The 234967-nt window shown below is 57.0% G+C and overlaps 16 protein-coding genes and 3 long non-coding RNA genes across 188 annotated transcripts; 10 read left to right on the plus strand and 9 right to left on the minus strand.

The window, feature by feature from the left end:
- Positions 1 to 6661: 6661 nt before the first annotated feature.
- On the minus strand, positions 6662 to 19657 carry ZNF34 (zinc finger protein 34). 4 transcript variants are annotated; one of them, XM_085021538.1, is made up of 6 exons: positions 19579 to 19657; positions 18336 to 18411; positions 12298 to 12384; positions 11865 to 11991; positions 11440 to 11550; positions 6662 to 8792 (listed from the first exon to the last, which is right to left on the minus strand). In XM_085021538.1, the coding sequence occupies exons 3-6, from the start codon at positions 12328 to 12330 to the stop codon at positions 7426 to 7428; spliced, it is 1638 nt and encodes a 545-aa protein (XP_084877664.1). In that variant the 5' UTR covers positions 12331 to 12384; positions 18336 to 18411; positions 19579 to 19657; the 3' UTR covers positions 6662 to 7425. The 4 variants fall into 4 exon arrangements, with proteins under 4 accessions (XP_084877664.1, XP_013843437.1, XP_003125503.3 ...); XM_013987983.3 differs by having other exon boundaries at positions 19328 to 19657; XM_003125455.7 differs by lacking the exon at positions 18336 to 18411.
- A 1191-nt stretch (positions 19658 to 20848) lies between these two features.
- On the minus strand, positions 20849 to 30352 carry RPL8 (ribosomal protein L8). 2 transcript variants are annotated; one of them, XM_085021593.1, is made up of 7 exons: positions 30192 to 30352; positions 23479 to 23721; positions 22941 to 23087; positions 22713 to 22854; positions 22308 to 22526; positions 21268 to 21383; positions 20849 to 21047 (listed from the first exon to the last, which is right to left on the minus strand). In XM_085021593.1, exons 3-7 carry the CDS (start codon positions 23076 to 23078, stop codon positions 20889 to 20891), a joined length of 774 nt encoding a protein of 257 aa, XP_084877719.1. In that variant the 5' UTR covers positions 23079 to 23087; positions 23479 to 23721; positions 30192 to 30352; the 3' UTR covers positions 20849 to 20888. The 2 variants fall into 2 exon arrangements, with proteins under 2 accessions (XP_084877719.1, XP_005655354.1); XM_005655297.4 differs by lacking the exons at positions 23479 to 23721; positions 30192 to 30352 and adding an exon at positions 23287 to 23365.
- An 8039-nt stretch (positions 30353 to 38391) lies between these two features.
- Positions 38392 to 44191, minus strand: LOC110260418 (uncharacterized). Of its 4 annotated transcripts, none has more exons than XR_014843292.1 (3): positions 44110 to 44191; positions 43095 to 43702; positions 38392 to 39078 (listed from the first exon to the last, which is right to left on the minus strand). It is a non-coding gene; the product is annotated as an uncharacterized LOC110260418 (long non-coding RNA). The 4 variants fall into 4 exon arrangements; XR_014843293.1 differs by having other exon boundaries at positions 43095 to 43705; XR_002343669.2 differs by having other exon boundaries at positions 43863 to 44191.
- Positions 44192 to 44376: 185 nt separating this feature from the next.
- Positions 44377 to 54671, plus strand: ZNF7 (zinc finger protein 7). Of its 35 annotated transcripts, none has more exons than XR_014843237.1 (7): positions 44377 to 44827; positions 45638 to 45758; positions 45859 to 45903; positions 46307 to 46729; positions 51003 to 51119; positions 52379 to 54280; positions 54597 to 54671. XR_014843237.1 is itself a non-coding variant. In XM_085021458.1 (6 exons), exons 2-6 carry the CDS (start codon positions 45705 to 45707, stop codon positions 54145 to 54147), a joined length of 2112 nt encoding a protein of 703 aa, XP_084877584.1. In that variant the 5' UTR covers positions 44377 to 44827; positions 45638 to 45704; the 3' UTR covers positions 54148 to 54671. The 35 variants fall into 35 exon arrangements, 16 of the variants coding, with proteins under 16 accessions (XP_084877584.1, XP_084877589.1, XP_013843420.1 ...); XR_014843226.1 differs by having other exon boundaries at positions 46603 to 46729; XR_014843229.1 differs by having other exon boundaries at positions 46603 to 46729; positions 51006 to 51119.
- Positions 54672 to 63632: 8961 nt separating this feature from the next.
- COMMD5 (COMM domain containing 5) lies at positions 63633 to 65906 on the minus strand. Its single transcript, XM_003125430.6, has 2 exons — positions 65851 to 65906; positions 63633 to 64544 (listed from the first exon to the last, which is right to left on the minus strand). The coding sequence occupies exon 2, from the start codon at positions 64485 to 64487 to the stop codon at positions 63813 to 63815; it is 675 nt and encodes a 224-aa protein (XP_003125478.1). The 5' UTR covers positions 64488 to 64544; positions 65851 to 65906; the 3' UTR covers positions 63633 to 63812.
- A 1591-nt stretch (positions 65907 to 67497) lies between these two features.
- LOC102158405 (uncharacterized) lies at positions 67498 to 71612 on the minus strand. The gene is made up of 5 exons (XR_014843305.1): positions 71444 to 71612; positions 71151 to 71353; positions 70504 to 70623; positions 68541 to 68639; positions 67498 to 68350 (listed from the first exon to the last, which is right to left on the minus strand). It is a non-coding gene; the product is annotated as an uncharacterized LOC102158405 (long non-coding RNA).
- A 53-nt stretch (positions 71613 to 71665) lies between these two features.
- Positions 71666 to 78204, plus strand: ZNF251 (zinc finger protein 251). 2 transcript variants are annotated; one of them, XM_085021479.1, is made up of 5 exons: positions 71666 to 72602; positions 72715 to 72747; positions 72962 to 73134; positions 73431 to 73538; positions 76335 to 78204. In XM_085021479.1, exons 2-5 carry the CDS (start codon positions 72716 to 72718, stop codon positions 78011 to 78013), a joined length of 1992 nt encoding a protein of 663 aa, XP_084877605.1. In that variant the 5' UTR covers positions 71666 to 72602; position 72715; the 3' UTR covers positions 78014 to 78204. The 2 variants fall into 2 exon arrangements, with proteins under 2 accessions (XP_084877605.1, XP_084877604.1); XM_085021478.1 differs by having other exon boundaries at positions 72464 to 72747; positions 73002 to 73134.
- A 3727-nt stretch (positions 78205 to 81931) lies between these two features.
- On the plus strand, positions 81932 to 160347 carry ARHGAP39 (Rho GTPase activating protein 39). Of its 11 annotated transcripts, none has more exons than XR_014843203.1 (13): positions 81932 to 83577; positions 127238 to 127399; positions 130828 to 131262; positions 132597 to 132680; positions 141745 to 143101; positions 144527 to 145088; positions 148119 to 148314; positions 154087 to 154179; positions 156958 to 157031; positions 157371 to 157570; positions 158154 to 158245; positions 158530 to 158699; positions 158797 to 160347. XR_014843203.1 is itself a non-coding variant. In XM_085021391.1 (13 exons), exons 2-13 carry the CDS (start codon positions 126844 to 126846, stop codon positions 158989 to 158991), a joined length of 3429 nt encoding a protein of 1142 aa, XP_084877517.1. In that variant the 5' UTR covers positions 91459 to 91625; positions 125309 to 126843; the 3' UTR covers positions 158992 to 160347. The 11 variants fall into 11 exon arrangements, 7 of the variants coding, with proteins under 7 accessions (XP_084877519.1, XP_084877517.1, XP_084877524.1 ...); XR_014843202.1 differs by lacking the exon at positions 81932 to 83577 and adding an exon at positions 91459 to 91625; XM_085021391.1 differs by lacking the exons at positions 81932 to 83577; positions 148119 to 148314 and adding exons at positions 91459 to 91625; positions 125309 to 126848.
- On the plus strand, positions 135803 to 139113 carry LOC146403625 (uncharacterized). The gene is made up of 2 exons (XR_014843309.1): positions 135803 to 138039; positions 138918 to 139113. It is a non-coding gene; the product is annotated as an uncharacterized LOC146403625 (long non-coding RNA).
- A 927-nt stretch (positions 160348 to 161274) lies between the features above and the next one.
- On the plus strand, positions 161275 to 163917 carry C4H8orf82 (chromosome 4 C8orf82 homolog). 2 transcript variants are annotated; one of them, XM_021090544.2, is made up of 3 exons: positions 161275 to 161441; positions 162038 to 162086; positions 162362 to 163917. In XM_021090544.2, the coding sequence occupies exons 1-3, from the start codon at positions 161280 to 161282 to the stop codon at positions 162805 to 162807; spliced, it is 657 nt and encodes a 218-aa protein (XP_020946203.1). In that variant the 5' UTR covers positions 161275 to 161279; the 3' UTR covers positions 162808 to 163917. The 2 variants fall into 2 exon arrangements, with proteins under 2 accessions (XP_020946203.1, XP_084877722.1); XM_085021596.1 differs by having other exon boundaries at positions 162399 to 163917.
- Positions 162961 to 167955, plus strand: LRRC24 (leucine rich repeat containing 24). Of its 2 annotated transcripts, XM_003125437.4 has the most exons (5): positions 162961 to 163253; positions 165296 to 165538; positions 165690 to 165968; positions 166151 to 166319; positions 166929 to 167955. In XM_003125437.4, exons 2-5 carry the CDS (start codon positions 165380 to 165382, stop codon positions 167849 to 167851), a joined length of 1530 nt encoding a protein of 509 aa, XP_003125485.1. In that variant the 5' UTR covers positions 162961 to 163253; positions 165296 to 165379; the 3' UTR covers positions 167852 to 167955. The 2 variants fall into 2 exon arrangements, with proteins under 2 accessions (XP_003125485.1, XP_084877666.1); XM_085021540.1 differs by lacking the exon at positions 162961 to 163253 and having other exon boundaries at positions 165380 to 165538; positions 166875 to 167955.
- LRRC14 (leucine rich repeat containing 14) lies at positions 165131 to 172434 on the minus strand. Of its 20 annotated transcripts, none has more exons than XR_001307943.3 (7): positions 172167 to 172434; positions 171844 to 171975; positions 170312 to 170665; positions 169547 to 170131; positions 168893 to 169474; positions 168151 to 168238; positions 165131 to 165633 (listed from the first exon to the last, which is right to left on the minus strand). XR_001307943.3 is itself a non-coding variant. In XM_085021549.1 (6 exons), the coding sequence occupies exons 3-5, from the start codon at positions 170638 to 170640 to the stop codon at positions 168907 to 168909; spliced, it is 1482 nt and encodes a 493-aa protein (XP_084877675.1). In that variant the 5' UTR covers positions 170641 to 170665; positions 171945 to 171975; positions 172167 to 172434; the 3' UTR covers positions 165131 to 165633; positions 168893 to 168906. The 20 variants fall into 20 exon arrangements, 15 of the variants coding, with proteins under 15 accessions (XP_084877675.1, XP_084877672.1, XP_005662858.1 ...); XR_014843260.1 differs by having other exon boundaries at positions 167680 to 168238; XR_014843263.1 differs by having other exon boundaries at positions 169547 to 170148.
- RECQL4 (RecQ like helicase 4) lies at positions 171958 to 179001 on the plus strand. 39 transcript variants are annotated; one of them, XM_085021377.1, is made up of 23 exons: positions 171958 to 172421; positions 172780 to 172813; positions 172943 to 173043; positions 173271 to 173411; positions 173767 to 174365; positions 174456 to 174555; positions 174631 to 174757; positions 174862 to 174969; positions 175077 to 175208; positions 175294 to 175386; positions 175466 to 175602; positions 175980 to 176063; positions 176147 to 176326; positions 176400 to 176579; positions 176650 to 176764; positions 176875 to 177137; positions 177216 to 177486; positions 177561 to 177690; positions 177769 to 177926; positions 178002 to 178182; positions 178263 to 178413; positions 178520 to 178651; positions 178734 to 179001. In XM_085021377.1, exons 6-22 carry the CDS (start codon positions 174496 to 174498, stop codon positions 178628 to 178630), a joined length of 2481 nt encoding a protein of 826 aa, XP_084877503.1. In that variant the 5' UTR covers positions 171958 to 172421; positions 172780 to 172813; positions 172943 to 173043; positions 173271 to 173411; positions 173767 to 174365; positions 174456 to 174495; the 3' UTR covers positions 178631 to 178651; positions 178734 to 179001. The 39 variants fall into 39 exon arrangements, 33 of the variants coding, with proteins under 33 accessions (XP_084877503.1, XP_084877499.1, XP_084877501.1 ...); XM_085021373.1 differs by having other exon boundaries at positions 178543 to 178651; XM_085021375.1 differs by having other exon boundaries at positions 178549 to 178651.
- Positions 179002 to 179079: 78 nt separating this feature from the next.
- Positions 179080 to 181592, minus strand: MFSD3 (major facilitator superfamily domain containing 3). 8 transcript variants are annotated; one of them, XM_085021568.1, is made up of 6 exons: positions 181381 to 181592; positions 180233 to 180347; positions 179761 to 179908; positions 179549 to 179673; positions 179374 to 179483; positions 179080 to 179294 (listed from the first exon to the last, which is right to left on the minus strand). In XM_085021568.1, exons 2-6 carry the CDS (start codon positions 180261 to 180263, stop codon positions 179121 to 179123), a joined length of 588 nt encoding a protein of 195 aa, XP_084877694.1. In that variant the 5' UTR covers positions 180264 to 180347; positions 181381 to 181592; the 3' UTR covers positions 179080 to 179120. The 8 variants fall into 8 exon arrangements, with proteins under 8 accessions (XP_084877694.1, XP_084877693.1, XP_020946179.1 ...); XM_085021567.1 differs by having other exon boundaries at positions 179368 to 179483; XM_021090520.2 differs by lacking the exon at positions 181381 to 181592 and having other exon boundaries at positions 179374 to 179454; positions 180233 to 181143.
- A 1527-nt stretch (positions 181593 to 183119) lies between these two features.
- GPT (glutamic--pyruvic transaminase) lies at positions 183120 to 205438 on the minus strand. Of its 21 annotated transcripts, none has more exons than XM_085020690.1 (26): positions 205338 to 205438; positions 196258 to 196424; positions 195387 to 195580; positions 192686 to 193035; positions 192056 to 192341; positions 191025 to 191095; positions 190804 to 190949; positions 189864 to 189967; positions 189663 to 189787; positions 189448 to 189573; positions 189294 to 189369; positions 189089 to 189218; positions 188759 to 188924; positions 188164 to 188534; positions 186392 to 186496; positions 185741 to 185906; positions 185506 to 185595; positions 185324 to 185432; positions 185008 to 185141; positions 184649 to 184892; positions 184440 to 184519; positions 184225 to 184361; positions 183929 to 184103; positions 183672 to 183827; positions 183466 to 183578; positions 183120 to 183392 (listed from the first exon to the last, which is right to left on the minus strand). In XM_085020690.1, exons 5-26 carry the CDS (start codon positions 192312 to 192314, stop codon positions 183302 to 183304), a joined length of 3174 nt encoding a protein of 1057 aa, XP_084876816.1. In that variant the 5' UTR covers positions 192315 to 192341; positions 192686 to 193035; positions 195387 to 195580; positions 196258 to 196424; positions 205338 to 205438; the 3' UTR covers positions 183120 to 183301. The 21 variants fall into 21 exon arrangements, 20 of the variants coding, with proteins under 20 accessions (XP_084876816.1, XP_084876814.1, XP_084876812.1 ...); XM_085020688.1 differs by adding an exon at positions 197354 to 197564 and having other exon boundaries at positions 192056 to 193035; XR_014842832.1 differs by having other exon boundaries at positions 185008 to 185131; positions 192056 to 193035.
- A 75-nt stretch (positions 205439 to 205513) lies between these two features.
- Positions 205514 to 210422, plus strand: FOXH1 (forkhead box H1). 6 transcript variants are annotated; one of them, XM_085021580.1, is made up of 5 exons: positions 205514 to 206270; positions 206942 to 207033; positions 208212 to 208611; positions 208887 to 208991; positions 209096 to 210422. In XM_085021580.1, the coding sequence occupies exons 3-5, from the start codon at positions 208438 to 208440 to the stop codon at positions 209942 to 209944; spliced, it is 1128 nt and encodes a 375-aa protein (XP_084877706.1). In that variant the 5' UTR covers positions 205514 to 206270; positions 206942 to 207033; positions 208212 to 208437; the 3' UTR covers positions 209945 to 210422. The 6 variants fall into 6 exon arrangements, with proteins under 6 accessions (XP_084877706.1, XP_084877709.1, XP_001925315.1 ...); XM_085021583.1 differs by having other exon boundaries at positions 208452 to 208611; XM_085021582.1 differs by having other exon boundaries at positions 205530 to 206549; positions 208452 to 208611.
- On the minus strand, positions 210022 to 217600 carry KIFC2 (kinesin family member C2). Of its 23 annotated transcripts, XM_085021441.1 has the most exons (19): positions 217558 to 217600; positions 217096 to 217195; positions 216851 to 216932; positions 216518 to 216669; positions 216254 to 216392; positions 215960 to 216084; positions 215814 to 215879; positions 215596 to 215724; positions 215154 to 215231; positions 214927 to 215041; positions 214741 to 214850; positions 214009 to 214117; positions 213741 to 213898; positions 212038 to 212142; positions 211834 to 211955; positions 211624 to 211747; positions 211404 to 211533; positions 211061 to 211320; positions 210022 to 210971 (listed from the first exon to the last, which is right to left on the minus strand). In XM_085021441.1, exons 10-19 carry the CDS (start codon positions 214943 to 214945, stop codon positions 210717 to 210719), a joined length of 1392 nt encoding a protein of 463 aa, XP_084877567.1. In that variant the 5' UTR covers positions 214946 to 215041; positions 215154 to 215231; positions 215596 to 215724; positions 215814 to 215879; positions 215960 to 216084; positions 216254 to 216392; positions 216518 to 216669; positions 216851 to 216932; positions 217096 to 217195; positions 217558 to 217600; the 3' UTR covers positions 210022 to 210716. The 23 variants fall into 23 exon arrangements, 21 of the variants coding, with proteins under 21 accessions (XP_084877567.1, XP_084877568.1, XP_084877558.1 ...); XR_014843208.1 differs by having other exon boundaries at positions 212073 to 212142; positions 217096 to 217592; XM_085021442.1 differs by lacking the exon at positions 215814 to 215879.
- Positions 217601 to 217949: 349 nt separating this feature from the next.
- TMEM276 (transmembrane protein 276) lies at positions 217950 to 219517 on the plus strand. Its single transcript, XM_021090545.2, has 2 exons — positions 217950 to 218542; positions 218739 to 219517. Exons 1-2 carry the CDS (start codon positions 218450 to 218452, stop codon positions 219222 to 219224), a joined length of 579 nt encoding a protein of 192 aa, XP_020946204.1. The 5' UTR covers positions 217950 to 218449; the 3' UTR covers positions 219225 to 219517.
- A 961-nt stretch (positions 219518 to 220478) lies between these two features.
- Positions 220479 to 231942, plus strand: ZFTRAF1 (zinc finger TRAF-type and ring finger containing 1). Of its 5 annotated transcripts, XM_085021570.1 has the most exons (5): positions 220479 to 221091; positions 228608 to 228846; positions 229393 to 229604; positions 230965 to 231047; positions 231159 to 231942. In XM_085021570.1, exons 1-4 carry the CDS (start codon positions 220705 to 220707, stop codon positions 231030 to 231032), a joined length of 906 nt encoding a protein of 301 aa, XP_084877696.1. In that variant the 5' UTR covers positions 220479 to 220704; the 3' UTR covers positions 231033 to 231047; positions 231159 to 231942. The 5 variants fall into 5 exon arrangements, with proteins under 5 accessions (XP_084877696.1, XP_020946182.1, XP_084877695.1 ...); XM_021090523.2 differs by lacking the exon at positions 230965 to 231047; XM_085021569.1 differs by lacking the exons at positions 230965 to 231047; positions 231159 to 231942 and adding an exon at positions 230037 to 230792.
- The last annotated feature ends 3025 nt before the right edge of the window (positions 231943 to 234967 follow it).

Here is a 234967-nt window from a genome sequence, read left to right on the forward strand (position 1 = left end):
GGAGTTGGAACCTCGCTTGTTCAGATACCCCAGCATCTCTGTGCACCGTCTCAGAGCTGCCCCCACCCCCCTGCTCACTCTGAGCCTCTGTCTGTACCAGCCTCCACCTGACATGATGCTCCAACACTTGGGGGCGTGGCCATGCCCAAGGCTGGTGCTGCCAAGACCACCAGAGCCCCCAGGCCAGGTTGCTCAGGTGGGGGCAGGACTCGCCCAGACCAATTCTGGTGCCTATTCTCCTGCAGAGCTGGCACTGGCAGGGTGCCCAGAAGCTCTGCTAAGCTGTAGGAACTTTCCAGCCCCTGCCCATTCACAAGGCCCTCCTGGCCTCTGGCTGCCCCTGTGAGGGCGGCTATCTACATGGCCTTCTAACGCCCCCATACGCTATTCAAGGACCTGCTCTTGCCCACCTAATAAGTACAGTGGCCCCATTCTGCTCCTCTGGACACAGCCAACTGGACAGGCACTGACATCCAAACCAGGGGGGCCTCATTTACTGGAATCCTACAGGTCCATGGGTGCGTGAGTGGACACCTGACCACAGATTGGCTGGGGCCTCTCCTTAAAATACAAATCAAAGTACTAAGTTCCCAGCCTTTTTCCGGCAGGTCTCTCAGAAGCAGCAGATATGAACCCAGGCATTGTGGTGGACAGTTTTTCATCCCAGCAGACTGTGGCCCTGAGAAGGTAAGTCTGGAGGGAAACCAGCATCCAGTTTGGGGCGAGAAATCCAGAAATTGTTCCGGTTCCCAACTCCAGCTGTCTCCCCACCTGGGTTCCCCGAGATGTGCTGGGACCCCGCAGACGAAGCTCCTTGTCCTTGCTCAGGTCATCTGAGGTAGGTGTCTGTCACTGGTGCACGCGACCAACCCCTCCAACTTCCATCCTGCAGTTTCCTTCTGGCTCCACCTTCAGATACACAGAAGACGCTGCACGTATGCGGCTTTAAGGTGGAAAAAACTCAGTTTGGTCCTGCTGCCTGGAGAGCCAGGCCCTCAGTAATCAGGATCAAGGGGAGCGGCCTGAGTCACTCGCCCCTTACTGCTGCATGAACATAAAGGCGTAATGGGATCCCCCCACTACCTTTCAGTGCTTGAAACTCAAATAAACCTTAGAGTTGGTGGGGAAAGAGGAAATATCAACTAACACAATAAAGCAGTAGGGCTGGCACAGGTGTGACAGCACTGGGAGAGAGAAATGTCACCTCATGAGCAGCCGCTCCAGGGACCTGAAAGTACCCTACTCACTCCTTCCCACAGGGATACACAATAAGCAGACCAGCTAGAGCAGCAGGAACAGGCGTCTTCAGAACAAGCCTGAGACAGAACGAGGTCTGAGCAGAGCTTGACCTCCTGGATGTCAAAACTGTCCTAGGCACAGTCGGTCTGCTTGTTTCCAGGACCTTCTGGGTGACAACGCCTGTGCCACCAGTGGGCCATGGTGGGGATCTTGGAAGGTTGTACATGTGCTGGCCCTGGCATAAAACTCTCTAGAAGTAGCTTCTTTTCATCGGTTGGAAAAACCAGAACGACCTTCTCAACGGCATCGAAGCTCCCAGGTCTAGAAGCCAGGAGGCGCCATGCAGGTGAGTGTGCGACTGCAGCTCAGAGGCTTTGTGCCATGAGGAGACAGCCCTGCTCCAGGCAGTACTGGCGCCTCCAAGCCAGGTGAGGCCAGGTAAATACAATTCAATACAGTTGGTGCAGGAATTACTCAAAGACATCTTAGCTACACAATCTAAAACAGAGAATTAGAAATAAAAGCTGAGGTTCTCAATTAAGTAAATTGTCCACTGTATATAAAGATGAAAATACAGACAAAACCCCAACTATTTCCTCCTGATTTGGCACTCGACAGGCCTCGGTGAGAACCCTGCCATGACTTCCTAGTCCTCCTGTCTCTGAAAGGATGCCAGAGAGATGCTTGCGGCAATAACAGTGAGTTTTCTTTTTCTTCCTGAAAGTTCTTTCTTCTCAAGCAGAAGTTGCGACTGGATTAAAAGCTCTGAGGCCCTACTCAGCCTGAAGCTGGGAGAGCCTGGGAAGGGGCTTCCAACACAGCCTAGGGGTTCAGGTGCCACCTTGGGAAAAGACAGACATTCCCTCTTTTTGGGATACTGTGACTGGGCAACGAGTGAAGTCACAAGCCAGAGACTCCCAACTCAACCATTTTCCAATGTTACTTTGTTGATAACACATCCAGAAGATAAACCTACCAAACCATATTAAGTAAATCATACAATTTCAATGGGCCAGAATTACTCAACCCACAGGAAAAAAGAAAAACCAGCCCAGAATTAGTCAGCTGGGCCAGCCTTGGGGCTGCAAGCTCTCTGCAAGCAGTGCCTAAACTCAGGGGGGCCAGGGTGCAGTGGGGGCCCAGCAGGCATCTGAGCCCCAACAGGGCAACCTCTGTGCCTGTCTCATCAAGAGAGCATTAAGAGGAATGCCGACTTCACTGCTCCCATTGTGGTGCAGCAGTAATGAACCCGAAGTATCCATGACGACATGAGTCCAATCCCTGGCCTCGCTCAGAGGATTAAGGATCTGGCATTGCCATGAGCTGTGGTATAGGTGACAGACGCCGCTCAGATTCTGTGTTGCTGTGGCTGTCGTGCAGGCCGGCAGCTACAGTTACAATGCGACAGACAACCTAGCCTGGGAAACTCCATATGCCATGGGAGTGGCCCTAAAAAAACCAAAAAAAAAAAAAAAAAAAAAGAATGAATAGGCAATGCTGGGTAGCACAAGGAACTATGTGCAATCACTTATGATGGAACTCAATGAAAGATAATATGAAAAAAGAATGTATATATATATATATATGTGTATATATATATATGCATGACTGGGTCACTTTGTTGTACAGCAGAAATTGACAGAACAGTGTAAATCAACTATAATAAAAACATTTTTAGGGCATTCCCATTGTGGCACAGCAGAAACAAAATCTGACTGGCATGAGGATGCAGGTTGGATTTGTGGCCTTGCTCAGTGGGTGAGGAATCCAGCATTGCTGTGAGCTATGGTGTAGGTTGCAGACCTGGCTCAGATCCCTTGTTGCTGTGACTATGGCCATGGCCAAGGGCTGTAGTTCTGATTCCACCCCTAGCCTGGGAACTTCCATATGCCAAGGGTACAGCCCTAAAAAGCAAAAAAAGCAAAAAAAAAAAAAAAAAAGCAAAAAAAAAGAAAGAGTACTATTCAAAGTATTCAAAGTACATAAAGAACTCCTACACCCCAACAATAAAAAACAAAGAACTCAATTCACAAATGGTCAAAGGGAAGTTCCCTTGTGGCAGTGCAGGTTAAGGATCCGACATTGTCATTGCAGCAGCTCGGGTTGCTGCTACGGAATAGGTTTGACCCCTGGTCCAGGAATCTCCACATGCTCCAGGTGCAGCCAAAAAAAAAAAAAAAAAAAAAGTAAAAAATGGCCAAAGCGGGGTGAAGGGGGATTAGCAGATGCAAACTATTAAATACTGAGTGGATAAAGAAGGTCCTACTGTATAGGACAGAGACCTATATTCAATATCCTGTAATAAACGTAATGGAAAAGAACATAAAAAATGTGTGTATGTACAACTGAATCGCTTTGCTGTAGAGCAGAAATTAACACAACATTGTAAATCAACTATACTTCAATGAAATAATTTTAAATGGCCAGAGGATTTGAGTAGACATTTCTCCAGTGAAGGCAGAGAAATGGTCAACAGGCACGTGAAAAGATGCCATATCATTAGTCACTAGGGAAATCCAAACCCACCTCACCTCCGCAGGATGACTATTATCAAAACGAAGGGAAATAACAAGTGCTGGCAAGGACATGGAGAAAGTGGGAGCTTCATGAGCTGATTGCTACTGGGGATGTAAAACGCCACTGCCCCTGTGGAAAAGGCTGACCATTCTTCCCAAATGGAAACACAGAATACAGTATGGTCCAGTAACCGTACTCCTAGGATTACACCCCAAAGTAGTCAAAGTAGGGAAAGTATAAGCACAGAATTTACACTAATGTTCACAGTAGCTTTATGTACAAGAGTCAACAGGCAGAAACACCCCAGTACCCATCAGCAGACGACAGGTAAACAAAATACAAGAAATGGAACATTCTTCAGTCGTAATAAAGGAATGATGTCCTGACACCTGCTACAACACGGGTGAAGCTTAAGGACATGATGCTCAGTGAAATAAGCCAGGGCACAAAGGACAAATGCTCTATGATTCCACTTCTATGAGGTACCTAGAATAGTCAAATACTTAAGAGACTGAAAAAAGGAAAGGGCGAGTGGAGAGCCATTGTTTACTAGGTACAGAGTTTCTGTTTGGGAAAGTAAAATAGATTCAAAAATGATGTGATGGATCCATCGGTGTGATACACCACATTAACAAACTGAAGAATAAAAACCATGTGATCCTTTCAAGAGATGCAGAAAAAGCCTTTGACAAAATCCAACACCAATTTCTGATAAAAACCCTTCAGAAAGTGGGCATAGAGGGAACCTACCTCAACATCATAAAGGCCATATATGACAAACCCACAGCGAACATCATTCTCAATGGTGAAAAGCTGAAAGAATTCCTGCTGAGATCCCAAACAAGACAAGGATGTCCGCTCTCACCACTACTCTTCTTCAACATAGTTTTGGAAGTTCTAGCCACAGCAATCAGAGAAGTAAAAGAAATAAAAGGAATCCAAATTGGAAAGGAAGAAGTAAAACTATCGCTATTTGCAGATGACATGATACTATACCTAGAGAATACTAAAGACTCTACCAGAAAACTGTTAGAGCTCATCCATGAATGTGGCAAAGTCGCAAGATACAAAATTAATACACAGAAATCGACAGCATTTCTATACACTAACAATGAAAGAGCAGAAAGAGAAATTAGGGAAGCAATCCTGTTTACCATCACATCCAAAAGAATAAAATATCTAGGAGTAAACCTACCTAAAGAGACAAAAGACCTGTACTCTGAAAACTATAAGACATGGATGAAAGAAATCAAAGATGACACAAATAGATGGAAAGATATACCATGCTCGTGGATTGGAAGAGTTAATATTTTCAAAATGACTATACTACCTAAGGCAATATAAAGATTCAATGCAATCCCTATCAAATTACCAAGGACATTTTTCACAGAACTCGAACAAAATATTTTAAAGTTTGTTTGGAAGCACAAAAGACCCAGAATAGCAAAAGACATCCTGAAAAAGAAAAATGGAGCTGGAGGAATCAGGCTCCCGGACTTCAGACTAAGCCACAGTCATCAAAACCATATGGTACTGGCACAAAGACAAATATAGATCAGTGGAACAGGATAGAAAGCCCAGAATTCAACCCACGCACCTACAGCCAACTAATCTATGACAAAGGAGGCAAGAATATACAATGGAGAAAGGATGCCTTGTGCAATAAGTGCTGCTGGGAAAACAGGACAGCCACATGGAAAAGGATGAAATTAGAACACTCCCTAACACCATACACAAAAATAAACTCAAAATGGATTAAAGACCTAGATATAAGACCAGACACGATAAAACTCTTAGAGGAAAACATAGGCCAAACACTCTCTGACATAAATGACAGTAACATCTTCTCAGGTCCACTTCTTAGAGTATTGACAATAAAAACAAAAACCAAATGGGAGCTAATCAAACTGAAAAGTTTCTGCACAGCAAAGGAAACCCTAAACAACACGAAAAGACAATCCACAGAATGGGAGAAAATCTTTGCAAGTGAATCAACTGACAAGGGATTCATCCCCCAAAATTTATAAACACCTTCTGCAGCTCCATACCAAAAAAAACAAACAACCCCATCAAAAGATGGGCAGAAGATCTAAACAGACAGTTCTCAAAGAAGACGTACAGAGGGCCAAAAAACACATAAAAAGATGTTCAACATCACTCATTATTCGAGAAATGCAAATCAAAATCACTAGGAGGTCATACCTTACACCAGCCAGAATGGCCATCATCAAAAAGTCTACAAACAATAAGTGCTGGAGAGGGTGTGGAGAAAAAGGAACCCTATCACACTGTTGGTGGGATTGTAAATTGGTGCAACCACTGTTGAAAACAGTATGGAGAATCCTCAGAAAACTAAAAATAGAACTACCATTTGATCCAGCAATCCCACTCCTGGGCATCTATCCAGAGAAAACCACGACTCGCAAAGACACACGTACTCTGATGTTCATTGCAGCACTATTTGCAATAGCCAAGACATGGAAACAACCTAAATGTCCATCGACAGAGGAGTGGATCAAGATGTGGCATATATACCAATGGAATATTACTCAGCCATTAAAGTGAACGAAATACCAGCATTTTTAGCAACATGGATGGACCTAGAAATTATCATGCTAAGTGAAGTCAGCCATACAATGAGACACCAACATCAAACGCTTTCACTGACATGTGGAATCTGAAAAAAAGGACAGACTGAACTTCTTTGCAGAACAGATGCTGACTCACAGACATTGAAAAACTTATGGTCTCCGGAGGAGACAGTTTGGGGGATGGGGGGGATGTGCTTGGGTTATGGGATGGAAATTCTGTGAAATTGGATTGTTATGATCATTATACAACTACAGATGTGATAAATTCTTTTGAGTAATAAAAAATAAAAAATTAAAAAAATTTTTAAATGATGTGATGGTTACACAATATTTTGAATATATTTAATGCCACTGAATCATACACTTAAAAACAGTTAAAATGGTAAATTATGTTTATATTTTACCACAATAAGGCAATTACCAGTTCTATTAAATAACAGAAAAGCATGAACATGCTAGTTTTTAAAAGTTTACAATGTGTAAAACTACGTAAACATGTAGAATCCTCTCCAGTGTGAATTTTCTGAGACTGAGTACACAGAGGATGCAGTGATGAGCACAACAGTTTTTGTGGGGTTTTTTTTGTTTGTTTGTTTTTTGTCTCTTTTTTTTTTTTTTGTCTTTTTAGGGCCTCACCCAAGGCATATGGAAGTTCCCTGGCAGGGGTCAAATTGGAGCTGTAACTGCTGGCCTACACCACAGCCACAGCAATGCAGGATCCTTAACCCAGTGAGTGAGGCAAGGTATTGAACCTGTATCCTCATGGATACTAGTCAGGTTTGTTACTGCTAAGCCACGACAGCAACTCCAGCAAGACAGCTGTGAAAGCTCTTCCGTGGGTGTGGAAGGAACCCACAGCCAAAGTAGTGGTGAGTTCCTTGTCTAAAGGGTGGCTGCAGGAGCCTCTCCTCTCTGTTTACTGTTCTCACTCAATTTCTCTAAAAAGAACATGCACTGCTTTTGGTTTAAGAAAAGAGTTTTTTTAATCAGTCAGAAGTGCCCTTTCACCTGTGGCAACACCATGTGGACAATAAATAAAGGGGTGGGCAAGGCTCGTGGAGGAAGTGCACAGCAGACGTCATGGGGAAAAGTCATCCCCCCGGAGGTGAATCCTCTGATGCTGGGACATGTTGGAACTGTGCCGGAAGGCCTTCCCACACTCGCCACACTTGTAGGGCTTCTCCCCGGTATGGATCCTCCGGTGCTGGATGAGGTAGGTGCCCTGGCTAAAGGCTTTCTTGCAATCAGCACATTTGTACGGCTTCTCTCCATGGTGTGACCTCTGATGGTGGATGAGTCTGGAACTGTTGTGGAAGGCCTTGCCACACTCACTGCACTTGTAGGGCTTCTCCCCCGTGTGGATCCTCTGATGCTGGATGAGGTGTGTGCTCTGGCTGAAGACTTTGCCACAGTCATTACATTCATAAGGCTTTTCTCCAGTGTGGCTTCTCTGATGTTCAACAAGTTTTGTCTTTTGGATAAAGGCTTTCTCACATTCATTACATTTATAGGGTTTCTCTCCAGTGTGAATTCTTTGATGTTGGATAAGGTTGGAACTTTGTGTAAAGCCTTTGCCACATTCTTTGCACTCATAGGGCTTCTCCCCAGTGTGAGTCCGACGGTGTCGGATGAGGATCGAGCCATCACTGAAGGCCTTCCCACAGTCGCTGCACTTGTAGGGCTTTTCTCCAGTGTGGATCCTCTGGTGATAAATGAGGGAAGAGTAGGCACTGAAGTGCTTCCCACACTCGCCACACTTGTAGGGCTTCTCCCCAGTGTGGATCCTCTGATGCTTCATGAGGTTGGGTCTCTGATTGAACATCTTCCCACACTCATCACAGCGGTAGGGGATCTCCCCAGAGTGCATCCTGCGGTGACTAATGAACTCGCAGCTCTGGCGGAAGGCTTTCCCACACTCGTCACACTTGTAGGGCTTCTCTTCACTGTGAAGCCGCTGGTGCTTGATGAGGTTAGCACTGTACCTGAAGGCTTTCCCACAGTAAGCACAATAGTGCAATTTTTTCCCAACAGGAATTTTCTGACCTTCTTTAACAACTAAATTTGCACTGAAAATTTCCCCAGAATCATGAACTATATTTGTTTTTCTGGACCTGTGTACACGTTTATGATTATTAAGATATGATCTCTGTTCAAAACTCTGCTCACATATATCGCATTTGTGAGGTCTTTGATCAGGGGTAGGGCTCGACCCCAACCTGAGGTTTCCCCCAGCCTCCAGGGTGCTTGCCTCACTGGCCAGTAGGACTGGCCTGCGGCCTTTCTGCTCCTCAGGCCTGTCCAGGCTCTCCTTTGGCTCCCTGACATGCTCACAGGTCTCTCCTGGCTCGGGTCCCTGGAGAACAGTCCCTCTGGGTTGGTCCAGTTCTGTCCCATCAAACATCTCCCCTGAAGTCAACTCCTGGTGCTCAGTGCTGGTGCCATGAGCTGAAACAATAAACAGAACACCTCAGGGTCACGTGACTCTGGAAGTCATAAGGGTTCTGCCAGTCCCTGCAGAGTACCAGCTCCAACACCAACTCTCGTCACAACACCTTGCAAACATGAGGCCTGGAACTCAGAGGCTTAAATGCCTCGCCCAGGGCTGCAGTCGGGTGGCAGTGTAAGCATCTGCCCAATTCTAACATCCACATTGTTCCTGCCTGCCTGCTGCTCACAAAGCCTGCCTGGTGGGACTGCAGGACACTTGTCCTTGTTACAAAAGAATGGGAAACAGAAGCTTCAGAGCTTCATGGAAATGAGAGCAAGGAAGGGCCTTAAAAGTCATGGAGGACATGTGACAAAGAAATGAAAACCAAGAGAGTTATAGCCAAGGCTAACCAATAAGAGCTAATCCATCTCAAAAGTCATGGTGGGAAAACCACTGCCTTCCCAGGAGGGCAAAGAGCAGAGCTCAGCCAGCTGAGGAGGGGGCAGTGAATAGAGGCCAGGTCCTTCAGCCTCCCTAGCAGCACACAAACTCCTGAGGCCTTAGAGGAATCCAGGGAGCCACCAGCACCTTAAGAGGCCAAACAGGATGCTTCTCAATGCCCTCATGTCTCCTGACTGACTCCACTTGCAGGGACACACCCACCAGAAATGCATTCTCTGTGAGCCAAGACACACACACACACACACACACACGTCCCAGGATGCAGAGAGCCAAACATCTTGCAGTACAGTAGAAAATAATCTGTGGTATGTTTAGACAGAGGAGTGTCCAGTGACCAGAGAGAACAAACTGCACACAGCATGTTAACCTCATAATACACAGCTGCCCTGTGAGTCAGACAGCAGAGCCCATGGGGAGCAGCTGGAAACAATGTGGGGGGGGACCCTGTGGGCTCCCAGGGAACTAGGAATGTTTTCTGTCTTAATCCAGAGCATGGATTTTTTTAAATAAAAATTCACTGAGCTGGGAGTTCCCATCGTGGCTCAGCAGAAATGAATCTGACTAGCGTCCATGAGGAAGCAGGTTCAATCCCTGGCCTTGCTTAGTGGGTTAAGTATCCAGCATTGCCGTGAGCTGTGGTGTACATCGCAGACTCAGCTCAGATCCTGCACTGCTGCGGCTGTGGTGTAGGCCAGCAGCTACAGCTTCCATTCGACCCCTAGCCTGAGAACCTTCATATGCCTCAGGTATGGCCCTAAAAAGACAAAAAAAAAAAAAAAAAAAAAAAAAAAAAAAAAAAATCACTAAGCTGCAAAAAGGGTTTGCCCCAATTTCTATAAGTATTTAGATACAAATAAATAAATTTACAAAAGTGAAATTCAGGTCCTTTGAGCCAACAGTTCTTTCCTAGGAATCATTAAGACACATGAAAAGATGCTCATAACGCTGTCCACGGCAATGAAATTGGAGAACACCCTTCCCCACAGCACTTCCAGTGAAGCAGCAGGTGGCAGAGCAGTGCACAGGGACCTCTGCGTTCCTGTTAGGAAGCAAGTCTGTGTGTGGGTGCAGACCCGGCATCACTGGAAAAGGGACAGCAGGAACACACCAGACCACACCTGGATCTGGGGGTGAGGTCTGAGGTGAAGTGTACCCCCTCTTTTCCTATAATGCTCTATGACCATCAAGCAGGTAACGGAGAAGAGGGGGAACAAAGCCATGTTTTCTGTCTCTGTGGCTCCTGCTGACACCCTTCAGAGGACCTGAGCTCCATGGGCCCGGCTCTCCCTCACAGAACACCCGAGCTACCTCCCCTCTTCTCCTCACACCCTCCTAGAAGAGTCAGCTCAAGAATGACCCCACTGGAATTCCCTCTGTGGCACAACAGGATTGGTGGCGTCTCTGCCCCGCCAGGATGCAGGTTCAACCCCCAGCCTGGTTAAGGGATCTGGCATTTCCGCAGCTGTGATGTAGCTTCCAGCTGTGGCTCAGATCTGATCCCTGGCCCAGGAACTCCATATACCGCTGGGCAGCAAAAAAAAGAACAAAATAAACAAAAAAGGATCACTCCATTGACATGTAGAAAATAAATAAGCAGCAAAGATATACTGCATAGCCCAGAGAAGTATAACCATTATTTTCTAATAACTTTAAATGAAGCACGATCTGTACAAACATTCAATCCCTACGCTGTACACCTGCAGCTAAGAGAATTCTGTAATCAACTATACTTTGACTGAAAGAAAAAGAGGGAGTTCCTGTTGTGACTCAGCAGGTTAAGGACCCAACTAGTATCCATGAGGATGCAGGTTTGACCCCTGGCCTCACTCAGGGGGTTAAGGATCCGGCGTTACTGTGAGCTGTGGTGTATAGGTCGCAGATGCAGGCTCGGCTCCCACGTTGCTGTGGCTATGGGGTAGGCTGGCAACTGCAGCTCCTGTTTGACCCCTAGCCTGAGAACTTCCGTATGCTGCGGGAGCGGCCCTGAAAAGCAAAGGGAGGGAGGATGGAAGGAAGGAGAAGAATCACCCAACTGCAGCACCCAGGCTGACAGAGGGGACCTGGTTTCAGCAAGGGCCACTCCCAGGCCTGTCACATTGGCCATAAGACATCTCCCTCCAAACTCTATTCTGGTGATACCACACACCCCGGACCCCTACACATGCCTGTTCAGCAAGAATCAGGAGGCAGCCCCCGACGCACCTGAGCCATCAATGGTCGATTGCTCTCTCCCCTGCATGTCCAGGACCCACGGCTCATCCCCTCGCTCCAACTGTGCGATCACTCCAGGCTTGGGACCTGCATGTCCAGCTCCTGGGAAAGAGACAGGGGCTGGGCTTGGTGCCAAGGACACAGTGTGGTCTCAGCCCAGGACTGGTGGGGGAGGGGAAGCACAGGTCCAGGCAGGTGATGGGAAGTATGGACACTTCCTGGGGGAGGTGGGGGTGGTCACAAAGACGAAGACTGGAGCACAGGGGGCTCTGTCCACCAGGAACCGCATCTGCATTGGGCCCCGGGCAGGGTCACTGACGCCTGTCCCTAGGCCTGGGGATGAGGCCCGCAGCCCAGCCCCTGCTGAGCCCTCAGCCGCCAGGGCTATTCCCTGAGCTGCATCCCTGGGGCCTTACCCAGCGAGACCAGGTTCCTGTAGGTTTCCAGCATCACATCCCTGTAGAGGCCTTTCTGAGCAGGGCCCAGACGGCCCCACTCCTCCCGGGAGAGAAGCACAGCCACGTCCTCGAAGGTCACCTCAGCCTGGAACGACAGGGGCTGCTGCAGGTCCAGATGTGGCTCAGGATGGGCCCCAGGGGCAGAGGCAGCAGAAGCCCGCTGGAGGAGGTGGCACAGGGCTGATCACAGGCCTGATCCCCCGCATGGCCTGGTCAATGGCTTAGCCCTTTGGCCACTGAGCCAGCTCACCCAGGGAGGCTGGGGGAGTCACAAGGCCACTCTTCCTCCACTCAGCACCGCATACCAAGGCACCTGAGAGTGTCTGCTGAGGCCAAACAGACTGGGGAGTCCTGGGTGGAGACCTCACACCTCCCAAAGGCAGATGCTCACCTGAGGGGCAGACAGATGCAACGCTGCCATCATTGCCTGGTGTCCTGGGCTTCCCCGGGATGGAGGCAGGAGCCAGTCACTCAGATGCTGCGGGAGGAGAGAGGAACATGTGGGAGGGCAGCCTGGCCCCTCCTGCAGGCAGCCTCCCTGCTCCTTGCAGACATGTGCCGCACCTTCTCGCAGGCACACTGAGTGAGCTCATCCAGGAGAAGCACAGACACTCACTTTTTATTTCTTTATTTTATTTTTTGCTTTTTAGGACTGCACCCATGGTATATGGAAGTTCCCAGGCTAGGGGTCACATTGGAGCTGTAGCTGCTGGCCTACTCCACAGCCACAGCAATGCTAGATCCGAGCTACATCCATGACCTATGCCACAGATCACGGCATCACCCGATCCGTAACCCACTGAGTGAGGCCAGGGATCGAAATTGCATCCTCATGAATATTCGTCGGGTTCTTAAGCCGCTGAGCCACAGTGGGAACTCCCCTCACTCACTTTATATGGAAGAATAAAGACAACTTGTTCGAGGCTGAGGAGGAAAAGAATTACCACATACCATGCAAAAAAAGAAAGTCTCGACAAATTCCAAAGGTTGATACCACTTGCCAAACATTCTCTGACCCTACTGTTGTTATGCTAGGAATACCTGATTTTAAAAAGGAACCCCCTCCGAGAAAAAAGTAAAAATGAAGACTAAGGTGGAAGCAGAAGCAAAGGCTACCCAAGGAAAAATGTGTATCCTTAAGGCACTTGTTTTAACAAAGAGATTAAAATAATAACCTAAGTCTTCTACGAGATACCAGACAAAGAGTAAGAAGCAGTTCATGGAAAGATGAAGGAAATTTAAGAAGTATGATTTAGGAGTTCTCTTGTGTCCCAGCAGGTTAAAGATCTGGTGTTGGAGTTCCCGTCGTGGCGCAGTGGTTAACGAATCCGACTAGGAACCATGAGGTTGCGGGTTCGGTCCCTGCCCTTGCTCAGTGGGTTAAGGATCCGGCGTTGCTGTGAGCTGTGGTGTAGGTTGCAGACGCGGCTCGGATCCCGCGTTGCTGTGGCTCTGGCGTAGACTGGTGGCTACGGCTCCGATTAGACCCCTAGCCTGGGAATCTCCATATGCCGCGGAAACGGCCCAAGAAATAGCAAAAAAAAAAAAAAAAAAAAAAAAAGATCTGGTGTTGTCACTGTAGTGGGTCAGCTTCATCCCTGGCCTGGAACTTCCATATGCCACAGGTATGGCCAAAAGCAAAAAGAAAAAATGTATGATTTAAAGAAACAGAAAATAGGAGTTCCTGCTGTGGTGCAGTGGGTTAAAAAACCAACTGAAGTGGCTCACGTCATGGCGGAGGTGCTGGTTTGATTCCTGGCCTAGTGCAGTGGGTTAAAGGACCCGATGTTGCCTGCAGCTATAACGCAGGTTGCAGCTGTGGCTGGGATTCAGTCCCTGGCCCAGGAACTCCCATATGCCGCAGGTGCAGACATTAAAAAAAAAAGGAGAGGAGTTCCCATCGTGGCTCAATGGTTAATGAATCCGACTAGGAACCATGAGGTTGCGGGTTCGATCCCTGGCCTTGCTCAGTGGGTTAAGGATCTGGCGTTGCCGTGAGCTGTGGTGTAGGTCGAAGACACAGCTCGGATCCCAAGTTGCTGTGGCTCCGGTGTAGGCCGGCGGCTACAGCTCCAATTCAACCCCTAGCCTGGGAAACTCCATATGCTGCAGGAGCGGCCCTAGAAAAGGCAAAAAGAGAAAAAAAAGAGAGAGAGAAAGAGAGAGAAAATCATCTCAATGTTGGTTTTTTGTTTTTGTTTTTGTTTTTGTCTTTCTGCCTTTTCTAGGACTGCTCCTGTGGCATATGGAGATTCCCAGGCTAGGGGTCGAATCGGAGCTGTAGCCGCCAGCCTATGCTAGAGCCACAGCAATGCGGGATCCAAGCTGTGTCTGCAACCTACACCACAGCTCGCAGCAACACCAGATCCTTAACCCACTGAGCAAGGCCAGGGATCGAACCTGCAACCTCATGGTTCCTAGTTGGATTCATTAACCACTGAGCCACGACGGGAACTCCTCAATGTTGGTTCTTTGAAAATGCTAAAATACACAAACATCTGACAAGCTCAATGCAGGGAAGGGGAAGAGATGGAAAAGGAAATCCTATTTAGAACAAAGAAGGGACAGAAGTCTCTACCACACACGGCAGGGCTTCTGAGAGTGCAGGCCAGTACCTGGTGGGTTAGCAACACCAAGCAACACAAGGAAGCATCCATGTCGGTCAGTGAGAGGAAAGGGATGCCTACTCCCTGCCCAGCTGCTACTGATGGTGTACCTACGACCTCAGCCAACACAATAAGCCACAGAAAAGAGATAGAGCCACAAAAACTAGAAGAGATGGACAAAATCCTAATTATCTGAGAATGACGAGACCACCTACATAGAAAATTTGAGAGTATCGGAGTTTTCATTGCAGTGAAGCAGAAACAAATCCGGGAGTTCCCATCGTGGCGCAGTGGTTAACAAACCTGACTACCATCCATGAGGACGCAGGTTCGATCCCTGGCCGTGCACAGTGGGTTGAGGAAGACCAATTAACACCACCCCAGCAACCAAAAAATGACATTCACAACAGCTACCGACACCATACAGCATCTAAAAAGGGTCTAACAAAACACGTGTAATTTATGGATAAAATGATCAAACTTTATTGAAAGACACTAAAACCTATGGAGAGAAGTCCCTGTTGTGGCTCAGCATAAACGAATCCGACTAGTATCCATGAGGATGCGGTTTCGATCCCTGGCCTCACACATTGGGTCAGGGAGCCCACGTTGCCATGAACTGTGCTGTAGGTCACAGACCCTGGCTCAGATTCCATGTTGGCTGCGGCTCTGGTGCAGGCCAGCAGCTGTAGCTCCGATTCAGCCCCTGGCCTGGGAACGGCCTGGGACTATGCCACAGGTGCGGCCCTAAAAATTAAAACAAAAAACAAAAAACAAAAAAACCTAGGGAGAAACAAAGTTGATAAACAGAAGGATTCAGTATCACAAAAATGTCAATTCTCCTCAGATAAATCCATTAATTCTATACAATCAAAACTGCGGAGCTCCCAGGTGGCCTAGCAGTTAAGGATCCTGCATTGTCACTGCTGTTGCTCAGGTTCGATCCCTGGCCCAGGAACTTCCACATGCTGCAGGTGCAACCAAAAAAACAGAAACAACAACAACAAAAAAACAGCCACATCATGAAATCTGACCAAAATGACCCTAAATATCACAAGAGTAATGATCCAAGATTAACCAGTGCAATGCCAAAAAGAACTAAGTTAGAAAGATCCCATGTGGTACAGCAGGTTAAAGATCTGGCATTGCCACAGCTGTGGCACAGGTCATAACCATGGCATGGGTTCAACCTCTGGCCTGGGAACTTCCACATGCTGCAGATGCAGCCAAAAAAATGAAAGACTAAAGCAGAGGCATAGCCTGCCAGATATCAAGGGTTAGGGTTGGGGTTAGTAGTAGTAGACAGTAGTAGTAGTAGTAGACATGACTCCAGGACACCCACCTTGGCTACCAAAATTCAAAAATGCTCAAGTCCCTTATATACAATGGCATAGTTCTTGCATATAATGCACACACAGCCTCCCTAATCTCCCATATACTTTAATTTGGGGGTGGGGTGGCACCCACGGCATATGGAAGTTCCCATGCTAGGGAATGAATCAGAGCTGCAGTTGCTGGCCTACACCACAGCCACAGCAACGCCAGATCCAAGCTGTGTCTGCAACCTACACCACAGCTCATGACAACACAGGATCCTTAACCCACTGAACTGGGGCAGGAATCAAACCCACATCCTCATCGATACTGGTTGGGTTCCTTACCGCCGAGCCACAACTGAACTCCTCCCATATTCTTCAAATCACCTCTGGATTACTTATCACATCTAATACAAAGTAAATACAATGTAAAAACTACATAAATAGGAGTTCCCGTAGTGGCACAGTGGTTAACGAATCTGACTAGGAATCATGAGGTTGCAGGTTTGATCCCTGGCCTTGCTCAGTGGGTTAAGGATTCAGGGTGGCCGTGAGCTGTGGTGTAGGCTGCAGACTCAGCTCGGATCCGGTGTTGCTGTGGCTCTGGCGTAGGCCGGCACCTACAGCTCCGATTAGACCCCTAGCCTGGAAACCTCCATATGCTGCAGGAAGCCACCCTAAAAAAGGCAAAAAAAAAAAAAGCTACACAAATAGTTGTAGATACAATGAAAATACTATGTTGCCAAGTGTATCAAATTAAAGTTTTGCTTTTTGGAACCTCTTGGATTTTTCCTCCACTTTATTTTTGGCTATCCTGCAGCATACTGAGTTCCTGGGCCAGGGATCAGAGCCAAGCTGCAGGTGCAACCTATGCTGCAGGAAAGAAGATATGGAACAGATCCATGCATGTATTAATAACATACTTGCGACCTGAACAGCAACACACCATATTCCATAAGTGGAGCTGGCACAACTGATTTTCCACAGGGAAATACAATTTGACCCTGCTTTCTATGGCACAAAAATATGGCCTAGATGTTTCTTAAAAATGCTTATAGCTGCTATAACAAAATAATATGCAGAGTTCCCTGCGGGCTCAGCAAGTTGAGGATCTGGCATTGTCGCTGCTGTGGTACAGGTCTGATCCTTGGCCCAGGAACTCCCACATAGCCAAAAATAAAAAGAGGGGGACAAATATACAGATTTCTCCAAAAAAGACATACAAACAAGAGCTACATGCTCAGGCACTCAACATCACTCATCATCAGGGAAATGCAAATCAAAACCAGAGTGAGATACCAGCCATTGTTAGACATGGCTATTATCAAAAAGCTAAAGAGAATAAACCTTGGTGGGGATGTGGAGAAAAAGGAACCTCTGCGCAGTTTGTGGAAATGTAAATTGCTGCAGCAACTACGGAAAACACTAGGGAGATTCATCAAAATATAAAAAATGGAACTACCATATGATCCAGCAATCTTACTTCTGAGTATATATCCAAAGAAGGAAAATGTGAAGCTCAGCGAGAGTTCTGCAACCCATGTTCACCGCTCCCTCATTCAAAACAGCCAAGATCTGTCAACAACCCAAGTCTCTGCACATGGATGAAGGGTTAAAGAAAATGGGCGGTACACACACAAAGCAGTTATTATTCACTCATTCTAAAAAGAATGAAATCCTGCCACTTTACCAACACAGATGAACCAGGAGGGCCTCATGCTAGGTGAAATAAGCCAGACACAGACAAACACTGCATGGTTCTTTTTATATGTGGAATCTAAAATAGTCCAAATCAGGAGTTCCCACTGAGGTGCAGTGGATTAAGAATCTGACTGCAGTGGCTCAGGTTGCTGCAGAGGCACAGGTTAAAGAATCCAGCATTGGAGTTCCTGTCATGGCTCAGTGGTTAATGAATCCGACTAGGAACCATGAGGCTGCAGGTTTGATCCCTGGCCTTGCTCAGTGGGTTAAGGATCCGGTGATGCCCTGAGCTGTGGTGTAGGATGCAGATGCGGCTTGGATCCCGCGTTGCTGTGGCTCTAGCATAGGCCAGGCGGCTACAGCTCCAATTAGACCCCTAGCCTGGGAACCTCCATATGCCGAGGGAGCGGCCCAAGAAATGGCAAAAAGACAAAAAAAAAAAAAAAAAAAAAAGAATCCAGCATTGCCACAGCTGGGATGTAGGTCACAGCTACAGCTGGTATTCAGTCCCTGACCTGGGAACTTCCATGTGCCTCGGTGCGGCTGCCAAAAAAAACAAATAAAAATATAATAGTCTAAATAAATCATAGAAGCAGAGTAGAGTGGTGGTTGCCAGGGTTTGGGGGTTGGGGAAAATGGAGAGATGTTGGTCAGAATACAAACTTTCAATTATGCAAGATGAATAAATTCTAGAGATCTAAGGTACAGCCTGGGGGCTACGCTTTATGTTGCACTGTATACTTTGAAATTTGCTAAGAGGAAAGACCTTTAGTGAACTCACAACAAAGAAACAAAGAAAATGGTACCTATGTGAGATGATGGAAGGTTAATTAGGTTGAATATGGTAATAATTTCACAATGTTCACGTACATTAAAATCAAGCTGTAAAAAAATAAATAAAATTTGAAAATCAAGTTGTACACCTTAAATACAATTTTATCTCAATAAAACTTAAAAAAGGTGTAAGGATAATGTTCAAAATAGACACTGCCTGAGAAAGCTAGGTAAGATTCTAAGAGTAATTTTATTTTATTTATTTATTTATTTATTTTTGTCTTTTGGTCTCTTGTTGTTGTTGTTGTTGTTGCTATTTCTTGGGCCGCTCCCGCGGCATACGGAGGTTCCCAGGCTAGCGGTTGAATCGGAGCTGTAGCCACCGGCCTACGCCAGAGCCACAGCAACGTGGGATCCGAGCCGCGTCTGCAACCTACACCACAGCTCACGGCAACGCCGGATCGTTAACCCACTGAGCAAGGGCAGGGACCGAACCCGCAACCTCATGGTTCCTAGTCGGATTCGTTAACCACTGCGCCATGACGGGAACTCCTCTAAGAGTAATTTTAACAGTTCCCTTAAAATAAAAAAAATTAAAAAAAGAAGGAATTTACAATCCCAGCGAAACAATCTCTGGTGTTTGCTAATCCATTCTCTGTATTTTATTTCTAAAGTTTTATTGAAAAGATTTTTTTAAAGCTACATATTAAAAGCACCAAACCATGGGGCCAATGAAAAGGTGTCAGATCTTGAATAAAAATCTCTAAGAAGGGAAACAATTTTGGTCACTGGGAGAAATGCCTCAGAGCCACAAGCAGAAGAGGAGCAGATGGAAGGAACTACATCCAGGGGGAAGGGCGGCTAAAGGCGGGGTAGGGGCGGGCCGCGGCGGGGCCGTGCGGGAAGCGTGCAGACTGACGGCGAGCGACACAGGCAGCAGCAGGAATAGATCGGGGTGGAGCGGGTGTGACAGCAGAGTGGGACCCGAGTGCGAGGGAAGGGCCCGGCCCACCGGGCCTGTTACCTTCGGCAGGACGGTCTCAGGAACCTCGGGACGCAGAAGGAGCCCGGGGGGGGCCCCCCCGGGAGAGGAGTCAGGCGGGGAGGCCCCGGGACCGGCCTGGACCAGTGATGGAGACCTTCGGCGGGAAACGGGCCCGGCGAGGAAAGACCCCGGCCTGGCGCCGAGTAGCGCGCAGGTCTCGGGGATCCGCGCTCCGCGCCGGGGAAGCCCCGCGGCCGCCGCCGCCCCCGCAGCATCCTCCCCACACTCACCTCAGCGCCGCCCAACCGCGGCCGCCCTAGTGGATCCCGCGGGCTGGTCCAGACCCGCCGGCGAAGCCCCGCCGGAAGTGACGTGGCCTGCTCCGCCCCCTGCCGCTCTGGAAATCGGACGCCACGTCTCGGTGGCCGGCTGCTCAAGGCGTTGCACCCCAAAGATCAGTTCTTTCCTTTACAGTAGGCGGAACATACACCCTCAGAGCCCTGAGATCACCCAGAAAGCGAAGAGGATGCTTACTGGTCAACGTAGTCCATTTTAGAGTTTAACCCACTGTCCCAGCCCCAACCCCTGTAAACAGGGCCCAGGGTCCACTCTATTACCAGAAAAGGATTTGCAGCGTGCCTGAGTGCTCCTGGGACAAACCCTTCCCTTCGGCCAGCCACCTGGAAACGCCTCAAGGCCACTTCACCCAGAAGGGGAACAGTAAAGCAAGCAGATTATAGTCTAAAGAACCATGGCAGGTGCTCTTTTCTGCAGGAAGAAACACTGCCCTCCTCTTACCATGACCAAGGTCCTAGCCTTCCTGGGTCACTAAGTGTGATGAGTTGCCCAGGGGGGGTGAGGTCTCCAGAAAGCAAGACCAGAAATGAGGTTGGGCCATGCGTATAGGAAGCCACCTGGCATCTAGGTAGGCCCTATCACCAAGGGGGGACCCTGCCACACAGCCCTCAGAGCAGCAAGGGTGACCAGTTCTCATGCATGGTGGCTGCCAGACTCCAGGCAGTGCCCTTCCACCCAGTCTGCTTCCAAACCACCCACACTCCAGTGGTCAGTCAGGCACGGTGGCTTAAGGGAAACACTGGGCTGGGGGGGCTCCGTCTGGTTCCCAGGAAGCAAGTGTCCTGGTCCTGAGGATCTCATAGACCTTCACTCCCAGCTTGAGGCCCCTGGGTCTATCAGCTTTGACCAGCCTGTCAGTCTGCGACAAGGTGCTGGTAACAACTGCCAAAAAGGAAGCCCATCTGTTCTGAGCAACTAGCCTGGTCCTTCATGGCAAGCAGGCACCCTGCTCTCCAGCCTGTGGCTTCCAAATAGTACTGCTGTCCACCCAATAGCACCCACACTCATCCAGATTCTCCAAGTGCTCAAAACAAAGGGTTACAGTCCTTGTGAGGAGGCTTCTCTACTCAGCATGCCAAGTGGGGATGGGCTTCCACTGTTCACTGGTGCATCTGCTCCATCTTCCTCCTCCCTCTACCAGGAACACCACGGCTGTCCTCCTAGCAGCATAACCCTCCCTCGGAAACCACAGGAGAGTGCGGCTTGGTTGTGAAAAGGACAAGCTTTATTGAGCCCCCAGCCCCTAGTTCTCTTTCTCCTGCACAGTCTTGGTTCCTCGGAGACGCCCTGTCCGGCGAGCAGCAATGAGACCCACTTTCCGGCCAGCAGGGGCATCTCTGCGGATGGTAGAGGGTTTGCCAATGTGCTGGTGGTTGCCACCTCCAAAGGGATGCTCCACAGGCTGCAGGAAGAGAGAAGTGGTGTTAAAGTGGGAGAGGCCTCAACCTACCTCAGAAGGGCTTGAGGAAAGACAGGATCAACTGGCCTGTGCTCACCGAACACCCAGTGTCTCACACCACAATCCCCCAGCAGAAGGAAAAGGACACTGCAGGAAGGAACCTGCCCAGTCCAACAGCCCCTGTACATGAATACCCCCCCACAACCACTTCTGGGCAACTTACGTTCATGGCCACACCCCGCACGCGTGGCCAGCAATTCCTCTTGGCCTTATACTTGTGATAGGCACGGCCGGCCTTCAGAATGGGCTTGTCAATGCGGCCACCTCCAGCCACCACACCTGTTGAAGACCACGCACCTCAGATTACCACACCCTGCCCAGCACTGGGGGGGACCTTCCATCAGGTGGAGACTTCCCCTGTTGGGTCCTTGCCAGTTCCCCATCCCCCAAGGGGATCACATGCTCCAGGCAGCCTCAAAACCAAGCAGTAAGTTCCCTTGTCTGTCAGCTGTTAAGTTTCTTCAGGCTCCATAGGATAAACCAGGGCCTCCTTCATATCCTCTGGAATGCCTATCTCGACGCAGGTTCGACAGGAATGGCCTCCCCACCCCAAACAGGGCACCTAACCTGGCCTGCCACATCTCAGCCATCACTTTGCTGGTTCTGTGAGCACACCATCAAAGAGGACCGGGCCGAGTTTCCGTTGTGGCACAGTGGTTAAGGATTCCAACTAGGAACCATGAGGTTGCAGGTTCGATCCCTGCCCTTGCTCAGTGGGTTAAGGATCCGGCGTTGCTGTGGCCCTGGCCTAGGCTGGTGGCTACAGCTCCGATTAGACCCCTAGCCTGGGAACCTCCATATGCCGCGGAAGCAGCCCTAGAAAAACAAACAAACAAACAAAAAAAAGGACCCGGCCTGTCACATACATTCGAGGGTATTAGCAAAAAGCACAATAAGCAAACTTGAGCTGAAACCCTATCACAGTACGTGGCTTTAAGAAAACCACATCCCTCAGGAAAGAGTTAACCAGGTAGAGACAGCAGCAGGAGCCCTGCCTTACAGGCCCTTACGATGCCACTCTCATTCTACGGCCTCCAGCCCTTAAACAGGAACCGCTGTACCCACTTCACAAACGGCCCACACAGACCACGGGGGTGCCTACGGAGCTCTTGCTTCAGGCGAGTAAGCAGCTCTCCTGGCTTCCAGGGCCCTGCTAGCGGCTAACTCTTCACAGGAGCCTCACAACTGCTGCCTTCCACTCACCGACCACAGCCCTGTTGGCCGAGGAGATGACCTTCTTAGAGCCTGAGGGCAGCTTCACGCGGGTCTTCTTTGTCTCGGGGTTGTGGGAGATGACGGTAGCATAGTTCCCCGAGGCTCTGGCCAGCTTGCCCCGGTCACCAGGCTTCTCCTCCAGACAACACACGATGGTGCCCTCGGGCATGGTGCCCACCGGGAGCACATTGCCGATGTTGAGCTGGGCTGCACGTGGAGGAGAGACAGCGCCGTCAGCGGGGTAAGCCGGTGTGTCCCAACTCCTACCCCCAGAAATTCAGGCCTGCGCGGCACCCACGGGGAGCTTCCGCCAAGCGAACCTCAACAGTCGAGGCTTCCGCCTCAGCGTCCCTCCGCCCCACCCCGACCTTGCATCCCAGGCGCGAGACTTACCCTTCTTGCCACAGTACACGAACTGGCCAGTGTGGATCCCCTCGGCGGCGATGAACAGCTCCGTCCGCTTCTTAAAACGGTACGGATCCCGGAAGACCACCTTGGCCAGAGGCGCACCGCGGCCCGGGTCGTGGATGATGTCCTGCAGGTTATGTAGGCATGAGCAGGGTCGGGGGGGGTTCCCCAATTCGCGCCGCGCCCCCACCCGCCTCAGCCCGCACGTCGCACCTTCACGATGCCCTTGATGTAGCCGTGTCGCTCGGCGAAGTCCACCGCGCGCAGACGGGCGGCGCCTTTTCGGTGCTTCACGTGCGCGCGGAACACGGAGCCGGCGCCCTTCCTCTGCCCACGGATCACGCGGCCCATGGTGGCGGTCTAGAGGTGGCTCACGGTCAGCGCCCAGGCGGCCCAGGCACCCCCGCCACCCCGGCTCCAGGGCCCTCGCTCCCTGGCCTCCTCCCTCCATGCCTCGGCACCCCCTCCTCCGGCCCCAACCCCGGCCGCTGGAGTTCCCCGCGGGTCCCAGGGCGGCGGATGGCCGCGGATGGCCCCGAACCGCACCAAAACGTCCTACCTGGGGCCGAGCGCAGCCGAAAGAGGAAAACAGGCCCCTGAGAGCCGCCTTATCTTCCGGGGCGGGGCCGAGAACCCTCAATCTTCCGGTCAGGGGTGGGACCCGCAAGCTCTAGCGCAATGCACGCCGGGACTTGTAGTCGGCCAGCGGGCGCCAGTGCACCCCCCACCCCCACCCCGCACAGGGACTCACTGCAGGCGCATAGAGCTCGAGCTCTGGCAGAGGTGCAGCCTTCGGGTTTCAGGATCACCAAGTGGGCGAGGCCCGGTGGGAGGGAGAGGGGCGCTCAGCTTTCACAGAGGCCTCCGGGCGGGTATTCTCCAGTGAGCAACGAGGAGGCCCCGAGAGGTTGGGTGACTAGTCCAGCTTGGTGCGGCCCACGACCGAGCGCCTCACTCGGGGCTCGGGGTCTCCTCCTGCTTTGACAAGGGCTACCTTTAAAGGAAACGGGTGGACTGATTCGGGGAACGTGCTGGTTTACAGAGTAAAAACACAGGGCCTGGACGACAGAGGAGAGATGTCCGACTCCTACCGGCGCGGGCGCTCTGGGGACATGGGGACTTTGCGCATTGCTGGGTCCTTGGAGATGTCAGAGCGGCCGTACCTAGATGCGGATGTTGGGGCGAGAGAGCCGGGGATCCTGGTCTTTGCTGGGAGGGATTAGGGTGGGCGTGGAGCGCCGGTGGGGTCGAGGTGGGAGCGGCAGAGAGAGTGGGAGAGGGCACAGGTGCGGGAGTCTCGGCTGGGATGGGTGAGACCCCTAGGGAGGGAGCCCTCCTCCTGGCTACGCGACGCCCTTTTTAGGTAGATGGAGAAGGGGATGCCAGCCCAGGAAAAGGAGAGGAAAAAGCGTTTGGGGGTGGGGTGGGGAATCCCCAATAGCTGGGAAGGAGAGGTGGGCGGGGTCACGCTTCTGAAAGGATGGCTGGGGACACGGAGACTCGACACGTGACCTGTCCAGAGCCTGGGGAGAGGTGGGTGGGATTGGAGCCTTGAGAGGGAGCTGCTGGGGCGGTGAGATGGGGGTCTGACTTGAAGATAAGGAGCAAGTCTTCCCCATTGGGTAGGGCACATCCTTCCTGGAGAGGGTTTCTGGAGAAGTGGGAGGCGTCCTTCCAGAGAGGGTCCCTGGAGTTAAGCAGAAAAGGAGGTGGAACCCCCAGTCTGAGTGAAAACTCAGCAGGGAGAAAGGGAGAACTTGGTGACCAAGGCTCCAGGTGTGCAGGTGAGACCTGCGCCAGTGAGGCAGGGAGGGGTCTGGGAGCAGACAGGCTTGCAGCCAGGACTTCAGGTGGTGTGTTTGCTGGCAGGCTCTGCGCAGATGGAGGCAAAATAGACATCAGGAGAAAATGACAGGAGAGAGAAGGAAGGGGGGCCTGGTAGCCACATGCTGAAGCCACAGGGGATCAGAGGGGACTGGTGCATGAGGCCCTGAGAGAGGCAACAGACTGGGGTTGGCAGGGATAGGGTATCAGGAGGCAGCACAGCCCATGCAGGGCCAGAAGCTGACAGACAACTGGGCCTCCTTGGGGCAGGGTGAGGTGTTCTGGGGTCAGCTTGGAATAGGCCTGAAGGACCAGAAAAGCAGGGTGAGAGTGGGATAGTGCTTGGACCTGTCGGCTGTGGAGTCCCTGGGATGGAGGCGGGGGGTTTGCAGGGCCCTCTACGCTCCCTCTGGCCCTGAGCTGGGTGCTAGAGCTGTGGATGCAGCCAGAAAGAGGATGACCAGACCAACTGTAGGCATGTGTTTAGGGTCCTGCCACAGTCTGACATGAGACAGGGGCAGCAGTGCCATCCAGGTGCCCCCAGGGGTATCCGGCAGCTATGAGCCCCATTGTGGGCCCTGAGCCCAGGGAGGTGCTGCTCCAGGGAGCTTGCTCATGTGGGCCCCTCCCAAAGACCTACCTAGAGGGAGCAGGTGTGGACTCACAGGAAGGCAGGCAGGGGTCGGGGGTGGGGGTGTGCGGATACTGTCTGATGTTTATGATGCCTCCTGGTGCATCCTCTTTGTAGAGATGGGAGTACTGGCTGCTGTACCCCTCATGATCCAGAGACCTGGGACTTGGTTCTCACTGGCCTGAATGTTGGCTGCCGTGTGAGGCCACTGAGCCTGGCACACAGCCAGGGCTCTGCAGATCTGGGTCAGCTGTTGGTGGTGAAGGCAGCCTTACTGGGCCTTCAAGAGGGGCCCACCTGCCTCTGCCCCTAGATGAGGGCCTCCCCACAGATGCCTTTGCTCATGCTGGTCAGCTGGGGCACCTTCTCATGCTGTCCAAGGTCATCTCTTCCCTGCGTTTCAAACTTGACTCCTAAATTTTTTTTTTTTTTTCCCAAACCCACAGCATGTGGAAGTTCCAGGACCAGGGATCAAACCTGCACCACAGCAGCAAGCCGAGCGAACCACTGCAGTGACAAGGCTGGGTCCTTTAACTGCTGCACCGCAAGGGAATTCCTCTAGAAGTTATTTATATATTTCCTTTTAAAGTTGCTCTTAAATGTTTCTTGTTACACACACACACACAAGTAACTGGTACAAACTCGATTAACCATGACCCTCTTCTGTCTTGTTGGTTTGGTTCCCCACCCCCAGCATAAGCAGCCCTGAGGCAAATAACAGCATTCTGCTCCCACATCTTTCGTAGGGTTATTGAGAGGGTTAAACGCGTGAATACACACTAAGGGTATAAAGTGAGCCTACAAAATCACCAGGGCTATGCAAATCAACTATAATACCAAAAAAAATTTTTTTTAATTGCGAGGGCTGTAGAAGTCAGAAAGTGGCCAAGCTCAGGCACAGACAGACAGGTGGTCTGAGAATGACCAGAGGGGGCCCTGGGAGGCTTCAAGGTCCTGGGCACCATCAGTTTGTTGACAAAGGTCATGCCGAATGCTGAAGGCATTTGTAATTCCTTTGATTTCTACTAAAAATGAAGGGTTTTTGCTTTTTTTTTTTTTTTTAAGTGTATGGGAACTCGTAAAAATTTCTGGGAGGTGTTCAGACCTCCAAAAACTGTGAAAGGGGTGATCCAAGCCTCCAGTATCTCCAAGGAGAGAAGGGATGCGGGGTAAAACTGGAGTAAAGAGAAATTCACGTATATGTGTATATCCAAACAAAAATGAGGAGGTCCGGTTGTGGCGCAGTGGAAATAGTCCAACTAGGAAGCATGAGGTTGCGGGTTTGATCCCTGGCCTCACTCAGTGCGTTAAGGATCGGCGTTGCCATGAGCTGTGGTGCAGGTGGCAACAACACTTGGATCCTCATTGTTGTGGCTGTGGTGAAGGCCGGCAGCTGTACCTCCAATTCGACCCCTAACCTGGGAATTTCCATGTGCTGCGGGTGCGGCCCTGAAAAAACAAAATACCAAAAAAAGAAAAAAAAAGAATCAGGTCTTTCAAGATGCTTATAGTAGGTGAATACACATGCTGAAGGTTGTATATATACACGTAAACATCTACTAGATGCACATATATCTATATTATTGTATGTTTCCCTGTAACTATCCTGCAATGTGTTTTCACTTCTTTCAACTCCAAGTTATCTTCTAGTGTTCTATGTGACTTTTTTTTAATTTTCTCTTTATCATAAGAGTTTAGTAGATTGCTATTTAGCTTCTAAACTTATAAGATTTGTTTTAACTAACTACATCTAAATTTTTTTTTTTTCCTTTTCAGGGCTGCACCTGAGGCACATGGAACTTCCCAGGCTAGGGATCAAATCAGAGCTGCAGCTGTCCACCTACACCACAGCCCAATAAACCCAGATCTGAGCTGCACCTGCGACCTATGCTGAAACTTGCAGCAATCCCAGAACTTTCAACGCACTAAGTGCGTTTGAACCTGCATCCTTGTGGATACTAGTCAGATTCTTAACCCACTGAGCCACATTTGGAACTCCCTAGCTACATCTAAATTTAATGTTTTATTTTCAGATAACTTCGTAGATTCCCTGCAATACAGGTGTTCCTTTTGTGTGGCCTAGTAGATTTTAACAATTAATGTGCCCTCTATTTTCAAAAAGGTGTAGCCCCTGCTTTTGCACTTTTTTAAAATGAGAAAATTGTACTTAAAAACATTTTACTTAAAAAAACATTTTGGGGGAGTTCCTGTCGTGGCGCAGTGGTTAACGAATCCGACTAGGAACCATGAGGTTGCGGGTTCGATCCCTGCCCTTGCTCAGTGGGTTAATGATCTGGCGTTGCCGTGAGCTGTGGTGTAGGTTGCAGACGCGGCTCGGATCCCGTGTTGCTGTGGCTCTGGTGTAGGCCAGTGGCTATAGCTCCGATTCAACCCCTAGCCTGGGAACCTCCATATGCCGCGGGAGCGGCCCAAAGAAATGACAAAAAAAAACCACAAAACATTTTGGAGTTCCCATAGTGGCTCAGTGGTTAACGAACCCAACTAGTAACCATGAGGTTTCAGGTTTCGATCCCTGGCCTCACTCAGTGGGTTAAGGATCCATCCTTGCCATGAGCTGTGGTGTAGGTCACAGACAAAGCTCAGATTTCAAGTTGCTGTGGCATAGGCCTGCAGCTGCAGCTTTGATTCAACCACTAGCCTAGGAACTTCCATATGCCACGAGTGCAGCCCTAAAAAGCAAAAATAAAAAAATAAACATTATATTTAACATTTCACATTGCATTGCATTTTTTGTGGTGGGGGGGCACACTCGTGGAGAGCCAAAGTTCCTGGGCCAGAGATAAAACCTGAACCACAGCAGTGACAATGCCTAGTCCTTAACCACTAGGCTACCAGGGAACTCCAAAACTACTTAGTTTTAAGACATGGGAGGTGTCCCCTGGTGGCCCAGCAGGTTAAGGTTCCAGCTTATCACTCCTGCAGCTTGGGTCACTGCTATGGTACTGATTCCATCCCTGGCACAGGAACTTCCACCACAGGCACAGCCAAAAAAAACCAGTTTTCTTGGACAATTTTTAAAATACATGTGTAAGCACTTACCTATGTAGATGTCAGCTTGTGCTCTGTCACAGTGTAAAGCTTTGTTGTTGTTGTTTGAATGACCACACCCAGCATATGGAAGTTCCCAGACCAGGGATCGAATCCAAGCTGCAGCTGCAACTGGATGCTTTGACCCACTGCCCAGGCCAGGGATCCGAACCTGCACCTCCCAAATGACCCAAGATGCTACAGTCAGATTCTTTTTATTTTTTATTTATTTTTTTATTTTTTATTTTTTGGTCTTTTTGCTATTTCTTTGGGCCGCTCCCACGGCATATGGAGGTTCCCAGGCTAGGGGTCGAATCGCAGCTGTAGCCACAGGCCTACGCCAGAGTCACAGCAACGCGGATCCGAGCCTCGTCTGCAACCTACACCACAGCTCACGGCAACGCCAGATCCTTAAATTACTGAGCAAGGGCAGGGACCGAACCCGCAACCTCATGGTTCCTAGTCAGATTCGTTAACCACTGTGCCACGACAGGAACTCCTTTTATTTTTTATTTTTGTTTTTTTGTGCTACAGTCAGATTCTTAATCCACTGTGCCAAAGCCCATACTCCTAATGTAAAGCATTTTTTTGTGTGTGTGTGTTTGTCTTTTTAGGGCCGCACCCATGGCATATGGAGGTTCCCAGGCTAGGGGTTGAATTGGAGCTATAGCTGCCAGCCTGCACCACAGCCACAGCAATGCCAGATCCGAGCCGCGTCTGCGACCTACACCACAGCACATGGCAACACTGGATCCGTAAACCCACTGATCAAGGCCAGGGATCGAACCCGAAACCTCATGGTTCCTAGTTGGATTTGTTTCCACTGCACCACAAGAGGAGCATTTTTTACTGTGAATCTCAGTCAGAAAAATTTTGAAACACATGACCCATTGGAGTTACCTCTGTGGTTCAGCAGGTTATGAACCTGACTAGTATCCATGAAGACTTGGGTTCCAACCCTGGCCTGGCTCAGTGGGTTAAGGATCTAGCATGAGCTGTGTGTAGACCTCAGGTGTGTTCCAAATCCCCTGCTGCCATGGCTATGGCTCAGGTCAGTTCCACCTGTAGCCTGGGAACGTCTCCACGTGCGGCAGGTGTGGCCCTAGAAAGAAAACAAAGACATGACCCAGGAGGAGCTTTTTTAAAAAGTGAGTGAAGTGGGTGGATATGTGAATCTCTACTCACTACCTTTGCAACTTGCTGCAACTGATAATGATGTCAAAATACAAAGTTACAAAGAGGAGTTCAAGCTAAGGTGCAGCGGGTTATCCCGCTTTGCAGCAGCTGTGTTGAGGGTTCAATCCCAGGCGGAGGACTTCCTTACGTCCAGGATTCGCCCAAAAAGAGAAAAGAAAAGGGAGGAGGCGCTGCCTCAGAACCCGGTGCCTGGGAAGACGCTCTGGCTCTCCCGTGAACGCGTCTGCTCCGCGGGGCTGCAAGCAGAGTTAAGAGGCCCCGCGTCCAAACATGGGACGGCTGGAGACCGCTCGCCCCGCGGGACCTGCGGGTTCGACCCAGACGCCCCGCCCCGCCCCGCCCCGCCCCCAGCGACGGCTCCGCCCCGCCCCGGAAGTCGAAAGGCACGGCCCCTCAAGCCTCCCAAGCGGCGCCGGCGCCCTTTTCTGGGGGCGGCCCCGGGGTCCCGGGACTCCGGTCTCGGGGCGCTCGCGGGCCGCGGTCCTCGGACCCTAGCCTGGCAGAGGCTATTTCCGGCGCCGCCCTTCGCCTCCCCTCTGTTTTGGGCCTTCGGGAGCGTCTGGATAACCAAAGGGTACAGGCTCCCTCCCTCCGGCTCCCTTCCCCGAGCGCCACATCCCCGGAGCCCGAGTGGTTGCCCGAGCTGAGACTGCAGTTGACGGGAGCCTGCGAGGACCAGCTCTGTCCGGGGATGCGTCCCCCTCGGCCTCAGGCCTGTCGGCCCCTGAGCGCCCGCCCCACACCCTTTCACTCTCACACTGTACCTGTTCGACGACCCCCAACCCCCTCCGCAGAGGAGCCCTTGATGGTTTTTTTGTTGTTGTCATTTTGCCATTTCTTGGGCCACTCCTGTGGTATATGGAGGTTCCCAGGCTAGGGGTCGAATCGCAGCTGTAGCCACCGGAGCCACAGCAACGAGGGATCTGAGCCGCGTCTGCGACCTACACCACAGCTCACGGCAACGCCGGGTCCTTAACCCACTGAGCGAGAGTTAGCCTTTGAACCTAATGGCCGAGAGGCCTTGCTGATCCCGAGGAGAAACGTCTGAGTGAAGGGAACCGCCCCAGAATGGCCTTGCCCCACTTAAGCCATGCTGGCTGCAGTGTAGTCAGCCGGGGGACAAGGTGTCGCAAGCCCTGAAAAACGGAGAGAAGAGTGACCCCTGCTGGTCCTCGGGCCCCAGTTAAATGTGATTCCCCAGGAAGCCCTTCCTGACCTCCATCGATGTTGGTGCCGTTTCTCCCTGCTCTGGGAGTTCCTGTTGTGGTGCAGCGGAAATGAACGCGACTAGTATCCAGGAGGATGCAGGTTCGATCCCTGGCCTCGCTCAGTGGGTAAAGGATCTGGTGTTGCCATGAGTTGTGGTGTAGGTAGCAGATGTGGTTCGGATCCCGCGTTGTTGTGGCTGTGGCGTAGGCCTGCAGCTGTAGCTCCAGTTCACCCCCTAGCCTGGGAACTTCTATGTGCCTCAGGTGCAGGCCTAAAAAGCAGAAAAGAACCTGGTCTGTTTTATTATCGTGATCCCCTGTTTTTTTTTCAACCTAGCACTGTTTTTATCTGATCCAAGATTTCTTTTTCTTTCTTCTTTCTTTCTTTTCTTTTTTTTTTTTTTTTTTTTTGTCTTTTTGCCTTTTCTAGGGCCTCTCCCACGGCTTGGAGGTTCCCAGGTTAGGGTCTAATCGGAGCTGTAGCTGCCCGGCCTATTCCACAGCCACAGCAACTCAGGACCTACACCACAGCTCACGGCAACGCCAGATCCTTAATGCGCTGAGCAAGGCCAGGGACTGACCCCGCAACCTCATGGTTCCTAGTTGGATTCGTTAACCACTGCGCCACGACGGGAACTCCCTTTGATCAAAGATTTCTATCCTGGTTCCAAACGTAGAACTAAAAGCAGTTCCCTATCACCACCAGATGGTGAGCCCTCCCGGACATGAACAAAGCCCGTGTAACGTCCCCCTCGTCGCGTGGAGGGTGCTGTGTGTCCTTGAGATATTCCAGTTGCTTTGTCAGGGTGAGGAAGACAGAGACCTGTCAGCTGGGGCAGCAGCAATTGTCCAGATAGGTCCTGGGCAGACGGCGCTTGGGAGCAGGCTGGCAGTGCGTGGTTCTGTTGTCCTGTGCATTTGCAATGTGCACTATCGAGGCAGAGGCCCACCAAGACTCTCGAATCATCTGCAGTCCATTACACTCATGTTTAAAGGGCTCTCCTACCAAATGTCACCTCACGAAATCATAATCACAGGTTTTCTGTTTACTGATGCCTAAACAGGACCCACTATACAAAGTAGCAGCCACCTTGGAGGCTCAAGACCCACTTCAGAGACCCCTACTCAAACACAGAAACTCAAGGAACGATTGAGGAAGGGCTGTAGACCAGGGCCCTGTGCCTGCTCTGCAAACACCTAGCCAGAGCAGAATGTATTGCGTGTGTGTGTGTGTGTGTGTCTGTATGTATGTATTATGTATTTTGGTTGTGCCCGTGGCATGTGGGAATTCCTGGGCCAGGGATGGAACCTACATCACAGCAGTGACCTGAGCCACAGTACTGACAGTGCTGAGTCTACCTACTAGGCCACCAGAGAATTTGTCTTGATTTATTTATTTATTTACTTGTTGGTCTTTTTTTGAGGGCTGCACCCGCAGCATATGGAGGTTCCCAGGATAGGGGTCCAATGGGAGCTGTAGCCTCTGGCCTACACCACAGCCATAGCAACTCGGGACCCGAGCTGTGTCTGCGACCCACACCACAGCTCATAGCAACATCAGATCCTTAATCCACTGAGCAAGACCAGGGATCGAACCCACAACCTCATGGTTCCTAGTCAGGTTCATTAACCACTGAGCCACGACAGGAACTCCTCGTTTATTTTTAAATAACTTCCCCAACCACAGAGGCAAAACACATTTGTTAACAAATAGTGAGTCTTGGAGTTCCCGTCGTGGCTCAGTGGTTAACAAATCCAACTAGGAACCATGGGGTTTCAGGTTCGATCCCTGGCCTCACTCAGTGGGTTAAGGATTCAGCGTTGCCGTGAGCTATGGTGTAGGTCGCAGACACAGCTCGGATCCCGAGTTGCTGTGGCTGTGGCATAGGCCAGGAAGCTACAGCTCCAATTCAACCCCTAGCCTGGGAACCTCCATATGCCGCGGGAGTGGCCCAAGAAATGGCAAAAAAGACAAAAGAAAAAGAAAAAAGACAAACAAATAGTGAGTCTTGAAGAAATCAGAAAAATAGAGGAATTCATGTGGTATGTGTTCAGTTCCTGGCTCAGTGGGTTAAGGATCCCGCGTTGCCAGGAACTGCAGTGTAGGCTGCAGACACTCTCAGATCTGGCGTGGCTGTGGCTATGGCGCAGGCTGGCAGCTGCAACTCCAATTCAACATTTAGCCTGGGAATTTCCATATGCCACAGCCCTGAAAAAAGAAAGAAAGGAAGGAAGGAAGGAAGGGAGGGAGGGAGGGAGAGAGAGAGAGAGAGAGAGAGAGAGAAAGAGAGAGAGAGAAAGAAAGAAAGAAAGAAAGAAAGAAAGAAAGAAAGAAAGAAAGAAAGAAAGAAAGAAAGAAAGAAAGAAAGAAAGAAAGAAAGAAATCAAGGAATGAGGGAAGGGAATTCTGGGGTGAAGGTGGCATCTTTTAAAAATACATTTTATTTTCATTTTTTTGGCCACACTCGTGGCATATGGTAGTTCCTGGGCCAGGGATCAAACATGAGCTCCAGCTGTGGTCCACACCATAACTGCAGCAATGCCAGCTCACCAACCAGCTGCTCCACAGCAGGAACTCCAGGGGGTTGTCCAGGAGGTCCTCCTGGGAAGTCCAGGGGCGTGGGGGTGAGATGCAGGGAGCCACTTCTCCCTGGGACCTGAGGCCGGCAGCTGGGGTGGCTGCGACGTGCTTGCCTCACATCTTACCCTTTCCTGACTCTTCTCGACTTGGGCAGTCCTTCTGAGGGACGAGGATGCCCCCGAGGCTTGGGCTCCTGCTTCTGCCCCGAAGGGCGGTGCCACCCCTGATGCCTGGACCCCAGGTGAGCGCTTCCTTTCAGCCTGCTGGCTGCCTTCAGCCCCAGCCTCAGCTTTTCAGTTCTGAGCCCCTTTGCAGGGAGTCCTAGGCCCACTCGTGTCACCCCCATTCCTTCAGGCGTGTCATAGGGATGGAGTCTGCAAGCCCAGGTTTGGCCCCTCCCTTTGCAGCCTCCCCCCCAGGAAGGACTCTGCTGACTCCTTTCTGAGGTTTGCTGAAGCAGAAGGAGGCTGCCCTGGGCCTTCTGTAGCCCTCGAGCTTCCAGGGTCCCCGTCCTTCCCGAGCACCGGCTCCATCCTGGCGAGAACAGTGAGCCCCTCCTCGGTGCACACTGCCTTGGGCCTGTCTGCTGGGAATTGAGAACCGGAGCAGACCAGGGCAGAGGCTCAGCCATCAGCATATCTGGGGTGCCCCCTCCCCAGATCGCTGAGAGCCTGCAGAGGCATGAGGCCAAGGTTGAGAACCCCCCTCCCGCTGGTGGCTTCATGGTGTCTGCCTTGGGGAGTAGTAGGGTGTCCCCTCTGTGTCAGGCCCTGGGTGTGCAGCAGTGACCACACAGACAGAAGCCTTAACTCCCAGAGCTGAATAGGTTCTCTGAATGTTTCTAATGTGGCCTCCACGTTTCCTGCCCGGACAGCCCCAGTCAGAGGGTTTATGGTTGCAGGAGGCTGCTGTTTGGGTACGTGGCTGTGTACTTCGCGGGGATAGAGTGGAGTTGCCTGGCCCCTGACCAACAGGTGCTGCACAGAGACGGGATGTTAGAGAAACACAGGCACGTGTCCTTGCAGGTGAGGCTCTTGGTTGGTCCTAGGACTGAGCTCAGAGACAACCCTGCCCTTTCCACTGGCTGTGCCGGGAAGTTGGTTCTTTTCCGACAGCAAAGCCATATATGTGTGGAAGGGAAGCTCTCCACCTCCCTGGGGCCACCTGGAAGCTCTCCTGCTCCGGGGACCCTCTCTAAGTGCCATGGGGGCCCCGAGGCTTCTAGCCAGGGGTCTTCCTCCCTCCTCCTCCCTGACTCATAATGCTCTTCTCTCTGCACAGGCTTCAGCACCAAACTGGTGCTCATCTCCCTCTTGGAGCAATGGCCCTGATTGTGCAGGCAGCTGAGAAGCAGGGGACCAAGGCCAGCCTGGGCCCATGTGAGGGCCAGCGGGGGCGGGGGGGTTGGGGGCTGGTCCTCACACAGCTCCTTGCAGGTTCCTGGGTGCTCCCGCAGTGAGAAAGCGGTGCATTTAGCTCCTCAAAGCAGGGTCACGTTTCCTAAGAAATGCCCTGCTTTGAGTCCACGATCACTCAGGACAAACTAGTACAAATTGCCCAAGGGCATGAGCGTGCATCCTGGTGCTCAAGGTGTCAGACCAGGTCTTGGGGGCTGTCGATGTGTGGGGAGGCCTCAGCAGGGGAGACCCTTGAGCAGCTTGGATTCTCCCAGGTCCCTGTAGGTTGTGTGCCAGGGGCTCAGCTTGGCGCTGTGGAGCCTGCAGAAAGGGAGTGGTGGCCTCCAGTCTGTGGGGCTGCCCAGACAGGACCCTGACATGCTGGCTGCGGAGTGAACTGTGGATGAGCTGGGGGAGGTGGGAGCGAAGAATGCAGGGCCCGCCCTGCTCCCAGTTTGCGCCTCAGTCCTTGGGGCTGAGCCAGCCTCCCACTGTCCTTAAGCCCTTATTAACTTTTTGGCTCCCTTTTCTCATCCAAAACCTGATTTTTTTCTTCTTTTTTTTCTGCTCCACAGCATATGGAGTTCCCAGGTCAGGGGTCAGCCAAGCCATAGTTGCAATCTATGCTGCAGCTCTGGCAGCACCAGATCCTGAATCCACTGTGCAGGGCCAGGGATTGAAGCTGCATCCCAGGGCTCCGGAGATGCCGCTGATCCCACTGTGTCACAGCGGGAACTCCCAAACCCTGAGTTTAAAGCTTATTGCCAGCAGTTCTCAAACGCACTTGACACGGATTCTGTCTTCAAATCAGTAAGTGCCAGAGTTCCCGTCGTGGTGCAGTTAACGAATCCGACTAGGAACCATGAGGTTGCGGGTTCGGTCCCTGCCCTTGCTCAGTGGGTTAACGATCCAGCGTTGCCGTGAGCTGTGGTGTAGGTTGCAGATGCGGCTCGGGTCCCAGCGTTGCTGTGGCTCTGGCGTAGGCCTGTGGCTACAGCTGCGATTCGACCCCTAGCCTGGGAACCTCCATATGCCGTGGGAGTGGCCCAAGAAAAGGTTAAAAAAAAAAAAAAATCAGTAAGTGCCATTTCTTTCTCTTTTTTTTTCTTTTTCTTTTTCTTTCTTTCTCTTTTTTTTTTTTTTTTTTTTGGTCTTTTTGTCTTTTTAGGGCCTCACCCTCAGCATGTGGAGGTTCCCAGGCTAGGGGTCCAATCGGAGCTGTAGCCACCAGTCTACACCACAGCTCACCGCAACACCGGATCCTCAACCCACTGAGCAAGGCCAGGGATTGAACTTGCAACCTCATGGTTCCTAGTCGGATTCATTTCTGCTGCGTCATGACAGGAACTCCCAGTAAGTGCCATTTCTAAGTGCAAAAGCTAGGTCATCTTCCCGTTTTCTGTTCACTCTCCAGATTCCAGGACAGCCGTCGGGATCAAGGAGTCTTCTCTGAGGAGACATTCTCTAAGCAGGCAGGACTGTGGGCAAGGTTTGGGGGTGCCTCCCTGGGCAGGACCCCCTTTTACCTGACCTGGATGGCAGACCTGAGGATGGGTCAGGCAACCGGCCGGGAAGCTGAGCACATCCCTCACCCCAGGCCCTGGAAGAAGAGCTGTGGGGCCCAGGCCCAGGCTGTGGCAGGGCAGGCGGGGAGCACACAGATGCCAGGCCTGCAGCAAGGCTTTCAAGTACCACCCGCTGCTGCACAGGCCCCGGGCCATTCACATGGGGCCAAGCCCTTCCAGTGCGCTGAGCGGGCACGGCCTTCAAGCAGAGCTGCATCGTCCTGGGGCACCGGCTCATCCTCACTGAAAAGCACTTCCAGGGTGGCGAGCGGCGCGTGGGGCCAGGCCTTCTGCTTCAGGTCCACTCTGGCTGAACACCGGCTTCTGCACAGCAGGGAAGGGCCTCATGAGTCGGGTTCTTAACCACTGTGCCATGACGGGAACTCTGGGCCAAGGTTCTGTAAATGAGCCAGGGACAGAGGGGTGACGGTGGCACGGGTCAGGGCTCAAGGGTAGTCTCCTGGCCCCCTGGCTCTCTGGCAGGGGTTCTGGAACCCCAGCTGGGCTCGTTGTGGCCGGCCTTCAACTGGCCTGTCCACAGATGGCGCTCTCTAAGGAGCAAGGCCCTGAGAGCCCGCTGGCCGGGAGGCCATCTTAGTGCCCCTTCTGCACCATCAGCCTCCCACCCTGGGATCCCTGAGGAGGCTGAGAGGCTTCTGAGGCATCTCACAAGCAAGTGCCAGGAAGGAAGCCCTCGGCCCTGAGCTGGGCAGAGGGCGCCACTCATGAATGTGTATTTTACAATTAACATGGCTTTTTTCTAAATATAAAGTTATTGTAGAAGATTTGAGGAGTTCCTGTTGTGGCTCAGCAGGTTAAGAACCTGACTAGTATCCATGAGGGCGCAGGTTCGATCCCTGGCCACGTTCAGTGGGTTAAGGATCCAGTGTTGTCGTGAGCTGCAGTGTAGGTTGCAGCTGCAGCTCCGACTCAACCCATAGCCCAGGAACTAACTTCCATATGCCACAGGTTCGGCCCTAAAAAGAAAAAAAGAAAAAAGAAAAAGAAAATTTGGAAGAGGCAGAAAGGCAGAAGCATATAAAAAAGAAACATAAAAAAGTGCTCTTTCTCTCTCCAGAAATTCCGACTCTGATGTTTGGTATGTTTTCTTAGACTCTTTCTAATGTGGAATATCACCCGGTGTGAAAAAGGAATGAAGTAATGATGCATACTATAACATAGATCGACCTTGAAAAGATTATGCTAAGTGTAAGAAGCCCATCACAAAGACATAAAAATTACATATTAGCAGTTACCGTTGTGGCGAAGCAGAAACAAATGCGACTAGGAACCGTGAGGTTGCGGGTTCGATCCCTGGCCCCGCTCAGTGGGCTAAGGATCCAGCGCTGCTGTGAGCTGTGGTGTAGGTCACAGACACGGCTCAGATCCTGTGTTGCTGGGGCTGTGGTGCAGGTCGGCAGCTGAAGCTCTGATTTGACCCCTAGCCTGGGACCCTCCATGTGCTGCCAGCGTGGCCCTAAAAAGTAAATTAATTAATTATTTAAGTGAAATTAAATTAAACGCTTTAAGGAGTTCCTGCTGTGGCACAACAGGGAGCACTGGGATGCAGGTTCAATTCCCTGCCCGGGCACAGTGGGTTAAGGATCCAGCTTTGCCACAGCTGCAGCTTAGGTCACAACAGCTGCTCAGATCTGATCACTGGTCCGGAGCTGCATGTGCCATACGGAGGCCAAAAAGGAAAAAAAAGTTTAAAAAGGAGCATCACTTCCAATACCGCTGCCCACTGCCCTCCCCCCAAAAAAACACCACCAGGAAGGCAAGGGTCTTTCCCTGCAGAGTCCTGCACTTAGTGCACGGGGCTCCCACTCCCCTGTTCGCTCATTTCCCGGGAGGGCAAGACTGGTGGGCGAGAAGAGAACATGGGTTCCGTTCTTCAAAACTGAGTACTTTCTGTCTTGTCCGATTCAAACACCACATGCGAGGAGACATTTAAGAAGGAAAACCTTCTTTCCTGATTCAAAACGAAGCGTCACCACACCCTGAGAGTCATGAGGACGCCTCGTTCTGGTTCCCCTTAGGGAAGACTGGGGCGCTCAGAGCCCCTCCCAGGGCAGCTCCCCCAGCGTCCCTGGGGCCGCCTGCCCAGGCGGCATCTCCATCTACCAGCACCGACCAACGGAAACAGAACAGCAGCCACTGCAGTCATGCTACATTTTCTATTAGCCACGTTAAAAGACAAAGGCAAAAAGGACTAAATTTAATAATATATTTTATTTACCTTAACACATCTAAAACATAATTTCCAGAGGCAATCAATATAAAATTATTAGAAAGATATTTGGCATTTTTTTCAACGTCTTTGAAATCAGGTGTTTCTTGTGCACATTCGCACATCGCAGTTGGGACAGGCTGAGGCCACTGTGCTGGACGGTGCAGAGCCAGAGCAGACGGGCTCCTTGGCCTCTCCCTCGAGGGCTGTTCTCTTTCCACTCCCTGCTCCCTGCCAGTGGGAGCGGTCAGCAATCCCCTTGTTCCCCAAGAGTTAAAACAAGGGGTAAATCAGCAGGTTTCTGCCCCAAACGTCTCCGAGTGGAGGCTTTGACCTGACTGAGATTATTGGCAACCCCAGGGCCAGTTAACTCAAATGTCTACACGACAGGCGGGATGTCATCAGCTCCCACCCGGAGCAGCAGCTGCCTCCACCCATCTCTGACTTTGCTCTGCACTGTATGAGGGTCGAGGCCCCTCGGGCTGTGCCCAAGGCCCTCCTGAGCCCACCGGGGCCTGAGGGTGGCGGGCAGGACACAGACCTGAAACCAAACCCCATCTTGCAGATGCTACCAAGCAGTTCACAGTGCCTTCTCAAGTCCGTGGTCTTCTGTAGGCTCCCTGGGAGTCCGTTCAGGGCATCCTCTGTGAGCTAAAGGGTCTGGGTGGCCCTAAGGGTGGGGAGAAGATCACGTGGCATTAGACCTTGACTCAACATTAGAACAAGGAGCCCCTCAGCCTGCCAGACGCTGGCACCTACCCACCCTCTTCTCCAGCCCAGTGTCACACCTGGGCCTGTGCTCATCCATTTTATTAGTTAACATATATTAATTTCACTTACTGCCTGAAACAAAACCTTCCAACATCAGTCTATAATCCTTGATAAAATTAGAAATTATGAGGAGTTCCCTGGTGGCCTGGTGGTTAAAGGATCCCGCATTGTCACTGCTATGGCTCTGGTGACTTCTATGGCACAGGTTAGATCCCTGGCCTGGGACCTTCTACGTGCTGTAGGCATGGCCAAAAAAATTACAAATGACAAGCATTCGGCAGCAATCTCGTTCTCCTGATAGAACGATCTGACAAATGTGATTTTTCTGATTTACAAAATGGAGGGTAATTGTTCAGTAAACATGGCTGTACACTGATTACGTGACCTTTCAGGGAAGGGTTACACACGCTTTTCTTGGGTATCTGTGATGCTCCCCCAGAACTGACACATTTTCCCCGGCACACTCGCCTTCAGCCTGCCCCCAAGAGCTGTTATGAGAGGCAGAAGGACCTGTGGGTAAGAGGGGTGGGCCACGCTCAGACCCTACAGCACCTTAACCGGCTCGGGGACCAGGCCTAGGGGAAGGCCTTCCAGGTAGGAGCCCTTGGGGCAGCGGAGGTGAACTCCACGTCCCGGCCGCGCATCCAGACTGGACCTATGGGGCCACTGGAGGACTCTGTAGCCGTGGGAGGATAGAGCCCTGCCCCCAGAGCACCTACAGGGGCTCAGCCGAGACGGGCTCCGGCTGCAAGAGGCCTCACAAGAACAACTGAGAGGGTCATGGGTCTGAAGGACGCGAGGAGGAGGGGAGAAGGGGGGCGACGACGGGGGGCGGAGGTCGCCAAGGGGTGAGGGGCTGAGACCCACCTTTGCCTGCTGTAAGACACACCTGTGTGCCTCACCTGCCATCCCTGGACTTTCTGAGCAGCTGCCCAGAGAGACCGGACCCAGACACAGCCCCAGGGTCCTGCAGCACAGCTGTCCTGCCACTGGCACTCGCCTGACAGCCAGGCCTGCTTCACCCATGAAGAGAGCAGGACAGAGTGCAAAAGGGGAGAGGCCCGATGCTCCCCCAGCGCTGGAAGGCTTCGGCTTGCACTGCCTCCCCCGGAGGCCCTAGCAGCACAAGGGACAACCCAGCCCCTAAGAAGCCTCCTTCTCCCGCTGGTGGAAAACAGGCTGCAGAGGAGGCCCACTCCCAGGCCTGCTGCGAGGGGCGGGGGACAGGGCCTCCCACCCTCCCTGGCATCAGGAGCTTCGCGGTGAGTGCGCCTGCCCACTTCAGCCATATTTTTCCACATTTGGATTTCATCCTGGCCAAGCTGGAATCCCTGTTCTGAATGAAGGAAACTGTTGTTGTTTTTTTAGGGCCGCACCCGCAGCATGTGGAGGGTCCCAGGCTAGGGGTCCGTTCGGAGCTGCAGCTGCCGGCCTACACCTCAGCCACAGCAACGCTGGATCCGAGCTGCATCTGTGACCTACACCACAGCTCATGGTGTTGGGGAGACGGCTCGGATCGTCCGTGTCGGAAAATGAGACACATGAGCATGGGGAGGTCTCGACAAGGCGCTTTCCTTCTGCAGAAGGGCGAGGGGGCTCAGAAAGCGCGCCAAGAAGACCCTCCCTGTTTCTCCCTAATGCAGGCGACGGACCTGTCCCCTTCCCATGGGTCGGGTCAGGGCGCACTTTCTTCTCGGTGGGCTCATCTGAAACAAATTGTTACCAGGAGAAGAGGGAAAGAGGAGGGGGTCGCAGGAGGGCGGTTCAGCTGAAACGGGAGCAAAATGGGGTCACAAGATTTCCTTCAAAGGAAAACACATTACTTTCCACGACGGCAACGCAGGACCCTTAACCCACTGAGCGAGGCCAGGGATTGAACCTGCAACCTCGTGGTTCCTAGTCGGATTCGTTTCTGCTGCGCCATGAGGGGAACTCCAGGAAATTGTTTCATTTCCGGAAATCCTGTTTTTCACCTTTTATCTCCTTTCAAGATAAATAAGTTTGCTGAGCCAGAGCGTCACTGGCCTTTCAGACATGTTTTTATTGTGCGCGGCCCTCCTTGAGCACAGGAGAGATGCAGGGACTCAGGTCTGAGCAGAAGGAAGTTGAGTGCTGGACAGGAGTCAGCTGGGAGCAGGTGGTGACAAGACCTCTCTGCGCAGGCCATAGGCCTGTCACCAGGAGCCCTGCCACCTGCCTCCTCAGGCCCCCTTGGCACCTACTTTTAGCCCTTCCTTGCTTTTAGGCTCAGGATCCTGAGCCCCTGACCTGTTCAGGTAAAACCCTGGGGAGCTCAGGGCTGCTTCTGTTCGGGGCTCCGTTTCCTCCCGCCACCTTTAGAGCCCTGGCTAGATCCAAAGACACCCACAGAGACAGCAAACAATCCTCAGAGCCAGGCTTTGATCCAAAACAACCAATCCCGAGCCTACACTCCTGACTTCTCCCTTATCAGACTCGCACACCACACCAGCGTCCCCCGCCCTGAATCACCCCAGGGGCAGGTATTGGACAGCTAGAGACCACCGCTACAGCGCAGCCTGCTGAGATTTTTCAAACGATAGGACACCAAGCTTTCTCAGCGGACCTGCCCGCCTCGCCCATTCCTTCCCATGTAAACCCCAATAAAGGCTCTGGGCTTCGCTTTCCTCCCTGCTTTTGCCTCCTGGCCAACCTGGTGCTTCACTGTGCCGCCCTGCAGGGTGTGTCCTGCCTTCTGTTCCTAGAGACCTGTGGGTACACATGTCTTCCTTCATTTCCGAGTCTGCGTGAACTACCATCCCCTGAAGAACACAAACCACAGGTACGTTTTCACACAGATTGCTGACGCCCAAGCACAGCGGTGGCCTTCAGAGGGGCTCTCTGTTCCAGTTCATTCAAAATGTTACTGCCCTAGGAGTTCCCGCCGTGGCACAGTGGTTAACGAATCCGACTAGGAACCATGAGGTTGCGGGTTCAGTCCCTGCCCTTGCTCAGTGGGTTAACGATCCGGCATTGCCGTGAGCTGTGGTGTAGGTTGCAGACGCGGCTCGGATCCTGCGTTGCTGTGGCTCTGGCGTACAGCTCTGGCTGTAGCTCCGATTCGACCCCTAGCCTGGGAACCTCCATATGCCGCGGGAGCGGCCCAAAGAAATAGCAAAAAGACAAAAAAAAAAAAACAAAAAAAAAAACCAAAGTGTTACTGCCCTAGGGCACTGTCTAGGAAGCCGAAAGTGGCCTAGGAAATTTATCTCTTTGAAAACTCATATTTATTTTATTTTATTTTATCTTGGCTGTGCCTGTGGCATGCAGAGGTTCCAGCACCAGGGATCAAACCACACCAAAGACCTGAGCCGCTGCAGTGACAACACCAGGGGGCTCTTCAAAAATGATTTTTAAATTGGCTTGGGATATCTTGGAATCCCAATTTCAGGCTGGAAATAGCCCCAAAACAACCTGAGTTGGTCCAGAGAAGGGGCGCTGTGACCTACTGGGGACCCATGAAGGCCCCTGTCTTTCAGTAGCCTGTTTGCACAGCAGGTCCAAGGCTCAGCGAGGATTATGGGACCGGGAGGTGGAGACCCCAGCATGGCCTACAGTGGATAGAATCCATTTCCTCCATCCCCACCCCCAGGCCCCCAGGACCTGCATGCCCTCACACTGCCCACGTGTCCACTGGGTGGACACTCTGGGCCTGGCTCTGTCCTCAGAGTCTGCAGGCTCCCGCTCTTGCTCCCTGTGTCATCCTGGGAGTGCCCCCCTTCCCTTGAGAGGACCAGGCTGGGGTCCAGGTTTGCAGGAAGACCTCTGGGTGAAAGGCTCCCGCAGGTCAGAACCACTAGGGTGCACAGTGTACCCGCAAGCCCTTGGCTGGGGCTTAGGACCTGGAGGGCAGCTGGGAAGCAGGCATGTCCCTCTCCTTTCCCATTGTCCACTCACGCGTCTGTTGTCTTTGCACAGATGCTCTCTGCGTGCGACCAGGGAGGATGCGGGGGACAGGAGAGTTGCACTGAGCTGCTGAGGAGCAGGGTAGGAAGAGGCAGCACAGGACCACGGGGAGAGGAGGTGGACCCGAGAGCCTGCTGGTCGAATGGGAGCTACGGCTGCCGGCCTACACCATAGCCACAGAGACACCGGATCCTTAATCCACTGAGCCAGGCCAGGGATGGAAACCGCAACCTCATGGTTCCTGGTCGGATTGTTTCCGAAGCCCCACGATGGGAACTCCTGTTGGCTTTTCCTTTCAACCTCACCCAGACGGCCTTTCGGGAGCTGACGCGGCCACTTTCTTCCTCTAGCTGGCTCTGGATCTCACCGGACTCTGAGAGGGACCTCGGGATTTGGATCATCAACCAGTAGGGTGTCAGGGTCTTCGCTGTGCACACTTTCTGTCCTGCCTCCAGGGGTGTGCAGTGTGAACGAGGGTCAGGCCGGGCACAGAGCCAGGCCGCAGCTGCAGACCAGCACTCCAAGGCCCGGAACCGGAGGGGAAGCTGAGGCTCCCAAAGACGCAGGCAGCGCCCTCCTCAAGGCTGCAGGGAGCTGGGCTGCTGAGGGGGAGGCTCCGGTCAGTCCCAAGGAAGCTGAGGTGACCGCTGCCCCCACATACAGCACAGAGAGTGGGTTTGGAAGAACTCCCAGAACAGACGGCTCCGGGGTCCACAAGAAGCTGGGGATGGGTGGGGCGCAGGGAGGAAAAAGTCTGACCTGATCTCAGGGTGCGCCACCTTTGGCCTGGGATCCTACACCATCCAGTATCTCCGCAGGTCCTGAGCTGTCCTGCCCCGAACCCCGCGATGAAGCCGTTCCCCCTGTCCCCCTCCACCCGGGGCACAGCCTGGGTAGGGGCGTCTCTGCAGTCCTGGGCCCAGCGGGTGCTTCAGCAAACCCAGACATAGATCCAATAAGGGGACCAGGGCCCTGGGACTGGTGACCCGAGTTGCGCTGGACTGACCCGGACGACCCTCTCGCTCGCGGGCCGCGTCGCCCGGGTCTGCTCCTCCACCTCCGTTCCTGGGCCTCGGCTCCGCCCCACCGCCCGTCTCGCTGTGACCCCGCCCCTTACCGGGCTACGGCCCCGCCCTCTCGGAGCTGCGTCCTTTCCCGCGACCTGGCCCCGCCCCTGCTCTGGCTCCCGGGAGGCGGGGCTGGGAACCACCGAGTCGCCCGAGCCTCCGAGCTGCCCAGAACGGCCGGAAGTTGTGCGAGAGAGCGGGCGCCCGAGGCCCGTTTCCGGCGTCGTCGCGCTCGTAGAGCCTCGGGCGGCCCTGGGGAGGGTGAGTCGGTGCGACGGACGTGGGTGAGGGTCCGGGCGGCCCACGTGCTCCACGCCCGCGGGCGGGGTGGCTGCCGGAGGGCCCCGCGCCGTCCCGCCTCCGACACTGCGGGCCTTTCGCTCCGCGGGCCTGTCCGCAAAGAAGCACGGGTCGCGCGGGCGTCTTGCAGAGTCCGTGGGCGACTGGCAGGGCGGTGGTCGAGCCTTGGCCGAGGCCGGTGGAGGCGGAAGGTGGAGTCCCGCGGATCCGGCCTCGTGGCAGCCTCGTCACCTTCCCGCCAGGTCTCTGCGTGCTCCAAGGGGCTCTCAGCTTCTTCCTGCACAACCACTCCCCTCTAGGAGCTTTTTATTCCGCCCCTCGAAGACCTAGTGGCAAAACGGCTGTGCCGTGGGTGGGGTAGGCTGTTTACCTTCTCAGAATTCTGGCTGCTGCTCGAGGCCTGCATTTCTCTGCAAGGGACCCAGAAACTAGCACTGGCAGCCACATGTCTCCTGGCCAGGCCGAGATGGGCACCCACCTGGCAGTGGTCACTGCTGACTGGGTCACCCTCGCTGTGCTCACGGCCTGGGGTTTCTGCCCTCAAGTAGTTTTGTTTGTTTGTTTTGGGGTTTTTTTGGACGTGGTGACCAGCAGCTTGAGGTGGGGATCTCAGTTCCCAGACCAGGGGTTGAGCCTGGGCCATAGTGCTAACCACTAGGCCACTAGGGCACTCCCCCTCAAGCCACTTTTTGAGCCAAACGCTCACCTAGGAACCCCGCTTTTCATTCTGACCTCCCTGGGGAGGGGCCAAGTTGTTGGGTGGGGACAGCCTCTTTATCCTCCTGGTTCTTGTCCTTCCTGCTTCCTCTTGATGCCTGTGATCCAGCCCCCCCCCCCCCCCCCCCGCCCCGGCTCATTAGCCCTCTTCCTTCCTGCCTCATGCCCTTTGCATGTGCCGTTCCTGCTGCCCTAAGTGGCCTTTTCATCTCCATTATCTTGGCTGCATTAGTGCCAAGGGAGGTGACCCATCAGACGAAGTTGGAGTTTCCAAGTTTAAATGCTTTCAGGGCTCCTTGTACTTCGGTGCTGTTATCACAGGTGTAACTTGGTGTTTGGTGGAGTGGTCATTTAAGTCTTTCCTCCACTAGACTGTTTCATGAAGGCAGAGTCCTTCTTCACTGCTTAGTTGAGCACCTGGTACATGTGCCCCCCCCTTTCGTGTTTCAGAGTGATTTGCACTCTGCGCAAACTCTGAAAGGTGAATGAAGCTTCGAGGGGCAGATAATCAAGTGCCATGGCTGCTTTGGCCCTGCCTCACATCCCTGCCAGAGAACACCTGGGGTTGGAGGTAAAGGATGGGAGAAGGCAGTACCCCCAAGATTAGCCTGGAAATTAGGGCTTGGGGCCTCCAGCACCCTGACCTCTGACCCTTTCATAACTGCCCACAGGTCTCTCGTCCCGGACACGTGGAAGCCCGCCCACCGAGCCTCATGGTAGGAGCCTGACTTCCCTGTTCCCTCGCTTATCCAGTGAGGGCCCTTACGTCCTCTGGGCACCCCTGCCCTCTGGGCCTGGGCCTAGGCCTTCCCTTGGCCCCTTGCATGGCCCTTTCCAAGCTCAGGCTTGCCCATCACCAACGCAGTGGGCAAGCCGCTGCCCACACTGGGCCCCACCTGAGGCTCTTGGGGGAGGGCTGTAGGTTACCTGGGTCTGTGTCCCTCTTTTCCTTTATACTGTCTCTCCCTTGATTTTATTATTTACTTATTTGGCTACAGCATGTGGAACTTTCTGGGGCAGGGGTCGCCACGGCAGTGATCTGAGCCACAGCAGTGACATGCCAGATCCTTAACCTATTGACCCACCAGGAGCTACCGTCCCCCCTTTTTTCTTTTCCAGCCACACCCGTGGCATATGGAAGTTCCTGGGCCAGGGATGGAATCTGAGTTGCAGCTGGGACATACACCACAGCTACGGCAACACCAGATACTCAACTCACTGTGCCCGCTGGGGATGGAGCCTGCACTGCCACAGAGATGCCAGATCTCCCACCCACTGACTCACCAGGCAACCCTGCTTGCGTTGATTTGAGAGCCAAAGGGGCCTGGTGATTGTCTCACCCAAACTTGTGCTGCGTGTGCCAGGATGGAGCTGGCACCCAGAAGTCCTTGGGGAACTGGTGTGTGTCCTTTCAGGAGGCTGTGACATTTGGCGATGTGGCCGTGCACTTCTCGCGGGAGGAGTGGCAGTGCCTGGACCCTGGCCAGAGGGCCCTCTACAAGGAGGTGATGCTTGAGAACCACAGCAGTGTGGCCGGACTAGGTGAGCCTTCATCTGGATACCCCTACCCGTATGTCATCAGTTAGCACCCACCTAGCCAGTCCTCGGTTGGAGGCTGTGGGCCCTTGAGTCTTTGTGGTTCAGAGGCTGACCCCAGGAGAAGCCAGGGTGAGCCGGGCAGCCTCTGAGCTTTGTGCATGTCACATGATTCAACTCTCAGTGCAGGAGGACTTCTGGGAACTAACCAAGCCACCTTTTTTGTGAGCTAACAGATTAATTTGTTGTAAGAAGTAGATGGCAAACTTGGAATGGCTTAAACAACAAAAGGGCAGTTACTGGCTCAAGGGATCCGAGGAAATGGTTGTACAGCTGAAGTCAGGGCGGCAGTGATAGCCCAGGGATGGCTACGTGGAGGCTGTTATGGCTTCCCCCACCCCTCCTGCCCTGCCCACTGTCTTCCTCTCCTGTCCCCGACACCATAAGTGGGCACTCTGGTGAGCCTCCTGTCTGTCTCTTTGTGCTCTGCACCTTGGATTGCACCGCTGTGAGAAGGTGTGTGATCCCTGCTGTGCTGGCCCCACATGGTCTCTAGTCCCATCACACATGATGGGAGAGGTGAGAGAGCATTGGGCTAGGGGACTAGAGTGGCCTGGGCATGGCAGAGTGGTCAGCCAGGTGCCTCAGCCATTTGGACCGGGCCTGTCCCCCTCTGTCCTGACAGGAGCACATGGTGAGGCTCTTGTGGTTGGAGCCTGCGCTTCTCCAATGCCAGATGAGCCTGAGCATCTTTCCAGTCCTGTTAGAGTTGGGAAAAGCCAGATGTCATCAGTGAAGTGTCTGCTCAGAGCCTTGGCCTGTTACTGGGGTTACTGGACCTTTCTGATTTGAGTGCGTTTATTATTTCTTGTGTTAGCTTTCACTGAACCCACGATGCTGTATGTTATAAAACATCATTTTAGGTACCATTCGGAGGTTGGGTGCTGCTGATTCTACTGCCATATGATTTTTTTTTTTCTTATTCCTTAAGGTTTTTTGTTTTTTTTTTAAACAGCTGCACCTGCAGCATATGGAAGTTCTAGGCTAGGGGTTGAGTTGGAGCTGCAGCTGAGGCCTACACCACAGCCATAGCAATGCTGGATCCAAGCCACATCTATGACCTACACTGCAGTTTAAGCAACGCTGAATCCTTAACTCACTGAGCGAGGCCGAGGATCAAACTGGCATCCTCGTGGATACAATGTCAGGTTCTTAACCTGCTGAGGCCACAGCGGGAACTGCTGAGTTTTTTCTTTTATACTTTTTTTTTTTTTTTTGGCCTTGCCCAAGGCGTGTGGAAGTTCCTGGGCCGGGGTTTGAACCTGTGCATCAGCAAGGACATTGCTAGATCTCAAATCACTGGGACATCAGGGAACTCCTATCTTACACTTTTTAAGAGTGCTCCAGACCTATTTAGAGAAGGGGTACCACGTGTCACTGAACTAGAAAGGGAAAGACACGGACCAAGCAGGCTTGGGCATCATGTCCCCTCCTGACCTCTGCGCCTGTGCTTTCTGGGTTGAGGAGAGCCTGAGCAATGCTGCCTTTCTTTTTTTTAGGCTACATCCATAGCACATGGAAGTTTCTGGGTCAGGGATGGAACTTGCACCACAGCAGTGACTCAAGCTGCTGCGGTGACAACACCAGATACTTAACCCACTGCACCAACAGGGAACTCCATGCATTTCTCAAGTGTTGCTGGGTTTTCACTTTGCTGCTGGTATGTAGCAGCCATTTCTTTTGGGTGGATCTTGCTGACAGACCACATGGCTCCCACGCTGTGCCATCCTCCTGTCTTGGCCCCTGTGCACATAGCTGCTGATTTACCAGTGACTGAATTGCAGTCATTGCTTTGGAAACAGTCTGCTTTACATCTCTGAAGACTGGTTTTAACTTGGTCACTCCATGTGAGTAGCTGTGGCCCAGCCTGCCTATGCACAGGCTTCATGGCAGGTTACAGCACCATGTGGCTGAGGACAGCAGGGCCCCAGTTGTGACCCATGTTCAGCACAAGCTCTTTAGGTCCATCTTAGGGTGATGGGGTGTGGTGAGACTGCACAGAGCTGTGCTTCAGAAATATCCTTCCCAGTCTTTGCTTGCTAACTTTATGAGGTCAGGTTTAAAGTAATTAAAGTCATTTGGTTTTTGCCTTATGGGTTGTACTCTGAAGTTTTATTTTATGTATTTAATTGTTTGAGGTTGTTTTTTTTTTTTTTTTTAAGAGCCACACCCAAGGCATATGGAAGTTCCCAGGCTAGGGGTCCAATCAGAGTTGCAGCTGCCAGCCACAGCCACGCCAGATCAGAGTCTCATCTGTGGCCTAGACTGCAGCTCATGGCAGTGTCAGATCCTTAACCTGCTGATTGATGCTAGGGATTGAACCCATGTCCTCATGGATGCCAGTTGGGTTTGTTACTGCTGAGCCCCTATGGGAACTCCTCTAGTTTGACTTTTTTTGCATACAAGTGTCATGAAGTGTGCTGGGAAGCTTTAGCTATTGTTTTTAATTTCTGGAAGATTTATATGGAAGGAATTCATTGAACCTTTGAGCTTTGGGTTGAACTCACTTAAAACCACCTGGGCCTTGGGCCCCTTGGGGAAGGAAGTTCTTTCACTAGCGTTTCATTTCCTTAATGCTTAAGAGTCTGTCAAGCTTATGAATTTTCCCCTGTGCCAATTTTGTCATTTCTAGTTTTTGTGCAAATTGGTCTATTCATTCAGATTTTCAGGTTTTTTAAGCATGTATTAGTTCATAATGCTCTTCATTTTTAATCTCCATCATGTTTGTATTTGTGTCCTCATTTATTTTTTGGCAGCATTTTGGCACTTTGTTGCTCTTGATAGGCTTTGCTATAAGCCTTTTCAAAGGAACCAGTTGGGAGTTCCAAGGGGGTTACTGAATCTTGGCCATCTTTGTTTTTCTTGCTTTTTGTTTATTTCAGTTTGCTGTGTTGTTTTGTTCCCAGCACCTTGAATTTAGTATTTACTTTTTTTGTGTTTGTCAGTCTCGTTTCTGGCATAAGTAAGTGTATTTAGGGGCGCGGAATGTGATTTCTAAAGTACTGCTGCAGAGGCGTCCCGCAAGTTTTGACTCAGAGTAAATGTAGTTGCTACTTAGTGATTTGTTATTTAGTTTTCAGGTAGCTAATCTTTTTGAGCTGCCTATTGTGGTTGCCTTCAGGTCCAGTTGCCTTCAGCTTGGGCACAGGCTGTGGTTTTATTCTGTGGCCTGTGCCATGACCCCCTGTGTGGCTCGCCTAAGGATGGTTCTTTGTGGGCATCGCACATGTGCTGGGCAAGAATCCATGTTTCCTGGGGGTTTTTTCGTTTTGTTTTGTTTTGTTGGTCTTTTTGTCTTTTAGGGCCATACCCGCAGCATGTGTAAGTTTCCAGGCTAGGGGTCCAATTGGAGCCATAGCCACTGGGCTGCGCCAGAGCCATGGCAACGCGGGATCCGAGCTGAGTCTACGACCTACACCATAGCTCCTGGCAACACCGAATCCTTAACCCACTAAGCAAGGCCAGGGATTTAACCTGTGTTCTCATGGATGCTAGCCAGCTTCACTAACCGCTGAGCCATGATGGGAACTCCCTGTGTTTCCTGTTGAATGGGGGGTCCTGCTCTCCCCTGAGGCCTTGGACCTGGACTCTCTCTGCTTGCCCTTCACCCCCATGGCTGGAAACCTGAGGGCTTGGCCAGCCCTTGGGTGGGCTGGGAGCGTGACACAGGGCACCCCATGGCATGGGGGCTGGTGACCCAGAAGGCCTCTGCCCCTCCCCATCTGCTGAGGCCCCCAGGCTTTTGTGTGAGGACTCGAGACTGGGGCTACTGCACCTTGGACTGCACACCTTCTCATTTAAAATCCATCTTGTCTGTTTGTTGTCTGTTGGTTTGTTGTTGTTTGTCCATCACCCCTGCCTCTTTGAGGTCCTGGACTAGAGGAACCGAGGGACTGCCTGTCTCTGCTAGGGAAGCTCTTCCTGGGGTAAACCTGGCCTGTCCTCTGCAGACTTTTTGGTGACAAGGCTCCCTGGGGACCCTGGTCCTGCTGTGGACCGAGACAGAGAGAGGCTGGGAGTCTAGACATTCCTCTCTCTCTGGCTTCAGGAGCTGGACAGACAGAGGGCCACCATGCCCCTGGCCCAGACACTCACCCCCTGATGCTCCCTTTAGAGGCTCTGCCTGTGCCCCTGTTGCCCTCCCCCTTTGCTCCTGGAAACCATGGGGCTGAGCCCCCAGCCGCACTCCCAGTCACGTGTCTCCTCTGCCACCCCACAGCAGGATTCCTGGTCTTCAAGCCTGAGCTCATCTCCCGGCTGGAACAAGGGCAGGAGCCATGGGTCCTCGACCTGCAAGGAACAGAGGGGAGAGAGGCACCCAGGCCCTCCAGGACAGGTGAGGCTCAGGCCTGTAGCACAGAGGCCTCCAGGGAACCCATGCCAGGCAAGGGCTGTAGAGGCAGGAGGCCTGCTGGGCTGCCTGGGCCGCTGTGGCGTGGCCTCAGGAGAGACTGAACTCTGGAAAAGCAAGGACACAGAGCCTGTTATTATGACAAAAGCAGTTTGCTTTTGAGTCACATTTTGTTCGGTTTGTGATTTTACTACTACTATGATTAAGCACAAGAACAAGCGTGTGCCCCCAGGGGCAGCTCTAAGCCTCGCTCTCACAGCCATCCCTAAACAGTTACTGCCTCCGCCAGCAGCTCCCTCCAGCATTTCTTGGGGTCCTGGGTGACCCCTACCTCTCAGATCAGGCTCCAAGACTGTGTCAGTGTCCTGGGGCTGCTGTAACAAACTAGAAGCTTAAAACAACAGAGATGTACTGTTTGTCAGTTCTGAAGGCCAGACAGCCAAAGTCTAGGTGCAAGCAGGATGTGTCCCCTCTGAAACTTGTAGTGAGGGTCCATCATGCTGCTCCCATTACTTGGTGGCCCCAGGTATTACTTGGTTGGTGGCCACATCACCAAGCTTCCATGTGGAGGGCAGGTAGTGTAGGCAGACCCTCGAGAAACGTACAACAAGTGGGAGTCAATGTGGCCAGTGGGTGTGGCCTCCTGGAAGCCGAGGGGCAGACTAGCAAGAGGCCGGGTCAGCTGGAAGATGCAGAGTCAGGCCTGGGGTCCTGCTCAGATCACCACCCACTGGAGAGCCCGATGCCCAGCCCTCTTGGGCTCAGCCTCTGGGTGCCCCCCGGCAGCCCTTGTACCTTGTTTTTCTAGTTACCTAACCTCCCTCTGTTCACAGTTTTCAGCCTGTCTTTCCTTCTTAGTCTCCTTCCTCTGGAATCAGGAGCCTCTGATCTCTCAGCCAAACCCTGCCTCTTGCTGGACCGCCAACCCCGTCAGGCACACTTCTTTGTGGATTTTTCTCTTGTACTAATTCCCCATAAAGTAACATACTCACCATGTGGGAAGGTGGCTTTTTGCACTCTGCAAGTACAAAGTAGCCGAATGAATGTGTGAAATAGAAAAATATGTATGAAAGCAAATTTGAGATCTGTCAAAGGTATTGACTTCTTGTGTCATCTTTTATGTGCTCAATGCAGCCTGTCCTGGGAGGGAGCTCAGTCCAGGGGTGGTATGCACCCTTCACCCCCAGTCTGTCCTTTTTCTTAGCACAGGGAATAAGGAGCAGTTTATTTCCTGTTTGTTTCAGATTCTATGATTGGGAGTAACAGTCAGCAGGCCTGTGAGGATGTGGACATTCTGAAGCCAGATTCCCGGGTGACTATGGTCAAACTACTCCCCCAGGACTTTCCTCAGAGTCCTTGCTTTGGAGCCACCTCTGATTTGGAGGTCTGGTCTGAGAGTCAGCCAGGCTTCCTCTTCCAGGGAAACTGTTCAAACACAGGGATTTTGGCTCCCAAGGGCAAGGCCAAGGTACGCGGTGAGCAAGGGAGCAGTGGCCGCCTGGGTTGTCAGCTTGATAAAAGTCAGGGGTGGTCCCGAAGGTGTGATGTGTGTGGCAAGAGGTTCAGATCTAATTCAGATGTTGCTCTGCATGTGGAAACGAATGCACAGAAGAAACCTAACAGATGTCAAGAGTGCCAGAAAAAATTACCTGATTGCTTACAGGGGAGACATCAAAGTACCTTCCATGCAGAGAAGCCATATGAGTGTGAAGAATGTGGGAAAGTCTTCAGGTTGTGCTCACAGCTTCATCAGCATCAGAGAATCCACACAGGAGAGAAGCCATTTAAATGCATCGAGTGTGGAAAAGCCTTCCGCCTGAGTTCAAAACTTATTCAGCATCAAAGAATTCACACAGGAGAGAAGCCCTACAGGTGCGAAGAATGTGGGAAAGCCTTTGGCCAGAGCTCCAGCCTCATCCACCATCAGAGGGTCCACACAGGGGAGAGGCCCTACCCCTGCCGCGAATGTGGGAAGGCCTTTAGCCAGCAGTCTCAGCTGGTCAGGCACCAGAGGACTCACACAGGAGAGAGGCCCTACCCCTGCCTCGAGTGTGGGAAGGCCTTCAGCCAGAGCTCAACCCTAGCTCAGCACCAGCGGATGCATGCTGGGGAGAAGCTTGAGCTGCCAAAAAATCCAGATAGTCCCATCCCAGTTGCACATCAGAGGACCCATGCTATGGAGAAACCCTTCAAGTGTGATGAGTGTGGGAAGGCCTTCAGATGGGTCTCCCGCCTGAGTCAGCATCAGCTGACTCACACTGGAGAGAAACCATACAAATGCAACAAGTGTTCAAAGGCCTTTGGCTGTAGCTCACGGCTTATTCGCCACCAAAGAACTCACACTGGAGAAAAACCGTTTAAGTGTGATGAGTGTGGGAAAGGCTTTGTGCAGGGCTCACACCTAATTCAGCACCAGAGGATTCATACTGGAGAGAAACCCTATGAGTGCAGCGACTGTGGAAAGGCCTTTAGTCAGAGCTCAAGCCTCATTTACCATCAGAGGATCCATAAGGGGGAGAAGCCCTATGAGTGCCTCGAATGTGGAAAAGCCTTCAGTATGAGCACACAGCTCACAATACATCAGAGGGTGCACACAGGGGAGAGGCCCTATAAGTGTAGTGAATGTGGGAAGGCCTTCAGTCAAAACTCCACCCTCTTCCAACACCAGATAATTCATGCTGGGGTGAAACCCTATGGGTGCAGCGAGTGTGGAAAAGCCTTTAGCCGGAGCTCGTACCTGATTGAGCATCAGAGGATACACACTCGAGCCCAGTGGAACCATGAGTATGGGAATGCCCTGGAAGGTTCCACCCATGTGAGCCGGAGGAAAGTCAGTACTGTAAAGAAACTGCATAAGTGTAACGAGTGTGAAAAGATATTCAGATGGCGCTCGCATCTAATTATACACCAGAGAACTCACACTGGAGAGAAACCTTACAAATGTAACGAATGTGGCAAAGCTTTTAATCGGAGCTCAAGGCTTACTCAGCATCAGAAAATCCATACGGGGTAGCACTTAATCTTATGTGTATAAATGTGAGTAAACCTACAGCCTTAACTTATTTTCCATGGGGCCGTTTGTACTGACACTTTAGAATGTTGGGAAAGATTCAGAATTGCTCTGCTAAGAAAGGGAATGTCCAGGAGTTCCCGTCGTGGCGCAGTGGTTAACGAATCCGACTAGGAACCATGAGGTTGCGGGTTCGATCCCTGCCCTTGCTCAGTGGGTTAACGATCTGGCGTTGCTGCGAGCTGTGGTGTAGGTTGCAGACGCGGCTCGGATCCCGCGTTGCTGTGGCTCTGGCGTAGGCCGGTGGCTACAGCTCCGATTGGACCCCTAGCCTGGGAACCTCCATATGCCGCGGGAGCGGCCCAAGAAATAGCAACAATGACAACAACAACAAAGACAAAAAAGACAAAAGACAAAAAAAAAAAAAAAAAAGAAAGAAAGGGAATGTCCAGATCCATACAAAGTTCTGTGTCCTTGCTGGCATGTTTGACCTTATCCCTTTCAATAAAGCCCGTGCCCTCACATCAGGATGCCCATGTGTAGCGTTTTGAGTTCAGAGGGAAGACCCTGGGTCTTACAGACAAGGAAGAGGCATGAGAAAAGCCCTGGGGGCCCCACCAGATACATGGATTGAAAGAAGTTACCCAAAATGTCTTGCTTAAGCACCAGTGACCCAGACTGGCTTCAGCAGTAGGGCTGTCCTAGGGCAGGCCCCCAGGAGGGGTGCCTGACTTCCCTCTTCCTCTCGCCTCCTCATCCTGTATCAGAACAGCCCAGGGATGGAGCCACCCATGAACCAAGGGCCCTGCTACAGCCCCTGGGTCTGGGGATGGTACCCTCCATCAATCCAGAGCCCAGCTGCCTGCCTGAGAGCTGCGTTAAGGGTAGCCACCCTTGGGTCACACCACCCCCTTGCCCCTGCTGAGAGCCCAGGCCTGCCCTCAGCTCTGCAGGAGCCTCACATCAGGATGGCTGGAGGACCCACTGGAGGCCGGGATTTGTGTTTGTTGCTGCTGACCCGACTTCCTCAAAACTCCAGCCACACAGACCGCCAGAACAGGGAGGCCTGCAAGTGGACATAGAAACTATGTCCTTTCACAGAAGCCTTGGGAAGTGGAGCCAGCTGCATGGCCACGCCAAGGTAGAGAGCCCACTGACCGAGCAACAGCTTTCACGTCAGTGGAGCAAGCCCACTGTGTCATGAGCTGGCAGGGCCGGAAACTGCCCCTTCCCCAGGTTCTGTCTGCTTATGGGCCCTGGGGAGAGCAGCCAGGGGCCCCAGCCACCTTGGTGCACACAGGACGCTGCTCTGGTCAATTTGATCCACAGGCGGGGACCACTGACTGTCCCATGGAGCATCCATTTAAGGCCTCCCAGCCGCAGGATGAGGCTGACCAGTAGCATTGACTCCAGCCTTGCCCCAGGTTCCTGGACTCACCACAGCCTCTTGGGACCAGAGTACTTAACGGGGACAGCCTGGTGTCCTTGCCAGTAGTCACAGGGGCAGAGGGCTGCATCCAGGGAGAGGTGACCCTGAGGGATGTGGGGCCCTTAAGGACCACCTTCAACACCTGGTGGGATCACTGTCACGTTGGTTCGGTTAAGCCCCTGGGGGGGCTTCCAAGACATCACAGCCTCGGTTGCCAGGTATGATGTGGCCCCCAAGCTGCCTCCGGGTTTGTATCAGGGAAACAAGGGCTGCTCCCTACGTGTGTGCCTCAAGGGTCTGGAGCTTCGTGTTGGTGTCAGAGACAGCAGCGTTCAAGAGAGTCAAGTTTGCTTGAGTTTCCAATTTCAGCATGTGGACTGAGACCTTGGCCCTGAAGCAGGTCAGCTCAAGCCACAACTGCCCGGCTGGGCACCAGGGGCAACGTGTGCTCAGGCTGCAGTGCTCTTTTCTGGGACCTAGACTTGGACCTGCAGGGTGTCCCCTCCCCAGGTGGAGGATGCCATGCCATTGGTAGCCATAACCCCATCTGCCCAGCTCTCCCCTGGTCTTTCCAGAACTTGCACCTGAAGGGCCACTGCAGGTGGGGCCAGAGAGTCTCACAAACTGCACAGATGAACATGACGTTGCCGCTGTGGCCCCTGTGCTCACCCGGGTAGTTACTGCCCTCCGAGCTGGACCGGCGGGCGCATCTGAGTAGGCTTGTGAGTCGCCCAGCAGCGGGACAAGAGCTAGGGTCCTGGGTGGACATGCCACACGCTTGCCTTCTCCTAGCCCTGGTACAGAGCCCACGCCTGGCCTCCGCACCTGAGGAAGGCGGTTTGTCACTGGAGCCGCCTTCCCCACACGGGAGTGGGCTGGCCACTTCCTTGTGATGACAGACGAAGGGTGGAGGGCTGTCTGGGCTCCAGATTCTGCCCTGGGCAGGACACTTCTCTCCCTTGACAGCACCCACAGGCGGCCGGGAAGAGCTGGAGGACCTGGCCCTAAATTTGCTTCAGTATGTGGGTTTTGTCTGGGCCAACACGTTCTTTAGTCGGGCTGGCCGGCCAGATGCAAGTTTTTTGCCTGTACTGGTGAGGCCTGGTGGCTGTAAAGCCTGGGACCTACACAAGCCCACTGGAACCTAAGCCAGCGTCAGTCCTGTGAGTGTGCTGGCATCCAGGAAACTTCACTATAAGCTGCCGAGGCTTTGCTTCTAAGGCTGCCGTCACGGGGGCTCGCCGCCATCCACCTTTGCGTCGTGCCGATCAGCTTCAGAATCTCAGCGCACCTCCATTTGCCTTTTAACCGGCCTATGAGCTAGTGGGTTTTTTTCGTTTTTAAATAGTTGGGGGCAGGGGGAAATTAAGTTTTAATCAGATTTCACTGTGACCAAATGAAGGTTCCTGGAACAAGCTGGCCATTTGTTTGTTGCTTCTGGCCTACCAGCAGGCCTGCCTCCCTAACTTGGGTAGAACTGCCAGCCTCCAGTCTTTTTTTTTTCCTTTTTTTTTTGTTTTTTGTTTTTTTTGGTCTTTTTGCTATTTCTTGGGCTGCTCCCGTGGCATATGGAGGTTCCCAGGCTAGGGGTCAAATCAGAGCTGTAGCCGCCGGCCTACGCCAGCACCACAGCAACGTGGGATCTGAGCCGCGTCTGCAACCTACACCACAGCTCACGGCAACGCTGGATCCTTAACCCATTGAGCAAGGCCAGGAATCGAACCTGCAACCTCATGGTTCCTAGTCGGATTCGTTCACCACTGAGCCACAACAGGAACTCCCAGCCTCCAGTCTTTAGGGATCACTTTCCTCCCAATTCTTAGTGTGGTCTGTTCACTTAGATTCAACCAAGCACGCAGTGGAAATCACCTCCGGCCCTACTTCCCAGTCTAGGCTGTGGACCGCAGAAGGAGAGGGCGAGTCCTTTCTCAGCCCCGTGAACAAGGTGTGTGGCATCCGTGTGCTGCCTGTGAGATGAGAGCTTATGGTGCGGGTTCGAGGTCCCCAGAGCACAGGAGAAGCGTCTGCCAGTCATGTGTGCAGGTCCTTCTGGCCAGGTTGAGAGGGCCGCCTGCCAGGACTGTTCTGTCCTGATCTCAACTCTAGTTTCCCACTTTGGGCTTTAGTACGCTTTTTTTTTTTCTTTTGAGGCCCGCACTTGAGGCATATGGAGGTTCCCAGGCTAGGGATCGAATCAGAGCTGCCAGCCTGCACCACAGCCACAGCAACGCCAGATCCAAGCCACGTCTGTGACCTATACCCACAGCTCATAGCAACGTGGGACCCACTGAGCAGGACCAAGGATCAAATCCACATTCTGTGGATGCTAGTTGGGTTCTTAACCTACTGAGTCACAATGGGAACTCCACCTTCAGTAAAGTTAACAAACTCATCTTAAGGATTTCCAGGACTCATTCAGAGTAGATTTTAAAATATGTTGGGGGAGTTCCAGTGGTGGTGCAGCGGAAGCGAATCCGACTAGTATCCTTGAGAATCCCCGGCCTTGCTCTGTGGGTTAAGGATCCTGCATTGCTGTGGCTGTGGTGTAGTCCGGCAGGTGCAGCTCCGATTCATCCCCTAGCCTGGGAACTTCCATATGCCTCGGGTGCAGCCCTATAGTAAAAAAAAAAAAAAAAAAAAAAAAAAAAAAAAAAAAAAATTGGGGCGTTCCCATCGTGGCTCAGTGGTTAATGAATCCAACTAGGAGCCATGAGGTTTTGGGTTTGATCCCTGGCCTCGCTCAGTGAGTTAAGGATCTGGTGTTGCCATGAGCTGTGGTGTAGGTCACAGACATGGCTGGGATCCCCGCTTTGTTGTGGCTGTGGTGTAGACCGGCGGCTACCGCTCCGATTGGACCCCTAGCCTGGGAACCTGCACATGCCATGGGTGCAGCCCTAGAAAAGACAAAAACCAAACAAAAGTTTGGATTTTTCTTTCGGAGACAATAAATTGAACCCATGATTTTGACCTGAAATTGTTTTTTGTCTCAGTTACCAGATTAAGCTTTGGTTTGACATTTAGAGCATTTTGGAAGTTTCACAAATTGTTGTGTGTGTGTGCGCGTGTGCGTGTGTGCAGAGCCCAGGTGGGTTTTCACATCCCTCTGTCCACAGTGCATGTGGCTGGCACTCAGCCTGGGTCACGTCTGTTGAGTGAGTGAACGATGCGTTTGGGATGCACCCAGGTGTTGAGGCTTTGGAGGCCTGTGGAAGAGAGAATCCTCTGGTCTCAGAAGCTTCTGCAGGGATCTAAATAGGCACAACGTGAGGGAGTTTCCGGGTGCAGACATCCATCCTCTAAGCAAGGCCTCGTCTGGGCCTGGGGGTGAGGGCGAATGGGGCCTGCCCCTGCCCTCACGTCCAGGTCCAGGGTGGAGACTGACCGCGGGTGAAGGTGGATAGTTCCTGTGCAGCCTGGGGTGCCGCACGGGCACACAAGGTCTACCCAGCCCAGTGAGAGCTGGGCCCTGGGAGGTGTCGAAGTTAAAGCACCACCCACCTGACACCTGGTTTCTTACAGCCCTGGAGCTGAGAATGGTTTTCAAATGGTTGAGACAAATTTTGGAGTTCCTGTTGGGGCTCAGCAGTAAGGAACCCATTCAGGTTCGGGTTTGGGTGCGATCCCTAGCCTCACTCGGTGTGTTAAGGATCCGGCGTTGCCGTGAGCTGAGGTGTAGGTCGCAGATGTAGCTCAGATCTCACGTTGCTGTGGCTGTGGTGTAAGCCAGCAGCTGCAGCTCCAATTAGACCCCTAGCCTGGGAACCTCCATATACCACAGGTGCACCCCTCTCCCCCGTAAAAAAATGGTTGAGACAAATTTTGCTACCCAAAATAAAAATTTCAGTGTCCTTAAAACATTTTGTTGAGGAGTTCCTCCGGTTGCTCAGTGGTAATGAACCCGGCTAGTATTCATGAGGATGCAGGTTTGATTCCTGACCTTGCTCTGTGGGTTAAGGATCCTGCGTTGCTGTGGCTGTGGTGTAGGCTGGCAGCTGCAGCTCTGATTTGACCCCTAACCTGGGAACTTCCACATGCTGCAGGTGCGGCCCTTAAAAAAAAAAAAGACAAAAAATTTTGTTGGACACAGTCATGCCCCTTCATTTCAGTATTGTCTCTGTGTGGTTTTGAGCTAATGGCAGAGCTAACACAATCATTATGACCTGAAAAGCTACTCCCTGGCCCTTTATAGACGTTCACCAACCCCTGAGCTAGAGGATGGAGTTGCTGCTGGCCTGCAAGCCTATGCCCCTGCCTCCCCTGCTCTCATGGTGGCACCACAATCCTGCCTCACCCTCGAGGCTGGCGGCCCTAGTCCCATGGCTCCTCATAGCCCCAGGAGCCAACAGTCCCGGGAGTAGCCTGCTCCCAAAAGCCACTTAGCACCGTAGGCCGTGTGTCCCTCCCTGATGCAGAAGCAGGAGGGCTCACAAATTGGACCCAGAATCTGCTGTCAGATGTCACAGGCTTATCTGGGGACACTGCCGTGAGAGAGCCACTCTCTCCAGCCCCCCAAGGATAGGGAACAATACTCGATCCCAGCGTTCTGACCAAAGACTTGAAAGGCACAGGCGGGGCCTCCTAGAGGTGGGTGGAGGAAGCTGGTGAGGAGCAGAGCGCACTGCACTTAGGCGGCTGGAGCCCCGTGGGTGCCTGGACGCTGAGCCTCGGGGGCCTGAGGAGTGGACCAGCAGGGGCAGGAGCCCACAAGGACAGGGCTTGAGCAACCTGGTGGGCAGAGGGGTGTGAGTCTCCGTGTTCACCGACCGAGCACCACTGACTTAGCACCACACACGGGCAGCCACTGGGTCCCTCCATGGCAAAGGAGCTCGGGCACCCACTGGGCTGCGTGGGCAGGGCTCAGACACCAGGTCTCCACCCATTTGCACTGGCCAAACCTCACTGCGGAAACCCTGCACAGCAGAAGCCGCTGAGTCTGTGGCTCTCAACCCTGGTGTGTTCTTCCTCTGGAAGCAGCAGCCACTCAGGGCACATGAGCTGGCACAGGGAGCCTCCTGAAGCCCCCGCAGGGACACACCCTGCCTCTCCTGCCACCAGGTCCACATGCCCAGTCAGCAGACGAAGGACAGGTGGAGAGGGAAGGCTGATGGAGAACAGAAGGGCAGCTCCCCCAGAGCACGACCTCTCTGCACCTTCGCCTGTGACGGGGGCGGCCACAGGCCTGAGCAGATAGTTAACACAGGCCTGGCCCTGTGACTGTAACACCTCTGCGCTCTCGGCTGCGATGACAGGGCCTGGCGTGTAGGGGGCGCTCAAGGACATGCTTTGGGTCAGTTCAGAAACAATACCACCGGCTTTAAAATATTCACACCGGTTTTAAAAACACCATGCCAAGCAAAAGCCAGCACAAGAGGCTACACATTGTATGATTCACCGTTTAAAATGTTCACATTCTGTCTCCTCTGTTCCTACTTCTAAACAGTTTTTGTTTTTGTTTGTCTTTTTAGTGCCGCAGTATATGGGGGGTGCATGTGGGGTTCCCAGGCTAGGGGTCAAATCGGAGCTGTAGCTGCCAGCCTACACCACAGCCACAGCAACATCAGATCTGAGCTGCATCTGCGACCTACACCACAGCTCACGGCAACTTCGGATCCTTAACCCACTGAGTGAGGCCAGGGATCAAACCCATGTCCTGGATACTCGCTAAAGAGTTTTCATATTTAACATCCTTTGGCCATTTACCACTAAGATCTCTGTGATTTTTTTGGCCACACCGAGGCATATGGAAGCTCCTAGGCCAGGAAACTGAGCCGCAGCTTCAACCTACACCACAGCTGTGGCAATGCTGGGTCCTTAACTCACGGCAGCAGCTCCTAGGGAAAGGTTCTAATTAGATTTGCAGGAGTGCTCTGTAAACAGCACGGAGCACGCTGGCACTCTTGACAGGTCTGGCATGGAGCAGGGGGCGGAGAAGGGGGCTGGGGAAAGACGGGGCTTCCAACACAGACGCGGCAGGGTGCAAAGCAGGCACTAAAGCTCGTTTGCTGTTTTTAGAGGAAGTTCCTGCATGCTGCACTGGCCTACTGTCCCAGGAGACTTGTGACCGTTTCCTGGCAGAGCAGACAGCGGCAGCAGGGGCGCCACTAAGGTGAGCCCAATGCAAACAGCTAGGCAGGAAGGAGGACCCCCAAGGCCCCACCTGGGGTGCAGCCAGGCCACCAGTGTGGAGCTAGCCCCACACTCAGCACATGCTCAGCCTGGAGGCACAGGTGCTCCCTTCTTCCCTGGCACATGCCCACCGCTACGGACTGAACTGTGTCCCCCAAACCTCACACGTCCAAGCCTTAACCCTGGTGTGACTGTGTCTAGGTGGGACCTTGGGAATTCCCTGGGGGCCTAGCAGCTAAGGACTCAGCGTTCACTGCTGTGGCTTGGGTTCGATACCAGGCCTGGGAGTTACTGCGTGTTCCAGGCACAGCCGAAAAAAAAAAAAGACGAGGACTTTAGGGTGATTCGGGTCGTGGGAAGTCACAAGGATAAGACCCTGCGCTTGCTTGTGTGCACGCAGGACAGGAGAGGCCTCCCCAGGACCCGATCTCAGACTTCCAGCCTCAAGAACCGTGAGGAAGTCAGCTTCTGTTGCTGAAGCCACTTGGTCTGTGAGAGAACGAGCTTCCCCAGGCGCCCACCGCGGAGGCACCTGGGAGAGGCCCCTGCTCGCCTCTTTCCTGCCACTGCACTCCACCCCAGCAAGAGCCTCTCCCCCAGAACCCCAGTCCCCACCCGGGGCCCCACACTCCGCTGTCAACACAACATCCAACACGATCCTTTAAAAACAATGGTCACACCACCCTCATGGCAGAATCGAGCCCGAGTTCTTACAGAACTGAGAGCCTGCCCCTCCCCACAGCTGAGTGGTCTGTGCATCACTCACTGCTCGCTCTGCCAAGGGTCCCTCCTCCTCAGATCCTCTGCTCCCTCGCCTTCTTTAAGTCTTTGCTAAGACACCATGTCTTCAGGAAGGCCCACCCCAAGACCCAATTTAAAACGACAGCCCAGGAGTCCCCATCATGGCTCAGAGGAAATGAATCTAACTAGCATCCATGAGGACGCAAATTCGACCCCTGGCCTGGCTCAGTGAGTTAAGGATCCAATGTTGCCGTGAGTTGTGGTGTAGGTTGCATACATGGCTCAGATCCTGCATTGCTGTGGGTGTGGGGTAGGCCATCAGCTACAGCTTCGATTTGACCCCCAGCCTGGAACCTCCATATGCTATGGGTTCGGCCCTAAAAAAGACACACACACACACACAAAAAGACAGCCCAGGAGTTCACGTTGTGGCTCAGTGGCTGAAGAACCCGACATAGTAGCTCTGAGGATGCAGGTTTGATCCTTCGCCTTGTTCAGTGGGTTAAAGGATCTGGCGTTGCCATGAGCTGTGGTATAGGTCACAGATGCGGATCGGATCCACATTGCTGTGGCTCTGGTGAGGCCAGTGGCTACAGCTCCAATTAGACCCCCTAGCTTGGGAACCTCCATATGCTGTGGATGCTGCCCTAGAAAAGCCCCCCCCAAAAAAGGAAAGAAATGAAAATATACATTTAAGTCAAATAAGTTTAAAAAAAAAAAAAGTCCCAGTTTTCCCCACCCCTGCCTCCCCCTCCAGAGTGGCTCTACTTCCCGCCTGACTGGCCCTCCTCTCACAAGCTACACCAGCTTTTTCTTCTTTGTAGAACCCATGTCCTCATGGATACTAGTCAGGTTCGTTACCGCTGCACCACCACAGGCACTCCTACCCCACTTCTCTCTCATGATGCGTTTTGAAATAATGGAGTGCCTCCCCTCCCCACTAGAATATTGGCTCCATAAGGGCAGGGGCTTAAGAAGGGGAATGAAATATCCATCCTGAAACACAGAGGTCACAAGAGCAAATGAGCAAGAACTCAGATCGACCTTTGTGTCCTCGCAAAAGCTTTGGCCTGGACCCCAGACACTGATCAGACCACACGTGGCCACACTGGAGCGCTGCCCTTGCTCTGCAACAAGACCGGCTGACAGCTGAGGGGAGGGGTCTGCAGGTTGACACCCACTCAGGAAGACATGGTTTTCATAGTCGCTTTACTTCCAAAAAAAAGAAATGTCCTCCATTTAGAGAATGATGTGGTTTCACCCAACGCTCTCACTGGAGGGCCTCCTGAGGGTGGGGGCCGGGCTTCGTTCTGGAGACAGCGTCTGAGCCAGCTGTCCCCGGGGTGACCAGAAGGGGACTGGCGGGGGAGGGTTAGTCCTGCAGTTTGCGCTCGCATCTCTTCTCCAGGTCGGCCATCTCTTTCAGGAGCAGGGCCACGGCGAACCTCAGCTCCTGGAACTTGGCCGTGGGGACCTCGAAGAGGTGTGCGGATCCATCCGAAAGCTTCAGCTGCATCAGGACGCTCGGCTGCAAGGAGCGGGTCAGGGCGCTGGTGGAGATGGCCACGTCCACCCTCCACCTAAAGTCGACAACGTGGGGCAGCCAGGCTCCTTGCTGCCTGGCCACAGAGTCAAGGAGAGGCCGCTGGCTCCCAAACACCACACTGGCCAAGTCCACAACCAGGTCCTGGGGGATGCAGAGCTCCTGGAGCTGGTTCTTGAAGGCATCAGGCTTCAAGCTGGCCGGGGGCAGCCGGAGGGCCTGCTGGAGCAGGGTGTGTATGCCAGCAATCAGGGCACCCAGTCGCTCCTCAGGCAGGTCTGCACCAGCCCTGAGGCGTTGCACAGCCTCGCGGCAGTCTTCTCCCTGCAGGCTGCTGACCACCAGCTTCAACAATCTTCTGAACGTGCCCCTGTCCAGGTCTCCCAGGAGCCGCAGCATGGATGCCACCTCTGGGGGCAGCTGGGTCCCCAGGAAACTCACCCGGCCACTGTGACTGTCAGCAGGGTGATGCAGGTATGGAGCTGCAGAACCCACAGCAGACATCGCTGCTTCCTGCTCTTTGATCAGCCAGCCCAGAGGAGAGCTCCCAGCTGCAAGTGCCTGGAAAGAGGTGTGGGAGAGAAGCCCAGTGACTCCCATGGCCTTTGGGCCAGCAAATGAGGACCAATATGCTCTCCACCTGCCTAATGCTGACATCAGACGTCGGCAGGAGACAAGCAAGAGAACCGAACCACAGGGGAGCACGCATAAGTTCAAATAAATAACAGATGAAAGAATGAAGGAGAAAAAAGGTCCAGAAAGGAGTTCCTGCTGTGGCTCCACGGGATGGGCGGCGTCTCTTAAGCGCCAGAATGAAGAGTCTATCCTCACCCAGTCCGACACGGTGGGTTAAAGGATCCGGGTTGTTGCAGCTGCGGTCAAACTGATGTGGCTCAGATCTGATCCCTGCCCGGGGAACTCCATACCCAGAGGGCAGCCGAAAAAAGGTGTGTGTGTGTGGGGGGGGGGGGTTTCCAGAGAATACAATGACACAAAAGCCACTGCCGCTACCACAGATGACTCCAGGACCAGTCTACTAACTATTCCACCTGCGAGCCTCACGACTCTGCAAGAGCAGGTTATTGTTCTCAACCTACCAACGAGGAAATCTAGGCTCAAACAAATGCCCGAGTCAAGGACTAGAACCCAGGCTCATCTACTCAGAAGTCCCTGCTGTTTTCACCACAGCATGAGGGGACCAGACGGCGACCCCCAGGGTAGGAGGGGCTGAGGGGCGTGTGACAACAAACTTTAGGTGCAGTCCCTGAAGGAAGAGCTCGTCTCAGTGACCAACTCCAACACGTGCCTATGCACGAGAGCACCGCCCATAATAATCGCCTGGGTGCTGGAGGAGGGCGGTCACAAGCCCATCACAGCCCTTGGTCCTCACAGCGCAGCGGAAAGGGGGCCTGGGGGGCCGGGGGCGGAGCTCGGGGGCACAGGGAACTCTCCACTGGCTTCGCCGCAGCCCACTCCCACCGGAAGGCCAGGCCCCTAATGCTGGCTGTCAACTACCGCCCAGTGCCAGAACGCGAGGGTTCTCCCTGGGGACCCGGCCAGGATCGGGAGAGCATTTTACTGCCCGCCACCTGACGCTCAGGCCCGGCTCCCCGGAGGCCAGCCCGCTACCCTCAGCCGACCCTTGCCCCGCCGCCGGCCTGGAGGAAGGAGCGCGCCTGGGCGGCCACCCAAGCGCGCCCGAGCCGCCGCGCCCCGGCCGCGGTCAGCGCGCTCGGGTCCCGCCCCGACCTGCCGGACAGGCCGATTGCCTCCAGAGCGTCCGGCGGCCAAGGGACCTGCACGAGTCCGCCGCCCCGCGCGGCAGGGCCACCCACTCCCAGTCCCGCCGCCCGCGCCTCCCACACACCTGGCGAGCGGTGCAGAGCAAAGAGCGGCAGGGAGGCCCGGCTTCCGGAAGCGACCCGGAGGCACTTCCGGGCGGCTCTAGACCGGCGGGTGGCCCCGCCCCCGGGACCCGCGGCCGGAAGGGCGGGGCCTAGGCCTCCGGGTTCCTCCTGGGGATCCCGGTGGGCAAGGCGCGCTTCCGCCCTTCTCTGCGTGTCTGGTGGCGGCGGGAGAGGGGAAGAGCACGGCCGTGGCCTGGGGGGGCGGCTGCACGGTGATTGTGAGCGTACCTCGCCTCTCTGCTGTACGCTTTGAATGACTGAATTGAATAGGGTGTGCATTCGTCTCAATAAGGTGGTGGGGTTTGGGGTTTTTTGGTTTTTTTTGCTTTTTTAGGGCGGCACCCTCGGCATATGGAGGTTCCCAGGCTAGCGGTCGAATTGAAGCTATAGCAGACCTACACCACAGCCATAGCAACGCGGAATGTAGCTGTGTCTGTGACCTACATCACAGCTCACGGGCAACGCATATCCTTAACCCATTGAGTGAGGCCAGGGATAGAACAGCCGTCCTCATGGGTACTAGTCGGATTCGTTGGGGCTGCACCACCGGGGAACGCCAGTAAAGAGGTGTTTTAAGAAATCAGTGAGGAGTTCCCACATTGAACTGAATGTTTATTCCTATGTTGAAACCCTAATCCCACTGTAATGGTGTTTGGAGATAAGGCCTTGGAGAGGCACTCAGGTCAGGAGGGGAGCCCTCATGCATGGTCTTAGTGTCCCTTCAGAAGAGACCACAGGAGTCAGTGGGTGAAGGATCTGGCATTGTCATTGCTGTGGCTCCAGTTTGATCCCTGGCCCAGGAATTTCCATATACTTCAACACGAACAAAAAAAAGAGAGAGAAAGAGACAGAGAGCTGACTAGCTCTTTCCACTGTATGAAGACACCATCAGAATTCGGCAGTCTGCAGCCCGGTAGCTATCTTTCACTAGAATCTGACCATGCTGCCTCCTGATATCACACTTCCAGTTTCCAAAATTGTGCGAAGTTAGTTTCTGTTGTTTATTACCCACCCAATCTGTAGTATTTCATTATAGTACCCCAAACAGACTAAGACAAATAACAAGTGTTGGGAAGACATGGACAAAATGAAACCCTTCTACATGGTTGGTGGGAGGGGAGAGTGGTCCAGCTACACTGGAAAAGAGTTTTGCAGTATCTTAAAAGGTTAAAAATGTTCACTATAAAAAAAAAAAAGTTCCCGTCATGGCGCTGTGGTTAACGAATCCGACTAGGAACCATGAGGTTGTGGGTTCGATCCCTGCCCTTGCTCAGTGGGTTGACGATCTGGCGTTGCCGTGAGCTGTGGTATAGGCTGGGGGCTACAGCTCCGATTCAACCCCTAGCCTGGGAACCTCCATATGCCGTGGGAGTGGCCCAAAGAAATGGCAAAAAGACAAAAAAAAAAAAAAAAAAAGTTCACAATAGCCAAGACATGGAAACAACCTAAATGTCCATTGACAGATGAATGGATTAAGAAGATGTGGTATATGTACACAATGGAATACTACTCAGCCATAAAAAAGAACAAAATAATGCCATTTGTAGCAACATGGATGGAACTAGAGACTCATACTGAGTGAGGTAAGTCAGAAAGAGAAAGGCAAATACCATATGATCTCACTTATATCTGGAATCTAATATACGACACAAACAAACCTCTCCACAGGAAAGAAAATCATGGACATGGAGAACAGACTTGGGGTTGCCAAGGGGGAGGAGGAGGGAGTGGGATGGACTGGGAGTCTGGGGTCAATAGACACAAACCGTTGCCTTTGGAATGGATGAGCAATGAGATCCTGCTCTGTAGCATTGGGAACTATGTCTAGTCACTTATGATGGAGCAGGATAATGGGAGAAAAAAGAATGTATACATGTATGTGTAATTGAGTCACCTTGCTGTACAGTAGAAAATTGACAGAACACTGTAAACCAGCTATAATGGGAAAAAAAATTTTTAACTTTTAAAAAACTTGGAAATATTTATATAGCCCAGCAATTCCATCCCTGGTTATATGCACAAGAAAAATGAAGATATGTTCATACAAAATCTTGCATAAAAATCTTAGCAACATTATTCATAATAACCAAAGATATAAAAACACAAATGTACATCAGCTGGCAAATGCATGAGCATATTGTGTTCTATCCCCTCAATGGAACAGCATTCAGCAACAAAGAAGAGTGGAGTACTGGCATGCTAGGACATAGGGGAACTTGCAAAATACTGTGATGAGTGAAAGCTGTCCAGCTGAAGCGGGAAAGAGGCCAAAGCATCAGACAGGCACGGGTATGGAAAAGGCTTGGTGGACGTCCAGACCAAAGTGGCTGGCCCCTCTCATGTTATCTGTTCCAGTGTCCTATGATGAGAACGTGGTGGCTCAGAGGATCTCAGCATCAGGGACTGATGGCCTGGACTGTAGGACCCTGACCCAGGCTGGGTCCGTCAGAACCTCTCTGCCTGTGAGCACAGTGAGGGAAGAGCTCAGCCTTGAACAGGCTCGTTTATGCCAAAGGCTGCCCAGCCCCCCTCAGCAGATAAGCCCCTGGTGTACTCCAGGCTCTGGGTTTAGTCAGACCTCCCACTGCTCCCCAGGACGCTTAGGCCATAATTTCCGTACAGGTTAGCTTTGGCTTTCCTGGAACTTAACCTAAATGAAGATAAATAGTATATGCTCTTCGGGTCCAGCTCCACATAATGTGATTCTTTCATGCTGTTGCCGGCTGTCAGCAATCTCTTCCATTTTGTCCTAGAACAGACAGATGTGGCTTGGATCTGGCATTGCTGTGGCTGTGGCATAGGCTGGCAGCTATAGCTCTGATTCAACCCCTAGCCTGGGAACCTCCATATGCCTTGGTTTCGGCCCTAAAAAGACAAAGACAAAAAATAAAAAAAATAAAAATAAATAGAGCTGCTGTGAACTTTCATGTAGAAGTCTTTTGTGTATGTTTTCATTTCTCTTTGTTAAATGGTTAGGAATGAATTTCCTGGATCAGAACAGGTGTGTGTTTAGTTTTTGTTTTTGCTTTGTTTTCTTTTTTGGCCACCCCATGGCATGTGAATTTTGTTGTTGTTATTATTACAACTCCACTTTACTGAGTTATGATTGACATGTAAAAACTTGCGCATATTTAATGCATACAACTCGATGAGTTTGCAGACAAGTGTACGGCCATGAAACCAACACCACTACCACAAATAAACATGTCCGTCACCTCCCAGCGTTTCCTCCTGCCCCTTTATTATTATTACTTATGTGTGAAGAACACATGTAAGTTTTATCCTCTTAGACAACTTCAAGTGTACAGTGCAGTATTGTTATCTGTACAATGCTGTATATTTCTGGAACTTATTTCTCTTGTATAACTGAAACTGTAACCTCTGACCGTCACCTCCCCATTTCACCCTCTTCCAACCACCAGCATCCCTCCAACTCTCCCCATTTTACTGTTTCTATGAGTTTGGCTAATTAAAAAAAATTTTTTTATATTTTGTCTGTGCACACAGCATAAAAAATTTCTGGGGCCAGGGATCAAACTTGTGCCATACCAGTAACCAGAGCCATAGTAGTGACACCAGACTTAACGCACTGTGTCACCAGGGAACTCCTTTGAGTCCTATTCATCTTCTGTTTCTTAACTGGGTGGGGTTCACTTTGGGACAATTTATGAAACTGTACATTTATAATGTCCGTACGTGTCTTTTTCCTTTTTCGGCTGCACCCTTGGCACACGGAAGTTCTCAGACCAGGGATCAAATCTGAGCTGCAGCTGGGAGCTACACCACAGTTGTGGCAACACTGAATCCTTAACCCACTGCGCCGCAGAGGGGAACTCCTTTTTGCACATTTTTATGTATGCTTATTAACCAATGACCAAAAAGGGTTTGTTTGTTTTGGACCACATCCAAGGCATATGGAAGTTCCTGGGCCAGGGATTGAATCCATACTGCAGCAGCGACCTGGGCCACTGCAGTGACAATGCTGGACACTTAACGCACTGTGCCACAAGGGAACTCCTAAAAGTTATTTTTAAAAAAAGGATAGTAGGTCCATTGTGTCAATTATCTCTGAGAGGTAGAATAAGATGAACACTAAAATATGCGTCAGAGTTCCTATTGCGGCTCAGTGGTAATGAACCTGACTAATATCCATGAGGACATGGGTTCAATTCCTTGCCTTGCTCAGTGGGTCAAGGATCTGGCATTGCTGTGAGCTGTGGTGCTGCAGCTCTGATTTGATCCCTAGCCTGGAAACTTCTGTATGCTGTTGTGTGCCATTAAAAAAAAAAAGAAGGGGAGTTCCCATCGTGGCTCAGTGGTTAACGAATCCAACTAGGAACCATGAGGTTGCAGGTTCGATTACTGGCCTTGCTCAATGGGTTAAGGATCCAGCGTTGCCGTGAGCTGTGGTGTAGGTTGCAGACGCGGCTCGGATCCCGCGTTGCTGTGGCTCTGGCGTAGGCCGGTGGCTACAGCTCCGATTCGACCCCTAGCCTGGGAACCTCCATATGCCGCGGGAGCGGCCCTAGAAATAGCAAAAAGACACACACAAAAAAAGACGAAAATTAATTATAATAACATGATAACTTAAAAAAATAATAAAACGCACGCACTGGTTTTAGCAAAAGGGAGGTCATTAGTGCAGGGAACAGCTCTGTACATTTCCACACTGGCCATGTGGCCAAGGCTGAGTTGCAGCCTGAGCTGAGTCTTGGCAGAATGCCGGAGGCTCCCTGGAAACAAAGGAAGACAATCAATCTTGTAGAATCAACTGTGATGCCGTCTTTACTGGACTTTCCATTTTGTTTCCCTTGGGGTACAGCTGCAGAGCAAAGCTGCCTGGAGGTAGTTTGGTTTGGAGTTGATGCCAAGCAACAGAGGAATCTGCTGTCTGTGCTTCCTGTCATCTTGTGGGTCTGAGGAGCCTAAGAAATAAATGATCTGTCATTTGTGCTCCTTGCTGAGGGAATCTACAGAAATGTGGTCGTGATCCTGTCACCTGCTGTGCTGTTATGCATGGACTGTTTGCCCGGCAATTGGCAACCCTATAAGCTGGAGGTGTATCAATTCAGAAAGCCTCAGAAAATAAGGCAATCAAATATGTACTTTGCAGTCTTAAAACTAGAGTGATGTGCTTCCTTTCAGCCTTTTATCCTTTTATCCAAGTGCTCACCCAGTATTTACAGAATGCTTCCTACGCTCCTGCCGCTGCTGTAAGGCTGGTGGTTTCCTAGTGGACAAAACACAGCACTAGTACTACCTGATCTCATGGGGCTGCATACTCGGCTGCATTGATTTCAAGACTGCTCATCAGACCCCGCCAGCAGCAACACACTCTCCAGCCTGGCAGCGTTTTAATCCCGTGTGACGTCTCTGCACGGTGTTTAAAGTTTTGGATATCCTCCTGCTACCTGACTGCCTCGAGCTCAGACCTGAACCGGTGGCCTGATTCCAGCAGCGCGTCTGGAAGACAAGAGGGTCCTCGGTGTCACCTAACGTCCCTACCCTTACCCCGTCCCTTCCTCCTCCGAGTGACAGGTGTGATTTAAACACCTTCACTCTGCGTCCTTATTTGCGAGCTTGTGCTCGTTACCGACAGGAACGCAGCTGAGTGAGCCCCGCCGCCGGACTGGAGCGATCCGGCGACACGTGCGGCCCTGGAGACGGAGAGGAGGGCAGAGCGGGTCCGACTCGAACCTCCGCCCAGCCCGGAGCCAAGAGCAAGGCATAGCGGGACGGGTCCGCTGAACCCCGGCCGCCCGGAAGGGCGGGGCCGGGACCACGCGGCCGCTTCCGGCCGGATCGTCCCCGTGGGCCGTCCTGGGGCACCGGCTGCGGCGCCCTCCGCGGCCACCCGGCGGGGCGGGGCGTCCTGCGCGTGCGCAGCGCGGCCCGGGCGGCCCTGCCCCGCCGCGGGCTGACCGGTGCGCGCAGGTGTGCAAGCCGGTCGCGTGCGCTCGCCTGGGGCGCGAGCCTTAGAGGGGCGCCTGCCGGCGGGGCGCGCTCTAGTGCGGTGGGCGGGCCCCGGGGACCGAGGTGCGTCCGGGCGGAGCTTCGGGAGGTTTCAGCCAGGGTCGCGTTGGCCAGGGGCCGCCGCGCGGAGCTTTCAGGGGAGGCCTGCCCCGCGGAGCGTCGGCACCCAATGGCCTGGGGGCGCCGGAGAAGCGGCGGGCTGTGCCTGTAGCCCCGGGCGGCCGGAGCTCGCGAACCCGAGGAGTCACCGGGCCCGCAGGGCTGGGAAGAGGTCGGAGGGGAGTCTGTTGGCAGAATGAGGAAGCGACCGCAGCCTGGCCTAAGGAGCAGCCAGGATTGGGAGGCCGATTTGGAAGCTGGGGACCAAGCGGTGAGAAGGACGCAGGCTTCCAGCTGCACCCTCAGTAGCTCAGCCCACCCGGCCGCCCAGTCCTCTCATCCTGTTGGTGGGGTGCGGTTCTTTGCTTCAGGTTGTCCTGGGACGCTGGGTCACTGGAGCTGCCAGCTTGCACCCTCACCTCCCGGCCCCACTGGGCCCACGAGGGCCATTTGGGCCCTTGCTCCCCCATTCTAGGGAGTTTCAGTGGGATTCTGGCCAGTCCGACTCGCGTTGGCTTGTGATTGCCTCTGACCCGCAACGTTTATGAGCGACTTTACGCGTGGCCCCAGGAGGCCACTCCAGGAACCCAATTCTGCCGTCCTTCACCAGGCCCTTGGAAGCTAATGGAGTGACTGAATGGTATTGAATGGGTCTGGGTGTGGGCCTCTGCCCCTTGACGGTGAGCTGGGGGAGGCCGGGCCAGGGCTGCCCCCTCAGGTCCCGAGTCTTCCCTAAGATCCCACTCCCCCAGGATGGCTGCCACACTTGGCTTCTGGCGCCCCAGGTGAGTTCACCTTCCTCCCTGTCCTCCCCCCTCTGGAGCGGTGAGCCCAGCACGCCGAGAAGCCAGGAGCCCTAGCACCCCAAGGACAGGGCTCTGGGATCCAACCCCCAACCCCCCCCCCCCCCCCCCGCCAGAGGGCTGCTGGGGGACTAGCTGGGTCTCAGGACGGAAGAGGGCAGCTGGCCCTCTGGCTGACCACCACAGGTCCACCCAGTGGGCACAGCCCCGCGGGCAGCACCCACCTGTCGTTGCAGGAGGTGGTGCCGCTGACCTTCCAGGACGTGGCTGTGTACTTCTCTTGGGAGGAAGGGCGGCAGTTGGGCCCAGACCAGCGGACGCTATACAGGGACGTGATGCTGGAGAACTACGGGCACGTGGCCTCGCTGGGTGAGGCTCTCCGCCAGCTCACGGTGGGGCCTCTAGGGAGCTGGGGACGCTGCTTGCCAGTTTGGAGCTCAGAGAAGAGGGTCCTGCCCCTCGTCCCCAGGTTCCAATCTGGTCTCTGCATATTCCTCATGCGAGTGCTTGCCTTTGTCTCAGTTCTAGAGACTTCACTTCGAGATGCCCATAGCCACCTGGGTCCCCTGACCAGGGAATTCTTCTTCCGTGCTCATTCTCAGCCCTCCTGCCCTGACCATGCCCTCTCCCCTGCGCACACTCACCCAGTGCCTGCCCCTCCACAGGACTCCCTGTGTCTAAGCCAGAGCTGATCTCCCAGCTGGAGCAAGGTGAAGAGTGGTGGGTGCTGGGTCTGCTACGAGCTGAGCAACAGGAGGTTTTGAGCAGGACAGGTGAGAGGGGGGTTGGGGGCTGGCTAGGGTGATCTCCCCAGCCACCTCCAGAGCTAGAAGAGGGGGCTGGTTGGGTGAGGAGCCTCATTCCCAAGTCCTGGGTGTGATCTCAGGCAGACATTGCACAACATGTGCACTCAAGCTCGTGCACACCTTTTTTTTTGGGGGGGGGTGTCGGCTTGCTCTTTGTGTATAGGCAATTTTGTTTTGTTTTGTTTTTGCTTTTTAGGGCCACATCCAGGGCATATGGAAATTCCCAGGCTAGGGGTCAAACCAGCCTATGCCACAGGCACAGCAACGCTAGATCTGAGCTGCCTCTGCAAACTACAGCACAGTTCATGGCAATGCCAGATCCTTAACCCACTGAGTGAGGCCAGGGATTGAACCCTCATGCTCATGAATATTAGTTGGGTTCATTTCCCCAGAGCCACAACAGGAACTCTGTGTGTTGGCTAATTTTGGAGTGGAGATTCTGGATTGTGTTATTTTTCTCTGAAGAGTGTTGTTTTTCTTTGTTTTAACAGCTAATTTTCATAGCTGAGCTTAAACTGAAAACTCTGGTGCCTTCAGGTCGCTTTTCTTAGCTGGGCCACTTTGAGTCTGTTCTGTGGGGGGGTGGTTCTGGGGTTGGTGATGCAGGTGTGAAGAGCTTGGGGCTGCTTTTCTGGCTCTGTCCTTCCTCGGAATCTCCCATTGTCTCTGGAGTTCACAGTGCCCAGCTCCCATCTCTGGCTCCTGGAGCCAGAAGTGCCGTGTGTTTTACTCCCTGTGCCCCTGCCTCTGCGCATTGTCAGTGTGTACTTAGCCTCAGGCTGGTAGCCAGGGCAGGGACTTAACCTGTGGGACTGTGCACGTCCACAGCGCACAGTGACTTGGCCATTCCAGCGCCTTCAGGTGGTTGCCTTTTGTGCTTTGTCCCCGTTTATAGCTCTTCTCTGCCGTGGGGGGCCATTCCAGCAGTGTGTTTGTCATCATACTTAGAAGCAGGAACCATATGTGGCCTTTATGCTTGAAAGATAGCCTGGCTGGACCTAAAACCCTTGGCTCACATTTCTTCTTTTGAATAACTTGTAGATCTGTTCCGCAGTCTTGTGGGACCAGATAGAGCTGATACCATACCACTTTCTTTCCTATTTATAGATGAATTGGTTTCCTCCCCCAAGTGTTCCTCTAATTCCTCTTTTTTTTTCCCTAGGGTTGCACAACTTCCCTAAGCTGCTTATGTGATCATTAAAAACAAACCAAAACAAAAAAAGGAAATGTGTGTTGAATTTTATTAAAATTTTTTTCTTTATTTTAATTTTTTTAGGGCCGCACCCACAGCATATGGAAGTTCCTAGGCTAGGAGGGTCAAATCGAGCTGCAGCTGCTGGCCTACACCGTGGCCATAGCAACTCAGAATCTGAGCTGCATCTATGACCTACACCACAGCTCATGGCAACACAGGATCCTTAACCCACTGAGCGAAGCCAGGGATCGAACCCGCAACCCCATGGTTCCTAGTCAGATTTGTTTGTACTGCGCCACAACAGGAACTCCTTGTTAATGTTTTTTGTTTGTTCGTTTTATTTTTTTTTCATTTTTTCTTTTCCTCGTGTTTGTTTTTATAATGATTTTTATTTTTTCTATTATAGTTGGTTTACAGTGTTCTGTCAATTTTCTACTGCACAGCAAGATGACCCAGTCACATATATGTATACATTCTTTTTTCTCACATTATCATGCTCTATCATAAGTGACTAGATATAGTTCCCAGTGCTATGCAGAATCTCATTGCTCTTGTTAATGTTTTATTTAGGGTTTTTGGGTTGATAATTGTGAAATTAACCTTAAAATTTTCTTTCTCACACTGTTGTCAAGTTTTGGTATCAAAGTTGTATTAACCTCATGAAAGGAGTTTGAGCATGTGTTATGTCTTTCTATGGGCCATTAACCTGCTATGCCACAGCAGGAACACCCAAGATTTGGGGATTTTTTCTTTGTTTGTTTGTTTGTTTTCATTTTTGGTGGTCCCATGGCATATGGAGCTCCTGGGCCAGGGATCAGATTGGAGCCACAGTCATGACCTAAGTCACAGCTGCAGCAATGCCAGATCCTTAACCCACTGTGCCAGGCTGGGGATTAAACCTGCATCCCAGTGCTCCTAAGACACTGCCAATCCTGTTGTGCCACAGTGGGAGCTCCCCAAGTATTTTTTAATTTAGGCATGTACATTGTTTTCTTAGACACAATGCTGTGGTACACTTAATAGAATATGGTATTGTGTGAATATGGCTTTCGCATGTACTAGGAAACCAAGAAATTGGTGTGACTTGCTTTATTGTGACACTTGCTTTATTGCATGGTCTGGAGCCACCTGGGAGTATTGCCAAGGTTGTCTGTATTCTTCTAAATTTATTTATTTATTGTCTGTACCTGAAGCATGTGGAAATTCCCAGGCCATGGACTGAACCTGTACCATAGCAGTGACAACACAAGATCCTTAATCCACTGAGCCACTAGGGAACTCCTGTAGCAGCTTTTAATAGATTATGGATTTTCTTTCTTTCTTTTTTTGGTCTCTTTTAAGGGCCACACCGGCAGAATGTGGAGGTTCCCAGGCTATGGGTCATATTGGAGCTGTAGCTGCTGTCCTACACCACAGCAACTCCAGATCCTTAACCCACTGAGCAAGGCCAGGGATTGAACCCATGTCCTCATGGATGCTAGTCAGATTCGTTACCAGTGAGCCACAACAGGAACTCCTTTGGATGTTATTTCTGATGTGTGTTTCTCCCGTTATGTTTTGTGTAACAGATTCTGTGATTGGGACTGAGAAGGAGTTATTCATTCTAAACCAGAAATGTTCTGAAGAAGTGAAAACACCAGAATTGATATCAACAACATTCTCAAGGGGTAATCCACAAGCATCTAAGTTACAGAAAGCTTGGGACATTGAGAATAAACTAGAAGAACACCTGGGAAATCCTTTTGGGGAGAGTTTGAAGAAACCCCATCTTCACAAGAGAGTTTTCAGCAAAGAAATTTTCATGTGTAGGCAAAGATCTCCGGGAGAAAGAATCCAGAAATGTGGTACATTTGATAGAAACTTGAGTCTGAACCAAAATGTTGTTAGACTTCAGAAAACTAGAACAGGAGAAAGAGGTTTTAAATGTGATATCTGTAGCAAAACCTTCAAATATAATTCAGACCTAAGTAAACACCAGAGGAATCACCCTCGGGAGAAACCATATGAGTGTGGTCAATGCGGACGAACCTTTACTCACAGCTCAGGACTTATTCTGCATCAGCAGGTTCACACTGGAAACAAACCATTCAAATGTAATGAATGTGGGAAAAAGTTCGGTCTTCATTCCTACCTCCTTCTTCACCAGAGAATTCACACTGGGGAAAAACCTTTTGGATGTAGTGAATGTGGGAAGGCTTTCAGTCGGAGCTCAACTCTCATTCAACATCGTGTAACTCACACAGGAGAAAAACCGTACAAATGTAACACATGTGGGAAAGCCTTCAGCCAGAACCCGCAGTTAGCACAGCATCAGAGAATTCACACTGGGGAGAGACCCCATGCATGTAGTCAGTGCGGGAAGGCCTTCCGTCGAAGTTCAAGCCTTATTCAGCATCAGAGAATTCACACTGGGGAGAAGCCCCATAAATGTAGTCAGTGTGGCAAGACCTTTAGTCAGAGCTCAAGCCTTTTTCTCCATCACAGGGTTCACACTGGTGAGAAGCCCTATGCATGTACTGAGTGTGGTAGAGCTTTTGGTTTTAACTCCCATCTTACTGAACACATACGGATTCACACTGGAGAAAAACCCTATGTTTGTGCTGAGTGTGGCAAAGCCTTTAGTCGGAGTTCAACTCTTGTTCAGCATCGGCGAGTCCACAGTGGGGAGAAGCCCTACCAATGCCCTGACTGTGGGAAAGCCTTCAGTCAGAGCTCACAGCTTGTCCTGCACCACAGAGTCCACACGGGGGAGAAGCCCTATGAATGTGGTGATTGTGGGAAAGCCTTCAGCCGGAGGTCCACCCTGACTCAGCATCAGAAAATTCATTCTAGGCAGAACCCTCACGAGTGCAGAAAATGTGCCGCAGCCTGTGTTCATGGCTCCAGCCATAGGCCACGTGGATGGATCCACACTGGAGAGAAACACTCTGTGTATGACAGATGCCATGGCACAAACCTTGTTCTGCATTGGACGGTTCACTCTGGTGAGAAATCCTTTAGGGGTGATGAACGTTGTAAACCTTCCAGTCCCAGCACACAACCCACCAAACACCAGAAAACTGGTGCTGGGGAGAAGCTCTACAAAAGTCAAGATTGTGGAAACTCCTTCAGTCAGGGCTCAACCCTTACTGAATATGAGGTAACTCCTGCTGGTGAGAGGTCTTATTGTTGTCATGTGTGGGAGCACCTTCAGCCAGACCTCATGACACACAGCATCAGCAAGTCCACGTGCGAGAGACACCTTTAAATGATGAATCTGAAAGATACTTTATTCATAGTAAAAAGATTTTCCAAGAAAGACACTTTTAATGGGATAAATGTGGGGAACAGTTCAGCATTTGTCTATTTTGTATTGGGTAGGATGGTAACATGGAAGTCAAGTAAGAAGATCAAAATATTAATAGCAAAGCAAAATAAACAGTTCAGATATCTAAGTCATTACGTTTGGAAGTAAATAATTCATTCTGGACAATAAGCTTTCTGTGCAGAGGTTACCATTGTGCTAGAAGGTGACTGTGTGCCCAGGTTACCACCAGATACTCAAAATGTATGAGTGCAGGACAAGAGAAGCGAGTTCACCCATCAGTTCTGTCTGCCCTACCTGCTATATTTCCCTGAGTCTCTGCCTTCCTATTTAAGCCCTGACTTGAGATTTTTAGTTTCAGTCCTACACATCTGCCTCTAAATGCGTTCAGAAAACCTGCCCAGCAGGGTATGTTCAAGCCTTATTCTCTGCCATGCATGGCTCATCACCCGACCAACCCACAGGTGGGAGTCCCTGTCTCGCTTGGAACCTCAGTGTTTGCATTTGTAAAATGAAAGCTTATTTTTTAATTTCAAGATGCTCTAAAGGAGTTCCCGTCGTGGCGCAGTGGTTAATGAATCTGACTAGGAACCATGAGGTTGCGGGTTCGGTCCCTGCCCTTGCTCAGTGGGTTAATGATCCGGCGTTGCTGTGAGCTGTGGTGTAGGTTGCAGACGTGGCTCGGATCCTGCGTTGCTGTGGCTCTGGCGTAGGCCGGTGGCTACAGCTCCAATTCAACCCCTAGCCTGGGAACCTCCATATGCCTTGGGAGTGGCCCAAGAAATAGCAACAACAACAACAACAACAAAAGACAAAAAGACAAAAATAAATAAATAAATAAATAAATAAAGATGCTCTACAGTTTAGCCAAGGAGGGTAGCTGAGGCAGGTGTGACCTGGGACCCTTTGCTTCAGGGCTTGCACCTGAAAAATGTCTCCTCAAGCAACACAATACAAAGTAACTGTAAGGGACTGAGAACAGCTGTGTGCATGCACAGCAGGGGCGAATTATGAACAAGATACCAAAAGACCAAAAACTGTGTCAGGAGCAAACATGGGGTACTACAGATGCACCCTGCACACAAGGCCAACAAGAGGGTGGGCAGGCCTCCTAAGCCACCCCTCTAGCCTGACCCCTGGGCGCTCCTATATAATGAACCAGCTCACTGCCACCCCCCCCCACCCCCCACCCACCCACACACACACTCAGGGAGTGAGCAAGGAAACCTGTTGCTCAGTTTTGCTCCCTTCTGCTATAGCGGAAGCTCCAGTAAAGACTTGCCTGAATTTCTTGTCTGACCTCTTACCAATTTCTATTGATTAGGGAGGCCAAAAACCCTGGTCAGTAACACCTCGGGCTAGCAAGGCAGGGGCTGCCAAGTAGCTCTACTTTTGAAAATTGTGATCACTGATACCAGGTTTATTGGGACAAGAGTGTTAATAGGAAAAGTCATGGTTAAGCACCAGGGAGAGAGGCAGCACCCAGGGACTAAAAAACAGAAATGGAAATCAGAGCTTCAAACGTGAAAATGAAGCTGTAGCAGTTCGGGGCGGTGGGGGGGGCTTCCCTATGTGGAGACAATACATGAGGCCTGACTTCCTCCAGTATGATAGTGGGAACATAAGCTCATATCCAGCACTGAAGCCCCTGAGTGCTCTGCCATCTGTGTAAAGAAAAACTAGAAAAAATCCACTTCCTTGCACAGAGGTGCTGGACAGTCTCTATGAGGTGAGGAAATGGAGCCGGGAGTGCAGGGCTGGCAAAGTGCCTCAAGTTCAGCAGGAGCAGAAGAAATTGTAATATCCCAAGCTGAAGTGGAGATCCACAGACAAGCTTTGGAGATACGGAAAACACCTAGAATCAGATATTTCAAAACTAAGAATGAAAATGCCTGCCCCTCCCTGCCAAAAAAAAGGGGGGGAGAAATGCAATGAAAGATCAAATGAAGGGAGGAAGTTATGAAAAGGACAGCTCTTCAAGCCATATATTCAACTTACTTCTAAATAGTTCAGGAAAAGGGAGTTCCCGTCATGGCGCAGTGGTTAACAAACCCGACTAGGAACCATGAGGTTGCGGGTTCGATCCCTGCCCTTGCTCAGTGGGTTAACGATCCGGCGTTGCCATGAGCTGTGGTGTAGGTTGCAGACGCGGCTCGGATCCAGCGTTGCTGTGGCTCTGGTGTAGGCCGGTGGCTGCAGCTCCGATTAGACCCCTAGCCTGGGAACCTCCATATGCCGCGGGAGCGGCCCAAAAAATAGCAAAAAGACAAAAAATAAATAAATAGTTCAGGAAAAAATGAGAAATGGTAAAAGTGGTGAAAGTTTAAAAATTGGTGAATCTGATTTAAGGTTATGTGGGAATTATCTGCATTATTGTAACTTTCCCATAAGCTTCAAATTATATCAAAATACAAAGTTTAGGAATTCCTGCTGTGGTGCAGCAGGTTAAGGATTGGGTGTTGTCTCTGCAGCAGGCTTGATCCCCAGCCGAGTGCAATGGATTTGTAAGCAGGGCTTATGTACAGAGAAATGAGACACCAAGGCTTTTTACCAGGAAGCAGTGTTTATTCCTGCTGGCACTGGCTTAGTGGATTACTATCGAGGCTGAGCCTCCAACGCATCAGGGCACCACCTTATATTCCCGGCTTGTTTTCTGGCTACATCTAAGTTTCTTTGTCTCCCTTATAAGGTACTCTATACATTTTGAGCAGAAAGTTATAGATCCTCCTGTGCTTAGGGACACAGGTTATGCTACATTGTCGCAGGGCTGCCATGCGCGCCCAGGTTGCTGGTGCAGCCAGTTCCCTTCCCTTTGATGTGGGAAGGCCCTTTCCCCCTTCCCACCACAGGTTAAGGATCCATTGAGGCCTCAGCTACGCCTCAGATTCCATCCCTGATCTGGGAACTGCCGGAACTGCCGTATGTTGTGAGTGTGGCTGAAAAATAGAAATAAATGATTTAAATAAAGCAGTTCCTATCATGGTTCAGCAGAAATAAATCCAACTAGTATCCATGAGGGCACGAGTTTGATTCCTGGCCTCCCTGGGTGGTTCAGGGATCCTGCAATGCTGTGGTGAGGTGTGGTGTAGGCTGCAGAGGCAGCTCGGATCCCCCCCTGGCTCCCACTGAACCCCTAGCCTGGGAACTTACCTATGCGGTGGAGGCGACCCTAAGAAACAAAAAATAAATAAAAATAAAAATTGACAGGGATTTGAACAGGATCGCTGCAAAGAAGTCATTCAGATAGTCTCTAAGCACGTGAAAGGATGCTCAACCTAATTAGCTTTCTGGGGAGGTCTCTTGCGGACAAAGGGTTAACCATCCTATGCTATCACTACAGTGGCGCGGTTCCATTCCCTGGCCCGGGAACTTCCACAGCCGCAGGTGCGGCCAAAAAAAATTGGTTCTCAGGGAAACGCAGGTCAAACCACAAGGAGCTACCCCTCACACGGCCTAGCGGGCTGTAAACAAAAACATGGACAGCAACCCGCAATGACCAGGTCTGAAGACTGGCGCCCTCGCGTAGAAGGTGGACGCGGGGCGGGACGTAAGCGGGGCGGCTCGCCGGGAGTCCGGCAGGAGCTAGAGAAGTCAACCTGGAGAAACAGGATTTCAAGTCCAGACTAAGCTTTATTTGGAGGGCCTTCCCGAGACCGTGCGTACAGGGGAAGCCCTTCACCAACCACTGGCGCCGGACGCGGCGCCTCCAGGAGACCTGCCCGCGCGGCCCTCGGCTCACAGCGAGCCAAGGTCCGGGCGACGTCTGCGCGCCGGCCTTTCGGCGCCTCCGGAAGTGGCCCGGGGTGGGGCCTGCGCGTGCGCACCCCCCCCCCCCCCGCCGCTCTAGGACCGGGGAAGACCATCGACTCGGTGGTGCTCGGCCGCCCAGCGCTCCGCCTTCCGCGGTGGCTGAGTGACCCGCAGTGGGGTCGACCGGCGCCCTGCAGGTGGTCTTTTAGCCCTGGACTTGGGGTCGTTAGGCCCCCAGCTCCGTGATCGGCCGCCGCTGCCGAAATGCGGAGGCGGCTTTGTGCCGGTGGCGCGGTGTGATGTGAGGTCTTATGGAGGCGGGCTCTGGATGTCCGGACTGGTTTTTTGGTGGGAGAGGCTCGACCGCCAAGAGCCGGAGGACGAGGCCTGCCGGGAGTGTCCAGCGGCTAGCGCACTGACTCCAGGCTTGGATACAGACGTGGGCGCCGGACGGGCACTGTTACGGCTGGGACACTTGGTCACCCAACTTGAAGAGGCCCTGCCCCTTGCCCCCGCCCCCCCGGGGTGGTTAAGGCCTGTGCAGATGAGGAGGAGGAGGTCTGAGAACTGTGGGGTCAGACCTTGGTGGCCAGGGCATTAGGATCCATGGGACTGGGTTCCACAGTTACCCTCCTGGACTAGCTGGGGTCGTGGAGGATGAGAGCTAAGTAATGCATGTAGAAAAAAGAACTCTCCATTCTGGCAGTGCCTGGGATGCTTCCGGGGGGTGCGGTTAAACATAAAATCTCTGGGTAGCCCGACCCCAGAAGCTGTAAGTCAGAACCTGGGTCTTGTCACTGATTCAGAGCATGACACTATTGCTGCCTTTGAGCATTAAGTGATGATAACAGTACCTGCCACTCCTTGACTGCCTGCCACATGCCATGCTGTGCTGAGTGCCTCACATGCACCAGGTAGATATTAACAGGACCATTTTACAGGTGAGAAAACTAAGGATGAGGGTTACTGAAACTGTTGGCGACTACATAATAAGGAATTCAGATCCATCCAAAACCCATGCTTCCGTAATTCCCGCCCCTTCACTCAGAACGGGTGTGGATGAGCATCTGTGAGGACCAAACAAGAGCCTGTAGGTGTGGCGCTGAACAGTTTCAAGTCGTTCTAAAGCTTCATCTGTCTGACACTTACTTCCCCAAAGGGCAAGAGCACGTGATTTTACCTTAGCAGAAACCTGATACCTCGTTAGAGAAAGTCTGAGGAAAACTCCATTCAGCTCTGACTCCACCCTTGAGAGGAAAGAAAATGGACACATGAAGATGGAGGTGCGTGCAGACACCACCCAGGCTCGGTCTGGGGGAGCCATGGCGAGACTGCTAGGGGCAGTGGCGCACCTGTTGCCCGATCCCGGCTGTGGAGATGGACATAGTGGCCATCAGTGCTTAGGGCCACTGAAGTTTGAATTCCATGACCCACTTCCCCATGTTGTGATTCCAGATCCCCCAGCTTCTCCTGAAATGCAAATGTTCAGAGAGGAGTGAGATCCTGGCACATGCTGACACCAGATAGGCCCTTGGCAAGCTCACCTATGCCCGGCTCTCTGGTATTCTGCACCACTTCCTGGAGTATAGGGACGTCTCAGCACAAGGGCAAGGCTGAGGAGCAGCCTCGGGCGGGTAAGCTTGACTCTGGACACAGGATCCACATGACGGAAATGGAGCACGAGTTTTCGATAATCAAGAAACTGATTTACGATCTCTGAGGACCAGGCAAGCCTTGGTATTACACCAGGATGACAGGTAAAATGAGCCCCACAGAGCACCTGTCACAGTCCCGATGCCTAGACAGCCGGAAGCGTTCCCTCCCTGATGTTGCCTTACTCCTCAAAAACACCTGGACTTCCTGTTGTGGCTCAGCACGTTAAGAACCCAGCTAGTATCCCTGAGGATTTGGGTTCGATCCCTGGCCTCACTCAGTAGGTAAGGATCCAGCGTTGCCAGTCACAGATGCGGCCTGGATCCCTGTTGCTGTGGCTGTGGTGTGGGCTGGCAGCTGCAGCTCGATTCAGTCCCAAGCCTGGGAACCTCCATATGCCGCAGGTGTGCCCCTAAAAACAGCAGCAGCAACAGAAATACCAAAAAACACTTCATGTTTCCACGGCCTCTGGGACGGACCACACTCTCCAGGAGACAAAGGCCAGGCCCTGCCTGCTCCAGAGTCATGTTCCCATCTCCCTGGCCCCTGGGAAGGTGCCTCTTGCCATGCTCCACCTCTGATGGTGCTGCTTCTGTCCCATGTACCATCATACTCCTGTCCTCAAGGCCGGTTCCAGTCCTCCTTCATCAAGCCTTCCTGGCTTTGGCCAGTGCCCCCCATGCCTGCCTGTGTTACCCAGGCAGGACGCAAGGAAGCAGTGACACGTGCAAGGGGCCCAGAATTTAGGACAACACTCAGAGGTCCCCCTTCCCACTCCCCTTATTTTAAAAAAAAGTTTTTTTGGCTGTACCTGGGGAATGTGGAAGTTACCAAGCCAGAGACTGAACCCAAGCCGCAGCAGTGACAATGATGGATCCTTAACCCACTGAGCCACACGGGGACATCTCTATCCTTAAGCATTCTGTATTTTTGCATGTTGGCATTCAGTTAATATTTTATGTAAGGCTTTCACATCTATATTTAAATTAAAGGGAACCTAATTTATCCCAAACGACCAATTGATCCCTCCCCCACCTCCCCTTTAACTTGTCCAATTTAACTTCTTTTTTTTTTTTTTTTTTTTTTTTTTGTCTTTTTGTCTTTTTGTCTGTTGTTGTTGTTGTTGCTGTTGTTGCTATTTCTTGGGCCGCTCCCGCGGCATATGGAGGTTCCCAGGCTAGGGGTTGAATCGGAGCTGTAGCCACCGGCCTACGCCAGAGCCACAGCAACGCGGGATCCGAGCCGCGTCTCAACCTACACCACAGCTCACAGCAACGCCGGATCGTTAACCCACTGAGCAAGGGCAGGGACCGAACCCGCAACCTCATGGTTCCTAGTCGGATTCGTTAACCACTGCGCCACGACAGGAACTCCAATTTTTTTTTTTTTTTTTGTCTTTTTGTCTGTTGTTGTTGTTGTTGCTGTTCAATTTAACTTCTTAAACTTGTCCAATTTAAGAATCAAGACGATTGTGACCTAAGAATAAGTGAGATAGCTTTTCTCCTTTTTGGAACAACTTGTCCCAAAATAGGTACTATTTAAAGATTGATAGAATTCATCTATTAAACTGTTGCGAAAGAGGTAGTTTGTGGGTTGGGGAGGTATCTGCTTACTTTTACAAAGTCTTCAGTGAGTATTTGTCTTTGCTATAGACTGAATGGTTGTATCCCATCAAAATACTTGTCTTTTTGTCGTTTTTTGTCTTTTTAGGGCACATCTGCAGCATATGGAGGTTCCTAGCCTAGGGGTCTAATCGGAACTGTTGCTGGCGGCCTACACCACAGCCACAGCAATGCCAGATCCTTAACCCACTGAGCAAGGCCAGGAACTGAACCTGCCACCTCACGTTCCTGGTTGGATTCGTTTCCGCTTCGCCAGGACGGGAACTCCCCATCAAGATACTTAAGCTGAAACCTGGTCTCCAACATGGTGGTTTGAGAATGGGACTTTTGGGGGTGATTAGGTTGTGAGGGGTTAGTGCCCTTATGAAAGCGGCTGCAGAGACCCCTGTCCCATCTGTCTCGTGAGGTGACGTCTCTGAATAGGAAGCAGGTCCTCATCAGGCACCAAATCTGTCAGCGCCATTTTTTCTTTTTTAAAGCTGCATCTGCAGCACATGGCAGTTCCCAGACTGTGGGTGGAACGGGAGCCACAGCTGCCAGCCTATGCCACAGGCACAGCAACGCCAGATCCCCGACGCACCGAGGGAGGCCAGGGATCAAACTCTCGTCCTCATAGATACTAGTCAGGTTTGTTTCCACTGTGCCACAGTGGAAACTCCTGTCAGCACCTTAACCTTGGACTTCCAGCCTCCAGAACTGAAAGGAATAAGTTTGTTGCAGTAAGTACCCACCCAACCCTCCTGTGTATGTGAGGTCACCAAGTAGCAGTAGCATGAGTGTAGCTAGAAAATAAACAAGATCCAAGGACTGAGCCTTGATGCTGTTTAACATTGAGGAATCATGAAGATGAGGAGGAACGGGAGAGAATATTAAGAGGTAGCATGGGAGTTCCCGTCGTGGCGCAGTGGTTAACGAATCCGACTAGGAACCATGAGGTTGCGGGTTCGATCCCTGCCCTTGCTCAGTGGGTTAATGATCCGGCGTTGCCGTGAGCTGTGGTGTAGGTTGCAGACGCGGCTCGGATCCCGCGTTGCTGTGGCTCTGGCGTAGGCTGGTGGCTCCAGCTCCGATTCAACCCCTAGCCTGGGAACCTCCATATGCCGTGGGAGCGGCCCAAGAAATAGCAACAACAATAACAACAAAAAAAAAAGACAAAAAAAAAAAAAAAAAAAAGAGGTAGCATGTGGAGAAGTAGATGGAAAGGCAGGTGAGTATTCTGGAAAATGAAGCGGAGGAAGCGGTCCAGATGGGAGAGAGAATCAGTGGTGGCGCGTGCTTCTCGTGGCTCCAGTAGGAGAACTGAGAGCCAGTGGATTCAGTGCAGCTGCGCTCCCATCCGTCTGTTCTCGGTCTTTTCAAATAACCAGCTATGGGTTTGCTGATATTCTGCATTTTGCTATCTTGATTTTTATAGGTTAGTGCTCTTAGCTTTATTGTTTCCTTCCTTCTTATTAATGTGTGATTGCTCTATTTTTTTTTCCAACTTCTGGAGTTGAACATTTAGCTTAAAGTTTCATTTGTTCCTATTCTCTGAAGATCTATTTAAAATTCCCTGTGGGAGTTCCCGCTGTGGCTCAGTGGTTAACGAATCCGACTAGGAACCACGAGGTTGCGGGTTCGATCCCTGGCCTTGCTCATTGGGTTAAGGATCCGGCATTGCTGTGAGCTGTGGTGTGGGTACAGACTCGGCTTGGATCCCGTGTTGCTGTGGCTCTGGTGTAGGCCGGCGGCTACAGCTCCAATTCAACCCCTAGCCTGGGAACCTCCATATGCCGCGGGAGCAGCCCTAGAAATGGCAAAAAGGCAAAAAAAATTTAAAAATTTAAAAATAAATGAATAAATAAAATTTCCTATGTTGCTTTAATTTTGTCCTAGAAATTTTGGTGTTTTTGAGTGTTCTTCAGCCCTAATTATTTAATTTTTTCTTCATTATTTCTCCTTTAATGAAGGGCTATTTATGATGCTTTATGGTGGGGATTTTCTGTATGACTTGCCAAAAACATATGCTGAATTTTCTATCTACTGCTGTTGATTTGTCTATCTCCCCATAAATCTATTCTTTATATACCGAAGTATATTTTTAATGCACATATTATTTGTATTATTTGTAGTCTTTTGTTAAACAGAATGTAATTCCCTCTGAGTTCCCATCGTGGCTCAGTGGTGAACGGATCCCACTAGGAACCATGAGGTTTCGGGTTCGATCCCTGGCCTCAGTGGGTTAAGGATCTGGCATTGCCGTGAGCTGTGGTGTGGATTGCAGATGTGGCTCGGATCTGGTGTTGCTGTGGCTCTGGCGTAGGCCGGCAGCTATAGCTCCCATTAGACCCCTAGCCTGGGCACCTCTATGTGCCGCAGGCGTGGCCCTAAAGAGACAAAAAAACCAAAAAACAGAATGTAATTTCCTTTTGGCTCTTGTTAATGTTTTGAACTTGAATTCTGTGTTTGTCTGACATTAAAATTTCTACCTCAGTTTTATTTTGGTTCATTTCCCCCATGTATCTTTTTTTGTACTTTGATTTTTTCCCTTTATATAAATGCTCTCATCTATGTTAGACAGGGGGTGGGCAAGGAGAATGGAAAGGAAACATGTTGGCACTAGTAGGCCTGCATCTTTTTTCCAAGGAAACCCTCATCCACCTTCTCACTTCCTTAGCTGCCAGTTACCTAGAGTGGTCAAAGGCAAAGGATTGCAGAATGGTCCTTGGCCACCTCCTCGGGGCCCTGAATAATGTGTCAGGCATCTTTCTAGAAAGTGAGGACTTGGAACACCCGTTGTCCTCAGCCAAAATGCTGACGTTCTGCTCTGCTGCGAGTAGATGACACAGAGTCAGGTTCTTAGAGCCCTGGGCTTGCTCTGAGAACAGCAGTGCCCCCAGCAACAAAGGCGACTAGGAGGCTGGGTGTTCCTGACAGCGCAGCCAGGTGGTAGCAGGAATGTTTTCCATGGCATCAGAGGATGAGGAGAGCATGAAATAAAAACGGAATGATGTAGGAGTTTGGGATTAACCTATAAAATAGGCAAACAACACAGACAGGGAATTCCACTCAGTATCTTGTAATAACCTATTCTGAAAAGAATATGAAAAAGAATATGTATGCATAACTGAATCGCTTTGCTGTACACTTGAAACCAACATAACATTGTAAATTATTCTTTAATCAAAACCAAAACAGGGAGTTCCCGTCGTGGCGCAGTGGTTAACGAATCCGACTAGGAACCATGAGGTTGTGGGTTCGGTCCCTGCCCTTGCTCAGTGGGTTAAGGATCCGGCGTTGCCGTGAGCTGTGGTGTAGGTTGCAGACGCGGCTCGGATCCCGCGTTGCTGTGGCTCTGGCGTAGGCCGGTTGCTCCAGCTCCGATTCAACCCCTAGCCTGGGAACCTCCATATGCCGTGGGAGCGGCCCAAGAAATAGCAACAACAACAACAACAAAAAAGACAAAAAGACAAAAAAAAAAAAAAAAAAACAAACCAAAACAAACAAAACCCCCAACATGGTGAAGTGCAGGCAAGTTTTTGTGAAGCATGGCCACCAGCGGATATGAGGATCGGGGGGTGGGGTGGGAAGAAGTGGAGTTAAAGTTTTTATGATGAGAAATTTCAGAAGAGTTCCCTTGTGGCTCAGCAGGTTAAGGATCCGGTCTTGTAACTGCAGCAGCTTGGGTTGCTACTGTGGGGTGGGTTCAGTTCCTGGCCTGGGAACTTCGACATGCTGTGGGCACGGCCAGAAAAAGAGAGAGAGAAGGAAAGAAACATCAGAGTGTCTTTGAATGCTTGTGGAAATAATAGTGACAAGCAGGCGATGCAGCGTAGGAGAGAGCTGAGCAGCTCTGAGAGTGCAAGAGGGAGCAGGCTCCAGTTCATCAGAGGAGGCACTGCCTGGGACAGCAGCAGGGAAACACGGCCTGCACACATTCAGGAGGGGAGGGGCAGGGCAGGGACGGATGTGCCTTTGGGATTGATGATAAGAAGAGCTTTAGTCTCCTCTGGGAGGTTCATCAGCTAGAGAGGCCCAAGAAATCTCACTTTGGAGAGTGGGAGACTTAACCTGTGGAGAAAAATAAGATCGCCAAAAACCGTAAAGTGCTCTTGTTTGAAGTGCAGCCAGCCAGCCCAGTTGTGTGATGTTTCTGCAGTATTCACCATGAGGAAGGGTGGGTGGGGTTCATGCAATGACCTTTCTTAGGTGTGTACAATGGAGAGCAGAGACCAGAGGGGTGTGTGTGTGTGTGTGTGTGTAGAGTGAGGCAGAGACCAGAGGTAGGGTGTGTGTATGTGTGTGTGTGCAGAGTGAGGCAGAGACCAGAGGTAGGGTGTATGTGCAGAGTGAGGCAGAGACCAGAGGTAGGGTGTGTGTGCAGAGTGAGGCAGAGACCAGAGGTAGGGTGTATGTGCAGAGTGAGGCAGAGACCAGAGGTAGGGTGTGTGTGTGTGTGTGTGTGTGTGCAGAGTGAGGCAGAGACCAGAGGTAGGGTGTGTGTGTGTGTGTGTGTGTGTGTGCAGAGTGAGGCAGAGACCAGAGGTAGGGTGTGTGTGTGTGTGTGTGTGCAGAGTGAGGCAGAGACCAGAGGTAGGGTGTGTGTGTGTGTGTGTGTGTGTGCAGAGTGAGGCAGAGACCAGAGGTAGGGTGTATGTGCAGAGTGAGGCAGAGACCAGAGGTAGGGTGTGTGTGTGTGTGTGTGTGTGTGCAGAGTGAGGCAGAGACCAGAGGTAGGGTGTGTGTGTGTGTGTGTGTGTGTGTGCAGAGTGAGGCAGAGACCAGAGGTAGGGTGTGTGTGTGTGTGTGTGTGCAGAGTGAGGCAGAGACCAGAGGTAGGGTGTGTGTGTGTGTGTGTGTGTGTGCAGAGTGAGGCAGAGACCAGAGGTAGGGTGTATGTGCAGAGTGAGGCAGAGACCAGAGGTAGGGTGTGTGTGTGTGTGTGTGTGTGTGCAGAGTGAGGCAGAGACCAGAGGTAGGGTGTGTGTGTGTGTGTGTGTGTGTGTGCAGAGTGAGGCAGAGACCAGAGGTAGGGTGTGTGTGTGTGTGTGTGTGCAGAGTGAGGCAGAGACCAGAGGTAGGGTGTGTGTGTGTGTGTGTGTGTGTGTGTGCAGAGTGAGGCAGAGACCAGAGGTAGGGTGTGTGTGTGTGTGTGTGCAGAGTGAGGCAGAGACCAGAGGTAGGGTGTGTGCGCAGAGTGAGGCAGAGACCAGAGGTAGGGTGTGTGTGTGTGTGCAGAGTGAGGCAGAGACCAGAGGTAGGGTGTGTGTGCAGAGTGAGGCAGAGACCAGAGGTAGGGTGTGTGTGTGTGTGTGTGTGTGTGTGTGCGCAGAGTGAGGCAGAGACCAGAGGTAGGGTGTGTGTGCAGAGTGAGGCAGAGACCAGAGGTAGGGTGTGTGTGTGTGTGTGTGTGTGTGTGTGCACCCGCGCGCAGAGTGAAGGAGGCCTAAAGGAAAGGGCGAGAGGGGTGAGGGTCTCCATCAGCGAGCCGCAGGAGGCAGGGTGTTAAGAGAGCAGGAGTGAGCTGCAGGACGGGAACTGCAACTCAGCTGAGGGCTTCTGAACTTGGGCTTTCAGCCTTTGCAGCTTCTTGCGTTGATGGGATCCAGGCCCTGGCCGGTGTGCTGCGGACTTCTGCGTTCTGTTGTAGGAGCTGCAGGCTGACCAGCTTCCATTTCTATAGAAATGGAGGTCGAATACGACAACTTCTGGAAATGAACTCTGTATAGGCAGTAATAATTTTAAAAGCCTGAAGAAGAGGCCAAACGCAGAGTAAAAAATGCTAAAGAGGACAAGAGCAAAGCTGAATTGAGCACGTACCAAGAGTTAAGATGAGGGAGCAAAGAGGCTACAGACCGTCCAGTTTATCTAACAGATGCATAGGGAGAACCTACGAGAATGGAGGAGAGCCAATGCCTGGTAACTTTCCAGAGTCGAGGAAAAGTGAACTCTCAGGTTCAGGAAGTCCAACATGGTTTGTGCAGGTAAAATCACACCAAATCCACACCGACACGTATGAAAGCTCAACTGCACAGCACGGAAGGGGATCGAAGTCTCTTGAGCGATCGGAAGGGCGAGGTCGGCGGCGTGCGGACCGCGAGGCCGAGGTGGGCGGCAGCGTCAGTCGGCCAGAGGCCTCCCTTCGCCGCCGCCGCCACCCCTGGACTGGTCGGGACAGCGCGAGGCCGCCACACCCTCCTTGTGGGCGGGCCCAGCCCGGCCGAGCTCCGGCTCTCGGGATGCAGCGCGCGCCCCCGGCCGGACTCCGGCTCCCGGCGTGCCGCGCGCCGGCTCACGCGCACGGGGCTCGCGGCTGCGCCCCCTGGCGGCGAGGCGCGCGGGGGCGGGGGCGGGGCCGGAGGCGGGGGGTTGCGCTGGTGACGGGAGGACGCGCGGCCGCGGCTCACTGGGCCGGCGGCGGCGGCGGCGAGCGCGCACCGAGCGGGTGCCGCGGCGGCGAAGGCGGCGGCGGGAGAGCCACGAGCAGCTTGCGCGCGGCGTGCGGGCCGGGATGAGAGGCTGCGGTGGCGCGGCCCGCACACAGCCGGCGGGTGAGAGCGCGGGCAGTGGGCGGCGCGGGCCGGGAAGATGGCGGAGGGGCCGGCGCTGCGGCCCCCGCCCGGCCTCGCGGAGGCTCCGGACCCGGCCCGCGAGGATACGGGTCCGCGGCGACCGAGGCGGCGGGTGGGGCCGCGGCCAGGCGCGAAGGCGCAGGGGCTGGGTGTGGGGGCCGGGCTCGGCGGGGGCGCATGGGTGCGAAGGCCCAGGCCGCGCGGGGCCAGGGCGTGAGGTGGGTGTGGGGGGCCGGCCCGGAGGTGGGGGCGAGCGTGCGGGCTGAAGGCGGAGGTGAGGTGAGCGTGCCGGCCTGAGAGCGGAGAAGGGGGTGAGCCTGCCCTGCCGAGGGTGGGCGTGAGTGGAGTGCCCGGCCTGAGTGGGGGGCGTCGGCCAGATTTCCGGGGCGCAGTCGGGGGGCGGTGCGGGGCCGGGCCTGGCTTTGTCGGGGCTCGGGGAGCCGGGACGCGCGTGTCCTGGTTCGGGCCGTGGCCGCCAGCCCCGTGGATCTGGCCTCCGCTGCGAGGAGGGCTGGGGCGACCCCTCCTTCTCGCCCTGGTTGTCCCCGAGATCTGGAATGCCCTCGGTTGCGGGATTGGTGTGGGTGGAGGCCGTGTTCGTATGCGGGCCGAGGTCTAGGCAGGCCGTGCGCATCTTGGGGGTCAGGACGTCTTTTATTTTAAAACGTGCAGCTGGCTGCGAGGCCGCGGCAGCTGTGGGTGTGTTACATGCGGCTCCCACCAGCAGCTGCTGTGGGCGCTGTGCAGCCTTCAGCAGCAAAAATGCGGCGCCTCGCCACCCTCTTCAGCGTCGTAAGGTTTAACCAAACCTCCTGTGACCTTTGCAGAAACCTACAGTTGCAAGGCTTCGTGTTCTGCCCCTGGTGCAGACAATAGGGGATTTGTCTTTGAAGCCATTGCGGGAGAATTGAACCCTGTACATCCTGGGTGCCTCTGTAAACAGCAGGTGGTTCCCGGTCAGCGGCTCCCCTTTCACAATGAGCAAGGTGTGTTTCTCCTCGCTGGGGGAGGGGAGGGAGATTTGCTAGGAGGTGTGACTGAGAAGCAAGGAGACCTTCCGAGAAGGCGCTTGGCGCACACGCTAGCCGGCTGCCAGCTTCGGGAGGAGCGGAGGTCCCAGGCCTTTCTGCCACACTTTGTCTAGTCAGCAGTCTTGTCAAGAGGCTGGAGAACAGAGTGGAGAAGAGGGCGGATTCTGGAGCCAGACTGCCTGCCTGCCTTTGAGTCTGTGACTCTTCTGTTTACTGGCTTTGTACGCTGCCTTTGGTTCATCTCTAAAATGGGAACACCAGTAACACCGGCTGGGGTGGTTGTTGAGACTCAGTGAATTACTTGTGCCTTGTGAGTGTTCAGAAAAGTCAGGAGTTATCACTGCCAAGATCTGGTTTCCAGGGTGCACTTGCTGGGTTGTTGGTTCTTCAGCTGTTTGTCTTAGTTTAACTTGAAGTCTTTGGCTACCTTTTCTTACACAAGTTGGGGTCATATTTGGAGAAACAGGTCTTTTTTTCCGCTGTGCCTGCAGCCAGGGCCAGGGATCAAAGCCTTGCCGCAGCAGCAACCTGACCTTAACTCACTGGACCACAAGGAAGCTCCAGAGAAACATGTTTTTATAAAGGTAAATGAGGAAGAAATCTTATGTGCTGAGATAGAGTATCCCATAGAGCTGTTGTTAAAAATATTTTTAGGCAAAGAAAGCTTCTAACGAGCAGTCAGGAGCCCTGCAGTACTTGCTGCCCTAGGAGGTAGGTAGGGTTATTATTGACAGAAATGAGATGTAAAGACAGTTCTTGGGTAATTCTCCATTTGAATAAAACTACCAAAGCCATAGTTGTTAGACTTCACAGTGTTATCTTTGTAGTAGAAGAGATAATTTATTAACAAACTTGAAGTGACAGTGAGGGCACGAGAACTTGGAATTGGCAGTGCTGTAACATTCAGTCTTGCTGAGCTGTTGGAGGGAATCACTTGATGTGCTTTAGAACAAAGTGGAAAAATTCATCTTGTTTCCCAAGGAGATGGTGCTCTTTCTCTGATGCAGGGAAAGTATCTGAGACTGACTTTCTTAGGGGGAGACTCTTAGACTTACCCTAGGTAACTTCATCTCATCCCCTTAACCCGTGTGACTCCGAGACTAGAGGGAAGCCCCCCACCCTAAGTAGAGTGTTTTAGCATTTGTGGGTTTCAGGTTGAGAACGTTTGATGTTCAGAACAAATGGTAATGAAATAGCTTCTGTGAGCACATTTTAAAATATCTGAAGATAGGTTTTGAAATGTCCGTCCCAGCCTCTCTCCTGCGTGTGGGCTGTCCTTGAACAGTGGAAGCACAGTGAACGGGGCGTCTGGTTAAGGTTCTACCTGGTTCTTTGCTGCTTTTGAAAAAATGTATAATATGTTCTCATAGTGAAATACCTAATTTTACTAGGAGAACAAGAACAACAAGATGCCTTTGCCGTGCCTGTGTCCTGACCCCTTAGGCCATCTGTGGTAGGTCGCACACACTCCTTCTCAGGGTCAGTGTTGTCAGGGTCCTGTCTAGAGCGCGGCCTGGGTGCAGTGCTGGGCCTGGGAGACCCCTGGGCAGAGCTGAGCTGGAGTGTTCACCTGCCTCCAGGTTTCTCCTCTTACCTTTCTTACTTCCCGGGTGGCGTCTGCACCCTTAGGGGCTGGCCGTCTCCACTGCCGCCTGTACCTGCCTCACTGCCTTCTGCCAGCCTTTGGGACTTGTTTTGATGTTGCCGGGCAGCCCTGCCCTGCTCCCTGCGGCTGTTTCTGACCCTCTAGCTACACTGTTGTACCCTGCTGACAAGGGCCGCCTTATGTGGCCTGCAGTCCTGGCTCCCTCCTGCCCCTGCTGTGCAGGTCCCAGTCTTCCAAACCGTGCTGCAGACAAGGGTCTGTAAGCTCCAGCCACCGACAGCCCCTGCCTGTCTTTGAAAGTAAAGTTTTGGAGTTCCCGTCGTGGCACAGTGAAAACAAGTCTGACTAGGAACCACGAGGTTGCGGGTTCGATCCCTGGCTTCACTCAGTGGGTTAAGGATCTGACATTGCTGTGAGCTGTGGTGTAGGTTGCAGATGCGGCTTGGATCTGGCATTGCTGTGGCTGTGGTGTGGGCCGGCAGCCGTAGCTCCGATGAGACCCCTAGCCTGGGAACCTCCGTATGCTGGTGTGCGGCCCTAGAAAGCAAATCAATCAATCAAATTTAAAATAAATAAATAAAGTTTTATTGAAGCGCAGCCACCCTTATCCACTTCTGTGTCATCTGTGCCTGCTTCGGCAGGATTGTTTCAGGTTTGGGGAACAAAGACAAGACGGTGGGGTATGTGCGGTTTGTGAGGTTTAGAAGGTTGTGTGAGGAAGAAGAGGAAATAAGGATTAGAGTGGGAAGGTCTTTAGATTTGATTCTTTGAATAACAGGCAGCCACTTCAGGCCTGTGAACGGGGCCGTCCTGATCAGGTGGTTCGGGAACTCTTCCCTGGCAGTGATGTGTAGGCTGCATTGGAGGAGAAGTCACCCGAGTCACGCAGTTTACTGGGGCGTTTCCTCGAGAAAAATTGTGGCAGCAGCTTGACATTTCAGTGGCTCGGCAGAGGTTTGTTTCTAACTCGCATTTCACTAGCTTGTGGCTCTTTTCTGAGTCTTCCTTCCCAGGCTCAGGGACGTGCCCTTGCCAGGGACATGCTCTGCTTATGGCGAGAGGGTGGCAGAAATTCAGTATCCCTTTGAGCTCCAGCTCAGAGCTGGCGACTTGGGTTCCATGGGCCAACACAGGTCGTGTGGCCCAGTGCCCCCGCCGGAGGGAGTGGAAGTGCCACAGCCAGGGGCAGGCTGCAGGGCGTTAGCCCTCCTGTGGGGAAGGGTGACCAAATAACGGGAGCACTGCTGTGATCACCCAAGGGAGAAATGAGCCTGTTTCGTGCTCTGTTTGGGGTGAAGGTGCCAGACCTTCTGGCTTCTTGGGCCCTGTGTCTTCACTTCCAGCCTTGGCCATTGGATGGTTTGGGACCATCTGCTGTGGCTGCCTGAGCTTGGCCCCCTGGGTCCTCCCCTAAGCACCATGTCCTGTTGTTCCATGTCCAGCTCGCCGCACCTCCTGAGTAGTTGACATCCAACCCTCCTCTGTCTGCGTTATGGCGGTGCATCCTGGCTAGGCCTCCCCCGCCTCCGTCTCTCACATGGCTGCTCGGGTGGTGTGTGCCGAACAGGGGTTCTCACCCAGGGCTGATTTGTCTGGAGACATTTTCTCTTGTTGCAACTGGGAATAGTTGCAGCTTGGCATTGAGTGCGTGGAGGCCAGGGGTGCCTCTGAACATCCATGATGCCCAGGATGCCCATGGTCCATGTGCCAGGGTGAGGAGCAGGCCCAGAGCCTGTCTGCCAGGCGCTCTGCTGCCCTGACTCCTCCCTGGCTCCCGGAGCCCCCCAGACCTCTTTCCATGGCCCTTGCTGCTCACCCCTCCTCCCCTAAAACAAGCAGAGCTGGGCCAGGGGGGCGGCGGGCTTCCTTCCACCCCTTTGATCCAGCGGGGGCCTGCCCAGGGCCTAAGCCCCCTCTTAGCCAGGGAGTCTCGCCCTGCCTCCCGCAGGGCTCTGCATAGCCTCAGCTTGTCAGATTTCCCTCTGCACTGGGAAGTCCTTGAGGGCAGCAGACACATTTGTCTTCTCAGCGTCTCCTGCGGCATTTTGTGCATGAACATGAGCAGAGGTGATCGGCTTGGGCTCCGCGGCTGAACAGCAGCAGGATCAGCTCCTTTATTGGTTTGCCCATGTTGGCTGCTTCCAGCTACACAAAGGTTTTCATTTTCATGGATTCTCTTTATGTTCGCTCCCTTAAAGGTTAAAACATTCTTCTGGAGTAGATGATACATTCAAGGGCTTGCAGGGCACAGAGAGCGCAGCATCGCCGTCTGTTTCCTCCTTCCCTCCTCTGCCCCGAAAGCCTGGTCCCCTGTCCCTCCTTCCAGAGAAGCTTTGTATCTCTGCAAGCAAACATGTGCATGTATTCTTTTTCCCCTACTCTTATTTTTTGCCTTTAGGGCCCCACCAGAGGCATACAGAAGTTCCCAGGCTAGAGGTCCAACAGGAGTTACAGCTGCCAGCCTACGCCACAGCCACAGCAATGCCAGATCCGAACTGCATCGGAGAGCTACACCGCAACTCGCAGCAACTCCAGATCCTTAACCCGCTGAGTGAGGCCAGGAATCGAACCTGCATCCTCATGGATGCTCTTCAGATTCGTTTCCGCTAAGCCATGATGGGAACTCCTTAGCCTTGCCTTTTTAGCTGAATTGTGCGGGAGGTCACTCCATATCAGTACATTTTCCAGTTCAGTCTTTCTCATAACTGTGTAGTGTTTAGCTGTGTGGAGGTGCTGTAACTTATCGAACCAGGCCCTGCTGCTGAATATTGTATCTTGTGCAGTTACAAATAAGGCGCAGGTACCACCCTGTGCAGACTTGTAGGTGTGCTTGGGGCCCATCCCTAGAAACAACATCTTTCTTTCTTTTTCTTGTCTTTTTTGTCTTTTTAGGGCCGCACCCACGGCATATGGAGGTTCCCAGGCTAGGGGTCGAATTCAAACTACAGCTGCCGGCCTGCGACACAGCCATAGCAACGCCAGATCCGAGCTGCATCTGGGACCACACCACAGCTCATGGCAACACCGGATCCTTAACCCACTGAGCGAGGCCAGGGATCAAACCCGCAACCTCATGCTTCCTAGTGGGATTCGTTAACCACTGAGCCACGACGGGAACTCCGCTTTTGTTTCTTTTTTTTTTTTAAACTTTTTTCTTTTTTTTTTTTGTCTTTTTGCCATTTCTTGGGCCGCTCCCGCGGCATATGGAGGTTCCCAGGCTAGGGGTCTAATCGGAGCTGTAGCCGCCGGCCTATGCCAGAGCCACAGCAACTCGGGATCCGAGCCGTGTCTGCAACCTACACCACAGCTCACAGCAACGCCGGATCGTTAACCCACTGAGCAAGGGCAGGGACTGAACCCGCAACCTCATGGTTCCTAGTCGGATTCGTTAACCACTGCGCCACGACGGGAACTCCCCACTTTTGTTTCTTAATGTCTTTAACTCTGTACTTTCTTTGGCCGTTTATTTCTACCAGTTATATATCTATATTTTATTTATTTTTATTTTTTTTCTTTAATTTTTTTTTTTTTTTTTTTGCTTCTTCAGAACTTCACCCACGACATATGGAGGTTCCCAGGCTAGGGGCCAAATTGGAGCTACAGCTGCTGGCCCATCCCACAGCCACAGCAACGCAGGATCTGAGCCACGTCTGTCAACAGACGGTGGACAGAGTGTAGGTCTCCATACAATGGGGTATAATTTGGCAATAAAAAGAAGTGCAGCACTGATTCATGCTACAGTGTGGATGCATCTTGAAGCGTTGTGCTGAGTGAAAGAAGCTGGATGCAGAGGTCCATGTGTCATACAGTTCTGCTGACAGGAAGGACCCGGTGGGCAAATTCATAGACGCAGAAGGTAGGTTAGTTGTTGCCAGGGGCTGGGAGGTGACAGCTGAGGGGTGTGGGTTTCTTTTTGGGTAATGAAAATATTCTAAAACTGACTCTGGTGAAGGCTGTGAATATACCAAAACATCCTAAAGTGGTATGCTTTAAATGGGGAATTGTACAGCATGTGAGTATTTGTATCTCAATAAAGCTGTTAAAAATAAGAGTGACTAGGATTTTTCTTTTTTCTTTAGATTTTAAAAGGCTTTTTGGAATATAGTTGATTTACAGTGTTGGGTTAGTTTCAGGTGTACAGCAAAGTGATTGTTACACATATGTAGAATTTTCAGATGGGACATTCTAAGGCCTCGGCATGGTAGGGAGTCCAGTGGGCAGCGTGGTGACTCTGATCACCTCTGAGATGCTGGATGTAGGGTCTGCACATGGCTTAGTGTCTGCATCTTGGCTCTCACCCCCCGTCTAGATTACTTATGTCTGTCCCGTTTATTCTCCATGGGTGTTTTGAGGCTGAAGTATGACTGAATTTCAGAGAATTCTGTAAATTACTAGTATTATATGTGTATATATATATTTTTTTCTTTTTGCCTTTTTAGGGCCACACCCACGGCATATGGAGTTTCCCAGGCTAGGGGTCGAATCGGAGCTGTAGCTGCCGGCCTATGCCAGAGCCACAGCAACGCGGGATCTGAGCCACGTCTGCAACCTACACCACAGCTCACGGCAACACCGGATCCTTAACCCACTGAGCAAGGGCAGGGATCGAACCCGCAACCTCGTGGTTCCTAGTCGGATCCATTAACCACTGAGCCATGACGGAAACTCCAATGTGTGTAAAATTTTTAAAAGTTAATGTCAGCACCAAGAGGCCAAGTCCGCAGAGCTGTTTTCTGACTTCTTGCAAACTGGTTGAGCCCGAGTATAGTTGGCTGCAAGTGTGAGCACACCTGTCGACCCAGCAGCTGGGCTCAGGCCTTGGGCCCCTCGTCTAGCCCCCACTACCCCAGCCTCTTTTCCTTCTTGGCTGAACTCCTTTGTCTGTTCTGCTTCTTCTCTAGGTTCTTCCCTGAAGTTCTCAGAGGCCCCAGCACCAACCAGAGCGGCTGCTGCGTCCCTCTGGCTTGAGCTTTGCAGGAATACCATCCCCGAGACACTGCTGGTGGTTTTCTGTACGATCCCTTTGGCCATGTGTTGGGATTTCCTGGCTGCCCCATGTTCCTCCTAGCAGTTAGAATTGTGTGACGCATGTATAGGACAGATTTCCAGCCCACAGGCTCCACGTTGTGAGCATCTGATCGCATGTGTCATTCATAAAATTGGCAGGTTTTGGACTCTAGATACTGATTTTTTAAAAAATTTAATGTTTTTTGTGTTTTCCATTATAGTTGATTTGCCGTGTTCTGTCCATTTCTGCTGTACAGCAACGTGACCCAGTCATACATACATAAATACTCTTTTTCTCACATTATCCTCCCTCATGCTCTGTCGCAAGTGACCAGATATAGTTCCCTGTGCTCTACGGCAGGATCTCATTGCTTATCCACTCCAAATGCAATATCTGCATCTGTTAACCTCAGACTCCCAGTCCCTCCCAGTCCCCCCTCCCCTTGGCAACCACAAGTCTGCTCTCCAAGTCCATGAGTTTCTTTTCTGTGGAAAGATTCATTTCTGCCTTATATTGGATTCCAGATATTAGTGATAGCATATGGTATTTGTCTTTCTCTTTTTTCACTCAGTATGAGAGTCTCTAGTTCTATCCATGTTGCTGCAAATGACATAATTTCGTTCTTTTTCATGGCTGAGTAGTGTTTCATTGTGTGTATGTACCACAGCTTCCTAATCCATTCATCTGTCTGTGGACATTTAGGTTGTTTCCATGTTTTGACTATTGTGAGTGTATCTTTCTCAGGGCAAGTTTTGTCCAGGTATATGCCCAAGGGTGGGATTGCTGGGTCATGTGGTAGTTCTGTATTTAGTTTTCTGCGGTACCTCCATACTCTTCTCCGTAGTGATTGTACCTGAATTGCTATCTAATTTCGGTGATGTTGGCCTTTTATTCAGAATTCAGCTGTACTACTGGGATTCCTATTTCTTCCGTCTCTGAGAAGCCCAAAAAGTAGCAGCCTCTGGTTGCTAATGGCTGGGAGGGAGTAACACTGTGGGCCACAGAGGACCTCACGTAGGGGCGTGAAGAGACCACCGACGGCTGTCTGGGGACAGCAGGGCCTTCCTGCCTGAGGCTGCTGGGGGTGAGCGCTGCTCAGGGTAGGGACTTTCTCTGTTGGTTTGGTAGGACTCAGTGTCTGGTTCTGTTTGCCAGGCCTGCCCGTGTCCAGCCTCTCCTGTCACCTGCTGTGTGCCAGCCGCTTGTCACTCAGGTGCCCATAAATAGAGACCCACCAGGCCCCTGATGGGGCACATAGGGACCTGATGGTGATGACCTCATGTGGACCGCAGTGGGGAGGCCCTGGGGTGGCCGCTAGCCTCGCCTTCGGGCAGAGTTGAGGGAGGCTTTCTGGAGAGAAGGGGGAGCCAGCCAGTTAGAGGAGCAGTGCCTCCAGGGGAGGAGGCCGGAGCTCCAGAGCGTTTTGGGGCTGGGTGTCCAGAGAGGAGAATGTGTTTGCAAAGCTGAGAGCTTGGTGGCCTCACGGAGGGACGCCTCCCTCCTCTCCATTCTTGGGATGCAGGTGAGCACAGGCAGGGCTTGCAGGAGGCTCTTCTTTACCGATTCCTTTCCTTTCTGGAACACATCGGAACTGACATCAAGGAGGAGTTCACTGGCCCCCTAGCAGCTAAGGATCTGGTGGTGTCACTGCTGTGGGGCGGGTTGCTACTCTGGTGCTGGTTCCATCTCTGGCCTGGAACCCCCCCTCCCCCATTAAAAAGGAACCGACAGGAAGGGATTGTCCACCCTTGATCCATTCTCATGTATTTTAAAGAAGATAAAGCACCTGCAAGAGTCTGGGCGGGCTGCCCGTTGGCACCACTGAGTGAGTCCCCGCTGGGCACAGCATAGGGTCCGTCCCGGGGGGTGAGACATGACACAGGCCTCACCTCACGTTAGCTGCACACGTCCTTGAAGAGTCCTGACGTTAGGGACCCACAGGCTGGAGGCGACGCACGCTTGGGATGAGGAGGACCCAGTGCTTGGCGCCCACGAGGGTGAGGCTTGGCGGGGGGCGGGGGGGGGCTGCGGTGTGAGAGGAGCGCCCTTGCACGTGGGTCAGCTGTTAGTACCTTGCTGGTCATTCATTTTGTGGAGCACAGGGGCGTGGTGCTGGGGGCTGGTACCTCGGGGGCGAGGCCCTGCTCCGGAAGCTGCAAGGCTGGTCCAGTTTGCAGCTGTGGTGCGGTGCCCCGGAGGGCTGGGGATGGGCAAACCCATCAACCCTGAGAGCAACAACCCTGAGAGCAAACCCAGGACACCTTTAGATGGAGCTCAGGGAGAGTCCCCCTGGGAGTGAGATCCCGTCGGAAGCCGATCAACTGACGTGGCAGCCCTGGGGCAGCAGGGCCCACGGGGACGGGGATGGGGAGTTGGGGGGGCCCAGGGCAGGCCTCTGACTGAACCCCACCAACTCGGGGCTGTCCAAGGGCAGGTCTTTCTGCAGCAGTGCCCTGGCACCAGCAGTGGAGGGGAGTTTCCCTTTCTGCACACCCTCTCCGGGCTTTGCTCTGTGTAGACTTAATAATGATGGCCAGTTTTGGGCTTGTTTTTATTTTTGTCTTTTTAGAGTCGCACCCAAGGCTATGGAAGTTCCCAGGTTAGGGATCGAATCGGAGCTGTAGCTGCTGGCCTACGTGACAGTTATAGCAACGCCAGATTGAAGCCATGTCTGCAACTCATGGCAAGGCTGGATCCTTAACCCACTGAGTGAGGCCAGGGATCAGACTCACATCTTTATGGATAATAGTCCAGCTCATTACCGCCAAGCCACAGCGGGAACTCCAGTGATGGTCATTCTGACCATGGGAACATTTTTTTTGTTATTTATTTTTTTGTTTGGCCATGCCTGAGGTATGTGGAGGTTCCTGTGCTTGATTTCAAATCTGCGTCACAGCAGTGACTCCAGCCACAGTAATGACAACACCAGATCCTTAACTCACTAGGCCATCAGGGAACTCTGACGCTCTCTTTTTAGGTGAATACATATTAATGGTTTTTGCATATTCTTAATAAATTGACCCTCTTTATTCCTGGTAATATTTCTTTTCCAGAAATCTGCTTTATTTGCTAATACATAGCATAGGCTTCTAGCTTTCTTATGATGAGTGTTCACATGGTGTATCTCTTCCACTCTTTTACTTTTTTACTTCTGTGTATCACTGCATTTGTAATGGCTTCCTTTATTTTTTATAAGTTTTTTTTTGTTTTGTTTTGCCTTTTCTAGGGCTGCTCTCGTGGCATATGGAGGTTCCCAGGCTAGGGGTCTAATCGGAGCTGTAGCCACTGGCCTATGCCAGAGCCATAGCAACGTGGGATCTGAGCCGTGTCTGTGACCTACACCACAGCTCTTGGCAACGCTGGATCCTTAACCCACTGAGTGAGGCCAGGGATCAACCCGCAACCTCGTGGTTCCTAGGTGTATTCGTTAACCACTGCACCATGATGGGAACTTGGTATAATGGCTTCCTTTAACAGAATGTTCTTGAGTCTTACTTTTTTATCCAGTTTGAGACTCTTGCCTTTTTTTTTCCTTCTTTTTTTTTTCTTTTTTCTTTTTTTTTATGGCCGCGCCTATGGCATATGAAGTTCCTGGGCTAAGGGTCGAATCAGAGTTACAGCTGAGGCTTACACCACAGCAACAGCAACACCAGAAGCAAGCCACATCTGCAGCCTACACTGCAGCTTGTGGCAACGCCGGATCCTTAACTCATGGAGCGAGGCCAGGGATCGAACCTGCATCCTCTTGGACACTGTGTCAGGTTCTTAACCCACTGAACCATGATGGGAACCCCTGGAAACTTTGTTAACATTATATTTTCAATTTTTTCTTTTGTCTCTTGTCTTTTTTAGGGCCGCACCTGCGGCATATGGAGGTTCCCAGGCTAGGGGTCTTATCCGAACTACAGCTGCCGGTCAGAGGCACAGCAGCGTGGGATCCAAGCCGCGTCTGCCACCTACACCAAAGCTCAAGGCAACGCGGGATCCTTAACCCACTGATTGAAGCTAGAGATGGAACCTGCAACCTCATGGCTCCTAGTCGGATTCATTTCTGCTGCGCCATGATGGGAACTGCTGTTTTCAACTATTTTTGCTGTCCTCTCCTTTTTATTGGAGGTGGTGTGTAGAACATATATTCTAACAAGCGTACATTTTAGGATGCTTGATGTTCTGCAGGCCTCCGAGTCCCGTTCATTTTCTCTGAGCTTCTGTTTGGATACCTCACTTCTGTTGTCTTCACGTTCATTGCTCCTGCTGCTTCTCACTGCGGTTAGGAGTGGTCAGGCACTTCCGGTGTTTCTTCTTAGCTTGGTGCACTGCCCTTGCGGGGTGCCCGTCCTGCCCCATGGCCTGGAAAGTGTGTCTAGCAGAAGCTGGGGTGCTGCCTGCTGTCCAGGGTCTGACAAGATGCGGCACATGCTTGGCATAAGTGCTAGTTTCCGCAGCAGGAGGTGTGCCCAGCCCCAGACAGGACCTGAGCTCTGGCTCCGTTCACTGGAAGGCTGTTCCTTAGATTTTTTTCTAGGTCACTTTTCTTCATGGGAAGTCTTTGCTGCAGATGACACGAGGATGTGGAGGTTAGGCGTCAGGGTTTTCAGTCTCTGATGATGGATGCTGGTGATTTCAGTCTGGGGAGGTTTCTTTGTAGCAAAAGTATGGCCCTGGGGTGGAGGAAATATGCCTTCTTCGGGGGTGCAGGCCCATTTCTTGTCATCAGCAGCTTTCTACTATGCATTAGGTCTCAGGCATGTGTGTATAATGTACTATTTTGAGTTTCTGGGATTTCCTATTAATATTCTTGTCTTAAATACTATTTTGTCTGTCAGTGATTTTCAGCACGGGCTGCACATGAAAATCACCTTGAGAACTTTAAAAATACACTGGAGGGAGTTCCTGTCATGGCTCAGCTGAAACGAATCTGACTAGCATCCATGATGATGCAAGTTTGATCCCTGGCCTCGCTCAGTGGGTTGGGAATCTGGTGTTGCCGAGAGCTGTGGTGTAGATTGCCGATGCAGCTTAGATCTGGCGTTGCTGTGGCTGTGGTGTAGGCCAGCAGCTACAGCTCTGATTCGACCTCTAGCCTGGGAACGTCCACATGCTGCAGGTGCAGCCCCAAAAGGACAAAGGATAAATAAAAATAAAAATAAAAATACACTGAATCTGGGAGTTCCCCTTGTGGCACAGCAGAAACAAATCCAGCTAGTATCCATGAGGATGTGGGTTTGATCCCTGGCCTCGCTCAGTGGGTCAGGGATCTGGCATTGCTGTGGCTGTGGTGCAGGTCACAGATGAGGCCCGGATCCCGCGTTGCTGTGGCTGTGGTGTAGGCCAGCAGCTGCAGCTCCAATTCGACGTCTGAGTTGACAGCCAGAGCACATCTTGAGAGCGTGTGGTGGAGCTGCAGCGCCTTTTGCAGCCGGGCCTCAGGGTCACAGTGTCACTTCTTCATCTTCCCATCCACTAGGTGGGAGTTGGCAAGGTTGGCCACCATCAAGGAAAGCAGCTTAGATCCTGCTGTTTTGTGGCCTCTCTGGCATGGTGCCTTGCTAACTGGACATCTTAGTGTCCAGGAGCCTGCTGGCGTCTTTTCGGCCCATCAGTCATGCTTTTCTTTTTTCTGGTAGCTTTTAGGACATTTGGCCCTTTACGGCAGTAAGTCTGTATGTGGGTGTTTTTTGTTTGTTTGTTTGTTTTTTGGGTTTTTTTTGCTTTTTAGGGCGGTACCTGCTGTATATGGAAGTTCCCAGGCTAGGGGTGGAATTGGAGTTTGAGCTACCACCCTTTGCCACAGCCACAGCAATGCAGGATCTGAGCTGCATCTGTGACCTGTATCACAGTTCACAGCAATGCCAGATCCTTAACCCACTGAGCAAGGCTAGGGATCGAACCTGCAACCTCATGGTTCCTAATCAGATTTGTTTCCTCTGTGCCATGATGGGAGCTCCGGATTTGTTTTTATTTACTCTTCTTGGTGCGCGGGTGTACTTTTGCGCTAGAAAGCAGCTCTGGCTCTTCTGCTGGGGCCTCCTGGACACATGGCGGCTGCTGGTCCTTCTCCCTGGACCTGCTCTCGCAGGAGGGGCGGGTGAGCCAGTGATAGGCTGGCGGCAGAGGTCAGCTGCATCGGTGCTGCAGGTGAGGCCAAGTGGGTGTCTGCCAGCTGAACGGTGCTGGGAGCAGGTGTGGATGGGCTGGGTAGCTGGTAGGCAGACTCTGTGTACTCTTTCCTTCTGGATGGTGTCTTGCACATTGGTCAGGAGGCAAGAGGTCTGGGTCCCTGGCTCTGAAACTTCACACCTCGGTCACTGCCACAAAAAAAAAAAAAAAAAAAAAAAATCATGTTTTGGGTTTTTGTTCTTAATAGAATGTTTACTATTGTTAATTAAGAAAGAAAATAGAGAGAGTTCCCTGGTGGCCTAGTGGTCAGGACTTGGTGCTTTTACTGCTGCAGCCTGGGTTCAGTCTCTGGTCTGAGAACTAAGGTCCCACATCAAGCTGCTGCACACTGTGAACAAAAAACCAAAACCAACCAAACAAACAACCAAGAAAGGAAAAGTAGAAGAATAGCAGTAGAGACGAGTGAGATCTCATACTGTTTATCCTTCGGCAGTGAGGCCGGTTGAAGTAAAACAGTTTTGAAGGTGCTGAAATTGACAGTGGTGAACCGGGGAGTTTAGCTAAACATTTTCCCCCCTTTTCTGCCTATGCCTGGGGCATGGGAAAGTTCTAGGGTCAGGAGGTGAACCTACGCCACAGCAGGACAACGCGAGACCCTCAACTGCTAGGCCACCAGGGAACTCCTTGACTAAATTTTTAATATTTTGTGGGATGTTAATCTGCCCCCCTAGATATTTATTAAGAAAACACTGTTCTTTCCTGCCGTAACATGTCCGCGTTTGTTGTTGCTACTGCTCAGTCCATGTGGGAATGTTGCTGTGTCAGTGTGCCATGCACGTTGCCTTCTTTTGCGCGCTCTGCCCTCCGTACGGAACTGAGCAGCTGAAGGTGGAAAGCAAACTTACGGCGGCTTGTCTTAATCTCTCTGGCATCAGGGTTTAGCAAATCCTTGGCATCAGGGAGCCTCCAACAGGGCAGAGAGCCCTTGATGTGCCTTGGGGCAGAAATGGTTGTCAGTATTTTCTATCTTACATTTGTAACATATTCTATAAAAAGTAAGTGTTCACGTGTTTCTTATGCAGCATTGGTCCCCTTTCCTAAAAATCAGACATTACACATGAAAACAGAACTTTCATTGTATTAAATGGGAAAAATTGTTAGCTGATCATCAATTGATTTCCTAAAACATGTCCGAAATCCTGGTAAAAGACCTTCATGTGCGAGAAGGGCCGTCACGCTAGGGTGTAAAACAATTCTCAGGCGGGGGAAGGGAGGCGTTCGCCGTTGCTTTTGCTGTGGCGGCTCCCCGTTGACACTTTCCGGATGTGAGCGTGCAGAGTGCGTCTCCCAACCTGGCGTTTGGGTTCCAACCTGAGATTTTCTCCCTACGTGTTGTTTTGAGGAAGCTGGTTTTGGGTTTTTTTATTTTTATTTTTTAGGAAATTGTCGATTTAGTTTTTTGACATAAATATAGTTTCCCTCATTAAGAACCACTGACTGAAATACATATTGGAGGAATTATATATGTTCTATGAACTTTTTTCCCCTTCTTTGGCTGCACCTGCATCACACGGAAATTCCTGGGCCCGGGATCAAATCTGAGCTGCAGCTGCAACCTATGCTGCAGCTGCAGCAATGCCAGATCCTTAACGCACTACGCTGGGCCAGAGATTGAAATGGCAATGCCACGGAGACCAGCCGGATCACGAACCACCCCCCCCCCCCCCGGCGCCACAGCGGAAACTCCCAATTGACGAACTTTTCAAAAAATCGAAGCATAGTTGATTTACATTTATAAACCTTTAAACTGTCAAAAACCAAAAGATATTCAACTGAAAAATGTTAACAAGAATGATTCCACGGGGTCTCCTGCTTTTGTGATGTAGTTAATGTTCATAGATGATGAGGTTAAGAAGTTATTTTTTCCGTGTCTTGAAATAGTCTGTGTGGTGGAAATGAAATTTAACAACAATATTTCTGAGGCGTTCCCGTCGTGGCACAGTGGTGAACAAATCCGACTAGAAACCGTGAGGTGGCGGGTTCGATCCCTGGCCTTGCTCAGTGGGTTAAGGATCTGGCGTTGCCGTGAGCTGTGGTGTAGGTCGCAGATGCGGCTTGGATCCTGTGTTGCTGTGCCTGTGGTGTAGGCCTACGGCTATAGCTCCGATTAGACCCCTAGCTTGGGAACCTCCATATGCTGCGGGTGCGGCCCTAGAGAAGACAAAAAGACAAATATATATATTTGTCTGGAAATGTATATGTATATTTCTGGAATCCAACTCCAGTTTTTCATGCTGAAGATAATTTTTAAGGGAAGCATGTTGGTTTTCAGGTAAGGACGGCAGATTGAACACATGTACCCAATTTCAGTCTCCCCCACGCACCTGCTCATTGCACAGTAAAGTGATTAAAAAAGTCAAACTCACAAGGCTGGGTAGAGTGAGAGGAAAGACAATAGCAGTAAAGTTTTGGAAGCTCGGAGGCAGGTGGATAATTCGTAATTGACTTAGCAGATCTGAGAAAGCCAGGTTCTGTGTTGGCAGCACAGCAAACTGAGAATTAATTCTTTTTGCACCACAGAATCCTCAAAGGGCTCAAAATTTAGAGGCCTCAGGGACTTTCAGGAAGTAAAAGAGAGGTGTTCCCATTGTGACGCAGTGGAAACAAATCTGACTAGGAACCATGAGGATGCGGGTTCGATCCCTGGCCTTGCTCAGTGGGTTAAGGATCCAGTGTTGCTCTGAGCTGTGTGTGGTGTAGGTTGCAGATGCAGCTTGGATCTGGCGTGCCTGTGGTGTAGGCTGGCAGCTGTAGCTCTGATTAGACCCCTAGCCTGGAAACTTCCATATGCTGTGGGTACAGCCCTAAAAAGCAAAAAAAAAAAAAAAAAAAAAAAAAAGAGAGAACCGCAAGGAAAATAGTAGTTGGAATTTACCAGATTAAATGCATTAGAAGAGAGACTTGTGAACAAGCTGAAAGGAGTTCAATAAGAACAGCAAAGAGTTAACAGGACAGAAAATATGGCAGAGAAGTTTTGAGGAGTTGAGGATGGAATGTGGGAGCTGGGCTACACTAGATTGCAACCCCAAAGGGGACGCAGATGGAGAAGAGGCAGCGTTTCAAGAGCTGTTGGCTGGAGTCAATAAAAGATGTGAGGATGGAAATGCCGAGTATTTCAAACAGGATAGATAGTTTCCAGGTTGAGAAACGTCCCAGCAAAGCTCCAAAGGCCAAGACAGTGTTTCAAGCCAGAAGTAAAGGATCGCCCAGGTTGACTGCGGGTCCTGATGGCTGCTCCTCGGCCGTCAGGGTGCCAGGAAGACAGTGGGAGAAACCCTGGCCTCCTGCACATTTATCATTTCAGAGCACGGTGAAACCGTATTTTCAGACAAAGAACAAATGCATGTTTACAGAGACACATCGTCGTCGTCGGAGAAAGGGGGTGCAGAATGGGATGGCTAAGCCGGGATAAAGTGCGGCGTCCAGGCTTCCGTAGAGACCTCACAGCGACATCGGCCGCAGAGCCTGAGCCTCTTGAGCGTAGACCACAGCTTTGGTGGGAAAAACAGACGAACGTTTCAGGCACAGGACAGGGTCACCGGCAGGGTCAGCAAGCACGCGGCAGAACCAGGCCGGCACCTGGAGACGGCACCTCCCAGGCCAGCTTCTTAGTAGGGTTCTGGAAGTTAGAAGTCGGCCAGGCCTCATCGTCCAAGCTTCAGACAGGCTGACGTCCAGCCCAGCGCCCCTCTCCCCCTGCTCTGCCCCTGACCTACCCCGACCCACCCGGCCCCGGGTACTGCGCAGGCGCCTGTGGGTCCCGAGGCCAGTTGCACCCTTGTTTCACTTACATCCCTTTCCCAGTGTTACTGCTGCATCTCCACTGATGTTAGCTGGTATTTTAGAGGGTTGGGGTTGGGGTGGCCGTAATGGGGAGCGGGAGGGAGCTTTGGATTCTGGGCGAGGAAGCAGGTGTCGGGGGGTGGGGTTAGAAGGGCCGGCTCAAGGACCGTGCTTGTGGGAGTTGGATGGACCCAGGGGGGGATGGTGTCAGCGCATGGGGAGATGGCAAGTTTCCGGGAGAGGCCGGGAGTTCTGGGCGTCTTCCTGGAATAACTGGCCACCATGTAAGCAGGAGACTGGAAAGCATAGTGGGGGCAGCAGTCTCGGCAGGTGTCAGCCGTTCTTGTAGCCGCTCTTCCAGGAGGGCTCGGCTGGCTTAGCAAGTGGGGCCGGCCTCCCGGTCACAGATGTGCACCTTTGTCCTTCCTGGGCGGCTTTTCCTCCTTGCAGCGGTCCCGTCCTTGCTGTGGCCCTTTCTGTGCACCCCTTCTGCGTTGGTTGCTTGAGGCTTTTGGCCAGCTTGGAGGGATTGTCAGCTGTTTTCGCACGCCGCTTCTGCCCTGTGTCCACTGTCTCATCAGGGCACGGCGACGCGCGTGTGGCCCCCCTTGTGGTTCCCAGGTGTCCCTCTCTCCAGTTTTTTTACCTTTTCTTCTCTATACTTCCGCCGGGTCCAGTCCGCTGACTTCCTCGCAGCTCCCTGCACTGTCCGCCTGCCATCACGCCTGAGGGTGGAATCTCAGTTTCAGTTATTGTGCTTTTCAGGTCTCAGATTTGCATATGAACCCTTTCTTTGGTGAAATTCTTTCTCTTGTCATCTGTCTTCATGAATCCGTAGGTCACAGGTACTTATAAATTCCATGGCTTGCCGCCTAAATCCAGTGACATCAGTGGCCCAGCTGGACCGGCTCCCAGGTGCTGCAGCCTCAGCCTCTGGGTTGATAGGCGCCCCAGGCCCCTGAGGAGGCTCCCTTCCCTGGGGGGTTCCCAGGGCCGTGGCCCTTGGGTCCTGGCTGCTGGGTCGCATTTCCTTGCCCTTGAATAGGTTTCTTTTTTCTTCTTCTTTTTTTTTTTTTTTTTGGCTTTTGTCCTTTTAGGGCTGCACCGGCGGCATATGGAGGTTCCCAGGCTAGGGGGTCTAATCAGAGCTGCTGCTGCTGACCTCCACCACAGGCACGCCAGATCCAAGCCACATCTGTGACCTACACCACAGGTCATGGCAACGCCATATCCTTAACCCACTGAGCGAGGCCAGGGATCGGACCCGCAACCTCATGGTTCCTAGTTGGATTCATTTCCGCTGCGCCATGAAGGGAACTCCTGAATAGGTTTCTTTAAAGCGTTTCTAAATTTAGTTTTCTGATTGTCATCAGCAAGAGCCTTGGCTGCTGAGTGCTCCCCATCGTTGTCTGGAGTGTGTCTGGTGGGCGTCCTCAAGCTGGGACGCAGGTAACCATTAGGGTCTTCTCACCTGTCATGTCCTGAAGCAGCGCCAGTGGCGGCAGAGAACACCGTGTCAACAGTGGTGTGGAGGACTTGGTCAGTGGGCCGCTGAGGGACCCTGTGATGGGCCACTGCCCTGCACCTCCCAGTGGATCCTCAGCTGCCTGGTCACTCGCTCTCTCCTCGTGGCCTTTGCCATGGGAGTTGCAGCCCCGTCTTGAACCCTGTGCCCCGTGGGCTTGGCCACGTGATCTCTGTGGATGTGTTGTGGTCCCCATGCCTTCACCTGCTCTGGGTCACGACAGTGTTCTGCCTGAGAGGCTCAGCTCCGGCCTTGCCCTGGGAAGATGTTGGGGAGAGCCATGCTGCTCACGGCCGCTGTGCAGACAGAGCAGAGGAAACACGGCTGAAGGTCTGGGGTGATGGTCCTTGTGCTGGACCTGCCCCCGACAGGGTTTTTTTTTTTTTGCTTTTAAGAGCCACTCGTGCGGCATATGGAGGTTCCCAGGCTAGGGGTCTAATCGGAGCTGTAGCTGCCGCCTATGCCAGAGCCACAGCAACACCGGATCCGAGCCATGTCTGCGACCTACACCACAGTTCATGGCAATGCTGGATCCTTAACCTGCTGAGTGAGGCCAGGGATCAAACCCACGACCTCATGGTTCCTAGTCAGATTCGTTTCCACTGCGCCACGACGGGAATTCCCGACAGGTCTTCACAGTCTGGAACTGCGGCCCTTTGTGTGGGGGCCAGAGAAGGGCCCAGTGCCATGGTGCACAGTGGCGCAGGGCTGTGACTTCAGAGGTCTGTCCAGCCCGCATTGCAGGGGTGACTTTTACAACTAATACAAATGCTTCAAACGTTGCATTATCCTACTAGCAAACACTCCTGACAGTTGAACCCCGGCAGCTATCACATCATCCACAGTAATCCCTTTTTTATAACTGGCCAAACTCGCCTGTTCCCTGTCTGCATGGCTCTGGCAATCTCGCCTCCTCGCAGAGCGTCCCAGGGTCACAGCCTCGTGGTGGCCTTTCTGGTTGTCCATGTGCTGCTGTTGTCTTGGTCACCGCGGGCCAGGATGCAGCAGGAGCTCAGAGCTGGGCAGAGCCGTGCATCCCAGGAGGCTGGCGGGGAGGTGGGGGGTGACACAGGATGGACAGGCCTCCTGGTGCCCCACCCTTCCTTGAGTTTGGGACTTGAGCTTGGATGGGAAGGGGTGCGGGTGCAGCACGCTGACCGCACCGGGCGGTGGGCCTCACCCCCTCGGTGCCTCCTCTCAGAGAGGGACCATCGAGACTGGTGTATGTGGGGCTGTGGGTGCTGGGGAAGGTCGACGGGGCTGGACACAAGCTGGACTCTGGAGAAGGTTCGGCTTCAAGTGGTGGCTGCTGTGCGGTCAGTCCCAGGGCGCTGCATGGTGTGGGTGAGCCTGAGGTGGGTACCTGCAGGACGGGCAGAGACGCTGACCATGCTGGCCACGGAGAGGAAACTTCCTGGTGTGCTGATTTCTCCTAAACATGCACCCAGAACTCAGACCTCTTCCTGAACCGCAGGTGCATGTGGCTGAGCAGCTGCTCGACACACGGGGCAAGCGCCTCTCCTGCCCTGGCGGCCTCCCCTTGGCCCAGTCCCCAGGCTTCCTGCACCTGCCCCGCCGCTCCGGCTCAGCCTGTGCCGCCACCTGAGTGATTACCCTGCTGCAGGGGCAAGGGGGAGTGGGAAATCTGTTGCCTGGGACCTCACGGAGACTAGCTACATGGAGCGCCTGCAGCAGACGGCACCCCCTGGACGTATGGGAACGCCCATCCGTTTCCTAAGAACAGCCCCGCCGAGAGGGAACCGGCAGCTCTGGGGATCAGGGAAACACCGCGAAGTCTGGGGGAACACAGGCCCGCCTGAGCTGTTCTGCCTGTTGGGATGGGCGCTGCGGTCGGGCGGACACCGGGGGAGGGCTGGCAGCCGCGGTTATCTGCAGCCGGGTTTGCTCGGACAGTCGGACCCGGTGGCGTTGTCTGCTTGGCCTGTTGGGGGAGGTCGAGGACCGCCCGCTGCGTCTGTGCTCTGTCTCCTTTTGGCTCGGGGCCCGATTGCCTGAGCCTGTGCCCTCCTGTTTCGTCTCCCCTGTGGTAGGGGGGTCCCACTCTGGGCATTGCTGCCTTCTCCGGGCACCAGAACTGCTGTCCAGCTCTGAGGGTTGGCTGCCATTTTCCTGTCATTTTGGTCCCAGACCTTCAGGAGTCGCCCACAGTTGCTTCACTCTGGACATGACTGATGACTGCTGGGTAAGGGGCCACCCTGAGTGCCACCCACCTAGAGGCCTGTGTGGCATGAGCTGGGTGAGAGCCTGCCTGCCCACCACCGAACACTCGGGAAGCACAGCTGTGCACTCCAGACCCACATGACCGCTTGAAGAGCACCTGCTCTTTCAGGGGCTCCCTTCTGGGGCCTGCCTTTTGCACCGCGGCTGGAGGGGCAGCCTGCTCTGCCTCGCCCCTCCCCCTTCCCTGTAACAGCAGCAGGTGTGGGCGTTACAGGGACAGGAGGGCTCTAGGATGAGGCACCACCGTCCTCTCACTTGGCTTCTCTGAGAGGCACCTGCTTCAAGGTTGGCTGGATCCAGGTGCCAGGTGGCCATTCTGCTTTTCCCTGTTATTTATTTCTGTCTCCATTTGTTTTTTCCCTGAGAAGCCTCTCCCCACTGGGGACTGCAGGCCCTGGGCCCCATGCTGGTGCATCGGGCAGGTGGGGCGAGTCTTCTCCCACGTTCTCAGGGACGTTGCCCTGCTCTGCACCTATCCCGTGTGGTAGGGTGCAGGCGGCCTCCACTCAGATATGTGGAGGCCCCAGGGAAGGGGTGTCCTGGGCACAGATGGACAACCCTGCCCCTGCGGCATGTGCTGGGCCAGCAGGAGCTTCAGAGCGTGAGCTCAGAGATTGCCTTTTAGATACGGGACCTCGTTTTCCATTTTGTAAGACGAGGAACGGGTCGAGGAAGGAGTGTGACGGTATTTGACCATGCTCGCCAGGTGTCACAGTAAACAGTAGGTGCTGAGTACGTGACGCGAGGCCGGGTGCTGTGCTGGGGTAGATGCTGAGGCTAGAGGCAGTTTGGGGGGCAGCGCATCTTCACGGCTGGTCAGGGAAAGTGGAGGTCGAGCTGCCTGGTGGGTTCCAAGCTTCTGGCCCGCACCCCCTCCAGAGACGGCTCGTGGGGTGGTTGGCCTTGGGCGCGCACATGGTCTCTCACTCTGCCGTCCACCCTGCAGACCCACGGGCCAGCTGTGTGCTGCACGTGGTGGGCAGACGCAGGTCGAGGGGGCTTCTGAGGCCAGGGGTGGTGGGAAGAAGGTCAGGGCTCTGGGTGACTCACCTCCAGGTTTCCCTAACAATGCCTGGGACCTGTGCGGTGGGCCTGAATGGGCCCCGCTGGCGGCCACAGCCTCACCTCTTTGTCCCATATGGTTGTTCCCAGCTTTCCCGAACCTTCTGGACACTGGCTTTGGGAGTGCCAGCCATGTACCCTCCTTTTTCCCAGTGTGCCTGCTGTTTCCCACTTACTCACCAGTTCCCCACTCACTGACTCACTGCCATGCCCGTGGGTAGGGGCGTGGCTGGGCACCTGGTCCTTGGACCTGGGTTGGGACCTTTGACCTCTCTGCCCTGGTCTGTGATCCCTGTTCTATGGATGCCCCCTCCCCAACACGAAGCCCGTCAGCTATGCTGACTCTGACTCTTCTTTCTCACGGACATGCCCCCCCGCCCCCAGCCTGCAGCCATGCGACAGGCCCACCGTCAGGTCTGTTTCTGGAGGCTCCTTCTTTTTTTTTTTTTTTTTAATTTTAAATATTTTTTTATTTTATTTTATTTTTTGTCTTTTTGCCATTTATTGGGCCGTTCCCGCGGCATATGGAGGTTCCCAGGCTAGGGGTCTAATCGGAGCTGTAGCCGCCGGCCTAAGCCAGAGCCACAGCAACGCGGGATCCGAGCTGCGTCTGTGACCTACACCACAGCTCACGGCAACGCTGGATTGTTAACCCACTGAGCAAGGGCAGGGATCGAACCCGAAACCTCATGGTTCCTAGTCGGATTCGTTAACCACTGCGCCACGACGGGAACTCCTGGAGGCTCCTTCTCATTACTTCCATCCAGCTGCAGGCTGACCCCTCGGCTCCGGCCTGTAGCACCTGCTGCCTCGCGGGGGGTGGGAGACAGTCACATTTTCTGGCGAAGCTGCTTTACCTGCTGCCTTGGGGGCCTCAGCCTTGGGAGCATCTTCAAGTGGGTCGCCACCTGGGCCTGGGGCTCTCCTGCTCCTTCCACACTGCACAGATGCCCCAGGTCAGCCACGGCCAGGCCTCCAGGTGCGGGGGCTCCTTGGCATCTCTCTTCCCAGATTTACTTAGCGTCTGCCCGTGGAGGTTCTGAACTTTCTTCTCATCTCTTCAGTGGATTTAAAATTTTTCAGTAGCTTAAAACTATCATGAGGGTGCTGTGTGTTCTCTTAAGACGGTCGGTCGAAGCTGTCTCGTTGATTATTGTGACAGAAGGGCAGTGTTCTCCAAAAGTCTTCTAGTAGGTTCTGGAGCCAGTCTCCTGTGTCAGAGGGGGCCTGTTCCTCTCCCAGGCTGCTGTTCCCTGTAAGGCTGCCCTCAGTTCTCCCAGCTGCCCGCTGGGCTTGGTCCTGCCAGGAAGTCACTGTCCCTTCTGTGACTGGAACTTGACAGAGAGGAGCTCAGATGGTCTGAGTTGATGAAACATTCCTCATATTCATCAGACGTTTTCTGGAACCTCCCAGGGAGGAGCTGTTTGGAACCTGCCTCCCCCCAGGCAGGGGCAGCGCCCCCCCATCCGCCTTCCTGGCAGAAGGGCCTCCATGGCGTCCGCGCTGGGCCTCGTGCGGCCCCGTGGGCCCAGCGCCACGACTGCCAGCGTCATCTGGGGTGTGCAGGGCTCAGGCCCGTGTTTCCCGATGCTTTACTGTCCTCCTCGCTGTCGCGGGGATGAAACGTTTCCGCTTGGTCTTCTGTCGCCCGTGTTCGAGGACATGTCGTCAGGCGCAGTGGGAGTCCGCAGGCGCATCTGCTCGCCTCTGGGCCTGAGAACTACGGGCGACGCTGGCCCGTCGTGGTCTGCCCTGCAGGGTCACCTGCTCCAGCCAGAGCCCTCCTGCTCCAGGGCCTGTGGAACGAAGTGCTGCTCTTGTTTCTCTGGCTGAAACCGCTGCCTTTCATTCCTGTTTCTGTGACACGACTGGGGGACCTGGGGACGCCCCGCTGCTCAGAGCCTCTGGGTTCGCGGTCCCACCCCGTGGCCGCAGACCCTGCGTGGCCGCCTGAGAAATGCTCCACCTCCCGGCGGGGCTGCCTCTTCGAGGGGCCCGTTGAGCTGCGTGGGTTTGTCAGCTCCTGGGGACTCGTCAGCTTCGCCTTCGGGAAAGATCTGCTGGCCTTTCAGCCTTGTGAGCGCTGGGGTCTCGGGGAGGTGGTGAGCTTTTGTTCTTGGGCACAGGCCTCCTGAGAGACCAGGGCAGGCGGGCCGTGGGAGGTTGTGCCTGGCCGGAGGTGGGGCCGAGGGCAGGGGCAGGGCAGCCTCCCGGAGGTGGCGCCAGCCTTCAGCATCTTCTGCCTGAACGAAGCCGCGGATGGAAGGTGCCATTCAGTGTCCCGGGGCCCCCCCGCCTGCCGAGGGCACCACTAGTGGCCGTGGGCCTGTCACTGCTGTGCCCCTGCCCTGCCCTTGCAGTGTGCACCCCCGGGGGAGCGGAGAGCAGCAGGCCATCCCTGACTCTCAGGCCTCAGGCTGCCCCCGGCGCCGGCCTCTCCATGCAGGCTGCTCGCAGGCAGGCCTGCCAGCCTGGCGGGTAGCGGGCGTCCCCTGGACCCCCACCCTTGGGTGTGAGGAGTGCTGCTGGGCACCAAGAGCAGATTGCGGCCTTTGGGGCTCATACCGCTCCAAACAGAACCCGCTGGGCAGCGGCACAGAGCGTCTTCTGTTCCAGGAGGCGTAGGAAGTTGGAATCAAGAGCCTTCTTGCCCACTTACGACTGGAACTTTCCCGCAGGGTGGACGGGACTGGGAGGAGCAAGCAGCCGCGGGTAGGGGGGACCGTGGGGGGTGGGTGCCTGGAGGGTGGCGGGGCCCCCTCTCCTGCTCTAGGCGTGGCCCCTGCCAGCCCTCTGTCCAACTGTCCCCCTGCAGCTTCAGCCGCAGCACAGGGCAGGCCTGGGCTACTCTGCTCGCCTGTGGGTTGAGGACTGGGCAGGACCTGCCTTCTGGGGACGAAAGGACAGCGGAGCAAGCGCCTGGTGAGGTCCTCAGGGAGGTGGGCCTGAGCACACCGGGCCCAGGGCAGCGGCTGTCACATCCGGTGAAGGTTTTGTGAGTTTTTCGCATGCGTGTCTGTCTGTGGCACCAGGAGCTCTTCTGGAGCAAGGCTGCAGGACCAGGGAAGGAAGAGTCTGGGGCTGAGGAGGCAAGTGGAGCCCAAGCGCTGGCATGGGGAGGTGGCCCGGGCAGCACGGGTGCGCCGTCCCCAGCGCTCCCACCTGCTCTGGCCGCCCCCACGTCTCCGTGAGCAGAGGGGCTGGAGCCCCGGTGCTGGGGGGTTGCGGGGGTGCCACTTGCAGCGACGGTCAGGGTTGCGAACCTTCAAGCGCACAGCCCGTGTGGAGCCCTTCGGGGAGTGCGGCCAGGACAGGCGGGCACCTAAGCAGAGCGGGGCTGCCCGGCCCGGCCTCCGGTTGGATTCCTCAAGGAAACAGGCCAGCCATCCACGTGGACACACTGGAAAGGCCCCTGGGTCCCTGAGCAGAAGCGAGGGGCAGGGAAAAGGCTGGCGGGGAGATGTGCTCCTGCAGAGCCAGCGCTGGGCAGGAGCAGGGCTCTGGCGGGGCTGCCTCTCACTGCCCATGTCTGCACGTCCAGGCAGCAGGGCGGAGGGAGCCCAGCCTCCTGGGCTCTGCACAGCCTCCCCGGGCTGAGGGCTGAGGGCAGAGGCCGTGAGAAGAGCCCCCCGTGCCATGCCTTCCTCTGCCTGACCCCTGCCTCAGCACCACTTCATTCAGAGGGGCTTTTTTTCGGTCTGCCAGTTCCATTCCCTTGAGCACCTGCTGATTCACAGAGCAGAGGTCTAGGCGCTGGAGAGGAGTCCGAGCAGAAAGCATTCTTCGCATTTTCTGTGGATTTTTAAAAATTGTATTAAAGTATAGTGGGTTACAGTGTTGTGCTAATTTCATTTAGTGTGTTTTTAAATAATCACAGCAAGATTTAAGGAATAAGGAAAACCCAGAGTGTCTTGAAGCGCCCTGAGCTTCCTTCCTTTGTTGAGACCCCATCTCTGTCTGTAGCCCCAGGTCACTGCCCCGCCCCCGATGGAGCCCTACCTCCTCTTGGGCTGAAGCAGTTGGGGGGGGGGTGTCTGCCACCACCTGGAGGCTGGGGGCTCCTGTGGGCCCTCGGGGCACAGTGTTGGTGCTGGCATCCTCGTAGCCGTGCACGATGGGAGTCTCTCACAGAGCTGGGGTGCCCTGTCCCTGGAGGGTTTGGGAAACAAGCCAGAACACGGTGTTGGGCTATTCCCAGTCACAGGCCAGCTTCTGCCTCCTGGTTCCCCACTTGTGAACGTTGGATAGAGGTTTCGTTCTCTCCCAAGGGTCCTGCAGGACCCCTGGCATGGTTTGCTGGTCAGGGAGCCGGGGGGAGGGGCAGAGGAAGGCATGGCACGGGGGGCTCCACCAGTGAGTGGAGCAGGGTGGTGTGGCCCGTGGGTCTGCGTCCTTATGGCCCATCATGTGCCCTTGAGGCCACGCAGGAGTCCCCAGAGTGGAAGCTTTCCGCAAACCCAAAGGGCAGCCCTGCCCTCCGAGATGTGATTTATGTTGCACCCCCGTGGCTGCAGACAACAGTCTTCTTTCTGGGCCCGCGGGGTCTTACATCCAGCCCCAGAGAGGGCTGGGGCTCTAGTTCTGACCCACGGTTGATTCCATGATTTGCCGACAGGTTGGGTCACAATTTTAATCGTAACGACGTGGCCCGTCTGTTGGAGGAGGGGTCGGTGAGAACAGCTGCTGCAGGAGGCGCGGACACGGAAATGCCACCCTGTCCTGCCTGCCGAGCGTGGAGAATGGGGCATTGTGCCTCCAGCTCAGAGCCAGACTTTCAGAACATGAAACTGAGACAGGCTCATTGTTCAGAGCTTGGAAAACTTATTAAAAACAGCATTGAGGATGCAGCGTAGGCCTCTGGAAATGATGGCAAGTGAAGACTTATTTATTCTACTTCCCTCCCTGAAACTCACTGAAATGGACCCAAAGACTGAAAAATAGGGAACAGGATTGAACCTACAGTGAGTCTAAGACAGAGGAGGGTGTTGGCCAGATGGGAAAGAGAATCGAGAGCCAGAGCCTCAAGCAGGGCTGAGTTTTCACTCAACAAAGAGGATTTTTAGGGATATCATTGATGAGATTTACTCGCAAAGTTGGGTCTGTGGATTGGGTGGGCCTTGGGAGAACCCAGATGTGAGAGGGTGTCTGGTGTGAAATGAGCTGAAGGAGGAAGGTTCCCGTGTTCCAGCTGCGTTTCACAAGATCCAGACTCTTCAGAGGGAGAAGGGGAGGAAGAGAGGAGAAGTGCCGGCCTGAGGCGGTGCCTGGAGCCACCACCTTATTGTGAGGCCTCAGCTCTCCTGGGCCGACCGTCAGCCTAAAGGAGCTTTTGCCGGAGGGCCCCTGCATGCCCACGGAGCCCCTTGCCCCTGCCCTCCTCGAAGCACTGACCGAGACTGGGGCCCCAGTGACCGCTCAGTGACCAGGAGACTCTCTTGCTGGAACCAGAAGGAAGAAACTTCTGGTTGTGTTGGGGGTCCTACCAGCTGGAGGAGAGGCTGCAGCTAGAGAGAGTGTGAGACCCGAGAGTAGAGGGGTGGTCTGCACACTGAGAGTCACGTTTGGAAAGCATCTGGTGTGAGATGAGCAGTGCAGCCCAGGACTCCTGCTAGAACCGAGTCCTGCTCTGGAGGGAGGGCCGTGGACTGGCAGTGGGATGGGAGAGGACCAGGCGGCCAACCCTGCTGAGGCGTCTGCAGCTGCGCAGAGGGTCAGCTTCCCTCCTCGAGGCCAGGTGATTGCAGAGACTGGCCTTCTGCAGGGGAACTTGTCTCTTCTCCCCACTTTGCTTAGTGATTTATATTAGTATCTTATAAAGTATTCTGTGCTTTGGTTTATAATCCAGCGTGACTTTTTTTCCTCCAAATGTTCCATTTGGTCATTGGGAGCTCTTATCTGGCACCATCGCCCCTTTGACAGACCCCTCCATTGTGAGGTTTTGTTTTGTCTTAGCTCCTCCTCACGTTCTTACTCCGAAATCCTCCAGGCTCATCTTGTCTGTTGTTTCCTGCCCAGTCATTCTGGCCATCTCTCCAAGGATTCTTGGTCCCGATTCTTAGAGAATGGCGTTGAGTGAGTGAGTTGCTCCAGCTGTTGCTTCTAGGCCCTCTCGGCTGGTGGAGAAAGGAAGTGTATTTGTGTGTGTTGACATCTGCACGCACACAAGCGTATGACCATCTCTAGATGTGGGACCTGTGTCTGTATTACACGAGGTGTGAGGCCCTCCTGAGTCTCCCCCTCAAACCCATTGCCTAATGGGCCATTCCAGGCTCCTCCCCTCGCTAATTTGTAACCTTCTACCCCAGCAGCAAGAGGCCTGGCCCCACCACCTGCCGGCCTCGTCATTGTTCCCTCCCAGTGCACACACAGGGGTGTCGGGAGCCCCTGATCACGGCAGCCGGAGCACAGTGGCACCGGTGCTCATCCCAGAGTTCCTTGGGTCAGCAGCTTGTCACCCATCCCCACCAGTGAGAGAGTTTCATTCATTTGTGATACTGTTAAGTTATTTTGTCATTTGCCGCATCCCATCCTGAGAACCTTCGACCTCCTAAATTATTTTAATTTGTGTACATTAAGCCTTATTCTTTTTGCTGTAAAGTTCTCCAGATTCTGAGACATGCTATTGTCGTGTAGCTCCATGGCGGTATCAGAACAGTTTCGCCCCCCTGGAAAATCCCCTGTGCCCCCCCATTCAGCCTCCTCCCTTCCCCGAATCCCTGGCAGCTGTGAGCTTTTCGCTGTCGATACAGTTTGGCCATTTCCAGACTGTCTTAGCACTTGGAGTATATAGTCTGTAGCAGAGCAAACCTTTAGTCCCTAATTGCACCGGCATGTGTGATTAAGGGATGTGTGCCTTCAGCGTACGTTTGGTTGGCCACTGTGTGTCCAGGATGTAGGGTTAACGAAGCAAACATCCATCCTCTCAGCCCTCAGGGAGCTTACCCTCACCCTCGGTGGGGCCACAGATGGGTATCACGCTTATAATGGTATGCGTGTAACTATACAAGACTACACAAAAGCACTTGAACTTCCACCTACACACAAGGTGGAGTCAGAGGGACCAGATTAGCCCTCCCACTTGAAACGAATAAGAACTGGGCAGTTATTAGGAAACTCTGGTTTTCTAAACTTTGGGTGAGAGGCAACAAAGTGCGGTGATCCTTTGGGGGCGGGACTCGTAGAGGACGAGCCCGCTGATCTCCACAGTACCCTGCTCCGGGGGAGTGTCCAGATGCTGTAAGGATGCAGAGCCTGGCAGGACGCCTCCCTTCCAGAGCTGGGGCTTAGACTCCAGGGTAACTGAGGGCCTCAAGTTTGCAGGGAGGAGCACCAGAGAGCTGTGGACAGAACTCAGGGACGTGCAAGGGTCTCCCTTAGTTCCATCAGAGTGCCGACGAGCGAATGGGTGTGAGGAAACCATTGGGGGCCTGGGAAGGAATCACGCAGAAGGGTTAGAGGGAAGAGCACTTGGCATTCCCACAGCACTGTGAAGAGTGCCTCGTCGGGCAGACCGAAACCCTTCAGAGTTCACAGAGCACTGGGTCGGGGGAGCAGCTAGTCCCCAGAACAAAGGCAAGCGAGATCCGAAAGGTTCACACTGGTTCCAGGTAACTGTCTGCAAACAAAGCTCGAGAATGTTTCTAGGAATCAGAGAATATACAGCTTCCTAAAGGGTAGAATTCACAATGTCTGGCATCCAATCGGAATTCTCAGACATGGAAAGAAACAGGAAGATACAACCTATAATGCAGTGGAAGGTCAATAGAAACTGATGGAACACTGACACAGATGTTAGATTACGCAGACAAAGTCATTAAAGCAATTATGATTCCATTGCTCATGTTCAAAAAGCTAGAGGAAATATTGGGGACATTAAGTAGAGACGTGGTGATGGAAAGAAAGAAAGGTCTTAAAACAGAAAAAAGACATGGGCAGTGGCAGGTTTTGGAATCGATGCGGAGGATGGACCTGCATGAAAGCTGTCAGCTCAGGAGCCAACCCCAAAGCAAGAGTCCCTGAAATGAAGGTGAAGTAGAGATACTTCGAACATACAAAACCTGAAAGACCCTCACAGCAAGAAATGCTGTAGGAAACCCTTCAGGCTGCAGGAAAATGAAACCAGATAGAAACTGATCTATGATGGAGATTCCTAGAAACAGTACCTACCAGACTAAATATATACTTTCCTTAAAAAGATAATTAATTAAAAATGATAACACTGTGGTACAGTTGGGGGTTGTAACACGTAGAATGAAATACGTGACGCAGACTGCACAAAGGCCAGTAGAAACTGCAAACTCATAGACCTGCACAATCGTAGCATGATTTCAGAGTGTGGTAAATGTGGACACTCCACACCCAAATCAGCTACTCAGATAGCGAACAATGAATTATAGCTAAGACAACCGTGCAGATGAGACAGGGTCACACAAAATACTTAATTCAAAAGAAGGCAGAGAAAGAGGAAACGGGGGAGCACAGAACAGATAGGAGTCGAAACCAGGAGACGAGATGGTAGATGCCAGCCTAGCCGTGTCAAGAGTCACAAATATAGATGGTTTCAGCGCCCACTTAAGAGGCAGAAATTGTCAGATTGCATAAAAAGGCAATTATGGAGTTCCCGACATGGCGCAGTGGTTAACAAATCTGACTAGGAACCACGAGGTTGCGGGTTGGATCCCTGGCCTCACTCAGTGGGTTAAGGATCCCGTGTTGCTATGAGCTGTGGTGTAGGTCGCAGACGCGGCTGGGATCCCACGTTGCTGTGGCTCTGGCACAGGCTGGCGGCTACAGCTCAGATTTGACCCCTAGCCTGGGAACCTCCATATGCCTCGGGTGCGGCCCTAAAAAGACAAAAATAAATAAATAAATAAATAAATAAATAAAAGCAATTATGTAGCCTTATACTGGCTTATCCAATAAACCCACTTTAAATATCTAGAGACACAAAGGCTAAATAAAAGGAAAGCATAAGATATAATTTTTTTTTTTTGGCTGCTCTAAAAATTGACGAACTGCTGACCAAACAGATTAAACAGTGAGAGACATAAATTGCCAGTATCCCTGACAAAAGAGACAGCATCCTTACAGATTCTATTGCTCTTAAAAGGATAGGAAAGGAGGTGTTTCTTTCTGGTGCAGCAGGTTAAAGATCTTCCATTGTCACTGCGGTGGCTTGGGTTTGATCCCTGGCCTGGAAACTTCCACATGCAGCAGGTGCAGCAAGAAAACAAACAAAGGAAATGGGGATAGTAAATGAAAACTATGACCAACACCATAACACCTTTATGGCAATAAATTTGACAACTTCTATGAAATGGACAAATTCCTTGAAAGAGAAAAACCATTAAAGCTCAGTCAGGAAGAAATTCAACAGAACCGAAACAAAATCATGGACATGGAGAACAGACTTGCGGTTGCCAAGGGGAAGGGGAGGGAGTGGGATGGGCTGGGATCGGCTCTTGGCTGGGGGTGGACAGGCGGTGAGATCCGCTGTGCAGCGCAGGGAACTGTGTCCCAGCACTTGTGATGGAACATGCTGGAGGATAATGTGAGAAGAGGAATGAATGTATATGTGTAACTGGGTCACTTTGCTGTACAGCAGTAATGGACAGAACATTGTGAATCAACTGTAATAAACTTTTAATGAAAAAGAAACCTGATTAACTCTGTATCTCTCTATTAAATTCATTTCATAATTTAAAACCTCTCCCACAAAAGAACCCACAAAACCGCATGCCCAGATGGCTTCACTGGTGTATTCAACCAAACATTTGAAGAAGAAATAATAGCACTTCTTCACAAATTTCCAGAAAATTGAGAGGAGAGCATACTTCTCAAATCCTTTCATTTTGCCAGTATTGCCCTGATGCCAAAACCAGACAATATCACAAGAAGAATCAAGTACAGACTAGTCTGTGTGTGTTCACCATTTCTGAGTAAAAATTCTGATGAAGTTTTTGAAAGGTAGGGAGCAGTTAGAACTAAGAAGTGAGTTTAGCAAAGTTGTAGGTACAAGACCAGTACGCAAAAACAAGTTATATGGTTCTGTACCAGTAACAAAGAATTGGAAATTATGTTTTCTCAGCACCCAAAATAAGAAATACAGGGAGATTTGAGTGAAGATATCTACACAAAAGCCCACAAAATGTTGCTGAGAGAAGCCAGGTGTGTAATGGAGAGAAGCGCCGTGTTCACAGGAGGGGGGCCCAGGATTGTCGGGACAGGGGTTTGCTCTCCTTGGTGCGTGGCTCCGGCGCAGCTGCACACAAAACCCCAGCAGGCTAGTCGTGGAGCCTGAGCAGCCAGGTCTGAGATTCGGGACCTGGAATAATTAAAGCAGCTTTACGAAATGAAGAGCGAAGTTGGAGGCCTGACACCCTGTGATTTCAGACCCAGGCACTTCTGGAGAAGATGTGCCGGCGTCGACCCTGCCAGAGGCGGGCCAGGCGCAGGGGAGGTGGTGGCTTTGCCGCTCTGGACCAGCTGGGGGGGAGGCGAAGGGGTAGGGGGGTTCATCTGAGTTGCTCTCAGGCCAGGGAAGTAAGTGCCTTCTAGTTTTTCAGAGTTTCACTCACACTGCTGCTGTACTTTTTTTAAAAAAAACGGTGGGAGTTCCCGTCGTGGCACAGTGGTTAGCGAATCCGACTAGGAACCATGAGGTTGCGGGTTCGGTCCCTGCCCTTGCTCAGTGGTTAAGGACCCGGCGTTGCCGTGAGCTGTGGTGTAGGTTGCAGACGCGGCTCGGATCCCGCGTTGCTGTGGCTCTGGCGTAGGCCGGTGGCTACAGCTCCGATTCAACCCCTAGCCTGGGAACCTCCATATGCCGCGGGAGCGGCCCAAGAAATAGCAACAACAACAACAACAACAAAAAAGACAAAAGACAAAAAAAAAAAACAAAACAAAAAAACAAAGCAAAACAAAACGTTGAAGCCATACATGAAGGCGACCTGTTTTAGACAGGGAATTAGAAATACGTGTTTCATTTTTGTTAGTGGCATTCCTGGTGGTCTGAGGCATTGCAGCTTGTAGTTTTGTGGACATTCAAGTGGCAGAAAGGAGAAGGCCTTCTCCAGCTGGAGATCTGAGTGGGGGCAGGGGGGACCTGGGGCATCCCAGTCCTGGGCCCTCAAGAAAGTGTGTGACTGGCCAGCAGAGCCTCTTCCCCTCCGCCCCCGGCTGCCTGTGCCCCCACCTCCCGCCCTTCACTCTTTGACCTCCCCGCAGGAGCCGTGAGGATCTGTGTGCGGGCCTCCGCGGCAGGCTGGTCCTGACACCTGCTGCGACGGGGACAGGGAGCCAGGAGTCCAGTGCCCCGCGTGCTGCACTTCCTTTCTCCGGACGTTTTCCAGAAGCACGTGCACGAGAGGGCCTGAGGCTCGGAGAGCTGTAAACCCACTCGGGTGTGGAGGCCACGCTGTCCCCAGACCTACCCGGCCTTGCTCCTAACTTGTCAGCAGAGGCTCGTGGTGCCCACGGCAGCGTCACATCAGGGATGGTGCTGTGTGGCTGTGGCGGGTCAGGCTTCTGTCTCTCACCCCAGGGCCTCGCCCCACTGGTGGGGATGACCCCTGCGTGCACTTGAACTAGACATTTGGCGGTTCCTCGCTGGGCACCTCTGCTGGCCTCCCTCACCAGGGGTGGCAGCCTTGGATGCAGGGTTGCGGTGCGTGAGCAGCAAGGACATGCCGCCAGTGTGGTCACGGTGGGCCTGCCAGTCCTCTCAGCCCTGGGGCCTCGTGTCCCTGCCAGCACAGGATAGGTTCTCTCTTCCATTTTAGCCACTCTGGTGGGTGTCCCCGGAGTCCAGAATGCCTCCTCTTAGCGTTCCCTGATGACTAATGAGGCTGAGCACACTTCTCTGTGTTTATTAGCCATTTAGATCATTTAGATGGCTTTCAACTCCTTTTTTTTTTTTTTTTTTTTTTTTGGTCTTTTTAGGGCTGCAACTGTGACATATGGAGATTCCTAGGCTAGGGGTCGAATCAGAGCTGCAGCTGCTGGCCACAGCCACAGCCACAGCCACAGCAGCAGAGGCTCCCAGCCGTGTCTGCCACCCACACCACAGCTCACGGCAACTCGGGATCCTTAACCCGCTGATCGAAGCCAGGGATCGAACCAGGTCCTCGTGGGTACCAGCCGGGTTTGTTACCACTGAGCCACGATGGGAAATCCTGCTTTCAAGTCTTTTTTTCTTTTTTCTGTTGGATTATCTGTTTTTCTTACTTATCTCTAGGAACTTTTTATACGTTTTGGAAAAAGTCCTTGGTCAGATCAGATATACACACACCACACACGTAATGTATTGTACATACACTAACTATATAGTGAATCTCTCCCACTCTGGATTTGTCTGTTTGGTTATAATGGCAAAAACTTATAAACAAGCGTTCTGGGAGCTCCCACTGTGGTGCAGTGGGTTAAGAGCAGCAGCTTGGGTCACTGCAGAGGCGCAGGTTTGATCCCAGCCTGGTGCAGTGGGTTAAAGCAGCTATGGCATAGGTTGCAGCCATGGCTCAGATTCAGTCCCTGGCCCGGGAACTTCCGTATGCCCCCAATACAGCCATAAAAGTAAATAAATAAAAACAAGGGTTCTTAATATTGTAGTCCAATTTGTTAGTGTTTCGGGGTTAGTGGGGTTTTATGTCTGATTGCTCTGAGACTACAAAGGTTTTTTTCTCTCTTTTTTTGTAAGAAGTCTTATTGTTTTGCTTTTAACATTTAGACCTACAGCTTATCTGGAATTGAGTTTACTGCATTGGATGAGGTAGGGGTGCAGTTTGTTTTCTCCTGTGTGTATCGTGTCAGCCCAGCACCATTTTTGAACAGCCCCCTCTGTCCTAAATCAAGTGGCCCTCTGCGTGCCTCAATCGCCTTTGTGCAGTTGAGGGTGTGCTTCTAGCTTGGGGACACGAGGTGGGCGGTGTCCCTGTTTAGCAGGAAGGACACTGCTCTTGGAGAGGCAGGCAGCTCACTCAGGGGCCAGCAGGCACCGGGGTCTGATTGCCCTCCCGGGGTTGGGCAAGGGCTGGCTCCCAGCTGGGGGGTCAGGGTAGGGAGCTTAGAAACTGCCTCAGGCCTGGGCTATGAGACTGGACTGGTGGTTCCTGGAGCCCCAAACCCAAAGGTGTAATAAAGGCTTCTGCTCTGTTGCAGGGCGGTACCTTCCCCACTGACGCTGGAGGGGTGTCCAAACCCACTGATGTCCGTCCACCTGGGTCCCCAGGACAAGGCTGCAATGTCCCAGGCGCAGGACTACGAGTGCGAGAGACACCATGGCAGCTTGCAGGAGTCTCGGGGTTCAGGGTCGAGCACAAGGTAAGGCGGGCGCTGTGCGGGTGGATGGATCAGAGGGTCTTTTCCTCTTCGAGGCTCTTTGTGCCTCACCTTCTGCCATGGATGTCCTGGAGCAGGTGGGCTCCACCTTGGGCAGGTGGGCTTGGCTGCCTGGCTGGACACCCTGCCGGCCCATGGCTGGGCCAGCTCCCTCTGCCCACTCTGGCAGGCAGGTGGCCACAGGGGATCATTTTAAGTTTTCTAATTTATAGCTTTATTTGGGAGTAATTGCACCCGTTGCAAGAACCCAGACCGTGCATGGAGCACCAGGTCTCACCCTGTCACCTGGTAGATAGCACTCATTGGGGTCTTCCAGGAAATAAGTATTCCAACAGCTCATTTTCTGCAAGTAAGTGTTGCCCAGACTTGGGGGCAAGAGGCAGACAGTTGGCAGCATGGCCAGCACACGTGGGAGGGGCCACAGGGCTCTGGTGCCACGCCGACACCTGCGTCACGCCCAGGAAACTCATCATAGTGAGTCCTACCTCTTCCCCACATGGGTCGTTCTTTCCTTCCTACTTCGTGTTTGACGCTGTGGCCCAGTGAATCTTGCTCAAGCTTGGCTCCAGTGGGGTGGGCACCCCATGGCCAGTTCGTCACCCACAGGTCCCGACACGCCTACTGGCAGCAAGGCCCCTGGGGCAGTTTCAGCACCGTTCCGTGGCCACGCGCCTGATCACAGTGCAGGGCAGCCTTGCTCTGTGCAGCCCCGCTGACCTGGTGCTGGGTGTGGACACACCGTCACCAGGATGAGGCATCTTCTCCCGTCCGCACGGGGTCTGCGCAGTCCCTGCCTTGCTCCCGGCTCTCTACAGGCTTGGCGTCCCCAGGGAGTCCTGTAGGGGATGCCCAGAACATTCTTCTGAAAAGGTGGGATCCCAAAAAGGGAACAGATGGTGTTCTTTTTGTTTTGTTTTGTTTTTTAGGGCCACATCCGCAGGCATATGGCGGTTCCCAGGCTAGGGGTCGAATTGGAGCTGTAGCCGCCGGCCTTCACCACAGCCGCAGCAATGCCAGATCCGAGCTGTGTCTGCAACCTACACCACAGCTCACAGCAACACCGGATCCTTCACCCACGGAGCGAGGCCAGGGATGGAACCCGTGTCCTCATGGATGCTAGTCGGGTTTGTTACTGCTGAGCCGCGACAGGGACTCCAGATGTTCTTTATTCAGAGAGAATTATAGCCATTAAATTCTTTTGAATTTTAAGCAAAAATGCTGCCCGGTATTGCTTCCCTGGAGCTGTGTCTGTGGGGCCCAGTGCTTCTGAGCTAATCATGGAACAGCCGTTCCTTGGGCAGTGTCTGCCCTCGTTCTGCTCGAGCCCAGCCCCCATGCCGGAGTGGAGCGCAGGTGACTGGGGAGGAGTGAGGTGGGGACCCCAGGTGCCTCTGGACCCCCAGGTCGCTGGCCTTCCCGAAGCCTCTGGCCTTTTCTGCACCGGTCAGCTGAGGGTGATGGGTTGTGTGACAGGAGCAAGACCCGCAGCTCCAGGCCTGGTCCTGCGGCCGCAGGGCACCTGCGCTCATGGTACAGGGAGCACCTCCCTGTGCCTCAGTGGAGGCTGTGCAGACATCTGTCAGGCCCACAGGCTGGCCCCGTCTTCAGCCCAGGAGCCCCAGGGCACTTCCGCTTTGCCCCTCCTCCCCTGTCTCCTGCCCTCTCCGCGGCACCTCTGCCCGCTAGGCCTGGCCTGACTTGGCTCAGCCGGCCCTGCAGTCCTCATAGCTTCCAGAAGGAGGCCCCAGAGCCTGCAGGGCTGCTGAGGGGCAGGGCCAGGAGTGTGTGTGTATGTGTGTATTGTATGCGTGTATGCATGTGCGTTTGTGTACCTGTCCACATGGGTGTGTGTGTGTGCATGTGTGTATAGTGAATGGTACGCATATGGTGCATGTGTAGGTATTGTGTTTGTGTGCATGCATGCGTGTGTGTGTATGTGTGACTGGATTGTGCGTGCATGTGTGCATGTGTGTTGTATGTATATGTGGTGTATGTGTGTGTTGTGTGGCCGGGTGAGACGTATGTATATTGAGTGGTCGTGTTGTGTGTGGGCATGGATGTGCATTCCTGTGTGCGTGCGTGTGCATGCGCTGTATGTTTAGGCGTGTGCACACGCGCTGAGTGATGGGGCTCATTGCCTTGTGGGATGTGCCTTCTCCCTCCTGAACACGTCCCCTCTCCAAGGACAGGGACAAGGTCCTCAGAGAAGGTTGTCAGCACTGCCCGCTCAGCCCTCTGCCGAGGCCCCTTCTGCTCCTCCCGGGCAACCAGGGCTCTGCAGCGTGGGGCGGGGAGCAGGGTGCCTCCCACCTCTCAGAGCCCCGCAGTTGATGCTCCTCGTCCTGGAGACTCCTGACCGTCCCAGTTCGGGTGAGGACCAGGCCAGCACAGAGTCGGGGAGCACGGACACGGCACATGCGCTGCAGGGCAGTCTGTGGCGCTCAGTCTTGTGTGGAAGCAGAATAAAAACAGGCCAGTTGTCAGCTGGAACACACCTCGATATCAAACACATCAGCGTGAAAATTGCCTTGTTCCGAATAGCTTTCGTGGACTGTTTTCCAAATAATCTTTCTTTAAAAAAGCCTTACCTAGGAGTTCCCTACTGGCATCCATGAGGATGCGGGTTCGATCCCTGGCCTCCGTCAGTGGGTTAAGCATTCAGCGTTGCCGTGAGCTGTGGTGTAGGTGTGTAGGTTGCAGACACGGCTCTGATCCCGCGTTGCTGTGGCTCTGGCGGCTCTGGCGTGGGCCAGCAGCTACAGCTCTGTCTAGCCTGGGAACCTCCATGTGCCATGGGTGCAGCCCTAAAACGACAAAGACAAAAAGCCTTACCTTAATGGAAGTCCTGCCCTGGGGTGGGGGGCCCTTGGCAGGGCTTCTGGAAGGAGCCGGCTTTGCTGGGACCGAAGCCCGTTCTGACCAGGGCAGTGTGGCGATGGTGGCAACCTCCTGCAGCAGAAGGATGCGTGGTGGTGGCCTGCAGTGACCGCAGCTAAGAGCAGCCAGAGTGCCCTGGCAGGACCTGGAGGCTGGCTGGGAGGAGTGTGGGCAGTGCCCGAGGTGCAGGCCCTCTGAGGATAGGGAGCCGAACCCCAGGGCCCCCCTACTGTGGGACCAGCAGAGAGGGGCCAGGCGCAAGCCACCAGCCTCTCGAGGGGCTGCGCCTTAGCAAGCATTTAGAAAACCAGGTGTGGGTCCAACTGAGGTTTGGCCGGTTTTATTTTGGACACGACGAGATTTCTTGCTTTCGGGGCTGGCGGCTGTGGGAGGGAACCTGGTGCTGAATGAGCCTGTCGCCAGCCGGGGCCGCAGGGCGGTGGCCTGCCGGGCAGGTGGCCCTGGGGTGGGGCCCCGGGTGGGCTCAGGGCGATGGGGCGCCAGCTGGAGCGCTGCGCTTGCCGTCCCCGCAGGCTGGAGTGGGTGGAGATCATTGAGCCGCGCACGCGCGAGCGCATGTACGCCAACCTGGTCACGGGCGAGTGCGTGTGGGACCCGCCGGCCGGTGTGCGCATCAAGCGCACCAGCGAGAACCAGTGGTGGGAGCTCTTCGACCCCAACACGTCCCGCTTCTACTACTACAACGCCACCACCCAGCGCACCGTGTGGCACCGGCCGCAGGACTGCGACATCATCCCCCTGGCCAAGCTGCAGACCCTGAAGCAGAACACCGAGTCCCCCCGAGCCTCGGCCGAGAACAGCCCGGGGAGGGGCAGCAGCGTCAGCCGCGACGGCAGCACCAGCTCCTCTCTGGAGCCCGAGCTGGAGGCTGGCGACAGGGCGCAGGAGCCCTTGGGCAGGGCCGGCCGGCAGGCTGCGCTGGGGGCTGTGAAGGAGGAGAGCAGCAGGTGAGGCTGGGCCCTGGGGGCGGAGGGAAGGGCTCCGGCCTGGCCACTGGGGGCTGCTCTGCTGTCGTGGCCCCACGCACTGGTAGGCTTGTGGGGTTTCTGGCTGCATGTGAACGTGCTTGGCCCTGTGTGCTGTGGGAAGTGCCAGGGGGGATCGGCACCCCAGAGGCAGCCCTGCGAAGGACCTGCGCTAGAGGCCAGTGTCTTCCCCGGGCAGAGTGGCCTGCCCTCAGAGCCCAGGATGTGCCTGCTGCATCCAGTGGCCACCACTTCCTGCTGGCCTGCCACACATCCGGATGTCCATCCCGGCTCTCCTGTGCCCACTTCCTGCTTTTGGTGGCAAAGCCGACTGCAGCCCAGGCCCTGCCTGCGTGTACCTGGCTTGTACCCTGGGTGCCCCGTGTCCTGGAGCCGGTACCCCGAGGACTTGTTCCCCGAGGCTGCATCCTGAGGGCCCATGCCCCACTGTCTGTGCCTGGCACACACTGTTCCAGCCACTACAAGCAAAGGTCCAAGTCCAGTGTGGCTGTGGCTGTGGCTGTGGCACAGCCGGTGACTGCAGCTCCGATTTCACCCCTAGCCTGGGAACTTCCTTATGCTGCAGGTGTGGCCCTAAAAAAGACAAAAAATAAAAATAAAATAAAATAAACACCCTCAGTTCTACATTCAGCCCTTCCGATTGGACATGTTCTTAGAATTACATGAAATTTATTAAGCAATTTAGAGAGAAGTTATGTCTTTATAATTATTGCCTCTCCCCACCCAAAGGCATGTGTTTCCCTGTCACACAGTTTGCGTCATGTGCCTCAGTAAAACTGATGGTTTTCCTCGCTCTGATCCCCGTGCCTGGGAAAGTTATTTCTGTTGCTGCTGCTGCTGCTGACACTAGAGAAGTGAACAGTTGTTGGCCTCTTAATATTTCTCATAGTTTTAGCTGATTATTTTAGTTTTTCTGGTTGACAACTAATGACGTGTTTTTTCCTTTTTAATGGCACATGGAGGTTCCCGGGCTAGGGGTCGGGTCGGAGCTGCAGCTGCCGGCCTCCGCACAGCCACAGCCACGCTGGACCCTAAAATCCAGGATGGGCAGCTGGTGTCCTTACCTGCCCCCTCTTCTCACAGGGCCCCCATGGGGCTGTCCCTGTGGAGACAGTGGCCTCCGGTCCCCTCCACCAGGGCCCTGCGCTGGGCACTGCGGGAGGAGGTGGAGGGGGCGGGTTTGTGGGCGGCATCCGCACGCTGAGAAGTGACCCAAAGGCACGTGGCCTCGGTCACAGCGGGTTTAAATGGTCGCGCCAGTGTCCAGGTCTCCTTTCCGTCTGCTTGCGTTTCAGTCCCTCGGCAGCGGGCGTGCTCCCTGAGAAGGACTACGAGGTTTACCGGGACTACAGTGCGGACGGCCACCTCCTCCACTGCAGGTAGAGCCCCTGCCTCGGGCCTGGGCCCGTCTCCTGACCGCAGGGGGGTGTTCTTGCAGCTCTCAGGTGAGCTGGAGGAGAGTCTGGCTCAGACCAGTGGCCCCAGACTTGCACAGCAGGGACTACTCCTGGAAGAACCTTGTCGTGGGGTTCCTCAGCGTGTGGGCTCCCTGGGAGCTCTGGAGCCTGCACTGGGGGGCTTCCCGCGCGGTATCGGGGAGAATGGTGGCAGCCGCAGGGAAGGGAGTGGGCTGGCTCCTCGGCCCTGGCTTGGCCTTGCAGCATGTTGGGGCTTCTGGAGCCCACCCTCAGGACCTCGGGCACAGCAGCCTTCAAGCTGGGCAGGGTCTGTCCCTTGGTCAGCTCACATTCCCAGGCTGGAGCAGGCACCACCTCCTGCAGCTGATGGGAGCCTGGCAGGGTGGGCCTGGCAGGGTGCCCCCGGAACAGACCAACAACAGTACCACCTGCCCCTGTGTGTTGGGGCGGGATCTGCAGATGTGAGGGACCTTTGGCAGTTTGCTCAGTTTGAAGATGGAGCTTGGAAGGGAGGAGCGACTTGGCGATGCGGACTTGGCGATGTGGAGGGAGCCTGAGCCGCCGGGTTCCGTGGTGTGGCCACGAGACCGCGGCGTCGTTCCTGGCCTCACGTGCTTCTGTGTTCTTGCTGGGAGAGGTGTGGGCGGCTGGCTGGGCCCGCCCTCACAGCAGCTCCAGGTCAGGGCAGGTCCCCAGATGTGGCACCTTGAGAGCACTGCGACATGCTCTTGCAGGCGGCACATTGCTGCCCATGGGATGCACGTGCCTCCTGGTCTTGGGTGACCCAACGCTGCCCTGGCCCTGCCATCCACGGTGCCACCAGGGCTGGATGTGAGAGAAACGCCCTCACCCAGATAGAGTGGGGAGGACAGGAAGGCTGTTTATGGACAGACAGGGTCTGCAAGGAGGAAGCAAGGCCTGTGCCCCCCACCAAGCTGTGGGGGAGCCGGCCGTGAGCCGGGTGTCGAGGCGCAGTCAGTGGGCCTGAGGGTCGGAGGGCTGCATGGCTCCACGTTCTCTTGGTTTCTTCTTGTTGCTGGTGAGCTGTGCCCACGCGTCCGTGGCAGAGGCTTGCCTCTCACTGGTCGGGGCGGCCACACCCAGAGCAGGGCTTCCCTGAGGAGGTGGTGGCAGAGCAGGACCTTCTCCGGCTTTGGTTTTGTGCGGCATCTCCACGCTTCCTGGGTGGAATGCCCAGCCGAGCTCAGCTCTCTGCCCCGCCCATGCTCCGCCCCCTACACCACCTCCTGCCTACCCTGTGCTGCACCGCCTGCTGCCCGCCCTCGCTCGCCCCACCCCTGCCCTGCCCAGCCCACTGCTGGGTTCTGTGCCTGCCTCCCAGCAGCGTCCTCTCAGCAGGGGCATGGGGCAGGGGGTGTCTCTCTGCCTTGTTTCCTCCACCCTAGCAGGGGTGACAGGGGTTTAGGGGGCACGAGAGAAGGACAAGCTTCCTAGGTTTGGGGAGCCATAAAGAGCAGGCAGTCTGGGGTTGGACGGGCTGGGGGTAGACTCTGGACTAGAAACAGACAACAGGGCCTGGAAGCTGGATGCGAGTGTGCGTGGAGGGCTCCTGAAAGAAGTGCAGGGCGGGGGGCCAGACGGGAATGCAGAGCCCTGGCTTGCAGAAGGCCCGGCCTGTGGGCGGAACGGGGAAGCGGCCTGAACCAGGAGTGGGCGGATGAGGCCGAGAGGGTGCGCTGAGTTTGCCTCGTCAGACCAGAAGACTCGTTAGGCAGCCATCAAGCTGGGCCGCTTGGCTGCCCAGCGTCTCTCCAGGACCAAGGGCCATCTCTGGGCCGCCGGGAGATCATTTCTGCATAAGATGAGGAGCCCAGGACTCTAGTCCGGTCTTAAGGATCAAACAAGAGGTCCTGCAGAGATGCTACCCAGTGGGTGAGCTGCAGCCCTGGCCCACCCTCAGCCCAGGGGTGCCGTCTGCCTGGCGCCTTCTACCTGGACAGTCTCACCTCTGCCCTGACGCAGTGGAAGCACTTTCAGGCCCTGGAGTAGATGTGAGCTCTTGACTCTGCCGGACACGCTCCACCAGCCTCAGCCCACCGCGCAGCTCTGTCTGCCCATGACTCACCAGCCGGCAAGGGGCCTCCTGGACCGCAGTCCCGTAGCCCTCACCAGGCGGGCGTGTTCTTTCCAGCGCAGCCCCGTGGAGGGTGGTCCTTGGTCCTGGGCCGTGTCTGCTGAGTGGTGGAAAGTCGTGCGGAATAGTGGTTCCCACTTGCCGAGTGTGCCGGTTCTGAGCCGAGGACTTTGCTACACCCGTCGTGTTTCGCCCTCGGAAGGACTGATAGGGACTCTGGGACAGAGATGGGAGGCGCTCCCCAGGCCCACGGCCAGGGGGCCGTGGGCGGAATTCAGCTCCAAAGCTGGTCCTCAGGGTCTGTCTGCCATGCCCGCAGGAGGATCCCCCCAGGAGCGGCCTCCGACAACCAGGAGCCCTGCTGCGGTCCGACTTCTCCTCGGGGTGGTTGTCCTCAGCCAGCAGGGTCTGGTCCTGCCGAGTTGGAGCCGGCTACCTCCAGCCACCTCAGGGCCTCTCCGTCTCGCCCTGACCTACCGCCGCTGACCCGGGGTCTCTAATCCTGCCTCACCCCCACTAATTAGGATTCATGGCCTCACCCAGAGAGGCCCAGTCTCAGTCAGAAGACAGTGGCAGAGGGACCGGGCTACACGGCTGGTTTCTCAAGAAGCTTGGGCTCTCTGCTTCTGTGCTGGTGGAGTGACTTCACTGAGACAACAAGAACAAGACAGACCAAGTTGTCACGCAGGCGTCGAGGGGCCGAGGCGTGGCAGTTAGTGCAGCTCTGCACGGGTGACTCTGCCTCCGGGCTAGGGGACCGGACGTCAGCACTCAGAAGCCACGGAGGGGACCTCGGTAGCGTCGCGTGTTTCGGCCTGGACTGCAGGGTTACGAAAAGGAATGGGGAGCCGTGAGGTGGCCAGTACTCGGAACACAGGCCCTGCTTCCAGTCAGCTGGGTCGCGGATGTGATCCAGGTGAGCAGCCTCAGCCTCCTGCCTGCCAGGGACAGAAGGAAACGCAGAGCTTCAGATGGTATCTGCAGTTGTGATTCAGTTGCATCACCAGACTTTCGGTCTAAAATTGCCAGAGCTGGTTAAAAACAGACAACAGAACAGACCCACGGGAGAGCTGTATTCTGGAGTTACCAGACACTGACTTTTATAAATATGATCTGTCTATATAAGATATTAAGTGGCAATTTTTACAAAATCAAATAATTTCACTAAGATCACATTCTAGGCCATAAAAACACAGCTTAACAAATTTAAAAGAAATAATACAACATCTGCTCTCAGACCGCAGTGGAATTAAACTAGAAATCAGTAACAGAAAGATAGCTGGAAAACCTCCAAATGCTTGTAGGTTAAAAAACAAACTTCTGGGGAATTCCCAACGTGGCTCAGCAGTTAACGAACCCAAATAGGATCCATGAGGATGCAGGTTCCATCCCTGGCCTTGCTCAGTGGGTTAAGGATCTGGCGTTGCCGTGAGCTGTGATGTGGGTCACAGATGCGGCTGGGATCCCGCGTTGGTGCGACTGTGGTGTAGGCCGGCGTCTACAGCTCCCGTTAGAGCCCTAGCCTGGGAACCTCCATATGCCGCAGGTGCGGCCCTAAGAAGACCAAGAAAACAAACTCAAAATTTAAAATATTTTGAAGTAAATAAAAGCAAAAACACACCATGTCGATTTGTGGCCTGCTGTAAATGCAGTCCCTAGAGGGAAATTTGCATCAGTGAATGTACGTATTAGAAAAGAAGAAAGATGTAAAATTGGTCGTCCTGAGTTTCCATTCTTGGAAACTAGGAAAAGACAGGCAAGTTAAGTCCAAAGTAAGCAAAAGAAAAGATGCATATAAGAATTAGCAGAAATCAATGCAGTTGAAAATGGAAATCAATACAAGAAAATCTGTGAAATAAAAGGCTGTTTCTTTGAAACGATGAATAAAACTAATAAGAATCTAGGTAGTCTAAGAAAAAAAGAAAAGGCACAAATTACCAATATCAAAAATGAAAGAGGAGGAGTTCCCGTCGTGGCGCAGTGGTTAACGAATCCAACTAGGAACCATGAGGTTGCAGGTTCGATCCCTGGCCTTGCTCTGTGGGTTAAGGATCCGGCATTGCCGCGAGCTGTGGTGTGGGTGCAGACTCGGCTCTGATCCCGAGTTGCTGTGGCTCTGGCGAAGGCCAGTGGCTACAGCTCCGCTTCGACCCCTAGCCTGGGAACCTCTATATGCCGTGGGAGTGGCCCAAAAAAAATCACAAAAAAAGACCAAAAAAAAAAAAAAAAAATGAAAGAGGAAATATCACTACGGATTCCTTGGACATTTAAAAGAAAATATGTAGTTCTGTGGATACAAATTTGATAATTGTAAAATTATTGATAATTTTACAAATTTGATAATTGTAAAATTATTGATTCAACTTCTTTAATAGATATAGACTTTTTTGGATTGTCTATTCCTTCTTATGGGACTTTTGGCAGATTTTGCCTTTCAAGAAATTGGCTTATTTCACCTGAGTTCCCTTGTGGCACAGTGGGTTCAGTATCCAGCATTGTCACTGCAGGGGGCAGGGTTATTGCTGTGGCGCAGGTTCGGTCCCTGGCCCAGGAACTTTCACGTGCTTCAGGTGAGGCCACACTGTCGCCATGGTCTTCATCTTTCACAACAGACAGACCAGTCCCCGGCGGGTTCAGTGGTGCGTTCCACCAAACATTTACGGACGAGTTATCTTTGCAATCTCTCTCAGAGGACAGAAGTCAAGAGAAAACGTCCGACTCATTCTGTGAGGCTGGAATTACCTGACAGCAAAACCAGAAAAGCACCTGCAAGGAACGCAGACTCTCCCATGAACAGGTTGAAAGCCCCCCCAAACATTAGCAAATCAAATCAACAACGGACGGAAATAATCATACACCATGACGAAGCAGGATTTATCCCAGGTGTGTCAGCTGGTGCAGCATTTGAGAATCACTTTAATCCGTTACATCAGCCAGCCAAAGAACAATCCATGATCGTATCAACAGCTGCAGAAGAAGCGCTTGGCAAAATCCAACACCCATTTGTGATTAAAAAACAGACCAACGAAACCACACACACACAAAACCTCTCAGTAAACGAGGACTAAAGAGGAACTTCCTCAACTTGATAAAGAATACCTACAGGGAGTTCCCGTCGTGGCGCAGTGGTTAACGAATCCGACTAGGAACCATGAGGTTGCGGGTTCGATCCCTGCCCTTGCTCAGTGGGTTAACGATCCGGCGTTGCCGTGAGCTGTGGTGTAGGTTGCAGACGTGGCTCGGATCCCGCGTTGCTGTGGCTCTGGCGTAGGCCTGTGGCTACAGCTGCGATTCAACCCCTAGCCTGGGAACCTCCATATGCCGCGGGAGCGGCCCAAGAAATAGCAACAATAACAACAACAACAAAAAAGACAAAAGACAAAAAAAAAAAAAAAAAGAATACCTACAAAAAATTTACAGTGGAGTTCCCGTCGTGGTGCAGCAGAAACAAATCCAACTAGTAATCATGAGGTTGCAAGTTCAATCCCGGGCCTTGGTCAGTGGGTTAAGGATCTGGCATCGCCGTGAGCTGTGGCGTAGGTTGCAGATGTGGCTCGGTGTAGACCGGCAGCTACAGCTTTGATTCAACCCCTAGCCGGAGAACCTTCATATACCGTGGGTGTGGACCTAAAAAGCAAAAAAAAAAAAAAAAAAAAAAAAAAAAAATTTACAGCTACTATCTACTGCAGTGAGGAGCTCAAAGCTTTCCTACTAAGACCAGGAGCAAGGTAGGGGTTTGCCTTCTGATCTTTGCTTTTCAACATCATGTTGTAACACAAGAAAAAGAAATAAAAGGTATACAGACTGGGAAGGAAAAAATAAAACTCTCTGTGTGCAGATGACATGTAGAATTCTTTAGAAATTGACAGACTTCAAGAACTAAGTGATTATACTAAGACTGCAGGATATAAGCTAAATATATAAAAGTCAATTGCTTGCCTACATAGTAGCAATGAACAAGTGAAATTTGAAATTAAAAACAAGGAGTTCCCGTCGTGGCGCAGTGGTTAACGTATCCGACTAGGAACCATGAGGTTGCGGGTTCGGTCCCTGCCCTTGCTCAGTGGGTTAACGGTCCGGCGTTGCTGTGAGCTGTGGTGTAGGTTGCAGACGCGGCTCGGATCCCGCGTTGCTGTGGCTCTAGCGTAGGCCGGTGGCTCCAGCTCCGATTCAACCCCTAGCCTGGGAACCTCCATATGCCGCGGGAGCGGCCCAAGAAATAGCAACAACAACAACAACAACAAAAGACCAAAAAAAAAAAAAAAAAAAAAAAATCATTTACATTAGTAACCCCTGAAATGACATACTTAGGTATAAACCTAATAAAATATGTGCAAAATGTATGAGAAAAACTATGAAATTCTGATAAGTGATATCAGAAAAACTAAATAAATGGAGGAAGATTCCAGTTCTTCCCAACTTCATCATTGGATTCAATGAAATCTCAGTCAAAATCCCAGCAAGTTATTTTGTGGGTATTGACAAAGTGTTTCTAAAATTTGTGTGGAGAGGCCAAAAACCCAAAACAGCCAGCAAGATATTCAAGGAGAACAAAACTGGAGGATAAAGCTACCCAACTTCGAGACGGACTGTCATCAGGACAGTGTGGTGTTGGGGGAAGAATCAACACAGTGATGGAACAGTCTGGAGAGACGACCGGTAGACCCTCTCCAGCCACCGGAACTCCCACAGGGGCAGTGGAGCGAAGACGGTCATTTCCACAGACGGTGCTGGACGGCTGGACGTCCACGTGCAAGAAAATGGGTCTGGACACGGACCTCACACCTTTCATAGGAATTAACTCAAGAAACACCACTGTTGTCGATGTAAGACACAGAGCTGACCTCTAGACGGTGACAGGAGAAGACGCAGGCGACCTGGGATTGGCAAGGACGTCTTGGGTAGAACGCCAGAGACACAGTTCATGAAGGAAGTGATTGGTAAATTGGGCCTCATTAAAATTAAACTCTTTGGAGTTCCTGTCGTGGCTCAGCAGTAACAAACCTGACTGTTATCCATGAGGATGCCAGTTTATCCCTGGCCTCGCTCCGCTGGCTAAGGATCCCGCATTGCTCTGAGCTGCAGCATAGGTCGCAGACGAGGCTCGACTCTGGTGTGGCTGTGGCTGTGGCTGTGGCTGTGGCGTAGGCCAGCAGCCACAGCTCCGATTGGAGGTCTAGCCTGGGAACTTTCATATGCCACAGTGCAGCCCTAAAAAGATTAATAATGATAATAATAATAACAATAATCATAATGTGTCAGCGTAGGTCTGTCCGTTGCACCCAATCACCACCTCTCCGAGATGCTGCTCAGTGAGGGTGCCGTGCGTGCGTAGGGCGGGGGGGACTCGGGGAATCTGGGTGCTGTCTGCTCAGTTTTGCTGTAAACCTAAAAGTGCTCTGAAAGAATTACATAGATATTCTTGAACTGAAGATATAGTGACAAAAACTGAGAACTCCATAGATGGGTGTAAGGGCAGTTTAAAAATGGCTGAGAATAGAAAATTAGTAGCTTGGAAGGTAGAGCGGAGAAAAGCGTCTGCTGTGTGGGATGGGAATACAGAGGAGTGCCTGAAGCCGTCTGGCACACAGTGAAGAAGAGTGTAATTGATTCCCAGAAAAGAAGAGAGAGGAAATAGGATCAAAATAGTATTTGAAAGATACCGATTCCAAAAACCATCAAAGACGTCTGGCCGCAGGTTGAAGTGCTATAAATCCCAGACACCAAAGCTTATGTTCTGAAAACCAAATATGAAAAGAAAGCCCTCCAAGCAGCCAAGGTCTCTGGAGGGGAGCGTGGGTGGCAGAGGCGAGCTGTGCTCGTCTCTCCTGGACTCCTGGACCAGCCTGTCGTGGCAGGAACAACTGTGGGATGCGTGTGTGGTCAAGCGCGTGTATCCCCGCGGGCAGTGTCACCCATGTCCTTACCCGTTAGGCCTAGAAGATGCCGAACGGCCTGTGTGCCCCCACCCCACACTGCACAGGGTGGAGAGGCCAGGATTTGGGCCCTACAACTCCTTGTGGCTGTGGGTTCCTTAGCCTGATGCAGGCTTTTCCAGGCACGGGGGCAGGCGGCAGAGGGCAGTTTTATCAACTCTGTCCAGGTAAAGAGCGCTGATGGTGGCCGGAGTCACAGGAGCCTCTGTGTGTGCAGACCAGGGCCCGAGAGACTGCTGCGCAAGGGGCGAGGTTGCTCCTCCTGGTGGGAGCAGCGCAAGTGTTGAGCCCAGCAGTGAAGCCTCTAGGAGTCTGTACAAGAGTAGTTCTCTGCCTGGTTCTGGCTGGACCCAGCTCAGAGGCACACTCAGGCCCTTGCAGGGAGTCACCACGGATGGCGGCCGCAGGTTTGGGGGAGGCCCCGGGGCCAGAGGGCAGCTAGTTCAGCCGCACAGACCAGGGGTCAAGGCCTCAGCAGTGAAAGCTGCACGGCTGGGAGTTCCACTGTGGCGCAGTGGGATCCTCGGCGTCTGCAGCACCAGGACGTTGGTTCGATCCCTGACCCAGCACAGTGGGTTGAAGTACCTAGCGTTTCCACAGCTGTGATGTAGGTCACAAATGCAGTTCAGATAGGACCCCTGGCCTGGGAACTCCATATGCTACGGGGCTGCCAAAAAAGAAAAAAAAAAAAAAATTAAGGTAAGGTACAGAGCTCATCACAGCAACCCCCTGGCAAGTACCAGACCCCCACAACCTGCCCTGAGCCAGGGGACAGTGAGAAATGACCAGGCCTTCTGGGCCCTGACTTCAGACACCCATGAGGTCCAGGCAGGTGGGTCATGGGGCCAGCCTGGCAGAGGGGCCAGATTTCCACCTCCCTTGGGTAACCTGTTCCCCACCCCCCGCCTCCGCCCAGGGCCTCCCCCAGGAAACCGCCCCCCCCTCCAGACCTCCTGGGTCACCCACCGCCTAGGTAACCTGTCCCTCCCCCCAGGACCTCCTCCCTCCGCTGGAACTCGGGCACCAAGGAGCGCATGCTCATCAAAGTTGCCGACAGGGAGCCCAGCTTCCTCTCCCCCCAGGGCAACGGCTACCCCCTGGACAGCCAGCCCGGTGGTCGCCCCCGCAGGCCCTCTGGGGGGCAGCACTCACCCAGCCTGCAGACCTTCACCCCCGAGGCGGACGGCCCTGTCTTCTTTTCTGACCGGAGGCCATCGCCCTTCCTGAAGAGGGCTGAGCTCGGGAGCTGCTCCCCGCTGCTGGCCCAGCCCCGCAAGCCTGCTGGTGACTCGCAGCCCCCCTCCCCGCGCTACGCCTACGAGCCCCCCCTCTACGAGGAGCCTCCTGTGGAGTACCAGGCCCCCATCTACGACGAGCCCCCCATGGACGTGCAGTATGAGGCCGGCGGGGGCTATCAGGCCAGCTCGCCCCAGAGGTCTCCTGGCCGCAAGCCACCCAAGCAGGCCTCGGCCTCGCCCTACCAGCAGCTGGTGCTCACCAGGCAGAAGTGCCCTGAGCGCTACCTGAGCCTGGAGTACAGCCCCGCGGGCAAGGAGTACGTGCGGCAGCTGGTGTATGTGGAGCAGGCCGGCTCCAGCCCCAAGCTGCGCACAGGCCCGCGGCACAAGTACACGCCCAACCCTGGTGGCGGCTCGCTCTCCCTGCAGCCCAGCCCCTGCCTGCTGCGGGACCAGCGTCTGGGCATCACTTCCGGGGACTACAGCAGCATGGAGGGCCCCGAGCTGCGGCATACCCAGCTGCCCACACCACTGCCCCAGGCCCAGGACGATGCCATGTCCTGGTCCAGCCAGCAGGACACCATGTCCTCGACGGGCTACTCCCCCAGCACACGCAAGAGGAAGAGCAGGAACCCTTCTCTGTGCCACGCCCCCAGCACCTCGTCCACCGAAGGCCCTGGGGACCGCGACCTGCTCAGTGAGCAACCCCTGACTGAGGAGCGGCCCCTGTGCGGGCCCAGCCTGGCGCCCACAAAGCGCACAGAGGGCAAGGCCGGTGAGGTGGACGGGGCCCGGGGCGTGGCTGAGCCCTTCCTGGCGCAGGCCCGGCTGGCCTGGGAGGCACAGCAGGCCCACTTGCACATGAAGCAGAGGGGCAGCTGGGACTCTCAGCAGGATGGCTCAGGCTACGAGAGCGACGGGGCTGTGCCGCTGCCCATGCCTGGGCCTGTGGTCCGCGCCTTCAGCGAGGACGAGGCGCTGGCCCAGCAGGAGAGCAAGCACTGGCAGAGGGGCGCCTTGGACAGGCTCACCTTCCCCCAGGCCCTGCTGGAGAAGAGCGTGTCTGTGCAGACCAGCCTGGCCTCCCCGGAGCCCTACCTCCACCCCTCACAGGTAGGGGCGCAGCGCGGGCAGGTCCCTGGGCAGGGGTGGGTGGGGCGGGCGTGAGGACAGAGAAGATGCCCCCGAGTCCTCCACCAGCACTGGAGCTCACCCCAGCTCCTAGCGAGGCCCAGCCAGTGCTGCCCAGTCACCGGGGGCTGGAGGCCATGTCCTCATTTCAGGCCACAGTGGCAGCCACCCACACGTTGAGCCCCGAGTTTCCGACCTCCCACTTGTGCGCAGGCCCTCAGGTGACGTGCTGTTCAGGTAGAGCCTCACATGCTCCCTGGGTGGCTCTGAACCCATCCGGAGTGTGGCTCCCACATGCAGGGAGACCGGACACCTGACACGTGGCTCCCAGAACCCCAGGCTGTAGCTGGAGCCAAAGCGGAAGCCCCGACAGGCGTGTCTGCCCTGTCGGCACCAGGTGTGGACGTCCAAGGCCCTGGGGACCCTGGGCACCTTCCGTCCAGGTCACGTGCGAGGAGCGTGCTGCTCAAGGCTCGGTGTCGATCTGTGTCCTGACTCGCACCTCCCAGGCCCTGGACTTCCACGCCCGTCTGCTGCACGAGGCTGAGGCTGAGGGTCTGCCCTGGCATCTGCTCTGAGCTGGCAGTGGCCAGAGGGCCTCCCCGGGTCGGGCTCCTCAGTCCACCTGCAGGCCATCTGGGGAAGACATGCCCACCCTGGTGCACCCCCATACTGGAGAGCCCGGAGCCGGGTTTCTTACACGGGGACAGTGGGACAGATGCGGGGAGGTGCCGGCGGAGGATGAGTGCGCAGCTCCCTGCATGTGACCTCCAGGGCCTGAGCGACGCCTGCACCTGGCGCTGCCCGCGACCGTAGGCTGGGGAGGCCGGAGCCTGTGTGGGGCAAGAGCCCTCCTCCTGACAGAGGTGGTGGGAGCCCCCGAAGAGTACTGAGTGAGGGGCTGTGCGAGGGCCGAGGCCGTTCCAGAGATGAGGGGAGGACTGTAGCCCATGGCCCCCCTCGGGGCCCACAACTCCATTCAGTATCTTTGCTGGGGAGAGGGGCACGGGGCAGGGAGGACAGGCAGCCCTGTGAGCCCAGAGAGACCTGTGTTTTGCTGTCCACCGTTGCACCTGGGTATCCCGTGGGTGCGTGGCTGCTCTTCCCGTCTGAGCCAGCTGGAGCCAGATGGCCCCAGCGGGGCTGGTAGGAGGCAGCGCCCTGCCCTACCCACGCCAGGTCCTGGCCTCCTGCCTCGGGGAGCACCCCCCAGCACACTCCCCTGGGGGCTGCAGCCACCTGAGAAGCTGATGCACCCACCTGCGGCTCCTTCCACCCCCAGAACCGAGCCGGACCTCAACCCTTGGTTTCTGGCCCAGGGTGAGCTCCCCCAGAGGGTCAAGGCAGAGGAGGGGTTTCTCTGGGTCCAGCGGGGCGTGGCCCCTCACCACCTCTCTGCCTTCCCAGTCTGAAGACCTCGGCACCTGCGCCCAGTTTGAGAGCAGCCGGCAGGCCCGCAGCGTGATGCCCAGTGCCAGCTGCGTGTTCCCCACCTTCACGCTGCGCAAGCCATCCTCAGAGACCGACATCGAGAACTGGGCCTCCAAGCACTTCAACAAGCACACGCAGGGCCTCTTCCGGCGCAGGGTGTCCATCGCCAACATGCTGGCCTGGAGCAGCGAGTCCATCAAGAAGCCCATGATTGTGACCAGCGACCGCCACGTGAAGAAGGAGGCCTGCGAGGTCTTCAAGCTGATCCAGATGTACATGGGCGACCGGCGCGCCAAGGCAGACCCGCTGCACGTGGCCCTGGAGATCGCCACCAAAGGCTGGAGCGTGCAGGGCCTGCGGGATGAGCTGTACATCCAGCTGTGCCGGCAGACCACGGAGAACTTCCGCCTGGAGAGCCTGGCCCGCGGCTGGGAGCTCATGGCCATCTGCCTGGCCTTCTTCCCACCCACACCCAAGTTCCACTCCTACCTGGAGGGTTACATCTACCGGCACATGGACCCCGTCAATGACACCAAAGGTAAGACCCCCTGCGGGGGCCGGGGCCCCTGGGCTCTGCCACCAGCTCGAGCGAGGGCTGTGGTGAGAGCTTCCTGCCAGTGCGGGGTGGCACCTGGCAGCAGCAGGGACGTGAAATTGAATGTAGCCTCTCCAGGCAGACACACGTCCCCAGGGCCACCTCCTGGGTCGCCATGCGGATGTGGGGTCCTCAGGGAGCCCCTTCTTGGCATCGAGGCCCCGAGAAGAGCCACAGGCCATCACAGCATAGAGTCCTTGGCCACAGGCTGTCAGGTGGGGGGACTCTGCCAGCAGCATCCACTCTGTTCTGAGGCCACGAGCCTGATCACCCTGGAGGCCAGTTGGCCTGTGTGCAATTACTGTTTTTGTTTTCAGCCATCGTGCAGCCTGAAGGCTGATCACCCTGCTCTGGCCAGGTTCATGCCATCCTGGTGGCTGTCTCGGTGGGGGGTTCCTGAGAGCAGGGAGGGGCCCGGGTGCATGGCCCAGCACTGCGTCTGAAGTGAGCAGCAGGCCATTGGGGCGCTGTGAGCTGAGCTGGCCCCGAGCTGCCCAAGGGTCAGAGGGCAGGACTGTCATAGGAGTCCGCTTGCTGGTGGCCACGTGGCGCAAAGCACAAGGCTGTATCTGCCTGGGGCTCCTGGAGGTCACATCGGGGCCATCTGGGCCCAGCCCCCTTGAAGGCGGACTCCAGGCCGTGGGCCTGCCAGCCAGGTGAGCTTGTCCTAGGCTGGTCAGAATGGGGTTGGGGCCAGGGCCGTAGGCAGCATCTGCCGGTGCAGCAGCCCCCCCCCCCCCCCGCCCGCCATGCATGAATGTCCTCCGGGCACAGCCATGGAGCCGACATCTTGACACACGTGTGCACGCTCACACTCGCGCACTCTCACAGCTTCTGGGTCAAACGTGCCACAGATCGCTCTGTGGGAGTGGCCATCCATGCTGGTCTGGCCTGGGCCGTGCCCCAGCCCAAGCGTGAGGGGCCAAGGTGTGCGTGCACCCAGGGTTGAGGTTTCAGGGCAGTGGCGGGTCCCAGGAAAAGTGTGAGAAGCAGAAGCTCCATGCAGCAGGTCAGCCATGTGGGCGCCATGAGCTCACTCAGGCATGCAGGTTTTGAAGCAGACAGGCCTCCTCAGGCAGCTCCCTGCCACGTGGAGACCCACAGCCTGTCTTCTTAGACCTTTCCAGGAGCAGATGGGCCCCACTGGCTTCAGAGTTCACTGAGACCTCTTCCAAAAAGGCCTGGAAATGTCACTGCCCTGAGCGACAGGCTCGGAGGTGTGTGGCCACCGCTCAGCATGCAGCCCTCAGGGCTCGGGAGCACCTGCTCAGCGGAAGGCGAGTGGGCGTGCATGGAGGCCGGATGCTCTAGGCGTCCTCATCCTTGACCAGGGCTTCCCTGGGGATTGGATACTGTCCAGCAGTATCAGGACACTGCCATCGGCACAGAGGTTCATGTATCTTCATCCAGCCCCTGTGCGGCAGGGGCCAGACTGAGAGAGCCCAGGGTCAGCCTGGGCAGCGGTGGTTTTGAGGCCCAGGTGGTCTCAGAGCACCGTGAGGTCTCTGCCCTCAGACCACACTGGTCTGCGTGATCCCTCCAGCTGGACCTGAGTCTGCCTCAGGGCTGTGTGACGATCTGGTCTCATCTCTGTGGCCCAGGGTTGCCCTCTAGCCAGAGCCCTGTCTCCAGCCCTGAGACCCAGCCCTTGGTGGGCGTCTAATGCCAAGCCCTGCTCATCGCTGAGGCCCGAGAAGGGCCTCCACTCCCTCCTGCCGGCCCTTATCAAGAACAGGGGTGCTAGCTCTTGGTCAGGCAGGCAGGCCTCAGCAGCTCAGGAAGACAGCCCGTGCGTAGACAAAGGAGACAGAGTATGTCCTGGCAGTGACAGCGAGGGGGGTTCTGAGCCCGGCTCTGTGTGCGGTACCTCACCCTGAGCCTCGCTGCCTTCCTTGGCCTCAGACGCCCTTGATTTGTCTGCCAGCACCTGTGTGACATCTGCTGTGTGGTCGCCACCCCAAGGGACCACACAGTGAACCCCAGGCCGCCAGCCTTAGCCTCGGCTTACGCATGGTCACACTTTCGTGCCAGCCACCACCAATTGACTTCACTGTTTGTTTCCGATGGACCTCCCTGAGCAGGCTCTCAGCACAGGCGTCACAGGGGTGCTTGGTGGTGGACACAGCAGACTGCAGCTTTCCCATCTGCTCCCCAGGGAGCACGTCAGGAGACTGAGGGCGTTCACTGTGTGTGCATCCATGCATTCGGCACAACCCAGTTCCTGGGCAGAGACGGCAGGCTGAGCACATGCGTTTATCTACACGCCACCTTGATCTCATAATGAAGGAACAGCGAAGGAGGTTCTTAAAGGCAGAAAAACAAAAACCTCCCAAGGGAATGTAAAATGATACAGCCACTATGGGAAAGAGAATGGCAGTTCCTCAGAAAATTAAAGATGGAATTATCATAGGAGTGCCTGTCATGGCGCAGCGGAAACAAATCCGACTAGGAACCATGAGGTTGTGGGTTCAATCCCTGGCCTCGCTCAGGGGGTTAAGGATCCGGTGTTGCTCTGAGCTGTGGTGTAGGTTGCAGATGTGGCTCAGATTCTGCGTTGCTGTGACTCTGGCGTAAACTGACAGCTGTAGCTGCAATTAGACCCCTAGCCTGGGAACCTCTATATGCCACCAGTGCGGCCCTAAAAAGCAAAAAATAAAAAGAATTATCTGGAGTTCCCTTCATGGCTCAGTGGGTTAAGGATCCAGTACTGCTGTGACCTGTGTTATAGGTCGCAGATGCGGTTTGGATCCTATGTTGCTGTGGCTGTGGTGTAGGCCAGCAGCTGTAGCTCCAATTTGACCCCTAACCTGGGAACCTCCATATGCCGCAGATGCAGCCTTAAAAAGATAAAAGACCAAAAAAAAAAAAAAAAAAAAGAATTATCATAGGATCCAGCAATTCCACGTTTGGGTATATGTCCAAAATAATTGAAAACAGAGACATGAACGGGTATTTGTACATCCATGTTTATAGCAGCATATTCACAACAGCCAGGAGGCAGAAAGCAACCCAAGTACCCATCGATGGATACGTAGATAAATCAAATGTGGTCGACGCAGACTGCGGAACATTCCGCCTAAAGAAGGATGGCAGTCCTGGCACAGAGTACGACATAGATGAACCTTGACGACTTTATGCTGAGTGAAATAAGCTAGACACAGAAAGACAGGTACTGTATGAATCTACTCATGTGAGGTCCCTAAAGGAGTCAGAGGCACAGAGACAGAATGGTGGGTGCCGTTGATGAGGGGGAGGGAGAAAGGGAGAGTTATTTTGTGATGTGTACAGTTTCTGTTTGGAAGATGAAAAAGTTTTGGAGCTGAGTGGTGGTGGTGGTTTCACATTAATATGAATGTAATTAATACCATGAACTGTACAATTAAAAATGGTTAAAATGGCAAATTTTATGTTATGTATATTTTATTACAATAAAAATTTTAAAATCCATCTGAACAAAAAGTATGGAAGAGGAAGAACAACTCTGTTTTGGAAACTGAAAAGCACATGAACAGTGGCTGGAAACTGACTTGGCAGACCCGGAAAGGTGGATTTCCACATAGGTGGTGGAGAAGCTAAGACACTTAAGTAGGTAGCAGACGCTAAAAGCTCAGCAGTACGTGGAGCCAGCTTCTGCCGGCAGTGGTGTGGCCGTGGGAATGACCCTGGTGCTGAAAACAAAAGAAACAAAGTGGCTACCATGGAGTAGTGGAAGTTAAAGACTCTGGACCCAGAACGCCGGGACTCAGATCTCAGCCATGTTTTCAAAATAGGCCATTTTCTGAGCCATAAAACAAGTCTCAATAAAGGTCAAAGAATGCAAGTCATAGAAAGTGTGTTCTCTAACCACAGTGGAATTAAGTTGGCAATCAGCAGCACAGCTACCTGGAAAATCCCTGAGTATTTGGAAACTAAAAGACATACTACTGGGAGTTCCTTTTGTGGCTCAGCTGGTTAAGAATCTGACCAGTATCCATGAGGATTCAGGTTTGATCCCTGGCCTCACTCAGTGGGTTAAGGATCTGGTGTTGGCGCAAGCTGAGGCATAGGTCACAGATGCGGCTTGGATCTGGTCTTGCTCTGGCTGTGGTGCAGGCTGGCAGCTGCAGCACAGCTCTGATTCGACCCCTAGCCTGGGAACTTCCATATGCCACAATCGAGACCCTAAAAAGAATGCACACAGAAAAGAACATGCTACTGAATCAGGAGTTCCCAGGTGGCTCAGCAGGCTAGGGATCCAGTGTTGTCACTGCTGTGGCTCAGGTCGATGCTGTGGTGTGGACTTGATCCTTGGCCCAGGAACTTCTGCATGCTGTAGGCGTGGCTGGAAAAAAAAGAAGAAGAAGAAGAAGATACTACTGAATAATCCGTGGGTTAAATTAAAGTGAAAAGGGAAGTGAGAAGGTTTTTTGAGGAGTTCCTGTTGTGGCTCAGCAGGTTAAGAAGCTGAGCACATCAAAAAAACAAAACAAAACAAATGGAGTTCCCGTCGTGGCGCAGTGGTTAACGAATCCGACTAGGAACCATGAGGTTGCGGGTTCGGTCCCTGCCCTTGCTCAGTGGGTTAACGATCTGGCGTTGCCGTGAGCTGTGGTGTAGGTTGCAGACGCGGCTCGGATCCCGAGTTGCTGTGGCTCCAGTGTAGGCCGGCGGCTACAGCTCCGATTCGACCCCTAGCCTGGGAACCTCCATATGCCGCGGGAGCGGCCCAAAAAATAGCAAAAAAAAAAAAAAAAAAAGACAAAAAAAAGAAGCTGAGCAGTATCCATGAGGATGCTGGTTCCATCCCTGGCTTCGCTCAGTGGGTTAAGGAGTTGCTATGAGCTGTGGTGTAGGTGGCAGATGCAGTTCAGATCTGGTGTTGCTGTGTCTGGGGTGGGCCAGCAGCTGTAGCTCCAGTTCGACTCCTAGCCTGGGAACTTCCATATGCTGCTGGTGCAGCCCTAAAAAGAAAAACAGGAGTTCCCATCGTGGTGCAGTGGTTAACGAATCCGACTAGGAACCATGAGGTTGTGGGTTCGGTCCCTGCCCTTGCTCAATGGGTTGACGATCCGGCGTTGCCAGGCTCGGATCCCACGTTGCTGTGGCTCTGGCGTAGGCCAGTGGCTACAGCTCCGATTCGACCCCTAGCCTGGGAACCTCCATATGCCGTGGGAGCGGCCCAAAGAAATGGCAAAAAGACAAAAAAAAAAAAAAAAAAAAAAAGACAAAAAAAGAAAAAGAAACAAAAAAGGTATTTTGAAATTTAAAAAAAAAAAATAGTAAACAAAACACATTAAAATTTGTGTGCTGCATGGAGTTCCTGCTCTTTGCAGTGGCTTAAGAATCCAGCTGCAGCAGCTCAGGTTTCTGCAGAGGTGCAGCTTTGATCCCTGGCCTGGCACATTGCGTTAAAAGACCTGGCATTACCATAGCTACAGCATAGGTCGCAGCTGTGGCTCATTCAGTCCCTGGCCTGGGCACTTCCATATGCCATGGGTGTGGCCATTAAATGAGCTGTGGCTCATTCAGTCCCTGGCCTGGGCACTTCCATATGCCATGGGTGTGGCCATTAAAAAAAAGTTTGTGTGATGCAGCCAAAGCAATTCTTATAGGGAAATTTGTAGCACCTAAATGTTCGTATTAGGAAATATCTCAAATCAATGATCTCATCTCCTACTTTAAGACACTTTAAAAAAAGAGCAGAAATTATGCCAAAAGTAAGCAGAAGAAAGGAAATAAAATCAGAATAGAAATCCATGAAAGAGGAGTTCCCGTCGTGGCGCAGTGGTTAACGAATCCGACTAGGAACCATGAGGTTGCGGGTTCGGTCCCTGCCCTTGCTCAGTGGGTTAACGATCTGGCGTTGCCGTGAGCTGTGGTGTAGGTTGCAGACGCGGCTCGGATCCCGCGTTGCTGTGGCTCTGGCGTAGGCCGGTGGCTACAGCTCCGATTCAACTCCTGGCCTGGGAACCTCCATATGCCGCGGGAGCGGCCCAAGAAATAGCAACAACAACAACAACAACAATAACAACAACAACAAAAAAAAAGACCAAAAAAAAAAAAAAAAAGAAATCCATGAAGGAAAAACAGAAAAAGTAATGCAGAAAATCAATGAAACAAAAAAGTGATTACTTGAGAGGATGAATGAAATTAATAAACCTCCAGCCAGACTGATAAGGATAAAAGGAAGACGTAAATCACCAATATGAAGAATGAGCGATGATATCACTACAGATGCAACAGATGTTAAAAGGATAATAAGGAAATATTACGAACTTGATGCCAGTAAATTTGACAATTTAGAGGAAGTGGACAGATTCCTTGAAAGGCAAACTACTGAAGATCACTCAATACAAAATAAATCACCAAAAAAAGAAATCACATCTATTAAATTAAATAGGTACTTTAAAACTTTGCCACAAAGAAAATTCAGGCCCAGACGGCTTCATTGGTGAATGCTATCAAACATCTCATGTTTGTGTAGCAATTCTTTACAAGCTCGGAAGATTGATGTGAAGGGAGTATTTCCCAATTCATTCTGTGTCAAAATTAGAAAAGGACGTTAAGGAGTTCCCGACCTGACATAGCGGAAGTGAATCCGACTAGGGACCACGAGGTTGTGGGTTCAATCCCTGACCTCGCTCAGTGGGTTAAGGATCTGGCGTTGCCGTCAGCTGTGGTGTAGGCCGGAGGCTATAGCTCCAATTGGACCCCTAGCCTTGGAGCCTTCACATGCCTTGGGTGCTGCTCTGAAAAGACAAAAAGACCAAAAAAATTTTTAAAAAGGACATTAACAAAAATTTGAGAAGAAAAAAAAAAAAAAAAAAGCACAGATAGTATCCCTCATGAACATAAGGCAAAAATTGCTAACAGTATTTTAGCAAATTGAATCCAACAATATATCAAAAGGATAATGCATCTTGAATAAGTGGAGTTTATCTAAGTAAAGACATTTTGGTTTAACATTCAAATATGAATCAATATAATTTGCCATCTCAACAGGGCAACAGAGAAAAACCATGTGATCATCTCAGTAAAGGTAGAAGAAGGATTTGACAGAATCTTTTCAAAAGACAACAACAGTGGAGTTTCACGGCTCAGTGGTTGACGAACAGGACTAGTATCCGTGAGGACGCGGGTTCGATCCCTGGCCTCGCTCAGTGAGTTAAGGATCTGGCATTGCCGTGGGCTGTGGTGCAGGTCACAGATGTGGCTCGGATCCAGCATTGCTGTGGCTGTGGTGTAGGCTGGCAGCTACAGCTCCGATTCGCCCCCTTGTCTGGGAACCTCCACATGCTGAGGGTGCGGCCCTAAAAAGACAAAAGAGAAAACAACAGCAACAACAACAAACAACTCTACGCCACAGGTTTGGCCACAACAAGCCGGGAAAAAACAAACAAAAAAAACCTGGCTGGTGTCTATGAGGATGTGGCTTTGATCTCTGGTCTCACTCAGTGGGTCAGGGATCCTGCGTTGCTGTAAGCGGTGGCGTAGGTCACAGACATGGCTTCCATCCTGAGTTGCTGTGGCTGTGGCGTAGGCTGGCAACTATAGCTCTGATTTGACCCCTCATCTGGGAACGTCCATATGCTGTGGGCAAGGCCTTAAAAAGAAGAAAGAAAGAGGAGTTCCTGTCATGGCTCAGTGGTTAACAAATCCAATTAGGAACCCTGAGGTTGCAGGTTCGATCCCCCTGGCCTTGCTCAGTGGGTTAAGGATCCAGCGTTGCTAAGAGCTGTGGTGTAGGTTGCAGACACGGCTTGGATCTGGCATTGCTGTGGCTCTGGTGTATGCTAGTGGCTACAGGTCTGATTAGACCCCTAGCCTGGGAACCTCCACTTGCCATGGGTGTGGCCCTAGAAAAGACAGACAAGGCAACACACACACAAAAGAAAGAAGGAAGGAAGACCAACTAATATCCATGAGGACGTGGGTTTGATCCCTGGCCTTGCCTAGTGGGTTAAGGATTTGGTGCTGCCGCGAGCTGCGGTGTAAGTCACAGATGCAGCTCAGATCCTGCGTTGCTGTGGGCCTGGACGCAGTGACAGCCCAATAGCAGTGAGCACACCTGGCCCCAGATCTTGGTTTCTGATACCGTTTTCCATTCTATGGACCAGACTCTTATTTTGGAAAAGAAACAGTTGGTTCTTGGGCCAGGGCAGGGAATGTGCAAGCTATAGTGCCAAGAGTGGGGAGATGCTGGTGGGACAAGGGGAGAGGGTGGCTGCATCACAGGACACGGAAGCCACAAGACAAAGCTACCAGGGGCCAAAGCTGGAGCACTTTGAGCAATAGAATAAAGTCATATTGGATTATAACCCAAAGTCAAAATGAATATCCCTAAGTCCATACTGATATAAAGAAATGGGTAGATATATGTTCCATTCAGAAGAATTACAAATAATGTATGTAGATAAGAGGGCCCACTATCGGGGATAGTGAATCCACTTCGGCGTGGTGGGCACCTCAGATTTCTCCCCAGCTTGGGATGGGGGAGGGAGCATCCCTGTCAACAGCGCTGAGTTATTTTTGTCCAGAGGGGGAGGTGCCTAGATCAGCCTGAGAGGGGAGCCAGGCCCCTCCTCTCTCTGACCCTGCCTCCCCAAGTGCCCGCTCAGGAGCCTAGCCCCTGGGGTGTAGCCCTGCAGGAACCCAATGGCTGGGCTGGGGCCTTCTCAGGGCCCCAGAGGGTCGGGAGCTGGCCACACCCTCTCCCCACAGCACTGGGGCACCTTCCTGGCAACACCCCCCACACACACACACCCATCCCCCAGGAGCGGGAGCAGGGCACCCCCACCCCAGCGCTCTCGGACTGGGGTCCCCGCCTCCGCTCCCGGCTGGGCATTGGCTGGTGGTTCCTACTCCCAGCTGCCCAGGGCTTCCCTGCCAGCCATGTGTGGGACCTGCGTGGGCCCATGTCCCTCTGTGTTCTGTGGTCCTCACCGCTCTGTTTGCTCCCCAGTGACACAGCACATGAAAGAGCTTCTGGAGAGAAACACTAAGAAGAAGTCCAAGTTGAGAAAGAAACCCAAGCCTTATGTTGAGGAGCCAGATGGTAGGGCCTCTCCCGCAGCCTCTGTGTGCTGCGTCTGCACAGCTCTGCTCTCTGGCCTCTGCCGCCTGGCCTCTGTCTAACCTCTTCTGGGCTGGGCAGGGGCGGGGGGCACTAACCATCAGGCCTCCTCCTGAGCAGCTGAGAGCCCCGGTCATCACCAGCTCCTGGCAGAGGCCACAGCTGCCCCATGCTCTTCTCCGTGGTCCTCAGAACAGATTCACCTTGCATGCTGAGATCTCCTTGGAGGGGTGTGAGGATGTGATGGCCAGGGCTGCTGGAGGCGCCCCAGTAGAGTGTTGGGTGAGGGAGCGCCCTGTGCAAAGTGCCTCCCTGGCCTTGATCTCCAGGCCAGGCTGCCCCTGGGGCCGGGAGCCAAGCCTGGCCCTGCCTCCCTGCTGGTCCCCAGCACAGCCCAGGCATTCCTACCCTCCGTGCTCCTCAGGACCCCCAGCCCTCCGCAGGCTCCAGGGAAGCCCTGTTGGCCCAAGGTTGTGCGCCCCTGCCGGGAGAGCCTGTAGTCCATTTCTGTCATGTCATCGTTCCCTCTTACCACCAGGGCCCTGGGACCAGCCTCACCCCAGCATCCTCTTGCCCACCCTTGCCCTGCCTTGCTCTGGGACTCAGCCTGGGCACCCGCCCCCTGGGAGGCTCTCTGGCTGCAAGCTTCCCGCCCCAGTCCCAGGTCCCCAGGTGCCCATGGGCCCCTCTCACCTGGGACAGGAGCAGAAGGAATGCGAAGCTCCTGCTTGAGTCTCGCTACCGCGGTGAAGTGGGTCTAGGGGCACAGAGTGTAGGCTCCCGTGGACCTGGGACAGTTGGAGCCCCGAGGGGGTCGGAGCAGAGAGCTAGAGCTCTGGGACCCAGCGGAATCAGTGCCGAATGGTGGCAGGTTCTGGCTCCATCCAGTGGCGTTGGAGGCTTATGGCCTGGGCTCGTGAGCCCTGAGGCCCAGTTATAGGCCTGGGCCCCGGCCCAGCAGCAGAGGCTATAGGAAAGCTGCCTTGTCGGTCGTTCTGTGGGCCACTCTCCTCCCCCTGGGCGTGGGCATACCCCGACAAGGCCAGAATGGGGCACTAGGCTTGGAGCAGAGCACCCCACGCCACCACGAGGGTCTCTCTCCCTGGGCTGGCCGCGAGCACACTCAGCAGACACTGTAGTCCTGGCCCCTGCTTCTGGGCCTTCGACAGCGGCAGCCGCTGAGCCCTCTCTCCCTGCCAGACCCTGAGATCAGCCCTTGACAGGCACCCATGAGACAGGTGTTATCCATCCTACCGAGAAGGAAACTAAGGCCTGGAAAGGCTGTACCAAGATTGCAGGTGAGCGGTGGCAGCCCCGGGAAGCCCATGACGGGAAGTCAGGGCGTGTCTCCAACCAGCCCCAAGACCAGAGCCAGGATGGCCTCCCCTGAGGAGGAGTGGGTGTGTCCCCAGCAAGGGAAACTGGGTGAGTGCCAGGCCTTTGCCACCCACTGCCTTGCTTCAGAGTCTCCGTGAGCTGTTGCTGGTCAGGACACGGCCCAAGTTCCGTTTGCTCAAGCACCATCCACTCTCCCTGAGCCAAGAGCTTGCCCACAGAGGCCGTGCAGCCCAGTGGCAGAAGGTTCCAGGTGCCGTGTCCCAAGATGGCTGATGAGAGGCTGCAACCAGCCTTCTCTGCCAGGGGGCTGTCAATCCCCAGGGACCTGAGGCAGACTCTCCAGGGAATAAACATCTAGAAGAAATGTTTTCATTTTGAGAACTCTAAAAAAGGACTCCCTATGGGGCACGGTGCCAACCACTTTGTGGTAACTAGAAGTGGAAAGGTTTTATGGGTGTTTGTGTTCTTCACACTGCGGTTCAAGGAACCCCATTGTCCTCTCGAGAAACTGCTTCCTTTAAAAGAAGGTTCCATGTTTGGGTTTGAGATGTGAGTCCAGAGGCCTGCCTCAAGCAGGCAGGCCCATTGGTGGCAGGAGCGGTTTCTCTGGGCTCGTCCTCCTCGCTGTGCTCCTTTCCTTCCCTGCCTGGGGGCCAGGACAGCTGCTCCTCCACTCCTGCCCTCACCTCCAAGTGCCCCAGTCCGGAGAACCCTGGGCCCTGAGGTCCTTGCCTTGGGATGCTGGCCCTGCCATCCCACCCTGACCACCCGCCAGAACTCCTGCCTGCGGCAGGTCTGAGGAAGGCGACCTGGCCTCCTACTGCCTTCAGCCCTCAGGCAGAGCCCCAGCTGGGTCCTCCCCCTGCACTGCCTCCTAGTGAAACCCAGGCTCAAGACGGGGTGTCTCCTCCACGGCCGTCCTTCCCCAGCCAGGGCCGAGGCCCACACCTGGGGCTGCACAGGAGCTGCCCCTGCTGTCCAGCCAGCCCAAAATTCCTGCCCCAGTGCTGGCCCAAGGTAGTGGGCCCTGTGCCTCAGGTCTGCTGTGCATGGAAATGACCCTTCTCAGAGGCTCCCCAGGGCCAGCTGGTGGAGGAACCATAGGCTTTGGAGGCGCCGGGACCAGGCTCTGCCCTTCCTGGCCATGGGCAGTGTTGGATGGGCTGGCACAGCCTCGCTCCTCTGAAAGCAAGGGAAGTGCCCCCCACGCCTGTCCGCGCGGGTTTGAACAGGGCGGTGAGGACCCCCTGCGCTGAGCAAGCAGTGGGCAGGCGCCTGGCCAGGCTGGCCCGGACCCACAGGGCTCTTGTAGGAGCTGCCTCTCCTCGCCTCTCTTGCTGCTTCCTCCCTTAGTCACTGGTTGGCCCGCAACCCCTGCTCCTACACATCCGCACCAAGCCAACCGGCACCATTCTTTTCCAGGGGTGGCAATAAGCACATATGCCAAGTACTGTTACCACAAGCTGCAGAAGGCAGCCCTGACTGGGGCCAAGAAGGTATGAACTTCCCCCAGCAGAGCCGGGCAGAGGTGGGCAGGCAGCCTGTGCTGGCGACACCTAGACAGGGTCCAAAGGGAGGTGGGAGCTGCGTATCTCGGGAGGGGGCAGGTGGGCCAGTCAAAGGCTCAAGGTGCAGAGGGGGTACCCCTCGAAGCTTCTGATGCTGTAGCTGGCCCAGCAGGAGGCCCCCCAGTGACAAGGGAGCCAGGGTGCTGCCCATGCTGGCTAGGCAGAGGCCTGGGGGTCACAGGCATGAGAGGGTGACGGGGGAGGGGAGGGCAGGCTGGGAGCAGGGTGGCTGGGTCCCATGGGACAGAGAGCTGGCTGCCTCTGCAGGGGCTGAAGAAGCCCAACGTGGAGGAGATCCGGCACGCCAAGAACGCCGTCTTCAGCCCGTCCATGTTCGGCAGCGCGCTGCAGGAGGTCATGAGCATGCAGAAGGAGCGTTACCCGGACCGGCAGCTGCCCTGGGTGCAGACCCGGCTGTCTGAGGAGGTGCTCGCGCTCAACGGGGACCAGACAGAAGGCATCTTCAGGTGCCCCACCACCTGGGCCCTGGGTGTGGGGGCCTTGGGCGTCTCCAGCAGGCAGGGGCCGCTGGGCACTGGGCCCACTGCCCCAGAGCAGCCAGAGGCCCGCGTGCAGGCAGCAAGCGGCCCCCTGGAGGGAGTGGAAGGGCTGGGGCTCTTTGACCAGGAGAGGCAGGGCAGCAGGGGGGCCCACCCTGACCAGCAGAACTAGCCAGGGACAGTGCCCCTGCAGAAATGGCCACCAGGAGCCCGGAGGCACTTGGACGCCACCGACAGGCAGGGCCTGGAAAGATGCAGTAGTCCCCAGCCAACGGTCCTCACCTGCAAGTGAGGCTGACAGCCCTGCCCCGTGGGGGGTGGCACGTGGTCAGCCACCTGCGGGCACGATGCCTACCGGGCCCAGAAGGACAGCTGGGGAAGGAGGCTTCGGGTTTGGGCCTCAGGGACCATCCTGAGGAAGGGATCCGCATGGGCGCAGCTAGGAGATAGTTGAGGAGTGGTGGCCTTGGGGCACGGAGCAGGGGCCAGGCGGCCCTGGCCCTAAGCAAGCCCAGCTCCTCCTCCCTGAGACCTGCCCTGTGCTCGGCAGAGTGCCTGGGGACATTGATGAGGTCAATGCCCTGAAGCTACAAGTGGACCAGTGGAAAGTGCCCACGGGCCTGGAGGATCCCCACGTCCCAGGTGAGCCCCCAGCCCCTCAGCAGCGTTCCCTGCTTTCCGTCGTGAAGGGCCCACTCCCTAGCCCATTGCCAGCACGGACACCCTCCTGCCTGCCTCCTCCCCGGCTGCTCCCTCAGCCCAGGGTGCTGCCTGGACACCTCGCCCTGGCCTGCCCACTGGCCCTTACCGTCTGCTTCCGCCTCCCGCCCGGGCCCGGCACCTGCAGCACGCAGCCCGCTTCTCTTGCTGCCGGTGGGGCGGGTCCCTTACTGCCCCGCCAAGCACCCCACCCGCTGTGTCCGCAGCGTCACTGCTGAAGCTGTGGTACCGGGAGCTGGAGGAGCCCCTGATCCCGCACGAGTTCTACGAGCAGTGCATCGCGCACTACGAGAGCCCCGAGGCCGCCGTGGCCGTGGTGCACGCGCTGCCCCGCATCAACCGTCTGGTGCTGTGCTACCTCATCCGCTTCCTCCAGGTAGTCGGCGCCCCCCCCCCCCCGCCCGCTCACCGGCCCCCCCTCCCCCCCCCTCGAGCCCGGCCGACCCGCCCTTCCCTGCCCGCCCCCCGTGCAGGTGTTCGTGCAGCCCGCCAACGTGGCCGTCACCAAGATGGATGTCAGCAACCTGGCCATGGTGATGGCGCCCAATTGCCTGCGCTGCCGCTCGGACGACCCGCGTGTCATCTTCGAGAACACTCGCAAGGAGATGTCCTTCCTGCGCGTGCTCATCCAGCACCTGGACACCAGCTTCATGGAGGGCGTGCTATAGCGCGTGGGCGCCGAAGGACCGAGGGTGGGGACAGAGCCTGCCTGGGCGCGCGCTGGGCAGGGGAGCACGCGGGGAGGGGGGGAGGGAACGCCCCAGCCGCGGAGGCAGCATGCCAGGCTCCGCCTATGCCCGCCCCAGCCCTGGAACCCCCATTTCCCCCACCCAGGCCCTTTGCCTGAGGGCACAGCCAGGGCAGAGGGGCTGCGGGAAGGGCGCCTCTGGCCCCCCACCCCCGCCTCTGTGGCGGGGTCGGTGGGCACTGCCCCACCCATCTCCCACCGCGGGTTCGCGCCAAGAAAAGTGCCTTCTGTTTCCTGGAGCCAAGCGACACTGCCCCTCCCGGCCGGGGCCGAGAGCACAAGCCGCCCTCCCTGGGGCTCCCTGGTCTGGGCCCAGCCCGGCTGCCCCACCCCCACCCCGTCTCCCCTTCTGCCCTCCCCCTCCCCCTTGGTCTCCTGGTCTGCAGCTTCTGCCCTCCCCAGTCCCGCGCCGCCCTCACCCCCTGCTACCTGTGGCCTCCAGCGTGGTGAGGGCACAGGAGTTTGGGAGCTCCAGGGCCCTGGGCTGTCCACCACCTCAACAGCGCTCAGCTGGTCCAGGGCCTGGTGTGCTCTCTCTGGGTGGGAAGGGGGCCCCAAACCAAAGCAGTCTGGGGTGTGGGGCAGGGTTGGGCAGGCATTCTTGGGGCAGGGTGGGGGAGGGGCAAGAGTATTTTTTCTTCGTGTAACTATAAATTCAGATTCTATCCTGCAACCCAGCCAGCCTGTGTATAGAGATATAAATAGAGCGAAAGCTATAAGAACTAAATTTGCTAATGACATAGTCTTAACCCAAATGCTATTTATTTCTGAGTCGCCCTCGCCCATCCTCTGCAAACAAGTCGATATCACTCCGTTTTCTTCTCCACCCTCTTGGCCTCTGTCCAGAATCCAAACCCTGCCCTCTCCCCATAGGAGATGACCTGCAGGAGATGGAAGGAAGGGGCCCCAGCTGGGGGACCAGAGGGGCACCAGGGATGCCCTTCCTCCAGGCCAGAGCTGGGGGTGGGGGTGGAGGGGGGGTAACTAGACTCTCCGTTTGTACATTTTCCATTTTGGAATTTTGAGTTCCAATTGTTGTAAAACTTAATTTCTCCCCCGTTTTTATATATATATATTTTTTAGAGTTGAGTTTTTATTTATTATTAAAAACGAAAACACCCTGCCAAGCCCCAGTGTCCCCTTGGGGAGCATCTGCAGTCTGGTGGTCTCAGGGCCTGGGGTGGAGGGGGGGGCCAGCCACAGACTCTCACTCTGACGCATGGACTCGAGAGGTGACACCACTTTGTGTGAATAAAGTACATATGGACACTTTCCAGCCTTGCTTTGCCTCCCATTCCTTCCAGTTGCTGCTGCTGCAGGGCTTAGCTCGGCTGGGTTGGGGGCTGGGCAGCTCTCAGTGGCCAGTTGTCAGGTTCGGCATCAGGGGGGATGCCAGGCCAAGGAAAAATGGAGGGTGGGGGGAGAGCAAGACAGCTTCTCCAGGGTGAGGTGATGGGCCCAGGAGAACGCTCCAGGTTGGTGTGCAAGGTGTGAGGCACCCGAGTATCACACTTGAACCTGGAGTTCGCTGGAGGTTCAGCAGGCTGAGTATCCAGCGTGGTCGCTGCAGTGGCTCGGGTTGTTTTAACGTGGGTTCGATGCCTGGCCTGGGAACTTCTACAAGCTGTGGCTGCAGCCCCCAAAAAATTTAAAACAAACCTACTTGAACGCGAAAGCCCTGCCAGATTGCAGGGGTGGGAGCGGTATGGGGGGTACTTTTCTGACCCGCCCCAAATGTCCTGGGCTTCCAGGCACTGTGTTTCTTCACCACCTCTCGGTTCAGCGCCTAACTGGACACTCAGATTGCCCCATGAGCTGGCTTCCTAGGGGGTGGGGAGGAGACGGTGCAAGTACTTCGCCCTCAAGAGGGCAGCAAGCCTCCAAGGGCAGCGTGCCAGCCAGCGCCCCGCCCCCAGCCCGTGTCCCAGTTCCTGACCTTGCCTGCACCGGAGTCTCCCACCCGAACTCCACCGTCGGGCAGCCGGCCCGCCACCCCTTCTCCAGCCAGAAGGCAGGGCGACGCGCCCCTAAGGCCCAGAGAAGGAGGAGCGTCGAGACCGCCCGGGATCCCGGCAGCGCGCGAGGCCACGGAGTGAGCTCCGCGCCGCCGCCGGAACCCAAAGCCCGAGGTCGCAGCCTCCGGGGGATGTACGTTCGCGCAGCACCGCCCGCGCCTGACCCTCTGGCCGCTTCCGGCGAAGGAGGAGGATGTGGGCGACACGAGGGGCCCTGCAGGCCTGGACCGTTGGCTGGGCACGGTCCTCGGGGTCCCGGGCGTACGGCGGGGGCCAGGGAGTCTCCTACACGCAGGGTCAGAGCCCAGAGCCGCGGACTCGCGAGTACTTTTACTACGTGGACCACCAGGGCCAGGTGGGCTGGGCAGGGGACTGAGGGGGGCTGTGACAGGGGCGGCGCCGGGTGCTGGGCGCCTGCGGAGGCGCGGCTGAGGGGCAGGGTCTCTAAAGCAGGTGAACAGACCGCCGAGCTGGGGCGGCGCGCTGAAATGACCGGGGCTCCCGGCTCCAGAGGGCTTGGCCAAGAGGCCAGCCTCCCGCAGGTGGCCGCGCCAGCGCTCTGCAGCCCCAGGTCCCGCAGCCCCAGCCGCGCCCCCCGGCCTGCTTTGGAAGCCCTGGTGGGGGCATCCACCACACACGGGAGGAAGCAAGTCATATAGCCTCCGCAGAGGAGGGGGCCCATCTCATTAGACACGTGAAAGGAGGAAGAAGCGCGGGAAAGGCACGCCAGCCTAGAGAAACCGCATGAGAAAGCAAGGCCAGGGTAGATGTGGGGAGGTCGGTAGGGTCTCCAGGTTTGCCTTCCACGTGCCTCCCTGCACACCGTGTGCACAGCCATCAAGGAAAGCGGACACAGGCCCGACCTCAGGTCCTTTCGCCCCCCCCCGGGGGGCAGCTCTGTCCGGCTTCCACCTAGGGCTCAAAGGCCATGGCCTGCTCCTCTGTCTGCAGCTTTTCCTGGATGACTCCAAAATGAAGAACTTCATCACCTGCTTCAAAGGTAGTGATGCGTCCTCCTCCCCTACCTTCCCTCTCCCTTCCGGGAAAGCCCTGAAGGGCCCTGCTGACCAACCTGCCGGCAGGTCTGCCCGCTGCAGGGGACTGGCCGCCCTGTGCTCTAAAGCCCCTGTCTAGAGTGAGGCCTGGCTGGCCTTCCCACAGCCGGCCCCAGCCCTTGGTGTGACCCAGGGCGAGCCGCTTGCCTGGGGCAGTAGGGTCCTGGAGGCTCTGGGCCGGACATGCTGAGCAGTCACGCTCTTTGACCCTCCTCCCCAGACCCACAGTTCCTGGTCTTCTTCTTCTCTCGCCTAAGACCCAACCGCAGCGGCCGCTACGAGACCTCCTTCCCCTTCCTCTCGCCCTGCGGCAGGGAGCGCAACTTCCTACGCTGCGAGGACCGGCCCGTGGTCTTCACGCACCTGCTGGCGGCGGGCCCCGAGCCCCCGCGCCTCTCCTACTGTGGCGGCGGCGAGGCCTTGACCGTACCCTTCGAGCCAGCGCGCCTGCTACCCCTAGCCGCTAACGGGCGCCTCTACCACCCAGCGCCGGAGCGCGCGGGCGGCGTGGGTCTGGTGCGATCAGCCCTAGCCTTCGAGCTCAGCGCCTGCTTCGAGTACGCGCCTGGCGCGCCGGAGCTGCCCTCGCACGTGCGCTGGCAGGGCTGCCGTTTCGCCCTCACTATGGACCTGGCCCCACTGCTGCCTGCCGCCCCGCCGCGCTGAGCTGCTGGCTGCCTGCCCCCCGGCCCCCGGCCCCCGGCCCCCGGCCCCCGGCCCCCGGCCCCCCAGCGGCCCCCAGCGCCCCCGCACCCCCCGGGCCGCGTCGCTGCGCAAGCGCCACCCGGAGAGCGCGCCGGCTGAGTACGCGTGCGCGGCGGAGGTGCTCCGCGGCCCCGCCCCACCCGGCGCTGTCCGAGGTGCTGCCGCGGCCCGAGCCCCAACGCGGGGAGGGCCGGGGTCACCCGCGCTCTGCTCCCTCCCCTCATCCCCGGCCTGGGGCGTCCTCGGCGTCCTCTGGTTCGGCCCGCGCTCGCGACAGCAGACCTGGGCGGCGGGCGGGAAGCGCGGGGGCTCCAGCGCGTGAGCGCGAGCGGCGCCCGCCCCTCCCCCGCCCGGCGCTGCTCGGTGGGCCGGGGTTCGGCGGGGGAGCCAAGCCGCGAGAGCGTCAGGTGAGGGGGCGCCCGACTCAAGGTCAGCGGGCGTGGGGGCGGGATCAGGGGCCGTCCCGGCTCTGTCCCCGCCGCTCACCGAGAAGGGCGTGTGACCTGGCGGAGACCACGCCCTGTCCTGAACCGGCCCGGACAGACCGCGCTGCTGGGGATGCAGGGGACATCTTGGGAGAGCCAGGGACCCGGCTCAGGCCTCGCATTGCGCCCGAGGGCGTTGTGGGGCTTCCTCCCTTAACGCCCCCCCCCCCCCGCCCCCGCACAGATGGGTCCCTTGGAGGCAGTGGCAGGCGTCCGGTGTGTGACGCTCCACCCCTGCCTGGGCAGATTAGGGGGTTGTCCTCTGGGTAAAAGGATTTCTGGGCTGGCCTCCCCTGCTTTTCCTGCTTGGGTCCTCAACCCTGCCCAGGCCAGCCCATCTACACGAATCAGCACCTAGCCGGTGTCCGGTTGAACAGCAGTCCCCTGAGTCATGAGGAGGCCAAGAATCTTCCCTATTTGCAAGGCCTTGCCCCTGGAAGCCTGGTGGGGGCCCTTTTGCTCAAGAAGATGGATCCCAGGGGCTCAGAGAATGCCCCCAACTTCTTGGGGTTCACACATTCTGAGACATCTGGGAAGTGCCTCTGCCTGGGCCAAAACTGTTCCATTAAAACTTTTGCTGTGCCTACTTCTCTCTAGTGATTTTAAATTCGAGTTAGCATTTAGAGCAAGATTTAAACACCACCAAGCCCAGTTGGCGCCTTCTCACATGACTCACTCTCCCTAACAGGGAGACTGGGTGGACAGGCAGGTGTCCAGAGCAAGGACCATCTGAGGTGGGCCATGAGGCTAGGTGATGACACACCCTCAGCCCCATCATCCCTGTCTCCAGACTGGCTGGCTTCTCAGTGCAGGCCCCACCTTTAACACGGGTCACCTTGTACCCAGAACTAGCCTTCTCTCCACGCTCACAGCTGCTTGTGTATAAACCTCAACACACCACACATTCCTTCCTAGTCCAGGTGGTCACTGCTTCCAGAGCCTACCTGGGAAACTATGCTAGAAAACCAGCTGGTGGCCCAAGGTCCTTTTACACCCCAGCCATTCCAGGGCCCTGCTTACCCCAGAGATAGATGCACTGTCTGGGGACCAGCACGGAGAACACAGGCCCACAGCTTCTGAACTGGCTTTCCTATTGTTTGTCTCATCCCCCAATTCTCTAATAAGTTTCCCAGAAAAATGCCCTAGTTCTAGCTAGGCTGTTCTGCCCACTCCTGCCCCCACGAGGGCAGGGCAGAGGCTGGACAAAGCTGTGCCTTCATTTTCCTGTGGCTACCAGCTCCGAGACCAGTTGTGCCTGTGTGCTCCAAGTCATAACAGGTCAATCCCAGGTCTGGGGGACACAGTATGAGTTCTAGGGATAAGAATGACTAAACACTGGGTCAAGGTCAGGTGAGGACAGGGATAGACAATATCAGCATGGAGTTTTGAGCCTTGTCCGGGGGGCGGGGGGCAAAAAAAGGACCTCTACTCTGGGCTCTGTGCCCTAAGAGGCTTCATGCCAGTCCCCAGAGTGAGGAGTCCACTCAGTGGACACGGGGATGTGTCTGCTCAGAGCCTGCTCTTCCCCTTCTAGCCCTTGCTTTGGTAACTGACCCTCAACTTCACCCACGTGTTTGCAAGCCCATACCTTGCACCAGCTTCTTGCACCCTAGAGCCAAGGAGTGTCTGGTTTGGGCATAGAGGGCATCGTGTGGTCCAGACGTCCACGCGCACGAGCAGGAAACCCCTCAGTGCCAGGCAGAGATGGAATGGGGGGAGAGGAGGGTTGGAGCGGGGAGGCAGACCCTCCTCCTGTGGGCTGTGGCCAGACTGAGGACATAAGAAACTCTAAACTGGGATCTGATGCCCCAGGTCTTTATGACTTTTTATGTAGGAAGGCAATGAACGTTTTTTCCATTTCTGGCACTGATTTAAAACTTTTCGAAAAGACACAGTGTGTGCCTCCAACCATGCTTTTCACTGCTCTCGAATGTTAGGGACAGGCCCGCCAACTTGTGTTTCAGGAGGTGCATCCCATCCGGGGCCAGACTGTAGGGAGGCTGCTGAGAAGGCTGCAGCTTCGTGGCCCGCGGCCAGTTCCGCGGGAGATGGACTCAGGAGCGCCCGCACTGCTGCTGCTGTCGCTACTCTGTCTCCCGCGCTGCGCTGTCGGCTGCCCCGCCGCCTGCCGCTGCTACAGCGCCACGGTGGAGTGCGGCGCCCTGCGGCTGCGCGTGATCCCGCCTGGAATACCGCCTGGGACACAGGTGGGCACCTTGTGGGTTGCCGGGCTGCGGGCCTCAAGTGCCAGTGACGTGGAGGGACGGGTGTGCGAGCCTTCCCGGTGGATAAATGGGGCGCCCTAGGGAAGAGGAAGACTTGCTCAGCGGGGCAAATGCCCTCCCTTCCTGGGCACAGACCCTGTTCCTGCAGGACAACAGCATTGCGCGCCTGGAGCCAGGCGTCTTAGCGCCCCTCGCCTCCCTGCGCCGTCTCTACTTGCACAACAACAGCCTGCGCGCCCTGGAGCCGGGCGCCTTCCGAGCGCAGTCGCGCCTGCTGGAGCTGGCGCTCACAGGCAACCGGCTGCGGGGCTTGCGCGTCGGCGCCTTCTCCGGCCTGGCCCAGCTGCGTGTACTCTACCTGGCCGGTAACCAGCTGGTCCAGCTGCTGGACTTCACCTTTCTACACCTGCAGGTGAGGAGGCGGGGCGGGGGTGGGGTGGGGGCCGGAGAGCAGTGGGCAAGGGCAGAAGTCCTCCTGCACTGCCACCTGCCTTCCTGGGCAGAAGAGGAGAAAAGCATGGCACTCTAGCCTGGTAAGAAGGGGACCTATCCCCCAGGGCCCATTTCCCTGATAATCTACTGTCCCTGCTTCAGCGACTGCAGGAGCTGCACCTGCAGGAAAACAGCATTGAGTTGCTGGAGGACCAGGCCCTGGCTGGGCTCTCCTCGCTGGCACTGCTGGACCTCAGCAGGAACCAGCTGGGCACCATCAGCCGGGAGGCCCTGCAGCCCCTGGCCAGCCTGCAGGTCCTGCGCCTTACAGGTAAGCTCTTTCTAGGGGCAAAGCCATCTTCTTTGTCCACAGCGGAGGCAGTAGAGAGCAGGCCCCGCTGTGGAGGGACCTCTAATGGCAGCGCCCGGGAGGACCACACCATCACTCATAGCCCTGAGAGAAGGCTGCTAAAAATAGGGGTGCTGGTAGGGTCACCGTTTGGAGACCCTGCCTAAGGAAGACTGAAAAACTACTAAAGTCCCTAAACAGACTGGACAGAGCTGAGCGGCTTCCACACTTTGGGGCCAGAAGGCAGGCAGGCAAAAATTGGAAAAACAGCCCAGGACTGGGGACACTTCCCGGAGACAGCACATGAAGACTAGGCTAACAAACTCCTGCAAGGTAGCGCTGGTGGGATGTCCATGTGGACAGAGGAGTTTCCCCCCAATAAAGCTACCTGTAGCAGGGAGAGACATCAGAGGAGCTGGGGGACGGGGACACAACACATTCTAAGGAGTTTGGGGTCAGAGAAGGAGTGGCAGGGGTCCCCCATTCTGGGAGGAAAGAAAGGGACTCCTGCTCTGGCCAGCAACCCTAACCACACAGGATGTGTTCTGGAACCACTCCTTAACTTCCTGCCCACCGCTGCTCTGCCCGCAGAGAACCCATGGCGCTGTGACTGTGCCCTGCACTGGCTAGGAGCCTGGATCAAAGAAGGGGGGCAGCGGCTGCTCAGCTTCAGGGACAAGAAGATCACATGTGCAGAGCCCCCCCGCCTGGCACTTCAGAATCTCCTGGACGTGTCTGGCAGCAGCCTCATCTGCATCCCACCCTCTGTGCATGTGGAGCCGCTGGAGGTGACAGCCAACCTGGGTGAGGACCTGCGGGTTGCCTGCCAGGCTTCCGGCTACCCCCAGCCCCTGGTGACCTGGAGAAAGGTGGCCCAGCCTCGTGGGGGGCCGCTGCGGGCCCAGGCCCAACCAGAAGGTGGGGTGCCGGGCCCAGGTGGGCTCGGGGCCTCCGACACCGGCAGCGGCATGCTCTTCCTCACCAACATCACCCTCGCCCATGCCGGCAAGTACGAGTGCGAGGCCTCCAACGCCGGCGGCGCCGCCCGCGTGCCCTTCCAGCTCCTGGTCAACTTGTCCCGCCAGCAGCAGCTGGCGCCCGCGCCGCCCCCGGTTGCCGGCCCCGTCAGCCACGAGCCCCTGCCCGAGGCGGGCAGCATGGCCTTCCGCGCCCTGGGCCTGGCCACGCAGACCGCCATCGCGGCGGCCATCGCGCTGCTGGCGCTCACGGCGCTGCTGCTGGCGACCATGATCTGCCGCAGGCGGCGCCGGCGCAAAAAGGCGCCGGGCCCTCCGGGGGAGGGCGCGCTCTTCGTCAACGACTACTCGGACGGGCCCTGCACCTTCGCGCAGCTCGAGGAGTTCCGCGACGAGCGGGGCCACGAGATGTTCGTCATCGACCGCTCTAAGCCGCTCTTCGCCGAAGGCCCGGCGGAGGCGGGCGAAGGGACGGCAGCCGGGCCCGCGCAGGGGCTCCCGCTGCAGCCTCCAGCCGCCTACGAGATCCACTGCTGAGGGGCGGGCCGCGCGCCGATGACGTCGGGGCCGCGGATTGGCCGGCGCGACTCGCTCCGCGCATGCTCCCGCGCGGTCAGTAAAGGGTGGAAGCTGCGTGCGCACTGTGCTGCGAGCCGTGTGTGTGTGGGGGGGGGGGCGCGTGGGGCGCGGGGCGCGGGGCTCAAGCACCTGGGCAGGCAAGCTCCGCGGACGGACGGAGTCCTGGGGTGCGAGCCGAGGGCGGCCGAGGTAGCTCCCAACAGCCCCACAGAGGCCCTCCCTCCGGAACAGACCCCTCCCCAAAACATCCGACCTACAGCTCGGTACGTCCACCTCCGGCCCCGCCTCCTGCTGGAAGAGCCTGGACCTCGGCGAGGTGGAAGGTGCGACAGACTGTGCAGAAGCCTAGGGATGGGAAGAGGCAACAGACCGGAAGACGTTACCCGACAGCCAGGCTAGGAGTGACAGACAGCAGAGCAGAAGACAAGTCACTTGGACCAATTAGGACAGAAAAAATAGCCACAGATTTAAGTTCTAAACACACTGCACGTTTGTACCTTAATGACACCCCCTGGCCCCAAAACCCAGCCAACAGGCGGCCTCCTGGGTATCAGGGCAGTGAGAACAATAAGCGGCCCCAGAGAGCGTGGGGGCCCAGCCCTCGTTGAAGCAAGCCCCTGCCCCACTTCAGCCCCCCAGAGCAGTCTGCTCTTGGGATGGCCCAGAGGAAAACATCCTCTCTCAGGTCACAGACCCCAGGATCATTCCAAGGAGAGAACCAGGACACCAAAGGGCAGCCAAGAGCAGCCAAACCAAGCAGGGCCTTGCAGGCCTGGAATCCAGCCCCGGGCCCACAGATATTCAGCCCGTTGGGGGAGCAGGAGCAGGACAAACTGTGCAGGGTGCTGCAGAAAGCATGGGAGGCTTGAGGTGCTCCCGGGAGCAAAGAAATCAGACTGTGCCTTTTTGTCAGGCTTCCAGCAGAGGCCCAGTGAAGGCTTTGCCTACCCAAGGGGCAACGGGCCTCCAGCAGCCCTGGACCCCAGGACAGCCTCTCACCCAGAGCCTGGAGGTCACAGGCTAAAGTAGTCTGCAGCCAGGCGCCCATAGATGTCTGTAGTCCACAGCACATGGGCACGGCCTGAGGCCAGCAGCAGCTGATGCAACTCGGCCTCCACGCGGGCAAACTTCTCCTCGTTGATGGAGGCTTCCAGCAGGACAGAAGCAGGTGGCGGCCAGGGCAGGCCTTCGTAGCAGTCCACAGGGAAAGGGTGCACCACTGTGCGCAGCTCAGCCTGCGCCACCGAGTCCCGCAGGAGCTCCTTGAGGCCTGCCATGGACAGCGGGTTGCCATAAAGGCCGAGGTAGCGGAGGTTGGTGCAACGAGTCAGCACAGGGAGTGTGGCCAGCAGCTGGGTATCAGCAAGCTGGCACTCGGTTAGTTCAAGGTGCAGTAGCGTGGCTGCTGCTGCCTGTAGCAGACCCTGAAAGGGTTCCAGCTGGCTGCCGGATAAATCGTTGCCACTCAGGTCCAACTTCTTGAGGTGGACAGCATGTGGGCTTCGTGCCAGGAAACGCAGGTCTTCAGGCAGCAGGGCACAGAAGGCCAGCTCCAGGCTCTCCAGAGGGCTCTGCAAAGTGCTGCAGGGGGCACAAGTGGTCACATACAGGCAGGGCCAGGGGAGGGGCAGGGCAAGAGCAGGGCCCACTCACCTGAGCAACTGGTCCAGCCGCCCCGAGAGGAGAGAGGAGCCCATGCTGAGTTCCCGGAGACAGGTGAAGCGACCCATCTGGGCCAGAAAGTAGCGGAAGTTGTCCTCGCCGTCCACAGACGGCTGCCTCGAGTCCCCGTGCACATAGTGCAGCCGCAAGCTAGCCAGGTGCTGGAAGCGGGCCACGTGTGGGATGATGACGGAAAGGCCGCGCAGGCCCAAGTTGTTGAAGCGCAGGTCTACACGGCGCAGGCAGCCCGCATCCAGAAGCTGCAGCAGGGCCACAGTATTGCGCATGGGCAGGTCCTCAGCCCGCAGGTCCCGGCAGCAGAGTCGCAGTGGGCTGCCTACGCTGCTGCGGAGAGCCTCCCGCAGGAACGCATAAGAGGCCCGGTTCACCCGCAGGTCCACACGCACCTCCACGGGAACCGGGGCCAGCCCAGGCTCTGCAGTCCTGCCCTGCTGCTGTGCGATGCACGTGCGGGCCACAGCTGCCGTGCAGTCCCACATGCTCATTGTGCCAGGGTCCTGCTCCACGCCGTCGTCCAGGAGGCCCGTCATGTCCAGCACACGCAGTGCGTGCTTCCTGGGAGCAGTGGTGGGCTGAAGGAGGAGATGAGAGGACAGAGCCCACACCCACTCCCAGCCACCTTGGGACAGGAGCAACATGCCTGTTCCTGCACTGAGCTTTTACACCAGCCTGGAACCTCTCAGGGGACCCTCTTTACACCCCCCAGGCTTGAGGGCCCCTCCAGTGAGCCCATACCTGCAGAGGGGCTGTGTGCCAGCCTCCGTCTCCGGGGTGTGGAGCCGGGCAGTCAGCCCCAGGATCACGGCCTGCATGCTCTCTGTGCTAGGTCGCTCCTGCAGCAAGGCCCGGCTGCAGTGGGCACACTCCTGCAGCAGCTGCTGGAAGCTGAGCAGCGGGAAGGGCCACGTGTGCACCAGCTCGCGCAGCACGATGGTCTTCTTGTCCATGAAGGCCACTTTGAACAGCAAGGGAAAGAGCTCTCTCGGCAGCAGGGGCAGGGCCTGGCAGGCAGCTGACTGGCACTGGAGCACCTGCCGTGTGCTCAGGAACACAAGGGTGTGCATGGCGATGGGCCAGGCAGCAGGCCACCTGCAGGGAAGGGTCCTTCAGCTGTGGGGTGGGGGGGGACAATAGACCCCAGATCACCGCCCCCTCCATGCACCAGCTCTGGGAAAGCTCAGCATGGTGCTTGGCAGAGGGTGGAGAACCACGGCACCAAAGATCAAGGGCTATGTGCCTTGCAAGAGGCTGAGCAGAGTGGAGAGGAGAACAAGGCCATGCCTGGTCCCTGCCCTCCAGAAGCATGGGGGCCACCTAGAGAAACAAAGCCATCAAGCATACGAAATACATAACCAGCACGCTACCAAAGACGCCCAGCTCGCCTGGGTGTGTTTTTGATGGCTGTGGCTCTGCAGCCCCGCCCCGCCTCTGTATTTCAAGCCTCTCCAATCACAAAGCCATATCTTCCCTTCCTGAAAAGTAGGAAAAATCTAAGGCCCCTCTCCCTACACACAAGTACTAGACGGATGGGAGAATCCCAGGGGGCTGGAAGGTGCATCACAGGGCCCTCCCCCAGCCTCCTCGGAAGCCCTTGCAGGCCACCCTTAGATTCTGTGCTGCACCGCAAAGAGGAGTTGCCTGTACAGTCGCAACTTAATAAACACCAAGGCAGGCAGAAAGGACCAGGATCCAGGGAACTTTGAGTTCAGAGGGCCTGAGTAACCCAAGCCCTTGACATGAGCCTCACTTCTAGTGGTATCTCTCGGGAGCATCATGAGGCACGGAGACCCCTGCAAATTTACGGAAGCAAGAAGGAGGTTGTTGCCACCTGTCTAAACACCTCTCTCAGCCCTGGAAAACCCTGTTGAGAGACCAATTCTCAAACCAGTGGGATTCAAAGGCCCCAGACCCAGGCCTTTGCTCAGATGGGCGGAGGCCAGAAGGACACGCAAGCTTCCGGGGAGCAAAGAGGAGATGCCTGAGGCCACAGTAAACCTGGGCGTCAGCTCTGCTGCTGACTTCAGCAGCAGCAACAGTTAGCCCGCTTAACTGGAACCTCTCAGGGGACCCTCTTTTCACCCGCCAGGGGAACCTCTTAGGGCCTCTTTACTGTGCGTCAGGCACCTCACCCTCACAACTGCCTCCGGGTCATCTCCCTGGAAACAGATGACAAAACTAAGACCTAGGCATTCCCCACAAAGGTCACAGCCTGGGTGATGAGCTCGGGAAGGGTGGCAGCCTAGCCCCAGAGCCCCTCTCTTGCGGACCTCACACACAAGTCCTTAGGGCACTGGTTCCTGAGGAGCCCGGGACGTCAACCCTCTGCCAGGCTCCGCCTGTGGACAAATCTCGCGAGGACGAGTCATACCTCGCAGCGACGGGACAGACCAACCAAGCACCTGTCACGAGAGGAAACGAAAGCAGCCAGTATGGTCACCGTGGGAGGAGCTTCTCTGCGGTGGCCGCCGCCCCCTCCCGCGGGCCCGCGGCTCAGGCGTTTCCCCGAGGACGCCCCCGCTCGGCTCCTCCAAGCCTCGAGCCATGGGAGGCCCTCGATCCGACGCCCTCCGCCTCCTGCGCCGGGTCTTACCCCTTGAAGCCTGTGCGTTGCCCCCCGAGACCCGAGACCGCTTAGCCCGGCGCCGGGCTCCGGGTTCTCTCCACTCCGCAGCCGCAATGCCCGGGCTCCTGCCTGCGCCTCCCGGACGGCACCGGCCCGGCTACCCGCGCCCGCCTAGTGCGGCCAGGAAGAGCCAGGACGCACACCGCCCCGCCCCGTCCCCGGCCGGTGGCCAACGCTCACTAGCCTCGCAGCCGCCACCACCGCGGACGGCCCCGCCTCGCCGTACGTCGCCCCCAGCCCAGCGCCGCCGCGCGCCGCGATGATGTATTTGCCCGCCCATTGGCTGCCGCACCAGAGCTCCGCGGATAGGCTGCACCGGCCCGGCGGCCGCCGCGCCGCCCCGCCTCCGACCCCGCCGAGCGCCCCCATTGGCTGGCGGCCGGCGTCGCCCTCCCGGCGGGAGATTCGCTGGGCGCGGCAAGCGGGGCTGCCATGGAGCGGCTGCGGGATATACGCGAGCGTCTGCAGGCCTGGGAGCGCGCGTTTCGGCGGCAGCGCGGGCGGCGGCCGGGCCAGGTGCGGGCTACCCATGGGCGGGGAGCTGAGGGTGCCGCCTCAGACTAACGCGCTCCCTTTACAGGAGGACGTGGAGGCGGCGCCAGAGGAGACCCGCGGTGAGCGCGCGGGCGCGGGGCGGAGGGAGCCCTGGGGACGCGGGCGGGGGGCTGGTGGGTGAACGAGCGGCCCGCACCCCCGCCGGAGTCTTGACTCCTGAACACCGACTCCCCTGACCCCGCTCTCAGCGCTCTACCGGGAGTACCGCGCTCTGAAGGAGACCCTGGGCCAGGCCGGCGACGTCAGGCCTAACAGCTTGGGGCGTTCGCTTTCCGCGGCGGCCGAAGAGGTACCCGGGCTGGACATCTGAACCTCTCGTTCAGCTCCCTGTACGCCGGTGCCACGAGGAGCCGTGGCCCAGGACACAGAACTTGGGGGGAGGATGGAGAGGGTGGAGCAAGGCCTGCCCTGCCCCCCCCAGGTCTCAGGGCGCGGGTGTGCGGGAGGTGGCTGGAGACACCTCTGGCCCCACGCCGGTTTTTCCGTAGTTTAGGTCAGTACTGTCTCATCCTGCAGACGCTGGAGCCCAGCTGCTGGGGGCCCCACCTGAATCGGGCTGCGACCCAGACTCCCCATTCTACCTCAAGGCTGATCCCTCAGGGATCTGTGCAGGACTATGGGAAGAGGCTTAAGGCCAACCTAAAGGACAGCCTGCAGGTGAGGAGTGAGGGTTGGGCAGGAAAAAATTTTTTGAGTTAAAAAAAGGGGGGGAGGTTGGGCAGGCAGTACATCGAACCTATCTCCAGAGCTGCTTGTTGCCCCAGGGCAGATCACCAGGTACCCGTCCTTGTGAACTCCTCCACACAAGCTCATCAGCTTGCACATGCACACACACAACTCCAGCGTTAACCAGGGCACCACTCCTCGGAAGAGTTCAGGGCAGCCTTTTCTCAGCTTCCTTTCTTCACCTGTCAGTCTTGTTCTCACCCAAGTGTTACGGTGGAGACTCCAGCAGGTTTCAGGCTTCGGCAGCCCAAGGGCCTGAGCTCCTGCTTGCCTGTCTCCCTCCCAGACCGGGCCAGCCCTGGGCCGAGTACCTCGGCTTGAACGAACACCCTTCTCCAAGAAGTCCTCCCCAGGGTCTCCAGGCACAGCGGCTGCCCTCATTTCTCCAGAAGAAGTCGGCAAGGTGCCCTCCCAGCTTCCCAGGACCCAGCTGAGGTCAGGCCGGCTCCAGGAGCTGAGGGCATCCCTAAGCTTGCGGCTGAGCTCCCTAGACCCTGGCTGGCTGCAGCGGTGTCACAGTGGAACCCCAGATTTTCCGGGGGTCCCCAGGGCCCGCGGGCCTGGCGGGGATGCAGAGGAGTCACAGCTGACTTCAGGTGTCCCGTGTGTACTCAGTCCCAGCATTGGCCCCAAGGTACCTTTACTAAGCCCAGAGGCTCCAGCGCCACAAGCAGCTGGTGTCAGTGCAGGCAGTCCCCAGCCTGGTAACAGTCAAGGCAAGAAGCGGAGACTGAGTTGGGAGCTGCAGGGGAGCCCTGCACAGCCCCAGCAGGATGGTAACCAAGGAGGACCCCCACCTGAGGGCGCTGCAGCTGCAGGGCACACAGAAGATTGTCTAGAGGAGCCTGTGCGGGCACAGCCCCTCAGCAACCCCACCACCTCCAGGTATCCCTGCTCTGGCCCCAAGCGGGGTTGCCTTCCGTTAAGTCAAGGCGAGTGGGCATCGCGCACAGCCCACCTGTGCATCTCTTCTAGACCCGCCATCCAGGACAGGGGGAACTATGTGCGGCTCAACATGAAGCAGAAGCGTTATGTGCGGGGCCTGGCCCCACGTAGCAGGCTCCTCCGCAGGCAGGTAAGGAGGTGGTGCCAGGTGTTCCCTCTTACTCATCCTACTTCTCGGTTTGTGACTCTCTTGTGTCCCTGCCAGGTGTGGAAGCAGAAGTGGCAGAAGAAAGGAGAGTCTTTTGGGGGTGGTCAACCCAGGGCCACAGCCAAGGATTCCTGCTTCCGGTGTGGGCAGCTCGGTCACTGGGCATCCCAGTGCCCTCAACCAGGTGAGGCCTCTGCCTTGGGTGGTTGCTTGAGCCCACACTGCTTGGAAGGGGAGGCAGTTCTGTCTCCAGCAAAAAGCCCTACTAACTCCCTACCTCTGGTCCAGAGCCTGCCCCTCAGAAGGAGGGTGGCAAGGATGAGGATGACACAGGGACTCTGCCCATGTTAGAGGAAGTACCCCAGAGAACGGGCACCACCTGCTGCCAACTTCCTGGTGCGTGAAGGAGCGGACAAGAGGTTGGAGCAAGTGGCCTCCTTTCCGGGATGAGCCCAGACCAGCCTGGAGCTTTTGTGCTACCCTGTCCTGTCTGCTCTTGGCAGGTGAGGAAGACACAGAGCCTGCAGGGCCTGAGCTGTCAGTGCCCATGCAGTCATCTATGCCCAGGGCGCCCTGTCCACCACCTCCTCCCGTGCCCCCACTCTACCCGCTGGGACCGTCAGGGCAGGTGGCAGGTGAGTAGCCACCTACCATCCCAGTGCCTTTACTGAGGAGGTGGGGGCGTCTCGGGGCCATACCGCCTGACACCTGTGCCTGCAGACACCCCAGCCGAGGTGTTCCAGGCCCTGGAGCAGCTGGGGCACCAAGCCTTCAACCCTGGACAGGAGCACGTGGTCATGCGGATCCTGTCTGGTCAGTTTGGTTGGCAGGGGGCTGTGGTGGGGCCAAGGCCGGCCACAGGGTGGCACTATTGACCCTCAGAAACATCCAGGTATGTCAACACTGCTGGTGCTGCCCACAGGGGGTGGCAAGTCTCTGTGCTACCAGCTCCCTGCGCTGCTCTACTCCCGGAGAAGCCCTTGCCTCACGTTGGTCATCTCTCCCCTCATGTCACTCATGGATGACCAGGTGGGTGGACAGGGCCCCTGGGCACATGCAGAAGGTGAGAATGGGTAGCCACCGCTCCGTCAACCTACTTGGGCTGTTGGTTCTTGCTCTGCCCCACCCAGCGCTGCAGAGAGCCTGGCTGTTCACAGCCCCAGGCCCCCCAACAGGAGGAACGGCACTGGGGGAATGACACCCCCCCCCCCACTACCTGTCTATTCCTGGTGCTCCTGCATCAGGCCCGCAGGTGGCTCTGAACCCTGAGTCGTGGGACCCAGGATCTAGGTTTCTTCTCCTCAGAGGGCCCGAAGTTGAGAGAGCAGTGGTTGGCAGGCCAAACCATCCTAAGAGTTGTGTGGGGAAGGGCCAGGGTGGGTGGCATCATGCTCCTGTATCTGCAGGTGTCTGGCCTGCCCCCAGGCCTGAAGGCGGCCTGCATCCACTCAGGGATGTCGAAGAAGCAGCGGAACTCTGCCCTGCAGAAGGTAAGGGGGCCTAAGGGCCAGATGGGCAGAGGGAGCAGTCCCCTGGAGGCCCTGTGCAGTTGTCCTGACCTTGCCACCCTCAGGCTCGATCAGCCCAGGTACAAGTGCTGATGCTGTCGCCAGAGGCGCTGGCTGGGGCAGGAGCAGCGGGGCTTGCCTTCCTCACCCAGCTGCCCCCGGTTGCTTTCGCCTGCATCGATGAGGCCCACTGCCTCTCTCAGTGGTCTCACAACTTCCGGCCCTGCTACCTGCGAGTCTGCAAGGTAAGCCTTGAGGGGACCGGTGAGTGGGCCAGGGAAGGTGGGGTGGTTGTCCTTACCACCCGCCTCCACGCAGGTGTTACGGGAACGCGTGGGTGTCAGCTGCTTCCTGGGTCTCACGGCCACGGCCACGCGCAGCACTGCCCTCGACGTGGCTCAGCACCTGGGTGTGGCTGAAGAGTCTGTCCTCAGGGGGCAAGGCACCATCCCTGCCAACCTGCACCTCTCTGTGTCCATGGACAGGGACCCAGACCAGGTAAGTGGGTACAGGGGCCCAGCCAAGGTCCTGCTGCCTGGCTGCAGAGACAGACCGTGCTCTCTCGCAGGCTCTGGTGACACTGCTGCAGAGTGACCGTTTCTGTGCCCTGGACTCTATCATCATCTACTGCAACAGGCGAGAGGACACCGAGCGTGTCGCTGCCCTGCTGCGCACCTGCTTGCGTGAGACCTGGGCCCTGGGACCCGGAGGTTGGGGTAGCGGGGCAGGGCTGTGCCCCACAAGACCGCTGTAGGCACGCTCCCCACCTGACCATCTGTGCCTCTCCCTGCAGGCTGGGCCCCAGAGGCCGTGGCTGAAGCCTACCATGCAGGCATGTGCAGCCGGGAGAGGCGGCGGGTGCAGCGGGCCTTCATGGAGGGCCGGCTACGGGTGGTGGTGGCCACGGTTGCCTTCGGGATGGGGCTGGACCGGCCAGACGTGCGGGCCGTGCTTCATCTGGGGCTGCCCCCAAGCTTCGAGAGCTACGTGCAGGCTGTGGGCCGGGCTGGGCGCGACGGGCAGCCCGCACACTGCCACCTCTTCCTGAGGCCCCAGGTGAGCATCCACCCGCTGGAGCTGCCCAGCGCCCCCCCCTACTGCAGCCCTTCGTTCACGGTGGCTGCTCTGCTGCAGGCTGAGGACCTGTGGGAGCTGCGCAGACATGTGCACGCCGACGCCATCGACTTCCTCGCCGTGAAGAAGCTGGTGCAGCACGTGTTCCCTGCTTGCGGCCACGCTCAGCAGCCCCTGGTGCCTGAGCCAGGCGAGAGCCAGGAGAGCTCGGCGGCCACAGTCCCCTGGGATGCCGACCACCCCCACGTGGAGCTCACAGCCCGGTGCCCGGGCCACGAGCGGGCACTCCCAGTGCAGCCAATGGTGCAGGCCCTGGATGTGCCCGAGGAGGGTGAGAAACAGGGGCCGTGTGTGGCCGGGGCGTCCCCATGTCCCCACGTCCCCTGAGCCCTGCTCTGCCCCTAGCCATTGAGACCCTGCTCTGCTACCTGGAGCTGCACCCACAGCGCTGGCTGAAGCTGCTGGAACCCACCTATGCCCGCTGCCACCTGCGCTGCCCTGGGGGCCCCACCCAGCTCCAGGCCCTGGCCCGCAGGTGACTACACTTCCCCCTGGGCTGGGGACAGGGACCAAGGACCAGGCTTCCGATCACATGCCCCCTTCCCTGGCTCAGGTGTCCTCCCCTGGCTGCGTGCTTAGCCCAGCAGAGCCCTGAGAACACAGCTTCTGTGGAGTTCGATGTGGTGGAGCTGGCAGACTCCATGGGCTGGGAGCTGGCCCCCGTGCGGCGGGCCCTCCGGCAGCTACAGTGGGACCCGGAGCCCAGGACAGGTGCGCCTGCCCCCCAGCCCTGCTTGCGGTGGGCTTACCTGCCCACCTGCCCATGTCTAACACCCTGTCTGGCAGGTCTGCCTCGGGGCACGGGGGTGCTAGTGGATTTCAAGGTGCTAGCCTTCCACCTGCGCTCCCCCGGGGACCTGACCGCCCAGGAGAAGGATCAGATCTGTGACTTCCTACATGGACGCGTGCAGGCCCGAGAGCGAGAAGCCCTGGCCCGCCTGCACCACACCTACTGGGCTTTTCACAGGTGCTGGAGGAGGTGGGCGGGGCCTGGGCCACCCCACCCACCCCCAGGTGGGCAGACCTAACTAGCCCATGCCACCCCAGCGTGGCCTTCCCCAGCTGTGGGCCGTGCCTGGAGCAGCCCGATGAGGAACGCAGTGGCAGGCTCAAGGCCCTGCTCCGCCGCTACTTTGAGGAAGAGGAAGCAGGTCCAGAGGGCATGGACCAGCAGGGCCCCGAGCCAGGCCAGGCCACGGTGAGTGCCAGGATCTCCAGGGAAGGTCAGGCCGTGGCAGGCATGAGCGTGCGTGCACTGTGCGCACACGGGTACACACTCACTCCCTGCCCTGTGCCGCGGCAAGACTGATGTGTCCCCCACGGGCAGCTCCAGGACTGGGAGGCTCAGATCCGACGGGACATCCGCCACCTGCTGTCCTCGTGGCCTGAGCAGCAGTTCTCAGGCAGGGCTGTAGCCCGCGTCTTCCACGGCATTGGTGAGGACCTGGGAGGCACAGCCTGGAGAAAGGCAGGGGCTGGCAGCCAGAGTCCCCAGGGCCACATCTCTGTCCACCGCAGGGAGTCCCCGCTATCCAGCCCAGGTGTACGGGCGGGACCGGCGCTTCTGGAGAAAATACCTGCACCTGAACTTCCACGCCCTGATGCACCTGGCCACAGAGGAGATCCTGCTGTGGGGCCGCTGAGTGGCCTGCTGGGGGGACCGTGTCAGCACAGCAGAGATGAGGCATCGGCGGCCAGAACACTGTGTAGCCCCTCTGGACAAAGCCTACTGCCGGGGCGCGGGGGCAAGGAGGCCTTAAAGCAGAATAAAAGATGCTCACGTCTTTTTTAGGGACCTTCCTTCCAGTGGGGACAACCCCACAGTCTGAGGACAACCAAGCACATCTCAGTCCAGACACAGGCCTCGGGTCCACTCCACTTTATTGACAAGGCCAGCCACCCGGCTCAGGCCAGCGTGCTGGGTGCAAGGCCTAGGCACAGCATGGGTGTGGCTGAGAGAGCGAGGAAGAGGAAGAAGCAGAAGCGCAGCCCCAGGCTGTCAGCCAAGGCTCCGGCCAGCGCGCCCACCAGCAGCTTCCCCAGCAGCTCCAGAGTGGCCAGGAGGCTGTAGTGTGTGGCCTGGAGATTTGTGGAGATCAGTCAGGACCTGCTTGGACTCCAGTCCCGTGGCCCGAATGTCCCAGCCACGTACCCTCACCTGCAGGGCACTGGGTGCCAACTGGCTGCAGCGCATCATCAGGGTGAAGGTGGTGGTTGTGACCAGGCCTCCCAGGAAGTGCTGCAGACACAGGCTCAGCAAGGCTGCCCCTGGGGGTGCTGAGGTCAGCAGGGCTCAGGATTCTAGGCTCCTCCCCCCATGGACAACCTCTCACCTCTCAGGACTGTGCCAGGGCCCACCCTGGCCCCAGGGGCATCCAGATGAAAAACCAAGACAGTCTGGCAGGCCAGGCCCCCAAGACGGAACCGAAGCAGTGACCTCAACAGGGGCAGTGGCTGCCTGGGGTGGGGAGACTGGGTAGGTCAGAGGGGGTGGGGAAGGTAGGGGTGGGGGGGTGGCAGGCAGGGCAAGCTGAGGGGGACGCACCGGTGCCTGGCCAGCAGGGCGCCACCCAGAGATGAGCCCACAATGGAACAGACCACAGCGCCCACGCCATTCCACAGCCCCAGCTCTGGGGTAGAGACGCCACAGTCCAACAGGAGGAGTGGGAACAGGCTGCTGGTGCCCTGCTCACCTGCAAAGAGAAAATCAGCAGGGGCAGCCTGCTTCCCTCTCCATTGTGCTTCCCCAACCCTGCTTCTGCCTCAGGCTACAGGTGCCAGAAGCTGGGGCTGGGCATTGGCTGAGCTCAGGGTCAGCAGGGAGTAGAGAGGCTTTGGCAGGGGGCAGTGTGGCTGGAGCTCAACAGCTGTGGAGCTGGACCTGCCGGACAAGAAGCGAGGCCACTGGGCTCCAGCCTGCAAGTCGTACTCCAGAAAGAAGGAAGGCAGTCCCACAAATGGGCCCCATAGTCATGGGGACCCACCTGGAGCTCCCCCAGGCTCCCGCCCCTACTCACCCAGCTTGTAGGAGAGCACAAAACCTGCCATCCACAGGGTCCCAGGCACGGCCAGCAAGTGCTGCTGAAGGTGCAGCGTGTGTCGGCGGGGTTCTGATGGCTGAGGCGCAGGAAGCTGTTGCAGGGCCGGTGCAGCCCAAGCCAGGGCAGCAGCCAGCCAATAGGTGGCAGCCAGGAGCAGAAAGAGCAGGGGCCAGGAGAGGGTGGGCAAGAGGGTCAGCAGTCCACCCCCAGCCAGCACCGCCCCCAGCTTGTAAGCCACCACCTGCACCGTGTTGCCCGGCCCCAGCTCTGCCGGCTCCAGGAGCTGCATCGCCAGTGTGTCCAAGGCCACATCCTGTACAGCTGCAGCCAAGTTCAGTAGCAGAAGTAGCCCTGCCACAGTAAGAGGCAGCCCAGACTGGCCAGCTTCAGCAGGAGGCAGAGCTGCCAGCAACCCACACAAGAGGCCAAGAGCTGCTGTGCTGAGCGTCAGCCAGGCCCTCGGAGAGCCCCGAGCGTCCACCAGCGGGGCCCACACGAGCTTGAACAACCACGGTGCATACAGCACTTTGGCCAGTCCCACGTGTGTCAGGGACAGACCGCGAGCCCGCAGCAGCACCGGCAGAAGGCCAGACTGCAGCCCATAGGGCAGGCCCTGCACCAGGTAGAGGCTGGCAAGCACCAGCAGCTTCCCGTGCATGGCCAGGAGAGCGGGGACATGGGCCCAGGCTCTGGTGGCTGGGGCTGGGTTCCAGGCCCGGCCGCGGTGGGATCAGAGGGGGCTGGGCGGTTCGGCGTGGGGTCTGGCCAAGATTTTTTTTAAGGCTGGCGTCGGCACCTGCGCGCTGGCGTCCTCGGGGGCGTCAGTACGCGGAAGGACCGCGAGTCGGCCACGGCGGTGCTCGCCGCCCGGCTCGGGACCGGGCCGCGCAGGCGCCGCGGAGAGACGCGGTGGCCATAGAGGGCGCGAGCGGGCTAGAGTGCCAGCCGCCCTCGGGCGCCCCCGGTGGTCAACCTGGCGGCGGCCGGGGTCAGCTTTGGCGCCAGGGGCACCAGCTTCCAGGGTGAGAAGCCTCGAAACCCGCGGCCCAGCCAGGTGCCTCGCAGAGTTAACAGATCCAGTCCCAAGACTGGCTGGACCCAGAAAGTGCCTCCTAGTGTCTCACCTGGAGCCTGGTGGCTGCAGTGTCCACTGGGTCGCTCAGTGGCGCCTGCAGAGGAGTTGGCCTCTTAAGGCCACTACCTTCTTGTGCTTCTGCTGTTGGACCCCTCACCCGCTGGTTTCAGTGCCCTCCCCAGCCTGCAGAAGGTGGTGAAAGGGAGGAAGTTCTTGGGAGAAGTCTGAGCCGCAGTTCAGCACAGGATGCAGCCAGCTGCTGCCGGAATCGCCCTCTAGTGTCCAGTGACAAGGCCAGGAGAGCCTATGTGGGGCCAGCTTGGCTCCAGCCAACCTTGGCTGAGGGAGAGGCCAATCTGAGGGGAAACGTGAGCTTCGTGAGCGGTCTCACACAGCCGTTCCTGCCCAGAGCTGTGCCATGTGGGGTGCCTGAGGACCAGAGGAGGTAGTGAAGCATGGGCAGAGCTGGAGCTTTGGCCAGTACTGTCTCGGAGCCTGTGGCTCCATGAAGCTGGCCCACCCCCTAGACCAACACACAGGCACTTGATCCAACACACTCCTTCCCCTGCTGAGGCCACTTTGAGTTTCTTGTCATTTCTGCATAGGTGGGGGGCCCAGGTTTCCTCACCTATAAAATGGGGACTGCAATGCCCACCACAGAGGCCCGTTTGGACAGGGATCCACGGCGGTGTCTGGCCTGCTCATCCCCGTGTTCCAGGTTCAAGGACACAAGGTCGCCCCCGCACCTGGCTGTCCAGGTGTCCCCCGGCCCAGCGCTCCACAGGGCACCTCCTCCTAAGCATCTAAGGTGTTCTCCTCCCCCAAACCGGCCCTCCAGTGCTCCAGCTTGGGAGGGGCTGCCCCCTCATGGCTTCCCAGCCACGGACTGTGTTAGCACAGGGACGTCACGCACACCACACTGGGACCACCACATGGCAAAGGAGCTGGGCTTGCTCTTCCTCCTGTCCCTGCTCTTGGCACCGCTGCTCCTCCTGCGGTCCCACAAGCGCACCACTGCCATTTGCCCAGTTAGGAAAACCAAGACTCCCTCTTTGAGCCCTCACGACCCCTTGAGTTTTTCTGTTCATTTGCTTGTCTTTTGAGGGCGGCACCCACACCAGTTCCCAGCTAGGGTTTGAATCAGAGCTACGGTTGCTGGCCTACACCACAGCCACAGCAACACCAGATCCAAGCCGCATCCGCCACCTATGCCACAGCTCACGGACAACTCCGAATCCTTAACCCACTGAGTGAGGCCAGGGATTGAACTCACGTCCTCATGGATACTAGTCAGGTTTGTTACCATTCAGCCATGATGGGAACTCCATGGTCCCCCGTTTCCTGCTACTCACCCCATGCAGCCTAGTCCACCCTATGGCTTAACATGTTCCCTAGGCTGCCAGGGACAAGGTGGACAGCAGGGGAATGCAGCCAGGACAGGGGACACAGCTTTCTGTGACTTTCTCAGGAAAGGCTTACACTCTGGGACCCTTCTCCTGTGTTTCTTTTTGCGGTCCCCTCCTCACCGCTAACAACTCCGGGGTCCCCCTGAGGAGCTGCCGTTCGCCTGGTACCTTCCTCCACCCCTCCTTGCTTGTCTCCGTTCTCTTAGCAACGTTTGCAGATCTCTGCACCAAGACCAGAGGACCATGGTGGAGACCCAGCCAGCAGAGGTGCTGTGTCTGTAGGAAGGTCACCTCCTCTGGAAGCCCTCTTGACAGTTCCTCCCGAGTCCCCAGGCCTGCACAGAAGACGATGCGGAAAGGCAGTCAGGAGTGGACACGGGTGTGCACACGGCCTCCAAGCAGCCAAGCTGTCTTAGCTTTATTCGGGGCCTGCCGAGAGACAGAGGCCCAGCCCCGCAGGCCCCGGGAGCAAGCGCAGAGCGCCCCGGAGATCGCCCCCAGGGCCCTGGGCCCTGTCAGTCCACGTTCGTGCCCGCTGGCGCGGCCGGGCGCACAGCGGGGTCCTCAGGAGTACTCGAGAGTGAACTTGGCGTGGAACTGGCTCAGCTTCTCCAGCAGGGGCCGCAACTTTTCCATGGGGGGCAGAATGGTCATCCTAAAACGGGGGAGAAGGTAAGCGAATGGGGCGCCGCGGGGCGCGGGGAGGGGCTGCACCGGCCGGGCCTCACCGGAAGTGGTAGGTGCCTTCGCGCTGCCCAAAGCCGCTCCCAGGCACCACGCAGATGCCAGTCTCCTCCAGAAGGCGCATGCAGAAGAACATGTCCGGAGCCAGGCCCAGCTCCTGGGGGCGGGGCGGCTGGTCAGGGCGGGACGCCTCGGACCCCGCCCCCCCGCGGCCCCGCCCCTCCGCGGCCCCGCCCGCCCGACGCCAGACCTGAGCGCGCTGCACGGCGCGGGGGGGCAGCTGCACGCGCGGGAAGGAGTACATGGCGCCCTGCACCGGGTTGCAGTGGATGCCGGGAGCCTCGTTGAAGACCTGTTCAGTGAGCTTGGCCTTGGCCGCCAGCTCGGCCAGCACCTCCCGCTTCTCCTGCGGCCGTGGAGGGAGGGCTGGTCAGGCCGGGCCGGGGGCTCGGCGCCCTCAGCCCTCGCGTGCCCGCGACTCTGACCCCCTCGGCCGCGCCCACTCACCGCCTGGAACTGCGCGAAGGAGGGGTCTGAGGGCGCGGGCGGGCTGAGCACCGCGTCCAGCAGGACCTGGCCCGGCGTAGGCGGGCACAGCCGCACGCTCCTCAGCTTCTGCATCTGCTGCTGCACCGCGGCGTCCATGTTCACCACCTCCACGTAGCCGCCGCGGAAGCCGCACCTGCGAGGCAAGGGCGGGCGTCGAGGCAGGGCCGGGAGGAAAGGAACGAACGGCCCCGAGGGCACCTCGGGTCGGGCGGTGGCCGAGGTTCGCCAGTCCCCGCCCGTCGGCCCGCACGCACTCGCCCATGAAGCCCTTGGAGACCGAGTGGAAGGATGCGAGCTCCTGCCGCGCCGCGTACGGCGGCCCCATCTCCGTGAGCACCTTCTTGAACGAGTGGAACTGCGAGCCCTCGGCGTACACGTTGTCCTGATACACCTGGACGGGCGGACGGGCGTCACCCGGGGGCCCGCCGCTGCCCTCCATGCCCTCCCCCACGGGCGCCCCGGCCAGCACCTCATCGGCCAGCAGGAAGAGCCCCTCCTCATAGGCGAAGCGGATCACGGCCTCGATGCACTCGCGAGTCTGCACCTGCCCTGGGGCAAGGAGGCGCGACAGGTCCGGGGTGAGCCGAGAGGGCGCACTGCTCTCCGCGGGGCGATCAGGGGCAGGCTGACCCGGCGTGGCGCGGCGCCGCGCGGCTGGGGGCGGCGGAGGGAACGCACCGGTGGGGTTGCCGGGGTTGATCACGCAGAGCGCGCGGGGACGGCAGTGGTCACGCGCCTGGCGCAGCGCGCGCCGCAGCTCGGCCACGTCGAGCGCCCAGGCGCGCTCCTCGTCCAGGTAGTAGTCCACCTGCACGGCGTTGAGCTCGGCCAGCGCGGCGGAGTAGAGTGGATACTGAGGGATGGGGATGAGCACGCCCGTGCGCGTGCGACCCTCGCCGAACACTAGCAACTTGAGCACGGTCTGCGCGTGGGGGGAGGGAGGGAGGGGACGGGGTTGGCGGGGCCGAGGGCTGCACCCGCCCCGCTCCGCCACGCCCTGGGAGCCACGGTGGCTTCCCGAGCTGGCCCCGGCCTACCACGATGGCGTCGCTGGCCCCCGTGGACAGGAAGATGTTGTTGGGGTCTGCGGGAATGCCTCCGTCGCGCCGCTCGATGTACCGAGCCACATCCTCGCGGATCATCTGGATGCCAGGGCTGATGCTGTAGGCCCCTGGGCCAGGGGACAGGGCAGGAGGGGGGTGGGGATGGAGGGTGAGGGGTCTGAGGGGTGAGGTAGGCCCCTCGCAGAAGAGACCGCCCCTTCCAGCGGGCGGGCCAGCCCGCCCTTCTCCTGGGACAGCCTCTCTCCAGCCCCTGCCCATCGCCAGGGCCTGGGCTGGTTCCCACACTCACCCAGGCTGTGGCCCCCGCACGCCTGCAGGATGCGCTGTGCTCTTCTCTTGGCATCCTCCGGGAAGTCAGCACTGTTCAGGAGATCAGGGTGGATGCAGAGGGCCAGGACCTGGGAGGAGCGGGCGCTGAGGCCAGGGCACAGGGGCAGACAGGGGAGGGCAAAGGGCAGTGCTGAGCCTCACCTGCCGCAGGAAGGTGATAGGCTTCTGCCCCATGGCCTGGGCATCCCCGATGTTGGCTCGGATGACCTCAGTGAAGGGCTTCTTTACCCCCTGGCAAGGAGGGCGTGTGGGCAATGAGAATGGACCATGTCACTTCTCCAAGGCCCTTGTCCCATGTGGCCCTGGGGGCGGGGAGGGGGGGGAACTCAGCTGCCCAGGTGCCCCCTGGAGGCAGTGGTGGGGCCCCGGGCCATACCTGGCGCAGCTCCTGCTCCAGCTCCAGGGCGCGTAGCACGATGGGGCCGCGCACCGCGTACTCCACCCTCTGAACGCAGGGGTTCATGGAGTCCAGCGTTAGCACCTTCTCCTTCAGCCCGTTCATGGCAGCCTGGCTGTGGCCACCTGCCCTCAAGGCCATGACCCTGCTCAGACCGGGCAGGAAGCAGGCTCAGGAGGCCGCAGGATCCGGAAGTGGGGATGAGGGAAGCTGGGTCCAGGCTTGGTGGGCCAGGGCTGGGAAAGGGGGAGCCTGGGAAGGGGTCAGAGTAAGAGGGGCCCCGCCTCACCACAGCCTGTTGGCTCCACTGAGCCGGAGAACAGGCTGAAGAAGGAGAGGGACCGGCAGGCCCCGCCCCACCCGTCTGGGCACAGTCCTGCCCCCGGGGAGCCACAGGGAGTGGGTGAGAAGGCGGGTGGGGCTTGGGGTGAGGCCCAGTGCCCGCCCAGTGTCCCCATGACAGGGGAGTAGGAGACCCACACGGGGGGTAGGGACAGACGGAAGGTTCCGGCAGCTCCTGAGAGACGGCCTGGGGGAGGGGAGGTGGGCTGAGCACCCCGAGGGCTTGGCACAGTAGGGCAGGGCTGAGCCCGGGAGGGAGAACGAGGCCTGGGGCCTCTGGAGATTTACCCCAGTAGGGCTCGGCCGAGGCCCAGCCCTCTCCGACCCCCCATCTTTGCTTGGGCCACCAGCCTGTCTCCCAGGTAACTGAGCCAGGCGTCAAGAATCCTGGGGCTGTCGGGGGAGGGAAGTGAGGCGATCAGACACAGGTTCCATCTGGCCCCTCCCGCGCTGGGGACCATGGCCCAGGGGCTGCGAGAGCCCCGTGGTTGGTCCTTGGTCCCCCAGCAGCACTGCAGAGCTGGAGTCTTGGGGCTGGGGTGCTGGGGGAGGAGGCAGGGCTGCTCGGAGCCTTCTCGGGGCCCTTGGACACCTCAGCTGCTCTGCGCTGCTGTCCTGCCCTTTCGCCAAACATGCCGCCAGCCTGGGGCCGCCCTTGGGGCCACACACACACACAGGGTGACCTAAGCTCCCCTTCCCTGTTGCTCCCAATTGGTGGAGAGAGTGGGAAGCAAGCCCTGATAAGCCCTCAGGGCCCCACCTCCACCAGCCCTGCAGGGAGCTGATAGGCCATGCCCAGGGGTGGCTACCCCAGCGTCAGGGTCTGACTCTGTGCTGAGGGTCAGGGAGCCGGCCCCTCCACTGAGTTGAGCTGTGGGCAGCGGGTCAGGCCTGGGAAGTGGGCTCCTTTGCTGCTGCTGCTGGCCAGAGAGGAAACACCCAGAGCTTGGGCAGCCTGCCTCTCACCTTGCACCTCCTGCTCCGCTCTGCTCAGCTCCACCTCAGGCCCCCAGGCCGCCCAGGCCTGAGCACAGGTTAATATGGGCCCGGCCCAGGCAGAGCCAGCCCCCGCCTGCCCCCTGGCAGCAGGACTGAAGTGGCAGCTGTGATGGCAAGTGGAAGTTGGGCAGCGGCACCACCCCACACTCTAAATTTAACCAGTAGCCTGTCCCCAGCCCTGCTGAGGACACCTCTCCAACCACTGATGCTCAGGCAAGGGCGGGCCTGCGGGCACCCAGCTGACCAGGCCCGTGTCCGGTGGAGAGAAGGTGACCTGAGCCCATGCCACCCAGCGCTGGTGGCTATGCCAAGTAGCCTGCCAGGGTCAGATGAGCGGCAGTGCTCCTAGCCCTCCAATGTGAGGCCCCTAAGGGGCCCCATCATCCTGACAGCGTGCCTGGTCAGCTCCCAGCCTGAGCAGCCAACTGTTGGCCTTCTTTGCCAGCCCAGGGGGCGGAAGCTGGCAGCCAGGCCTCAGGATTGGGGCTGCATGCCAGGAATGGGGGGCCCAGCCCCACCAGGGAGGTTTCTGACGCTGGCCTTGTACTGCTTTGCCCCTCTGGCTCTGGCCCAAGAGGCCTGGAAAATCGCCTTTCCCTTCCAGGCCAGGAGCCCCGCCCCTGCAGCACAGACACCCCCATCCCCGGCCCTCAAGGAGCGTCCTTCCGAAGCTCCCTGTTCCCTCAAGAAAGCCAGGAGTTCCAAAGAGGCCTCCAGGAGGCTGGGGGGCAGGGTGCAGCAAGGGCTTCCTGCCCAGAGGCCGTGGGCCTCACACCCACGCAGGGGCGGGCACCCCAGGCGAGCTGCAGCATGCACCTGCAGGCCTCCTGCGCACCCAGGCCGAGCACCGTCATGGAGACGGTGGCCCAGATGAGACACACGACAAGGCAAGTGGCAGAATGGCCCTTTATCGAGAGTCACAGGATGAAACCAGGTCTCGGCAGCCAGGTGCCTCCCGGGCACGGCCTCTGCCGCAGGTCTGCCCCTGAGGGAGGAGGCTGGCGTTCTGGCGGGGGCGTGCCTTGGGGTCCACAGGGCAGGGGCCCTGAAGCAGCCCTCACATGAGCAGACAGCACGGTCTCTTCTCCAGGGGGGCCTCCTCTGAGGGGGCTGTGAGTCTCAGCAGGGGCGGGTCTCCCCCAGCCCTGGAGCCACACTCCAGCCGGGCGGCCTCCATGTCCACAGGCGGGCCAGACTCCGTGGCCTCGGGCCCCTCAGGTGGGGGCCGCTGCAGCTTAGCTGCGGCCCGCTGGCGCTTGAGCTCAGCCAGGGTGTGGTGGGCCCTGGCCCGGACCAGGGCATCTGCGGTGGTGCCCTCCGGGGGGTTCAGCTGGTAGGAGACGCCTCGGTCCAGCCGCTTGGAGTACAGGTGCCGCCCCAGGGGGCCGCCCACTCGGCCGTTGTGCGGCCTGGCCTCCTGGACGTCCTCCTCCTGTGTGGGGAGCAGTCCCCAGAGGCCATCAGGAGGGTCTCTCCAGCCCCTGGCCCCAGGATGCATGGCACCCTGGGGCAGAAACAAGGGTGGGGGCAGCAGCTGACGCCCCGGGCACTGGTCCCGCCAGCTTCTGAGGCTGGTACGGGGTAGGACCTTGGTGCCAGGCTGCGAGGGTGGAGCCCGGGGGCGGGGGTGGGGGTGGGGAGGCGGGCAGGGCTCACCCCAAGGGGTGGTGGCCTCAGCTCGGAGTCTGTCTGGCGGTCCTCATCCTCCTCGAAAGGCTCTGGGCTCGTGGGTGGTGACTGTTGCCACACGATGGCCTCTTGGGCGTGCTCCTTGCGGTACAGGCTGGTGCGCTGGGTCAGGCTCACCCGCCTCACCACCTTCCTGGGGAAGGGCAGGGGGAGGGTGGGGAGGATGCCGCCCGCCCTATGGACTCTGCCCCAAGTTCCGATGGGCACCTTGGCCTGCCAGGTGACATCAGCTGGGACAAGGCCCAGGGCAGAGCCTGCAGAGTGGGGGTGCCCAAGGGCCCTTGGGCGGGCACTCACCCCCGACTGCCGGCACTGGAGGTGCGGCGGCGCAGCAGAGAACGCTGGCGGCCCTGTGCGCGCAGGAGGGCGTCGTGCTTGTGCTTCAGCTCCAGCAGCTTGGCACGCACGTCCTCGTCCCCACACAGATCTGAGGAGGAGAGGCAGAGGATCATGGGTGCCCCCTGCCCCTCCCCCACACCGGAAGGATGAGGCTCTGGCTCACCGAGAGGCGTCTCGTCCGTCAGGGACTTGCTGTTCAGGTCGGCCCCGTGTGCCACAAGCAGCTCCACCAGGTGAACCTGTGGCCGGGAGCCCAGGTTGCTGAAGGTTCCGGAGCTGCCAGGCGCCCTCCCCCGCCGCCCCCGCCTGGCACGCACCTGGCCCCAGTAGGCCGCAGCATGCAGCGGCTCCCATCCATCCAGATCTTTGGCGCTTGGGCTGGCCCGGTGTTCCAGCAGCAGGGCAGCCACCTCACCAAACCCATTGGCTGCGGCGATGTGTAGCTGCACGAAAACCGCCTGCCCCTGAGCCTTGGCCCCAGGCCCAGCCAGCAGCCACACCCCTGCTGGGCCCCACCTGGCCACATCCTCACCAGCGTGGCCCCATGGTCCCGGGGGGCGTCGAGGTCAGCCCCCGCCTGCAGCAGGCACCGGATGTCCTCTAGCATGTGCAGCTCCGGCATGGCCCGGGCCTCCTCGATGCTGTCCTGGGTGACGCCTGCAGGGCAGGAGGCTCAGGCCAAGCACGCCCGGCACCCCTGGCCGGGTGGGTGAGTGGGCAGGGTGGCACTCACCACGGCTGGCCATGGCCGTCTCCAGGCAGTCCAGCGTCTGCTCATCCTCGCACAGGTCATAGGGCATGTTCCCATCAGTGTTAACTGCCAGGAGGTCTGCGCCGCTGCGGGGAGGATGGATGGGGTGCTGGCCACAGGCCCTTCTCCCCCAGCGAGGCCCCCAGGCCCCTCGGAGGCCTGCCCTCTCGGAGGCCCGCCCTAGGGCTGCCCTGCAGTTTCCACTCGTTCCCGGCCCCCATCTGCCCTATGACCAGGTACAGTGGGCCCACCTGCCCCTAGAGGATGCCAGGCCTCGGGGGGGCAGGGGGGAGTTGGGGGTGTGTGCCCCTTTTTGCTGCCCTGTGACGCTGCATACAGCCGCTCCCCCTGCAAAGGGGATAGACCGCCACCACCCCGCAACACCCACCACTGATGCTCCAAGGTCAGCCTGAGCCTGACTCTGACTAGAGAGGTCAGAGGGAGGGGCACTGTGCAGGGGGCACTTCGAGGTCCTGGTGGAGCGAACCACCCTCTCCGCTCACAAGAGCGGCCGTGCAGAGCCCCAGGCCTGCGCTGCCCCCCCTGCTAGTGGCCTCACCCGTGTCCAGCCTCCCCCCCGCCCCCGGGGCTGCCTCCGTCACCGCTCTGACCCGACAGTACTTCTCTGTGCAGACCCTGGGAAGGGGAGGAGGCCAGAGCTGGAGGGAGTGCCAGCAGCCTGGCAGCAGAGGACCACACTGCGCTGAGCCTGTGCTGCGTCCTCGGGGAAGGCAGCAGCTGAGGCCTCTGCCCAGGTCCTGGGCTCCAGGCCAGGGAACAGGCGGGTAAGTGGGAACACAAGAGACCAAGGGCCAAGCACATTTGCCCACAAGGAGGTACCTAAGGTTGTGCCCCCCTGGCCCAGCTGCCACCTCCCCCTGACAGAGGCCCACCCCAGACACGCTGGTCCCAGCAGCCCTACCGAGCAATGAGCAGCTCCACCAGGTGCAGGTGGCCACAGGTGGCCGCGGCGTGCAGGGGCGTCCAGCACTCACTGTCTCGGGCGTTGACCTTGGCTCCGGCCTCGAGGAGCTGCTGCACCATCTCCCGGAAGTCATCAATGCAGCTCTACGGAGCGCACGGCCTGAGCACCAGAGGGCAGGCCGCCGCCCCTCCCTCCCCCCTGGCCCCGGAATGGCTGACCTGATGCAGGGCCGTCAGGCCGTCCTCATTGGCTAGGTCGGGGCTGACCCCACTCTCGAGGAGCTGGCGGACTGCAGGGAGGAGCGGGGGTGGTCAGGACAGGAACAGGAGTCCCGCTCAGGCTCCGGCATCTGGGGGCCTGGGCCGACTGCTGTGCTGTAGCCGGAAGAGCAGAGGGCGGTGGTGGCACAGGTGGTGGGAGGGACACCAGAGCCCAGGCCAAGGACTCAGGAGCTGGGACCCCAAGCCAGGCACAGACAGCAGTCCGACGCCTCCAGCAGGGCCTTCCGACCCTCTGACGCCCGGGGGGGCCATCCTGTGTGAGGCGGTCCCGACACCCACTGGGGCTGGGTGCTGGCACCCTCCCTATCAATCCCTCTGTGGGTCCTGTGCTCCCCAGGTCCCCCTCCCCTGCCACACGCCCCTCCTCTGGTACTTGCAGGCCCCAGGAGCTCCCCAGAGCCCCAAGCTGGCCTTGGGGCACACCCACCATGGCCGCACCCCCTTCCCCAGCCCTCTTTGCCCTCTGCACCCCAGCTTCCACAGCAGAGGCCTCTGCCCTGGAGGGAGGCAGGAAGAGCCCTTGGGAGCCTCCCTGGAGAGTCTCCCTGGAGAGCACGTGTGACAAGGGGAAGGGACAGGAAGCCTGGGAAGGTGCTGATGGGGGAGTGGTCACAGGCAGAGCCCTGCTCCCCGTGTGCTGACCTGCCCAGGTGGGCAGCAGCATCCTCCCTGGTCGGCAGAGACCCAAGCGGCTGGTGGCAGGACCCTCCCGAGGGACGCCCAGCAGCACTCTAGCACGAGCACCCCCAGCCAAGCCCCAGGCCACCCCGCCTGGCGGCACCTTCGCAGCAGGAGCCCGCGCCGTGAGGGCTACCCCTTGAGGTCACCGGCCACCAGGCGTCAGGGGCTGAAGAAGCAGGGACAGACCTGGGGCTCTGTGAGGCAGGCAGACCTCTGGGGTCTGAGCCGGGTGAGGGGCCGGGGCCGGGGCCGGGGCCGTGGATGGCCTGGGGCTCAGCCCCACTCACCTTCCTCCAGGTCGTTGCGGGCAGCTGCCTCCAGAAGGGCAACGCTGGGAGGGAAGAGGACCCGCTTCTGCCGCCTGCCACCGGCTGCCTCCTCCTGCGACCGCTCCTTCTGGCCCTTCCTACCCTGGGCCTCCTTCTCAGCCTGGGCCCACATCTTCACCTGCTGGGCGCGTCGCTTCTGGGCATGCTTCAGCCGCTCCTGTGTGCTCATCCTGGCCACCACAGGCATCTCTGCCAGAAGCTCCAGGTGCTCGGCCATGGCGGGGGCTGCCTGGCAAGTGGGCTGCTGGGGGCACCAGACGGGGGAGTGCGGGGACCAGGCTGGGCCTGAGGGGTGGGGCAGCTGGCTGGACGGGTACCCGTGGGGGCATCCCCTCCCCAAGCCTGGGTGCCTTCTGCCCCTGGCAAGGCTGGGTCAGGAGGCCCCACCCCGTCACTAGGCCTGGGCAGTCATGAGGGGCACAGGCCCTGGGCAGAGAGGGCAGCGTGGGCGGGCACCTGCAGCCTGCTTCCCAGGGCCCTGGCACAGCGGCTGCTCAGCGGGCAGGGCCTCCCCGGGTCAGGGTGCACAGCCTGTGGTTAAGAGTCCGGGACCTGGCTGGCCTTGGTCCAGGGTCTGAAGCTAATTACCTAGATAACAAAGTGGCAGCTCCTAGGCGCCTCGCTGAGGTGGAGGGAGGCCAGGGCAATGGGCAGAGGACCCTGGGCTCCTAAAAGCTCCCCTTGCCTTCCAGGCCTCAGGAGCCTGGGTGGGCTCTGGGGGCAGCCATGGCTGGCCTTCCCGCGGTGCCCCCAGCCTTCCTGGGGTCAGTGCTAGTGAGGCGGTGTGGCTGGAGGGGGAGCTGGGTGGCCTGGGCGGGGGTGTATTCGGAGGTCCTGGCCCCAGTGCCGGGGAGAGGCTCTAAGCAGCCAGAGAGCGAGGGTACGGTGGGCACTGTGTCTTCAGGACAGCCTCCCTGACAGCAGGTGCTGCCAACGGCCTGAGAAGAGGAAGGAGAAAGCTGTCAGGGCAGGGCCCCAGCCTGCATGAGGCTCGCCCTGCTGGCCAGAGCACCGCTGCAGGACGCTCGGGCAGAGGGGAGGGGGCTTGCTCTGCCCCCATTCTTTTCTTTTTAGGGGCACACCCGTGGCCATGTGGAGGTTCCCAGGCTAGGGGTGGAATTGGAGCCACGGCTGTTGGCCTACAGCACAGCCACAGCATCTCGGGATCCTTAACCCACTGAGCGAGGCCAGGGATCAAACCCTCATCCTCATGGATACTAGTCAGCTTCATAACCCGCTGAGCCACAGTGGGAACTCCTGCTCTGCCGCCATTCTGCTTCACGCCGTCAGTGTTCCCAGAAAGGGGTCTGCAGGCTCTGCAGCTGAGAGGGGGGCACTGCCAGCAGCCCTCAGGTCCTGGCTTGGCCCTGTCCCCACAGCACCTCTGACCTGGCAGTCACCTTCTCCCCGGGCTCTCCTGACACTGCCCAGAGGGGCCTCCTGGCATCTTAGCTGCTGAGGGAGGAGGCGCAGCCTGTCCTGACCTGCACCCAGTGCCTCGCCACCCGAGTCTGGGCCTCGTCTGCGCTGGGCTTTCTAGCTCAGGCCGGTTGCTGCCTCAGCCATCTTGGGCTGGAACCCAGGCCCTGGCTGGGTGAGCACAGGCCCAGGTGCCTGCCTGCCTCAGGATCTGTCAGAACAGACAGGCAGCTAGGCTGAGGCGCAGCCCCGCAGTCCCCCCACCCCCACCTCCCGTGGCCTGTCCTGCCCAGCACCCCGGGTGTGATCACTAGGCGGCCGCAGGCCCCCCCTCAGGAAGCCATGGCCCTGTCCACCTAGAAGACCCACCTGCAGCCCAGCCTGCGTCCCTGGAGCCCCCTTCCCACCATCAGACCTTGGGGCCATCGGTGCTCCTCCTGAGCCTTCCTTGGGCCAGACCTCACTCGGGGACCTCATTGAGCACCCCTTCTTTCTGGAAGGGACTGCCCTGCTCCAGATCAGGTCAGGTCAGGTGTCTCTAGCTCCAAGACCCCCCGTACTGGGCTGGGGTGGGGGGCTTTACAATCTGCCCCGGCCTGTCTGTCCCCTCTGCAGGCCTGGCCTCAGAGGCTTCCTGGGGCGAGGAAGTGCCTCCAGGCAGCACTCGCTCGGGACAGCCTGTCCCCAGCTGGCTGCCTCTGCACATCACTGGGGCCGTGGTGGACACTGCCACCCAGACGGGCTGCCCGGATCCCAAGTACTGCCTTTGCCCTCTGGCCATGAGGACGGCCATGGGTGCCAGGCCACACGGGCGTGGCAGAGCTCCCGCCCCCCACAAGGATCTCCTTGCCTCCTGGCCACTCACGGGCTCCCTCACTTTCCCTGGCGGGGAGCTGGCCTGCCCTCCAGCCCACTCAGGGGTCTGTCCTCTCTATGGAGGCAGCATCTGGGCCTGCCAGGGGAGCCAGCCCGAACGGCCTGCCTTGAGACCACACAGAAGGAGCAAAGCACGCTGCCCTCTGCCCAGTGCCAGCCCCGCCTATGACCCCTTCTCCAGCCATTCGGGGAAGGCAACCCATGGAGGAGGCCACCCCGCACTCAGGCCGAGGCTCCCCAGCAAAGTGGGGTCCCAGGGCCTCAGGGACTAGTTTCACTTCTCCCAGATGAGCACCAGTGACACAGCCACAGCCCGACTTTGTTAATTTAGCAAGATTTAGGGGACATAACCCACACTATCGTTTTATGAGAGAAAAGCGGTTCTGGTATCCGCATCCTACAGAAAACCTAGAGTAACCGCCAGCTTGTTGAGCAGAACAGACGCTGTCTTTTCTAGCTGTTGTGCTTTGTCCCTTTGAAGGCCACCCATGAAAATCCCTCTCAGGGGGGATCCGAGAGCTGCCTCGAGCAGGCTGGCCAGCCCCAGGCCCTGCCCCGTGGCCGCACTGGGAGGACAGGGCTCCGGCTCCAGACCCTCTGCCTGCAGGCCCCACGCCCCGGGCAGTACACCCAGGAGGCGGGTGTCCTGCTGGGCGCAGGCCTCTGCTCTGGTGGGTCTGCCTTCCCGAAGGCCCCGACCCGCTCTGGGCCCGGTCAGCAGCACTCCTTGCTGGGAGATGCCAGAGGGGGCCCCTGTGTGACCTTGGGTGGGTCCCTTGGGCTGCTGGACAGCCTCCTCTGAGAGAGAGGTGACCCTGGGGGGGCCCAGGACCCCACTGCCGTGGGCAACCCATCCTGCAACACTCTCCATGGAAGGCGTGACCCAGCTCCCCCAAGGCTGAACCCCAAGCTCTCGTGCCCCCGAGCTGCTCCCCGAGTGCCGCCTCCTCCTGGGCACCTGGTCCAGGAACAGCCCCAGAGCTGGAACACTCACCCTCAGCTGCGCCCCAGGCCGGGACAGCGCTGGGCGTCTCAGCAGCCGACCACCGTGCCCCGCGCGGGCCGAGGGGGGCCGGCCGGGGTGGCGACGGCCTCCGTCCGCAATTCCTGCCCCAAGCCTCCGAGGCAATCGGCGATTTTCCCAGTTCTCAGCTCTGTGCCCCGGGCCAGCTGCACGGGCCTGAGGGGCTGAAGTGGGAGGAGCTTTGGGGGCGGACAGTGACCCCTGGGCTGTCCCCAGAGATGGTGCCGAGGGCACCACCGGACGCCTGGCTTTCGCAGACCAGGTTGGCCAAGCGACTCCTCAGCCCCCTGCTGGCGTCACTCCCACTTTCCCCTGGAAACGGGCCCCTTGCACCCATGTCACAGCCCCGTGAGGCCCAGGGGCAGCGCGGCGAAGGTCAGGGCCCTGGAGGGTCAGGCAGCAGCATCCTCCACACCCAGAGGGCGCGGAGGAGGTGCGGGCGCAGCCCGGAGACGTGCGGGGGCAGGAGCGGGGGTGCCCAGCCCAGCGCAGCCACCTTCCCTCGGGGTCGGCGCTCACACCCCGGGGAGCTTAAGGCTTTGGAGCGGGACCCTGTGACGGGCCATCAGAGACTCGGCTTTGTGCGGCCCAGGCTGTCGGAGCAAAAGCCGGGAAGCTCCCAGCGGCTCCCGCGGGGAGAGGGAAGTGCGGCGGCCTTCCTGCGGGTCACACGCGGGGGTGCCGCGAGCAAGGGGCCGAAACCCCAATGCAGAGCTGAGCCCGCCCCCCGGCTGGCACACGCTGATGTGCTCGGGGGCCATGACACAGGGCTCCCGAGGCAGCGAGGGACAGGCCCCAGCACCATCCCGCACCCTGGCCCTGCCGACCCCGCCGGGCTCACCTGGGGAGATTCCTGTCCCTGCCGCATGTCCCGACCCCTGCAGGCACCAGGGGCAGGTGGAGGCTGGACGCGGGGGCTGGACGCGGGGGCACCGTTTGTCCCAGCCTGTCTCTTCCCCCAGGGGACAGCTGGCCCAGGGCGCTCCTGGGGGCCTCTCAGCCACGTGCCTGCGGAAGGGGCTTCCGTCAGGGTATGTGAGGGGCCAAGGGGCAGGGCTGGTGGGCTTGGAGCCACCAGTGGACAAGCCCCGCCAGGAGCCCACACCCAGGGCAGGGCGTGATTTACAACAGGCACTTGACCAGCCACCCAGCGCTGTCACCTCCCCGGCTCTGCCCTGGGGCCTGCCTTGCAGGGGCCAGGAGGGGCTGGGGAGGACAGGCCTGCTCTCAGCAGAGGCATCAGGGAGAAAAAGGAGGCCCGGTGGCTCTGGGGTGGGCCCACCTGGCAGGCCGAGGGGTGGGGCGGGCTGGGCGCCATGAGCAGTGGGACAGGTGGGCTCCCAGCACTGGCCAGGTCCATGGAGGAGCAGATCGGGGGTGCTGCTGTGGGCACTATCACCACGGTGACGTCAGGTGAGTGCAGAGCAGCCATGACCAGGGTGTACTCACCTGCCCCCAGCAGGCCTGTTCTAGAATGTTCTAGAAGCTAACCCCACAGCGCTATCCTCAGGCCCCTCACTGCCTTTCTGAGAAAAAACACTGGAAATGACCTAAATGTCTATCTAAGGGTCATTAAATAAGCCCCTGAGGGGTTTATGAGGAAGCTTCTTAGGCACCATCGTGAAAAGGTCACTAGGAAACAGTCTTCCGTGGTGGTCCCGTCATGGCTCAGTGTTAACGAACCTGACTAGGAACCACAAGGTTGCGGGTTCGATCCCTGGCCTCGCTCTGCAGGTTAAGGATCCCGCGTTGCTGTGGCTGTGGTATAGGTTGCAGACGCGGCTCGGATCCGGCGTTGCTGAGGCTGTGGTGTAGGCCGGTGCCTACAGCTCCGGTTAGACCCCGAGCCCGGGAACCTCCATGTGCCGCGGATGAGGCCCTAAAAAGCAAAAAAGAAAAAGAAAGAAGCCGTGTCCAGTGACGGAAAAAAGACTTACAGTCTGTAGACAGCAAGCAGCCTCCGTGAAAAAGGAATAACACAGGAGTGACAGGGCCGACTCCAGACACACGGGAGGGCGGGAAGGTGGGGAGACAGGCCCCACGGCGTCCTCTCCCAGTGACTTCAGGACTCTTCACGCTTCCCTCCGCAGAAGAACCGCAGGACACAACAGGTCATCGGGCTCAGTCACGACTGCCCAGCTGACCGTCCTGATGGAGGGAGGCCCCCAAGGCGTCGGCACATTTGTGCCCACGGTGCCCCAGCCCCCGAGCCCCGGGGCCAGAGCAGCACCAGACAATCTGCGGGGAAGCCCAGGAGCAGCTGCCACGGCCGGAAAAGCCAGGGCCTCTCCGCCAAAGGCAGGGGGCTCCAAACTCGCTCCTGGGGTCCCTTCCCTCTGCCACTTGGCTCCAAAAGAAGTCTAATCAACTAACTCACTGCAAGCTGCCAGGAGTCTAGATGCCACAAGAAAGAAGGCACACAGCTGGAGGCGTCTGCACTTGAAGAGACTCCTGGACAACAGAGCAGGAACCGCGGCCCGGCCAGGAGGAAAAAGGACGGACGGCCTGGCAGCACATCTGCCTAGAGGTCAGGGGACACAGCCTCTGCAGCCCGTGACCCCACCACGCAGGTTTGGAAATCAAGACCTGCCGAAACCACACTAACGGAAGTGGGCTCTGGCGGGGACGTGTTGTAAGCCTGGCTGGGCCCTGACTCGCGTCCACTCACCCCCACGGTGAGGCGGGCCCTGGGCTTGCGCAGAAGTGAGGGCACCTGGGCAGCTGCCTGCAGCCCAGGGCGAGAGAGTCGGGAAGGAAGAGGCGCTTGGGCCGCACAGCCTCCCAAGACATGCGTGGGGTCCAGATGGCCAACTAAGCAGCCACATGTGCCCAGGCCGAGACCCCCAAAGACCCAGCGGGGCGCTGGTGGTTCCTGTCCTGGGTCCAGATGTGAGAGGAGGAAGCGTGGGGGCAAGGCCAGGGACGGGCCTGGGCCAGAAACACTCCAGGAGCTGATAAAGGGGACAGACCTGGAGCCAGCGGAGAGCCCTGCGGGCGCTGGGCCCACAGGCAAGGAAAGGCTTTGTGTGCATTGCACCGCTCTGTGCTTCTAGCTCCCGCAAGACAGGAGGGGGAGGGAGGGCAGACGTCAGAAGCAGCTCTGAGGCAGCAGAGGGAAAGGCGGAGGCACAGTCCCGCCTGGTCACAGACACCAAAGAACTGACAGCTGGGACTCACACATCTGTACACCACTGTTCCCAGCAGCACGTTCCCAAGAGCCAAAGAGCAGAGACAACTCAAATCCATCAACAGATGAATCACCAGAACGTGGCGCAGGCAAACAATGGGCTATTCGGCTGGACAAAAGGACGCAATTCTGACATAGGCTACAAATGCATCAGGCACAAGGCCACACGTGCGATCTCCCCTGTACAAGGTACCTGGGCCAGGCGACAGCAGAGACAGCAAGTACAGTGGTGGCTCCAGGGGCTGGGCCGGGGGCGGCCTAAGGAACTGGTGTGACGGACCGACTTTCTGCTTCAGGTGAATGAACAGCGGGGAAATGGCGAGATGAGAGTTGCGCCACCCTGTCAGTGTACTTGATGCTAAAAAAAGTAATTCAACAAGACCACCTGCTGGGACAGAAGGTAAGATTCACTGAGTTGACAAGGAGTGAAAGCCTACAGAGACTGGTTCACCGACCACAACGCAACCGAATTAGAATTCAGTAACAAAAAGACGTCTGGCAAAACTCTACTTAAAAGAGACACATGCACCCGCATGTTCACTGCAGCACTTTTCACAATAGCCAAGACATGGAAACAACCCAAATGTCCATCAACAGAGGACTGGATTAGGAAGATGTGGTATAGATACACAATGGAATACTACTCAGCCATAAAAAAGAACGACATAATGCCATTTGCAGCAACATGGATGGAACTAGAGACTCTCATACTGAGTGAAATGAGTCAGAAAGACAAAGATAAATACCATATGATATCACTTACGACTGGAATCTAATATCCAGCACAAATGAACATCTCCACAGAAAAGAAAATCATGCACTTGGAGAATAGACTTGTGGCTGCCCGACGGGAGGGGGAGGGAGTGGGAGGGATCGGGAGCTTCCGGTTATCAGACACAACTTAGAAGAGATTTTCAAGGAGATCCTGCTGAGTAGCATTGAGAACTATGTCTAGATACTCATATTGCAACAGAACAAAGGGTGGGGGGAAAAAAACGTATACATGTAAGAATAACTTCATCCCCATGCTGTACAGCGGGAAAAAAAATTTAAAAAATAATAATAATAAAAAGTAAAACAAAAAAAAAATTGTTTCAAAAAAAAAAAAAAAAGACGTCTGGAAAAATTCCCAAATATTTAGAAACTTTAAAGCAGTTTTCTTTTTCTTTTTTTTTTTCTTTTTAGGGCCGCATCCGTGGCATATGGAGGGTCCCAGGCTAGGGGAATCAGAGCTGCTGCTATGAAACTTTAAAGCATATTTCTCAACAATCTACAGGCCAAGGATGGAATCAAAATAGAAAACAGAACATATTTCAGAGTTCCCATCGTGGCTCAGCGATCAACAAACAAGACTAGGAACCATGAGGTTGCAGGTTCAATCCCTGGCCTCCATGAGTGGGTTAAGGATCCGGTATTGCCGAGAGCTGTGGTGTAGGTGGCAGATGCGGCTCGGATCACATGTTGCTGTGGCTCTGGTGGAGGCCGGCAGCTGCACCTCTGATTAGATCCCTAGCCTGGGAACCTCCATGTGCCGCAGGTGTGGCTCTAAAAAAAAAAAAAGGTGTTGGAACGACTGGAGCGACTGGATAGCCACGGAAAACAAAGCTCCTCGACCTCTGCTCACACCATAAGAGAAAGCACAAACCACAATGGAGAAAAATGACAAATGACTTCATCTAAATTAAATGTGTTGGCGTTCCCGTTGTAGCACAGTGGAAATGAATCCAACTAGGAACCATGAGGCTGTGGGTTCAATCCCGGGCCTCGCTCCGTGGGTTAAGGATCTGGCGTTGCCATGAACTGTGGTGTGGGTCTCAGACGCAGCTCAGATCTGGCACTGCTGTGGCTGTGGGGTAGGCCAGCAGCTGCAGCTCCAATTCAACCCCTGGCCTGGGAACCTCCACATGCTGTGGGTGGAGCCCTAAAAAGCCAAAAAAAAAAAAAAAAAAAAAAAAAAAAAGACAAAGAATGACAAGAGGATATGGAACAACTGGGAATGTAAAATGATACAACCATTTTGGAAAATCCTTTGGCAATTTCCTATGAGTTAAATAAAAATACACACTTCAACCATCATTTCTCTCCTCTCAACCCAAGAGAAAGAATCCATATGTCCACACACAGGCTTACAAACATCAAGATTCACAGCAGTTTTATTCATAACAGTGAAAACCGCAATGGACCGAAATGGCCATCGACAGGTGTGTGTGGATTAAATGGTGGCGTCAGGGGAAGAGCAAACACCAAGCAAGACGAAGAGAAGAAGCACAGAGCCGCTCGGCAAATCTGAGTCTCAAAAATGTCCCGTCTGGAGAAATGAGTCGGACACGAGCATGTTTGTTTCATTTGATTCCATTTCTGTGAAGGTCTAAGAAAGGGGACAATGAATCTGTAGCAACAGAAAGCAGGTCGGCGGCAGAAAGGTTCCACACCTGGGCGACAGTGGCATTTACAAGGACATATCTGTCTGTCCAAACCCACCAAATCACTTTATAGAGCTGCTCTTTACGGATGTAAATTATACCTCAATAAAGTCTGATGTAAAAACCAGAAGTACACAGCCTCAGCTTTCCCCTGGCCTCTGACCCGCTGCTCTGGCCCTTCTCCCCTGGCTCCCCTCCCAGCGTGTCCCCCCGCCACCCCAGCCCCAGCCTGCTTCCTGCTTCCTGCGCTTCTCTCAGAAGCACAGTGACGGGGAACTGAGCTCTGGGGCCAGAGTCGGGCTTTAAAGTGGCAGTGAGTTGAGGGGACGGGCAGGTTTCTTGACCTCTTTCAAATCAGTTTCCTCATCTGTACATGGAATAAAGTACCTTTATAAGTGTCCTAACAGGATTCAATGAGTCAGTACACACAGCACTTTTGGTGTCTGGCCCAGGGGCTGGCAAACTGCGGCCCAACGTCTGTTTGTGCAGGCCCAGGAGCTAAGAATGGCTTCTACCTTTTTTTTTTTTTCTTTTTTTTTAAGCTTTTTAGGGCCACACCTGTGGCAAATGGAGGTTCCCAGGCTAAGGGTCTGGGAGGTTCCCAGCCTACCCCACGGCTCACAGCAACGCTGGATCCTCAACCCACTGAGCAAGGCCAGGGAGCGAACCCACAACCTCATGGTTCCTAGTAGTTTTCATTTCTGCTGCGCCATCATGGGAACTCCTGGCTTTTGCCTTTTTTAATGATTGGGAAAAAAGTAAAAAGAATATTTTGTGACATGTGGAAATTATATGAAATTCAAATTTCAGGGCCTATCAATAAAGTTTTGTTTCTGTTTCGTCTTTTTAGGGCCGCGCCCATGGCATATGGAGGTTTCCAGGATAGGGGTCTAATCAGAGCTGTAGCCACTGACCTACACCACACCTCACAGCAACGCTGGATCCTTAACCCACTGAGCGAGGCCAGGGATTGAACTCCCAACCTTATGGTTGCTAGTCGGATTTGTTAACCACTGAGCCACATGGGAACCCCAATGAAGTTTTGTTGAAACATGGAGTTCCCGTCGTGGCTCAGAGAAAATGAATCTGACTGGCATCCATGAGGATGCAGGTTTGATCCCTGGCCTCGCTGCTCAGTGGGTCAAGCATCTGGCGTTGCCGTGAGCTGTGGTGTGGGTCGCAGACGCGGCTCGGATCCCGCGTGGCTGTGGCTGCGGTGCAGGCCGGCAGCTGTGGCTCCAACTGGACCCCGGTCTAGCCTGGGAACCTCCACATGCCGAGGGTGAGGCCCCAAAAAGGCAAAAAAACCCAGCAAGTTTTGTTGAAACAGAGCACGTTTACTTATGTGTTGTCTGTGGCTGTTTTTCCACAAAATGGCAGATTAGTTGGGACAGGAGTCGCGTCACCCGCAGAGCCGAAAACACGTATCATCTGCCCGTCACCGAAACCCCTCTGCCACGTGGCTGAAACCCTGGCTTGCCGAACGTTTGATGCCACCCCCTCACCCCCATCCTGCTTAACGTGCCTCGCGCCTTTCATTCGGAAAGTCCACCCTGGGAATCTTGGGCTGGCTCCTCCCTTCCTGTAACTCAGATCTCAATGGAAGTGTCACCTCCTCCTCGGAGTTCTGTGGCCACCCTGTCACTCTCCTGTCTCCTCACCCCATTTTAATTTTTGCCACTAGTTACTGTTCTCTTTTCTTTCCTTTTTTTTTTTTTTTTTGTCTTTTTAGGGCCACACCCGCAGCATATGGAGGTTCCCAGGCCAGCGGTCTCATTGGAGCTGTAGCTGCCGGCCTACACCACAGCCACAGCAACGCCAGATCCTTAACCCACTGAGGAAGGCCAGGGATCCAACTTGCATCCTCATGGACTCGTTTCCGATGAGCCACGACGGAACTCCTACTGTTCTCTTTTCTGAAGCCAGGGCCTGACTTTCGGGAAGCATTCAGAGCTGGAGGAGTGACCCGTTCCGGGCCCTGGGAGGACCATGCAGAAGGGCTGCAGGTGACCCTGAGCTTGTGACTGAGCCAGCTCGATGGACAGGACCACCACTCGGCTGTGTGCGCAGCCGTGTCAGGCCAGGCTCGACGGGCACTGGGGCACAGAGCTAGCAGTGGTGCCCCAGGCACTGCCCACCCCCAGCGCTCAGCCCAGAAGAAACACGGGAGGTCTGTCAGCAACAGCGAGCAAGGCTTGCCCTGGCCTTGCGGGCCCGGGGAGGGTGTCCATTCCCGCTACTTGGTGCTGTGGCCCCACCTGGTTCTCCACGTCCACCCTACAGCCCAGCCCCCTTCCGCCTGCCGAGACCGCGAAGCTGGCAGTGCCTCCTCTGCGCCAGTCCGCAGCCTCTCCGCATCTCTGGAGACCTGGCCATTTAAACCAACTCCAGTCTCTCCACCTCCCGCACACCCCGCTTCTTCACACTGGAAGCTCAGTGAAGACTGGTCTGCGGGCCCTGTCTCTGTGCGCCCCCCGCCACGCACTCCTCTGCCAGCACCAATCTGCCCAGGCTTCGTGTCCGTCCGACACAGCCGCCCAGCAAGGACACGGCCAGCACCCAATGTCCACCGCAGGCCCCGCCCCACTGCCGTCACTGGGTTCTGGGCACAAGCTCGTCCTCCAGAGGCCTCTCCTCTGGGCATCTGCGCGACCAAGTGCTCCTGTGCCTCTCTCTCCCCGGCTCTCAGTCCGACGTGCCTAAGGCCAGAGAGCTTGGAAGGGGTGGGGTGAGGCTCACTCCCTCCCCCTCACTGCTGCAAGGGTTCAGTATGGGGGTGGCACGACACACACGTGGAAAGGGGGTCAGAAGTGGGGGCAGAGGCAGAGGACGGGGGCTAGTGTGCAGACATGCAAGTGTTAATCCTGAAGCCTGTGAGGGAGGAGAGTGCAAGAAGCTGATGTGCTATGGCGAGAAGGATGCCATCCAGGGGCTGAGACAAAGCCAAGATTGGCCAGGGGTGAGTGCTTAATCCTGGAAGGAAACGAGGAGCCACAGGGGCAGGCGAAGGGATGGACAGGAGGGCCAGGACCAGGGCTCTTTAGGAGGAAGTTCTGAGGGAGCCTGGAAGTGAAAGGAGACACTGCGTCTTGCTCTGGCTGACACACGGACTGTGGCAGAGGTGCTGGGCTGGGTCACTCTTGGGACAGAGATGCTGGGCTGAGTCACCAGAGGTTTATGAGACTGAGGTTCCAGAACTGCCCGCAGAGGCACACAAACTGTTGCGGAAATCCCAAGAACACAGACCCCAACTGAGCCCACAGACACAAGAGCCCCCTCGCTAGGTGCCGGCCAGGCAGCCTTCTAGGGAGAGCAGAGTCCAGGCACAGCCCGAGCGGGTGAGGCCAGTGGAGAGCCCACCAGAGGGAAGCGTTCCCACCCCGGCTCTGAGCAAGAGCTTACAGGCAGGGCGCAGCTGATCGGAGCACCACGTGCCCACCACCACAAGGGTTCCAGGGCCAGCCCCTGTACTGCCGGCTCCAGGCAGCCACAGGTCCTCGGGTAACTCAGCTCCAGGCTGGGGATCCACTGGATGCCCCTGAAGTGCACTAGGTGGCCCCGCCAGAGCCACAGAGGCCCTTTTACTCTGCCCCCAGGGAGAGCTCCCCCTCCTGCTGGGGAGCACCCGGAGCAGCAAAGACAGGGCAGAGAAGAGCAGTGTGGAGCCCCTGTCACCTCACCCCCAAATTAAGGATCCGGGAAGAACAGGCAGGCCCCCAGCTTTGGGAAGGGCTGGCCTTCCTCCCGCCTCCGTGGGCCTGCGATGACCCCGTACACACTGGCCCTCTCTGCACCCGCGGAGATCCAGCCCACCGTGGCCTCGGCCTCGGCTCCACCACACGGAGGACACCCCCTCCCAGGCCTGGAGCACCTCCGGGCCAGCGCAGGGCCAGGCACTTTCAGTACATTCGTTATCGTTCTTGCCGTGACAGCAATCTCGGCGCCGGAGCCCGGGGGCCCCTGGAAGGCTCCCCGTCGCTCCTCCGGCCTAAAGCCCACACAAAGCCCGGGCAGGTCACTCCTCTGCAGGCCTTAATTTCCTCAGCCAGAAATGGAGATAACGTTAGTGCCGCCTACCTGACCAACAGGTCGCAAGAAAGGAAACAACGGCACGGACGGCTAGAGGGTGAAAAGCCTATCGGTGGCCTTCACGGCCGCCACTTCTGCAGCCGTCCCGACCCTGAGCACCCGCGGCCCGGGCCTCGCCCATCAGCGCCCGAGCGGGGCCGCGGAAAAATCCCGCCGGACTCGGCGTCGCCCGCCCCGCGGGTCCCTGCAGGCCCCCCGGGGCCCCGGAAGTCCGCGCCTCACCTTCCGCCCGGAGCCAGCAGCCACCGCGCAGCCGATCGGATCCCGGCGGCCGGCCAGTCCGCCCGGCGCTCCTCCCGGCGCCGCGGGGGCGGCCCCGCGCCGGGCCCTCGCCATGGCAACGCTACACTTCCGGCTCAGAGCCGGAAGCCGGGTCGCCCCGGGCAGCGGGGCCGCCTGGGGGCGGGGCCCGCCGACGGCGCGGCGAGACCCGCTTCGGCCCGGGCGTTCTCCGCGCGGGGGGCGCCTGAAGGGCGAGGGGCCGACAGGTTCCCGGGAGGGTGGTCATCCCTTTAGCCCAAGCTTTTCTCTTTTCAGAGCCGCACCCGCGGCGTATGGAAGTTCCCAGGCTAGCGATCCAGTTGGAGCTGTAGCCGCCAGCCTACACCACAGCCACAGCAAGCAGCAACGCTGGATCCTTAACCCACTGAGCCAGGCCAGGGAGCGAACGTGCGTCCTCATGGATGTTACTGGAGTTCGTGAACCGCTGAGCCACAAACTCCTAGGCTGAGCTTTTTTTTTTTTTTTTTTTTTCTTTTGTCTTTTTTGTTGTTGTTGCTATTTCTTGGGCCGCTCCCGAGGCATATGGAGGTTCCCAGGCTAGGGGTTGAATCGGAGCTGTAGCCACCGGCCTACGCCAGAGCCACAGCAACGTGAGATCCGAGCCGCGTCTGCAACCTACACCACAGCTCACGGCAACGCCGGATCGTTAACCCACTGAGCAAGGGCAGGGACCGAACCCGCATCCTCATGGTTCCTAGTCGGATTCGTTAACCACTGCGCCACCACGGGAACTCCGTAGGCTGAGCTTTTTAAGGAGGGTTAGAGTTTGCTCCACGAAGCAGAAAGAAGCATCACGGATGGAGGGAAGAGCATGCGCAAAGGTGGAAAGAGCCAGGGCTATGGGGCGATGGGACAAGCTGAGGTGTGGTTTAGGTAGGCTTGGGCTGGTGGGGGTGTAAGTGCGGTCAGGGATCAGTCGTCAGGACAAGAGGGGCCTTGAACATAGAACCAAGAGCTGGGCTTTATCCTGGAAGCAAGGGAGTGCCAGTGGAAGAGAGGGGATGTCTTAAGGCATGTGGGAAAGAAGGACGCCTCTACTGACTGAGTGGGGCTAGGAGGCCACAATAGTTTAATGAGACACAAGGACCCCTCAATGAGCCCTGGCAATTGACAGGTGTCGAGGAGGTGACGCAGGAGTCCAGAGGAAGCCAGGTGAAGTCTGAGGCGCCTGAGACAGTGGAGGGAGCAGTGTGGTACCCGCATACCTCACCCAGCTCAGCCCCGTCGCTCCTCCAGTGCACCCGCCCCTCGTCTCTTCCCTCAGAACCTCGTCAAGAGCTGGGCACCCACTGTATATGCTGTAGATTTTCAACCCTTTAAAAAAAAAAAAAAATTGCATGGGGAATAGTTGACGTACAATGTTGTATTCGTTTCAGGTTTACAGCAAAGTGAGTGAATCAGTTATACATACGTGTATATCCGTTCTTTTTTCCCATATAGGCTATTACAGAACATTGAGTAGCCCTGCCTGTGCTATATAGGAGGTCCTTGGGGTTACCTATTTCATATTTAGTCAAATATGTGTGTTAATTCTATCTTCCCAGGTTATCACTCCCTCCGGACGTTCAGCCCTTTAAGGATATGATTGGGGTGTGTGCGCAAGAGAAGCTGAATTGCGGGAGTAAAATGATGGGAGGTATATCCCTGTGCCCCTTGGGTCTAGGGGTCCTAGTATCTTACCAACACCACCATCCCCCTGCTGCCTCCCTGGGCCTGACACCTCCCTGGGCCAACTTGCCCAGTCCTCACCAGGGAAGAACCTTGCTTTGGGGCAGGGTGCAGAGCCCAAGCCCTGACTGCCTCGAGGGGCAGAGCCACAGACCAGGTGGTCAGGGAGGAGCTCAGGGGAGAGAAGGGCCCGGGGTGCAGGAGGACAGTGTTTTGGGACAGCTGCCAAATCCATCTTTCACAGACCGCAGCTTTGCACTTGTGCCTGCAAAAATAACCCAGGGGCTCTGGCCAGGACTGAGCATCATCGGTTGCCGGCCCAGCAGGCCTCCCCAGCCCCGGCCTCCACTCCCTCTCCCAGAGCGCCCCTTCCCCACGCAGTCAGACCCCAGCTGCCTGGGAAGCCCTGCGCACCCACACAGAACACACCTGTCCTCCCTCCTGCCCAGAGGGAAGCCAGGTAGTCCTCCCAGGCTCCCGTGGGCAGGGACCATGGCCCGTGAGGCTGTGCTCTCAAGGCCTGGTCCCAAGAGGTACCCGTAAATCCCTACAGCTAGAAGGCCTCTCCATCCACACACACCCACCCAGGGACACTGCCTGAGTGCCCCAGAGGATCAAGTGGCAGCCTCCCCGGGGACCAGAAGCGGAGCAGGGAGGCAAACACACTTCTTGGAAGCCCTCTCAGGCCATGCAGGTCCAGCTTTCCCGGGGCCAGTGAAGTGCACAGTGCATGATGGGGGCTGGTCAGCACTCAGGACCCACCGTTGACCAGCACCAAGGCCTCCTGGGCCTGAGTCTGCAGCAGCCTGTGGAAAGTCTCCGGGGTCCATCGTGTCCCCCTTTCGTTTCTGAGGTTTCCAATAGGAAGCCCTCCCAGACCACCACCCAAGTCCCGCCCGCTGCTTGGCCTTGAACTCTGGGCAGGACCCACCCCTTCCTGGCAGCCTTCTTGGGCAAATCACTCCCTCATCTGTTAAATGGGAGCCTGAGATCCGGATGGGCTAGAGTCACCGTGGGTCATAAGCCCCTCCCAAAGGCTTTTCCTTTCCCCTCTAGGGGGTGGCAAAGGCAGCCCCGGGGGTGAGGAGTAAGGCCTGGGTGGCCGCCTACAGCCCCACTGGAATCTTCCCTGCCCCTCCCTTCCAGATTAACCGAAACCTGCTAATTGTGGCTGCCCTCTGCACGCTCCCCTCCCCCACCGCCGATTTCCACCTCCCTTGGCCTCCCCTCCCCCTTCCATCCGAATGATAAAGGGCTTGGCCCGCCAGCCCCCGCCTGGCCTCAGGCCCCAGCTCTGCCTCACCACACTGCCCCGTAGCCCCGCGCCCACCACTGGGCCAGGCCCCTGCCCACGTTGCCCGCTTCCCCCCGCATGGGGCCCTGCAGCAACCCGCGCCTGGAGCTTCCCGGGGGGCAGTCGCCCTCTGAGCCCCCCAAGAGGAGAAAGAAGAGATACCTGCGGCATGACAAGCCCCCCTACACCTACTTGGCCATGATCGCCCTGGTAATCCAGGCCGCACCCTCCCGCAGGCTGAAGCTGGCCCAGGTGAGAGGACCCCCGCTCTCCCTCACGCTCCGAGGTCGGACCTGACCCGGACGGGCCCTCCACCTGACCCTCCTCGAAGGCTCGGGCTCCCGCCTCCGCCCCGGCCTGGCCCTACCCAGCTGGGCCACCAGGGTCCTGGCCTGGGCGCCCGGCGAGGAGCGAAGGTGTTCAGCCAGGACCCTTCCCGCAGAGGGGACCCCTCCTCTGTGGGGGCGGCAGGGGCGGGGGGGCGGGGGCGCCCGCGCCCGGCTCACGGCGCCCGCCGGCGGTTTCAGATCATCCGTCAGGTCCAGGCCGTGTTCCCCTTCTTCAGGGACGATTACGAGGGCTGGAAGGATTCCATCCGCCACAACCTCTCCTCCAACCGATGCTTCCGCAAGGTGGGGCAGGGCGAGGGTCGGAGCGTGGGGGCGGGTCGCCGGCGGAAATGCTGAGGATCCGGGGTCGTGCGGCCCCACCCCAGCCTGCCCCCCTCCCCCACCAGGTGCCCAAGGATCCCGCGAAGCCCCAAGCCAAGGGCAACTTCTGGGCGGTCGACGTGAGCCTGATCCCGGCCGAGGCGCTGCGGCTGCAGAACACAGCCCTGTGCCGGCGCTGGCAGAGCAGGGGCGCGAGGGGAGCCTTCGCCAAGGACCTGGGCCCCTACGTGCTGCATGGCCGGCCCTACCGGCCGCCCAGTCCCCAGCCGCAGCCCTGCGAGGGCTTCAGCATAAAGTCTCTGCTAGGTGACTCCAGGGAGGGGGCGCCACGGAGTAGCCCAGGCCGGTCAGGCTCCCAGGGCAGTGGGGAGGAAGAGGTGCCCCTGCCAGTCCTGCCCTCCAGGAGGCCTCCGTGGCCCCTCTGCCCCCTCCCAGGGTCCTTGAGCGCGGAGGGAGAGACCTCCCAGGGGGGAACCAGCAGGCCGGAGGCCAGAGCCTGGCCCCTCCACTTACTGCAGGGTACTCCAGACCCTGGGGGCCTGGCTGGGGGAGGTCACAGGGCCTCACTTTGGGGGCAGCTGCCCACTTCCTACCTGCCCATCTACACCCCCAATGTGGTAATGCCCTTGGCCCCTCTACCACCTCCCTCCTGCCCCGGGTGCCCACCCTCAACCAGCACAGCCTATTGGAGGGTGGCCCCTGAAACCCACGGCCCACCGGGGCTGCTGTGGGATCTCGACGCCCTCTTCCAGGGGGTGCCACCCAACAAGAGCATCTACGACGTGTGGGTGAGCCAGCCCCGAGACCTCGCTGCCCCCACCCCAGGCTGGTTGCTCTCCGGGACAGCCTGTGAGGCTCTCAGGGCCGGGCCTGCTTTCCTCTCCCACCTCTCCTGCCACCATTTGGCTGGTTGAGGGGAAGCCAAGGCCATGCCGTCCCAGAGGTGTGTGTGGCTACAGCAGCCTTGAAGCACCAGGCGCCAGCCGAGCGGTGCTGAGGGTCCACGTGTTTATTGGATGGCCCAGAAGAGTTGTGGCCCAGGGGGGCGCCCCCTGGCCCCGATGGCCACTGATGCGTCTCCTACCCCCAGAGGCAAGGCTGGAAGGAGCAGGGCCCTGCTGGGAGTAGCCCTTCCTGGTCTCACCTTCTCCGGCCCTCTGTCCATCTGTCCTTCCATCCATCCATCACCTCCTGTCACCTCCCCTCCCTGGCTCTGGGATGGGGGAGGGAAAACTAATGGTGGCTTCGGCCTTTAGACCCTGTTCTCCTTCAACTGCCTGGGAAGGAGGTAGCACCTTAGGGGGCAAGGGGAATAGGGTATAGAGGCCCTGCCCGCTTGGGGGCGGGGGTGGGGGTGGGGGGAGAGAACAGTAAAGGAAGACAACGTTTTAATGCAAGTCTGATATTTGGTGGCCGGGGAGTGACTTTCTGGTGACCACTTGGCCAGGATCTGCCGCCCCTGCTCTGGGATCCCCTGCTGTGCACCGCGATAACAGCAGATGGTGATAAGGAGCTAAGGGCCGAGAGGAGGTGATCCGGGCAGAACGCTCCTGGGGGCGGGGAGGAGGGGGTGGGCTCCGGGAGTCTGGGGGACGCCGGGGCCCCAGAGGTCCAAGAGGTCGCGAGGGGAGCAGGGACTTGGACGCCTCTGCCGGCAGAGACGCTGCCCGGGCTCCTCCGGCAGGACTACGAAGGCAGGTCCTCCGGCGGGGGCAGGGCCGAGCTGGAGCCGCTGTCCGGGCCAGGGCTTGGGGGGCTGCCGGGGGACGGCGTCGGGGTGCAGGGGGTCCCAGTGAGGGGTGTGTCCGTGCTCAGGGACGAGGGCGTCCCGGAGCGCGGGGCCCTGCGGGGCCTGGCCGGACCCAGCTCCACCTGGCCCACTCGCTCGGCGAACTTGAGGGAGCACACGGTCTCGCCGAGGTCCTCGGGCCGCGTGGAGATCTGCGGGAAGCGGCGCTGGTGGGCGGGCTGTGGCCGTTGGCGCCCGGCAGGCCAACCCCGCTCCCGGGCCCGCAGCCGCGGGGGCGCACCTGCAGCAGCAGCACCGCCGTGGCGCCGGGGCCCAGCGCCGGCTGCAGCAGGCGCGTGAGCTGCGAGTCGCGGAAGGGCACGTGCGGCCGGCGGGCCCGCAGCGCGGCCATCACGCCCCCCAGCGCCAGCAGCGAGCGGTTGATGGTCCGAGCCTCGCGCAGACGCTGGGCGCTGTCCCGGTCCTCCCGCGGCGTGCCGGCTGCCGCCCCCGCCTTCCAGGCACGCTCGGAGCCCGCCAGGTCCACCAGGTGCAGCGTGCCTGCGGGGGGCGAGCGAGCCCGACGTGGAGGCCGGGTCTCCGGGCCGCGAGGCCCCCGCGGGGCTCGGGCGCGCCCGCGGTACCTGCGGTGGCCGGGCCGCGCCGTGGGGGCGCCGCGCGCAGCGTCAGCGTGACCAGGGCGTGCGAACGAGAGCTGTGCTGGTTCATGGTGGTGGCGGCGGTGGCGCGGTTGCTCCTACCCAGGCTCAGCATCTGGAGGACAGAGCGGCAGGGGCTGCGCCCCGGGGCGGGAGGAACAGGGCGGGGTCTTGGACGACGGCGCGGCCCCGCTGGGAGCCTCACCTGGTGTAGCGCCTCCAGGTTGGGCACGTCCCAGTGGGTGAGGCCCGCCACCTGGATTCCCCCCTGGCCGGCTGGGCCCTGCCTCACTGCCAGGCGCTGGGGAGGCCCTGGGGCTAGGAGGTCCCTGGCGAGAAAGGGGAGGGCTTGGTTGGGGGCCGGGCCAGGAGGAGCTGGGGCCTCAGCCCGCTGCCGGCTCGGTTCAGCCCTGACCTGACAGCCTCGTTGTAGATCTCCACCATGCTGAGGGTGACGCGGTGCTGTCCCCCTGTCCCCATCTCCCGGAACAGTGACTGCAGCGCCCGGGGAGCTATGCCGGGGTCCTCAGGTGGGCCCTGGGGACGGGGTGGGGAGCCGCGTTGGGCTCACATCCCAGCCCCTGGCCCCAGGAGCCGCCCTGACGCCAGCCTCTCCCACCTCCATGCTGTAGGTCTTCCCCGTCCCTGTCTGACCATAGGTGAAGATGCAGACACTGTAGCCTCCGAGGCAGGACAGCACTGCTGACTCCAGCTCCCTGAAGACCTGGGGGGGAGGAAGGGAGGAGGGGCCCTGAGCCCCAGGACCTGGGGCGGGTGTAAACCACACGACACGTGGGTCCCCTGGGAGGAGGCGGGCGGACCTCCCAACAGACAGAGGAGGCCCCCCCGGAGAAGGTGGCGTTTGCAAGAATTTGCCAGGCAGTGAAGGGAAAGGATGTGACAGGAAGAGGGAGTGGGTGGGCAGAGTGCTGAAGTCCGGGTGGAAGGTGCAGGCAAGGGCCCAGACTGGGCGCGACGGCCAGGTCCAAAGCCCGGGTGTGACTCAGCCAAGTCACTCATCCTTCCCTCTGTGAGAAGAGGACTGTAGTGGCCCCTGTCATGAGGATTAAGTGGGAACATGGGCCAAGAGGGCCAGTCCGGCACTTGGCACACGAGGATGAGCCCAGAGGGTCCCGGGGTGTAGGGGATGGAGGGCAGCCAGGAGTGGTGCGGAGAGCCAGGGGAAGAAGGGATGGAGCTGGGGCTTGAGTCTTGCCGGCAACTGGACACCACCAACCAGCAGTCTTCTGAGTAATGAGGCGGCCAGGTTCTGTGTCCAGAAGATGGCCAGTGACTGAATGGGCCATCAGCTCTGCTTGGCTGAGCATGAGGGCAGGGTCCAGAATCCCCCATGAGGTCACTAAATGCCATGACTAGAAAGAAGCCGTGGGAGTGATGGGGTGGGGGGCCTGTGAGCACAGGGGAGGGGGCTCAGTGACAGGTGCCTTTAGCTCCTTCATCCAGATACACTGAGTAGAGGACCCTGTTCAGGTCTGCGGTTTGGGATGGAGACTAAAGATGGATGGCGGTGGGTGCAGCAGAGGCAGGCAGAAAAGAGCCGCGGCGCCAAGAAGTGGGGGGGCCCTGGCCACTTGCCAGACTCTCATCTCCCAGTGTCCCCCAGCGGCATCACAGGTCTGAGTCTGACTGCTCTGCCCTTTATCTACACCCCCCCCGCCCCCACCCTGCTCTCAGCCTCCACTTCCTCAGCTATGGAAGCTCCAGTCTTAAGGTTTGTGTGCAATGGGAGGCAAAGTGGCGGGCTGGGCTTAAGCCTCTGCTTTGCAGCATCATTGCTGGGTCTGGCAGGAAAGGGGAGGAGGGAAGGAGGGCGGGGTCTGTGCAGGGCGGTGGTGGAGCCCAGAGGCTGGAAGCTCACCTGTGGCGCCCCCTTCCTCTTTGTGGCCACAAAGCAAGAAGGGGGTGGGCAACCAGGGAAGCCTGGGGGAAGGGGGTCACACCACTGTCCCCCCCACAACAGCACCCAGCTATGTTCCGCAGTAACCACCACCTCAGATACATTCGTTTTCCTTAGTTTCCTGGCAAAAAATTACTTTTGCAAACGTGAATCTTCCTGGCTAAACTGAAGGTCTGTCTCCCCCGGGCCAGAGTTTGGTGGGGGGATGCAAAGGGAAAACCCTGGAAGGAAAAGTGGTGCCCGCTGGGATGCCAGTCCTGCCCTCCAAGTCTTCCACCCCCTTCCCTCCCTTCCTGCTAGAGTCCAGCCACTCCCCCGGGACAGGGACAGACAGGGACGCGGAGCCCAAGCCTCCTCTGGACTCCAGGGCTGGTCCGTCAACACAGGGGCAAGGGGGGCATCACCTCCTCCTGGCTGGCGTGTGGAGGGAAGACCCAGTCCAGGCGGAAGCGACGCCGGTGCCCTCGATAACAGGTGGTGACACTGCCACCCGGGCCGGGCTCCAAGCTCACCAGGCTGGAGGGTGTCCCTGGCCTCAGCCGACACAGCACACGGATGTTTCCTGGGGTGGAGATCGGGTCAGCTGGCTGCCTCCCAGGTCCCGAAGCGCGGAGAGGCTCGACTTGCTCTGCCTCTGCCCACCCACCCCCTGGTTTCCCAAACCTGCCATACCCTTGAGCTCCAGCAGCCGCCCTGGGCATCCAGTTGGGGGACCCTGCTGTGCCTCGAGGAGCTGAGTCCCAGCCCCTCCCGCTGACAGTGCCCCCAGGGCCCAGGATACCTGGGGGGGACACAGATGTGAGGCAGACAGTGGGGGGAGGAAAGACCCATGAAAAAGCGTGGCGTGGCAGCTATGGTGACCCGCAGCTTTCAATGGCTTTGCGCCCACTGTGGCGTCCCCTAGGGGGCCCAGAATGGGCAAGGATGTCATCCGTCTCCCCTGGGCTTCCTGGCATACTGTGAGGGAATCACTGTCCCCCCAGTTTATATGGAACAAAAATGAGGTCACACAATTTCTCTGGTTCCAGAGCCTCCAGCCTCCACTACAACAGGCAACTCTCTGCTGCTGGAGAGGAAGGAAGAACGAGGCTTCCCCCCAAGCGAAGGCCCAGAAGGCGGGTGCGAGAGGAGGAAGTGGCGCTCCCCTTGTGGCTCAGTGGTAACAAACCCAACAAGTGTCCATGAGGATGTGGGTTCAATCCCTGGCCCTGCTCAGTGGGTTAAGGATCCGGTGTTGCCGTCAGCTGTGCTGCAGGTCACAGACACGGCCCAGATCTGGCATTGCTGCGGCTATGGCACAGGCCGGCAGCTGCAGCTCCAGTTGGACCCCTAGCCTGAGAACCTCCATGTGCTACAGGTGCGGTCTGAAAAGAAAACTAAAAGAGAAGGGGAATCGGTCCTGACCTGGCCCCGGGCTTCACTCAGCGAACCCTGACAGCTCTGGGTAAAGGTGCTGACCAGGCCCCGGAGGTCCCCACAGCCCTGACGCAGGCTGGCCATGCAGGCACGAAGTCCTGGCGGGGGAAGGATGTGGTGAGGGAAGTCCAGACCCCATGGCTGTGCCCCCATCTCCCCAGCCCCAGCCCTCACCTGCCAGCTGCCCACGCATCTGCTGCAGTTCCCGTCTGCAGTTCTGCTCAGTGTCCTGCTGGAGCTGCCGGAGGGCCCCCCGAAGGCCCTGCAGCTGCACCTCCTGCACCCCCAGCTGCCCCGCCCAACCCCACCCTGTCACTGAGGAAACAGGCACTTACCAGGCTCTGCCTCAGACACCCCCTTCCCAGCGCCCCAGACTCCCCGGTCCCTGGCCCCGTGCCCACCTGGACTCGGAGGGCTTCTGTGGTGTCCTGGGCCTCTTGAAGCTGGCCCTGGAGCTCCACCAGTGCTCCTGCCTCCTCCTACAAGGAGAAGGAGCCACATCAGCTACTGAGCCAGGAAAGAACTGGGGCGGGGCACTCAAGCTGCCCCATTTCACAGATGAAAAAGCCGTGAGAAGGACAGGCAGAGCTGGTCAGGGAGCTATGCAGTGCTCCCTTCCCCAAGTCCCTCTGCTCTCTGGGGCACAGTCACTCAGAGGAGCCACCAGGTGAAGGGATGGGATTCTCCAAGGCCCAGACTCCTTGGTGGGGCTACCCCGTGCACAGGCTGCCCACAGTCCTGGCCGGGCCCTGTCTCCTGCCTCTGCCCCAGTAAGCAGGAGGAAGCCTGGGGGACCCGGTGCACAGAGGCCCAGACTGCACAGATGGCCCCAGTGAAAGGTACCTGGGGGGCCCTGCTGGGGGGGCCTGGGCCCCAGCGCAGCAGGAGGTCCCGGGTAAGGCTCAGGCTCTGCTTCAGGGCGCTATTCTCCAAAGTTAGATGCTGAACCCTCTTCTCTGAGTCTGTCGCCCCCTGGCAGAGAAGGAAGCTCTCAGGACTCACTTGAGAGTCTGGGGCGCACTCAGGTCCCCCTCCTCCAGCCCCCACCCCAGCAGCCTCACCACTCCCAGGCGCAGCTGACCCAGCTCCTGCCCCTGCAATTCCAGCTGATGCTTCAGCTCTTCCAGCTGAAAGGAGGGAGGGGCACAGGGTGGGACACTTCCTTCCAGTCCGCTCCCAGCCCCCCACTGCTTCCTGGGCCCCTCACCTGTCCCAGGATGAGCTGTTCCAGCCGCTGCCAGGCCCTCTGGTCTTCCTCCAACCTCGGAGGCTGCTGCCCCTGGTCCTCAACCCTCGGGGAATGGGAAGGGCTTTCCTCTTGGGACGGGGATCCTAGGAGGAGGGGGACCCCGTTAGGACTGAAGAGATCATCGCTGGCCTAAAGGAGAGGGCGCCTGGAGAGCGGGGAAGGGCTTGTGACCTCTCATGGCTGGTCACTCGGTTTCCAGTGGGTGCCACCCCCTCGACAAGCTCCCCCTTCAACTCACTACTCCTTACGCACCAGCCTGAACAGGGGGCTGCACCCCTGAGGCTGGCTGAGTCCCCTGGTGCAGGGCCTGCCTTCCCCTGGGGCTCCGAATCCATGCCAGGAGGGCCAAGAGCTGACCAGTCACCGTCAGCAGTGGGGGAACATCAGCCGGCTGTGAAAGAAACACGAATCAGAGGGAGCAAGAATGAGGGCCCGGAAGGCAGCGCTATGAATGGAGATCAGAGGAAGTGGGGAAACAGCACAGGTCGCTGGAGGAGAAGTCTCCGCTCTGCTTACCTTGCTCAGGTCTGGAGGATTCCCCAAGCTCTCTTCCGCCCCCAGCTGGACTGAGAGGAACTCAGCAAGGCGCACGAGAGCCTCTTCCAGGGAGACCTCGGCGGGAGCGCCTTCGGCTGCCCCTCCCGGGCCACCCTCAGACTCCGAGCAGCCTGTGAGGCCAGGTAGTGGGATGGGTAGTCGTCCTGGGTCACGTGTCAAACGCTAGGCCACCAGCTAGTACCTGCCAGGTCCCTCCCTCCCAAAGGGGTCACAGGCGCCCCAGCATCTCTCCGACGGTGTCACTCCCTCACGGCCCCGGGGAGGCAGCGTTCCTAACGCACCATTACCTACCGACCAGGCCGGTCAGCTCGGTCCACAGTTCTGCGGTGGGCTGGTCGGGGCGGCGGCGACCCCCGGCCTTGCAGCGGACACTCTAGGGAGGGAGCAGGGGGAGCCCCTGAGGAGAGGCCAGGCGGCCTACGGCTGCCTGCCTCGGGGACTGAGCCCGAGGGGTTGGTGCAGGGATCTCAGCTTCCAACATCAGAGACAGGGTCGTCCACATGGTCCCTCCCCCGCGTCAGCGCCCTGGAACCTACGCTGCGCAGGCCTGCAGAACCGTTCCCAGGAGGACGGGGGTCGCCGGCGGGGTTCCCAGGATCGGCGGACGCCGCCGCCCCGCCATCCCTGCGGAAGAGGCTGTAGAAGATGTAGATGAGCAGCGAGTAGAAGGCGTACATGGGAGCGCGGGGCGGCAGAGGGCCCCGCTTCTCGCCGCCCCGCGTCCCCGCGCCCCGACTCCGCGCCCGCCCGCCGCAGAGCCGGTGCGCATGCTCCGGCGGCCGCCCCCTCGGCCCGGCTCCCGCGGGCGGAGGACCGGCGCCCGAGGAAAGGGGCCCAGAGACAGGTGTCCTCGAGGCCGCCACCCTACGTAGCGGAGACCCCGGGCTGAGAGCACCCATAGCCCCCTCATCCCCTCTTCTAGGATCCCTACCAATCCTCTGCGAGGGGCCCCCAGGGCTCTATCCACTGAGAGGCTTCCGCCCGCGCAGGTGTCCCACCTTTCCTACCCTCGAACCTCTTCCTCGGTCGCTCCCCTCCCTTGTCGCCCCGCCCCTCCCTTGTCGCCCCGCCCCGAGAGGCCCCGCCCCTCCCCGCTCCGTCTTCGGGGCCCTTCCCCCTCGTCCCTTCCTCCGCTGCACCCCGCCCCTTCGCCGCCCCGCCCCTCGAGGCTCCTTCCTCAGGCCACTCCCTTCCCCAGACGGGTGGGGTTGCGTGCGGGGAGCGAGGAGACGTCGGCCCTCCTAGCCCCGCCCACCTCTTACAACCGGGTCGCCTCCCCGCCCGCGTCGCCCTGGCCCGCACCCCCCTCCCCCCGCCGCCGCCGCTCTAGCCTCTTCTCCTCTCGTTGGTTGGTAAGGGGTGGCCGCAGGCCGCGCGCGGTAGGCGGGACGGGAGTCGGAGGGCGGTGCGGTGGGCTGGTTTCGGCCTGCTGGTCGCCGCTGCGCCGCAGCCGCGCATCGCAGCGATCTGAGTGCTCGCACGGCTGCTGTTTCCACGCCGGGTGCCGAGGACGGCTCCTCCCTAGGCGCAGGGGCCGGGCCGAGTGGGTCTGCGCTCGCCCTGCGCCCCTCTCCGCGCCCCTACCCCTGGCCCTGCGCCCCGACTTGGGTTCCAGGGCGCTAGAGCTAACGCCCACCCGGTCCAGGCCCCGCTCCGTGTTTTCCCTTCTTTTCCAGCCGATGTAGGTTCTCCTTCCCCACGGTTGTGTCCAGTGGCCTCAGGGCTCGGGAGTTTCGGTTGAGCCTACTCTACCGTTTAGTAATGGGACTCTGGAACCTGGGAGGCCCGGAGAGCCGCCCTTAGGGGCTCCCTGTCGCCAGCCTCCACCTTTTTCTCCAAAGTTGAGGATCCTTTTCCTGTCCCCTCAAACTCACTACCGCCAGAGGTGCCATGGCCTCCAGGCCATGGAGCGAGTGGAGCGCTTCCCTGTCCCACCTGGTACTGGGAACGGTGTCTCTGCATGCGGCGGTGAGCACTGCCCAGGTGAGTACCCTGGGGCGGGGCAGGGGCATAGCCCACTCCCAAACCCAAAAGACCTAGCCAGTTTCCTGAATCAGCGAGAGGGTGGTGGGAGGTAAGCATGGAGGCCGGGCTTCTGTGAGTACCCCAAACCCTTCCCTGCTTAAAGGAAGGTCCTGGCCTCTTTTCCCTACATCTCCCCCCTTCCCTGTGTTGACAGGCAAGTCGAGGGGCCGCTGCTGGCTTCCTGCTCCAGGCCTTGGCCGCTGCCACCACGCTGGCCCCAGGGCTCCGCACAGATGAAGACTGTCTTGCTGGAGCCTGGGTGGCCACTGTCATTGGCCTGCCCCTTCTGGCCTTTGATTTCCACTGGATGAATGGGGACTGCTCTTCTGCCAATCTGCTTCTAGGAGGAGGCATGGTGCTGGCAGTGGCTGGTGACCACCTTGGTGCCGAGGGCCGCTCTGTGGCTGGCCAGGCGGTGGTGCTGGTGGTTGCGGTGACCATCCTCATCGTGGCTGTTTTCACAACCAACACTTATGGAATGTGGGGGGGGGTGATGCTGGGTGCTGCAGGCCTCCTGAGCCGGCTGGAGGAGGACAGACTGCTGCTGCTACCAAAGGAGGACCTCTGTCGCTGGGCCCTGGCTGCGGGCAGTTGGACCTACCACCAGGCCCTGCGCGCACAGCGCCTGCAGTGGGAGTGATGGCTGGAGACAGCAAAGCAAGCCTTCTCCCCTGGCTACCGCCTTCCCCTCACGGGCCTCCTCCTCTAGGGAGAGGCTCTTCTCCCTCCAGAAGCCAGCTTGCTACAGAGTGACTGGTCAGGGGGCAGAGTCTGGGCACTGTCTCCTCCTCTGGCTGAGTGTGAGGACTTGCCTAGACCAGAATGAGGGGGACCAAGTCCCAGGCACATTTGGGGGCCTGATTCTGGGCTGGCCATGGTTGTAGATCCAAAGAGAGGCTTGGTCTGCAATAAACCTTAGGGTTCTAGCAGGTATATGGCATCTGCCCATTCTTGAGACGGATTGAGGGGCCCTCCAGGAGCTTCTGGGGCTCCCAGGGCAGCAACTGTTTCCCTGAGCGAAGGAAGTCAATGCCCTGGAACCAGCCCTGAAGGCCTGACTTAGCTTGGCCTGCTGGGCATGCACCTTTGTCAGAAGGACTCCTGGACTGCGGAGACATAGGAACCCTTGCTCTCCTGGGACATGGTGGAGTTCTGATCATCTTTACAAGGTCTAGCTCATGGCTCTCTGGCTCAGTGAGCTCCATGGGCCACCAGGCTGGGGTGGGCACAGGGGAGAGCTGTTCCACAGCTCTTCTCGGAAATGTACATCCCTTCCCAGGGCTGACTCGACCTCTACACTACACGTTTGTCCTCTGGCCTGTGCAAGGCAAGTCCTGATTTTTGAAGACCCTCACTTTCCTCAGCGGACTCCTCCTCAGCTCCTAAGCGCAGGATTAAGAAACGGGCGTGGGCAGAGCAATGGGCTAGATTTCAGGTCCAGAGCCCTCCTTTGGGGAATCCCTGCCCTTGAGTCCTGTAGAAGCACATCTGGTCCCCGCGCAAGAGGGAGGGGGTAGCTGGCGGGGTTTCTCGCTCAAGCGACTGGCCTGAGCCCCGCGCACGCAAGCCTGTGTGTCCGGGGACAAAGGCGCAGACACATCCAGACGTGGGGGATCCGAGGGTGCCCCAGGTCCCCAAGGACCAAGGCGTGTGGTCCGCGCCTAGCACCAGCGGGAAGCACGGCGCTCACCCCTGCAGGCCAGGACTTCCCTGCAGGGGTGAGCGCGCCGGGGCCGGTCGCCCGGGGCCCCGCCCACATTCTGCCGAGGCGGGCCCTCGCGCGCCCATTGGCTCTGGCCGTCGGGGCTGTCTCGCCCGAGCCGCAGCCGCATTGGCTTCACGCCGGTCACGTGACTGGGAAACCGAGGGGGCGGTGGCGGCCGCGGGGCGGGGGGAAGAGCGCGCAGCGAAAACAAAGATGGCGGCCGCGCCGGGGTCGGTGGCCGCGGAGGCTGCGGGGCGACGCGCGGGCCGGACCCACTGAGGCGGCGGCGCAGGGAGCGGGGCTGCGGGGTTGCGGCGGCGGCGGCGGCGGCGAGAGGGCGGTGGGAGCGCGCGGCGCCCCTAACCTCTAGCCCGGGGAGCGCGCCGGCACCCGCCCGCCCGGCCGGCCGGCCGCAATGTCCGGCGCCGAGGAGGCCGGCGGGGGTGGCCCGGCCGCAGGGCCAGCCGGCTCCGTGCCGGCCGGAGTCGGGGCCGGCGCTGGGGTCGGGGCCGGGGCCGGGGTTGGGGCCGGGCCCGGGGCGGCCGCGGGACCGGCGGCGGCGGCGCTAGGCGAGGCCGCGGGGCCCGGGCTCCCAGACGAGGCGGGCCTGGCCGGCGCCCGGCAGCTGCAGGAGGCGGCCGGCGACCCCGACGCGCCGCCCAAGAAGCGGCTACGGGCGGCCGAGGCGGCCGAGGCGGCGGCGGCGGCGGCGGCGGCGGGCAGCGGGAAGCTAGAAGAGCGGCTCTACTCGGTTCTGTGCTGCACGGTCTGCCTGGACCTGCCCAAAGCCTCCGTGTACCAGGTAGGGCCGCCGGCCCGACCCCGACCCGGCTCGGCTCCAGCCCCGCCGTGGCCGGGCCCCCTGGCACCGCGTCTCCTCGGAGGCCAGGCCCAAGCCCTGGGGCCCAGAGGTGGGACTCTGGCACCTGTTCGGAAGCTCCTCATTCTGTCCTCAGGACTTTCTTGTTTCCTGTTCGGAATCCTCTTTCCCCCTTATTTCCTGATGTGAATCTCTTGTCTTCCATTTAGATGCTCCTCTTTTCAGGTTCCCCTGCTGCCCCCTCCCCAGCCGCACCCCCCCCCAAGATGGCCCCTCTGACAGATGCCCGCCCTCCTGCCCACCTCCCAGCCTGCTCCCCTCAATCCTCAGCTCCCTGGGCTCTGGGAGCCCCTGGTCTTTCTTCTCCTCAAGAGCTCCTTCTCGGTTCTTTCATGACACACCCCCCGATGTGTCCTCATGCTCCTGGTGGATGTACCCCTTTATTCTCCCTAGTGGAAGAATCCCCTTCCCCTTGGCATTTCTTTCTGAGAGAAGGCTGAGAAGGGAGGGGGTCACTTCTTTTCTTCCCCACCCGTTCCCCTCATTCCTGGTCTGGATGAACCATCCAGATGGTCTGGACCAGCCCCAGCCCAACCCAGCGTCTTCTGGACTTGCTATGCCTCAGGCTAGGTTCCTGCCACGTCCGGCCTTCTCCACGCCAGACATGGCTTCCTAGGCTCCCTGTGCTCTAGGAGGTCTGTCCACTTTACTTCCATCTGGAGATGGGGCGTGGTGGCTGGACTCAGGAATCCTTAACCAGCTGTCAGAGAGGGCACCAGACCCAGGTGGGTCTGACGTGTGTGCCATGTAGCAGCAGGGGCCACCTCTCTCTGGTCCCAGAGTCACTGTGCAGCCTTTGGCTTTCTCCACCTCAACCCCCATCCATAATACCCACGCCCCCAGAGCACCTTTGAGGGGTGAAGCAGGTGCCCTGTCACCTGTCTTTGCATGTACAGGAGCTGCACATGGCTGATGGGGCCTTGTCTCCCTGCTTATACTCAAACTGGGGACGAGGGGTGAGAGGGCTGTTTTCGTAGTGAACAGTGCAGGACTAGTCTGGATTGCCTTTCCAGATCCTTCCCACTCGGGCCTGAGTTTGCTTGGGAGGATCCCAGTGTGTCTGGGTGATGGAGAGAAGAAAGAAGAGGCATTGGTGGGGAAGTGGGTTGAGTTCCTTGGGGAGAGGACACTGGCTTTCAACCCACCCTCCTGGGCTTTGGGAAGCTCCTGGCCAGAGGCCACAATCTTCCTAGCCAAGCGTGGATTGGGGTAGTGCGTCTCATAACCCCTTCAGCCTTGGGGTGCACCTCAGGACTGGCCCTTTTTTCTTGCCCGTGACCTTCGATCCTTTCACATGGAAGAACTCTTCCTTCTGTGGGCCTCGAGTGAGCATCTAAGAAGCCCAGTCCATGGTGGGGGCTCCCAGGGTAACTTGGTGCCTCGTCTGCCCTGCTGTGGGTGGGCTGGGGCTGGACCTGGCAGGATAACAGGCTGTGTGGTGCCGGCTCTCGGTCCCCTCAGCACGGAGAGCTGCAGATCTGCTTCTGGTCAGAGCTGCCTCTGAGCCCGGCTGGTTCAAACCGGCCCGCACAGTGCTGGGAGCTGAGCTCTGACCGGGGCGGGCTTGAGGCCGGCGACTGAGCAGCTGTGGTGGAAAGTGAAGGCACTGAGGCCACCTGACCGTGGCCTAGTGGGCTTGGCTCTGGGGCACGGCGGGACAGGCCCACTGGTGCGGAGCAGTGGCTTCTGGCACTGGCGCTGTGCCCCCCTCCGTTCTCAGTGACACCTGCGCCTCGACAGGGAGCTGTTTGCCTCTCGTCTCCGGAGGCTTGGAGAAAGCTTTGGGACATGCGATCCCTGGGAGAACCCGCGGTTCTAGAAGGGTGGGTTGGAGCCCTGCCACGGGCCAGAACTCCGTGGCTGCCAGGAGACCTGCCACGGGATGGGAGCGTGTGTGGGGCCCAGCTGCACCGCTGCACCCACGCCGGAGCCTGGGATGTGACGGGCCTGAGGGAAGGCCTCTTGGTGGCTCCCTGTCGCCTGCAGTGTTCCGCTTCACCTTCGCAACAGCCCCCGATGGGGACTTTGCTGGGTAAAGCAGGGGCTCAGGGCGGGCCAGAGGCCCACGCTATTGCCTGGTCGGCATCAGAGTTGGCTTGGCTCTGGGAGGATCTGGTCAAGGGCAGCATGGGCCCCACATATGCTGCCTTGAAATGAGTGCCCCAGGTTGGGGCCCACGGCTGGCTACCCCTTCTCGGCCTTGGCTCCGACCCTACACCTCTCTTGGCCACCTTTGGTGAGTCATGCTGACTGGCTGTCTCCAGTGGGCTGGCCTCGGCATGTGGTGTGTCCTGCTCTCTGTTCCTTGGGGCAGTATTTTGCCTGACCCCACCAGGATACGTGGCTTGGGGAGGGTACCAGCCGAGCCGTGCATCTGAGGGCCTTTCAAGATAGTACCTAGTTCTGGGCTGAGGAGAAGAACTAGTGGCCACGCTGAGCCCTGCGTGCTGTGCCTGGCACGGGGGCTGCAGGGGCAACTCCATGGGCTTCTGGAGGTGGCTGGGTGCACAGTCACTCGAGAGTTTGCTTTCTGGCCGCCAGCCCCTACCTGCCTTTGTGCTTCCAGGGAAGCCTGGATGCTGGCGAGAGCAGACCTGGGCTGCACAGATGGGCTTGTTCATCTGCTCCCTAACCTGAGCCCCTGGCCCCGTGTCGCCTGCTCCCCGCCCATGCACGGTACATCATACCACCTGGGCTGGGAAACTGGCTCTGGTGTCAGACCAGGGCATTTGTGCCGGTGGTTCCCACCATGGTCTGTGTCAGTTCAGGTCAGGACCTCGGCAGGTCCAGCAGGTGCTGGCTTTGATGTTCTGCCTGTGGGTGTTAGGTGTGTCTTTGGTGACTGGCTTGACAAGACGTGCCCTGGGCGGGCACCGCAGCAGTCAGCCCTGGGGGTGGGAGGCCGCAGGAGTTCCGTGCTGATGTAGGCGGGGGCACCTGTCTGCGCGCGGCCCCGCACCCTGGGGCGGTGCGAACTGGCCCCTTGGCCTCCTTTGGGGGAAGCTCAGCCTCCATGAGTGGTGCCTGGAGTGTTGCAGTCAGCCTGGCCCCGGACACCTGACCTGGGCCCTACCCCAGCCCTTCACACGAGGCCCGCATGTCCTTCGTAAGCCAGACCTGGCCCTCACCCACTGAGGTCGGCTGAAGCTGGAGGGAGGGGCTGCTGAGCTCTGCCACCCCCAACTTGGTTCTCAGCCAGGAAAGCTCCTTGCCACCCCATCGGGGTGAAGGAGTAGTGAGGGGGCCTCTGTCATGGGGTGTGGCACCAACTGACCTTCGGGTCCTGTGTACTCTGCTCTTGGCCTCAGACCTGGCCCTGCCCCTTCTGCCTGGGTGCCCCCTCCTGCTCCTTGTGGTCCTACTGAGGCAGCACCCCTGATGCTGAGGGGTCTTCTCTTGCTGGAGGATGCCTGGCCTGTTCCTCCTGGCTAGTGCACTTGCCACTGTCCATGCTGTGGGAGGATTGGGGACGTCCTCCCACCCCTAAGGCCACCTGTCCCCACCAGGACTCGCCTCAGCCCAAGGGGCTTGGGTACCGAATTGGCAGTCACACTGGTAAAAGACCAGGAGGCAGGGTGGTTCCGTCTCTGCCTGGATCCTGGCCAGTATGCGTACAGGACGTGGGGGGTCTCCAAGGGCACCGTCTTGGCATCTGTCGGCCTGCCGGGTGCCGCGGCCTCTCCTCAAGGTGATGTATTGGGAATCTCCGATGGGGCCGCCCACCCTCGCGACCTGGGATCCTCTGCCCCAGCTCCGAGACTGTAGCCGGCTCATGCTTTGGGGTGAGAAATGAGCAGAAAAGAGCATTGAAAATATGTCTGCTCAGCTGTCCAAATCAAGGGCCGAGAGAGGGGGAGTTTCTGAACCGGCTGGATGAGAAGCTGTCTTCTTTGTTATGCGTGTTACCCTTTGAGTCAGAGTTTGAGCCACGCAGCCCTTGGGTTCTGAGCCGGAGCTGCCTCTGCGGGTGTTTGGTCTCTACCCGGGTCCTGGCTTTCAGGGTGGTGGGACCTCAGGAACTGCTGGCCCAGGACTTCAACCCCCAGAGCTGGTGGAGGTGAGTCACGGCCTCGCCGGAGACAGCTGCGCACCTTGGACGCCGTGTGGTCCCTTCGGGGCCCTTTGTTGAGAAGAGGCTGAGATACGAGCTGAGTGTGCGGGGCTTGGGGCTCCGGGAGGCCCCGCTGGGCCTGGTGCAGGGAGGCCTCAGCTGGACTGAGTGGCACGTGCGGGGTTGGCGCCCTCAGCTGTGCTTCGGACGATGGGCGGGCTGCTCCCATGGGTCTGGGGGCTGAGCCTTCCTTTAGCGGTAAAGAGCGGAGTGGGGGAACCCCAGGCTTTCCGATCAAGGACTGGACCCCCAGAAACTGGGAGCATTGTCTGAGGCTTGCTTTTGCCCCAAAGGCCGGCGCTCTTCCTCAGGCCCTCAGGCGGTTCCTTCCACGTGCTGGGAGGAGCTGGTTCAGGTGGCGGCGTGCGGCACGTGTGGCCTGGGTGCAGGTTCACTGCCTGCTGCCAGGCAGAGGGAGGGGCTGCTGGGTGGTGTCCTGGGGGGCAGGTACAGATGCGCCCTTCCTGGTCATTGGGCTGAGTAGGGTCATTGCCCACTTGGTGGGGTTGGGAAACCCAGCGGTGAGGGAGGAGTCCTGCTGAAATCCCAGGCTTGTGCCTGGAGTCCTTTCCGAGGCTCCGTGGGGGCTGAGCCACGCGGCCATACGCATTGTCCCCTCCTCCCTCTTCAGCACGTAGCAAGGCTAGTCCTGGCCCCATTGGCCTTTGTACCTGAGGAAGTCGAGGCCCAGAGGGAGAGGTGACCAGCTTAAGCTCATAGAGGTGGCCGTCAGTGGGGTCAAGCCAGCGTCTGTCCTGGGAGGGATATCGTCTTGGGTTGTGGACGCCCTCCAGGGTCTTCTGGCAGGTGGTGGGAAGGAAGCCCGGCCTGGGTGCTGCAGGAACTGCTCCTTGGGGTGCGCAGGCTTTGGGGACTAGGCCCTGGTAGGTCAAGTGGGGCGCTCTGGCCCACCCTGGCCAGTGCTGTCCATCAGAGGCTTGGCAGGAGGTGCTGCTCTGCAGAGTCCTCTGAGGTCTGGCTTCTGGCTGGGGACAGTCCAGCCCGACCACTGCTGAGGCCTGGTCTGCGCCGCCCTGGGCCAGGCCTGGGTGGTGGGGCAGGCTTTGGAGCCAGGTGACTGCCCTGCTGTGGAGAGGCCCCTGGGCAGGGTATCTGCTGCGGCTGAGGCCAGCCACCTGCTGTCCACACAGCATCCTGGCGTGGCTGGTAAGGGGCCAGCTGCAGGTGGACGTTGGCTGGTCCTTGGCCAGCCGGCAGCGCTCAAGCGTCTTGCCGATCGGCCGTGTTCTCAGAGCCGAGCTGTCAGGGCTGAAGGGGCAGTGACCCCTCTCCCCAGAGCCCAGGGGAGGGCAGGTGCTGTGTTGCCTGAGCCTGGGTGGGGTCTGGAGGCTCTGGCAGGCTGGGTCCCTGCCACCGTCACTCAGGTCCTAAGGCGAGGCCTGCGGGGGGTCAGGGCCTCGTACGTCACCCCTCTTGGCTCCAGAGCAGGGGCTTTCGGGACAGTGCCGGGAGTGAGCAGTCACACCCGCGGCAGCCTCGGTGTCCCTCACCAGGTCCCAGGACTCCATTGCGAGTCTCTCACCCTCAGGCCACACCCTGGCTGGGCCCCCAGCGCCAAAGGGCAGCCCACCGGCCAGGCCCGTTCCTGCCCCTCTGCTCAGGCCCTGGGGCTCTGCCTGGGCAGCCGCTCGCCAGGAGCATTAAGGACCAGAGCTGGCCCCGTAATTGTGTGCGTTCCTCAGGGGCTGCCTTGCCTCCGGGGCACCCCGGAGCGCCCTCCTCCATGCATCGTGGCCAGCTTAGCATGTGCTGCTGCCCTCTGCCTTCTGGGAGCTGGGGCTGTGGCATGGCTAAGCCAGGGCCTCTTGGCTCAGGCCCTTGGTGGGGCTGTGAGAGGCCGTGTGCCCTGGGCTCTTGGGCTGCACCTCCTGCGGGGCGGCAGCAGCCGATGGTGTTGTGTCCGCCACCCTCCCCTCCACGTGCTGCATCTCGGGCTTCTCTGTGGACCCCAGGGGGCAGACCAGACGGACAGCTTCTCTGCCCTGTCCGCTCTTGGGGCGGCCTCCCATGTCCACCCCCAGCCATCCTGTGCGTCCAAGCTGGCGCCGGCTGGCCCCTGCCAGGCACCCTTCCTTGTCTTGTACGTTGTAACTTTTGACCTGACTCGGAAGTTGAGGTTTGAGTGCAGCTCAGCTGCAGTGTCTGTGTGGATGTGGCCTCTGTGAATGAGGCCCCAGTCAGGCCCGAGTGCTCAGAGCCCACTCTGCCTCCTACGGCCCTGAACTCGGGGCACACAGACCCCTGAAGTGATGGCATGCGCGCATGGCCAGGCGGCGGCCCATGAGTCTCCCTGCCATGCTGGGTCCCACCCGGGGTCCTGTGACCCAGGAGCTCTCTGGGGATTTGCAGCGCTGGCGAGCAGCAGCTCTCGGGGGCCTGGGAGCTGTGTCTGCCTGGAGCACAAGCCTGTCTTTGCTCCTGCACCTGGTTCCTGTGTGGGCCTCTCCTCCCTGCCCCCCACGAGCCCCTGCAGGACCGGGCCCACAGGCCATGGTACGTCTCTCGTCAGCGCCAAGTGGGTGCCCAGGAGGTGCGTGTGGAACCAGTGAGGGGCCTGAGGCAGCCGAGCTGCAGCCTGCTGTCCACAGGCACCAGGACCCTGCCCCCCCCCCCCCCCCCCGCTCATGGGGCCTCAGATATGCAGGCTCAGAAAGGGAGGGGGCCTGGCTCACGCCCACAGCCCCCATTCCTGCCTTCCCCGGGCGGACACGGCTCATGCGCCCCTGTCCCGGGCCAGCCCAGCCTCCCCATCTGCTACAGACCAGTGCCACCAGCCCTCGGGAAGCCCCCACCTGCTGCAGGTAGCCAGTCTCCTCCCTGTGCTGGCCAAGGAGGCTGCGGTGGAGGAGTGGGGCTGGGGGTTGGCCAGAGCTGGCAAGAGGACCACCTGCCTTGGCATGGGGGGCAGTGGCTGCTGCTGGCGGAGTGCCACCATCAGGCCTGGCTGAGGGCCCACGTTCCTCTAGGCGTCCCCTGCCCGGCCCTGAGGGGGACTCTTGGGAGAGTCTCTGGCCCCTAGATGGGAAAAGGCCAGGCTTCAGGCCCCGGTGGAGAGCTGTGACTTCCGCAAGCCAAAGAGGGTTCCCCTGGACGCGCCCTCTCCGCAGGGGCCCTGTCGGCTGGGACCGCAGTGCCACGGGAGCAAGGCCTGGGCCTCCGGAACGGCAGCCTCTGCCTGTTGCGCGCCGGCGCCCGCGGCCCCTCTTGCAGCTCGTGTCCCAGGATGAGAACGGCCGGCGGGGCGGGCGCGTGGGCTCCACGCGTCCCGCAGGTCCGTGAGCTTCATCTCCCTTTCCTTCTTCGCAGTGTACTAACGGTCACTTGATGTGCGCTGGCTGTTTTATCCACCTACTAGCAGATGCCCGGCTGAAGGAGGAGCAGGCCACGTGCCCCAACTGTCGTTGCGAGATCAGTAAGAGCCTCTGCTGCCGCAACCTGGCCGTGGAGAAGGCCGTGAGCGAGCTGCCCTCCGAGTGTGGCTTCTGCCTGTGCCAGTTCCCCCGCTCCCTCCTGGAGAGGCACCAGAAGGAGGAGTGCCAGGACAGGTGGGTGCCTGGGCTGGTCGGCCTGCCGGAGGCGGGGTGCCGGCGCACCCGACACTCCTGAAGCTGCTCGGGGCCCAGGCCCTGGAGGGGCGGGCGTGAGGTCCCCCAGAGCGGGTGCTTAAGTCTGCCCCCGGTGGCTGTCCGGACATCGCCCTGGCTCTCCGGTGCTCTTCGTGGCTGTGTGGCGGCTTCTTAGAGAGCGTCCTTGGCGTCCCTGGCCCAGGAGACCATGGCCAGCCCTGGAGCTCTCGGGGCAGAGCAGGCCGGGCTGCTGAGCCGCCCCTGCAGGGAAGGCATGTGGGACCTGGGACTGTGGTGCAGAGAGCCCCCCACCCGGCCCGGGGAGCCTGGCGTACGTACGGCTCGCATGTTACCCCGCGCAGTCTCTCGTGCACTCTGACCCCTTCCTGGGGGCCGGCACACAGACCGCATCCTTCAGGAGGTGGCTCACTGCGCAGCGCTGGGTGGAAGCCCACCTGCGACGGAGCCCTGGGCACAGCCACCTTCCACAGGCCTGGGTGTGATGGGGTGCCGCCTCCTCCCCAGGGTCACCCAGTGCAAGTACAAGCGCATCGGCTGCCCGTGGCATGGCCCTTTCCACGAGCTGACAGTGCACGAGGCCGCGTGCGCCCACCCAACCAAGACGGGCAATGAGCTGATGGAGATCCTGGACGAGATGGACCAGAGCCACCGCAAAGAGATGCAGCTCTACAATAGCATCTTCAGCCTGCTCAGCTTCGAGAAGATCGGCTACACAGGTGAGGTGCCCTGCGACCCGCTGCATGCCACACTGGCCAGGGGTGGGCCCGGCAGCTGGGAGCCTGGGCCGGGAGTGGACTCCGGGCAGCAGGCGCAGGTGGCACCAGACGGCCAGGCTTCGGACAAGCTCCGGCCGATGGGAGGACACCTCAGGGGAGAAGATGGGCCAGAGGCGGAGCGGGGGTGGGGGCAGGACCCTGCAGACACCTGCATGGCTCTCACCAGGTTCCCTCCCACCTGTCCTCCCCCCTCCCGGCCCTGCTGCCCCAGCAAGGCGACGTCCTTGCAGCCTGGGGCTGTACAGCCATGGGACGGTGGGGCGGGGGTGGGGTCTAACCAGAAGGTGGGGGTCTGGGGGTCCGGGAGCTGGGGGCCTGCCCTGCGGAGCCAGGGGCACGAAGAGCACTCGTCCCATCGGGTCCTGCCTGCAGGCGGCTACTGCAGTGGCCATGGGCTTCCTGAGGCCAGCGAGAAGATGGTCAGGGCCAGGGTGCCCGACTCAGACTGCAGAGCTGGGAGCTAATGCCCAGGGATGGGCAGGCTGGACTACACCAGGCCCGCTGGATCTCCCGGGCTCTCCTGGCACCGCCACTGCCTTTGGACACGCTGGGGAGCAGGAGTCAGGCCCGACACAGACAGCAAGAAGCACCTGCTGTCGCTGGAGCTGCTGAGGGTGCTCTGCCCTCCCCTGCCCACGCCAGGCAGCTGGCTCAGAGCGTCAAGGGCAGTCACAGGCGTCCAGTCAGACTGTGCCGTCCAGCCCTGGGCCTGGCTAGGTGAGGGCCTGTGGAGGCTCAGGAGGCCGAGGGCCCGGGGCCTCAGCAGCAGGCCACGTCCCCGGTTAGTCATAGCCTGGTGGGCACCGTGTCACAAATAGGCCGGGCCTCGAGGGTCCGGGTGGGCCGAGGCATCATGACTGCGGTGGCGGCTGGGCAGGGCAGACTGGCCACCTCCACGGAGGGACTCGCTGGCCACGGGCCATGGGCTGTGCCGAGAGGACTGTGTGATGGTGGCAGTCGCCCGCTGACCAATGGGCCCTGTGGCCGGCTGGCAGAGCCCAGCACCGGGCCGCACGCTGGTGCTCCGCCTCACAGCCCAGCGTAGGTGCGGGTGCCACATGCCAGCCCGCCCGCCGGCTTTCCTGGCAGCTCTGTATCAGAACCAATAAAGTGCATTTGTTCACAGAACTGCATCCTGTCTGTGTGTCTGCTTACCCACGGCCCCAGGGCGGGGCCTCTCCTTCTGCTGGGCCCTGGGGAGGGGCGAGGAGGGAGGCCAGCAGGGTCAGGCGGGGCCGGCCGCTCACCCCTCGCAGCCTCTGGACTCCCTGCAGCTAACGCGTGTCACTTCTGTTTGTAGTTGTTTCCCCAAGCTTGTGTGCGCCTCCGTTTGCCATAGTTGCGTTTGACTTGCCTTGTGACAAGTGAGCACGCGGTGTCCGGGTAAGTGGCCTTCCTCCCTGGCTGAGCCTGCGGCCTCAGCCGGCTGGGAAGGCACCGCCGCCCGGCCCTGCCCGCCCTGACGGCCGGCCCTCGGCCTGTCTGTCTCCACAGAGGTGCAGTTCCGGCCGTACCGCACGGACGACTTCATCACGCGCCTGTACTACGAGACGCCGCGGTTCACGGTGCTGAACCAGACCTGGGTCCTGAAGGCGCGCGTCAACGACTCGGAGCGCAACCCCAACCTGTCGTGCAAGCGCACGCTGTCCTTCCAGCTGCTCCTCAAGAGCAAGGTCACGGCGCCCCTGGAGTGCTCCTTCCTGCTGCTCAAGGGCCCGTACGAGGACGTGAAGATCAGCCCAGTCATCTACCACTTCGTCTTCACCAACGAGAGCAACGAGACGGACTACGTGCCGCTGCCCATCGTCGACTCCGTGGAGTGCAACAAGCTGCTGGCCGCCAAGAACATCAACCTGCGGCTCTTCCTGTTCCAGATCCAGAAGTAGGGGCGCCGCGCACGCGCGCGCCCCCCACGCCTGCCCGGCGGTGGCTTCGCAGCACCGTCGACCCTCGGCCACGGAGGAGGAGGAACCAAGCGAACCTTGGGACGTCTGCATGCGTGTGCGAAGGTGTGCGTGCCCACGCCTCGCCCTCCGCCCCACCTGCCCCCCCATCCCGGGCGCTGGAGGCTGGCCCCCCCGCAGAGGAGATGCTGCCTGGGGACCGAGAGGCGCGGTGTGGCCAGGCCCAGTGGCCCGCCCGGCCCCCGTTGTGCAGGGGGTCAGCCCTGCTCTGCGCCTCCTCACGCCGGCCCGCACGCGGCTCCTGGGCCGGGCTCGGGGGCGCTGACCTCAGACGGCATATTTGATTGCAATTAAAAAGGCACCCTTGTTTCCTACTTGCTGTTTTGTTCGAGGCGAAGGCGTGGCTGTAATTGGACAGCGCGGGGGCTTTGGCGTGGCCGGGCTCTGAGCCACCCCTCCCTGTTCCTGCGCCTTCACGCGCCACCCCCACCTCACCCCAGCCCCCCGCCCCAGGAGAGACTTGGAGACGCGGCCCCTCTGCCACCTGGGGCCGGCGAGCGGAGCCAGAGGTCACAGCAGCCCCAGCACAGCCCACCCCCGGCTGCTCGGCGGAGGCAGGACTCGGCCAGCGGGCTCCGCAACGTTTCGGAATGCAGGGTCATATTCCGTCTCTTCCCCCCAAAATTAAACCCTCCGGGGTTCTTCTGTAAGTTACGTAAATTTAGCAAGAAGCCGTCTCCTCCACTGAGCCTCAAGGGTGCGGTGTCCGCTTGACACCGCGAGGGTCAGGCTGTGAAGAAGGTTCTGGGGTCGGCCAGCAGTGAGCAAGCCTGGCAGAGGGAGGGTCTGAGTGGGCCAGCTGCTGCCTCCCAAGGCCCTACATGGAGGTCTTCAGTGGGCGGTGGGATCGCGGGCCGCCCGCCCCCGCCCCCGCCCCTGCCACTCGGCCCTGGGGCTGCCCTGAGCAGGTCCCTTGTGGGCCTCACCGGCGAAGGAGCCCTGCCCAGGATCCTGGGACCTTCAGAGCTTCCAGGAAAGAGAGCTCGGCTCCCCTGCTTGGGAGCCCAGGCTTCTCTGAGATAGCTTTTCATTGCTTCAGTACCAAAGAACTGTATTTCCTTCACCCCTGGCCGGGCCCCTCCATGCTCCGCCAGCCCTGGCCAGCCTGACCCCCATTGCCTGGGCCCTGCAGGCTCAGTGGGCAGGGCAGACCCGGCCTCTCTTTGGGGGCTCCGCTCGCTCCTGGCCCTAGAGGTGGGACCTGAGAAATGGAGAGAAGGAGCTGAGGGTTGAGTTTGAGCCTCACCCCAGCTGCTGGCGGCCACTCTGCCCTCCCAGGCTCATGGCTCCCCTGTTCCCTCTCGGAGCTCGGGGCTTGCCGGGATCTCCTCCTGTGGGGCCAACTCAGCCTGGCCTGCCCTCTGCAGAGAGAAGGCCCACCCAGCCCAGCACATGCTTGTGGGCACACCCTGGCACTGTCCCCGAGCTCAGGCACTGTTCCTGTTCACCTGCCTGCCGGTAGGCTGGGTGTCCTCTGTATGGGATGGTGCCATGTCACTGCATCGAGTCCCTTGGGGACAGACACCCTCTGGGGATTCCAGAGTGACCACGTTGTGAGGGAGCCAGGGCAGGCTTGGGCTGGCCCAGTCGGCATGTTGTTTGGGTGCGTGTGTGAGATGGAGGCAGCTGAGAGGTGGCCCCTGAGGGGCCGGTAGGAGGCGGGGGGTGGGGGTGGGCTGTGAAGGTAGGTGGCCACCAGTGAGGGCCAGGCAGGGGGAGGAGAAACCAGGGCTGGCGAGACCCCTCGGCCCGCCTCCTTATTCCCAGGCTAACAGCACGACAGGCCTCTCCGGTGGGGAACTGGAGGGCTGGTGGGGAGCGGGGACCACACAGCCCTGAGTGCGTGCTTGGGAGGAGGGTGGCACCCAGGCAAGGCCCTCCCTGGAGAGAGGTGCCTGAGAAGATGGCAAATCCGCCCGGGGACAGTCACCTCAGCAGCCGAGCCCGGCATCCTGGGACACATGTGTGTTCGTGGACACGGCTAGAGGCACGCATCATAAATCTTGCGGCATCTCACGGGGCTTCACTGGTTGGTTGCCCCAGTCATGTTGTCCGGAAGGAGAAGAGCCCAGTGGTCTGTCTCCAGGGTCCCAAGCCAGCTTAGCATCCCGAGCTGGAGGGGGTAGGGGAGGCCCCAGGGCACAGGCGGAGCCAGCCCCTTCCCTTTCACTCCAGTTCCCTGTAAGCACTACAGCTTTCAGTTCGCCCAAAGGGAGACATTTTGAAGAACAATAAAAATAATTTTTTAAAGAGCAGAGTGAAGAGGTGTTTTTAGCCCTGTGGGGTACGACTTACATGTGGCTTTTGTGGTCTGTGCTCTTTGGATGTTTTCTGCATGTAACTGCAGTTTTAAAAAGTTCCAAACCAAGCTTTTGTTTCTGTCTTCTTATAAGAAGACAGCTTCGTGGACGGGCTTCCGGCTGGGCTCGGCGCGCCTCCCAGCCAGGGGTCCGCTGCTGCCCCTGCTGGCTCCCAGCCTGGGCCCCCCACCGCCGGGCTCCCAGCCTCTCGCTCAGCTCTGCCTCCTACACGCACCCCTGATCCCTCTGTGGGGAAACCGAGGCGTGGAGAAGCTGCTCCACTCTGAGTGCTGGCGCCGGAGTGGGAAGGAGCCCTGAGCCCTCCGCCCTCTGCCCGGGTTTCTGTGGCTCAGCGCCCCCTCCCCACGCTGTCTCCCCCGTTGCCCTTCACATCTCACCAGCCTGCCTGCCAGTCATCCACCTTGGTTTCAGGGCCTCCTGTCCTGCCCTCTGGGCCCCTGGGGGCAGGGTGAGAGAGGACCACATCACTCAGGAGCCACAGAGGAGGGCCACCTGTGGCCGACTTCTCACTTCCTGTGGCTCCTCCTTCTCTGGACCTGGCACCCATCCAACCTCCCTATTACTCCCTCAACAGCAGGCCTTGCTGCCCTTCCACTGGCAGAGAGTTTTACCCCACTGGGTTTGTTTCCATATCCACAGAAAATAAAACTGCCCATTGCCCACTTCTTCCAGGCCTCCTCTGGGGCCTTCGGGGTGCCCAGGGCCCCGTGGCAGGCCAGGGACTGAGAGCCCCAAGGTCTGGCAGGTCTTTGATTCTCAAGGTGTGGGGGAAAGGACAGGACAGGCATTCGAGTTCTGAGGCCAGGTGCCCCACGACCACAGGGGCCCCCGTGTCCTCCTGCGCTGAGAAGTCGGCTAGAGCGCTGTGGGCTTCGTTCCTGCTCCTTTTTCCCTCTCAGCACAAAACAGGTTTGCAGGCTGTACTCCCGAGTTTTCCAGGAAAACAACTGGCTGGCGTGCACATCGAGGAAGCAGCATTTTGCTCAGTTCATTTTGGAAAACAGTCCCCTTCCCTCCC

Source organism: Sus scrofa, chromosome 4 (genome assembly GCF_054392235.1).
Source record: "Sus scrofa isolate SSC_HxYL_T2T_F1_AM1 chromosome 4, Sscrofa_HxYL_maternal_Yorkshire_Landrace_v2.0, whole genome shotgun sequence".
NCBI classification, from domain to species: Eukaryota; Metazoa; Chordata; class Mammalia; order Artiodactyla; family Suidae; genus Sus; species Sus scrofa.

Excerpts from the sequence above, each read along its gene's own strand:
- LRRC14 (XM_085021550.1), bottom strand. The coding sequence starts at position 170,640 with ATGCACACCCTTGTGTTCCTGAGCACACGGCAGGTGCTCCAGTGCCAG. Across the intron at positions 170,132-170,311 it reads GGCACACAGCCCCTCTGCAG|GAAGCACGCACTGCGTGTGC; the intron begins GTATGGGCTCAC and ends CACTGCTCCCAG. Across the intron at positions 169,475-169,546 it reads CGGCTGGACCAGTTGCTCAG|CACTTTGCAGAGCCCTCTGG; the intron begins GTGAGTGGGCCC and ends TGCCCCCTGCAG.
- C4H8orf82 (XM_021090544.2), top strand. The coding sequence starts at position 161,280 with ATGTGGGCGACACGAGGGGCCCTGCAGGCCTGGACCGTTGGCTGGGCA. Across the intron at positions 161,442-162,037 it reads ACGTGGACCACCAGGGCCAG|CTTTTCCTGGATGACTCCAA; the intron begins GTGGGCTGGGCA and ends CTCTGTCTGCAG. Across the intron at positions 162,087-162,361 it reads CTTCATCACCTGCTTCAAAG|ACCCACAGTTCCTGGTCTTC; the intron begins GTAGTGATGCGT and ends CCTCCTCCCCAG.
- FOXH1 (XM_001925280.5), top strand. The coding sequence starts at position 208,438 with ATGGGGCCCTGCAGCAACCCGCGCCTGGAGCTTCCCGGGGGGCAGTCG. Across the intron at positions 208,612-208,886 it reads GCAGGCTGAAGCTGGCCCAG|ATCATCCGTCAGGTCCAGGC; the intron begins GTGAGAGGACCC and ends CGGCGGTTTCAG. Across the intron at positions 208,992-209,095 it reads CCAACCGATGCTTCCGCAAG|GTGCCCAAGGATCCCGCGAA; the intron begins GTGGGGCAGGGC and ends CTCCCCCACCAG.
- RPL8 (XM_085021593.1), bottom strand. The coding sequence starts at position 23,078 with ATGGGCCGCGTGATCCGTGGGCAGAGGAAGGGCGCCGGCTCCGTGTTC. Across the intron at positions 22,527-22,712 it reads CGTGTACTGTGGCAAGAAGG|CCCAGCTCAACATCGGCAAT; the intron begins GTAAGTCTCGCG and ends CTCCACGTGCAG. Across the intron at positions 21,048-21,267 it reads TGCGGGGTGTGGCCATGAAC|CCTGTGGAGCATCCCTTTGG; the intron begins GTAAGTTGCCCA and ends CTCTTCCTGCAG.
- LRRC24 (XM_085021540.1), top strand. The coding sequence starts at position 165,380 with ATGGACTCAGGAGCGCCCGCACTGCTGCTGCTGTCGCTACTCTGTCTC. Across the intron at positions 165,969-166,150 it reads TCACCTTTCTACACCTGCAG|CGACTGCAGGAGCTGCACCT; the intron begins GTGAGGAGGCGG and ends TCCCTGCTTCAG. Across the intron at positions 166,320-166,874 it reads GCAGGTCCTGCGCCTTACAG|GATGTGTTCTGGAACCACTC; the intron begins GTAAGCTCTTTC and ends CTAACCACACAG.
- ZNF34 (XM_003125455.7), bottom strand. The coding sequence starts at position 12,330 with ATGATGGCAGCGTTGCATCTGTCTGCCCCTCAG. Across the intron at positions 11,992-12,297 it reads TGCATCTGTCTGCCCCTCAG|GCTGAGGTGACCTTCGAGGA; the intron begins GTGAGCATCTGC and ends CTGTCGTTCCAG. Across the intron at positions 11,551-11,864 it reads CAGGAACCTGGTCTCGCTGG|GAGCTGGACATGCAGGTCCC; the intron begins GTAAGGCCCCAG and ends TCTCTTTCCCAG.
- ZFTRAF1 (XM_021090523.2), top strand. The coding sequence starts at position 220,705 with ATGTCCGGCGCCGAGGAGGCCGGCGGGGGTGGCCCGGCCGCAGGGCCA. Across the intron at positions 228,847-229,392 it reads AAGGAGGAGTGCCAGGACAG|GGTCACCCAGTGCAAGTACA; the intron begins GTGGGTGCCTGG and ends CCTCCTCCCCAG. Across the intron at positions 229,605-231,158 it reads CGAGAAGATCGGCTACACAG|AGGTGCAGTTCCGGCCGTAC; the intron begins GTGAGGTGCCCT and ends CTGTCTCCACAG.
- COMMD5 (XM_003125430.6), bottom strand. The coding sequence starts at position 64,487 with ATGTCTGCTGTGGGTTCTGCAGCTCCATACCTGCATCACCCTGCTGAC.
- RECQL4 (XM_013996385.3), top strand. The coding sequence starts at position 172,632 with ATGGAGCGGCTGCGGGATATACGCGAGCGTCTGCAGGCCTGGGAGCGC. Across the intron at positions 176,064-176,146 it reads GGAACTCTGCCCTGCAGAAG|GCTCGATCAGCCCAGGTACA; the intron begins GTAAGGGGGCCT and ends TGCCACCCTCAG. Across the intron at positions 176,580-176,649 it reads TGGACAGGGACCCAGACCAG|GCTCTGGTGACACTGCTGCA; the intron begins GTAAGTGGGTAC and ends GCTCTCTCGCAG.
- ARHGAP39 (XM_085021391.1), top strand. Across the intron at positions 127,400-130,827 it reads GGTTCAGGGTCGAGCACAAG|GCTGGAGTGGGTGGAGATCA; the intron begins GTAAGGCGGGCG and ends CCGTCCCCGCAG. Across the intron at positions 131,263-132,596 it reads GTGAAGGAGGAGAGCAGCAG|TCCCTCGGCAGCGGGCGTGC; the intron begins GTGAGGCTGGGC and ends CTTGCGTTTCAG.
- MFSD3 (XM_021090517.2), bottom strand. The coding sequence starts at position 180,914 with ATGCACGGGAAGCTGCTGGTGCTTGCCAGCCTCTACCTGGTGCAGGGC. Across the intron at positions 179,909-180,232 it reads TGTGCTCTCCTACAAGCTGG|GTGAGCAGGGCACCAGCAGC; the intron begins GTGAGTAGGGGC and ends TTCTCTTTGCAG. Across the intron at positions 179,295-179,367 it reads CCAGTGCCCTGCAGGTGAGG|GCCACACACTACAGCCTCCT; the intron begins GTACGTGGCTGG and ends ACAAATCTCCAG.
- ZNF7 (XM_085021458.1), top strand. The coding sequence starts at position 45,705 with ATGGCTGCTTTGGCCCTGCCTCACATCCCTGCCAGAGAACACCTGGGG. Across the intron at positions 45,904-46,602 it reads CCCGCCCACCGAGCCTCATG|GAGGCTGTGACATTTGGCGA; the intron begins GTAGGAGCCTGA and ends GTGTCCTTTCAG. Across the intron at positions 46,730-51,002 it reads CAGCAGTGTGGCCGGACTAG|CAGGATTCCTGGTCTTCAAG; the intron begins GTGAGCCTTCAT and ends GCCACCCCACAG.
- KIFC2 (XM_085021427.1), bottom strand. The coding sequence starts at position 217,458 with ATGGGTGCTCTCAGCCCGGGGTCTCCGCTACGTAGGGTGGCGGCCTCG. Across the intron at positions 215,725-215,813 it reads GTCAGCTGCGCCTGGGAGTG|GGGGCGACAGACTCAGAGAA; the intron begins GTGAGGCTGCTG and ends CTTCTCTGCCAG. Across the intron at positions 211,321-211,403 it reads GCGCGGCCCGGCCACCGCAG|GCACGCTGCACCTGGTGGAC; the intron begins GTACCGCGGGCG and ends CGCCCCCCGCAG.
- GPT (XM_085020691.1), bottom strand. The coding sequence starts at position 192,314 with ATGGCCGAGCACCTGGAGCTTCTGGCAGAGATGCCTGTGGTGGCCAGG. Across the intron at positions 189,968-190,803 it reads GTGGAGCTGCTCATTGCTCG|CGGCGCAGACCTCCTGGCAG; the intron begins GTAGGGCTGCTG and ends TCCTCCCCGCAG. Across the intron at positions 185,433-185,505 it reads CTATCACCTTCCTGCGGCAG|GTCCTGGCCCTCTGCATCCA; the intron begins GTGAGGCTCAGC and ends CGCTCCTCCCAG.
- TMEM276 (XM_021090545.2), top strand. The coding sequence starts at position 218,450 with ATGGCCTCCAGGCCATGGAGCGAGTGGAGCGCTTCCCTGTCCCACCTG. Across the intron at positions 218,543-218,738 it reads CGGCGGTGAGCACTGCCCAG|GCAAGTCGAGGGGCCGCTGC; the intron begins GTGAGTACCCTG and ends CTGTGTTGACAG.
- ZNF251 (XM_085021478.1), top strand. The coding sequence starts at position 72,610 with ATGGGTCTGGGTGTGGGCCTCTGCCCCTTGACGGTGAGCTGGGGGAGG. Across the intron at positions 73,135-73,430 it reads CGGGCACGTGGCCTCGCTGG|GACTCCCTGTGTCTAAGCCA; the intron begins GTGAGGCTCTCC and ends GCCCCTCCACAG. Across the intron at positions 73,539-76,334 it reads GGAGGTTTTGAGCAGGACAG|ATTCTGTGATTGGGACTGAG; the intron begins GTGAGAGGGGGG and ends TTTGTGTAACAG.